The sequence below is a fragment of the Pipra filicauda genome, unplaced genomic scaffold, assembly GCF_003945595.2.
Source record: "Pipra filicauda isolate LSUMZ 115617 unplaced genomic scaffold, ASM394559v2 scaffold83_size3615187_pilon, whole genome shotgun sequence".
NCBI classification, from domain to species: Eukaryota; Metazoa; Chordata; class Aves; order Passeriformes; family Pipridae; genus Pipra; species Pipra filicauda.
The window spans coordinates 3,242,527-3,500,543 of record NW_024105020.1 but is presented as its reverse complement, the minus strand read 5'-3'; the positions used below and the strand labels follow the sequence as shown (position 1 = coordinate 3,500,543).

The following is a 258,017-nucleotide window of genomic DNA, read 5'->3' as shown; positions in this document are numbered from 1 at the left end:
CCTTTAGTCTGCCTGACTGTGTTATCTTACTGAACAACCTGGACTAGTTCGGCCTATGAACCTCTCTCTCATCCTTGGTGTCAGCAGTGATACAGACAGGAATGTGTTTTCCAAGCCAGCAACATACAGACCAGCTCAGAGAAAGCACTGATGCTTTTGTGGGGGAAAGGAAAACGAGCAGTTTATTTTTTAATGTAAAGCAGAGCCCTCTTGTAGGTTAATAAATATTTGGCAGGAATAAAACTGTAAAGCAGATGCCTAAGAGAAAAGAATTAAAAGCAGGGTTGTATTTTCTCTGGGCTGTTCCCGAAGACAGAGCTGCACAGTCAAGTTAACCTCAACCCTCAGCTGTACAAATACAGGAGCTGTTTTGCTGTCACTGCCCCTTCTGTTGTCCAGTACATTGAATTTTCCAGAGTAGTTTTCTGCTGTAAAAACTGTAAAGTAAATAATAGTAAGGGATGAGGGTAAAAGGATTTGAGAGCATTTCCAAGAGTAGCAAGGCTTTAATCATTTGCTGTTGGGGCACAGGGTCCATGACTGGAGGCCTTTTCCCTAGAAAAGTTAGCTCTGAGCAGCAGTTGGAGCATGGTGTGCCGCTCCACCACTTTTACTCTCCTTTTGCATGTGGAGCAGATGTTTAAACATCTCCTTTGCCCATCTGGTGCTTCACTCAGAACATGCAGTTTGGAGCAGCAATACCCTTCAATTGGCCCAGGTACAGTGGCCCTTACCCCCACTTGTAGTTTCGGGGCCTGTATTCAAACACTCTGTAAGCGCTGTCTCATTCCTTGCTTTCTCTCGTGGTGGGTTGAAGGCCCAGCCCAACCCCTGCCAGGTAATTTTTGGTAGGTGATGTGTGTGCAAGTAGCAGAAAGCTGTTAAAACTTATTTCTGCTAGACAAAGCACTGTCCCTGCTGTGCCGCCCTGCATGGAGCTGGGGAAGGGGAGGACAGGAGACAGGTGGCAGCAGCATGAAGAGCCCGTCAGACTCTGTGCCTCACAGACCCGGCACCCCTCGGGCAGTGGGGTGGTGGTCGGGTTCATGTGCCTGAGTGGTATCTGCAAACACAGTGATGGTGTCAAAACTGGGCACCAGACCAAAGCTGTGTGCCAGCTGCCCTGCAGTGAGGGGAGAACACCATTCCCACTTAGCTTTCTGTCACTTCAGATCTCTCTTCCAGCTAATGATTTTCCAGGCCATGTAATGTTGAAATGATCAAAGTCTGTCATGAAATACTAAAATATGTAGTGATATGGGTAAGAGAAAACACAGAGTTGCTTGAACATTACTCAAAATATTTTAATGTACATGCTGTAGCCACATTAAAGAAGGGGAAAAAACATCTTACAGAGATAAATTGATATCAAAGGATGTGATGTCGTCATGCCAGAAGCTGTATGTTTCAAAGTGACTGAAACCAGTAGCATCACAATCCTCTTTTTCTGGCATATGAAAACCAGACCAAGAGGCATGGAAAGGGAATAGCAAATATGTATTTAACTGGTAGATTAGGCTGTTCTGATCCATCAGGTAAAGAAGCAGTCTTCTGTTTGTAAGGTTTTTAAACAGGTATAAACAGTACTTTAAACAGCCTTACTTGTATATACCTATTGGGCTGGAACAGCTGTACTATGTTGGGTAGATAGATATTTACAGAGGATGATGACCGATGTAGAACACGTCAATAAGTACAAAGCACCTACCAGATGTGGTGTAGGAGTAACACAGCAGTGAACATCAGCCACAGGTGAGTGCAGTACCTGCTTCTCTTACGAGGTGCAGCAGCCTGTGACTGCCCCGTCTGTGCTTGCCGTGGTCCAGTGCCATGAGCCCACACCCAGCTCCACCTCAGCCCTGCTTTCCTCAGGGGTAGCGAGGGCACTAGACCCTGCCAAAAGCAGCCTCTCTGACCTCCCCATTGGTCTCAAATCCTTAAAGAAAATAAGGACAAAATTCAGCTGACAGACCAAAACTCCCCAATGCCACTGGCCACATACAGGTCTCAGCTACTTTCCAAACCACTTGTTACTGTCAGTGGAAATTTTGATAATAGAGGTTAAGACCAGTCTACAGTAGATACCTAAGTGTAGTTGTCTTCTAGGCCAATGATAACAGGAGTTTAGACATGGGCCATGTGTGGACATTACTACCCAATGGTCCCTTTGCCAGTGTTGCTGGCAAAGCCCTGTTCCTTAGTCACTGACAGATTTATCTCCGTCACTAGGCTCAAAAGTGTCAATAGAAAGGGGACAGCTGCTTGCCCAGAGATAAGTGCGTACTCTGAGCAGTTGTATTCAGTTTAGCAAAACCACCTCTTTTTATTCCACTACCATGCAGTTAAACCACCCTCAGTGGATTTCTCACCAATTCTCCCACATGCCATCAATCCCACGTGCTGTTAGGGCTCCTCAGTCAGGACTGAGGACAATTGAAAAGTCAGAGCAGTGCCCATGGTAATACCTAATGCCATTGGAGAATCCAGCTCCTGTGCCATGGGTGCTGAACAGGCTGTGCTACTCCATACTTTTCAAAAAGCAGTGCGGTAAGGGAGGATAGTAACATAGGGAAAGTTACATGACAGAAAAATACTGTACAGCAAAAAATGAAAGCTAGTATCTTCCCAGCAGGAGAATACTAAAAAAATCCCCTCAATGGGAGGGAGAGAGGCCTAGAAAGAAACTGGGAGCAGGAGTGTGGAGAAAGCTAAGAGGGGTGTGCAGGACGCAAATCCTGAGGTTGCAGTGTGACAGAGCAAGAAACCTCAGTGCCAACCTGAATATCACAACAGGCTGAGTGGACCAGACATGTATTCAACTCAGAGCCAGACAACTACTCTGCAGCAAGCAGAAAATCAACCAACACAAGCTGAGCAAACGTGGCCTGCATCCTCCCTAACTAACAGAAAGGTGGTAGTGTGACAACTACTTTGGAGAAAGGATGGCAGTAAATAGGAAGGAGAGGTGGAGTAGGCACCTGTTCTTAAGAAAAAGGAAGAAAACATAGGCCTAGTGACTGGAATGACTTTGCAACATGGTGCTTGTTCCCTGCCTCACAGAAACCCTGTTGTGGGAGAAAGCTGGCTGGCAGGCAGGGACAGCCTACCCTGCCAGCCCACACAGTTTCTCCATAGCCTCCCTCTGGGACTGCCTGCTTGCTGACGGGGAATTCACTCAACATCCCACATACTGCATGCACCAGGGCCCTCTTTTCTCTTCCCAGGTTTGGTGAAGCCATACTGCCCCAGCTGCCTTCCGCCAGTGAGCTTTTGGGGACTCCCTTCCAAGTGAGTGTTTTACCAGTGGGGATGGAACTGTGCTAAGAAAAACAAAAGGGGGGATTTCACACTGTCCCCTAGTGAAGCAGTTGCAGAGCAGCAAAGGCCGTCACAGACCATGCCAGAAAGGACATGAATAAGCACTGCTACTCTCTCAGCGTGGTCCTTTGTGCAGAGCCCAGCTCATTAGAAAGAATTAGACTAACGCATCCAGATGCGTGGCTGTTTCATACACGTGCAGGGCTGCACTGCAATGGCCAGGTAAGTGATGCTGCTTTGCTGTCGGACAACTGTTTGCACAGACTCTACACTGCGAAAGAACAAAGATTTTGAGAAACCTGGTTTCTGTCCGTGCATTTAATCAGCTACTAAGGTAGCAAAGTACAGCAGGTACCCTATAAATATTTTTAAGCCCTTAAAAAAGAAAAAAAACCCAATTCCTTCTACTTCAAGTACAATGCCTTCTTAACACAAGATGTATGGGAAGAGACAGTGTGTCAAGGCCTACAGGTACCAAACAAAACAGACATTCTGAGCATAACTTGTAAGAAACCCACTCCCAGTACAAAAAAGTACCCAAGTGCCAGTCCAAATTTCCCCCTAAGAAGATGGTGACAGTGTTCTATTTGCAAAGAAATACTGCTTCAGTTAAAAGTGCTAAAAACCATTCTCTTGAGTTCATATAAAAATAATCATGTCTATGTATGCACACACATATTTACATACATTTATGGCTTTCAGTGCTTCAACTTTCTTGAATAAATGAGGAAATATAAATGCTCCATTACTGCTTTTTCTCCTCAGGTTTTTCAGCCTCTGCTTCTGCAACTGATAAGCTGCCACTACCATATTTTTTCACTCGGGTTTCTACTCTGGAAAGTCTCTGCTTCACCTTTTGTTGAGATGCGGTGTATTCTGCCATGAGCCTCGCAAACCTAGTTTGCAGCGTATCCAGAGCTGTTTCAAGTCTTCCTACTTTTTCTTCCAAGTCTTTTGGGTCAGCTCCTGCTTTTGCTGCCTCCTCATCTATTAAATTGTCTTTCATCAGAATTTGACGCCCTTTCTCTTCCAGAGCCTTTTTGGCTTCTGGATACTCTGTGAGGGCTTCCATTAAATCATCTTTAGACAAGCAGAACAAATCAGAATAACCAATACTCCTAATGTTGGCTGTCCTCCTATTGCCAGATTTGCTACCTTTGATGTTTAAGATGCTGATTTCGCCAAAGTAGCTGCCATCGCTTAGGACTACAAATTGGGTTATGCCATCATCTGCCACCACAGCCAATTTTCCCTCTTTAATAATGTACATTTCTCTTCCAATATCTCCTTTTTTACAAATGTAGTCCCCAGGACTGAAGACGGTAGGTTTCAGTTTCAGTACCAGCTCAATGAGAAGTCCAGCTTCACAATCCTGGAATATACGCACTTTCTTTAGCGTGTCCAAATGGACATTGATGGCAATTTCAGCCTTCAACTTGTCAGGCAGATTTTTGAGAACTTCCTTCTCATCCACTGTTTTCTTGTTGGTCCAGAGGTAATCAAACCACTTAATAACCCTGGCTTCCAAATCCTTAGTCACTTTTCGGAATTGCATGTACTGTTTAATAGAATCCACTTTGGCCTGGAACTCAGCCCTGGAGGCGTTCATGTTAGAAATCATGGAGCCGACGTTACCAACAATGGTAGCAAAGATCAGCACACCCACCAGGAAGTCAATGACCACAAAGAGATACTCTTCGTCTTTCACTGGGGGAGGTGTTTCTCCAATGGTCGTCAGTGTGAGCGTTGACCAGTACAGACTGTAAATGTACTTCCTAGACAGGCGTGCGTACTCTGGAATGGAAATGTTGGGATAGACCCAAGTGTCGGTTCCAAATCCAATGACCTTCGAAATCGCAAAATATATACACGCATTCCAGTGGATGATGATAAGGATGTATAACACAAGATTTCCAATACGAAACATGTTTGGATAATTTGTCCTGGTCTCAGTACGGTCAAAAAACTCAAACAGCCGAGCAATCCTCAGCAAGCGGTTAAATCGTAGTTCAGGGTAGTTCAAACCAAGCTTCAAATAAGCCAGGTCTGTTGGCAGAAGAGACAGCACATCCAGTTTGAACTGCAACGTTTTGGTATAATGTTCTCGTAATTTCTTTTCATCCTTAACTAGCAAGCCTTGTTCAAGGAAGCCTTCAAAGAACAAAAATACAGATTTTACTTGTTAGAATAAAAATACCATCAACCGTACTGAGTGACTTACATTTCAGATAGCTGAGAACATTAAAATTTTTACTGTTACATATACAGACATTCATATATTATGAGGTCATTTAACTAAAAATTTAAATATTTCAATCAAGTTTCAAAGCTGATAAATAATGATTAAGGATAATGACTCTATTATTACCACAGTTCTCTCTGAAGTTTTCTACTCTATTCTGGGACAGCTGTATTTTTTTCCTCTAAGTATCTTTGCAAAAGGAGACGGGAGATTCAAATGTCTCATTTTTTATGAATCATTGGCATGAGTCATAAAGTTAAGCAAGTGTTAAGCAATTGTGTATAAAATCAGAGAGAAATATTTTTAAATAAATACCAAGAATAAGTAGGTATAATGGATCGTTGGAAACTTTTTTCCAAACAATATAGATACCCAGTGACCCGCTCCCTGAGCCATGCTTTTCCTCTTGTGTCCAATGTAAAACTGACGGGATTTTTCTTGGTTTGCACTTTTTAGTGTTTCCAGTGAGAGAGCTACAATTTTGCACATTGATATTCATTCAAATGATTTTGAAAATATTAGATTTAAAAAGATTACAAGGAGATATAAACTTAGTTAGAGACCTTTACTGCAGACAGTACAGCCACAGTGCTCTTTGGTAACTCTGAAAGCTCAAGGCATTGAAAATTTTCCACAAGGAACAGCCTATGCACTGCAAAATACTTGCTGCAATTGCGAGTGGAGATATCCAACTGTCTGCCCACTGGGCCACTCAGGAGGAAAAGTCCACTGAGAAAAAAACAAAACATTCCCCGTATGTGAGGGATTTTCACATTTTACTAATCCCTTAGCAATCTACAAGCAACCTACAGCTTTTTCAGGGAAGCATCTGCTGAGGAAGACCAAGCTTCATTTCTTTGTGCCCTACACAGCACAGCTATATTTCTGGAATGTATAGTAGATCTGTAGAGATGCCTCATGTGTGTATCTGGCTTTGGATATCTGCAAACTGATGGTGCCTACAAATGGAAGTATTTCCTGTGCCGTTAATGTGTTACATCCCAGAAAACTGCTGAAAAAGCTGGTCAGATATGCCCTTACTAACAGTTATGCAACTAAACAGAAAAGTTGGCCAGGCAGATGAATTTCTAACTCAAAGTTATGAAAAATAACTTTGAAAATGCCTTCCTCCTGAAGGGAGATAAACTCCCTCAGCTCTCTTTGTCCCCTCATGGAACTGAAGTCTTACAGTAAAACCTTTTGAAAACATCAAAGCATAGAGTATGCTAAACACAGCCAGCTGCTGAGACATGAATCTTTTCTGTTTCACAGTGCATAGCCACCAAATAGGTGAAACACAGTGAAACTGGCCCTGCAGTTAGACAGAAATGCCCCACAGAGAAGCTGACGTGGATTAGAGTACTCATGGGGCTACCTAGATCCCTGTTGAAAGCCAGGCCCTGCCCTCAGACAGCAGGAAGTCAGACTCTTCCCCAAAGGCTTCCAGGACCTCTGTCCCCAGGGCAGCTGGACCCTGCAGACTTAGAGAAAAAGGCAGCAGGCAAAGGCAGAGCCAGGAGGGGTTGTTATGAGAAAGATTTTGGCACCTAAAAGAAGTGAATTCTTTATTGGAGTGCATGAAACTGCAGCAGACACCTGCACTGAAGTGTTCAGGAGATCACTGCTGTGATTCTGCGGTTCCAATCCACACCCGCAAATTCAACCTAACCACGCTTTAAGACATATAATTATCAGGGCAGCCCATGGAAATTTATAACTTGTATTGCCTGGAGATGCCCAATGTCTGTTCGATTCTCTCCCATTACAATAACAGATATAACTGCAGAAGGTAAATTTAGTTGGCACAGTTGGCATTCTAACTACACAAAGAAGATGAAGCCCCCCTCCCCCTGCCCCAAATACAGCAGTCTTGTGATTTAGGCTGGTATCTGAAACTTACTTTCCTTTTGAACAAGGTACTTGCTAAGTTTAAGAATTTGGCTTGCCATGAGTTGTGCGCTTCCCACATGACAGCATTTTTAGCCCCTGTCTTGTAATTACGTTTATAACTTTTCACAAGCCACAATTATTGTCAAGCTGTCAGTACAGTTTTAAATAAATAAATAAATAAATAAAAATAGATAAATAGATAACATGTTAAAATGAAAGATTTAAAAGGACTCTCGTTTTAATGATCAGTGTGGGTTTGGACCCTTTCAAGGCATTTTGAGGCTTTGTCTGTACCAGTCAATAGAACAAGACAGGAAACGCTTTCTGGCTCTGAGACCAGCTACCATGACAGCTTGTATTTACATGTAAGTTCTTTCAGGCAGCTCCAACAACAACACCATGAACAACACCCACCCCCTGCTGTCCTCCTAGCGTGCCCAGGCACTGCCTGAGTGGACCAAAGTGCAAGCATCAAAGTGTGTCAAGGAGTACTACAGCAATTTAATGTTATGGATCACTGTATGTCCTTGCTTAGGCCTATATTATGACCTCATTTAGCTAAAACCAGATATCCCTATAAGGTTAGAATCTGTATCAGCTGGGCATGCTCAAATAGGAAATCTTCTCAGCCTGCCAGGATTACAGAACCAGGAATGGGAAGCTGAAGAGAACCACTTAGCATGACATCACAGTCCTCACAGGTCCTTTAAGTTCGCACTTCCTCCAGGAAGGAAAGACCTAAACAAAGGGGCCTGGGTTAACCCTAACCTAGCACCAGGCAGTGGCAGATCTGGCCAGGACCTCACAGAGGCTGCAAAAAATACAGCGGGAGGCACTGCTGGTTCCAGGCAGAAGAACACAGACTGAAGGCTGACATTGGTGCCAGGCTCTTGCGCTTGAGCAATTCAGCTGACGCTTCTGACCAGGATGCTGCACAACTTGGTTAAGAAAACAGCACTTGTGTGGTACAGTTTATTTCTTGCCCAAAATGCCCTCTTGTCCCTTCCCCACACAGCCTCTTACAGTGGCTATTCAGTCAGCTTCTGGCATGCCTATTTAGCACTGATAGAACTGAATTTAGAGAGAAATGAAGAACAAGTGATAGAATGTTCAGCCTTAAAAAAAATCCAAACTGCTTAGCCACTTCATCTTTCCAAAGCCTCCACTGTTGGGGTCTGCCAGAGACAGGATATTACACTGGTCAGACCTCACAGGGAAATTTCTGTTTCCAGCCTTTATATACATGTAGTATTTGAAAACACCCAAAATCCCAGAAAGACTCACCTGTTCTGAATCTGACAAACATGTCAAAAAAATAGATGATATCAGAGCAATAATCCAGGAACAGCCATAATTTAACATGGTCCATTTGTAGCTCATCAAAGCAGGCTCTAAAGAAACAAAGATTAAAAAAAAAAAAATTACACCAACTGCACAAAGTATTTGCAGTATGTGTCCTAGCAGCATGTTAGCACACATTGTTAGAACTGAAAAATTACAGGAACCATATCTCCGTGGCTAGAGCCATGTCTGAACAGATACTAAGATCTTTCAGAATTCAAAGGTGTTCAGGCCAGGAACAAAACTCAAACACATACATGCCACGCAAGTGCACTTACAGAGGATTAAACATATCCCATTAAAAATGCATTGGGTTTCGTGGGCTACACATCTTCATTAAGACAATGCCCAAATACAAGGTTTGTTTCTCAGCTGCAAGCCGTCCTCATCTCTAGAGGTGCATTATATTAATTTAAGACGCCCCACCACTGCCCCCACCGCTCCCTTCTGTTCTCTCCTGTGAGACGAGAAGCCCTCATCCCAGGCAGTGGCCAGAACACACCTCAGCCGCCAGCCAGCAGGTGGCACACAAAGGCCACATCAGTGCTCACGAGGACACATTGCAAGTTACAACCACCTGTTTTTAGACTAAAAGATAAAAAAAGAAACACTGGCCATCTATTCCCAGTGGTAGACATACCGTATATCCCTAAGGGTATATGAATGGTAAATCTTCTAAGTAAGCCACCCAAAAGATACTGCAGGGAGGTAAGGGGGTGATTTACATGGGAAACATAATGATTGAAACATAGAATTATTATTAACTGAAATCCATACCTGCACACTAGCATACACCAGTTATAGAACACGGGTGCAGCAATTATGGTCAGCCAGTTGTAGTACAGATTGCTTGAAGGATCTATCACAAAGATCTCTTTTTTTGGCCTGGAAAGGAAAACATGCAGGTTTACACTGGAAATGTAAACAAGCAACCTGCTGGATCTCCCTCTTCTGGAGGGAGCTCATCTTGTGAGGAACTCACAGCTGCCTGAGAAGAGAAAGTATCCATGCAGGCAGCCCAGATCGGATACCATGCAGCATTAGCTGCATCCCATCTGACAAGCTCTATTTCTTTGTTTGACCCGACTTTGGAAAAAGTAAGTAAGAGTGGGAAGAAAAACCCGGACATTCACATCATCCAGGCTGAAACCCATAGCCTTTATGTATAAGCCCCCCACTGAAAAAGGTCTTGAGATCAAGCAGATTCCTTTTGGAAATGATTCCTAACTACATGTCCCCATGACTACATAGCATATGCCACTATATACACACATACATATAAATTTACAGTATATTACTGTAACATACTCCTTAACTGTGAAGTCCAACCAAATGCATTCTCTTTTTTCATCTGCTTCCATTGTTGCTTTTAGTAACTGCTAATACTAAATTGTACTATGTTTGTGTCAGCTTTAGGGTGACAAAGCAAGAGCAAAGCATTCAAATGATCTTGTTTTGTTGCAGAAATACATCATCCCCTAACAAACTTCAGTGATCACTAGCCATCAACTGCACCATATTAAGTAATTAAATACACTAGTGAAATAACTAAACTTACTAGCAAATCTTTAATTTTCTACATGTAAGATTCTTGGTAAGATGAACCAGAGTTTTGGTTCATCTGCTCTGAGTCGTTATGGACTCTGAGTCATTTTGGAACAATGAAAAGTCTGTGCAGCTCTGCAAAGCAGGCTGCTGTCCTAAAATGTCCTTATAGTAAAAAAGTGATCTTCAAATCAAAGTGACCAAAGGCAGCTCAATTCCCTTTTACTGACATAGGAAGCTGATCATGACACAGGTCTAAACATAGGTCTTCAAGATGTAACAACTTTGCCAAGCAGCTGAAACCTTTCCAAAGTGGAAAATGTATTAAAGACTTGACAGGCTAAGGTTCTGCAGTCCACAGAACAGTAATAGTGAAAGTGTTATGATGAAATGCCATACCATGTTTTGTAGTGCAGGGAGGTATGTTACAAGCACATATTTGTTCTTTATACTTACTCTTCCTTTTTTTTATCATCTTTTTTGTCATCTTTTTTGTCATCTTTCTTTTCCTCTTTCTTTTCCTCTTTCTTTTCCTCTTTTTTCTCCTCTTTTTTCTCCTCTTTAACCTCTTTCTTTTCTTCCTTTTTGCTGTACAACATAATGCAAAGCTTAGCAATATTACCAATATTGAAGCAGTTTAGGGAGAGGGTGGATGTTGAGGTAGAGGAAACTAGACTACTCTCCAGACGGACAGGGATCCAGCTGAGACCTCTCACCCTGGCAGCACCACACTCTCACATCAGGTAACCAGCTGGCTGATTCTATGCATTAGTCACCCACACTTTCTCGACCTTTTCAGACATCAGTGTACCAGGATGATTTTAAGTAAAGGCTCTCAATTTGTTTCATTCTTTAGAACCCAGACATTTAAAAAGAAATCTATCAAATGATGACAAAACTTGAAATGGCTTAACAAACTGTCAACATTCTTTGCATAGCTAAAACCTCACTGTGACTGAAGCTTTAATAGTAATTAAACAAAATGATGCTCAATTTCCTCTCATGGTTCTTTGAAATCAGCAAAGCTATAATTAATTAATTACCTCTGGTTTTAACAATTGCCTAGAAGAGTTCCAGACAATACCTGAACAAAATCAGCAAATGTAGAGAAGTGTGTCTCACTTAACTATACAGTAGTCATTTTATAAATGCTTTATAGTCAACATGATTAAGCCATCCTATTTTAGTTGCATGTAAGAGATAGAGATCTACTATATCTATGAGATATTCCATGTGGCATAGTCCATGAGTCCACAAGATGACTTGTGCTCCAAAAGGATTTCTTTGCTTTCCATCAACTGTAATAGAAGAACGGGTTGCCCGGCTCAGATGCAAGTGTCTGTGGTTGGTCAGAGGAGCTGTGCTCAAATTGCTCTGCCCATTTTCCATTGCCACAGTATTCAAAGGCTGAGCATTAAGCATGAAGTTCCAACCTTTCCTAAAATCAATGGGAATTTTGCCTAGACTTGATGGAATCATGATAGTCTCCAAGTTAATTAATCATTTTCCATTCAATAAAGTAAAATAGGGACCATTTAACACGATATATTCTAACATTCCAAAGTATCCAGCACTGACTCAGGCTTCAAAATTTAACTCCGAACATGGATTTTCATACTGTTCAAGCTCATTAGAATGTGATAAGCCAGATATAAAGACAGTTCAATACTCTTCTGTTCAGACAAACCTAAGAATGGGGCAAGTCAGATCTATGTTAACTTATAGCAGATAGGTCCACAAATCCTTTTCAAAACTGCAGAAAGTTAACATCTCTCTTAAGATTCTGCCAATACATAATCTTAAAGCTAAATTTTTTACATGCCTTGGTCAAGAATCATGTAATGCATTGCCTGAGATCTCCTTTTTATCTGAAATTTGTCTAGTCCTTGAAGAAGAAAGTGTCCCCATTAGACAGAAAAGCCTAAAACTGTTCCTAACACTACAGTATATGTGGATAATGCATATTTAAACATAACTCCCCACAGATAATATCTGGTTTGGATGAAAGCCAGGGACTCTAGCTCCCATGGGAGCTTCATGTTCTCTGAACTGCCGAGACTGGGTCTGAGTCTCCCTTTGCACCGGTGTCAAGAAAGGATACATTAGTTCAATGACAGCCACATCCCACAGCAAAGGCAGAGTATGGAATAACAGGTGAAAAACAGGACTTGTGCTTTTCACGCATACCTGCTCATACCGCTCAGATCAGAAAGGTCTAGTCTGTGAATGGCAGTCATGTCTAGGAATGTGCTTGTTACAGGGAGAAAGAAGCACTCCAAAGGAGAAGACAACAGTCACCAATTTTAAGATAGTAGCAGCTTTCACCTGTTAGCAATGAGCACCTGTTCTAATTCTTACCCTTAGACATTTCCATAGTGATGGAGCAACACAGTGTGATTTGGAAAGCCCAGGCTCGTTTGGCAAAAAAATGCTGAGATCCTACACTTCGCCACATCCAGGGAAATATCTACCAAGCTGACCAACACCACTGAAACTTTAAAAATTATACACTGCAAGGGAGTACGACTGGAGAAAAAAGAACCTTTACCTTGACTGATCTTCTATTTAAGTATGCATCTCAAATCAAAGAAACAGCTTTTCATTTACCAAGGCTGCTTCTTACACAGCAGTGGGAACTGCTGCTCAAGTATCTATTTCTCTGCTTACTGACTGCCCTGGACTTTATGGCTTCATTTTCAAATCTGGCCCCAAAACTCCTTCCCGTTTAAAAAACATGTCAGGATTTCACTGCAGATTACTATAAATGGTGTCTGATCTTAAAGGCAATTCACAGTTGCTGTTATCAACATCAATGTAGCTCCTCAAGATTTCAAATGTCTGTCATTCTTACCAAAAGTTATAAGTAAACAGAATTTGCAAAGGGTAGGGCTATACATTTGTGGATCTTGTTATGCAGGGAAAAGTAGGTTGAGATAGAGAATCAATCAAAAAGTCTTGGTGGTGGTGAACTTTGGAGGGAATATTTTGACCATTCCAGCTCCCTCCTATGTTTATGGTTTATTTTTAAAAAGTGAAAAAACATTATTTTACACAGCATCTCATGCCAATAATTACTTTTCTCTGGCCTGAGATCTTCTACAAACTCATCTGTCCACTACAGGTATCTTTCATAATTGAGTTTCTTCCATTTATGTGGCCTCTGTGCATCTTTCTATTGTCATACCTCCCACCTTACCACACTCCCACCTATTTGCAGTCTGCCCATGGAAGTCACTCGGACAAAAAGATTGGTCATAATCTAAGACTTGAAAGCATCACCAACAGTTCCCCAAGACCTGGCACACTTAGGTCTTTAACATAATAAAAAACATAAAGCTTAAAAAAGACATTCATTTTTCTTTATCAGTGCCACTGAGGAAACTGGAACGCAGTAACTAATAAAACAGTTGTTTGTGTCTGCCATTTTTGACCCCAACAGAGCAGCATCCATTCTGTGTTTCCGCAGTTTTAGACTTGGAAAACATCTTCGTCAGCCTCATAAAAACGCTGTCACAGTCTTTGAATTAGTCAAATATTTGCATTTCTCATGTGTCAAGTACTTTGAAAATCAAGTATATTTCAGACTGTCGGGCAGGTAGACAGACAGGTATTGTATTTATTTAAAAATGACGAAAAATTGGAAGGATGAAAGTCTTGCCCAAGGTACATGAGTCATTGTCAGAAACAGAGAAAGACAGAAGTATTTCCATCCTAATCAATCCTTTGGGCCCCATCTAGGAGGCTAGGCTGCAGGCTTATAGCACTTCTTTTATACCAGTCTGAATAAAAATCTACACATTTCTCTCACTGTTCACTGCACACAGATTTTCCTTTTTAATAAAAGTTATGCAAACAAAACCAAAAAGTTGCTCTAGGAGGAGGAAAACTTCTTGTCCACGTATGTGCACAAAGGTTTTGCAGCATCATTTAAAATGTACAGTTTGAACTTGCCCATGACAAAATTATTTCGAGAAAATAAACCCCAAGAGTTTTCTAAAAGTATTTCTGACACAATCAGAAGCTGTCTTGATTAATTTTTTTTTGCTTTCATTTGGAAAACAATGAAAAAAATTTACTATCATGCGTGAGAACAGATCTGCTGCTGGATACTAAAGAGCAGATATGTCCTCCAACAGCTGAGCAAGAAACAAACATTGGTGTTGGGTGATTTTAAATTACAGGAGCTCGTCACACTGTTCAATAAATTTCTCTTTGGTGTAACACTGTGAAATAGCTTGTCAATTATATAAAACAGACAAAAGGACAGCTTCTGTTAGAGTTTCTGTTACAATACCAGCCTTAATATGGTGCCTTTCACTCTCTCTAAAACAACAATATCTGCTGAACTGAAACACACTTTAAAAGGATGCACACACAAGTGTTTTCTTGGTACCCTGACCAGTATCCACGTCTCATTTGACAATCTGAAATTTTTGGGGCACTTGATTTGCAAAAAGGGACCAGTATGTTAAAAGAGGAAAATCACTATTAGAAAACTAATACATGAATCTCATTTAAAAACTGAAGAATTAATAAATCAATTGGTGATGCAGTAAAATCAGCCAGCTGAACTACAGGAGGTAGCGACTGAGTTCTTGATCAAATTCAGTCCTTGAGAGGAAATGGTAACTTCAGACAAAAAGGAGTTCACAGGGAGCAGGAAGAATGTTTTTCATACTAAGAAAACTAGACCTTTCTCTATAATAAAACTATATTCCTAGGAAAGGCTTAGCGAGAGCTAAGGAGTAACTACAGTAACTACAAATGTTACTAGGCTGGAAAGGGAAAAAGACAAGGTGCCAGTAGTATAGAAAGATGTTTGGCAGTTATCAGTACTTACTCTTCATTGGTGTTGTTGCTATAGTTGACATTAAATCTGGCCAAAGGCCAGTGACTGAAAGCAAGTTAAATAAAACACATTAAAGAGTGTAAAGACTGTTGGTATTTCATGCACGTGTTCACAGACATGACAGACTAATTTACTAGCACCTCACATATGCACTGATAAGATTAGGAAGGTCAACTTTGACTGCTGTGATAAGCCTCTTTGCATAACTGCTTCAAGGCACCAGTTTCTCTTTACCATGTGCTTCGCATACCCATTTGTGACCACATTTGATGCCTGAAGCTTGTTCTTAGGTGTATCAGTGCATGGCAATATGCACCTCACTATTTTTAGCCTTTTACTCATGGGGCTGCTATTTTAAGCTTTCTTCAGTCCTTTCAACTCATCTTCACGAATGCAGCGTCAAGGCTTGTGGCTAAGTAATGAGCACACCTACCACTGCTGCAGAATTAAGCCTTCAGGATATAACAACTGGGAGTTACTGTCAAGCAGCAACAATGTAAAACTGAGAAGGCAAGGATGGATACTCTCGAATTCACTTTGAATAGCCTCATGTAGAGGTCTGTTGGCCCAGGATCAATGCTGTCCTCTCTAATTACTTCAAATCTGAAGTTGCTGCTGATCATTTGCTACCGATCCAGACATCAGAGAAATGAGACAATAGTCAGGCTAATTCAATACGTGCTTTTGAGCTGAATTTCCAAGGAGCAGATCAAGTGAAGATAATAAGGCTGTGCTGGACCACAATAAATCAAGGTAACCTGTACCATGCATAGCCTTTCAAAGATTTTTGCTTTAATCTGAATGACTAGCTGAGATTTTGAAACAAATTGTCTTATTACTTGCTTACCTACCAATCTTTAACTATGCAGAAAAAAAACAAATTTAAAAAATGGGAGTCTCTGCTTCAAAGCATAATAAACAGAAAGTCAGATTTTGTTTTGGGACTTCATTTTTGCCTCTTCTACCTGGAGTTAAACTTAAAACACTGTATCATATGTCTATAAAGCAATAATAATCCAGCAAGTCAAAAAACATAAAGTTTTCTCTTGCAAGCCTCTGTTGCTCTATTGGAAAAAAAAATTAAGATAACTCTGAACCTGTCTTTCATACCAAAGAATGAGTATGCAGTAATAAGTGAAGTCAGTAGCCAAAAGATTTTGTCATTTCTGCATCAGAAGCCTTCTGTAACGTTAGCAGATGAATTCCTGAGTAGGTATAACAACACAACTGCTTGTTTGAAGTTTCCTAATACTTGCAGATAATGTGCATTAATATTAATGTCCTGAAAAGCCATAGCTAGCAATATTCTGGATTCTTGAAATAAAAATCACATTCATCCTCAGTAGAGATGAGTTTAGCAACATCAAGTTGCACAGCTTGCCTATGATAAAATTCCAGTTCTGAGAAGTCATTCTGCCTGAAGCAGTATGACCAGAATCCTTTACTTCAAGATCTCTGCCACAGTGCATTTGAGGGGGAAAGAGAAAGTCTGCTGAAAGCTGTAATACTTCAGTTATATGAAGATTCCCAGGCAGCATTTCCCATGCTAAGCTCCTTACCCTCTTCTTAAAATAAAACTTAGATCCTAATTACCAAGAAAATACCATAACCTCAGTCATCTTCATTTAAAGTATAAACACATCTTACCTGTTTACTGCCCCAGGCCGCTCACGGCTACCCAGAAAGGAGCGGATGTTACTTTGCCTACTGGACACCTCTACGAGCTCCGGCCCTCTGATACGTTCCAGGAAAGAATCAGGCCTTTGGTCTTCATGATGCAAATGTCTTGTGGCCCATGACCTTACGGATAAGACAAATCGTGACAGCCTGCACGGAACAGACACACAAAATTGACTGAACCAGACAAGAACATAAGATGCCTTAAAACATTCTCACAAACAGCAGCCCAGGAGGATTTTTCTCCACTTCTCCACCTGCCATGAAATTAAACTTGATGGATCAACTGTAAACCCAGTCACTTCCCTCAATTTCATACATTATCTTTTGCAGTGGATCACAAAAATATCTCACACATTAGTTCCTAGTCCACAGTATCAGCATTGCAGGAGCAATACAATATTCTTGTCAATGAGGGCCTTTCCATCTCAATGTGAGATACTCAATGAAGTCCATCAGATGCACTTGTTTTAGGTCTTTGAGAATTTGCAGTCAGGAGTCATGTTATGATACCATAACATTTAAATTGCTTAGCATTTATGTTTTCATCAGAAACTGCCTTGTATATTCAGAGCATACCTAACGGTAGCCAGACACACGTAATTCAAACTATTCTGAAAAAGGGTAAACAATATAAAGACTAAAAAGGAAGTTCTCAGTATGAATTTAAATATTCATGTGTTTTATGTTTACACAAAATGCACACCTATAAACATTTTTCATCTAAACTCAACTTTTTGCACACTTTTTAATCTACACATGGTGGCGTCGCTATCTGACAACCAGAGAAGTTTATTTTCCCCATACAAAAGGCTTAAGTGTAAACAACACTCTTTAAATGACCTTAGCTTTGTAAAAATTTTTTTCTTTGCTCTTTGGAATACACTGTGCTTAAACTGAGCATGGTCTGTATTGTGTGTAATAATGGTATCCAAAGGCAGAGCTCTGCAGTCTCAGACAGAAATATTTAAAGCAGACACAATAAGTTTTTGAAGCTCCACTTTAGGTTTATGTTTAAGTCCTGGTAATGTGAACAGTTTAAGCCAATGGTTGACTTCAATTTTGCTGACTAAGGTTCCAAATCCATTATAAACACAATTGGATTCTAAAAACTGAGAGAAACTCTTGCACTGTCAACACAAGATCCCCTGTCTCCTCCCTTGCCAGAGCCCATCTACCAAAAGGGAACCATTGTTATGTTTTATTTGATAGTACAGTAACATTGCATCTGCTATCAGCCAGAATCAAACACTTACCCATTTACTTTACAGTTTGGCCTCACTTCATGCATTTCCACAGCATTCAACATATTTTCAGATTTGATTATGTAAAAATAATTTATTTTTTTATATTTGACAACTTCGTGTGGGCTTATTCAGCATCTCTCAGATTCTAAAATTTTTACTAGCAATAAGTGAAGAGTTGAGAATCAAGGTCAAAGGCAACCTCTGTTACTTCTTAATAGACTTTCTTCATCCATTTTCTTTGGAAAGTGATGGCTCTTCTTTCTTTGACTCCAAGTTGTGAGTGGTCTCTTTCAACAAATTAAATTTAATGCTGGAAGTTCTACTAGTCAGCATGTTACCTTGCCATTGCTCCCCTGCCTGTGAATGAGCTCGTCTGGGATTCAGACACATGTCTTCCCTCCACAGAAATGACTCCCTGCAGTTCTGAAGACGCATCCTCACACAGTGAATGGGTTCTGCAAAGGCAATTTTTTCTTTTAAGAATTCCATATAGCATTCACCAGACTTACCCCTAACCAGTTCTTTCCACCTACTACATCAGGAAACAGGGCAGCAAATTGCCTTCTTAGTAACACAGCATATGTTTGATAACCCTATGTTCCGACTTTTCTGGAGCCATCCAACGTGAATTAAAGTCAGGGGAGGCTCTGCCATACATTCCAGCAAGCTCAGAAGCTAGAGACTATTCATGAGCACTTGAAAAAATAGCATTTGAGAAAAAGAGATGAAAATTTAGCCTCATCTTTCAGTAACAGAGTTTTGAAATTCCGGACTTTATGAGGGTTCACTCTGAATTTTTTTTTAGTACTCCTAAGATTTTCTCTATGTTTTCCAGTCTTTTGTATTCACTTTTACAAGACTTTATCACGACCACTAAGGATCTTTTTTTCCCCCTTTGTAATGCAGACATGGACTCTCACATGAGTCTGTTCATCTGTATTGCCAGGAAAATATTGACTATAATGATAGTTGCAGTATCTTCAAAAGAACTGGCAACAGCATTTTCAATGCCCACAAAAAGATAATTAGCAGCTCAGTTTTGTGGGGTGCACTCACAGTTGAGAAACTGACAAACATAGAATTAAAATTTTATTATTTCTACACAAAGAATACTAAAATAGATCCTGAAAGTCCCAGGATTCTCAACTTGTTAACTGTTTTCTACTTCTCTTCTAATTACAAAACACCAGTAGACACTGCCTAGTACTGAAATACTTTTATAACCTAGTTCATGTTGTCAGTGCTGAGAGTATTGTGGCTGCCAAAGTTAACATGGCTTCTAGGGGAAAATCAATGAACTCATGGAATAGAAATTCATTATGGATTACCAGATACACAGAGCCTGCATTCATCTCAAGAAGTCTCTTGAGCTAGATGTAGTAGAGTTTGCCCACCTTTTTTACTATTTCCTAGAGCACTGGCCTACAGACCTGTTGGCAAAAGGATGCTGGACTAGTCCGTCTTTTAGACTGCACTACCATGGCTATTTTTAAGTACTTCCATTCCTGTTTACAGACAAATATACATTTTGTGTGATCTTAGCAATAAGTTCTAATACTGCTGCTGGGCAGTGCCTAATAAGTATCTAAGTTCTCATTATAGTCAGTGGCTATCTGCGGCTTGATTCAGCTGCCTCAATATAGGAGTCTAGTACCATTTGGAATACTTCAAAATACTTTATCAGACCTCTCCAGAGCACACAGGTCTCTCCTCACATCCACTAGCACCACCTAAACGCTTCAAATACCCTATGGTATCTCAAATAGCATTAGATGCCTATTTTAGTCAACTAAATACCTCTCTCATAATCAACAGAGCCAAATGAGCCTGAAGAGTTATTCAGCTCCAGGGTAAGCTGAACAGTTTCCCAGGTGCTGCTGACTGTGAGTACTGACTACATCTCCACTCATGACAGCAGGAACATAGACACCTTCTCACACAAAGGCACTGAAATCCAGATGTCTACAGGGCCCAGCTGAACCCCAACTTTTAGACAGGCAATCTGTGTCTATAGACTATTGTGCTGCCTCTCCTATTTGAGCTGTTTCTCTGCAGAGGCCGGATTTTTAAAATGGAGATTCATTTGTTATTTTTTGTTTTGTCAATTTTTTATTTTAACAAAATGAACCAACTTTATAACACGCTACAGAACTAAAAATATGGGCACAAGAATCACTTACTCCTGCATATATGAGAATGACAGCTTAAAGATCAGGAGCAGCTCTCTGTTAACTATTGCAGTGAATTCTTTTTCTTGATAATGCCTCATTTCATAGCAGAAAAGGGCTTAAGCACATCCTTAGCATTAGGCATAAATTTAACACCCACTAACTTTAGTGAGAACTAAGTAATGTGTTTAATTGCTTTGCTGAACTATAGCCAACAGGAGCTGAAGGAAGACAATGGCAAAGAAGAAACATATTTCAGTCCCTTTATCTGTCAAAAGCAAGACATTGCCTCTGAAATTGCAGATGACCAAAGAGATTCAATCCTACAGTTAAACCTTTATGACCCCACTCTCACATCCCCATCACTAATTCCATTTGTGAGCTGCCAATCACTGATATCTCTGCAACTAGGACATAAAAAAAAAGGAAAGAAAGATGCTTATTTCAGTGTTTTCCCTGTTTCTGAGATATCACTGTAAACAGAGACAAAGGGACATGGCTCTTCCAAATCTAAATAAGTCAAGCAAGACATACTGTGCAGAATAGAAGCAGCTCCATTTTCCCTAGTATAGGTACACTCACATGACAAAAGGTATCATGTAAGCAAAGCAAAAAGGAAAAAAGAACCAATTCAAACAGGGCAGGAATCACATCCATACTAGACACTAGGGGCATGCAATTCAAAAATCCTCATAAAGCAGGCAGTCCTATCAGCCCAGCAGGAGTTTGAGTGCTCCAGTCTGGGTATACGTTTGAACAGGAAGAAACACTCTGACAAGGTCCACATAGATGAGGTGGTTGACTGTAACAAGACAAAAGCAGAACATTTTTTCCAGCCTGTACAAATGCTGTGGATCATCAGACACCTTCCTGCACGCCCAGCAGAGTTTGCCCAGTTTAGAGAAATGACTGGTACTGTGCAAAATGTAAGTGCAAGCTCACTGGCACAGTTTAAACAGCCGCTTTAAAACTATTAAAACACGAAGGCAAATGTAAAGGAACTATTACATTTCCTCTGTACAGTGATGGACTCTGAAAATCCAATACAAAAATGTTGATATTCTTTATACATCACATATGTTCCCTATCATATGAACTAGGCAATTTGCAGAGGCTACATTTAAAAAAACTTCCCAAGGCTTTTCACTGGTGCTGAAAGGATCTTTTTTTTTCCAGCAAATTCCAAATACTCTGTCGGGAGCACACACCCTGCTATCTGTGTGGTGACTTCAGAAAGATGTTTCTCCTCAACAAGTTAGTATAATTTCAAGTGAGGTGAAAATGGGCTTTATTCCTGAGGTAGTACAGCTTCTGGTTCCAAAACTGCAAGCTGTGGCAACCTCCCTGCATCTGTCTCTTCGGTACTTTGGATATAGGTTGCTAAGTCAGTTCAGTGCACAGGGTCAACAAGATGACACAACGTTGCCATAACTCTAGCTCCTATTCCTCGTGCTAGAGGAGTTCCACAAATTATGCAGCAATCTGTCCTCTTGACTCTGATGAAAGGAATGTATTACCTGATATAGCCATTTTCAATCCTTTCAATATCTTCATCAGTAGTTCTGACAGACAGTCTGTGCATACCAGGGTAGGAGTGCTGGGTGTTGATTTTTGCCATTTTGCTTTACATATCAACATCTAAATGACAGCTGAAATGGGAAAAAAAATATGAAGACTGCGAAAGAAATGTGCTCAGTACTAAAAAGAGTGCTTTATTAAAACAGAAGAACAGTAAAAAGCAATTTCAACCATTTGAATAACAGCCAGTGATATTTACACATACATATGACATGTTTCTTGATTTACTTGTAGTAGATAGAAAAAAAAAAAAGTGCTAGTAAAAGTGTAACAAAGAAGATTCATCATGACCTAAAAAAAGGGTTACATGACACCGTATTCTTTTAAGTCTCTGGGCTTTATGAATACCTACACTGTCATAATTATTATCCATTGAAATTGCATACAAAATCTCATTAAAAAAAGATTACAGTTAGAAAGTCAACCAAAAATCGCTAGATAATACATGTGTTAGGACAACCCATTCCATTCTACATTGATTCCCTTGTGCTAATTTTATCTATTTTGTGACTAAACTGTTTATTCCAAAAATACATATTAACCAAGCAGATAACTAATGAAACCTACCCCTCAGCTTATTATACACCATGCAGTAATTCTATATTATTAAAACTCTGCACTAAACATATACTCAGATTTTTTATTATACTGCTTCAAGACAATCTCTGTTAAGATATTTAGCTGCTCACCTCCTACAAGTTTTAGGATATTGATCTGAATCCCTTTCCAGATTTGACCTTCAATGCCTTTCCAAATTCAAATCACATCTATCCTCACAAAACAAGTTTTAAGGCTCAAGAGAAGTGTCTTATAAATAAGGAACTAAGAGACTTTCAGTGAAAGCTTTGAATTTTTAAAACAGAAAAATTTAAGTTTTGAAACTCCCTTCAGGAAACTTTTTTGTTTGAGATATGACTAGAATGAAATTCTCTTAGGATCAGTTAACTCCCTCAGACTACCTACTGTCTCTTTTTCACCTGAAATCCTCTGTCTCACTGACTACACAATATTCACCTTAAGAGGAAATGAAACACAGATCTTTCAGAAACTAACTTTCTGTCCCAAATTATTCCTGAAGTAAAGCTCATAATCCATGATTAGAACTATGTTATGTATCCACTTTCTTAAAAAATAGACACCCAACTTACCCTGAACTCAACTTCCAGACAACTAAAGAAAATCACATACAACTTTTAAAATTATTTAATATTTTTCAAAATATAAAATAGGTTATTTTTTTATCCAGAAATAACAAAATTAGTCTAGAAATAGCACTTGCGTATCATTTAACACCTGAAATTTTGATTAGTATTTCCCATTACTAATTTTGCCTCAGTGTAAGTCAGTTAATGTCTGTGTCTCACCTTAAGCTGAGCCCTGTTCATGTTGGTTAACTGAAGTTTTACTGGAGAAAAATGGGCATTTTTATTACACATCGATATAAAAAATTGAGTTCTCCCAACCCAGCCTCAGATTGGAATGTTCACTCAGAAGAATTAATTTCTAAAGTGCAGATAATTTATGCTAAAAACATAACTCAAGGTTTTAAAAGCTTGGTGGTGGGAAAAGAAGAATGATTCATAAGTAACAAAGCATTAACCTTTTTTCTAAAGATGTATTTTCAGCACAAAGTTAGTACTGAGTTAAGATCTTGATGACCTAACACAACAGTAACACTCATCAGTTCTGATGATTCACAATCAGATTGATGTCTACCTCTGGCAGTTCTTAAGCAAGGGTCACCTGGTTTATAATATCCAACAAATAAATAACTCTGCTAAAACACTAAAACTGTTGAAACAATAAAATCATGATTTAATAAAACCCTTCTGAAGTCTTGGGACGATGTCGATAATTTGTTACCAACAACGTGTATTCTCTCACTGAGAAGATGCATTGCCCCTGCATCTGGAGATTAGTGAACAATGCCTTTCTGTATTTCAAATGCTGTAGGTGTGAATATGGATTTCCAGACACTTGTGCATCAGCTCCCGAAAGTTTGGTTAAAAAAACATTAAGTATAGTATTTCTTTAAACTTAAAACTGAAATGGCTTCTCTAGATGTTACTAATCTCCTGAAATTAGATATTACTAGTCTGGACTTAAACACTATTAATAGATACTGGAATTAGATATTCCAAATCTCCTCGAAAGGCTTGAGTATGCCAGTGGAACCGCTGAATACAGGAAACACTCGTAAACCTCATTTAGACTTCCAAAAACTATGCCACTAAAGAAACAAAACAAGTCATAGGATATGAAGCCAAATACTATTTTGGATTAAAAATGAGAAGACAGAAAGCAATAACAGGATTAAACAGCCCCCCTCACCACTGCAGAAGTTTAAGAACAGTATTCCTCAGAGCTCCACAGGAAAATCTGTCATTAATGATGCTGACGAAAAGAAGGAGTGGTGATACAAGAAGATCTCAGTATGGCAAAAAATACTATAGGCAGGAGTAACAAAAGGATGCAAGGAACTTCAGGGTGACCCCCAACAACTATATCAATTTCTCAATTTGTTGACAAGTGATGTGCAACATAGGCAAATGGAAACCAATGAACACAGGTGAACAGCATGTAAGCTACTGCCTTACATGCTTCCAAATGGGCCATATGCTCTCAGAAAGGGAACCTGAGAGTAGTTTTAGATTAAGTATTAGAAAGAAATTCTTCACTATGATGGTGGTGAAACACTGGAACAGGTTGCCCAGAGCAGCTGTGGATGCCACATCCCTGGAAGTGTTCAAGGCTGGGTTAGATGGGGCTGGGACCAATTTGGTCTAGTGGAAGGTGTCCCTGCCCATGGCAGGGGAGTTGGAACTACATGGTCCTTAAGGTCCCTTTCAACTCAGACCATCCTATGAACTTATGATACATGTACAGCTCACTGCAGGCTTGCTGATGCAATAACTGACAATATATACATGGAAAATGTTAATGACACAAAGAACACTAAAACTGTTCCACAAAACAACAGTGCAGACTTATTTAGAACACTATTAGTCCTTCTCTTGAACAGAAAGATAAAGCAGCATAAAAGCATGGCAAGAAAGATTAAGGACATAGAGAAGGGAGAGAAATAAAAATGGTCTTGCTCACCCTAGAAAGATGAAGAATAAAATAAAATTATGTAGGTAAAATTGGAGCTCATTTCAGATCCGTTACAATAATTTCAGCTGTAAAGTTCACACTCAATATACAATGTGTTCTGAACTCTTATTCTACACTATACTGGAGGAAAGGAGGAGGGGAACATTTCACGGAAATACAACTCTACTATTAAGCAATAAAATACAATCATGCATTTTTGGAAGGAGGTAGGGACAGTGGATGAAGGTGTGTTTTGTGTGCCCAGTTGTGGTGGAGGGAAACTGAACACAGGACTGATAGAAATAAATAATGCAGCAATTTGAGTACAGAGCGGGTGGTGAGACCTCCTGAAGTAACATGGTTTGGCACTGCATAAAGCCCATAAAATTCTGACAAATTACTGGTTATCTGATAAAGGAGAAATATTTGTTCTTTCTAGGCCTCCAAGAATCCTAATGATAAATGTGTTCAGTGGTCTAGGGAGGAGATCAGCATTTCAACATTGGATCCAAAATCTGGCAAGTGACTGACTAGGGAGCAGCTTATCATGAGCTATCAGGAGGAACCAGCAGGAAAGTCCTGAAGAGCCGTCAGGCTCCGCAAACACCTTTTGCAGGGCCAGAGAGAGACAGTTCCAATTGTCTGGGATCTGCAGTTCCAAAATTGCTACTAAATACTGGTTCTTATCAGGGAGTTTTAAGAAGTGAGCAGAGCTCAGCTTTGTATTTAAAAACATAGTTGATACAGTAGTGTGGTGGGTTGGTCTTGGCTGGCTGCCAGATGCCAACCCAGCTGCTCTCTCACTGCCCCTCCTCAGCAGTCCAGCAGGAAAAAGTAAGATGTGAAAGCTCATGGGCAGAGGAGAAGGACGGGAATATCACTTAGCAATTATCATCACAGGCAAAACAGGCTCAAATTGGGGAAAATTCAATTAACTTATTGCAAATTAAAATACAGTTGGATGGTGAGAAACAAAACCAACTCTATCCTTCATTTTTTCCCCAAATTCAGCTTCACCCCTACATTCCCAACTCCTCAACCTCCTCCACCCTACCCAGCAGCACAGTGGGTGGGGAATGAGGGGTTGCAGTCAGTCCATAATGTTTCCTCACTGCCACTTCTTCCTTCTCACACTGCCCCTGCTCCAGTGTGGGTCCCTGCTGCAGGCTGCAGTCCTTCACAAACTGCCCCAGTGTGGGTCCTCCATGGGCCACAGTTCCTGGTAGGAGAACCTGTTCACACATGGGCTCCTCTTCACTGGCTGCAGTTTCCTTCAGGAAACTGTAGGGTCCTCCACAGTGGATGTCTGCTCCAGTATGGTCCCCTCCATGGGCTGCAGGGGAATCTCTGCTCCAGTATGGTCCCCTCCATGGGCTGCAGGGGAATCTCTGCTCCAGTGCCTAGAACAACACTTCTGCTCCTTCTTCTTCTCTGACCTTGGTGTCTGCAGAGCTGTTTTTCGCCCTTTTTTCCTCCCCTCATTCCCAACACACTGTTTTCGTAGCATTATACTCATTCTTAAGTGCTTTTCCCCAGAGTGCCACCATCTTGGCTGCAGGGGATCAGCTGGAGACATCTGTGTCCAGCACAGGCAGCCCTGGCTGCTCCTCAGAGAGGGCCCCACAGCACCCTGCCAGCCCCTGGGGGCCTGCACCCACCACAGGTTGGTATTTGCCTTCTATAAAATCTCTATTATCTCGTAACTACACTCTCTACTCTGAATATTTAAAGGTAGTAATTACATTGAGAGTAAAACTTGATTACCTAAAGGCTGACAAGCCTGATAAATCCACATTAGGTCCTCAGAACAGGTATTTAGCCTACAAGCAACTGAACAAGAGAAACAGAGAGACAAACAGAAGGATAGTTCTCTGACCCTCAATCTAGTCATCCAGCAAAATAAAACTTAGCTGAAACCCTCCTAGCTCTTGAAAGATTGACATCTTTACCAATGCCTTAAGCAGAATTTTAACATGCTTTCTCACTTAGTCTTTCTGTCCTTGCTACCAATTGTACTAACCTGAAAAAGATGAATAATAAATAATTGCACACTCAAGAATATTGCTTTTCAGTACTTAAATCACTGAGACTGAAACTAGAGCTAAATGACAAAGATGTATTATTCTACTAAAAATGCAACAAATTATACATTACTGATAGCACTGCCTACTCCAAATGCAAATAGTTCATGTACTCTTTTATCCTCTTGGATTCAATAGAAACTGATGTTTTGTGTCAAATTATTTTATATGCACTGTCTGGTATAAAAGACCTGTTTTATCAAGACAGCAAGTTGTTTGACAACAAATATGAGTTCAAATAACATATGAAAACTTCAGATTCACATAAGCCTTTACTAGTTTTGAAAATCAGGTTCTACTTATCTCTTTAGAACCATATCTGTATAGACTTAGAACAAGAGGTATGAAGGCTGCAGTATCTAAATTTAAGGAGCTGTGCCATCCAGTGGATATCCTAAAGCAGGCATACAGAAATTCAGGTACCCAGGAACAAGGCTCTAAGAGGGGAGCTACATGTGCTAGCCAATATGAAAAGACTGAAGCTAAAATGGGAGACTGAAAATAACTGAGCATCTAACTCCAGGCCAAAAAGAGGTGGCACCCAACTGACAGACATTAACTCCCCTCTTTCTCAAATCTGTTCGCTCATGTGCAGCAAATTGTATTGTGCTGAGCAACTGCACCTCAAAAATGAGAAGCTTTTTGAGTCTGCTTCAAGTTAAGCAAGCCAAAACATTTTTACTCCTTTCTCCAGAGCCTGCTACCAATAGATTATGGGATATATTCACACATAACTCTCTCATGTGTTTTCAGTGCTCTGAGGACATATACTGGAGCAGCAGCAGGAATGTCTGTTTTCAGCACCCACGGCTATTTGGACACTGTCAAGGCCTCTGAGCAGCTTTTTGTCCTGTGTTTCAGACAATTTTGCACATACTCAGTAGGACAAAAACCCAGGCACACACTTTAATATTATAAATTATATAAAATTTAGGAAGTTGATGGCCATCAGCTAAGCCACCAAAATGAATTGTAGAGCTTGTCAAACATCTGTGAAAGAACTTTGAATTACTATAGTGTCCTTCTCAAGAGCATTGAGAGTTCACATTTGGGCTACTCTACTAGTTCCCCTTTGGGGCAGAATATGTTAATTCACCTTAACTTAATTCAAAATCATTAACCAACCAAGAATTAATACACCTGATACAAAATAAATGTAGTTGTTTATCAAGCAGTGATGGCAGATCAAGCTATTTATATTGCCACTTAATATTCTCAAAGCTTATTTATTTAGACGGAGGGAAAATATGACAGAATTCAAAAACCAGCTTTTCAAGGTGAAATATGTTTCACCATCACAAAGTAAAGGATGACCTTACATACAGTTTTGTAATGGATCTTATGTGTTTGTCTAGTTGGTAAAATACTGTAGTTCTTGAGGCTTTCAACATTTCATTTATTGCTATGGAAGCAGTAATAAGCTGCATAGGATCACTTACATCATTTCAGTTAAGACACGTTCTAAATCCTCACACAGCCGCTCAGGTTCAACCCTGCTAAGACTTCGGGATTTATTTCGGGATTTGACCTCCACCTACATGATCCTTGTTATATCACTTGGTAATAGTTGTAGCTCAGCTGTATATTCTGTATCTTGTGTATGTTACGTGTGACAGCCTGCAAGCTCCAATGATACGACCAGAACAGGCAACAAATGGACATCAAAGACTAGACACTGGATCTTTAAGTAACTACACGATGTGAAGACAAGGCACAACCACTTGGAGGTTTGTAAATTAACCCGCAGATAGGACTCTGGCATGTTGTCATGGACATCAACTTTGTATAAAGGCTACTAGATCAAACCCAAGGGGCTGAAAAAATAATCAGCAAGCTGCACCACCTTACCCTCATGAATCATTATGCATAATAGTTTGAATCAACAATTCTTAAATCCTAGGACCTCTTTTAAAAGCACACTTTTCAAATTTTATTACTCTCTGCTACAACATATTGCATTTACCACAGTCTGTGGGCACTGACATCTCCTGAAAATGAACATAGTTTACATGCATAGCCTAGTAGCCTCAGTACCAAAGATCTGTCAAATACCTTTTACAGGTACTCTATGATGTGCATATACTCCACACAACACTGCATATGCTTGTATGTAAAATTTAGAGTTTTAGAATGAAATGCACATGATTAGCCTTGCTCAGTTTGATGGCTGAGTCCCTGGCACCTTGTAGTACCAAAATAACCTTTAGAATAAATGGTTATTTGAACTGAGTTTCCCTTCTGTATTTATGAATCATTAGTAGTGCAGTTCAATTTTCTAAGATCTGCTAAACTTTTTTGCAGACCATTTTCTGTGAATTTATTATTTTTTTTAGACTGGAAACTATTTAAGAGAAACTAGCCATGAATATTGAACATAATGTTGTAAATTAAAACGCAGTAAATTACAAATTACAGCTGACTAGACAACCAAGCTACATCATATTGTTTCTGTTGCTGGTACGGGCTAACAAGATGCAGGTACTCAGTACCCATGTTTCTATACAGCAAATAAGCTCTGTGCAAGACTTCTGTAGCCACTGTCTGAAAATCACCAGTTCTGACAATGTCTCTGTCAGTGCATTCATTTACCAAGATAACTCTTAAAAGGGAACATAACAGGGGCATGAATACAGCTAAAACACAGCAAGTTTATACTTCTGGATGCATGTCTATAAAATATATATGTAAGTTTCCATGCATGCACCTGCGTACATGTGAATGTTACCCCTTCAAAGTCACTCCCTGCCCACATTACGTAAACCATTGGAGCTATTCCACTTGGCTAGGGAAGGAAAGCTTGAGAGGTAAATTCTGTCACGTTTCACAAGCAGTAACAAGACATTCGACAGAAGAGGATTTAAGAGATGCTAATGAAAAGAGATGGCAACATCAGAGAAGGCTGCAGGACAACATGCTGAACCAAAATGACTGAGCTTGGGTGCAAATTAGATGACAACGGCTGGGATACACAGAAGGCAAAGCTGAGAGATGCTAATATGGAAGGATGCTATATACCTTTCTAAAACTGATGTGCTCTTCCCTCAAGTTTTTCACTGCATGTTTACTATGACTACCCTTACTAATTAGACATCCATACAGTCCCATTATCATCTGCACCTGTATTTTTCTAATCAGATGGTTTTAGCATACATAAATCAAAGAAAATTACATAAACAAGATCAGAGGGGAAAAAACCTGGTAACTGAAGGTAAAGTTATGCTATTTCAAAACCTGTAACATCTAAAACTACACTTTACTTATTTGTAACAATGAAAATTACAGGTTTTAAATACAACGTTCCTCTAATACTTGCTTTGAATGCAACAATTATAAATCTGGAAAACAAAATACAGTTAAAAGTGTCCACACTCAACAGGTACCAACATTTACATTAACATCGTTTCTTCAGAGAACTGTAACGTTCAGGTCATTTTTTCTTGTCTTCTTTTGACTTTTTTCTCTCAGCAAGTGAGTGGACCTCTCATTAGAGAAAGACTCTGATTATAGTTATTATTGTATCTTGCGTATTCTTAGGCACACTATGGCCTGGATTACAGTACAGGAGTTTTGCAAAAGATGTCATATGGCTAGAACCAAGGTCAATTTATTGGAAGCACTGAGAATCACTGGAAAATTATTCCCTTTCACTACTTGCATTATTTGCTAGCATTTCCTTTATATAGGAAACAACATATACAAACAACCTCCCACTTACACCACAGCAACCAGAGAGCAGAGAAGTTAAGAGACACATCAATCAAACTGGCAAAATTAAGTATCGGTCAACAGGAATGGTGTAAGTGCCCCTCGGCCTCACTTTTGTATGGATTCGTGTCCTGAATCCAATTTGATTGTGAGTATGCAGAACTCTGTGTCAATTAACCAAATGAACACTTTCATTTAAAACTAACTAACTAAAGAAATAAATAAATATTGTAAGTTACGTTTTCATTTCAAGCTTCTGAGTTAAGGTTTGGAACTGAAGTCCGATGCAGGACACGATCCCGCTCTCACGGGCATGACAGAAAGGGAGGCTTACTGCCTCCTCTTCCAGACTCACCTGCCCACGCTTTCCTCCGCAGCACCCGAACTCTGGAGCTCCGTCCGACCGTCCGCCTGCCTGTGGGATGCGGATGCCCCGGGGCCACGATCCTCGAGCGACGCTGGCGGTCAGCGCTGCCCTTCCCGGCGCGGTTCCAGCGCGGAACCTTTCCCGGCCGCGGAGCCGGGCAGCCCCGGCAGCCCCGGCAGCCCCGGCAGCCCCGGCAGCCCCGGCAGCCCCGGCAGCGCAGCCCGGCCCGGCGCGGCCCGGCGGGGGCGGCGGGGCAGGGCAGGGCCCGCCGGGCCGCCCCTCCGCGCGGCGCGGGCGGATTACGGCCAGAGCCCGAGCGCCTAAACCCGGCTCACCGGGAAAAGCCGCTCGAAGGGCTTTGCGATCCTGTTAAGTTCTCGGAGAGGATCAAGACGTCAAAGCGGCTCGGCGGCGCCCCGGCACATTTCGTGCCACGCCGAGGAAAGTTGGGAGCCCGGCGCGGGTAGGGCAGGGCAGGGCCGGCCCGGGGCCGCTGGCGGAGCGAGGACCCGCAGCCCCGGGCGGCGACACGAGAAGGGACGGGACAGGGCGAGGCGGCTCCCGGCAGCGGCACACGCTCCGGCGCCCGCGGCGCTCTCTCCCTGCGGGGCGGAGCTCATCCCGCCTCACCGGGGCGGGGGCCGGAGCATCGGTGCCTGTGGGCCAGGCAGAGTCCCGCCGCCGCCCCCCCTCCGCCTCCCGGCCGCGCTCACCGCGCCAGCTGCTGCCTCGGCCGCCGCCCCGCGGGCCGTGCCGAGGGGAGAACCTGGGGAGAGGAGGGATGCTCGGCGGCGTCCCCAGAGGGGCCGGCGGCTCTCAGGAGGAGATCTCCGGGCCGGCTCCTCACCGCCCTCCCCTCGCACACGCTGCCCCTGCGCCTTCCTCTCGGCCGGCGGCGGGCGCGGAGGGGCCGGAGCGGGGCGGCGGCGGGGCCGGCGGGAGCGGGGATCGGCAGGATGGCGGGTGGGGACGTGCCTCTGCCGGCTGAAAGCGCGTCCCCCTCGGCAGCCGGCGCGGCGCGGATTTCCCGGGACTCTGCCCCGCCGTCCCTGCCTGAGGCGAACCTGAGGGGATGGTACCCCGCAGCCGGTCTCCCCGCTGGGGCCGACACCTTCTCCCTCATGAGAGGCGTTTCTCCTCGATGTACCGCTGAACAGGTTTCTTCTTCAGTGCTCTGGCCCTCACTCCCTGACCTCCTGGAGGGAGCTGACGCTCATTTTCATATGCTGAGGCTCCCTCAAGGCTTTTGCATTCCCTCGAACTTCACCTGTTCACCTCTGATTCTGCTTTTCACAGGGTTCGGAAAAGCTGAAAACAAAGAGTGTGTATTATATATGAAGTGATTCTTCAGCTGGAAAATGTCAGCAGAAGCCATGTCATTCCTAAAGGAAAGGCTGCTGCATTTTGCTGCATGTCATTGAACGCAATGCGACATTAGAAATTCATTTTAAGTGCTCAGGTTTGTGGAGTTACTCACTGCTTTCCCCTCACTGAGAATCATTTTACGTGGGAAAGATGAACCACATGACACAACAAGGCCTGAGGAGAAGAAAAGACCATGTCTAAAACTCTTAAAACCTCATCAGAAACTCAAGCTGTCTGTCTCATATAGCTATCACATCAGTCTTCAGAATAACAGAGTTTTTGAGGATCAGAACAGAAAACTTGGGAAGGCAGAAAGCATTTGAAGAGCATCTTTTTTCATTCCTTTTCTGCTGGACTGACCCCTAAGGAGTACTCCAGGCAGTGCTGTGGAAGCACTGGTAGGGGAGCTAGCTGAACAGGTGTGCACCAAGTGCCAGACTGCTCTGCTATTGTTCCTCAGAACACTCAAGCACTGGTTGCACTTCCCAGGTGTTTCGTCTAGATACACACCCTTTGCAGGTCCTGGCTTCCTACTACAACAAGGCACAGAGAATGGGGGGTTATGGTCAGTTTATCACATGTTGTCTCTGCCACTCCTTCTTCCTTGCTGTCCACCCCTGCTCCAGCCTGAGGTCCCTCCCACAGGAGACAGTCCTCCCCAAAACTCTCCAACATGAGTCCTTCCCACGGGCTGCAATTGTTCATTAACTGCTCCACCGTCGGTCCCTTCCACATGGTCCAGTCCTTCAGGAACTCCATGCTCCAGCATGAGTCCCCCATTTTAAGTCCTGCCAGCAAGCCTGCTCCAGGACGGGCTCCTCTTTCCATGGGGCCACAGGTCCTGCCAGGATCCTGATCCAGTGTGGGCTTCCCAGGGGGCCACAGCCTCCTTCAGGCATCCACCTGCTCCAGTGTGGGGCCCTCCACAAGCTGCAGGTGGATGTCTGTCCCCCCATGGACTTCCATGGGCTGCAGGGAGACAGCTGCCTCACCATGGTCTACACCATGGGCTGCAGGGAAAATTAACTCCATCTCAGCCAGACCCAATACACAACGTCTGGTCAAAAGACCCTTCCAAGATGAAATGTTTTTATCCTCTTATTGATCAACAAAGAAGGTACTGCAGGAACATTCTGCAACAGCTTGAGGGATATGAAGGGTCTACATTCCTTTGTCTTCCCTTGGAAAGTTTTACTTCTTCGTGCTTTGTGTGTTATGCTCTGAAGGCAGAAAGTGATACTGCAAAAAAGCAATGGGAGAGCTCTATCTTTCTAACAGCAATTCAGGGTGAATATCTGTGTTTTAGAAATCTTACAGCTACTAGAAAATTACTTGTGAGGTGATATGCCTTAAAATACTTTCTATCAATCTTTTTTTCAAACAATACACTTAGAAAACCTTTGTCTTCAGTAAGTTAATTTTAGTGCATGGCTTAAACTATTTTCAGGAGACAAAATGGGCAAAAAGCCTTCCCTTCCTCCTTTTTCTGTTTTGTGACACTGCCTGTCTTGTTATTTGCCTTTATTTGCATATAATGAAATAGCCTCTCATATCATGCTGGAGTCTATAAATAGGTCCATTTTACTGTATTCATTAGATTCCTGTGAGTTGGAGAAATACTGACAATAATACAATGGCTAAATGACCATAAAATTTATACATAATCTTGAGCTATATTCTTTAAAATTGGAAAAGGAAACGAAATTGGAAAAATTTCGCGATCATTGAGTCCATATTTTGCACTTTTTTGTAATATGTACTTTGACAGTCTTCTGAGAAAGAAATAATTATGCCCAAGTATCTTTCTCCAATTGCTTTCCCTTTCACCAGAGTTTGTCTCACACGCTGGGCCTCCCTTTAACTCCAGAACCAGCTGGCTTGTGAGTTTCCAGTAGCCTCTGAGAAACAAAGGGGGAAAAAAAAGGGTAGGTGACACATCAGTAACTTCTCCAAAATGCACTGGAAAAACAGAAGTTAATTGCAATAGGAGCCTTGACTTAGTCCATTGTAGAATGAAATCCTGAGCCCGTAATAGACTGGAAGCATTCAAACTCAGCGCTTTCTGGAAGATACACTGCAGTGTCCTCCTGCATCCAGCATCAGGACAGCATTTTGAAGAATTTCTAATCTGTGAGGCAAAAAGTAGATCTGAGAAGAGGATAAAGCCAGCTAGACTGTGACCTGTGTTCTGTAAACCCACCGTGCTCTCTGCTGGCTCGGGCTCAGAGCGCTGGTGCAGTGTTCAGTCTCACTGATTTCACTGAGCTGAGTCGGGCCCTGAGCTGGAAGCAGGCATTATGTTGGAGCTGTCCTTCCACATCTTCAGGCCAATTCCTGTCATTAGTCATCTGAGCATAAACCCCAGTAGTTCAGTCAGTATAGAGGCAGTATACCTCACAGACCAAAATACAGAGTCGGGCCCTGTGGGGAAGACAGTCAATAACCAGAGTAGAAGTTCTATACATAATCAACCTTTGTTGTCAAAAAGGAGTAAGTGTTTAGTGTCACTGCAAGGAGTCTCCTTCTGAACTTTTTAATGATAACAAATACTATCATTAAGCATATGTTTCAGCCTGAAGAAGAGAAAACGGAGGGGAGATCATAGCAATCTACAACTTCCTCATGAGGGGAAGAGGAGGGGCAAGCATCAATCTTTTCTCTCTGCTGACCAGTGACAGGACCTGAGGGAATGGCCTGAAGCTGTGTTAGGGGACATTCAGATTAGATAATGGGAAAAGCTTCTGCATCCAGAGGGTGGTTGGGCACTGATATAGGCTCCCCATCGGAAAGTGGTCACAGCACCAAGCCTGACAGAGTTCAAGAAGCATTTGGACAATGCTCTCAGGCACATGGTGTAATTCTTGGGATTATCCTATGCGTGGTTGGGGGTTGGACTTTAGTGATCCACATTGGTTCCTTCCAGCTCAGGATACTCTATATTTCTATGTAATTATGGTATCCAAGAAGTGAAACCTCATCCTTTCCCTCCTGTGAACTGCAATTTTTTAGCTACTCTAAACTAGTCCCAGGCAATCAATAGAGTTGAGCTTATTTACAGTACCTGTGGCTTTAGCTACACAGTTCTGTTGTGAGGGGCACTGACGTTATTCTAATAATTCTCCCAAGACTGCTGTGCTCTGCAATAAAGTACTACCAGGATGCATGACAAAAGAATAAGGCTTCATAAATAAATAAGAAATAAAGGAATGTGTTCTAAAATCTCATTTTCCTCAGATTGAGAAATCATAATTTCCTGTTTGCATTGTAGCTCTGACCTGTTTCTTCTGATTGTTCCACTTCAAGTGAATTAAATGAACAAAGATCAGTGAAATAATTGGACTGAATTGCCAACCTAAGAAAAGCTCATTTGGTTTCCGTCCCAAGAGAAGCACTGATTTGTTCTGCCTTAAAAAGCAATTCTCATATGAACAATCTGAGTTATGATTTGGAGAGGATCTGCAGGATGGGAGCTTCGCTGAACAAAACCATGCGATTCACACATGCAAATGCAAGACAAAAGCATCCAAAAGACAGAATAAACAGAAACGAGGGATAGAAATGTCCAAACGGTGTATGTGAAATCCACATCACAGGTATTTTCACAGTTCTGAATCAGCCTGATCCTGCAAGGAACTGACTACTGTAGAAAACTGAACCTGGCCAAGCCATTTTCGTAAACTAGCTCCATTAGAGCCAGAGATGTTCTGACAAGTAAAAGCAAAAGAGCATACATACCTGTTTAGTGTTCTACCCTGTAATCTCCACGTTGTCCTAATTATAAGTGAGTGAGCTCTATTTATTTTACCTTAATCTGCACCACTGTGGTGGAGGTATAGTAAGGGGAAAGGATAGGACTCTGCAATTCTTTTTTTAACCAAAATGAATGACCTTTTCCTTGGTTTGAATAAAAATAAATGCTGAATGCACAGCAGCTGCTGTGTCCCTTTGAAATCAATGAAAAGCATCCCACACATTTTGGTGTAAAAGGATTGGATCCTTGATATATATACAACAGCCTTAGCATTCTCCTAGACCCAGTTGTTTTTCCAAGTGAAATCACAGTACAAGCCATTACAGGCTAAACTTTCCAAAGAACGAACTGAAAGCCTTTAATACTATTTGGTGTTCCTGACATGGCAAATAGAGGCATTTGCATAAGAGCAGACCAAGGCACAGACAGATAAGGAACCTTCCTGCCTGCTGCCCCGGTGAGCACAAAGCTCTCTCAGTTGTGTCGCACCGCAGCTCACAGACAGAGCCTCTCGCAGAAAAGCCGGTACGTGCCCCTGCCCCGTTCTGTGTCAGAAGAGAGCCCCGAGGGATAGGGAGCACATGGTCACCCATCAGCAGGTACACTGGCTCCTGGCCTAGGAGAGGTGTGGAAATTCCTGCTGACTGCAAACCTACCTGTGAGTTCACTTACCATCTTGTGTGAGTCAGACTGCCTGAAGACACAGGCTCGGTGAGCCATGCAAAAGCACTACAGATGCTCAGGGAGCTGTGGAGATTTTCCTGTGAATTTTCGTGCTGCTTTATTTAAACAAACATGATTGCAAAGGCAGCCTTGTTAATGTTTCCCAGGTGACTAGCTTGGGATAATAAGTACACACAAGAGCACTTTTTTTTTTATGTTGGTTCTCAGGACAATCCTATCTCTTAGTGAAAATAAAACTATCCTGCTGTCTCTAGGGGAATTTTAGCAAATGCTAGTCAGGCCTGAGGCACTGATAGGGATACAGCCCAGCTACTCCAAACAGAATAAATTGACATTTCCAGTTACATAATGATGGTCCATTAGCAGCAAGCACAGGAAAGAGAGACACTTACGTGAAATACAAATTGGGGCTTAAAAGCCTTTCTCATTGTGCTTTATGATGGCAGTTGCTGTCATGGCTGGGCCTCACTAATGAGTCTGAGGAAACCTGGCTGACAGACTGCAGCCAAGTGTTGGTAATCACAGATTAAAGATGTCTCTTTCACGAACTCAGAAATATCTTTACATGGATCTAACAACAATTTGCTCAGACTCTGGTCCTCCTGAGGTACAGGAGACAAATGATGAGTGGTAGGTCTCTAACTGCTGTCTGTAAGCACAGTCTCAAGTCGTAAACTTAGAACTAAAGAAATTAAAGAACTAAAGAAAGTGCATAGGAGGGCTACTGGGAGCTAGCAGCTCCAAGTGCCCATGTTCTGACCCTCATTTCAACAGCATCTTGAGGAGAAAGCAGTGACTTGCCTCAACCACTGGGTAGAGAGAAGAAAAAAATCCTATCCTCTTCATTTTGGAACTAGATGATCTATAAGGTCCCTTCTAATCCAACCCATTCTATGATTTTGCCTTGGAATTATTTTAGCCTACACCATTTATTTCCATTTACTGTATGCAGAGCTCAAGGTGTAAAATATGTCTCACTTAATAATAGTGTTAGAATAGTCATAAAAAGCCAGCTTTTGAAAATGTGATAGAAAGCTCAATACTTCAGTAGAGCACTGTGTCCTGATGAATCCTGAGATTACCCTGCTAAAATCCCAAGTGGCTGGTAAGAATCAATGCTTGCACCTGCCTATGCACAAAAGAAAAAGTACTGGCTGATTTGATGCTGGCAATGGTTAGAGGGGAAGGAATGTTTCAGTAGAATATATTTATTAAGATAAGCTCCTCATTTATTAGCTTACATATGAAGAATAGCCCTGAAGGACAAGTTTCATAACGCTAGAAAGCAGGATTCCTAAAGTTAGGTTATCCTTAAATCCTTTTCTTGCCATGGGAGGTGGGGATTGCTGGAAAGCATGTTGTGCTAGGTGTTTTTATGCAAAAATAGAGAGACTAAAACTGAGCCTCAGATGCTTGTATGATGCTACTGAGGGACTGGGAAGGAGAGCTTAGAAGTTTCTTCTGCCTTTTCCATTGCCATGTAGCTATATTTTCTAGAAAAGAACTAAGAGTCCCTTTGGCTTTAACACCCTTCTTCTAGTGACAAATAATATTTCATTCTAGGGCTATTTCATTTGCTTTGCCCTTATCCTCAAAGCATGGACTGATCGCTACATAAACAGCCGCTGAATGGCACACGCCTGTAATTTAGAAGTAGACAAGCCAGATGTCTGGTTTGCATGGCAGTTCTGCGTCTGATAACTCATTCATGTGGACTCTTTAAACACAGAAAAGAAGAGGAATGTCTTCTCTAAGATCCAAACTTTGAAATATGAGCAATCACCATTCACAAGGAAACTCCAACATTCGTAACAATGTCAAATAAAAATGCAGCATAAAAAATAAGAAAAATCAACTTCACAAACTTCTGATTGCTAAAGTAAAGCCCCGATATTCAACAACATAAAAGTGTGATCAGGCCATTCTTGGCACAGCAGGAGTCACAGATATTTTGAAAAATAAATCCCAAAGATATGTACTACATCAAAGCTATTGAAAAGTGACATTGTTGCATGTTGCTTTTTCTAAAAGATGTACAGGGTAGGTCAGGTAATTAAATCACTGCTGTACTCATTTCAAAGAATAACAAAACTAAAATTAGGACAATACTTTACAAATTGCTGTACCACACAGAAGTCAGCAGTCACTTTAATCGTGGCTATGTTTTGTTTGTGCATAATATGCAGGACGGAACAGTAGAGGGTGTTGGCTTAAAGGAAAATTTGAGTTCACAATATGGAACAAGTCCTGTTTGCTACAATTCACAACAAAAAGTCAGGTGCTGGTAAGTACAGCTGTGTCTCAGTGTAAATCGCACTGAGGAACCTGTCCATCGCCTCACCTTCAAGAGCAGAGTAAATCAAAAAAAAAGAATTGCAAAAAAACCCCTCTTAGAATCATAGAAGGTTAGAATTGTTTAGGTTGGAAAAGATCTTTAAGATCATCAAGGCTAACCATTAACATAACACTTCCAAGTTCACCACTAAACCATGTCCTCAAATGCCACATCTACACATCTTTTAAATACCTCCAGGGATGGTGACTCCACCACTTTCCAGAGCAGCCTATTTCAGCGCTTGACAACCCTTTCAGTGAAGGAGTTTTTCATAATATCTAATCTGAACCTCTCCTGCCGCAACTTGAGGCCATTTCCTCTCATCCCGTCATTTGTTATCTGGGAGACTGACCCCCTTATTTTTATGTCATTTATGACAATTTTGTGAAGTTGAATGATTTTTAATGTACCTTGCAGATTGGATAATTGTTCTTTTGATGACTTTCTGGGTAGCAGCTCAGAAGATATTTTTAATTAGAGGTTTGTATGGCATGCCTTGGTATCAGTAGATTTGCCTTTCTTTTCTGCAGTTTTCTAATGGCAGAATGATTTCCTCCCCTCTTCCCATAATTAAGCAGATATAAATGGTAATGGATATAAATGGACAAACCTAAGCCTCTCCTGCAATACTCACCTGGGGAATGACTTAACTGACAAGGCTCAGTGCTATTTTGGGTGCAGTGGATTATCTCACCCAGCATCCAGCAACCAGACAAAATGAGTCTTTCATAAGTCTTATGTCATACATGACACCCTGAATCAGATATCTTGGAGACCCTTGGGCATCTCAGATAGCATTGGACTCATGTGTCTAGGCAACTGCTCTTCATCCTGTTTGTTTAGATTCTGTGTGTATGAAGAGAAAGCAAAATAAAGAGACATTTTTAAAGTTCCTTAATTTATTTAGGCTTGCTCAGGAAGCATATTTGTGGCTACACTATTCATGAGTATCACATCTACATCCCGAATCACGGGATTTTGCTCCCTCTCCATTCAGTTTGATGCTGAATGTGTATCCTGGACACACCAATACTCCTCAGCAAGTGCTTGCATTTAGACTTCAACTCTCAGATGAAAATTGTCAAGCATGGACCTTACCACAGACTTGGCTAACTTTCTTTGTACATTTTAGTTCATGAAACCCCATGAAGGTGTTGCCTTGGAGGTTTTTGATTTTTTAATTTTTCTAGATTTTAGAAGTATCTGTATTTATTGTATCCCTCACTCTTTAGCACAGTACTTACACATACGCAACCTTATTGCCCTATTCCATATCAATTCCCCCTAAACTCCACTAGCATATTTAGTCTCTTTTTCAAGGTAGGCCTTCATTCTGTTTAAGAACATCTGCACCCTGGCCTGGACAACAAGATATCACCCAGGCAAAGCAACCTTCAAACCCAGAACTCTGGAAAGCCTCCAAGGACTGTACGTGCTCTGAAGAAGATGAAGATGAGGAAGAGGGGGTCACAAAACTCCCCCAGACTCAATTCCCGAGGGGAGGGTCGGGGGGCAGAACGAGGCAAAGGCCGGGGGATGGATGAGCAGGGATTGGATGGACATCATCATAAAAATTGTAACACCTGGGTCAGGGGGCGCATGCATGGTTTGTATTCCCAGAGCCTGAGAGGCTTCATTAAAACCTTCCCTTATCTTACCTCCTACTTAAATTGCCCTGGAGTTTTTTTCTCCCTAGGTCTTTTAGGCAGCAAAGGTCACAAATAAGACACATTTTTAAAGTATTATATAGTTGTAAGTGCCAGGTTAATATTATGGGAACTAACTGAAGTCATGTACACTGGTGTCTGGTGTCAATGTAACAACAACCCCTTAGAGTTACCTGGGACCACTGCTGGAAAGAGCAAAACAGCAGTGCCAGACCAAACCAGTAAGCATTACACAGCTCATTAGAAGACCCAGGCCCTTGTAGAAGTGCTTGTAGTCTAATTCAAGGGAAAAAAAATTCAAAACAGCAACAGATGTGCATGTAGGTACAGTGTATACTGAAACTTTCTTTACTATTACCTACTTCACAGGAGCCAATGCATTCTGAGATCTGTCTTTGCCAGTTTCTGTGCAGGAGTGGACCTGACCTCTCAGCTTCTCCCTGACTTCTCTGAAGTTAAAAAAGTGCTTGCTGAAGCACCTATAAACCACATGCACACACAAGGTCACATATATACAGGAACAAAAGTTTCAGTGGGAGACACCATTGCTGGTGGGAGGAGAGGAATATTGTTTCAGTACTTTGGCATGCTATGAACTTCAAGGCTGTTGCAGCCGAATTTTACAGGTAATGGTCAAACTGGTCAGATTGGTCGTTTGAATGCATTAATCTATTTTTAAGCAATACAAGGTGGGTAGGCAGGGAGAGAAAAGGATCACAGGTTACTAGTCAGCCATAAATTTGTCACTAGGAAAGTTCCTCTTGGTGGACCCTGCACAAAATGTCACACATTTATGGGAGAAAGGATTCTCAAAATTCCAACCAACTATGAAAAATGATGGGGCTTTGCTGGTTTGTGCCACTTAAAAAGCACACCCTCTTAGGCTTTTCAGTGTAACCCATTTCTCTGTGGAGTTAAACTCTGCAATCTCCTGCTGCTCTTACAGCCAGAATTAAGCTAAACATTCCACAGTAAGAAAATGAGAAAGAAGAGGCAAAGAAAATTAATTTTTGTCCTGGAAGACACAAAGGAAATCTGTGTAGCTTTTGTGCTCAGGATGACAGCACAGAGTGACAGAATGTAGCTGTTCTCTGACCATGAGGGCTGGCAGAGCTGAAAGGACCAGCAAGCACAGCATCACTCGTCCCAGCCAACACTAACGTGACTGAAAGCATTTAGCTATATATTTAATTAAGGGAACAAACAGGAACACTCAGCTGACAGCACGGCAGGCGTACTCACAGCGTAATTGTCTGGAAACATATTTTTAAATTCATGTGCAAAAATATTTAAGCACTCAATGCCAAGCTGTTACGCTGAAGTGCTGCCTCTTGTTTGCCAAGAAAAGGTCTGAGTTTCCTTCACTTTTGTAAAGCAGCTGCACAATAGAAAGGTTGAGGGTAAACCTTGGCAGGAATCTTCTTGTAGAAGATTTTTTTCTCCTCTACTTTCTGTACCTCTTATAATTTATTCACAGACAAATGACATACTGACCCCCTGTCATCTCTTATGATGTAAATAAAAATGGTCTGTAAGTACCAAAATATACTTCTGTTCAGGAAGAAATGGACCAAGATAAATACTGAAAGGTATAACACACCCTGCCTTGGTGTCTAGTCTGCCACGATTCTGTGAGTTATCTATTAAATCCCAAGGCACCTTGCCTTTTTGTGGACAATTCAGATTCTGTATCCATGACTTCCTATAACAACCATCCCTATAAAAACTTGCCTAGTCCCTGTATTTTGTGTGCTTATATTTATATTTTTAATACTTTTCATGCCTAGCAAGGGCAAAGCTCTTTCAGTTCAAGGTGACTTTCATGTTATATCAATGAAAACAGGAGAAAAGAATAAACAGGCAGCATCTGTGGGTGGTAAATGAATGCAGTATGTGTGAAAAGACTTCCAGAAGAAAGCCAGGCTCTGCAGACAGGCAGACAAGGTGAAAAATGTGAAGTATAGTAGAAAGAAAACAAAAAATTTTCCACTATATTCCCCATCTATATTCACTACGTTGCCTGAATTTGCTCCCCACACACATTTCTTGGTATCTTGGGTTTCCATTTCAGCCATGAAAAGTGAGTAGATTCACAGTACCTTGTATCAGAAAGAGCATGGGGAGATGGTAATTCTATGAATTGCTGGCACATAAGGAGACTGTCTTCCCCTAGAAATCCCCCTTCATGTTCCCAGCAAACACAATCCCACTACATCTCAGCAAGCAGGGAGACCAATGCTCCAAGGCCTGAAGGGCCAGACCCTGCACCAACTCCACCAGGGCAGGACCCAGAGTGCAGGAGCAGCCCTGACACTGTGGCACCATGTACTGCACCGGCTGTGGCTTCAGGGAGGTGCTAACAGGGCAATCCAAGGAGGATGCAATGTTAGTGATTTAATCTGAGGAGAATGCTGAGCTTGAAAAGTCATCATCCCCAATTTTTTATTACTTACTGCTGTTCCAGATTTTGTTTTCAAGCACAAGCACCCAAGCTCTGCTTTAACTCTGAGCCTACTAGCAGCTGTGTAGCTCCAGCAGTGCAAGGTGGATTTTAAACCAGTGCAGGCTACTTCTCAACAGGGCTGACTAATGCGGGGTCACTGCTGAAATAGCCACCATCATGTGGCTTCTGGTTGACTAGGGGGACTGACAAAACTGTTTGCAGGAAAAAAATCTGCCTGGAAAAGTTTAAAAGGAGAGGCAAAAATATGGTAACCTATATGTGAACTCAGATGTGCCATGCTGTGAACTCAAAATACATTCCAGAACTAGGGAGAGCTTGGCTGGAGCTTGTGAGCTCCTGGGAACAAACCTTGCTGCAGGTTTGAATGTCTGTTCTGTATCTTTACAGCAAAACCAGGGAAGACTGCTTAGGTTAGCCCTGAGTTTTTTTGCTCAGCTAAGCCTGGAACTTACAAGTTATCTCAGGGGAACTAAAGGTGCTGGAATTAGCCACAGCCCTAAAATCAAAGGCCTTCCATCTAATCCTGCCTTGACCACTCTTGTGAAAATCAATTACAGTACTTATTTTTGTAAAACTACTGAAAATTAGGACAATAGTCCTAACAAAATGTCACAGAAGAACCACTCAGGTGCTGGGGAATAAATGCATCAATGAGATCAAAGGCAAGCTCTAGGAAGAAAAAAAAAAAAAAGCACCTTTGCAAGTGAGTGCCTGTAATATATCACCATCCTTCTTTTTATGCTGAACCATATAACGGTTGCCTGAAAAATCTTATATACCTGTCCATAACCATGTCTCTCCAGATGAAAGGCTATTTCCAGAGGAAAAAGATATGAGCAGTCTGAGAAAAAGTTCTAAAATGTTCCTGTCTCATCAGCTTCTCTGAAAACTACAGCATCTCCTGTACTAAATCTCCATCCCTCTTTGAACTTTCCTCTCTGCTGGAGATAAAAAACAAAACAAAGATGAGGTGTGAAGGGATCTCCAGTCTCCTCATCACTGTCTGACATAGCAAAAACTCAGCTTACAGTCACAAATCTGAGCTCAAGATCAGTGCATGCAGGTAGCTGTGACTATGTGTCAAAGCCTGTGTTCCTAATTTCCCAACATCCTTTCCTCAGAAGCCTCAGGCACCTAAAGACCATGTGGAAAAGAGGGAGGCAGAGAGGCAGCTACACACATGCCACAATGCTCAGCTGTGAGTTATCTGCAGGGGAAACTGTCTGAAGCAGGGAATGCTACTGGAGATGGACAATTACCTCTTCTAAAGCTACTAAGGACTGAGATGTGGGGCAACTTTCAGAGGAAGGGGTGACACTGCCGGTGCTGAGGCCCCAAGCTTAAGAGCTGGTTGGAGTAGAAGAACTGGGCAAAAAGAACTGCTGTTCAGTTTAGGCCACAGATGTGTTTGTATTTGCTTGCTTTTGATCTATTCTTACAGCCCTGTAATTAGAAGACTGAGCTTAGAATATATTGAAATCATCCCTCACACAGATTTGCTCTCCAGCATGTTTTCATTAAATTAGAACCTGGGCACTACTAAGCCGGGTTGAGGTGTGTCTTTGCAGAAGCAGCAAGGCTTCATCAGCAAACTTCTTCTTGTAACTTGGGTAGGGACAGCATTTGCTCCAGGGCCAGTGTGGGGAGGACTGGCATCACAGGCAAAGCCTGCACCCTTTTCTGCTGAGCAGCCTCTTCTCCCAGGAGAAGCACCTCATAGCTGGGGGAAAACCTCAGCTTTGATGCCAACACCCTCATTTTATCAGTGGGAGAGGGTTACAGTTGGGCCCCAGATCCACTCAGAGCCATGTGGATGTGTGTTTAAGAAGAATTATTGGATCTCTCACAGCATTGTTTATCAAAAGACTGAGCCTTGGGAGCTCAGCTGTATTTATGCAGCAGCCAAGGGAAGCAGTGTTCTCACTTGCCTAGGCAAGCAAGGAAACAGCCATGGAGGAAAAGGTCCTTCGCATTCTTGTGCAGATTGAGTCAAAGTTTCCTATACAAACTTCTGTGAAGCTGCCCTTTTTCTTGGAAGATAGGACATTGCTCTGATTTCATGTTCACAACTGAGTAGGAGATTACTGATGATTTTGTAAAGGAATTCATTCTCAAACACTTTTCCACTTCCTCCAGTTTTAACAGCTGCTCTCATAAAAGCCTTTACTCATATTTCCCCTTTTATCTATTCTTACTTCCCTTGGCCTCTGAGAGTTTCATGGCCACACTACCAATAAGACAGTGAACAGGTGTTCTCTCCCTGTGTGTTTCATGCCATGCTGAATACAAGGGGCTGAGTCCCAGTCCCTGGATCGAGAGTTTGATCCAGAATGGCAAATACAGGTGGGGGTGAATATTCTTTTCTGTTCCTTTGTTTGGGGGGGTGTGTGTTTGTTTGTTGTTGCTCTGTAGACTATCTTTCTTTATCAAATAGTAAAAGTGCTATCTTTGTAGTTGGCCAAGAATCACAAAGAAAGAGTCTAAGCACAGTCTTGGCAACCCAAACCCCACCACTGCCATCTTTGTATGAGGCAGCGTGATGAAGAAGCAACCTGGTTTTTTCGATGATCCAGTTGTGCTCTATTGACAGAATCTGAGATTAGACCTCCCTGGTCAAGCTCAGACATATGGCAAATCTAATTGGAAAATTCATCTTGTTGATAGATCATCATAACACTACTTGTCTCTAAAACAGATGGAGGAGAGAAACAAGCATATGAAAACGTAACCTCTTGTACATCTGCACCAGGGTGTGGAACTCAGGACAGAGTCCACTTTGTGCAAATGGACCAACAGGAATGTTTGAATGAAGAGAATAAACCATACTGGCAGTTTCCAAGCTTAATACAAAGCAATGCAACAAAACATTTAACCAAACTCAGGCAGGAAAAAGGTCTTGTGGTCCACAGTAGGGAAAATTAATATGTTACCCCATGACAGGTGCTTTTGAGGTCAGACAGCACACCCAGAAAGGAACAGTGAAATGGATTCTTAATAACAAGTGAAAAAGAAACTCATCCATCACCATCCATATTTTTATAATAAATCAGTTTTTAAATGTAACTTGTCTAAATAACCAACAATGATTGATGACCACACTTTATGCAGAAGAAGAATTAACCATTCAGACTACCTGTGCTGCCAGTTTTAATCCTGCTCTTGGTTAACATTTTGTATTTCTCACAAATATGTATTGCATGCAGTGGAATACTAAGTTTCTTGAGCCATTTTTTTCAAAGGGATCCTAGTCTTTATCATTATGGGTTGGCATACAATCCATCTGCACTTAACAGTACGTACATACAAAATTGGCCCACACTCCATTTTGTTCATGTACTTGGAATTACATATGCTCAGCCTCAAATACACAGTAATCACAGATGACACAGATGAGATGATCAACGTCTATGCTAAATTAAGTCTGTTTGAGACATCTTCTGCAAAAAATATGAGCAGGTAAATTCTAAAATCTGTGTGATTGAAAGTCATTCTTGAGAATAAAATAGATATCTAAACTTTTCATTTAGAAATTTTTTCTACAGCCATGCACAGTGCTTTTCCATCTATTGGTAGTGCCATTTCCTTCAGAAAACAAAAATATTCTTATCCACAGTAGAAATATTTCTTTCCAGCTGTCCTGTCCTACGTATAGTTATATTAGTGATATCACTTCCAATTTTTCTACTGTGTAAAAAAATCCTCAGTGACTCCCTAAAACCAAGGACTCCATCTGTGTATCAGCTGTGTTCTCCAAGAGAATACTCCAAGACATGATGGAGTAAGGAGCCTGACTTGCAGAACAGAAGGTAACATGAAATATGCAAACTGGAACTTCAGGATAGACCATTTCAGAATTACAGTTTTTCCCAGGTTTGAGTCTTCCCTGAGTCAGGCCATGCAGAAATTTCAACACTCTCATATCTCCACTGAAGTATCTTGGCTTCAAGGTCATTTTGGCTACACAAAATATAATTCTCCTTTACTAAATAAAAAAACTCTGGGGTTTTGGGTTTTATTTTGTTGGGGGATTTTGTATGTGTGTGTGTGTGCTACAAACTGTGACAGAAACAGATCTCAAAACCTCAGAATTTCCCCAAAACTGATAGGTCAATGTTCTTCTGGGAAATATCTTCACAGACAGTGTATACAACTTTCCTGGCCAACTGTACACCTGAACTAGCTACCTAGAGTAGCCAGCTGAAATACACCTGAAGGAAAAGAAATAAACATATCCTCAAAGACTCTGTTTGCCTCCATTGACCACAGAAATACAATGTTTTTATACTCTCTCCTAAATGATGGCACCAGGCTATTCTCATTTTGTATTAACGGCTGTTAAAAATGTGAAGCAAAGAGTGTGGTTTGAGATTTTCAGTGTGTTTGTATATAGAAGCACAGCCAAAAAATCAAGAGAAGCAGGGTATTTAGTATGGTACTTTTAGTTCTCCTACAGCAGGGGACACACATTCATCTGAAAATAATGTGACACCTTCTCCTTCTCTGAGTTGCTCCTTGAGATTTGGTAATAAGCACCACAAGCAGCTCCAGGTGCTGTCTCCACACTGGCCTGGAAAGTGTCTCTTCCAGCTTTGCCATAAATCAGATGTGACCTTCCTACATCTGTAAAATCAAATCAGAATATCACACTACATTTGCTGGATAGAGAAAATTAATCTTTACTTGGTTTTGGGGTTTTTTTAAACTGGGTTCAGTCACCTATCAATTATTTGGGATGTAGAGCAGAGACGCTCCTAAATATGTCTGGGTGCAATTCCTGCTTTCATGTATAATGCTGTAATACTGAAGCAATTCCTCTGCCTCCAGAGTAGCACTCACTTTATAACAAACAACCCTTGGTCTACGTCTGTGTTACTGAGAGGTTAGTTTTCAAGGGCAAAGCACCTCAACTGTGTTCTCATAGGACAGTCCCCATCAGTGGAAAAGCTTTAGGACAGATACATGTAAAAGTCAGCAACAGTGGACAACTGGGCAAGCACCCTGCAGCAGGTCTTCCCAGCTGCCTTACAGACTGAGGCTCTGCAAAAGGAGTTGTGGGAAAAGGTATTTCATAAGAAAGACCTACAGTTAGTAAATCAAATAGTTCTACTGTAAGCACAGAGTAATTTGGAAAAGACAAATTTTCTGTTCTCTTTTCTCATATTGATACTATTCAGCAGCACAGCTGAACCTCTGGCACTGTTTCTCTTTCATACATCCAAAGTAAGTCTGAAAAATAATTTATTATTAACTAATAAGTTTATTTTTGATTCAAGAAATAGAATTTCACAGTTGTAGATGCTAAAAATCTTTTGTATTTGCAGCGTCATTCATTCCTCCCAAGCTCCTTCATCACGCACCCTTAATGTGGCTTCCTGAGCTCTGTGCAGTGGTGCTGAGGCTGGCTTGCCAATCCTCACTGCTCCATGTTGACCCTGATAATCTGGCGGATGTTGCTTTTACCAGGCTCTGGAGAATTTTCTGCAGATGGACTGTACAAGCAACAGCGAGACTTCAGTGAGCTGGGTGTCGAAGCTCTTGGTGACTGCAGAGTTCGACACCTCGATGAACACCAGGGTGATGAAACGGAGAATGAAGATGCTAGGAGAGAACAGGTACTCTTTAGTGAGAGAACACACTGACCCACCGTGAGCTTGGATATTACAGTTCAAACATCCCTTGAAATTTATCATGAAACAAATAACTCCATGACTATATTAATAGAGTAGCAGTCCTGTGTAAAGGTGCTTTTCACTACTTTCCTTTCTGCTTTCATGCCTGTGAGTTCAAACCAGTCTGCTTTTTAGGTATTTGTAAGTATTCTCATTTTCTAAGCTTGTAGCTGTTGTTATTCACAGGCCAGCCTTTGTTCTTACTCTTCCTCTGCTGGGGACAGGGCCAGGCTATACGGACCTTTGTCTGTCCAGTACAACCAGGTTTGTCTTCTCTGGTTTTCTATTTGTGTCACTGAGAAGTCACTTTTTATAGTCATATTAAATGAGACCACCAACTACCAGGCACCCTCCTGGCACAGAACAATGACAATCATAACCAGATGATGAAAAATGAAAGAGAATAAAATAGGAAGAAACAAAGTAAAACAAAAGTGTTTACTCTCTTCTGCTTCATATATTTCTTTAGAGGGGATTTTTTGGTTTTCAATGATCATATAAGAAACACTTGTGTAGTAGAAAACAAAACTGTGGGAGGCATCTGAAAAATAAAGATATGATATACAGGGTGAGGAAGCAAGAGCACAGACCGAGTACATAAAGAGTACAAGATTTGAGTAGGATTAGTTTTAGGAGTGACAGTCATCCATAGCTACCACTGAAACTCTGAAGCTGTGTTTTAAAAATCAGAAGTGTGCCTTTGAAAATTGTCTTATAAATGCACATGGTCAGCACTTAGACACACAAAAGGAGCATTCTGTCTCTTCTTCAGCATCCTAAGAGACAGGAATCTGGAGTTCACCTGTGTGAGAGTCAGGAAATTTCTTCACTGTATCCTGTCAGTCTGCAGCACAAAAACATTGCCAGACTGATATACTGAAAGGTATAATGACTATACTGTTTCCCTGAGTAAAATGAAAGATGCACTGTTAAATGACTGCTCCCATCACATACAATTCACAAACTGTTTATTTTCTTTACCTGGTGCACATGCTCTCTATGTATCTTCCCAAGATGTTGAAATAACCCATTCTGGTCTTGCTCCCAGGATCTGGACTGAACTGCCCTTCCTCTCCACCTTCAGATACCCCAACACATGCCTCCTACACCAATGGCACTTTCTTTCCTTGCCTGTCTCCATGTTTCATTCTTTACAGGGAAAGAGATGGAAAGTTTAGCACACTTTCCTCTTTCCATTAGCTGACAATGCTGAGAGGAGAGAGTGGTTCCAGCCAAGCTGTACCAAACAAAAGAGACAAGCAAAAGCTAAATCTGGAAGCCATTGGGGAGCCCTTAACCACACACAGCTGCAGTAAGGACCATATGCAAGCATAGCTGAATTGACATCAACTGCTTATTAAACAAGCCATGACCAACAGATGGGAACACTGCTTTATTATGATAGCCTTCTCCAAATGCTGAATGAACTAGCTTGGAAAATGAGACTGGAAAATGAGTGGGTGCTAAAAATGTTAAATCCTACTGTGGGAAATCCAGCCAATCCACTAGACTGCCAGATGCCACAGCTGTTACACTCTTGAACCCAATTCATAGGAACTACATTTGCCACATAAAAGGATAGAAAATGTGCATTTTCAGAGGTCTCCCAACTACTCCATATTGCCAGTTATAGTAATTATCAGCAAAATTGCTTCAAGCCACATCTCATTATAAATGAAAAGGAGATTTTGTCTCTGTTAGCTATTATTTGCTAATGCATCAGACAATGCAGTCTATTATAAGTATCATACCCATCCTTCACTCCATTTTTTTTTCCAATTTATTTTTTTTACTAGATACAGATTTAGAAAATTGACAGGGAAATCACATGTAATGAAGATTGATTTCAGAGGTCATGGTCATTATAGAACAGAGAAAAGACTAGAAAGACAGGGAGAAGAATTTTTCTATAGAAAGAGATACATGATTTTTAAAGTATCTATACCAACAATTATTGCAATAACCATGGGTGGAGTTAAGTATCAATGATCTTGTTCCATCAAACAGTATTACTTGAGTTACCTGGACAAAGAATCATTAGCCCACTAACAGTCAGCAGAAATTTGCCAGGCCTTCATTCGCTCTCTTATAAACTTACAGAGCTAACTAACACAGTAAGAGAGGCAAGCATACACATCAAAATAATAATGTTTCAAATATAATAGTTCTGGAAGAAATAAGACAAAATTACACTTCAAGACAATAATGAAGCTAATACACACTAAATAACTAACAAAATTACTTAATCTTTATTCACTTCCATTACTGTTGTTTCCCTCAGTGGGAACAACAGAAATGGGTTGTTGATACCTCTTAACTATCAGAAATACTTTAACTGAGCACAAATCAAACCACAAACATTCCAAAATGCTCCTTTAATTCATACAGGGCAGCTGTATGTGGAAATACAAGGGTTTATGGAAATAAATGGCTTCATCAACCACCTATATAAGAGCTATGTAGCTGAATCCACATTATCTTAGAGAGCACAAAAATCCATCTCCATATCTGGCAATGCTCATTCAAGTTGAGGAGAACTTCCTGATGTAACAGATGAATGTACACATGAAGTCAGTAGAACTGTAGGAAGAAGTGCTGATTGACACACTGAGTAGTTACGAAATATAGCTCAATCAGACTATTAAATATATACATATATATGGATCCGGACATAGGAAGTGACAAGACAAACCTTTGGAAAGAAAATGCAAGAAATACTGATGGCATTGAATGCTTTTAATGCATTACACACATACACACATAAGGAAAACTTGTGTATAAATATGAAGAAAATGCCTTTACTTCAGGCAAACAGGTCAAGACTATCGATCTATTTCAAAAGTTAAAAGATATCCAAATTATTTGGGTATTCAATATTAAGAGGAAAAGAACATGTGGGAGAATTATACAGCTTTCAGATAAACCAGTTCCCAGTTTAACAGACTGTCTTAGAAATCTCAAAAAATATAAGTATAACCTAGTTACCATAAAAGGTATTTAGCTACCAAAGTTATTATTGAAGCTATTCAAGATATTTCTCTGAGATGCTGACTCTATTTTTAAAAAATGCCTCTGTTATAAACAATCAAGAAATAATGAAGTATTGAAAGCAACTACTAGGAAAACCTGGAAAGGGATCACTCTGATGGACATTGGTGTGTCAGGCATATGAAGGGCAACAACCGAGATTTCAGAGTTATGCAGGTCTGAAGATGAAAATAGAATGTTTCACCTTATAATTACTTTTGCTATTTAGGCTGCTGACTTGAATATCCAGCCTTATTTCAACATAATGAAAATTCCATGAAGGGAAAGTCCACTGCTAGATATCTGATATTTTTAATATCTGGTCCACAGAGACTAACTGAATAATTCATTAGACCAGCAGAGCTTTCCAACTTCTCAGCCATGTTACTTAACACTTAAATCAATGTAATTAAATATCACTACTACTATGAAAAGTGTTAACCTGTATAGGTGAATCTCACAGATCTGGTGATCAACATATACTGAACTGCCAGGCAGTAAATGTAAGCTAATAGCTCATACTAGACTGAACCTTGGGTAGAAGGAAAAAACAATGCCAGGCAAATTTGTTTTCTTTATTCTCTTCACTCTGATAAAACACAGAAGGATATGTAAATGAAAATACATCTAAATAAAAAAAAAGCCATATTCAATATTCATGGTATCATAAGAAGAGGACAGGGTACTCTATTTAGCATATTCGACCTGCAAAGCACCTTGAAGGCTTGTTAGAGCACTATGAGATTATTTGCTAAGTCTAGGCAGGATTAAAATGCACAGATAACCACTGCTCTTGTTTAATCTTTCCTTCAAGCTGCATGGAATCAGTTACAGGACTTGCTGATCACATTAGCATTATTTCACATTTACTCAGTATCTGCATCTCAAGATGTCCAATAGGAAGGCACCTGGGATAACGAGGATCTCCAGTGAAGTAGCCCTACTTGTGGAGTTGTGGTCTCTCAGACAGCTACTGGACAAGGCCAGCACCTCTGTTCTGACCAGGCCACTCCTAAAATGCCAATTATATAATGGGCACCATAATACCCATTATAAACAATGTAAATGGAATTTGCAGACAGTCTTTAAAAGATGAATGAGGACATAGAAGGAAAATTCAGAGGAGTCAAATCAAGTTGATTGACAATGTTATGATTGAGTGAATCTAATAATCCACTACTTCTGGAGGTAAATAAATAATGAGGATGTTAAGAACATGGCAGACATACACTAGGCCAGGGCTCCACTGCAGAGTGACAGGGAGTACAGATACCAATATCAGCTTTAACTGAGCTAGCTCATACACTAAAAGCAATTTACCCTCTGAGGCACTGAGCTACAGATCCAATAATTTAATATCTGCAATACAGATATTAACACGTAACACAAGTAACAAACAGTAGAGGGACTGGAATACATACTCAGCTTATAAGCAGGTACTAAGGTTGGTGTTATTGCATCTTCACTGCTACTACAACTGTTAGGGAAATTATGGTAGCATGTGCTGGAACATGCTCAATTAGTTTATTGCCTTTGCTGTGAAAACACATGCTGAGAAAGTGTCAAGAGTGGTTTCCAAAGGAGGTGAAAGAACTTCATCACATAGGACATGGGAAAGCAAACTGGGATAACACCTAGAATTCCTTGTCTGGGGAATAACTAAAGGCCCATCAGAACTGTTTAATTCCTAACATTTATAATTTTCCAGACCTACTTCTTTACCTCCAAATTCTTCTTTATTACTAGACTGTGAATTTCTTCCTCTCTGTTTTACTTCACTTTTGGAGACAAATATAAGATTATCAAAGTCTGACATCTTCTCCATGGGATGTATTTTGTCTACTGCTCTCCTCTTCTTTTTCTTTTTCCCCCTCTTTTCTTCGACAGTACTTTTCTTTGCTTCTTCTCCTCCTTCATCTTCCAGAGGTGAACGAGGATAGGGCTTTGTGGTCTCACTGTCCAGGCTAAAAAAACACACAAGGAAGTTTGCAAAGCTAAAAGCATACATATCATACTATCTTAAATCCTTTTTACAAGATGTAGATTTCACCTTTTTCCACATCTCACAGTACTAACAAGAGAATGACTTGTCACACTCTTGACCATTTCATAGGGCTGTAAATGTCTTACAATTCAGTTTCCCTTTTACTTATAAAATAAGTAAACAGTAGCCTAAAACAGGGCTCTGGCCCCTAATTCTATCTCACTCTTATGACTCCAGAAAGAATTTGGGCAATAATGTTCTTTTAAGGTGTCAGTCCATATCACACAGTGTTTTACTTTGCATATGGAACTTGTTAGCTACATTTGCACAGTGCTTGCTCTGCCATAATTATTTCTTTCTATTGTGATGGCAGAAAAACACCCCAAACAGACACTAGTGTCCAATACTAAAATGCTGAGAGCTATATTAGTACCTCTAAAGATTCATGAATTAAGCATGACTCCTAGTACACACCACAAGAACATCAAAAGACAATCCCAAAGAACTCAGAGCTGGAGTTAGACAAGCTATTTTAATATGTCTATGTGCACTGGAAGCCTGGGCTATGCATTTTAATTTTCCTTCCCTTCCTACTACAGGACTTAGCACAAAAAGATTGTCTCTTTTTGAGCTTCTAATATCATACCGCATTCGAACTTTTTGATTCCTTTCCAATTAAATTATGTTTCCTCTTTGTTTCTATCAACAATGTCAGCATATTTTCATTAAATTTGTGTGCACCCATGAGCAATATGCTGCACTGTTCCCGTTTAAGTATGACATAGAAGGTAGGGATCTATTTTAGAATACAATAAATAACAAGTTTCATTAGAAAGCACACTTCGATGCCCTCTTCAAAAGTAGGTGCTTTAATGGAAACTCCCTTTAGTGCATTCATTTCAGTCAATTCTCCAAAGAATTCCTCTGTTTTCTTGTGAATAACTCAATGTTCTCATCACTTGTACGTAACAATGGCAATTCAGCTTGCTAATAAATTCTGTTTGGAGAGTGAATATTAAATTTTATATTAAAGCACTCAGTCATGAAACAAAGCATGTAGAATGGAAGCTATTCTTATTGCTTATACATTTAGTCACATCTTTTCTTAATATGGTACCTCATTTAGAATATAATCCAACTTAGTAGAAGGGAAAGACTTCTACTGTTTTTGCTGGAACTCAGATCAGTTATATGCCTGCCTCATTTCAACTGGTTGTATGCATTAAGTAGGGAACCATGTTCTTCAGGTTTGCTTTTTAGGGAAAAGAGGCAACCACCATGTCAGTGATCTGGCCTGGGAAAAGACACTGAAGTATTTCCAGATTTGGAATTCTGCTCAGTAACAGGGAGGCATTTATTGGTTTGTGTGCTGTGGGTGCAAGTTGGTAGAAGTTTCAAACTGTACTGGAATCACCACTAGAAAATATGTGGGAAATAGGACTTGAATCTTAGTTACTTTTTGTTCCATCATTCTCAGGGAATCCATAGATCAGCCCACAACTGGTACTCTCACCCATAATTTTTAGATGTAATCTTTAATAATGATAATCATATTAAAACATTTCAATGAAAATTAAGAACATCTGCAGGTGACTGTGCACTTGAACAGGTTGCCCAGAGAGGTTGTGGAGTCTCCCTCACTGGAGATATTTAGGAAGTGTCTGGATGCAATCCTGTGCCATGTGCTCTAGGACAACCCTGCTTGAGCAGGGAGGTTGGACCAGATGACGCTCTGTGGTCCCTTCCAACCTTACCCATTCTGTGATCTAAAATTGCCTTTAATGGTGTAATTTGTCCTGTTCATGCCTCCTCGTGGGAATAAACCTCCCATAGCGGAGATTATACAGTTCTTTGGCAGCAGTGCTCATACTACAACTGACATACATGGAAGAGGAAATCCGTCATCCTGTGGGATGTCAAGGCACATGGAAGATTCAAAACAAAACTGTGTTTTCTCACACAAAACGTGAAACTGTGCAGCTCCCTCTGGGAAGAAGCTATGGATGATGAAGGTTTACATGGGTTCAAAAAAGTAACTGCACAAATTCATGGAAGAAACTTCCATCAGGGCTGTTTAATACAGAGACTCAATTCTGCTTCAGAGAATTCTTAAATCACGAATTGCTGTACATTAGGGATGTACTCTGGAGAAATATCCCTAGATGATTGTTCTGATCTTACTCTCCTTCCTAAGGTTTGTTGCTGCTAACTCAGAGGTTGTTGGTGCTCTGAAGGTTATCACAATTCCATGCTATTTCAAATGGGTTAAACTAGAACTAGAACTTGATGCAAGACGAAAATGTAATCCACAATTACCTGGAACCACTGCATGTTCAGTGCATACTTCACATCAGAAAAATGTTACCCCTGCTGCACATAAGTTCTGCAGAACTTAAGTAGGTGCTCATACTCATCCTACACACTCTATCTGCATCATTCCACAGATTCAAGCCCAGAAGACGAACCACTATCTTAGAAACAACTTGCAATTTAATGTGTAGTTTCATATCACCATAATTATCTTAAAAGGAAAATAAAGTCTACAACAAATAGAAACTCCATCCCACCTTCCAGCAATGCTCTTAACAACTTCCTGGGACTTAGCTTCAAACCATCACATCCCACTAATGTTTCCAGAATGAAAATAGGGCAATAAACTGTCAGATAAACTTGGTTGCATGTGTAGAGTAAGACAGATCAGAACAGTTGTAGTTAGAGTACTACATACAGAAATCTGACAGCATAGCTGAACTCAGAGTGCAGCATTTAGGATTCATATAAAAAACCTTTATATTTCTAGGTTCAAACATACTCACATCTCATAATCCACCATCTGCACCGTTCTTATGTACTGACAGGAATAGGCATACTTTGTTTGGCTGATTTTAATAAGCTCACTTCTTACACAGTGTTCCTGTAATAACACAATCAACATGCATCTAATTTAAATCTGAATCTCAAAACCAATGAAGATACATATGTATAAAAAGTCAACTGTTTTAATATAACTGTAATCAGCCTTTAATAAAGATAATTAAAAGTTTCAAGTACAAAGTACATTTTTTTAATACGCACTATGAAAAATGCAGTAAAATTATCATAATGGCTTACGAACAAAAAAACCAACCAACCAAACATAACAAAATTAACTTCAGACTATACTGACTGTGATAAAATTCCCTGTGTTTCTCATTTTACCAGTATGGAACTTAAGCAAGCCACCAAATAGATTATAGAGGAAAGAACTGAGTACGATTTAAGAATAAATTATCCTACAGAGTTTCTTGATTCAGGTCTATTACATGAGCTCTTCACTGAGCTCCAGAATCTGCTTTAATTTGGTTAGCTGGAGACAGGGAATGCACCAGTGAGCTGATTAGCATGGAAAATTCTATCTGCCTCTTCAAAAACAGAATACTGGTAAAATTATTGCCAGGCAGGTATCATCCTCTAGGTTTACTTACCTTCCTGTTGTTGAACATCAGTACTGTGTAGAGTTTGTTACCTGTTTCCACCCTCTCCGGTGTTGCAATGACAATGGCAGGTACATAATACTCATTTCCTGCCTGTGTCCCAGTTCTGGCAAACACATAGTCTCCAACCTGCACATCAGGAAAGGACCAGTGCAAGAGCCATGTAACTTGTGAGTTTTAAAGACATAAAAGGTAAATACTAAGATACTTTTACATGAATCATCATTCTATCATGTTCACATGCTTTAATATGGATCTTCAAAAGAAAAGAACTTGGTCCTTGCATGTACTGATCACACAATTGCCACTGAATCAAGAACACAAAATAAAAATAAAGGAGAAAGCCCTACTAAAGGTGCCTGGGCTCAGCTAGCAAGTTGAACTGAATGAGGAAACTCTTGCAACTGTGCATTCCCTTGGACTTCATGCAAATTTTTACGTTTTCAATAAACTTTTAAACCAATCTTGGGAATTTTAGGTAATTCCATAATATAACTGACTTATCCAAAATTGTTTTAAAACTTAACACACTAGTCACAATTTTCTATCAAAATCTGCAGATCTCTAGAGTTGGAACTTCCCCTTACAGAATACCAGGAACTACTGTATCAGAATTTGCCTTCATTTCAAACAGGAAAAAAAACCCCAAAATCATGAATCTAGTTTTAAGTGTAACAAAGCGCTTATAAAAACGTTTTGTGCACTCAAAATAGCTATATCCATTCTGTATCTTTTCTGTATCCATTCCCTCTCTTGCATGTAAAATAAGAATCACCTGAAAAAACAACTACGATTACAGATAGTCAGCTGATAAATTTTAAATAAAACCAGAAATTGAATAAGAATTTTATTTTTTTAATTAGTTATTTGCCTTAGTATACAGTTATTTGCTGGATTTAAGACATGCTATGAAAAACAAACGGTTAAAACTTGCTGCACATCACACTATGTATAAAAGGCTCTCTTCGATTTATAATCTATGTGCTAGGAAACAATAATTCTGCTAATAAATAGCTCACCTTTCTTCTATAGCTGGGGAAATATTCATGTTTTATAAAGAATACAATACAAAATAAGTTAGAATGTAGAATTTTAATAAAGAAAGAAATAGGACTACAACAAAAACAAGCTTCAAACAAATAAAAAACAGCATGTTGAAAGTAGCTATTTGAAAGCTAAAAAAAGTCTATCCTTTACTCTAGGCCTGGCCAAATAAACAAAATTAAAAATGCCTATTTGCTGTCATAAAAAATCCCAATTTTTCACCTGCAGATGTGGGCATGGCATAGCACCTCCCACAGGTATAGTGAACTTCACAGGTACATCCCAGCTCTCCCCATTGCTGAAGTCAACAAGTGCACAGGTAGAACTGACATTCTTTATCACAGTTCCTAAAAAACAACATAATAAAATATTCAAATTATTTTTCCTTCACCCCTTGTGGAAATGCTTTTTTTAAATCCTAAAGGCTGTCACATATCACTGAGGTCAAACATGGCTATACTATACGTTCTTCGCTTTCATTTAGCGAGGGTAAGCTGTGCTAGGGCACTAGAGAAATTTGTACCTAAAAAACCCTCCCGTCTTACTAGCTATTATTAATAAATGCTATAAAAATAAAAGTAAGAGTCTTTTTCAAGCACAGGTCTGAAATCTGTAAGCTGATCAGGTGGATGAGAGTTGGCATAATGAAACTATTACACAGTTAAAAATATGTAATTGAAAAAAAAACAAAATAAGTAAACGTAACATAAAAATAAATACACAAATGATTTTTCTTAAGAAATTACAGAACTCAATTTTACTTAATAATTCTTGCTTAACACTCAACAAAAGGTCAGCAGCATTTAGTGAATTTTTTGAACACATGCAAAAGCTTGGCTTTTGCCAAATGATCAACAGAAATATTCAAGGGAGACAGCAAATAGGGATAGTTGATACTCTTGGGTACTCAGTTACTCAAAAGAATTTCCTTACATACTCTTCCTATCATTGCTTTCTAACTTTACAAAATGTATGTCTTCTTATAAATGTATATATGTGCTCATACAAAATATATATTCATTTTGCATGAATATACACATACAATATTAAATTTCATTAAGAAAGAAGCAGATAATTATGACCAAAACTTATGTTTTATCAGCACTAAGAAACACTAAATAATATGGAAAATGTGGACAAAAATATATACCTGGATAATAAAATCCTGTGACGTTTGATCTTGCAATTACCTTTTGGCTTTTGTGAGTCACAAATATTTGCCATTTTTGTCCTGTCTTAGACTTTGACTTCATAGTTGCTTCTTCATGTCTCTGTAATTTGATACAATTATTTTGGCCACAACAGTTAATACAGTCAGCCTTAATCTATTCTTTGGAATTAATTAAAAACTTAGGCAATGTAATGCTATAACCTCTGTAGAAAACACACAGTAAACCATAATTATTTTAAACTTTCAGAATAGTTATAAGTACAGTAAATACTCATGGATAAGTTCATCTAAGACTTTTCACTATTAAATCCTGTTCTATATGGTCCTAACAATACATATATTTTCATGTGTTCAGGTAGAAATTTACCTTAATGAACTACAGTTCCAACTACCATTTTCCTACAAAAAAATTTACAAAGTTGCACAATTCATACTCAAGGATATGGTAAGCAAAAAACAACTTTTTCAGAATAAGAGAATTTGCTCTATACATTCATTTTGTCCAGCTAGGAGAGTCTTCACAAAAATATGATTTTCATTAAAATACCTCACTGTATGGGATGACTCATTAAAATTCAGAATTAAAATTTTCAGGAATTTTAAAACATTCCATTTTAGCAAAATATTATACCACATTTTCCAGAGCTGTAACTCTTCAACATTCTGTCCCACATCATACACTAATTCTCCTCTTTGGGGGGCAGATCCTTTGACTACAGCTCTTCTAACACACAGCACAGCCTCATAGAACACTGGAGTTTACTGCTGAATTGCTCATAAGTCTAGGGTTCCACTTACTGGATAGTGAGAATAAAAATACCAATGCGGCCATGTGGTGGGGAAAAAAAGTGGTTTTTCCCCCTGGAGTTAAAAAAAATGGTAACCCCTGAGGGGGTGGTGTCTCTCTTGGTGTTGACCCAATCAGCACCCCTGCAAAATTTAAACATATCACACCAGACTGGAAAAGAAGGATGGTGAGGTAGTTGGAGAAGAAGTGGCCATGTTCTGAGACCACAAGGGGAGAAGGGGCAGGAGCCCCGCTGGGGGGCCACAGCTCCCCAGCCCCCAGCTGAAGTTGCAGAAACTCGGAAACAGTGTTAAACTGGACCGAGGTCTGTAACTGAAAAGCTGAGGGAGTCTTTCTCCACTGTGAGTGGGCAGCAGAAGACAGAAAAGCGGCAGCAGAGGCAGCACTGAGTGGAAGGCTATGGCTGAAAGTCAAGAGATAAGAAGAAGCAGTAAAGACAGCATGCAACTAAGCAGAGACACAGAGAAGTCTGATGGAGAGAGAGAGAGAGAGAGAGAGAGCCGGCAACAGAGCAGAGAAAGCTCAACAAAAACAGTTTTGGGGTAAGAACTGAACCAAACCCCCCAAAACCCTTTTGAGACCCCTCCTAGGAGGAGGAGATGGACTCCTACTTGAGGGGAGTCTTGGAGTGCAGCAGCACCGGAGAGAGAGGAGCTAAGAAGCTCAGACATCCTGGAAGGTGGACCGGGACGGCCAGACGGAATGCGGAGGAGGGCCTTGCCCCCCCTGCTGCTGCCAAGCTGGCAGTTTTGAGACAGAGCAAGGGAGCTCTGATAGAATGCTTGAGGCAACGACTTTCAACTGAAAGCTGCCCTAACGTTCTGACTCAGGGGAGCTTGAATCCCCTGAGGCAGGGACTTTCACGAAGATGCCCTGCACTTCGTGATAATACGTGGTGAAGCGAACCTTTGTCCCGGTTATCACAGTCCACGGGAGAGAGACCTTCGCTTGGAGTCAAAGGGCCAAGAGGGGTTAGAGGAGACCCCCCTTGTGTGTAATGGGAAGAGATCCAGCTACAACTTCAGCTATGACTGCTGCATGGAAGAAGAGAGACACTGCTTCCCTGAAACGTGGAAAGGATCTTTCCTTCTTCCCTTCTGAACTTTCATTGGAGGGAGAAGAGATTTGATCCAATGTAAATATTGCTTTATCATAGGAGAGATAGTTAAGATTCTGTATATAATGTATTATAATATTTATTTGTGTAGTGACTGTAATATAATTCTCTTCCCCCCATATTGAGTCTTGTGTTGTGTCTGGAAAACCCATCTCACACTAGGGTGAGTTGTGGGAGGGGGGCATGGACTCGGGAATTGGATTTTGGGGGTCTCAAACTATGACAGGCCAGCTTGCTGTGGACTGACTCAATTCTTAATTGAAATCAGTGACTGCCACTAGTAGTAACTGAACGAAGAATGGATTTCACACAACAACTGAGGCAGAGAGCTGCGGGAAATGCAGTATGTCAAAAATAGTCAGACATTCACAAGTGGCTCCATATGAAAATACACTGTCGAGCTTTCTGAGCTTCTGTGTACATGACTTTACAGTCACCATATTCTTTTACCTTAAAGCCTTTTACATCTCACATTAATATTTTACAGAGTCTCAGTGTTGTTTGTCTTAAAGTAAACCATGTTCCTGAATCTCCTTTTTTCTGGAAGAAAGAATATCTTCCCATTCGGGAAGCTTGCTTATAATAAATCAGTTTCATCATTAAATGAAAATGGTGAAACTGATTTTCACCATTAAAAAATCAGTTTCACCATTAATTTTTAAAATATTTATTAGCCTACCTCATCAACAATTTGCAAGCATCCATCTCTTACACAGTTCTTCTGAATCATAAAAATACACAACTTGAAATCTCAAGATTTTCCACATATCTACACACTGCTCTGAAAAACTATTGTAACTCAGACTCTTTGTAAAACTCTGCTTGCTAGGGCATTTATGACCTGTTTTCTTGCCTGGTGACATTTTTCTTCCCCAAAAGATGTATTTGATTTGATACTTGATTTTCTCTAAAAGTCAATAATGATGGAAAAGATATGAATAACTTTGACTAAATAGTTCGTTCTCAGTTTCATTATAATTATCAGTCTCTTTTTTCCAAACTCCTCCACAAAAATCACAAATAGCCCTAAAAAAAAGTCCTAAAAATAAGCAAAACACACACACACACACATAAAGGCGAGGAGATATTTTAAACGGGAGATATATGGGATTTTTCTAGCTTATTCTTTATCCCTATAGAATATTAATTATATCGACAACTCTGTTTTTCAAACTCAGTCTAAACCAGAGGCTCTTCACAGCGCTTAACTGACTGCTGGAAGTACAACCCAACAAAGGCTGATTTGATTGCAGACTTACAGTTCCACAGACACAAAAAGGTATTTGGGTAAGCCATTTAGTTAATTCCTCAGGCTTCAAAGGGACAGCTGCTGTTGAATATTTATTATCAACTAATTTGTTATGCTTGACTAATAACTTGGGCAACTTTCCAGCACTCTGCATTAATCCAAATACTAAAGACGACACAAGCATCCACAATGAGGATTCAGTCCCGCAGAATTCAGGTGGCTCAGAAACACTGTCTAAATTCAAATCCATCCCTCCATCCTTCCTTCCTCTCACACAGCTCACACACTGTCAGAGTGCTCATTTCTGGCATTCAGTATGTTTATTACAAAAGAGCCCCATCTGATTCTCGAGGATTTTCAGCTCATTTAGCTCTGCTACTGTTGAAGGCAATGCAAAAAAACACAAGTGAAGGAGACTTTGTTTACCTTCCAATAGCTGCTACATTTTTTAATTCCCTTTCAAAAAATTAGGTTTTGCCCTTTCCTACTATAAATGAGAATGGATAGGAAGACTATCCACAGATCTCCATGTATCTTGGCTTGAACTTTGGCTTTTCATAATCCTGACACCTCAGAGCCAAGCAACCACTGCTTTTCCCAGGTTGTCAGTGACACCAAGCCCATTCTGCATAGACCACAGTCCATTTTTATGAAAGAGCCTGTCTTCTTGCACCTACACGCTATCTGTTCAGCAGGTACTTCACTGATGACAATGGAAAATTTCACCCAATATTTTTTTGTAGTTATAACTTTTTAGTTGTTGTGCTATTTGGGATGCTTGTTTTTACTAAAAGAGACACAAGAACAAAGAGAGGAGATGCCAAGCTGTTTGGGAAACATATGAATGCAAAAAAGGTATCAACAGAGAGAGATTAGTGATCCTTAAATAGTGAGGAAGAATGAGGAGCGTAAGAAATAGGACACCAGGATATAAAAGGGAGATCCAGAATTTCCATTCTTACGAAGAATCAAGTCTCGGCTATAAATATTGCATTAGGAATAATTAAATCGACTGTATATGAAATACATTTTTCAGAAAGAAGAGACTCAGTGAGCCACTAGAGGTCCCTTTCCACCCAAATAAACATGCTTTACAAAACACATTATGCTTATTAACTATTTTAAGTTATTTTTAATCATATGGTGACTATTCAGCAGGATCACAAACAAGTGTGAGCCTTACACGTTCAAGGTCATCCTAAGGAAAACATAGTACTTTTAAAAGTATATTCTTAATGAAAGTTAAGCAATGAATGCAACTTTATTTCTCTGCAAAATCTGAAATCCACCCCTATGCAGAAACAGAAATATTTAGTATGAGAAGGAATGTTCTCCATCATGCCCAAAGGCCAGATTACAACACTGGAGGAAGAAACACTTTACATTAAATTGTTAAACCATTAACAGCAAGCACCAAACTATCCTGGAATCTATCACACTTGGAAATAGGAACGCCATGACCCCAGCAGACCTGAAATTGTCTAATGAGAGATGGGTAGGGGACCCTGAACAATTTTGTTTTAAAGTCACATAATGTTGTAAAGAGTTTTATAATTCAGTGAGGAAAAAAAAATGCTAAAAAACTGGTGGATGGCTGTTATGCCTTACAAGATCAAAACAGAAAACAAAATATTTTAAGTCAAAGCAGTTACTTATTAGGAAAAAAAATCAAACCAAAGTAAATGATACCTTTCTCATTTTCAGTATCTTAGATGAAAGCTGAGTGCCAGCCTGAAGAGGGAGACTTGTGTCAACTCATGCTTTAATTGCTACAGCAAAAAGAACTGAGTAAACTGAGTATCATACAGTCTACAATTAGCCCTCCAACCAGGTAATCATCAGTGTTCAAGGTTCTATATTTTGCCTGATAATAACTAAATGTGTTTGCTCATTTCCTAACGCATTTACTTCTTGCATCACTGGAGGTCTTTGGTCATCTCATGGCCCCGTGCAGGTGGATGTCTGCTTCATTCTCCTCCAATAAGGCACTGGCACAGCCTACCTTTCACAGATGTGTCCAAACAAAGCAGCCTGAACACAGCTCCCAGAGAAGGTCGGAGCATAGGGGGAGGATAACTAGACCACTAATTCAGTTGTAGGCTTAAATAGAAAGCTCTCATAGCAAGGACATCCAAAAAGGATTACTAATTCTTTTAAGAAGTTGTGTAGGTAATTCAGAAATCATAAAAGCTAAAAACTAAGAGGTTTTATTCTAAATTCAGTGAAAAAAAAGCAGGAAGAAATTCATAGATCTGTCTTGTTGAGTAGGGCTCCAGGATAATGGTGATTTTTCTACCCCATCTCACAATGACAATTTTCATTCAGTGCCATGTCAGCTATTTCCTTGTTGTAACATATTTCAGCTGGCCGTTTATTTCTTTATACTCATTTTGTAGACAGACATCACAGCTGGCAAAATCTCCGACAGCATTTTTAAAAGACTCCCCAATTTTTAAAATTTTTTCCACTGTTTTTCTACCACATAAACAGAATTCTAATTACATCTGTCTTTCTGCCTCTCACTCTTAAAGCCTTTCAGTTGTAGATTAGCAATTACTGAAGATGCCGCTCTGATTAGACTCCTAAAGCGGGTTGACTCAGGATAAGTGATTGCACAATGTTAATCACATCATGTCTGAGAGCACACATTGGTTGTTCCAAGGCAACAGCAAAATTACAGCCAACAAATGAAACATGAACATGTTTCTGCTGCTCTTGTATTGGATAATTTATAGCAGAGGAAAATCAATAATCAAAATAGCTGTATTAGCAATATAATATTTTCAGACTAAAGTAAAACGAATCATCTGTTTTTTGAAGATATTAAAATGTTTTCAGATGTACTTAATGCAAAAAAAACTCAAAAACTATAGAAAACTGAAAGTGATCCTTTCCATAATCACTTATTTTCATACATGGCCTGAGCTATCAAAATATATTTTATACAATGCCTGAGCTATCATAATATATTTTACACAATTTAACAAAATTTCTTTTTTATAACTTATGTCATAGTATGTAAAAGGCCACAACGTATTGTGAAAACTATGGTTGTTCTTTGTGAAAAAAAAGTTACATCTCAGTCAATGAATGTCAAATAAAACAAAATACTTTTGTTATATTCTGGTACACAGAGAATAGGGATACTTGGCATAATTTACAGTTTCAAATTCCAATTGTACATTCTCATTCATTGCTGAGCATTCACACTATAGGTTTGTACCATGACCATTTGAGTTTCACTTACATAACCTCTTTAAACTGATGTATGCATGTCTGTATACGGTTTTGTATATGTTTACATGCATACATTGGGACATAAAATAACTATGATGAATATTTGATTATGCTTCTTACATAATACAAAGCATAAGACTTCCCTCAGTATTCACTGCAACTAGGCCAACCACACGGTAGCTTCCCTCACTCAATTATATAAAATAATGAACAAGAAAAGGAATATATTAACATATGAGCTTTATAATTAATTCTCTATTTGTTTTTCCTTATCCTCTATTGGAACTTGGAAGTCTGAGGAAAGATTTTCTTTCTTGTTCATTTCCTAGAGAGCTGATTTTAATATTATCGTAGTATTACTCCACCTAGACAGCACTTCTGCAGAGGCAGCAGGACTCCCAGGGAAGCACCGTTTGATGAAGCTTTAAGATGAAAAATCTTGAAACTGAATAAGAGAAACGTTTTGGGTTTTTTTCAGAGCTAAGTACTGTGAATTTCAAAGCATCAATAGTATATTCAGAAATCTTTCCATTGGGGAAGATTAAATCACTTTTCAAAACTCGAAAATGAAAAAGTATATTCTCTCTTCCAATAGGGCAGCCTGACTAACTTTAATTTTATACCTATTGCTCCATGTATTTCCATACTTGTTTCATTACACCTCTCAATAGCATTCCAAGTAAAATCAGATGTTCATCTGAGACATGCACACACATATATACAGATACATATATACATATATAAAATCACAAACTTCAATAACATTTTCAGAGTAGCTAGACTACTGTATTAATGCTAGACTACTGTAATAATGAAATGGAGAGAGCACTCTGCCTTGCCAAAAGTGGGTGTCTGCTTCAGCATGAGCTCCAGATGCCACTGACTCAGTTCACAAGGCTGTGAGATTGGCCACCAGTTCATGTATATCCCCATTTTATGGACTGTTAAATTTTAGTGTATGAATATGAAGCTGACTCCCACCTCTTCTCTACATCTTTTATTTTACAAGAAAGATACCATGGGAGATTATAGTGAATTACTCCAACATTACAAGATCTTTTAGTCCTCTTTATCAGATATTAACCCAACCAGATCTTATAATATAATTGCCTATAATGTATCTGTTCTTCCTCTGCTGTTGTTGCAGAGGATGCTTTGCTCCAATTAATTTTTAAGAGATTTGATTTCTGTAGTTCTCTCAACTTCAGAACTTCTGTATCCCCAGTGCTTCAAAAAAATCATTGAAAGCTTGCTCTCTTTTTAACTACCTTCTTTCCTCTATCCATTTTATTTAGCATCATGCTAAATGTCTGGTTTATCAGCTATAATCATGGAACAAAATTATTCCAGAAGCACATACCGAAGAGGAATATCTAACGAGAAAAAAAATCCCTTCCAACATATTACCTTTTTATTGTTGCTTATGTGTGATTCTGAGCTTTTCTCAGTTTCCTTTTTGACAGCTTCCTGAAGATCAGAGGCTTGTTGCATATATGTTAATGCTGCCAGTATCTCATCTTCTAGCAATTTTACATCTTCATAGGAAATTGGCCATCCCAAATTCTCTAAAGCCTCCAGCAAAGCTTCTTTATGCTGCATATATTGGACTGGCCCATCCTCTTTAAATCTTAAAAAATGTATTTAAAAGATTAATAATCACAAGTAGAAAAAATTTAATTATGTCAGTACTTTACAGATAGAATCACAAAGCATAAAGGCAGAATAAAGCATCAGATTCATCCAATATATCTTTTGTATGCTGCAAGTTCTTGCATTTCATCCAGATACTGTTGTGTCTAGTCAGACAATCATATCTGGCTTAACTGTATCTCATACAAAGACATCTACAGAGCAATTCAAGTGGCTGAGCATAGATGCCTGGTGTCATTTCAGATGTCCTAGAATATGTGAGGCATCAACAAAGAACTTGTAGACACAACTGAGAAATCATTAAAACCCCTGGACTTCTGGAAGAGCAGGTAGAATGAAGTGGCAAGTATGGAAACAACCTAAAATGGCACCTGACAGATACTAAGTCCTGATTTGCCACAGGAATCTGGACTGATCACATAAAAAGAGACAATCCCCTACGATTTTTTCCTCTGTCAGTCCTGCACTGCTCAATTTCACTCAGTGACCAGGAGTTTGCTTCCATCCATGGTTCAGATCATGCCAATGTCCATGGGACTAAACAGCCAGTTTGAAGCCACACACCAAAGGTACTTACAAAGGTGAAACAGATACAGTCATCTTGTTGATTAAAAAACCCAAAGAAGCTGAACCTTCTAAAATCCAGAATAGGTAGAACTCTTTACATCTTCAGTTGGAAGTAACATAATTCTTTTTAGTCCTTTTAGCTGTTTTCTGGCTCTTCTCTACAGCTTTGCCAACATGTAAAAAAACCCATGAAGTCTAGATCTAGGGAGAGTATTGAAGTGTCTGCCTTATCAACACATGCAACCACAGTGATGCCTAATCACGTTGCCATACTCTTTGTCACTGCTTATCTCTCTACTCCTCTAGGAACTGTTTTGTATTGAAATTAACCTGACCAGTATAATTATTTACCTAGATTTTTTGTCTCTATTTCCTGAACCCATTATTAATTCATAACATAGGTCAAGCTAATATCTCCTGAGTTGGATCTCTTAAACACTTTGAACACAAGCACAGTATTACCACTGCTCTAGTGAATTTGAATTTCCCTAGTATCTGAGGTAGCATTTTAATACACACTAGCAAACCAGAAGGCTCCTCAGTCAATAATTTCAGGACTCCTGTGACCAAGTTACTAGACTTTGTTTATTACTCTCTCTTTTCAGATTACTAATTTTGAAAGTATGTTGTCATTCTTCTGTAACACATGAACCTGGTCACTCAAATTGTAAACTTAGAAGAGAAATAGATCAAATATTTCAATATCTATGCATCAATATTAATGATTTAATATGCCCCTCTAGCAGACTGTACAATTGCTAAGACTTTTTTTTTTATTACATGCACAATTGGCCACATGGTACAAAAATGAGATATTTTGGATGACACTGTCAAATTTGTATACTGTACAACTCATTGTTTATCAACAGACATCTATTTCCTTCTTTTTTTTTCCCAATTATATGCTGTTCTTTTGTTTAGAAGTCTTGATTTCATCTCTACACCAGAATAGAGTTATAGTTCTCCTTATTAATGATAGAACTCTGGGGTTTTTTACTCATTAGCTTAAGTCTTCTTATAAGCATTCTAGTTTTCATTCGTGTTTTTCTGCCTAGGAATATTTCAGGCCCGTTCAGTTTTCATTAATTGATCTTCACTTTATTCTCTGATGCAAACAGATGCTAACTTCACTGATGTCAGTCCTGTCTATACAGTTTTCTAAATCAATATACAGAAATAGGTTAGTTAAAGTAGTACAAGCTCCTAGTGTGATATATAGTTCTAGCACATGCTGTTAAGGTACTTATTACACTTTTACGAACAAGCCACTGAAGTGCGTTTTACAGGATGAGAGAAGATTTACTTTGATGCCAAAGGCAATGACATGCTGCCCCCTCAAGGCCCTGACACTTCACACTGACTAAGAATAGATCGGCAGCGTTCAAATGGAAGGCAAGTCTTTTCCTTTAGAATAAGTAGCATCGCAAAAGGAGGTCCAGAATTTAGTATTACTCCGTATCACATATACATTTTTGAAAGCAAGATATAGTTATGAAACATTTGAAAGTTAAACCAGTTGGTTATAAAAATAGTGACAAAAAGCTATCAAATATTTATGACCAGCCTTTCAGAGGTACGTTAGAAAACCAAAAATGATAGCTTACTTGTCTCTTTCCTCCTGAGATAGTGCTCTCCAAACAACTAGGTTCAGGTGCCTATTAAAGAAAGCAAAGCAGTTTTTGAGGGAATGCAGTTCCTTGCGCAGCTGATCATCTCAAAACTAACAAATAAACAGTTTCTTAAGACATCTGCACTGATTTGTATTCCAAGAGCACTGTATCATCAACTTGTATCTTTATCATTCAGCTATGAAATTATCAACTGCAAAAAAAGATGGGAAAACAGCATCTTCCATCAAGTAGCAGCACGACTATTTCAGGGTCATAGAAGGTTTAATGGCAATCGCTGCTGCTTCCTGACAGGATTTTCTATGGATGGTTCTCTTCAGCAGCAGCAAGCTAAATCAAATAACAAAACTGATTAAACGCCAGTTAAGCTGCACAGCTTTTCCAATTAAACAGTTTCAGAAAACATAGCCTGAATGTAGTAATGCTAATTTTTTTTTTTTCTGCTAAGATTACCCATCCATTGTTCTACTCAGGTTTCTAATTCATTAAACTCTGGCTATGAAGAAAAGCTACTAACAGGAAAACAGAAGTGATTATCCCAAAGCAATGCAGTTCTGAGATCTTCTAAAAGCAGCACTAAACTTTCTGCTTTTGCTTTCTAGACGCAAATTATAAACTCTTATTAGATCACCTAGCTTATGGCTTTCTCCATAAACATCTCAAACAAATAAGCCATCATTAAATTACTTCATTTCATACTACAGAAATAAATCTCTACGATGATGCTAATTGCTGTAATTACAGAACAATTTCAAAATTTCCTTTGGAAATACAAGAACAAATTCACTGCTAGGAAAAATTCAGATTGTAACCATTAGAATATTAGCAGTCTTGCGAGATTTACTGGTGCATGTAGGAAAAAAGCACATTACCAACAGATTTTGAATATTAATTTCTTGATTCATTTTATCGACTAGAAACCAAATCCCAGCATTTTTAGAACGTAAATTACTTAGTTTGCTCACAATCTGCAGTCTCAGCATGCTCCACTGACTATTTCATCCTTCTAAATGTGCATACTCATAACTAACTCATTTGTAAAAGTTTCTGGCTGTACAAGACCATACACATTATGAAGTTTCCAGTGTTTTGCTCCTTCAGTACTGTATATTCTCTTTGTCAGAGTACAAAAATTCTGCCCTCACCACTTTTCTTCCTCTAAACCTGATGCTAAGGTCAATCTACATATGGGGAAGATATTATTACGCTTGCTTCTGTCCTTGAAACCCACATATCCTGATGTATTTTTCATCTATACATGTCAGAATAAATTTGTGACCAACAACTATTCACAAAGCTGAACTGCAACTTTTGCAAATTCAATTACTAGAAAAGTACTATGGCATTTAGAGCAAAATGATTTTGACTGGGTTGCTGTTTAACATGTGGAGATAAAACAAAGAGATCTCTTTTTTACATTGTCAATTATAATGATCTTCAGACAGATCTTTCTTCTACACATCTTTTTCACAGAAGTGGGAACTCAATCCTACTATTGTAAATACACTGATTCATTGACCTTTGTGGGTAAACATAACTAAACAGTACTCCTAATCATCAAATTTTTAGGGAGACTGTGAAAATGCTGTCAGTAGAAGATCACCAGAATTCAACCAGAAAACATTTTTATTTCCCTGAAAATCGAAGTCAATAAATGCAAAATATTGAATGGTATGGCACAGCAGTGAAAAACTTGATTTTTTTTTCAGAAGTCACCATTACAAATACACCAGTTGAACCTACTATCAAAACGAGTAACAAATCAATTTCTATCAGTTCTTCATCATCCTGAAAATAACAGTATTGTCTCAGTGACAGAGCGCACAAAACCAATAGATAATATCCATTAATATTAGACATATCAAGTAGCATTTGCAAATCATACTTCTTGATTTTTACCGAAAAAGATGTATATAGGACAATAGGGATGAAAAACTGAGCTATTACATGCTTTAAAAAGAGCTACAGAGGAAGAAAATCCCCAAACCTTAAAGTGGAATTAATCAAAAAGCAACAAGTAAGCACTTGTCATCAAGAGGGTTTTGGTCATATAAAATAATTACATCTGTAAATGTTACAAAATATAGCCTAAAAAATATTTATTAAAATAATACTAGTTAAAGCTTTCATATGATTACTGAATTACATTAAAGCCAAATAATTGCATTGTTTTAAAAAAATGCACAAAGTCATATCATGGAAAGAAATAGCTTAGGGATCTAATGTCTTTGTCCTGTTTACTTCTGTTGTGCTTTTCCCAACATTGAATTAATAAGCACAACACATGTCTCTTAAAAAAACCCAACCAAATTTAAATTGTCAGCATCTTATTGGTGCCTCAGTTATATTCTTGCATCCATAGTTAAGTGATACAGTTGGCAGCAAAAAGCAGGTCCCTAATTTAAATATCAGCCTATGGATTTAGGAACTTAATTATAAGTTAAAAGTCTGGCTAACACTGTATGTTTACGGGAGATTTCTCCACAGGGATGACTGCTTTCAGGTTTATTCCCAGCAAGTAAAAGAATTTTGCTTTTGTCACTGAACGAACATGACCTGGGCAACATGTTCAACATGTTTTTATTATCTCCTTGCCTATCATCTGCTGGTTTTTCATTCTGCTTTTTACTGCAAACATGATAAATTTCTGGTGAGTAGACTTGCCTTTTGTAGGATTTAATTGCTTGCTCCAACTTCTCTTTATAGGCAACAAGATTCACTGCTTGAGGATTAATTAGTGTGATCCCCTTCTTGTCATTGCTAACATGGGCCAATGGTAATATCTATTATACAATAAAAGAAAAAGATTTTATTTATCATACAAATTTTCCTTCACCAGAATGAGTGAATGCTGAGGGTCAGAACAGCCAGAAGGAACACTAGAATGCTGCAGAAAGAAAAATTTGAGCACACCAAGCAAATGTCAGTATTAAGATGCAGTTTCCAGACAGTTCTTCTGAAATGCATAAGCTACAAACTAAGATTCCTAACTATTAGTTATTTCTAACTAAATCAGTACTGTCAAACAACTCACTCTAATAATGGAAGGCTAGGTCAGAAGGAAACAAACATGTCTAGAGCAATTCCATACTGTATTGCCTTAAAATAACACTCTCTTATACCTATTAGCATCTAATTCTAGCATACAGGTGTGAGAGTACATATTTAAGTGTATTTAATGTTATTATTGTGGAGCACCTAATTTTATAAGGAATTAGTGTATTATAGCTATAGAGAGACATTTTTCACCATCACACTGATCATCAAAGAGAGAACAAGGTAGATATTGCTCACTGAAACTAGTCTTAATTAACCACAATAAGGCTTAAGAACCTAATCAGATTCATCAGAATCAGGAACTTCAATACTTTTCAAATCTCACAATATAGCACCTACATAAGTCAACGTCATTGTAATATAGAAAGCTATACATTTGCAAGTAGATCTTCAAAAGCCACAGAAAAGGGTAGAAAAGGATGACAGAGAGGAGGAAAAATGCCTTCCAAACTGTCAGTCCAAAATCCCCCCATCTTTCAGCCTCTTAAATTACTCAGCAGTTTGTGTAAGAAAAGCTATTTTATACATCAATGTCCTGGTGTTGAATATAAACAGAAAAAAATGCAAAAATTGCAGAAGATGGAGAATGATATTCTTCCTCTTCAACGCATATGGTTGAGCAGGAATCTTCCCCAAGTGCCTGTCTGAGATCAGGATATAGATGAGAAAAACATTTATGAGGTTCAATTAAGTTAAACTAAGACCCCTATTGGGGGAATAAGACAAATAATCAGCAACTAGAGCAATAAAAAGACTTATTTAATTGAGAACATTTTTCAGCGATGTTTTATTTGTGTTTAAATCATCACAGCCTAGGTGGATTCCAAATTACCGCAACATAAACCATTTTTCCAGGAGCAGTGGTGTGGCTTTATATCCCCCGCTCTTTCTGAGGACATCTTCTCTCTGATTAATAAATCCATGTCAAATCAGTGCCAGACCACATCAAGGCTTCTAACATTAATCTTAAGGTCACTTAAAAGCTAAAGATAATGGGAACATGTCAGTGAAGTACCTTGACAGAGACAGAGGAGATCAATCTCTGCCCAGAATTCTGAGCACTGAAACCTGGCTACTTGTCATTTCCAGATGAAGTCTGAAAGGCAAGGAACTGATTACCCCTCTTCAAGTTCCCTACTGCCATGATTGTTGTCTACAATGTTACTCAAACCAAGTTAAAAGTTCAGCAGAGCCTCACCATGTAGGAGCCCACTTCCACACTGCCTTAACAAATTCTCAGAGTAACTCCAAGTGCAAACAGCACAATTTACAATGTGAATATTTAATATAGTTTATAAAACACTTTGAACAGAATATGAGGGGCAGACAAGCATAAATACATTATTATACTATTGAAGAATAAAACCAGAATAGAATGTGTTCTTAGCAAACAGTAAACTTTAAATATTATGCACACTTTGAGAACAATGAAAACTGCTCACAAAGTCAAGGTAAATTTGACAGATTCAGCTGAAAGAAATCACAGGGAAACTTTTTTAGTGCCAGAATGTTTCATAGTTTTCTAAATACTTTAACTTTCATATCAGAAGAATTCACTTGTTTCAAAACGGCTTTTACTTCAAACCCAAAATTTCAAAATTTTAGAGACAAAACCAAAGCACAATAACCCTATAAAATCTTTCTTACTTTAGACAAAAGAAAGATGCTTTTGTTGGTTGAATCTGAACCTGATTCTTTTGAGCAAAACATTGAGTCAAAACTCCATGACTTCCAAAGCTGTACTTATGATGCCACAATCTGCAATATATACTCACATGATTCTATATGCAACGGTATTTCCTCCAGAATTACCATACCACACTTTAGAGAAGCTCCCAAGCCATGATTTTTTTTCTGAATATGAACCTGGATGGGTAGTTCAATAAATTAAACTCTTTGAAATAACTCGGGTGAAGCTGACAGGTCACACAGAACTGAAAACAACAGGTCAGCCTCTTGATAATGAACAGTTGTCATGGAAACCTTTTGCTTGCTGCATCTCTGAGGGAAGAAAACTGCTCATAGTTACTCCATCACAACTGTTAGCAAAGGCTGAAAATAAAAATTATACCACCCCCTGAAAAGCAAACAAGGATGTCTGCATTCCACACCAAGAAAACTAAGATCTTAGAGGGAAGAATGCAAAAATATCTGTATATTTACTATCTTCAATGAAACCTTCTGAAGTACTGGAATGATAAAGATCCTTAAAGTCTCCTATTCAAGCTCTATGTCTAGTCTCAGAACCTATTTTCTGTTTCCCTCAATTTTCTGGCATGAAGCTTGAGGGAGAAGGTTCTGTAGCTCGCATATTCTACTGGTTCCAATTTGTGTGCAACCCCCAACCTTATTTTTCCTTTCTATACTCAGTTTTAGATCCAGAAAAATCCATTTGTCTACACATAGAACAATAATTCTCCACTGCCTGAGAAACTGAGTGTCTGAATACAACTAATGGGAATTAGCAGGTATAAAAAAATTACAAAAATTATTATTTTGTCTTTACATCCCGAAATCTAAAGAAAACCCAAGAATTACTTTTTGGACTCTGCACAGTACTGGTTCATTCCAATGCTGAACTTAAACTTAGTCTTGAACTAGACTAGCAGAAGCTTTTATGACTTGCCATTAAAAATGGCCTGTACAAATCACTTGTTTTGACTACTTTCAAAGACCATTGTTTTACAGACTGGGTTGTTTTTGCTAGTAGCAATTCACATGTAGTTCAGGGTTGTCTGCAAAGGATTCAAAGGACTCTTCATCAAGAAACATGGAAGAAAGAGCTTCTCTTAGTGGGTATATTTAGAAGAAGATGGGAAAAGAAGTTACTGCTTAGAAATCAGATACAAGAGTTATGTGAAATTCACAATGTCTTTGTTTAACATTTCATTTACAGTAGATTGTTTTGTACAGTTTTGTAATCATTGGATGTCTGAATTTTTTTAAAAAATGGCCATTTTACATCTGAAATGTTAAAACATACATTTTAAAATGTTTTCATATAAAAAGACATCTTTTAATTGCGTAAAAAAAAATTTCACACTTCATAAAAATCCTTACAGATCTTGGTTTTGACTTGGTTTTACTAAAACAGAGGAACTAGTTTTTATTCCACAGTCTGCATGCTACAGCCAAAATTCCAGTTCCTATATTTAAAAAACAAGCATGGAAACTTTAAAATGTACAACTGTGTACATTTGTTATAAATCTTTTCCTTAGTTCTATACCCCATTCTATTACAAATCCCTTGTTCACTCCTTATTGTTTAAAAAGATCTCACTCAGCTTTTTCTTTGAGTACTGTTTAAAGACAAAGCTTTTATTAATCAAAACAAGCTGCAGCATATTCAAAGGACTTTAATAGGATGCATCACACAAGAATAATTAGAGCAACTTGCCACAAAATGGATTTCCTTTAAGTGGAATGGCAATTAGAGCTTTATGATATACAATTTACCATAAATAATAAAAGTTTTAGGATATATAATTCACAACCTCACAGCTGTCTACACACCTATTAGAACCAAATTTTAGTTACTGAATTCCAGTACTTTTCAAAAGGTCTTAGTGATCACATGTAAACCTTGAGAATCCACAAGTCCACCAACTGTGCATCTGCACAAAATGACTTTATGAACTTGAAATACATACTCCAGTAAATTAATACATATTAGGAGAGGCTGTGGTGCTCAAGAAATTGCCAAACAGCTGCTGGCTGCACACTGCCATCAACTGGTAACTGTGAAAGAGCTTAAGGGTAAAATATGCGAGAAGTACTGCTATTAACTATCAGTTTTATCTTCTTACTGATGCATGAATGACCATATAGATATGCATTATACATTTAGTGCACATGAACTGTCTACAATGAACACCAGAGAATGCTATTATGACATTTATAGAAATTAATTTTAAAAATCCTTTTGAAAACACTACTAAGTTTTACTTACAGCGTAAGAGTTTTACCTCATCAAATACTTTAGAAACTACATGCTTGTCCAGAACTGGGATGTATTTGGTACCATGAGGGACAGCTGTAGGAGCTAAGGCATCCATGATGGTGAGTCGCCTAGCAACCAAGCCATGGGTCTTTAACCAAAGAGCTGAAGAGATATCTAGAGAGCTAGAAAAGAGAGACTGTAAGATGTAGCACAAGGTAGAAACATATTTGACAGGTCTGAAATGACTGAAGAAAAATAGAAACTATAATTTTTGTGATGTATTTATATATGCACACACATACCTTTTAGATGCCTTTTTCACATTCTGCATTTTCAGATCTAAGGGAAAACAATTCCATTTCATTATCTTAGAGGTTTTGTGCACACAAAAGTATACATAAATAAGCTGACATATAATAGTGCCATTTTTTTATTTGAGCCTACTAGCAGCATCACAAAGACTACACAATAATGGCTATTTCATTTGCTAAATTAATCTATGAGAATTAGGTTTCCTTTGTTTCTTGGTGCTTGATCAATAGTGTTACTATATACCACATGAGCCCTAATTAATCAATGAGGAATGTATAAAATAGGTGGAAAATTTTTTTTAAACATAAATTAGTATTTTTTTTTTTTTTTTACCCCAAACCAAATATTAACCAGTTTAATTCCCAAGTCAAGATGTGATACCCAGTAGTACCACTAATAAGATGGCCAGGAGTAGCTACTTTAAGGTATACCACTATGAAAATCTGTATGAAAGATATATAAAAAACTAAACATAACATGATGAAATGTAAAAAAGTCAAACATTTTTAAGCATCATATGTGAGGTTTTACAGTGACTTAGCAAACCTATCATAAAGTTCAGAGTTGCATGAATTACTGAAAGAAATTAAAACTATCTGGATTTATATCTAAGCCCCCTTGAAAACACTATTATCTCTACATATGTGTCTGTCCCAGAGAGCATGGGTTTTGCAAGTCTAAGCATATTAATGAGTGCAACCTCTTTTTACATTGGTACCACAGAATTAGAACCACCACTCTCATCTTTTAACCCCAACGTTGATCATAACCACAAACTACTGTTCCACAAGAATAGTGTATTACTGTACCACAGGTACAACAAGATTGCCAAGATCTATTTCTTATGTTGATAAGAAGCAACTGTGATATCCTTCCAGCAGTATAAGGCATAGCTGTATCACAACTGCTGCATACTGTGAACACAACTAAGCTGTTGTAAACTGTATAGTTTGGGCACTGGCAGGAGTCTGGCCACAGTTGTAAAGACACTGTTACAATACCATTCTGCATGTCCAAGTCTCCGCATCTCAGTTGTGTTTCAGTCCTTTGTACTGCAGATCTGCACAGTTTTGCCTCAAATGAGGTGCCACTACTTACAAATGCAGCACAAGAAATGTTATCCTCTGCCCCACTCAGAGCTTCCTGTTCTGCCAACTTGCCTTTCAAAATAGTTGTACATTTCACACTCTTCTTGACAGAAAAACTTTTTTCCTCTGGAGATGTTCTTTCCTCTGGGCTTTCTTCCCTAGATTTCACACCATGGCTCAGGATTCGCAGCAGGCTGCTCTTTGTTTGCTCTGTAGGTGTTGAAAGGGAAAGAAAGGAAGAGCCAGAAGAGCTAACTTACTAACTTCCAAGTACATGCCTGGGATTTTTGAGTTCCTCCTTGGTATTCCGTCCCAATTTTAAAGGGACTGTCTAAAAACGACCTCAAACACAAAACTGTTTGTACTTTATACAACACAAAGTTGTACTTTGTACTTTCCTCAAGGATGAAGGTTTCTTTTACTTCAGCTGGGTAAACTTGGTTTCAGACTGCAAGGATACAGTGGGTATACAAAGGATACTTCCAAGAGAAATATAGTGTTATGGGTGTAGTAAGGGAAATATTAGTGTAAGTAACGCTGTAACTAGTGAAACATAGATCAGCTCTTCATTCTTGCCAGATACATACTTTCTTAGAATAAAAAGAGATAAGGGTTTAATATCTACTGTTAAAAAAACATTTATAGAGCTTTCAAAACATTTTGTTAAAGTGGTTAATTTTTCATTGCAGGGCCCGTGATGAAGGACAAATGAGCAGACATTTGTTTGTCTGTTTTGGCCAGATGAATAAGATGGCTGAAAGTAAAAATGAAGATAAGTTAGTTAGATTTTCAAAAGGATGATTATTTATATCATCATACTTCATTTGTTCCTACAAAAGGGATGCTTTTTGCTATTTGCAACAGGATCTTTTCAAGTTAGTGAATAAATTCTGTTAACAACTACAGTTCATTTGAGTCTTACCTGCATATAATAATTTCTTTCTTCGTGCTGGACTGTCAGCAGTCGTTTGCCAGGTTTGCTGGTGTGGTGTCCGTGCTGGCTCTTCTGAAGCACAGAACAGCCTACTGCTAAGAGAAGTACTCAGCTCTTCAGCATGTTTGGATACAGCTTGTTAAGTGCTTGTAAGTGGTTAGTGCTTGTAAGTGTCAAAAAGAAGTTATTTCAAGTATATAACACCGGTTTAAGAAACGCTAAGCTGAAGTTTTCTGGTAATTTAAATACTGTTTTCAGATGCTTCGAACAGTGCAAAATATTTTCTCTGTTATACTAATCTGCATTTCAAAGGGGAGTTCAAAGGAGGTTAAAATATTCTCAGTTTTAAAAATTATTTAAAAGTCCTTTCTTAGTTTATTTAAAAGATGTTCATTACTTTTAAGGTAACACCCTCATATCCTTTTAATAAGGATCGAATGTTCTGTAATAGCTACTTTGAATCCCAGGGGTAAGAATAAACCTACCATCAGCAATGAAAATATCTGACACACATATATATGCATATATATATATATATCTAAGTGCCAGTATTAATAAAAAATATGAAATTTCTAAAATAAACACTTTAAAAATATTTTTATGCTGGACATCCTACCTGCCCTTCCATACATATGAAATCATTCCACAGCACTCTCCAATTTTCATTTATTTTACTTTATTTTTTATACCTTTACTTTAACTTACTGTTTTTAATAGATTTCTGTCTTAAAAATCTGATTTCTTTTAATGCAATTTTTTACTTTTATACTATTACTTCACAGGTAAATACACAAATATATCTGTACATAATTTATGTTTCAATCAGCATATCCCAGTGAGTGGCAATTTAGTCATGAAATCCAAGCCAGCCGTACCTACACGACAATAATTTTTCATTAATCCTTGAGATCAGAGGGAACAACTCCACTATGTGTTGGAGACAGAAAAATAATTTCCCCTCTATGCTTTAATTATTCCTAATATCTTGAGACTATTGATATATTTGAGAGCATTTTGTTTCAGGCATCATGGTATTGGTGCATTTTTCCAGATTTTTCTTTTGCATTACCTTAGCTGTTAAAAAAAACCACTTCAAAACAACAAAGCAACAACCTTTCTTTTAAAAAGAGAATGTCAGAGGTTAAAAATGCAAGACAATGAAAAGGAGAAATGTAACAGATAGCTCTTATGTCTTCTTAACAAAATAACAGTATGAGGACATACTTATTCTCTGGATAATTTTCTTCATTAAAAGAATCCATCATCAGGCTTTTGACATGAAAGGTCTTTACTTTCTCTAGGTCTTTTTCTCCTTGATCAATTTCTCGTTTCAAAAGATGTATGTCTTTATTCTAACAAAAAGAAAATCATACGTTTTAGTACAACTAGGCCTAAACAAGTTTCATTTCTGAACTGAAACTATGTAAGTTCTGATAATAATTTTGAATAATGGCTCAGGACAGCTTCCAAATTTTGTAGACTCTTTCAGGTAGACTCTTGTGCTTGGCATTACAGTCTTTAAAATTATTCTTCCTTTCTAGGAAAAAGACAAGCATTCCCTAACTAGCCAGTTACCCCTTGAGCTATGAACAGCCATATTTCTGAATAATGTACTGAGGTTCAGTAGCTCCACTCACTTCCAGCAAGCAAGAAAATAAATAAGCAAATAAATAAAATACAATACCAGTTACGTACAACTGGTGGCCTGTCATTCTACAGATCACAGCTGTATCACATACTGCCCCTGGGAACGACAAAACATACTCTTCAAGGGAACATTGGAGTGACTAAGAATCATTTGGATTAAGGAGGAGGAAACAGGAAGGAAATTCCAATGATGATCCCCTTACAACTCCCACAGGGCCAGAAGTGTAGAGATGTACAATACAGACTTTGGCACTCATCTGTCCAATATGAGCAGTGTCACATAGTCCACACCATCAGGATCACTCAAATTGCCCAGTACACTATCTAATACTTTTCAAGAGCTGGATTATTTTCACATCTTCCTTCTAATTGGTGTTTGCAAAGTTCAAGTTTCCTGCTACTGTCTTATTCCTTGTTGTTCTCATTGTTCCACCACAACCATTTCTAAAATTTGTGGAATCAATTAAGTGTTGCTTTTAATTAAAAATAAGAATATGTTTCAAATGGATGATTCTGTTAGTCTATTCAGAAATTTTCTACTGGGGATTGTTAGATTGAGCTGCTTAGTCACACCTGATAGATGACTGCTATTCTAGTCATTTTACTCATTATGGATCTCTCCCAAGTGGCTACTGTAGAGCAAACTTTTAACAAAATTGATGGAATCATTCATCATCATTCAAATTCAGCTCTGCATTCTCTCATTTTTTAACAGGATACAAAACATAGTTTCATTTTAAACACTAAACTATTTGTGAGACAGCAGAGATCACACGTGTTTCTTCCAGAGCTGAATTTGGTCAGCATGTATTTTCAGGTTTTGGGTTTCAGGCGGGGGGCTAGGGGAGGGGGAATGTGTTTCCAACAGTAGCATTACAAATGTACTTTGCATGACATTTGGGCTTTTTTGTTGCAGTCTAATAAAATTTAACAAGCAAAAAATGTCATACTTACTGTTTTTACATCACTTTGAAGATGACTAGGATTAACCCTCTTTTTTTTTAATAATCTATTGTAACATGAAATCACAATAATGCAAGTTGTGGTTCCTTCAACAGCATGAAGAAGCAAATATATTTATTTTCAGATACTCACAAGAATAAACTCTGCAGTATCAGGATCAGTCAAATAAATGTTGTAATAATGAAACCGTCCCTCTGTTTTAGTAGATAGTTCATACAAAAATTTATTAGCTTCTATATCATCACAGTTGAATGATACAGTATGGATGGGAATTTTACAATGAAGATGGACTTCAGCAAAAATTATTTGGGAGGGCTGAAAATTGGAAAAAAAGTATATTAAAAATGTGGCATCTAGAAACATATTTATCAAAACATGGTGAATTTGTAAGAATTTAATCAGTCATACTGTTGCTTATAGACAGATATAGACCAGTTAAAAGCATCCACTTATATGGATTGTTATTTCATAATTACATAAAATGAGCTAATTTAAAACACATTTTGAAACACTGATAATGCATTAAGGTACAGGATGTAAAAATCTTCATTCGCAAAGCCTAGCCATGATGGAGTACTCTTTGTTTCTGAAGTCTTAAAAGAAATTACTAAAGTATAGGAAATTAAAATACTGTTTTGGTGTTTATTATCACTGGATATATATAAAAATATTTTTGGAAGTATATGAGTGTAGATATTTTTAATAAACAAAATTAGTTCACAGAAAAGTTGATTCAATATCAGGAAACAAAACATAAATCATAAAAGGCATTAGTAACCAGGTAAAAAGAAATCAGGTATTCATTCATTTTGAACTTAATAAAAATATTAAAAATAAGAATATTAATAAGTGCATATTAAGCCAAATTATTCTTTGGTAAAACATTAATATATGCTTCTAGATAGAAAAACTGTGAAACAATGCAAATAAACATCCAAGAGACTGCACAAGACTCAGCACTGTAGGTATGATACTCATCTCCTACTTCTGACACCACTTTTCTGCATTTTCTGTTTTCTCATTTTAGAAATACCTGGTCGGGTCTCCCATCCGTTAAGAGATAAATAGCCTGAGTGTCAGTATCAGCAAGAGCAATCTGGAGAGCTTTGAGTGTATTTGTGGAACTTCCAACCTAGGAAATCAAGAAGAAAGAGACAAAGAAACAGCTATAAATACTAACAGTTCTTTGCCTCTGTTCTTAAATTATTTTAGCACAAAAGTTATCTATAGCAACAAAACATGCCCAGTAAAGTAATACTGTGCCCACTAAAAAAAGTTTTGGAGTAATACTAGCATTTTTCCTATGTATGTCATTCACATACTTTGTGATCGTGATTTTTGTTTCTTTTTAGACTAAATGCAACTCTAAACTCACTGAAATGCATTTTATGGCTTATAGGAACCTAAAACCTACAGTTTACATCTTCAAATGTCCACCTTTCACACATGCAGTGTACCAAACCTTCCAAATTAAAGGTACATGTAAAGTTTTACCAGTATGGAAAAGTGTTTCATCAAGTCTTAATCTTTTTCTGGGGACAAAGCAAAATCCCTGAAAATATTTGGACCTGTTTCATGGTTGTATAACACCTGAATACTCCTCTGGAGGGCAGGGAGGATTGTAGTGGTGCAAGAAGAAACTTGGGATCCACATACATAATGCATTGCGGAAGATAAACATAAATCTCTAACATCGACCATGCATAAAAAAATGTTAAGAGATAGCATTACTTTTTCAGTCCTAATAATTGTGTTAAGACTTCTTCCAGTCATTCCCACCTCCGCCAAGTTCTATTAGAAAGGGCAAAGTAAGTAAATCAGGTAAAATGAAATAGGAGGTACATTCTGACAGTGATTCTGTATAGCTGCATAAGAGTGTGTGGGTCAAGCAGCAAGACAGCTCATATACTTTATAATCCTGTCTTCTAATTCACAAGCAATCCTTATCAGTACCCACTCATAAGAAATAACTAGCCAGAGACATTTTGTTTGTGCTAAATTTATCTAATATTCCTAATGTTTTAGTAAGCATTATAAAGTTTTAGACACATCACTCATTATTATGTGTAAACTGGTCATCCTGGCTCTTTTGATAATGGTACCTGGTTTTGAGCTAATTTGAAACAAAACAACTTCTTTCACTTCTTTTCACGTCATGGGAACATAGGGTGGATGCTGATGATGTGAGGAAAATAATTATGTACCTTATAGTGAAAGCTGTTCATTTTAGGTTTCTCAATTGCTACTGTTACAAAGGGACACTGGTTTTATCAGTGTTTAAACAACATTGACATACTTCAACTATGTGACATTACCACCTCTAAAATTTTCAATGTTATCACATCTAAAGGATTTTTAAGGAACAGTTAGTTACTGTTTATAGTTCAGCTTCCTTATTCATAATCCTGGGACCAAAGTGTATAAAATGAGATCAAAGGAGCTACTCTAGTTAATATTCCAGACCAATCCTCTGTTGATTTCAGCTTCACTGTAAAGTCAGCTTTCTGAACTCAGACTTACACATGCACTGCTTAAAAGAGGCTAAAAGGTCACCAGCAGATGCCAACATTGAAAAAAGTAGTCTGCTCTTGTACCATTTCCTGTACCACTTCAGATATCTAGATCTGAATTTTGAATGAAATTTATAATAAACAATTAACAATTTTATGAATAATGATGAACAAGGCCATTCCAAAATGAATATATAAGATGGTATCAAATTATGGTAGCTCAATGTATTATGGAACTTGCATGAAGCTGTACAACATATATGATTTAAACAGAGTCAAGTTTTCAAGTGTCAAGAAAAATTAACTAACCTCAGTTTTAAGTATTTGCCAACTGCTCAGAGGCCACACTAAAACTTTCTTTTCTCTATGTGTTGGTCTGTTAGTATTTTCTGAGAATACTGTTATTTATCTTGCTTTATAGTCTCAGAGGCATTATGTAGCTTCCCCAATTCCCTCATCCCCAGGAATTTTGTATTAAGTCTGAGGAAGAGCTGTCATAATGCTGAGGAGTTTTATTACATAAACATGAGGGGGTTTGTGTCAGAAAATATAACATGGGATACATCTGTAGCACTGGGCAACTGATTCTCAGTCCTGTGCTCATAACGTTGTCCACATTTGACACATTAGGTGGTCCTAAAGCTGATGACAGTTACAATGTGGGGGATGACTGTGGCTGACTACAAGCATTTCTATTCTGTTTCAGGGAAAAGTGCTCAGATTTTGGCCACTGTCAGAGAAAGAATGTTGGGTAGACAGATAGATGTTTGGTCTGAGTATGGTTGTTCTCATGTTTTTATCACAGCTAAAGTCACCTGCCTATCTATTCTCAACAGGGAGTAGAAATGCTTCTCCATGTTGCTGACATGTTTCCTGTACCACTTCTGAGCTGTAAGTCTGCCAGCAACAGCTCTCATAACCACACAGCAGCCCTGCAGCCAGAATGACAAACTGAGACATGAGATCTGAGCACTGACATGTTTCCTGCAGAAATCAAATGGGCCAATGTCTGCATTGTGGCTACTAAACATAGAAGGCTGCAAGTTGAATTATTAATACGATTTGATAAACAGGTCCTCTGTTAAAGGGTTATTACACCTGACAGATGATATGTTGTACTCAGATCCACTAAGGTCTATACATCATATATATATTCAGCTTACTCAAGTCAAATACTTAGTCCAAAATCACCCCAGCCACACAGAAAACGAGGAAACAAATACAACTTTGTACAAGCACGCTTTGTGATAATTAGTTGCCATATTACCTCAAGCTGTTTTATCCAAAGCCCAGCATCTTGCAAATTTTCCTCATTAACTTCAGCAAGTTTCTCTTGCCATGCCACTGCTTGGGCACTAAATTTCACAAAGTTAAATCTCTTCTTGTGTCTCAATTGTTCCTGCAAGAGAGAGCATCTGAATTTTACATACTGTTAAAAGAAAGAATACTTGTATCCTGAAATACTGAGTACTAGCAGTTGTTTTAATTATTATATAGTTGATTATATGGTTACAATAATATTCAGTTATGGTGTACAGAGAGATATACAAAGACAGAGACAATTATCGCTTACAACTATTAAGGTTACTTGAAATTCCCCAAGTAAGTCTCCATATACTCATATTTCTCAAACTACTTGAACAGCAAATGTCTAGGAGGGCATGAAATAGAGAGATGAAACTGGGTAGGATCAGTGGTGTAAGAAAGAGATTATCACTGCTTACCAAAGGAAATTGAAATCAGAAAGAAAGACATCATTTAGAGAAAGAGAACAAGAATTCAAATAAAGAGCACTGGCAAGGGGAAAGCAGGAAAAAAAATAAGTTAGGAATTTGCTGAAGTTGCTTTTGGAGAAAAGTAGTAAGTCAGGGAAAATTTGTGCAAGCTAGTACAAACTTTCAGAGCCTGAAACCTTTGCCTCCCTTTCATCACCATTTTTGTGCAGCTGCTTGTGAAACCTTCTGGCACAGTATCTAATAAATTTCTAGAGTTGATCTGCCTAGAGGACCACAAGATACTATGTCCTATGACTGCACCTAGCTCAAAAACCTCTCTGTCATAGTTTTAATATTTTTAGTCCTACTAATGATTCTATCAATGCCCGACTGATTGAATTTTTATTTGTCAGTTACTTCTCTTAGGGCTAAAGAAATTTAAGATTAATCATGTTTTAAGAGTACCCATTTCAAATATTAATGTACGCTAAGTTGACATCATTGTAGACTTCTAAAGCAAGGTGAGACAAATTCTGTCTTAGGTGTGTCTCCCAGTACTCACAGCTTTTGAGGTGCTTCTGCACTTTGCAAGTCCCATTGCAAAGTTCTGAGTCACTGCAAGATTCAGTCAAGTTCAAAACGTTCTACACTCTCTATTGTAGAAGTATGAAAGCGAATTTAGAACACACATTACAAATCACAACATGCCAATGGAACTGGATGATAAATGAAAATGCCAAAAGGTATTTCATTGTATAGCTTTTTCTCTGGGTGTTTTTTTCTTGTTTTGTTTTTTATCTTTTTTTTAGGAGGAAAGTGGCTTGCGAGAAAGAACAACATAAGCTTTTTTATTTTATAACATTTTCTCTAGTTTTTTTCAAATATTTGTATAAATGAAGCAAAAATACAAATTTTTAATTGAAAAATGAGCACATGAAGAAAAATATAAATACTTTTGTAAAGCTGCTATTTAAAGAAATAAAAATAAATAAAAAGTGAAATAACAGCCATCCAGAAGAGATGAGCCTACTCTAAAATGCTCCTAGCCTTCAGAATCATCACTTTGTCCTACCTGTATGAGCTGAAATATTTTTTCCTTCACCAGTGGCAGTTTGTTGTTCATAGACTGGGATGTATCAATGAGAATATAGACATTATCTTCAAACACATTACCAAAGAGCCCTCTGCTTCCTTGTTGAAGCCACTTAATCCTAGGGGAGGAACAAAAGTATCAAAACCTGTTCCATAAGATCTTTGGAGTTCTGCATATCAAATCTAACAGGTAGGATCTTTTTATCACTGCTGTACTTCTTATTCTCTTTCCCTAAACACCTGTTAGTAGTCACTGTGAGAAGTGGTATATTGCCCTTGATGAACCCATCCTATGTCATTACATAACAACACAAGACATTTTTATTTTATAATTTCAGTAGAAATCCAGAGACAGACAAAAAAAGACAAAACAATACAGCACCTCTATAAAGTCAATTATCAGGTAGTGTAAGCTGGGAAATCCCATGTGGAAGCAACTATAACTATTGTCACTGTAACTGTTCACCAGTCTGAACTCAGTAAATCATTTAATCACATGTTACTGTGCCTCCCTTCTCAGGAAACCACTTGAGAACCTATTCTGCAAAGAACTTAAGCACTTTGAAGAGCCTTAATATAAAGCAGATGCTTCAATGGTTTGCTGACCTCGAGCCTTAACTACAGACTAAGTTTTACATTTTAAAGAGGATTGGGGTGTGCCTGCCAGTTAAATACGTGCATACATACTGCTGTGCACAAAAATCCTTCCTCAGTAATGGCTGCAGCAAGTCCAAATCTGATTTCCCTTGAGAGTCGTAAAGTACCCATCTACTCCGAAACAGAGATGCTTAACAGATGGAATATAATGGTCCTGGGAAAAATATTACTTATCTCCACAGAGGTTTAAAAAAAATGATATCATGGAAACTTAAGGATCCTATTACATTTTGTCATTAATTATTTCCCCGAAAGTGTTTGATGAGGTCTACCAGGACTTTTTAACATTGAGATGAAACACTCAAAACAGCAAACCCATAATCTCAGCTTGGATTTCAAAAATATACACTCACTAAAACCATTTATCTCAAATTTTCCTTTGACACTACATAAATGTTATCCTACGTACAGTAAGATGAAGAAAAACTAAAAGGAATACCAAAATTCTGTTTCACCCTGCTAAATGTAATCAGGCTGCTATACTTTTGGTAGAGAAGCAGCAATAAACTGAAAAATTCATCAATAAAATGGAAATTCACATGCTTTCTTCAGTGAGACATCTCGTTGCCCTAATATACAAAACAGAGGGCAACATTTATTCTTTCTCTCAGTTCTACAGTAGATTACCTTTGTCTTCCAGTGTAGCTTTAAAAGCCAATTTACTCTAGGGCATCTTTAGGACAGATTAATCAGACCCTCAGACTGCCTATTTTTTGGTAGATGTCCTACAAAATCTAAGAGTGTCTATATGGCTACAGAAATGTAAACTAGGCAGGTAGTTTGAGCACTGAACTTCTCATCATGTGCATTACTTAATAGCTCATGCCCTGACTCTGATCTAGACTGTTCAAACTTGTCTTCAACAAGAAATTGCAAAAGATAACCATTATCAGCATGCTGTACTGTAGCTGTGCTACTTGGTGTTCAAGGTATCTCAAGGAATACTAGATATACAGGATGAATATTTATTAAGTTTTATTGATGATTCTTTAAGTTCTCTGCCACCCTATAGTCCCAATACTTTTTAGCACTTTCAGCAGTAATTCAAAAATGTGCAGACTGACTTTCACATTTGTGTTTCAGAAGGAGAACAAAAGATAAAACTGTTCATCAATTTTCTTACATGGCTACTAAGAAATCCTACATATAAGATTCTGATCTAAAATAGATTTCTGGCTCAGTACCACTACTGTCAGTTTACCAACCACTTCAGCTTATTATGACAGTAAATGTCAAACATTTCAGCAACCATGTAAAATAATACAAACTGAGTTTATGTGAACACTAACCTTCCTTCCATTTGTCTGAGAGCTGTCCTCATTTTCTCTTCATACTGCTTATACTTTTCTGTACTAACATATATGTGAACTACAGATCCATCTTTCCAGAGGGTATGTACAAACCTGTCACAGTATCTTGCATGAATTACCTTCCTTTTTGTCTCCTACAACAAAGAAAAACCCATTTCATGTTCCAAAACATGTTATTTTGCAGTGCCTTTAATATTTGGTGAACAAACTTCAAATGTACATGCTTGTTGCACGTGAACAGGTGCAGAAATAAACATGAGATAGGATGGTCACAGAATTCGCTCCTAGCAAGTCAATAGAAACTGGTTTTATTCTTGTAGCTAGCAAAAGCAGAAGCTTTACCATTACATTAAACAGTGTAATGGTAAAGCTTGAGAAAAACAAATAGAAGACATATTAATCCAAATTTGTTTAAGTACCTGCAAACACTGCAGCAGGTGAGACTAACACATATTCTGAAGACAAGCAATCTTTGCTCCACCACACAGAAATACATAGAAAATGATGGCATTGCTTAAGCCAGTCCTGATCTTTCCTTTCAGATTACATGGGAACCGGCAAGGAGTCTTTAAAAGAGTCATTTCTAAATAGCCCTTTGAAACATTCTTTTCATTACATTCTTTGTCCCAATAATTAATAAGATGATTTTAACAAAAACTACAAAACAATGAGGCCATATACTACATCATAAATTCCTCCACCAGCCAAGTTTTCAAGCTTCAAAAGAAAAAACAAACAACTCACAGGATGAGAGGGAAAATTAACAACACTCACAGCATCAGTTTGTGAAGATTCATCCTCTGGTTTAGTTTTTATGTCAACAATCCCATCTACATGGCGGAAAATACAATCAGCAAGTGCATCATACGGTGTGAGCTTCTGAGCTTTCAAGCCATATTTCTGCAACCACTTCTCAGAAGTCAAATACTTGTCATATACATGATTTTGTAATGGATGATCAGTTTTGGTTGCTAATAAAGAAAATACAACAAACAAAATTTCCTGTATAGCATGGTTCAGTTTGGTTATACTATTTTCAAAACCAGATTATGATACTAGAGTCAAAATTTTCAAACTTTTTCTGCTTGCTCTGACAGCATTGGAGTGAGCAGATATTTCTGAGTAATTTTTAACAGCCTCGACTTTGGTTGTGCTTTTTTTTTCTTATCAGACAACTCATTGTAACGAATTCCTTTATAACTGGAAAAAAAATCCAACATCAGAAGACATTAAACAGTGACAAGATCAACATATAAAAGGAATACTCTTAATAGTTTAATTACAAAATGCCAGAAAGTATTCCTGTATAACATGTCTAAATTCAAGAAGAATCATTTGAGAAAATGAAACTACAGAAGATATAACTGAAAATACAGTTGAGTTGGTTAACATTATGTAGTGGGTTTCTGTGGATAGGTTTTGGTAGTGGGGGGGTTACAGAAGTGGCCTCTTAGAAGCTGCCAGAAGTTTCTCCTGTCTGGTGGAGTCAATGCCAGCCAGCTCCAGGATGGACTTCCTGCCGCTGGCCAAGGCCGAGCCAATCAAGTGTGACAGTTACGCCTCCATGATAACATATTTATGAACAGAAAGCCATTCTGCCAAAAGAATTCCAGCCAGGAAAGAGCAGAGTGAGAAGATGGGAACAAGAAGGTAGACACCAAGGTCAGTGCAGAAGGAGGGGAAGGAGGTGCTCCAGGCACTGGAGCTGAGGCCCCTGCAGCCCGTGGTGCAGACCGTGGTGGAGCAGCTGTGCCCCTGCAGCCCATGGAGGACCACCTCTAGTTCTACACCCTCTTTCAAGCATTTTCAACTGATACTGAAGAAAACTGGCCTTTTTTTTTTGTCTGATCTGGTATAACTGTTCTTATGTTTACCCTTTCACATCATATTGTCTTACAAATTTTTCCAAGGGCCATCTTAAGGTAGGGCACTGCACATCTCTGGATACTGGTAATAAGATAGAGGGCTCTACACTCACTTATCACTACCTCGATAAAACACAACTAAACCAAATGACCCTGCAGTGGGGCTCATAGCAGCATGAATTTGTTTTGTCACACTTTAATTTTGGTGGACCTGGGTGGTATAAATGTCTATTCCATTTAGATGCAGCTACAGTGATAACAGCATTGAGATCCTGAGCCTGTAAACAAACCTATGGAAGCATCTACTGCCCTTACACACAGAGAGATCAGCCAACATTAAGGCACATGCATGGTTGGAGCCTGCTCATGTGAAAATATTTGCTTTATGACTGCCTGTGGTCCTAAAAACAAGTGTCACAAATGCACTCACAGAATTTTAAAAAGGAAACTTGTTTTCTTTTTTCCACATGCTTTGTGTAAAAAGTCATGTCTCAGTTCAGGTAACCAGTGCATTATCTGGAGTGACAGCAGAAAAGTTTACTCTTTCTCTGTTTCTTCTCCTGCAGAACATCACAGTGTTCAGAACAAACTACATTTTGCAGCAAAGTATTTTAAACAGGAAGGCAAAATGTGGAAGAAATGCAGGCAAACTGAAAGACTGCAGTTATTTGGATGAACGGGTAATAGTCAAATAATGCTGAAGAACTGACCAAATAAATCATACTGTTAATTTAATTTCTTTTAAATTATTTATGGAGTGATTATATATGAAGGCAAACACTAAAAGAACATTAAAGCTGCACAGTCAGGAACACACAAATAAACACTGAAATTAGGGCTGCTCTTGCAGCTTTATTGTGGTCTCTTGGTTCATATGTATTACAGAAGAGCTGTTTAACTTCATATGGGAAGGCTTACTAACTCAGAAGATGATATTATCAGTATAAAGAACTGTATTATGCCTTCACAGAAGAAAAAACTCTAGTTTTAATCATGCAGAGCTATGTTATGGACAGAAATTCAAACCCAGCAGCAAAGAAAAGTTTCCAGCTTCAAATTATCATCACCATCCCAGTCACGTATCTTAACACAGTTCAAGTTCCCGACCAACTGACAGCACAAAACATTCCTCAGCAGGTGATTCAGAAAGTGGCATCTGGCCTCAGCCTCCATCTAGCCAAAATAAAAGCAATTGCACTGCAAAAACAATACTACAGCTACACAAAATCACCCATGACTTATGCTAATTCAACCTGAATCTTGTATCAACTTACACAAACAGTACCAGTAGACACTGAGTAAGTATTTTAAAACCAGGGTGAAGATTATAGGCACTGACAATCATGGCTACGATCCTGAAAATCCATCCCCTTGATTGCAGTCCAATGCTGAAGCTGCCTAGACTCTACAGATTCCTAGGTTTTCAGTATTTAAGTCTTCTCAGTGTGATCATTCTGCTCCAGAGCATGCCCAGAGAATCTCCATCTTAGAAGGGCTGAGTAGCACCTCACCATCCCCTATTCAAGCCTTCCAGAACTTCAGAAGCTATGTTTCTGTCTCCAACGGTGTTCAATCCACAATCAATACGCACAGAACAACAAATGGATCAAGTTCTAGGCTAAACACACTGGTGGGAACTATTAGTTTAATGAAAAATGTAGGTATTCCTCCAAGTTTCTTAAGACAAGATTTGTCAGAGCGCTCATCCAGAATTGTTTTCAGTCTTCTGCCTTTGATTACAATTCAAACGCACACTTTTTTCTTTTTAGAGGAATGAACTGGGCCATCCCAAGATGACCATAATGGGAGAGGGATGAGGTACTTCCCCAGCACTGTGTGGAATAAAATTAAAGAATTACTGGCCCAGGCAGAAAGGGAGAGACCACAAAAACCAAAAAGAATTTTCATATCTTAAAATGCAGAAAACTTGTAAACCTAGTCACTAGTGAACTAAAAGTGTTGTATTTCACCTCAACCTGTTAAAGTTCGGCAAGTTTAAGCCATAATAAACAGAGATTTGTATTGGAAAGTTTCAGGCAACCCTAAATTTAGATAACAAGTATAGATGTTACCTGTATATAGACATTTCTGAGAAAACCATCCCCAGATTGATGAGTAATGAAAACTGTTCACAGATAAAATACTGATCATGAATATAATGGTAAGTCTCTGAAAGAAACATAAATTATACCATCTTGAGAAGCAGGCTGGTCAGATTCTGATAAAATTTTCTGAACTTGTCTCACTGTATTCCTGGCTTCCTCCAACTCCTTCCAGATCAAAAAGACATCTTCACGGACACCAGCTACTGCAAAAGAAATCCTAAATAGAACTTGACATTTTGATAACATTTCCATAATTTATAACTCCTCAATTATTACAAAGTCATTGGTATATCCAGATGTTGCCATATAACTGTTTTCTTGAGGTCCCATTGCAGTGACAAGTGCTGTTTTCTGATAGACTTCAAAACCCCCAATTTTGAAAGTTTAAAGAGAAGACATTTTCAACTCTTTCAGTTTCCTTAAAGTACATAAACAATTTTATTTAAAATTAAATCTTCATTCCTGAAGACTGTGATGAAATTTTGCTAAAGATTTTCATCCCAACAATTCTCAACAGTCATAAATAAATGTTAAAAGAAAAAAACTGTTTTACTATCAGGCTATATTGTCAAAAAAAAAAAAAAAAACAAAACCAAAAAAAAGGAAAGATGCAAAGTTAGAGCTAAGGTTTTCTTAATCTCAACAGACATGTTTTTCTTTATTAAAATAACTAAAATATGTATTTATTCCATAGAGTACAATTACTAAAATTGAGTCACACTGTATATCTAAGCAGAATGTTCACTACTAAAAATGTGTTAAATTGGGTTAGTCTCAGAGATTAAATTGCAATAGGACAATGCAGAGAAACTGTGTGTACTGTTACAGCAAAAATTTGAAAGAAACTGAATCATCAGCTAACCTAACCACAAACGCAGGCTACAGCCTGTTGCAGATCACAACCTATTAATGAATTGCACATAAGGATGCTGAACAAGGCAAGCTATATCTTATCATCTAGTGGTTCAGTTAATATACAGTGGTGGTTCGCTGTAGGAAAGATAAGACACGCAAACTTGCCTACTAAAGTAAGTTATCAGTAAACAAACAAACCTGATCATTTTGTTCTTTGATAAACTTCCCTGAAATAATACTAATACGAAAGTTACACAAAATAAGAACTCAGTTTTAATTGTGAAATGCTCTCAGTTTCCAAGAAATATTTTGAAATGTGTTATTGTACACTGCCACCTCCTGGGACCTTCCTGCATTTCAAAAACATCTGTCGCAGCCATTAGGACAAAGATCAACGTTTCCTAAATCACAAAAAGCTTTAGTGAGGCAGATCATTCCACAACATAAAACACAAAAGGGAGAAAAAACCTCCGTCTGTAATCATTTCCTTTTAAGCTTAAGAAAAGCATTCTTTTCAAACAGTTTGGAAAGAAGTCGACTTTTCTTTTAGAAACAATCTCTCACCAGAAATACAAAATCTGAGCATCAGCAAAATTCAAGGACAAACAGATCTAGAGATTTTCTGATGAGTACTCAGCCACTGAATGTGTAAACATATACCTTTGTCACAGTTAAAACCACAAAACACAGGCATTCACACCACACATGCACATATTTCCAAGTTTAAGGCTGTTAAGAATGCAATTCCAGTGGCACTGCCTCCAACTAAATCTGAGTATCTGCCAGATATGAGCTGTCAATTAATGTGATCTAAATTCAATTTTATTAACATTTTTAATGTTACATTTGAATATACTGAAAGAAGATGTATATTTCAACTACCACTAAAACAATGCCAATGATATAACGGTTTTGCTTTGTTTCCCCTTAAATTGATGCTACAGACTCATCAATTTTACAGGATTATTGTTACTGTCCCCTTTAAGATATATGTATTGAATTGCTGTTACACAAGAAGGTATTTTTCCCTTATTTATGCTGCAGCACAGTTAAGTAAAACTGCATGCACTTTCAAAGTAAGTACCTTTGATGACAGTATACAGGACAAATGCGGGCACCAACAACTGCACATTATGAAATTCCAGTTGCTTAGAAAACCTTTTTTCTGAGAACATTTTTTCCTGAATTCAACTGGGAGAGAAGGTTGCAAGCAGTGATATCCACAGCAACTTTCTCTCTCTACATGGGAAGCTCTCCTCCACCACTGCCTTGGCCCCTTTTCCTCTACAGCTAAGGAGAAGTGGAAAAGAAAAGCTGTGTCTTTCGAAACTGAGCCCCCCAGATCAAAACATACATACACATGCAGTGCATAGTATCTTCCAGGTGTGGATCTCAGCCTGTGGCCCGTCCCTCAAAGCACATCAATGGTAAATGACCAAGAAAGCACGAACCTCACTTTGGTTTAAATTCCCTGCACTCACACCTCAGATGTGCCATTTTTTGGGGACCACCAACCAAAGAAAGTCACTCCCCCCTAAATGGTGCCGTTTCCAACCAATCCAGGCCCACAATCTCTTGTACACCTTCAGGCATTCATGTCCCAGGAAAGACCCTGTCTTAAAAAGATCCCTTTATCCAGAGAGAGAAAGGGTCCTCCTGGTCCCCCTCTGCCAAGAGGCACTATTCCACTGCCCTGGCTGGCAGTGTAACAGCCACACCCCTGGGGAGCCCCCGGTTCTGACTCAAAAACCACCACACTGCAATGGCAGGAGGGTGGCCACCAGTCACGTATTAGGGAGCCAGCCAAAATGCCCTGCAGCCTGTCCCTGGCCAAGCACAGTCAGTTCTCCTCAGCTCTCCCCACAGCTATTGCAACCCTGCAGAGCACCCCACACTGGGTAATGTTCCAGGATAAGGAAAGCTCTGAAAAAGAGGAAGAGGATGAGGAAGGATGTGGGGACAGCATGTGGCAAGGGGCAGAAGCATTTTGCTGACACCAGAGAATTGAGAAGCAAGATGGTAGGTCTAAGCGAAAACACAAAACACTTGCACAGGTACACGGAAACTCATAACTGCCCTCATTTCCATTCCCCAGTTATTTAACAGGCAATCTTAAAAGAAGCAGCTTCTCCACACCTACCTCCCTGCAAACAAACTCATCCTGTTCAACAACTCACTGTTACATATTTGATTTTCATGTTGCTAAGAAAAAAAAGCCCATAGTTCAAAAAAAAAAAAAAAAAAAAAGCCTACAAAACGTACAGTATCTTTGAAACATGTGGCAAATACTAATACAGAAGCAACTTAGGGAAAACAGACCAATACAGAAGCAACTTAGGGAAAACAGAAGCATTTCTTACTTTTCTGGTTATAAGACTTAGACCGTGGAAGACAGCAAATCCAAATATAATGGAATAAAATCTATTTCAAAATTAATTTGCTGGCAAGGCAAGGTGGGAAAACTGATTATTTCACAGCCAGTCCCTTCCTCAGCCTCTATGTGGCAGCAGAACATAGCAATATTCCCTCAAGCACTGATTTTTAAAATCCCCACTTAGAGGGGTATGAATGAAGGTACAAAAGAGCACACCTTTTATCTGTGCCCCTGCCAAGTCAAGCAGTACTGAGTCCCATTCTGCCCCCTTCCCACTGGACAAAGGCACAAAGCAAATGAACTTTGAATCCCATGTGGCATCGCAGAGCAGCTATCTGCATCACTCTCTACACATTAGCAAAGAGGTTTGCCAGGCCAAGGCTGCTGAGACTAGACAAAGCACATGCAAGGGAAAAGCAGAGGCAATTATCTTTGCTACAGCTTCTAGGCAAAGTAGCTACTCTTCAGTCATTATCCTGGCTCTCCAAAGGGAGGCTTCGATCTTTCCCACGTTGGTGTACATAAACAGTGCAGAGTTCATTGACTTCAATGCCATACATACAGTGGGATGACGGTCTTAGGCTTCCCATTTTTACACACAACAATCTGAAATTTTCCCTGTGACTATCACGTAAATGTGGAAAATCAAGTACACCTAAGAATACAGCCTTACACGGTTCACAAGGAGGGCAGACACATGCTTGTTTGGATTTATCACATCAGTAAAATACTGATTTCAGTCCATTTGCATTTTCTTTACACATGCAAGCTCATCTATTCCACCACACAGAAACACACTGCACAGAGATTTACTGTTTCTATTTCAGCCACTGAGGACTGTCTATTCATTTCAGGATCTAGTTCAAAACACCATTGCTTTTCAAGATCAGTGTAGCACTTATATCCCTGTTACTCCAAGGAGATGACACAAATGTCCCCCTTTTCAGAAAAAGCCTTTTTTCTCCACAGCTTCCACCATTTCTTGCCCTCTGTTGTCTTCAAGTTCCAATTTAAATGTCATCTCCTTTCCCTTTACATTTTAACTACATAACAAGACTGCTTAATTCTGCAGCTTTTTGCAGACGAATAAACTGCACAAAGAATGTAGGCAGAAGTGATAACAGGAAAATTAGTGCTGGTTGAGGAGATATCATCACATTGGTGAAATTAGGCTTTATGTAAAAGCATTTCTCTGCCTTAAGTAAATCTGAGGCTGCCAGCATAAGGACCTTAATTCTTTACTGGCTTACACCTGTTTTGATCTCAAGCACCCACTCAAAATGAGTGTAAAAAAAATTCAAATTTGGCAGTTTCTCACGCTTGCTTTCTAAATGACTGCTCAAGATGCAAAACAGGGGAGAAGGGAGCTCTTATCTAAAGTTTTAAATAGTTCACTTCTGACTTGTTTTGGCTAGGCAAATGAAAAAGAGTGAACATAAAGATATCGTGTATTTGCAAAATGCAGATATGCAGCGAATACCCAGAAAACTATCCAATGTCCTTAAAACAGCTTTTCCAGTCCATAAAACATGATGATGAGTTTCACTTTCCAGCTGTTGCATTTGTGGTGCAAAAAGGAACATAATCAAAATATTCCTGTGCCTCTCCTTATTTTCCAGAAACACCACATTTGCATGATTAAATCTCTGGTTCATTCTCTATTTATTTCCTTGTATAGTTTATGCCACACATCCAAGAACCAGTTTCAGAGCCCATTAGTGAGTAATCGATGCTTTTATTTTTATTGCCTTATTATTACATCCTTGAAGGAGTTTCTGAAACAACAGACATCAGACACACACCAGAATAATGTCTTCAATGTGTTTTCTTTTCTGAAAGGACTTTAGATTCTGCATACGACTGAAACACTGATTGGCTGCCAGTGATGTCACGACTGTGCTTGTAATACCCAGTAAATGCAGAAAGCTAATTGTGTTCCTTTTTAATGTGTAAATTCTACTCCATAATAGCAATAAGACACAACAGACAATGCACTTCAAGGGGATTACTGCCCCTTTGAGTGATTAAAGTTATTCAGCTTTCAGCTTTAGAAACTGGTGAGGAAGTAGTTTCAGTCATACAGGAGCTCTAGGCCTATCTATTGAAACAGGCTGACTGCCCTGGGGAAGAGGGAGCCAGCTCCCCCCATGCACACCCCCAAATGTGGTCCAGCAAGACCACAGCAGACTGAAGGTGATCATTATACTGCTCTGAATTAGTATGAAACGAGAGATCATGTTTTGAAGCAGACTGCTGTTGGTTTCCAAACCCTGCACGGGTGAGGCTTGAGTGTCCCTTCACAAAACAAAAAATCAGGTGAAACTCACTCCCTTATTTCTGGCCCCCCACTATGGTTCTTTCTCTTGTACTGTTAAAATTACAGTGTTGTAGTGGTTTGAACCTTGTTCTCCCCAGAGGCTAAGAGAAGTGGTAGACCCCAAGGGGTGGAAACCCCTGGAAGTTTTGAAATTCTGCCCAATGGACGCTCCTGCAGAAATGTAAACATACCACAACCAGACCGGAAAAGAAGAGTTGTAGTTTGGTTGTTGGTAGGAGAGGTGGCCATGTTGTAGAGCCACGAGGTAGGGGCTCTGAGCCCCTTGGGGCCTCTGGCCCCCTCCCAGCCCCTGGCTGGGGGGCTGCAGGGACCTGGAACAGCATAAAGCTGGGCTAGGTGCCTGTAGTTATGCTGGGAGATGTTTTCTCCATGGGCACAGAGCAGCAGCCGACACTGACCAGAGAAACGGTGGCAGAGAGCCAGAGATAAGACCTGAACTGAAGAAGCAGCAGAAACAACATGCAGCACCACAGAGAAGACTCCTGGAAGGAGAGTTGAGGAAAGGAGAGCCAGCAGCTGAGAGCTACAGAGTTCTTGGGGGTAAGACTGATACCAGATCCCCAAAACTCCTTTGAGACCTCCTGGAAGGAGGAAGATGATGGACTCTTACTTGAAAGAGCCTTGAAGTGCGACATGCACTGTAGAAAGGAGCTAGAGAGCTCCGAGAGGAATGCAGGGGGAGTTGACCTTGGCTTCCCCCCCCCTCGCACTGCTGCCACGGTGGCAGCCTGAGAGACAGGGCACAGAGGCCCTGCAAGAGATACCAGACCGTCACGAAGACCCCCCTGTGTCTTCGTGATATGACGTGGTGATACGACCTTGTCTGGGGTTACGAAGACCACGGAAGACCCCTCGGTTGTGAGGCGATGGGGCCGGGGGAGAGGCTTGGATACCTCCCTCGTGGATGCTGGCAGAAAGCCAGCTATCAGCTGCTGCATGAGATGAGAAGAAGCAACCTGCTGCCTCAGAAGATGCTGCTGTTTAGAGACTGGAAGGGATCTGTCCTTCTTTCCCTCCTGGACTTTTATTTGGAGGGGAGAAGAGATCTGATCCATTGTAAATACTATATGTCATGGTAGAGATAGTTTGTGATCATGTGTATAATGTGATATGGTATTTATTTGTACAGTCATTGTAATATATTCCCTTTCCCCCACTTTGAGTCTGGTGTGTTTTGTCTGGAAAAACCCATCTCACATTAGGTTGAGATGTGGGAGGGGGAATGGAGCTAGGGAATTGGATGTTGGGGCTATCTCAAACCATGACATAAATGGTAGCAGAGGATGGTTGCGAACCATCGAGGGAGAGAGATAAGAGCCATGATGCTTGTGGTAACAGAAAGAGTTTTCCAGACAAAACACAGACTGTACCATTGTAGAGTAAGTAAGCCTATAGTAATGTAAGTTAAGTATTAAGAGTAGAGTTAAGTTTGTGATGATGCTATATTGATGTGTAGTAGAGAGATTTTGGTTATATTTTAGTTTATTGAAGATTGAATGTTGATTAGAGTTTTTTTTCCAGTTGTTGTGATATGTTGACATTTCGCAGGAGCGAGGGGTGGAGTGTTGTAGTGGTTTGAACCTTGTTCTCCCCAGAGGCTAAGAGAAGTGGTAGACCCCAAGGGGTGGAAACCCCTGGAAGTTTTGAAATTCTGCCCAATGGACGCTCCTGCAGAAATGTAAACATACCACAACCAGACCGGAAAAGAAGAGTTGTAGTTTGGTTGTTGTAGGAGAGGTGGCCATGTTGTAGAGCCACGAGGAAGGGGCTCTGAGCCCCTTGGGCCCTCTGGCCCCCCTCCCAGCCCCTGGCTGGGGGCTGCAGGGACCTGGAACAGCATAAAGCTGGGCTAGGTGCCTGTAGTATGCCGGGAGATGTTTTCTCCATGGGCACAGAGCAGCAGCCGACACTGACCAGAGAAACAGTGGCAGAGAGCCAGAGATAAGGACCTGAACTGAAGAAGCAGCAGAAGCAACATGCAGCACTGCAGAGGAGACTCCTGGAAGGAGAGTCGAGGAAAGGAGAGCCAGCAGCTGAGAGCTACAGAGTTCTTGGGGGTAAGACTGATACCAGATCCCCAAAACTCCTTTGAGACCTCCTGGAAGGAGGAAGATGATGGACTCTTACTTGAAAGAGCCTTGAAGTGCGACATGCACTGTAGAAAGGAGCTAGAGAGCTCCGAGAGGAATGCAGGGGGAGTTGACCTTGGCTCCCCCCCCCCCTCGCACTGCTGCCACGGTGGCAGCCTGAGAGACAGGGCACAGAGGCCCTGCAAGAGATACCAGACCGTCACGAAGACCCCCCTGTGTCTTCGTGATATGACGTGGTGATACGACCTTGTCTGGGGTTACGAAGACCACGGAAGACCCCTCGGTTGTGAGGCGATGGGGCCGAGAGAGGGGCTTGGATACCTCCCTCGTGGAGTGCTGGCAGAAAGCCAGCTATCAGCTGCTGCATGCATGAGAAGAAGAAACCTGCTGCCTCAGAAGATGCTGCTGTTTAAGGACTGAAAGGGATCTGTCCTTCTTTCCCTCCTGGACTTTTATTTGGAGGGGAGAAGAGATCTGATCCATTGTAAATACTATATGTCATGGTAGAGATAGTTTGTGATCATGTGTATAATGTGATATGGTATTTATTTGTACAGTCATTGTAATATATTCCCTTTCCCCACTTTGAGTCTGGTGTGTGTTTTGTCTGGAAAAAACCCATCTCACATTAGGTTGAGATGTGGGAGGGGGAATGGAGCTAGGGAATTGGATGTTGGGGCTATCTCAAACCATGACACAGTCCTAGTGAAGGATAACTTGGTACACAAGGAACTAGACTACAACTCAAAAATGGCCAGTTAGTCCAAGACTGGCAAACAACCTTACATGAGCCACTAAATCCACCTTAAGCCACACATTCCCAAGCAGTGAGAAGAGGATAGCACTGTTGTATCTTTGGGGCAACATTAATGCCACCAGCATAATGGGGATTTGACCTATTAGAATAAAGAGGTCTGATGACTCCTGATATCTCAAGAAACTTTTTTTTTACCGTCCTGCTAAAAAAAGAACATCAGATTTTACACACAAACCTCATTTCATACCACAAACCAGTCTCCTCCTGACCTGGCTGAAACTCCAGTCCAGTCCACTGAACATTTACCCAGAGGAAGCAGCACTGTAACTAGTAAGAAACACATTGAGAGCTTTCTGCCCAGCTCCACCCTGCAGTGAAACTGTTTATTTTGGTTGTTTCCTACCAGGGTTTTTTTCATCTATCCTCCCACAGCCACCACCACTTTGCACTGCCTTCTATATGGCCACTTTACTGTGCTTGTAGCCTTTCTTTATGCCAAATTCTTGAGAGGAGCAAGTGAACCTCGTGTTGATTTGATCCCCTTATACAAACTTAGTTTATATTGATGCGGCTGTTGTATCATATGGTCTTCCACACTACTTCTCTTCCTTTCTGCCATTTCTCTATACATTTCCACAAGGTCACTGGCATAAGCACACCAGTACTATTCTTCATCTTCCTAAACAAATGATCTTTTCGCTTTTTTCACTTCTCTCTCATTCTCACGTGCACATCCTCTACTCTCTTCACTTCTCTCTTTTTTTGCCCTCACTTTGCCACCCACAGAATTTCCATTTGACCAGTCCTGTCCTCACCCCACCCGTATCTACAGAGGTTTTTTTTATTTTATACTCAGCAAGCGTCCTATATTACATTTCTATTCTAAAATCTCACTGAAAATATCAGTATAATCTTGTGTTTTATATTGTCTACCTAGTGGCATTCGCCCTTTCAGTTTTCCGGAGTTCAGGGCAATTAGACCTTTTCCATCCTCTTCACATTTTAATGCAGCTCCAGTAGCTTGTCTATAGTCTTTCTTCTCAGCAAAAGCATGGAATCTGTAACACAAAATGAGTTTCCACCAGTACACAAATCACATAAACAGTTTCCTAATTTTAAAGAGATGTATGTCACACATGCAAGAGCATAGTGGTGTACAACTTCAGAATTATTTGCTAATCTATATCTAAACCTTCAACTACAATGAGATAATGAATATTATCAAACTTTTTACATACATTTCTGTATCTTCTGAAGTCTTCTCATGTAGAACATTCTTTCATTTGGGTATTACTCCAAGGCACCCTACTTTTCAATTTCCTGGAAATCTAATTTTAATTAATGCTTTTAACATGCTGAGCAGGCATGTAATTCGAGATGTCTGAGATGACACTATCACCTTTTTATCAGATTATCCTCCCAGTTGAAAGCCTAACAGGAACATTTATTTCATTATCGACATACAAATCAGGATGACAAGCAGACTTCATTTACCCTCACTGTCAAAAGAGAGAAGCTCTCAGAGCAGGAAGAAGACGTGTTTCTAAAACAGAACTACACGAGAAAAAGGCTCAAGCCATGAAAAGCCCATGAACTGAGCTGCTTCTATGGGAAAGCTGACTTAAACTTGTAGACAGTTATTGGGCAAATAAATATCTGCCAGCAAGATATTAATTGGCCCAGTAAGTCTCTGCAGCAAAGCTGGACTCATGCAAAAAGAAGACAGTGAGAATCATATCAAACAAAACAATTCCTCTCAGCTCCCCTTTTCGCCTCTCTCTTTACCATAGAAGAAACGTTCACTTTCCTTTAATAAAGGAGGTAAAAACTCTGCCAAAAGAAAATGAAGGATAGTGACTGGCAATGTACCTGGTACCATGGAGGTACCACAGTTCTAAATGACCACAATCATTTTAAATGCACGAGACCAGAGCAAACATAACACTTTTCCACAGTCTTGTTTTTGGCAGACACTCCATCTCTTAAAAGCTATTTTTAAACACAGATGGCTATGAAAGAGCTAAGTAGCTTCCATCTTACCAATTCTCTGCTGTCATTTTGGAGATTTCTGCTGTTGGAGGTCCTCCCACTTTTGCACAAACAACAGTAAAGCAGAAAGAGCTAGCAGCCATTTTACAAGTCTGTAAATTTTTGGTGACTTCTCTTACGCAGACAAACACCTACTGACTCCTACTGCCCTCCTGCTGTTCAGCATGAGTTTAGTATTGTGGGGTTTTGTATTTGTTCATTTGTTTTCCTTATTTTGACATCAGAATCAAGATTTAAGTAATCTTATCCCTTTCTACTGAATGCTGATTTTCACCACATGGCTGACTCCCAGGATAAAGTAGCCAACAAGCCATATGGAATATATCAGTTTCCACCAATCATACCAAATGGATGCTAGAGAGCATGGTACAGAACTGCTTTTCCACACAACCAGGCCAGATGAAGAACACCTCATCAATTTTCTGTTACTCCATGAACCACCCATTTAGGACAGGCATTTCCTTTTCAGTACATGTCTGTATGGCACTTGAGCCAAGAAAACTCTAGATCCTTTCCTGGTGCCTGTGGATACTACCAATGTACGAATAAATACAATAAAAACTTGTTTTAGTTTATGTTATGAACCCTTCCCCTGAACAATTTTCCAGACTTCAAAAGAGGGGCAGACAACAGACGATTTAGGATATAAAGAAGGAATGGTCTTTCTGCAAGCCAGTGAGCACATACATGGAAAAAAGACAGTCTGTTTAAGTAGGGTCTGCATTCTACTCATGTCACTTAAGACTATTTCCCCAATTTCCCCCAATCACTCACTGAACTGCTTTGTCTCATTTTCCTCATGGATTATATTTAGATATGTTCTGATGCCATTCCTATCAGCAAAGTACTTTATGAGTACTGAAATCTCTACTGCCCTTCTTTGTCATACCTGCCAGAGGCCAAGCGGCTCAGCTCCTTCAGAAAAATAATAGTTTCTTCTTCCCTAGCATTGAAAGACACAGTGTTGATTGGACAGGGGCCATCAGAAACCTTCTCAAGGAGTAGCTGTTTTGTGTCCACTGGAACATCACCCACAGCAAAGTAATAAACGGCTTCAACCTGTCATTAAACAGAAAGAAAAATGGCAACTGGAAGATATTGTTTTACATAAATGTCTGGCATGGATTCAAGTACTGTCCTGTGCCATGTATTGGTAAGAAAATTTGGTAGAACCGACGCATTACTTGGGCGAAAAGATTTTCAGACCTTTGGTTCTTCCTCTCATTTATGCTAATAATTCAAGTGAATTCCATACAAAATTTCCTGAAGTGAGAAGAGAACTTGACCCACAGCCCTTGTGTCTGATTCTGCCCAATGCAACACTCTTTCCACAGAAGTTAACTGAAACCAAAGAGAAGTGTAAGGAAGGACAAGGCTCTGTGCCACATTACACTTTTGTGAAGAAACACGCTTTGTTGGTGCCTTGCCAGGGCTGAAAATCTGTAGGAATTTTTATACCAAAGTTTTACTGCCTGCATGTATTTTGAGACTAGGAAAGACGCATCATTATTTGAATGCTATGGCTGGTATTTACAGATATTTTGTATTTTTTAAGCTTCCATAGCAGAGGGAGCTTGGCAGGTTTATATGGCCAAATACACTTACATTCTGAAAATGTTATTGCAAGAAGAGAGAGAAGCTGAAGAAACGCCCTTTAGTTATTGCTTGAGTATTATATTATGAGGGATTTTATGTTACCTGCACTTACCCATGCTAACAATCCTCACGGTTTCTTGAATTTTCACCATCATTAAAACCAAATTAAACAAACAGCTAACCCGCAATGCCTTTCAAGACAATACATACAGCATATCAACATACCTACTGATAAATATCTAATAAATAGTTGCCTAACTGAAAAAATACACTCAAACATCCTCATGGAGCAGATCATCCTAAAACTATGTCAAGGCACATGAAAAATAAGGAGCTGACTGGCGACAGTGAACATGAGTTCACTAAAGGCAAATCATGTCTGACAAATTTGGTGACCTTCTACAATGGGATTACTGACCTCATCTACCTGGACTTATGCTAAGCATTTGACACTGTTCTGCAAGACATCTTTGTTTCTAATCTGGAGAGACAGGGATTTGATGGATGGACCACTTGGTGGATAAGGAATTGACTGGATGTCGCACTGATTTATGGTCAACAGTTCGATGTCCAAGTGGAGATCAGTGATAAATGGTGTTCCTCAGGAGTTGGTACTGAGACCAGCAACTTTTAACATCTTTGTCAGTGATATGGACAGTGAGATTGAGTTTGTCAATGACACCAGGCTGTGTGGTGTGGTCAACATGCTGGAGGGAAGGGAGGCCATCCAGACAGACCTGGACAGGCTTCAGAGGTGGACCTGTGTGAACCTCATGAAGTTCAACAAGGCCAAGTGCAAGGTCCTGCACCTGGGTCAGGGCAATCCCAAGCACAAGTAGAGGCTGGGTGGAGAATGGATTGAGAGCAGTCCTTGGTTGAAGGTCCTTGGTTGTGTTGGCTGATGAGAAGCTCAACATGTGTCAGCAATGTGCACTCACAGCCCAGAAAGCCAACCATGTTCTGGACTGTACGAAAATCAGTGTGGCCTGCAGGTCCAGGGAGGTGAGTCTCACCCTCTATTCCACTCATACTGGAGTACTGCATCCAGCTCCAGGGTCCCCAACACAAGAAGGACATGGATCTGATGGAGTAAGTCCAGAGGAGAGCCATGAAGACAATCAGAGAGCTGGAGCACCTCTCCTATGAAGAGGCTGAAAGAGTTGTTCCACCTGGAGAAGAGAAGGCACCTTCCAGTACGTAAAGGGGCCTACATGAAAGCTGGAGAACAACTGTTCATAAGGGCTTGTAGTGATAAGACAAGGGGGAAGGACCTTAAGATAAAGGAGAACAGATGTAGATTAGATATAAGGAAAAAATTCTTTACTGTGAGGGTGGTGAGGCACTGGAACAGGTTTCCCACAGAAACTGTAGATGCCTCATACCTGGAAGTGTTCAAGGCCAAGGTGGATGGGGCTTTGAGCAACCTGGTCTAGTGAAAGGCATCCCTTTTAATGGCAGGGGGTTGCAACTAGATGATCTTTAAGGTCCCTTCCAAGCCAAACCATTCTGTGATTCTATGATTCTACAAATGTGACTAGGAATCCCTGGATGTGCACACAAAAGAGAAGACGACCATTTGAGTTCAGGATGGCACTGAGGAAATGTTTCTGCACTCATACAATTTAATGCAGTAGTAAAGCAAATTCAATATCACCTGCAAGTGTGCTCATACATTTCCTCTACTGCCTTTGATACTGATTTATATTTCAGCTTCCTGAGTCAACAGACTAGCACGTGAACATCTTTTGTCCAATTTGTACTCAAAACCTTCAGGCTGTAGGATCCCTGTACTATCCCACATCATAAGTTTATGAATACAAGCTGACATGGACTCCTGGATTTCAGGCTTCCTCCCTCATCGACCTTTTGGTACAACTACTTAGGCTGCTCCTCAGCACTGGAAGATGTCTCTCCCAAGCAGCAACCCAATCTTTGGTTAGACCAGGCAAATTAACGAAGCAGCACCTTGCCACCTTGAATTTCTCTTGGATTTTGTAGAGGGGTGAGACACTCCATGGGAGACAGGGCCCATAGTTACAGACTCCATTTCCTTGGGAGCAAGAAGGTCTGTGGTCAACCAGGTGTCCTAGCATCACTGATAATTCTAGATAAATACTAATGGTAAAGAGAAGAATCGTTCTGTTTCATTAAAATTCAAGATTAACAAAAATACTTGTTAATCTTAGAAAAAGGTGCACAGAAACAAAAAGAAGGAACTCTTGCAACTCTTGCACCTATCTGTATTCTAGTTCAGTTTTACAAAGTTCCCTCTCTGCCTCCTGCAGCTAAAAGCTATCTGAGTACGCACACAAATCTCCCAGATGGGACTCAGTTCTTGGACAATACTACATTTCTATTGCTTTTGCTGAAGAGGCTCCTGGCCCAGAGGAGTGTATGCATACTGCACAACCACTTTTTTCTGTGTTCCTTCAGATTCACATCTTCTCCACCTCCCTCCTAAGACTGCCAATAATTCATAAAGTTGATGTTCAATAAGAATAGAAATTTTCACACTTTCTCACACTGCCTGCCTCTGCAACTTTTCAAAATGCTGACATTTGTTGGGCATAGCTGATAAAGAACCAACTCCTTACAAGAAAATTTAAAAAAATTGCTAACTACAGATTATTCACTCAACTTCAAACTCAGCAATGAAATACCACAAAGGAAATGTTCCTATAGATTAGTGGGGAAAGGTTAAAACCTTTCAATTTAGTCCTTCATATTTTGAAAATTGTAATTTATACATCTAAACAAGCGAATAAACTTTATACAAGAACAGGACGGAGAACAACATGAACAGTTCCTCATAGTCTTGATCTTGGTGGGGAGGCATGTTTTGGATGGGTGATCCACACTTCACGGAGCGGCACTTCTACAGAACCACAAGTTAGACACTGTGGATGCATCTGTGGCATATAGAGCTCAAAGGAGTGCAACCTTACAGAAGAAGACGGCTCATGAGGAAAGGAAATCTAAGGAGTCACCACACATGGGAAGAAAAGGCCAGCTAAAGGAATGACAGGAAGAGCCATGTGTAGAGGGAAAAAAAGAGATATTCTTTTGGAGCAACTTCTTTTGATAAAGCCATTTCTGAGGAATGAGTAATTTATGACAAGTTCAGTAAGCAGACAGCTTTTGCCTAGGACTGAGTGGGGTCTCCACCAGCTGCAGTACAGTGACATTTGCACCCAAGTGAACTGACAATTATGAATGATAATCACTTTATTTAGGAGTAATTGAAGGGTTTTTTATGTTGAGCACCTGCCACAGTTGACTCCCCCAGATTGCCCCTTAGCCCACCTATATCCAGACAAAAATAATACATGTCTCACTATTGGACAGACTTTAATTTCTGTTTATTCAAACAGAGAGCCATCAGGTCCAACAAGACTTTTTTTCATCCAAACAATACTGAAATCTAAATATGGTCTTTTTAGTTACCCATCAGGAAATCAGTACTATACTGCATATTGAAAATGTTAATAAAATTTATGAAGGAGACATTTTAAAAAGCAGTCATAAAAAGTCTCACTGGTGCACAATTTGTTCCTCACACAATTCCTTTTTTAATAACAGTTTCCAGACACCAAGGTTCATCTGGATAACAATCCAGCAGCATAGGGAACCAGAAGGTAACTCAAGCCAAATTTACCTTCTCCTTCAAACAACATCCCAGAAAGAAATTTACAAAGGAGGTAGGACTGGATCTGTGCACAGGGATGGATGTTAGTGGCAGTTAAAACCAATGATTCTACTCCATACACAGTAGGCACAATTTTTTATTAAATTCAGGTATTAGGGAACTGAATGTAAATTGTAAGCAAATGTCATAAAATACCTCTTTAATAACTCAAGTTTTAAGTGACTAGCTCAAATGATAGCATATATGTTTCATGTCTTGTGACTCTGCTATAATGATTAAAGTAATATGGTACTTTTCAAAATTAACAGTATTTAATTGCAGGAATAACTGTGCATGGCTTTGTCTCTGTCATGGAAGAAACTCTAGCAATAACCTGGCTGGTGAAAAAGGATTTGTGTATCCCTACCATGAGTTAATGCTTACATAAATCTCTGTATCACTATTTTGGATTTTAAATATAATTTTTCATTAGCACGTTGGATACATAACAAAATAAAAATGGTTTCTCTGTTTTCAATAATGTTCATACTAACAATTTTCTCACGAGCTTGAAGCCCTGAAAAATATATGTAGCAAAGAAAGTGGAAGGGAAGATACTTTCTCTTTCCCTTAATGATTGAATACATTATTTATTCTGGGTACTCTAGAAAAGAAAATAAACAAGTTTCTGCATTCAAAATACAGTACATTTACATAAACAGGCCATCAGTAAGCATAGTATGCAGCTACGCTTGTGGGGAAAAAAACCCTTTCCAAATGCTGACATTAATATTTATCTTTGCAACATTCATCAGGCAAATCACAGCAGCCAGTCTGGCTTTGTATATTCTTGGATTTACTTGAGGCTTCTGAAAAGATGTATGAGCTTACCGCCTCATCACCCATGGCTTCCAGCAGGGCTTCAGCAGAGTTGGTATGGCTGACAGCTGTCATCTGGTCCAGCTTCCAGAGCCACATAACAGCAGCCTTTACAGTATGGTCAGACACAGGAGTAGGTTTCTGTTGCCACTTCATAAGATCCTGTGCAGCCCTGAAAATGAGATTAACTATAGATCAGAAATAGTGAGAATAATGCTGGCAGAACAAGAGAGCAGAGCTCTGCTATTACAATTCTTTTATATACTTAAGTAATAATTACAATATACCACAGATACTAAATCTAGACTTGAAATAAAAGAAGCAGAGGGAAAATAACATAATTAGAAAAATACTGTAGTTATATATAATTTTTTTGAGACAACTGTTTCCAAAGTAGGGTCAGGAGACCTAAAGTATGTCAAAAAGAGTTCCTGATTCATATCTCACTTTAACATAAAAACTCAATCAGGTTTTTAAAATATGTGCATGAAAAAAAAAAAAGAGTCTTCTACAGGTCTTGTTCCACAACTTGCTGCACAACCTTTGCATCAGAACAGTTTAACTGACACTTTTTTTCTAGTAAGGCTGATCTTTAGCTACCTATGAAAAATTAAATTTGTGATGCTAAGTTTTTTGATATTTTAGTTGTTAAAGGGCTTAGTCTTAATGGAAGAAGTACAAAGCAAATGAGCATGTTTGACTGTTCACTTATACATAAAAAGGAACTAAAAAATCAACTGGTTCCAGTATCTGTGACATTCCATTAAGTACTGTTTTGAAGAGTTTCCTGCAAATCTAAGACAAATATGTATCCCAAGATTCTTTTAAAGTAATAATTTATATGCTGCATTGTCCTTTGTCTCTCTCCTGCAAAACCAAACAAATTGATGAACTTAATTATTATGTCTCAATTTTGACTAGGCTTTACAGTTCATTTTTGAAGAAAAAGTTCTCTGTTCTTCTCAAAAGCTATGGAAGTTATCTGCTTTGGAAGTTATCTACTTTGGAAAATATCTACTTCTGCAACAGGTGGCCCCAAAGAAACTGTGGATGTCCCAATGCTGGAAGTGTTCAAGGCCGAGTTGGATTGGGCTTTAAGCAACCTGGTCTGGTTGGTGTCCCTGCCCATGGCAGGGGCGTTGGAGCTAGATGATCTTTAATGTCCCTTCCAACCCAAACCATTCTATGATTCTATTATTCTTTTTTTTCAAATCTCAGTTGTATCACAATCTAGAGAATTAAAATAGAGCAGTAGAGCAGTACAAATCTGTTAGACAATGCTTGGGTAAAATAGCATTAAGAATCACAGTGCAGTTTCGAGTTAGCATTGTGGAACCAATTTTAAAATTATATGAACTAATTTGTGCATAATTTTTTTCCACTAATCTATCCAAACCCAATCTTACAAGTTCAAACTTTTATGCATATGAGAATTTTAGCAGAGATAGGTAAAATTTGAATAGCTGCTTCTATTCTCTATTTGTACCAACGGCTAATTCATTTACTCCTTTTAGGGAACAAGTGCTTGCCTTTTGTTATGGAAATCTACTATTGTTTCCTAGTTCTGCTGCTGATTTCTGTGACCATGGAAGCTATAGAAATACAAAACACTATGCCTATGGCACTCGGTGGAGTGTTAATTTAGCTGCAAGGCAGAAACCTTAATGCCTAAAAATACAAGAATGCCTGGATGGTCAGATAGGACCTCACTTTTTCACTCTCGAATATATCAATGCCTGAAGGGCACTACTGCTATTGTAAAGTCCACCTATCCTGTTGGGTTTCTGTGCTACATTTGTAGACTGCATATATCAGTATTTGGGTTCTGTTCCTCTTTATCTGTTCTTCATGGTAACGGAGGTCTTCTTTTAAATGGAAGTAGCAAGTTCAAGTGACTAGGGGAGGATCTTGGTGGAAAATCTATAGATGAATGACATGAATCATGACAATTTACAGTATAGAAAGCATCTTATACAAGTACATAGCTATATAATATGCAGCTCCTTTCTATTCTCCAGCAATGGGCCAACATGGACTTCTTTGTTCCGCTTGGAGAGGGCTCTGGGCAAACCTGACTGTGGCCTTTCAGCACTTAAAGGGACTTATAAGAAAAACTGGGAGAGACTTTTTAGTAGGGCTTGTAGCAATAGATGAAGGGGTGATGGTTTTAAACTAAAAGAAAGTAGATTCAGACCAGATATAGGGAAGAATTTTTTTACAATGAGGGTACTCAAACACGGGAACGGGTTGCCCAAAGAAGTGGGAGATGCCTCATCCCTGGAAACATTCAAAGTCAGGCTGGATGGGGCTTTGAGCAACGTGATCCAGTGCAATATGTCCCTGCTCATTGCAGGGCTGTTGGACCAGATGACCTTCAAAGGCATCTTCCAACCCAAACCACTCTGATTCTATGATTCTTTCTGCTTACCGAATGAGGTTGAATCTGGCAATTTGGATCACCTGTTCCACAAGTACCATCGAAAGTGCATCCCGACATAGATCAAATTCAGTTGGAGCTGCAGTGCCAAAATCCAAAACAATGACAATGCACCGTTCTTGAATCACTCCAAATATCTGCCGGCTCTCACTGGTTAACCATTCCATTCGCTGCTTATACAGCTCAATAGCTCCCATTAGACAATCCACAAAATGAAGAATCAGTTCTTTTTTGGCTGTCAGCTTCATTTAAATAAGGGAGAGAAGGAAATTGAACATCAAAACAAATAATACAAATGCAGCCCCAAGCTCAGCACAGCTGCAATAGCTGGTTTGCAAGTGTCAGATATGCCAACCAAGGAACAACCCATTTTCCTTCCACTATTTCAAGAGCAAATACTTGACAAATGCATCTAAGCTATAAAGAAAAGGCACTGCATTTTGTTCCTAATTGCTTTTCATAATCTTTTTATATGAGCATGGGACAGTGCCAGTGGGTTGTCTGACTTGTCTGTCTCAAAACTGGAGCAATTAGAATGAGCTGAACACAGTCTAGGATGTAGAAAGGGCTGCAGAGCAGATGGGTGAACAAACAAGACAGAGAAACTTTGTACCTTCTTAGACTAGAATTTTGACTGGCTCTTAAATTTTTTTTACAGCAATACAAGGGAGCATACGGTTTGGTTTTGGGGCACTTCAATCTCCACCTTGTCTTTAGCATTTGAAAGGAAAATGCAAAATGTTTCTTGTTTGTACTATTATTTCACTAAAAACAGCCAGCATTACAGATTAACTATTTGCAGGTAGGTATTTAGAGAAATTTAGTTCAGATAACTGCAACCAACAACTAAAACTTCCCATACCATTTCAGAAATATAAGAAAAGTCTAGATTCAGTATCAAAATTAAAACCAGCAGATCCTCCCTATGAATACATGTATACACATTCACCATGACCTGTGGGTTTAAAAATGCACCAGAGATTCCAGTAAAGATATTCCCCCAAAATCTCTGACCCATGTGAGCCAATTTACTGATTGCCTTCTATCTCTAACTACCTTTCCGGGACTAAGTACAAAACCTTGACTATACAAATGTTTTTAAACAAGATCGTTTCTCAGGGAGAAGTAATTTTCTGTGTCAGTCTGCACACTTCTTCTCATTTGTATTTTTCTGTGTTCTTTAATATCAGCTAGTGCCCTGTAATGTGCCTCCCAGATACAGAGTCTCAGGCAGTCTGCCAAAGGAATGTAGGCTTGGGAAGGAGCATTTAGAAATCCAGTTTCCTCCTATGACAGTCAGACACATACAAAGAAGCTTATTGCACTACACTGACCAAACTCCATTTTAAAATAAAGATGCTTTCTTGCAATACTCTCTTACTTGTATTTAGCCAGTCCAGATTTCCATTTCTCTGAGGGCTGGAAAACTTATGACTGTCCAGATGAATTTCATTCATGGCAATTCATACCCATTTATTTCTGGACTAGCATCCCTTTTAGCACAGAAAACCATAGCTTTTCTCTATCCCTGTCATTTGCCTTTCTGTAGCATTCAAGGGGCAATAACACGACCCTTCATCAGTCTTTGTCAGACTTACATTTCAGCATCAAGCAAGCCCTCTTATAAGATCAGCACTCCATTGCAGTTCATCCTACTAGCTCTTCCCAGTACCTGCTCTGGTTTGAATTGCTTCATCTCAGCCTGTGGTAATTGTACACAATATTGTACACAATATCCTAAATGAGATCTGACCAGATCTTGTATAGTGGCAAAAACGTTTTCGCTGCTGCTCTCATCATGTCCTAAGATTAAAAGACATTATGTAGATATTTCATATGGGGAAAAAAATGAGGGAAAAAGGCTCCCTGAAATGGTTCTTTACCCTTGTCCCTCAGAAGTTACTCTAGTCATCAGAAAAAATGACAAGCCATTTGCTTTTGTAAAATCCTTTATAAATTAACTCTCTCCCTTCCCCACTCACAGGCACATCTCTTCAATCAGAATCCATCCTCTTAACAATAGGGCCGGCAGCAGCTGTTGCTAAGACATTCCTTAGAACACAAGCCTGGGCAGAGATCCAGCTAGCTGTCTCTATAGAATAGGCTGAGCCTTTTGTGACCTGCTGGCACTAAGCAAAGCAGTGCTTTGCATTGGCGGTGACAGCGCATTTTGTCTTCTTATTTCAGCATCCTGATTTGTTTTATTGATTATGATTTTATTTTTTTTAACTCATTCTGAGCATCTTCTTTTTAAGGGTTCCCTCTTTCAAGACAGGGTAAATGTTGCTTAGAAACTGCATCTTATCTGGGAAAGATTTACTGCAATGCTGCAGCAAGGCAAGAGCATAACACTTTGAAATGAAAAAAGATAGCTAGCTTTTCTACCACTGATGGTTATCACTAACAGTTTGACAGAAAAGAAGAAAAAATTATCAAAAGATAAAGTTCTCACAAAGAATTTAAGTATTTATGACGCAGGGAGGCATTTTAGTCACATCATTCTGCCACAGTGATAATAACTTCTAAGTGCACAAGGAAGTTACCACAAGTCAGCCACACTTACATTATACACACTGCCATCTTGTGCTCTCTTGTACTGAGGAAACAGACCATCTGCATACCGAGAAGCCACAGGTTTCCCCAAGGTGGTCACATAATCTACAGTAAAATTTACAAGAGATCAAGCTGCTAAATCTTTAAGACTACTTCAAACAGATGTTTTTCAGGCTGATGTGTATATCATCTATATGAGGCACATGCATCAGTATCGAGCACTTGACATTAAGAAACTTCAGAGAAATTCTAATTTTGTTTTTGTTTTACAATTATTTTCTTTCTATATCTATGATGGGGCCCTGAGGCCCCCAACAGGCCCTGACTGCCCTCATCAGCCTCAGCTGGGGTTTCTAGGTGCATCACACAGAGTTTCACAGGGTACATCAGGCCTGGGCACACGGTTTCTGCTCTAGCCATGTCGTAGGTATACCTGTCTCAAGTTCTGCTAGTGGACCTCTCTGCTGGGTAGGTCCCTCAGCCCTGTATTATAGCCTTGTCTGCAGTTCTGTTTAATGGATACTCTGAGACCTGCGTGATGGCCTTGGCTCTAGTCTTACCTCTAGCTCCATCTCCTGTTGCTCCTGGCTGCACTCCCTGGCTGGGCCCTAGACACGGTTAATCAGCTCACCCTGCTGCAAGACTGCATCATGTTCAGTGAGGGCACTGCCTGGGCTGCAGTCCCTTTTTGGCTCCTGGCTCACTCTGCCCTCATAGAGCAGCCCTGCTTTTGCTGCTCCCTGATAGTTTAGTCAGAAGTGGGAAAAAACCCCACATCTAATTATTTATAGGCCAAAAGGCTACATGGGACTTTAATAAATGGAGGTTTAGGCAACCTCACAACAGGACTTGCAAATATTTGTCTGTCAAACAAAATACAAAATCTGGTACAGATAATGCTGTTCTCTTACACAACTAAATGGGTGCAGAATTGAGTGCATCTAAGGAAAAGGTTGCGTTCTGCTCTTTCAGTAGCTAGAAATCTTCTACTGATAGGAAAACATTAGGGGTGGGAACATTTAACGTCATAAAGTGGCTATCTGTACAACATGCTGCCTTGCCAAGCCAGTACATTCTGCTCCTAACACTGTGACAACTTGCACCCTGCTTAACAGCTTCTTCATCTGCAGCATACAGTATTTCAGGAACTGCACTGGTGATCTTTGAATGCCCCATGGACACAGGTCAGCCAAAATCTTAAGTTATGCAACCTAGAACAATTGCAATACATTACAATTCCTACTTCTCAGGCAGCAAGCTGTTCAAAGAAAGTAATATCTTACCATGCTCTGCAAAGCACCATTATGGCAGCAGTTAATAATTATTAGCAAACTCTTCCCCTCCAGCTGTCAGATAACTGCAAAGGAACATTTTTCTATAGCCTGACTTTGCACGAAAAGCAGACTGAATTCTAATTAAATGTAACTGTTTGCTTAAAGCTGAATACCTGGAAATACTATACTATTCCCAAGCAGGTTAGCTAACCCTGACCATCAATAGCAGATTATGGCACGACATACATTATATTTGCAATGTGAAAACAGATAGAGATTTTATCACATGCTATCTGCAGGAAAAATACGAGCAGCTTCAGCAGCCTGAGCTACTGCCCACTACAGCTAAATTGGACAGGATGTGAACAGGAGCCCGGGTAAAGTGACAGTAGAGTTGGTAAGGAAAGCCCTTCTCAGATCCTAAGTCCTTCTCATATTAAAAAGAGATAGAGTTTCTCAGTTCTCTGAACTGGTAACATCAGCAACTATGGATACAGCTTCCCTTTCTGCCATTATCATGAGAGACAATGTAAAAATCTGCAACGTGTACATTGGGGTGCAAAATTAGTGTGACCCTACAGACTACTCAAAGTTAGGGTTTATTATCCTATTACTGATTTGTCTTATACCTTTCCTGTGCTGGAATCCAATCTGTGACAAAATCTGGGAGAGGGACAATTTGTTTCTTTTGAGACCATAACGTTGAAGCCATTCAGAAGATGAAACAAGGGATTGTACATCTGTGCTCCACTGACTGACTGCCAGTCTTCTTTCCTTCTCTTTTGATTCTTTCCTGTGGGCCTCATGGGAATCTTCAAGATCTTGCCTGTGCTTTGAATCGAAGACATCTGTTGTAAAGATAAATGAGGGAAACACAACTTTTATACTTTAACCAAACAATTCCAAAACCAAATGAAATTAATTATCTCCTTTCTTCACCTATATTCCATGGTCCTCTGTACATATATAGCTCATCTCTTGTTTTCTTTTTTTATAATAAACAATGTTCTTAATCTGGAAAGCTGCTCTCAGTTCAACATATCTACTTGCCGTTATATCTTTTTCTTCATTCATACACATTTATCTTCAATTTATTAAAGAAAATGTCTCTTGTGTGCTGAAATTCAAGCCCTGAAATCTAAGTCTGGTTTGCCAAATGGAAATTCTTCCAGCTCCTAAGACATCTCTCCTAAGCCTTGGGAATCAGAACTCATAATAGGCATTGAAAGATTGTCAGACCATCACTACATGCACATTTAGTAGCATTATGTAATAAACACGATTTCCTAGCAAATATATGTTGAAGTCCTACCATAAGCAATAGCAATGCCTGCAGCAGATCCTGACTTTATTGCAAGGCTGGTGAAACTCCCTCTCCTCACACAATTTTCCTCAAGTATAAATGATGGTTCTGGCAGTATCTGCTCTGGGCTGTGACATATCATGTGCATGCACAGGAAATCATAGAAATGAAGGTACATTTTCGTTTTAAATTCTATGGGCCATGGAACACATCTCAGCACCGATGTATAGTTGGCTGGGCTTGCTCCACTTGCATCTGGCAGCAGAGACAGCTCAGAGCAGAGAGTGGCTGAGGGAGAAATGGAAGCAATGACAACAGTAATGCCTCTGTTCCTCAGCACAGAGGTTCTAGGAGGACCTTGGTATTTCCTGTTCATTCCCAAAATACTCTGCATGAGTTAAGCTGCCTCTAGTTGATTAAATACCCTTGCTGTATCTAAGTGTATTTTCTGTGGACTTTGAAATTTTCTATTCATTTTCCCCAGCATCATCTGGTATATCCTAGTTCTCCATTACCCATATACTGTAAGTTGCCTGTAAATGTACTGCATGCATCAAACTGCTCCAAAATACAAAGAAGGATACTTTTATCTTTAATGACTACAAAATAATCTTCAGTCTAGTATGGAATATGATCAGAACTCTCTGCTAAGATCAAATATTATAACAACTGACCTGGTTACAAAGGTTCATTAGATAATTCCTCAGTTAGCACTACATACAGGAAATGAGACTATCTTCAGAAATCATCTCTCAGTGACAGAGAGCTTCTATACAGTGTAGACTGGCACCAGCTCTTTCACAGTAATCAGTCCTACAAGCAGGATGCTGGCTGGCATGCTTGTAGAGGTTGGCATTTTACCAGCCCTTCTCCTTTGCTCCACACAGAAGCAGCAGCAACAGATGTTAACTCTAGAGAGAGGCAGGTGAAGGTTTGCAGCTCCTCGAGCTCTGTATATAGTCAGGCATTGTTTGTAGTCACTTGAACAGTCATTCCCAGTTTCCTTCTTCAAAAGCACATAAAGGCAAGCACAGCACCCCACACACAGCCCAGGGAAGAGTAGCACAGCTTCAGAATGGCTTGTACACAGCTAGCAGCATGCATGCTACAAAGTTTCAAAGGAAACTGGAAATTATCTGGGAAAACATGGAATCTATGCAAAAACAGTGTTGAAATACTCACAGTCACTCCAGGCAATTCTCTTAGATGTACTGGCAGTCATGACAGATCTCTTGACTGGCAGCTCCTCTTTGCTTTCTTCTTAAACCCTGAGGAATTATTATGTTTTAAGAAATTTAAAATATTGCCATGCAAAGGTAAATATAAACTGGAGATGAGCTCCACAGGTCCAGCCAGTAATAAACTGCAGAAGGATGAGATCAAGATTTTCCTCATGAGATCAAGATTTTTCTCAAGAAAAATAATAGTATAAAGTAAAAAGAATAGCCACTCCCTATGTCAAGAAAGGCTGAAGTCAAGTTTGGCAGTGAGCCCCATACTCAAAAATGAGAAAGTAGGAAATTGGTAATATCATTTCCCTTCCTTCAATCTAAATTATAATTAAAAAAAAGACAATATACTAGAAAAATAACTGTGGTGTTTTGGCCTGCTGTCGGCCGGTTGTATTATATTCTATTATTGCTTTGCAGTATACCTTACCTTTGTTATAATCCAATTTATGACTAAACCTGGGAGTATCTGAGATACAATTTTGTGAAGAGATTCACAACTTTGCCTATAAGACTACAAGACGACTCACAAAAAAAAAGAATTATGTGTGTATACATGTACAAGAATGTGGTATAAGGTCCAACTATGAATAAGACACAGCACATGAACAGAAAACAAAACACCAGACAAAGCAAGGTAGCATATATTGCTTTGAGTACTGCTTTGAGGCATCATGCTTTGTCATTTACTTGGTTCTTCTTTTAATAAATAAGATGAATGAATGAGGGATATTTATGAACCACTTAGCAGGCACAGCTGTTAGCTATTGTCGTCAAGCAGTTTTTCCCACAGGAAAAGGAAAAATGGGATAAAATATTAACCCAAGGACTTAGTCTCTTCCCTCTTTCTTTATTACAGAATGGAACATGCTATTTATTCCTCTCATATGGGTTTAAATACCCATATGGAAACATATAAAGCATTCCAGTCTTTGTCCTGCTCATGCAGAAAGACATGAACAGTGTAAAAGGAAGGGATGACTTTAAAAAAACAGGACTCTGTTCTGCACCCTAACTCTCCAGGTGTTGTGCAGAAGATGCTCCCCAGCAGCACAGCTCCTGACTAGCCTGATCAGCACAGTAAAAAGGAGCCCTTGCCACAGGGGAGCCATGGCAGAAAACAGCCATAGTGAATGGCCATAGCAAGCCACCAAGCTTGTGCCATTTCTCTCTCAGAATGCAGAAACAGTGCCACAACACTCTCACAGTAGTAGCTGAGACACATTTCAGGTGGCAGCCTGCATCAGAGAATGAATCCCAGGTGCCATCACATTTTCCAGATGCCCAGGGGTGTAGCCTCCAGCACCACGCTCAGCTGCTTGAACAGCACCTGGACATGAAACACTGCCTCTGTATGAAAAGGAGCATTTGAAAGGAGACAAAGCAACTTTCAGTGGAAACTGCAAGTTTTACCTCAAGTCTTGGAAACAGCAAGTTCAAAACCGATGACAGCTGGGATAACCTTGAGCCCAAGATCTGAATCCAAACAGGTTATTTTCAAATGATGAACCAGAGTTCATCTGGGCACCTCTAAGCTTTCCACTCGGGCCAGTGCAAACAAACCACAAAAACTTTCACCCAGCACCTGCTCAGAGTTTGTAAGACACGTGTGAATGGCAGTGTTTGCTGAGGCCATTCCACCTGGCTGCCCCTCACAGGAGGGAATGCCTCGGGAAAGCCCACACTCCCTATAGCACAAGAAGCCACCACACACCATCCGAAACACTGAATCCACGGTGAAAGGAGGGGGGGGGCTGAGGTGGGCGGCTGCCCACTGAAGAAATTGAATCACAGAATCACAGAACAAGAAAGGTTGGAAGGGACCACAGTGGATCATCTGGTCAACCTCCCTGCTGAAGCAGGGTTGTCCTAGAGCATATGGCACAGGATTGCATCCAGACAATTCGGGAGTATCTCCAGAAGGGAGACTCCACAACCCCTCTGAACAATCTGTTCCAGCGCACGGTCACTCACACAGGAAAGAAGTTCTTCCACATGCTCAGTTTCTGCCCGTTGCCTCGTGTCCTAGTGGTTGGCAGCACCGAGAAGAGCCTGGCTCCATCCTCTTGGCACCCCCCTTTAGATATTTATACATACTGATAAGGTTCCCTCTCAAATGGGTCAGAGGGGTCAAAACCCCAGCAGGGCCTGAAGCGGGGGTGCGGAGCAAGGGCCAGGGTGAGGCATGGCCATGCCACTCACCGGCGCTGCGCCCTCGCAGCGGCCACCTGAGGTAACCGGCCGCGTCCCCGGATACGCCGCATGGAAACGGGCGGGGGAGAGAAGCCGAGGCCTCTGGGATGAAGGATCACGGCTCGGCGGCACACCCCCCCGCCAGCGCCGAGGCCGCGCCGCCGCTGCCCTGCGGCGGGACGTGGGGCCGCCGCCTCTGCCGCCGCCGCCTCTGCCGCCGCCTCTCCTCCCCCAGCCCGGCGGCCCTCACCTGCCTCCGGCCGCGCCACCGCCCGCCCGCCTGCCCGCCCTCAGTGCGCTTGTGAACCCGGAGACCGCCCGGTTGCTACGGCACGGCCTCGCCTCAGCCCCGCGCCCCAACCACCGGGCTGGGAGGAGGGAAAGCGCGAGGGCAGAGCGGCCCGAGGGCGGCCCGCGGGACGGCACCGGGCGCGGGCACGGGCGGCTCCGGGGCCGCTGCCGCTGGCCCGGCCACTGCTGCTCTCCCCCCCTCTCCTGCCGCTGCCCCCCCTGCCCCTGCCCTTGCCACCACCCCTGCCGCTGTCCTGGCCACTGCTCCTGCCCCTGCCGCTGGCCCGGCCACTGCTGCTGCAGCCGCGGGGAAATCCATGGGGAGTAAATTCATTGTCAACAGGCGCCGGGACAACGCCGTGCATTCATTCATTTGGGAGACAGAAATACGCTGGCCAACTCAGTCGCAGAAATCTATATATAGCAGATTCAAGCTTTCTGTTCTTGTTAATTCTTAATTTAGGCTAAGCCGTTGACAATATTTATACCAAGAGCAACCATGCTTGTCCTTTATTTAAGTCAGAGGAACAATACACCCTGGCTAGGGAGTTGCTGTGCTCCCAGAATCACATAGAACCACAGAATGGGTCAGGTTGGAAGGGACCACAGTGGATCATCTGGTCCAACCTCCCTGCTCAAGCAGGGTTGTCCTAGAGCAAATGGCACAAGACTGTGTCCAGACAGTTCTTGAATATCTCCAGTGAGGAAGGCTCCACAACCTCTGTGGGCAACAGTTCCAGTGCACAGTCACCCGCACAGTAAAGAAGTTCTTCCACACGTTCAGGTGGAACTTCCTGTGCATCAGTTTCTGCCCGTTGCCTCGTGTCCTAGTGGTTGGCAGCACTGAGAAGTGCCCGGCTCCATCCTCTTGACACTCCCCCTTTAGATATTTATACACAATAATGAGGTCCCCTCTCAGTCATCTTTTCCTGAGGCTGAACAGACCCAATTCCTTCCCTCTTCTCCCAGAGAAGCCAAACTAAAAATTATTCTAGTGTAGTAAAATATACAAAAAGATGTGCACCATAAACCTGAACATAGTATTAAAAAGCTCCCATTGATGTCAGATAGCCAGAACCCCAGGTCTGGCTGGGGTTGCAGTATTTGGTCTGTAGTTTGTGAGTGCAGTTTCCAGCTGAGAGATAGTGCTGAGCTTTACACTTTCCCTGTTTTGCTCTGGTTTACTATACAATCACAGAGTAATAAAAGATCGGTCACTTTACAGGATCAACGGATCAGCCTTATCTACATATTGATGTCCATATGGAAAGACACACCCACAGGCCGTCTTGCAGCACACCAAAGCACTGACTTCAGCTCTCCAGGACTGGTAAACAGTGATACGCAAGAAAAGTTCCTTACAAGGCATGCAGTTGGGATGGGAACATGACTTCCTGGAGCTCCAGCTTCTCATACAGTTGGAACCAAGGGTTTGAAGACTAGCCTAGGCATGGCAAGTCATTCGGGATTGCACAACTCTTGCCCTGAGGTATAGAAAAGGCATTTATTTCTCAGGCATGAAACATTTTCTCATTATATCATTAAAAATAGTAGGTACTAAATGTTCTCAGGCTCCTTTCAGACACCATGACTGCCATAGTGCAAGCTTCTGTAGAGACCCACATTTTTTGGTGGGGGGCTTAAAAAATTTCTCTTGAAAGTGTAAGGGCAATGGATTTATAAGCAGATGCCCAAAAATCAAACTTGTCAATCTCTTGATTCGTTATGCTACTTCCAGCAACAGAAATGTTTTTATCTAACACCTAAAATTCCTCACTCAGGTAATCTTTTCTCCACTATACAGTAAAACTACATCCATTCTCATGCCTAAATGTCTGTAAATGTAGTAATTAGAAGTTTAAAAAAAAAAGAGGGTTATATGTGCTGAAACTTTCTATGCATAGGGTGTGCCAGAAGCGTTCACTCAAGGCTTGGCTATGCTAAACAAAATGTGTTGCAAGAAAGCATTCCTCACAATGCTTTGAACTGCAGGGTTTATAGAACCGCCTGACAAGCCCAGGGGCAAAGGCTGACAAATGCAAAGCTACTTCTGGCTCCCACAGGCTTCGTGATCTACTGGTTGTCGTCTCTTAGGTAAAGTTCTTAGGAAAATAAAATGCTTCCTGCACATCACATAAACGCTGTTCCTTGTTCAAGTCAAAGCCCTGCCTTGACCATTGTCCGCTCTGCAACTTGTGTGGAAAATGAGGAATGTATTCTCCAGATGCTGCCTGCTGAATGGGGCAGGGCTGACTAATATAGGAGGCGGGGATCCTAGTAAGTTGGAAGTGAGAATTCACTCCTCGTACAGGGATGATAAAATTAAATCTGGAGCCATTCTGTCATCTGACCTTTAGGCTGAATGACAAAGTAATACTGACGGGTGGAAAGCGTGTTATTATATCATTCATCGGAGAATGCATTGCAACATGGGTCTGAGACTGCATTAGCAAGCATGACTTTGTCCTGACTCCAGTATTTCACCTATCTATAGATATATTTGATCACTTTTTCTTATGGCTAAAAATCGGCATTGTAAGGTTTTTCTCTGTGTGTTTCTCTATATTTTTCTATAGCAGTGCTTAGAACATGAAACTCTTGGCTTGTGTTTTTTGATGATTCCTTTTCAACAAAAATAAAAACATAATCCACTCTTTTTCTGTCTTCCATTTAAGAAAAAAACTCTTTAACATAATCTCTTTTTTCTTTTAGATAATTAAAGCCACATTTAACATAAATTTGCAAAAATTCTTTATCCATGCAAAGCATTGTACATGGTGCATCTAATCTAACTGCTAATGTATTAAGAAAGAGACAGTCTCTCATAGTGATACACAGGATCAGTAGGTAAGGATACTTATGGCACTGATGCTTATGGCTGTGATAGTACAAAGAATGAAGCTTCACCAGGAAGTTTAATGCTGTCACACATCCTTCCTGTGAGTGTCATGCTTCCTGTTGACTCCCTTTCAAAGAGAGACAGGAATCCGTTGCAAGGGGTAAGGAAAAGAACAAAAGCAAGCTGGACTGAACCTGAGTTAATGCTGCCCTTAGACACATCATTTACAGTGATTGTCTAAAAAAACCCAAAAGACCACATATACCTCAAACCAGTTAATCAGCACAAAATATATAAAGCATAAAAAAAAGTCAAAGAAGTAAAATATATTAAATACTGTTTTCAGGTGTATGTTGTTCTCACCCTTCAAGGGCCTCCTAAAAAATTTCTAAAAAAATTCTTGATAGTATGTCTGCAAAACCCAGAGGTAAATCAGTTAGCCATAGAAGAGTTGCCTCTGGTATCAGCAGCAGTGTAGTGGCATGAGCGTGGGATTTCACCTGTTCCTGCCTAGAAGTCAGGCAATCAAGGCAGGACAGAGCACTGGGCAGAAGAGCTGGATTTAGAGTGGGCTCAATCGCATCTATACAGCATTGCATTGTACATTTACCCGACGTATTTTAAGTTTCCAGACACCCTTTAAATTGCTCCTTCAGTTTTTAAGGTAAGTCCTTAAGTTCTGCGTGTCAGAACTGCGCAGCCTACAGCTTGGGACTGACTTATAGCCCCTGGGCCCCTTAGTCTATCTGTTGTGAACTTAGAAAGAAGTGATCACACTTTTGGGTGAGGACATTGCAGGGAGGTGGCATGAAATGAAAAAACAGGCACTGTGTAGTGGGGATGAAGGAAGGCATGGTAAAGGGCAAATGGGGATAAACTAAAATTTTAGGGGTAAAAGCAAGAGACAGGAGGGGAGCTAAGAAGAATGTGATTGATGTGTGATGGCAGGGAGAAGCAAGAATTCAAGCTGTAGAAGTGGGATCCATATTAAAGATGTGGATACACTTAATAGGAAAGTGGGAAAGGGCTGGACTGGCATGGTGGAAGTGATGTGTATAAAGGCTTTTTACCCCTTGCCCCACAATCTCCATAACAAATTGGATGCACTGGATAAACTGAGTCCCATACTGTAGGAGCACTGAACTGGAGGAGGAAGGCATGGGAACAGGAGGCTACTGTCACTGTGCATAGATCTAACCAAACTGTAGGACTAAAATGCTAGCCATAGAGTAATAATGCAAAGCCGGGCATCTCCTCTGGTTGTGTAGTGCCCATGTTTAAAAATCTAGTTTCAGGCCTTGAGGAAAGAGAGTCGCTTTTCCAAAAGAAGCCAGCAACTGGTTGTCTTCAACAGCGCACCTGTGTTTTTGAGTTGTACATGTTTTCTCTACTTAGTCATCCACTGCTGCTTCCCGAATCTGCCATGTGCAGTCTTGCAAGAAGGGTAGTTGCTGAATATGCACATACCATTCTGCAGCTTTTAATTTTATTTCTTCCTTATAGTTTTCTTTAGATCTATACTTAACTAGAAGTGTTTCCAAACTGACAGAAGCAAACAGAAACTTCTCCATCCCTGCAAATTTGTCTTCCAGTTGCCACATGTAGCATGATCAGGTATTAATGGAGGTGCGCTTGTCACTGAAGAAGCAATGCTACTTGGAACAGTGCATAACAGGCCAATCAGAATTTAAAATAAAAAATAATAATAAAAAGAAAAGATAGCAGATCTCCATGACCTTTGATTTTAAGATAGGCACAGCACATCAATGTTTGCCGCTCCCTGGTACCCACACGGTGTTTGTGTCTTCCGGAATGGAGGATGAAAGATACAAACATTACTGATTCTTCACTGCTATGGGGTAATATTGCCTTACTTAGATCACATGAATTTCTTTCCAGGTAGCCTGCTAGCACAAGCACAAAAGCATGCTATCAGGCACCATGCCCATACTGGAGAGACTATACTGAAAGGAGGAGTATGAGGCATGAAATGCATGGAAGTGCTTCCTGTCTTCCTCAGCAAATAAAGAAGAGGTTCTCACAGCTCTTGTTCTTTCCCAAGTTCATTGTCAGTGATGTGCTTCTTCCCATTTTTGGAAGTCACTCTTGTTTACAGCTTGCCCTTGAACTGAGGGGTTCTTTTTTAGGTGAGTGGAAAAAGAACTGGTTTCTTATTCCAGTGAGGAATCATCTCATTATTTGCCATGACATTTTCCTATCTCTGTCTTCCCATCACAGGATGATTCTAGTTAAAATGTGTAGAAAGTCCCCTATGCTCCCACTTACATCTGCCTGCTAATATCCTTTGGTCTGTGAACCCCCAGGACAGGGCATTGAAGAAATCTAGTAGTTTATCGAGAAATGAGGTATGCCAGTAGAGGTAAAGAGTCTGGGAAGCATAGGGAAGCATATAGAGCAGAACTGAGAAAGTAAGGTGGTTGGGTTTTTTTCCCAGTGCTAGTACAAGAGGCAAATGAAGAAGACTAAGCTAGCCACTCATAATTCTAGTTTAGAAAAGGGAACAAAGTTCTTAAATGTGAGAACAGTGAGGACGTGGAACAGATTTAAAGCTGGAGAATTGGTGGGATACATGCAGCTTAAAAGGTTGATATACAAGGGAGCAAAGGGACCAAGACGGTCCTGCCCATTTATCTGTTCTTAGGAGTAGGGATGCTAAGTGCAAGACAGAAAATGAAAGACAATAATGAGGCATAAATGCGGAGACAGGAGGAGTGAGAGTGTGAAAGAATGAATGAATGAGTAGATTGATTTGCGCTGGAGGGGAAATTTTCAATGGAGTATTTGAAATAAGAGCATGTAAAACCCAAACTAAAATGTGCTTTGGGTTCAGACACTCATTTTGCACCACCATAAAAACACTGAATGTGTATCAGCACAGCTGATACACACATAGTGACAGAAGTTTACAGTGAAGATGCTTCAATTGTTTGGGTACCAGAAGAGTTCAAAAATCTAACAAATATTTTGCCAGCACATTTAAAAGCTAGTAAATAGCTAGTAAAAAGCTGAATACACTAGGATAAGCCAAAGCTAAAAGTTTGTTCTTTCAAGGCGAGACAGAGAATGAACAATTTCCTCCAGTAAGGGATGGTTTGGCTTATCATAAGTACCAGGGAGCAACAGTGATACAGTTGTGCAGTGGTTTGTGGAAACCAGAAGATTGAGGTTTGGTCACAAACTATTACAGTGCAAATGAAGTGCCTGTCTTCAAAAACACTGAAATCTTTCTGGCAGCATCAGGTGTGAAAGGGTAGAGAGAGGTCATGTATGACAAAGTTATTAATATACCTCAGAGTGCCTGGGATTCCAGTCAGTTTGGAGGCACTTTTTTTATAGTATCTAAAGGCTGAATCAACTCAAAGGACATTGTTTTATAATGATACAGCCTTTATGAAAGTCAGGTTGCTTTATTTATAAATATCTAGAGCCACACTGCACACACAGATTTCCAGCTGTACTGTGTCCCTAGCATTCACACTCAAATCAAATCATCAATGCATGCACAAGGAATTCTGCCATTCTATTTGATTTTCTTGAGCATGTGCCAGGGTGTTACATACATTTCTATCATGTTTTCTGCCTTCTATAGAGAAATATGCATTCATTAGAAATCCTTGTTACAGTGACTAAGCCTATGAGATCAGGGAATGTTGGGAATGCGAGAAAAAAAGATCAGTAATTGTTAAAAACGATATTTTTATTAGAAATTGCCCATCTTGTATAGCAGATAACAGAGGATCTTCACTGTAACAGCAAATCAAAGTGCGTACGTTAAGATTTCTAATCAAGTCGAGACAAGAAATACTGTAATATTGTTGTATTACTGCCAAAACTATAGATAGCAAGGGTGGGGTAAGAGAGGCACCTAATGAGGAAAATAATAGCAAGACCCTGAAGCGATGGCTGCTCCAGGTGGAGGCAGTGTGAAGGTGAGCAGCAGGCAGCTACAGATAAAATCAAGCACAACAGGAGACAGGGGAGAGGAATCCAGAGTAAAGGGAGTTTCCTCAAAATATTCCACTACCATTCTACAAGGTATATAGTATGTAACAATAAATTCCACATTTTAATGTACAAATGAAAACCTACATCAGGAAGCTGCTCCAGTATAGACCAGGTTGGATATTTTACCGTGGACAACTGTGAAACCAGCTTTTTCCATTTTAGATAAAGTTGATCTGGACTCATCTGTTCTTCAGCCATTAGATATACAGCGAAGGACAGTGTATCGGCTTGAAAAATGATTTAGGCTAACCAGTATTAGTTTCTTTCATGCAGAAGATAGTGTTGTGTTGTTACCAAGCAAGATAACTGGTGGTAAAAATTGCTGGTGGCATGTTGCCGGTCACTTAGGCCCACAAAAAAGGATTTGCCTCGTGACTTCAGACATCTATGAAATGGGTGATTAATCAGAGCTAGTCACCTGCCCTCCTTGCCAAGTCAGTAGAGAGCAGCCATCTCCTCACACCCACGTATGCCCTGCCTGTCCAGGCTGAGCGTGCCAGCTTGCGCCTCTGCGAAGTAGGAAATGTTAGCAGGCTCTCCAACATTACAAGTTATGTGAATGATGGGCAGGTGTGGTCCTGACAGTGGGCTCTGACTGGTGCAAGGGGTCAAGAGAGACACACCTTCATGTGTTTCAGTGAGAGAGGAGGATGCTTTCAAGTGCAGCGATCTGTGCCCCAGCAGCAGAGCGCTCACTGTTCGTTGTGCTTTCACCCTCCACATCTGCACCAACCCTCCATAAAGCAGCAGGGAAGATGGAACCCAGAATGTGGGTGAAGGCCTCACAGCTCTGCCAAACCCAGTCTGCTGAGGGTTATGTGCCAAAAGGAAAGGTCTCAAAGCTGCCTCCTAAATCTTAAACTGAGATTGCAAGGCTTGCCGTTAGAAGGCGTCAAAAAATATTCATCTCCATTTCATAAATGCAGCATCAGCCCAACAAAAATCACTGATTAATAAATTATCGATCCTGAAAGCAACATTTATACCCAGTCACTGTGTTTATATTGAGACCCATGTTTTGAACAATAAGTGAATTACTACCTTCATTCATTCTAAGCGTTATTTGGCCAAAAGAAATATATCATAGATGACAGTTCTTTACTCAGAGGGATGCACACTGGACAGTTACTTCATTTTAAAAAAATACCAACTGTGTAATTTTCAAAATGTAGAATATTTAAGGATTAGCTTTCTCTTCATTGGCAGATAAACAGTCTTTTCACATTGTATGAGTTACATTGGATTCAACAGGAGACATTAAACCTATAATGCTATATTTTAAAACATTTTCTTGTATTCTAACAATATAAAATAGATTTGGTGTTAATAAAATCCGGCACAACATTTTGATAAAACAAGAAAAGAAATACGTTAAACAATTAAAACCTATTTTTCATCTCTTAGTTTTCATATATTTTCTTACTATATTTGTGATGGATATAATGCTTAGAGTACTGGATATATTGCTTAGAGTACTTTTAGGCAGGACTTTGTGTTTAAATAACTTCATCTCTCTCCTCACTTTAAAGGATTTAAAATATTTTACTACCATTTAGCTCATTGAGAAGAGATTAGTAACCTCAGTGCATTGTAATTCCAGTCAAAGCACAATTAAGATAATAATTCTCAAGTCTGTATAACTCTTTACAGCATAGTTTCATAAATATTCTACAGAGTTACGAAACAATTAATAGATAACAATTTTCATGAAGTACTTGCTGACATTTTAATCCCCAGCTGTCACGGGGCAAGAGATGCCTCACAGAGATAGCACAATTGAGACACTGCTCAGGTGATTTATAAGTTGGCCCTGGTTCCTCCTGCTGGATTGTCATAGGATGTCCATGAAAAGGACAGTAACACGCATCGTTCTGTAGTAACCATCAAAGAAGCTGTATTTAGTGACATCTGCACCTATGGTCCTGCAGGTGAGGATTTTGAGTGCACGTGGGTTTAGAACAAGGAAGGAGCCAGAGAACTGATTTTGGAGGGAATGTTTTATTATCATCAGGGAAGTGCATTTTGCAAGGGCTTTGAAAGGCGATTAATAGCATTAAGACAACAACAACAACAAAAAAGACTTTTTATGTCATGACTGAAGAACCTGTAGACTAGGCTTTTTGTTTTAATCAGTGCCTTTTGTTTCTTTCCATCCTGGCTGCCAGCTTCATCCCACAGAGCAGGAGCTAGGATGTCTGTTCACAATTGTCTCACTGCATGGCTGGCAGGAGGTGCTGACGCTGAGCTGAAACCAATTCACAGCCTGCTTTTGGGAAGCAGATGCATGGATGTAATTATGCTAATCAGTGGACTTTTGCCCCTCCCACTTTTCTCAGCACTTCCAGATGCAGTACTTTTATTGTAATTGAAACAGTAATATGTGACATTAATTTTAATTTTCTGTGATACCCCCACAGTTGGTGTGTGTCTTCATAACTCAGGGCCCATTTTACAGATGACTCACATAGTAGTCAAAGTTATTAATTTGTTACAAGACTGCCTGGAATCCAAGATTTTACAGTGTTCCTACTTTGCTCACAGACTTAAAATCTGGAGCCGTTCATGTTGCTTATTAGTTGAGCAAAATAATTAGAAGTGTTAGTGTAACTATTGTTATTTAGGGCCCCGGGCCATGGCATTCCACGCTGGAGATTCAGTGGAGTCTCTTATCCCATCTGGGTGGCTCAGAGCTTCCAAGCCAGCCTTCATCTGGGCCAGGAAGTACCTTTCTTCATGAGAAGTCCCACAGGCTGTGATGGAGCAACAGAGGTACACCCCCATGCCACATGAGTCAGGACACCAGAATGTGCCCCTTAGGTGCTAATTAAAGTCCACTTCACATACAGGAATATACTTCCAATTAACATAGTAGCCCTGGAATGCATTGTGGGATGTGGAGAAGAGCAGGAGCTATTGCAAAAAAAAAGTAATCGGCACGTTTAAATAACAAGGCCCTTGTGATTAGTCTGTGTGGTCGTATGAATTATCCCACAGTAACCCAGCTCCAGGTTCCAAAATAGATAGTCATGTGAAGGTTTTCCCAGGACTTCCAAGAGCTGGGCTTCTCAACAGTCCAAAAATCTGAGGAAATTATGCTTTTTCAGTTTCCTTCTCTTGAGCTTCCCATGTCACTGCATGGTAAAGAGCCAAAATTACTGTCTTTTCAAAAAACTTGAGGAAAAATTTATAAAGGACAAAGAAATACATCATTCAGAATGGTGTCCTGGGGAAAAAAAAATCCAAAAACCTCCTTTCATGGGTAACCTCAAAGTTTATTTTTTTGTTTTGAAATTACTTCTTATTTTGGAATTTCACTTGGATTAGAGATCCAAAGAGTCTGCCAATTCAAGTCTCAGTTGTGATTCAGCTGTTACTCATCCATAAAATGAATAACTTTATGTCCTGTTTCTTAATTCTTAGAAGATTATAATGAATTTATCATTACCTTTCTTCATCCTTTCTCAAATACTAGCCAAAGCACTATTCAATAGGGAAATAAGGAGAGAGTCTATCTGAAAGACTCTGCTGAAGGCCAGGATGTTTATTTTTCTACAGAGAGCTACTGTATTTTGCTTTTATTCTACTTTGCTTAAGAAAACACTGTAGGCAAGCCTTTCCACCATTTTGCACCTAAAAGCTCTGAATCCTGTACCAAAGATCCAGTTCAATTAGAAAACCTCTGCCATCAAGTGATCCCCAGTGTGCCCATGACATTTGCAAGCAATAATCACATCAGACTCCATTTCCTGAAGCTACCTTCATTGCCTTCAGATGCCCTTAAATTCTGCTGTCTTCAAGTTATCTTGCAATGAATATTTATATAAAGCTGTGATTTCAATTGTGTCCACACTTTGTGATCTGTGCCAGAAAAATAAAGGGTCTCAACATCAAAGAAGGTTTTTCAGTTTAGCCATAGAGTGAGCACAAATACACTCTAAGATGTAGGTAGCTAGCAAAAGGGTGCTGGCCCTTACAGTTCATATGCTTTTTGTAAAATCACTTATTTTGACAAGTATTTAAACAAGCACATGATGACAGTACACAACAACTACTGAGTACCTTTGTATTGTTATCATGTCATCATGGTAAGCATAGAAAATGCTGTTGCCTCCAACGGCAAACAAGGAGCTCTTTAGTGAACTGCTACAGAAAGTCCTGCTCTCCCTCTTTTGACTTCTTGGTAAAGAGTCCTCTCAGAGACTCCATTAGTCTTCCCCTTTCAGGTCTTCCCAGAGCACTCTCAAAGAAACAGAACAAATCTCACTGCTGTAAAACCTTTGGACACAAACTATAAACAAGCAGCACAAAAATTGTGCCAAAAAGTATCCAGTTTTGAAAAATATTATCAGCATCCTGGAAACCAGAAGCCAGAATGAACCAGCCTTTAGCCTTGGTTAAATACACTGAGCTGAGGGAACTGATGGGCTGAATGAGAATAGATCATGAGCCCACAAAGACAAAAACATGTTTCACCCCCTCTGAAGAGGACATAGTTGGATGGATCTGCATATGTAGCAAGAAAAATAGAATTCTTTTGCAGTGCTCCAACAGTCTTCTCTTTCAATTATTTGCTTTACCTTGTCCTGTGATTTCTAACACTTTGGAGAAATTCATACTTGGAACACACAACTATATAATCAGGATTTTTGGAGAAGAGATTGATAAAATTAATAACAGATAAAAGAAAGCTTGAGAAGATTTCACATCTGAGAATGAAGAATCCAACTATTACAAAATCACAATGTATATTACCTATTCCTGAAAATCTTCCCAGTTGATCACTATGCTGAAAAATATGTGAAAATGTAAGCATGAGTGACTGTCAGCATCCCCGTGACACAGAATAAAAGTGATAAAATAGGTAAGAGTCTGCTTTGACACAAGGCATTGTGTTTGAAAGATGATTCCTGGTTTAATTTTGAGAGGGGAAGCCAAGCCTACACCCCATTTCATTTTATTGTACTGAGCAGTTGTATCCTTTTTATTCTTTACAGTGTCCTCTACCACACCAGTTTCATGAATGCAGGAACTGCATTCATTTTTGAGACTGGCTGCTGAGGGACAGAGATAATGAGGGCTGATAGGAACAGGTGGAGAAAATGGCCAGGATGTAGCAATTTAATAGATTTTATATAAAAATATAGCATGGCACTTAAGAGCTCCAGCTCTCAGCAATTAGTGAAAGGACAAGGTGATTACAGCCCTGTTATGGCAGATGTCTTCCTCTCTCAGTAGTCCCAGTGCCTGCACATACCTGCAGTACTGCACCAATTACCATCCTTTGCGACGAAAGCCCTTTCATTTGCATTGAATTAAGTCATTGCCCAGTTGCTTTTCCCACAAACACAGAAAAGTGCAGAGATGCTTAGAAAAAGAGAGGAAGGATACTTCCCATTTCCCAAAGAAGCAGAGACGGGCAAGTGAAACATCTAAGAAATGATGCTAAGTGTAAAACAATCCTGCCCTTCTACTTCTGTTTTCTTATTCCCACTGATCTGCACTGCTTCTCAAAACATAAACCTGCTCAATATAAGTATAACCACAGGATCAAGGACAGCAAAATATTAACAGCTGCACATTAACAATGACAGGCTAAGCCAATTAAGCCGTAATTAAAACACAGCATAGCCTGACAAAGGTGGCTTCATTAGAAGAATGACTATGGTGGAGGCTGTTTGCATACTCTGCCATGGGCCTGCAGGAGGAATGTCTGCCTTCTGTTAAGTCCCGGGTATTGGAGTGGTGTCACAAACAGGACCGTAGGGCTCCCAAGCAACACTTAATCTTGCCAGAGTGCTTTACAAATATGAGGCTAATCTCATGGCACCATGAGGAGGTAGGTGTTATCTCCTTCTGCCCAAAGTCAAATGACTTGTGTAGTTGTACACATAGAGTCTCCAGGGAAGGGCCAGAAAGAGAATACAGAATGTTGGGGTTTTTTTTGTCTTATCCTAATTGCTCCCTACTGAAACCATCATTAACTGCAGAACTCATTTTCTTTCCTCAAAAACTGAATGGTATAATTTGCCCTGAATGCCATGAATGCCAGATAGTGCCTTAAATGCAGCTGCTTCAATTCAGCACTGAGGAACATCTAGCATTTAAGGATTATTTTATTGCTTGTTGCCTACTATGGCTTCAACCAGGCTTTCCGTCTCAGACTGTAAAACTGGATTCATGTTACTATCCAAAACTGGCAGTGGCACAAACTAGTTTTACAAATCAGAAAAAAACTATTTTCCAGCTATTCCAGCTATTTTTGCTGAGCAGCGAAGAAAGTCCAACAGCAGCAAAATGTCTGCTTATGTAATCAGCTTCAGTTTACTGGGGCTGGGTGTTCATATGATTAGTTTAAAATATTTAATTAATGTTTATAAGAACCTCCCACAGGTTCTTAGTGCTCCATGTTGCACTTGAGTTGCCTTTCGTAGATAAGACTGTAAGAGAACAGCCCCATAACCATTTTGTAGAGAGGGAGACTGACCAATGTAAAAAAACCTCTTTCTTATACATTTATTGTAGCTCCTGTTTTATGAGTGCCTCTCTCTAACTGTTAAACAGCAGCTGTTTTCTTACAGGCACCACAGGAGAAAAGAGACTTGAAAACACATTACAAATAGATGAGATGACCTCAGGGGCTTCTTTCATGCAGAAGAGGATGCCAAAGAGGAAGGTGTTACGAAAGGAAAGGAGATAATAAAGTATCATCACAGATATCACATTTAAAAGGGCAGCAAGACATGTAACCTATTGTTATCAAATCTTAATCTTCCTGACAGGTGTTTGCTTAATAAGACACAAGGAGTTGTGGATTTTCAGTTCAGCTTAGAGTTAGTGAGGTCTTCACCAAGGTTGTGGGTTTGATCCCTGTATGGGCCATTCATTTAAGAGTTGGACTCAATGATCCTTGTGGGTCCCTTCCAACTCAGAATATTCTGTGATTCTGCGATCTGTGATTTTAACACAAGCTGTAGCACTTGCTTGAATTAATGCATTTCCCAGCCCCACAGCAGTAGCTGAAGCAGAAAAATCTCTTGGAAAAGTATTTCCTTTGGATTTTGAAGCTACTTGTGAATGAGAAGCAATCTTTGGCAACTTGTCCAGGTGTTATTTTCCTTTCCAGCTTAAAAGATTTACCAGGACAACACTGGTAAGCTTGTGTTATCCTTAAAACTTGTTTTTCACGCTCATTCTCCTTCTTGCTCGTTACTCTAATGGCACTTTCATAAACATCGCATTTCTTTCTGTGTATTCTCAGCCTGTGAAGATCTGCGCGAACTACACAACTGTCATAAATTATAGGAGTGCAGCTGAAGGCAGCAGTGGTAACATCAGGCCCTGCATACACAGTCCTATTTTTAAATTTCTGTTTTGTTGAGAAGGGAGGGGGTTTCCTGTGAGCATAACGAAGTGGGGCTTGGCTGCATGCTACAAATAATTTCTCATGCAAATTTTACCCAAGTCTGTGCTTATGGTTTGCTTATAGCCTTGAATGGAGAAAATAAAGTCAACCATATGGTACAATAGGTCATTATTTATAAATAAATATGTGATATGTCATCTTCATAACAAAAACCAAAAACCATAAAATAACTTTCTCCAGAGAAACAGACGTATGAAAATAATATACAACTGCAACACAGCTCTAACCCATCTAAGCCAGAATCTGTTGGAATCTCAAGGAATTTCCTCGCAGCCATCGGTGTGCACTGGGCCATGCTCAGGATTTTCTGAGCATCAGCTACTAAGAACCTCAACTATCCTGCTCCCCAAACACAGTTTTTGTAGTTTACTATAGTACATCAGTGAGATGCTCATCCCAAGACCTTATTATGTGACTCAAGAAACCATGGGAAACAATACTCTAAAATAATGTTTAATTTCATCATTGAATCTTTCCAATAAATGCAATGAGATTCAGTCATTCATTATCTACCCCAAAAGTGGATTAAAATGTGCCCACCACTGAAATAAAAACAAAGCTTTTAAGCTAATCTCAGTAATAAACCATCCAGTCATCTCTTTCAGGTCTGAAAATATATGTGCTGCAGTAAAAAAAAATATTATAATTGTTAATTAGCTCAGTATAGTTAATTGATGTGTTCTGCAGCATCCTTAGAATTTAAATTCTGCAATTGAAAGTAATAAATTAAATAAAATTAAGAAACATACTTTAATTTTTAAACCCATTATACCTGCACTGTATTTTAAGCGTTAGGGAGCCTGAAATTCACAGTAGACATTTAATGAATAATCAGACCTGGAGATATAATTTGTCATAGCCACAGAAAGGGCTTGGTAAAAAACAAGCCTGACAAGTTAATTAAGTCTGAATATATTGGATAGTAGGAATATTTGCTGGCATTTATATATCTTTTTTGTTTTAAATTTTTTTTGACATATAGAAAAATAAGAAACAACTAAGAGAGTCTACAGCATATAGAATTACAAATCTTGAAACATATTTAAATATTTAATAGCTACTGGATGCATTTTTTCATGCTTTTCATACAAAATTTCCTTCTCAGAAAACCCAGACAATATTTAAAAGAGTATTTTCATAAATGGCTTGGCCTTACAACCCTTTAACCTCATGAGTCATTCCAGATCGTGCTAAAGCTTACTCATGAGGAGGAATGTAATTTTTGGGCCCTTAGCATCTGACCTCACAAAGTATGATGCAAACTTTACCACCACGAGTGAGAAAACTAAGTGCAGTGGCAGGGTGCTGGAATCTCTTGCTGGAAGAGATGAAGCTTTTGTGCTACTTCATGGGTAGCTCCCTCTGTCTACTATCACCTCTATCCATGTGCAAAGAAGCTCAAGTGAATCAAATGCTTGCAAGATTCAGCCATAAGTGTTCCAACTCCTAAAGGGCCTAGACTGGCAACACACTGAGTCTTCTCCAAACTGGCTATGTACCTCCAAACTTTCATTAATGTTTTTTTCAGAGGGTTGGCATTGCCAGGAACTGCCTTACTAAACCTGAAATCCTTGCCTTCACACAGATCATGAAATGTTTCTCTCTCCCGCCCTCCCTCCACACAGACAGACACCCATACACACTGTCTATACATGCACCTGTGGGTGTAAGGGTGTATGCCTCTGTGTGTATATACACATTAAAGGTGGGTTTGTTTGCTTCCTCTTTTTTAGGCTTCAGGAAGCCTACAGTCTCAAATTCTTCCACGATGGCTGCCAACATCATTCTTTGACAGGAGGGGAAGGACAAGAGGGAATAATCTCATAAAATCCCATGACTCAGCTGGGATTCAAGATAAAACCTTGTCACTCATAAAGAACATGTGAACACTGACAGCGACTGAACCAAGTCCACAGCACAAGTTAGCAATGCTTACGTGGTTTCCCATTTTGAACTTTTGTATTTTGAGATATATTTTTGCTGCTATAAAAGAACAGGTAATAAGAAACTTGGTATTTCTGTGACATTAAGAAACTGTTATCCTTTAAGTATTATTGATCTTTCCAAGCAGTTAAAGGTTTTACCCTTGGCTAGTGGTTTGTTGAAATACAGCAAAAGATATACTTTGTAGAAGTTGTCCCAAATCAATCTCCTGATACCAAAAAGCCACGTCTAGTAAAACCATGTGGTCATAAAACCTCCCTGCAGCTGTTGCCTTTGCAGTGGACCCTGTCCAGATCCTCCCTCGCAGCACAGAGAACATAACAGAAGATATACTGCAGCCTGGGATGCTCTATTCTATAGGTAATTTTTCTTCTGGGATCAAAGCTGAGAGAGAACTCCTATTCCATTTCACGCTCTCTCCTTGTAATAGCTCCCTGACCGCAAATGAGGGATCTTCCCACTGTTTCGTAGGAGAGACTACTGTGACAACCCAAATCACAATCCATGCTGTGACTAAAATCAAGTTCTTTGGGCCTCTTCAACTACAATGCTGCGATGATGAGTGGTACTTTCTCCACTCACACATATGCTCCCAAGGCATAGTATTTATCCCCATTCTTCCTCCATGTAACAGCTACAGGCTGGATTAGTAAATAAAGCAAGCGTGGAGCCTGGAATGGGAGGTTAAACATTGTGCTGGAAAGTCAGCAATTTTAGTCATCGGGTAAAATCTCCCGTGACGGCATTCCTTTCTGAAACCGGATCCCGGAGAGAACAGCTTACAAAGCTGCAGGGATGCCAGGCAATGATCTACAGCCCTGGCCTTCCTGAAATGTATTCCTCCCCAGCATCTGTAAGCTGTCAAGTCATCCGTGTAGTCCTCATGTATGTGTAATACATCCTTGAGCCATGACTTTTCTCCTGTGGTTCGAAGCTGTGTTTTCATGTGGCTCTGGGTGCTTTAATTATGTGCAATGTCGGGATACAGGTCCAAACAAAATAATTTTAAATTGGCTTCCCTATTTTTAGAGGACAGCTTATGTCCTGCTTGGATGAGTGAACAGAAGTGTTTGGGAATGGCCCCCAAACATCTTCTTGTAAACTGAAAGTCTGAAAGCTACAGTTAAATCCAGGCAATCACATGATGATGAGTGTAACCAGGAACATACATCTGAAGGATGTCTTCAGACTTTTCCAGAAAGTTGGGATCTGTCACAAGAACTGCAAAATTTTTAAAAACTGAGTATTCTTTCTGTTCAGACCTGTTATTACATACAGTAGTATTGTTGCTAGCTAAATATGATTGGACCTGATGATCTTAGAAGTATTTCCCAACCTTAATAATTCCATGATTCTACAAACCTTTAATGATCCGGGGGCTTTTCTTCTAGATTTTGGAACCAGGGGTGGGGGAAAAAGGAAGAGAGAGAACTTCTCCTTGAAAACTTGGACATTTGGACTTTTATCAGCATTAATCTGATTCCCAAAGAAATTGTACACTAAATCATGAATCAACTAAATGAAATGAAGTAATTTTCGTAACAGAATCCAGTGCTGAAATATCCAGTCTACATAGAGTTTGGGATGAATGTATCATGTTTAAGACTTTTAGCCAACCTCTGGAATTCATGTGCACTTTTTCCACTTGAGCTGTTACACCACAAAATCAGTCTCACTGTTGCATTCACAAGTTGCCCAGAGAGAAATGCAGTGCTCAGAAACAGAAGACAGCTCTTCTGCATGGGATCTGGCTGGCTGCATATAGAAAAGTCATGACTGTCTCCAGGTGCCTATTTTCTAAATAAGGTTGGACAAAAATGTAATTATTTTGTGACTTTATAAAATGTTTCAAAAGGATCTCTAGGGGTAGTACTGCTTATAACAACATCCTGAAATGCCATCTGAAGGCACTGCTGCTAACAAGGAGTATCTGCAGCTCAGGATTCCTTCTTTCACAATCTGGTCACCAAACCCAATACTGAACCTGCTGTGGTTTCCCACAGTTGTTGATCCTAGAATCCATGTGTAAGGTATACCTTTAATTACTAATATAATTATTTCCACCAATGTATGGGTTATGTTGTAGAAACCCATAAATTACATTTTTGCCTACAGGTAGCATTCATGTAATTATCCATGTAACATAGGCACAAAAACACATGCTCTTTACTGAAGAAGTCTTTACTGTCATTTCTGTACACTCCTCTCCAGAAATTCTCCTGTAAATACCCTTCAAGATTTAAAGAGGTACAACTTTTATTTGCTGATTTTTTCTTGACTTCACATGGAACCACTGTCTGTCTTGTCTGAGAACAAGCCCAGCCCTTACAATCAGCATACTTCCTGTTTCACATTAATTCTCCTAACTCCATAAGGCATTAGGGATGGCTTGTCAGAAGTAGGTCTGTTGTGTGTTGCAATGATAATTAAGGGAATTTTCAGCACAAAATGATATTTGATTTTTTTTCCTACTAAAACAGAGTGAGAGGTCACGTTATACTCAAGGTTGCCCTGCACCTTGGTAAATATGTTACTCTGAAAAAAAATCAGCTAAAGCTGATTAAAGCTGCAAGCAGTTTTCTAATGAAGAGCATATTTTCAGTTAGATTGGCATGTTGGCCTCCCAGGACAGACAACATATACTACTTGGTATTTACTTTAGGATATTCCCTCTCTCCTTCTGAGATTACTGAAAACTTGACTTGTCTACAACATTCTCTGTAGTCTTTGAAAATTACTTACAGATGACAGGAAGGAATCTGGTGGCCTCTTATATTTGTCTTGAGTCTTTTCCAATTAAAGAATTCAGGCAGCATGAAAACTTCAGCTGTGTCTGTTTAGTCAAAAGAAGCCCATGACCAAAAGCTGTTCAGCAGTCAAGCACAAAAAGTGGTGGGACCATGGAGATACAGAAAATCAACAAAGTAAGACGAGCAGAAAGCACAACTTTGTGAACACCCAGAAAAGTCGATTTCCTGTTGAAGCTGGCATCCTTTGTTCCACTTCCAATAGCTGTATTTAAGTAATTTCTTTTAGCATTTTTAAAATACAGGTGTTTTTGCTCTTCATGCCTGGATTCATAGGAATGGCACACATTGCAGAACTGAAACAGGCATATATAAATTCTTCAGCATCATACAGCATTTAGCTGCTTATTGGTTTTATATAGTATTTGTGGAAGTGTCTAGTAGCTGGAAGAAAGAATAAGAGGAGTAGTCCATGACTGATCTCTTGATCACTTTAGAAGATAAGTGCTTTTATAATTGAGTAATTTTTAACTTGTATAACTTCCTGAGTTCCTCTTTTGTCAGAGTCTTTACTGATAATAAAAAGTTTACAATATGCTAGGTAAGTTGAAGGCAGTAGGATAACCAGGTGTGATGGGACCAGAGGCTGCCACATTCCATCTCCCTCCTGGAGTCATACCACAGAGATGGGAGGTGCAGCATCACAGTCTTAGGGGTATAGCAGATGGCTGGACAGATCTCGGATATCTTTGGCAACAGGGGATCAATAACGCTCACACTCAGAATGATGGAAAAAAATTAAGAAAACTGGCCTTCCTTGAGCAAGGAGACAGGCACAGAGACAGGAGTCTTGGACATGCAGCCAGTATTTCTATTCATGAGCCCTGAAGGCACTGCTTACTAAGAAATTTCCCCATGAAGAAAAAAAGCAGAGCTTTCTGTATTGGGTCTCTTGGACCACACTAACTGTTTAGAGCCATCTGATACACTGGGAGAAGGAGAAAGAATTCAAATATCTGAAACCACCAGAGTGAGGACTGTAAAAAATAACAACTAAGTTATCAGGTGATGGTATGTGCTATAATTGCTAGATCATATGGAAATAAAGTTCAGCAGCTGCTATTTTACCAGCATTACTAACTCTAGTTCTCCCATAGACAAAAAGCAATAAAAAAAGCTGTCTGCTGCCTACAAATCTGAGATCACAAGCCATGGGCCTCAGACAAGACTTTGGCCTCAAATGTCTACATTTTACTATAAAGATAGATATACACTATAAATTAAATGAACTAAAATATTCATTTGCTTGGTAACTAAAATAAATTTTCTACCTATCATTATGCTCCACAAAGTATGAATAAATGTGGACTGATGTCAAATGAGTCACAGAAAAAATAAAATAATGCTGTTTATCTTTACACATCAGCTGTTGTATTATATGAAAGTCATTCTACATTAAAGAGCTTATAAAGTTAAGTGAGACTTTACTGCCACAGTAAGAAATTATTCTAGCCTTTATTTTATTGCAAAAGTATTGGTAACCCACCTGGATCAGTGCCTTTGATCACGCTACAAATCTTTGACCACACAGTAAACAAACTGGCAGACGTGTGAGTGATTCTCTCACTCTAAGAAAGAGGACAAGACAGTTTGGCAAATTGCCTTAGTTGCCGTTCATTTATCAAGAACAGTATATTAGCAGCAAGTCTGGTCACCTAAAAGTAGGAGTCTGCAGGGATAGCTCCCAGTTCAAGGGCCAGATTCAGGTTCAGAAGAGTCTTCTGAGTGTCCCATCATTGCCTTGACTTGACTTAGGCCTTCCTCCGCAAAAACCTGAGCAGGTCTTTAACTCAACCATTAACTTTCTAGCAACTCAGTTGCCTCTAGGTTGCAACACCCAGTGCCTAGGCAGCTGAGGGAATAAGTAGTTTGAACTTATTAGGGCAGACAGCACTTCCTCCAAGTGATGGTGCTGTATTTTATTAATAACACGTTATCCAGCTTTATACCCTAATTGCTGCCTCTGAGCCAGAAGCAGTAAAGGAGGGCAATGCTGCTCTCCATGCTGGGCTTTTCCCTGGTAGCCATTGTGTACTTTGCACTTAAGGCAGTGGGCACAAAACAGAAAAAGCACTTCTAAAAAGAAGTTTGTTGGCCTTGAGTAGGGGGGCTTTCCAGTCACTAAGCTAATACTCTCTGAAGGGAAAGGTAAAGCAGGACAGCATCTTAACAGTGCTTCTGGATGTCAAGGCCAAAATCTTTTGTCACAATTTTTAATATGTAGGCCGTGCATCTTGCAAAACAGAGCCTTATAAATCTTTTCTGTTTCTTGCAGGGAGGAAAAAAGCAGAAATTTGGCTCCTTGGAAATGCCGATTAAACAGCAAACAAAAAAGCAGCAAAAGGGCAACCTCCACAGGGGTGGTTATTTGCATTGAGGAAGCTTTTGCTGGGGGTTTCCCTTTGCTTCTGGTCAGAAGACAGTTTTGATGAGGCTGAACTTTGTGTATTGAATTTGGAATGAGTAATACAGGCAGATTGTGTGCCCAGTGGGAGACTAGAAACTTTTGTATTAACATTTACTTTGAAAAGAGTTTGCAGAAAGGTAACATACTTTGTCAGCTGCAGAAAATAACATCACTGATAATGCCATGAACAGGCTTCTGACAGAGCTATAAACACTGAGACAGAAATTTAGGGTGTTTTTTAAAGGTATCAGCTGTGAATTCCCAGCCTCAGGGTGAGTCATTTAGACCAGATGCAGCATTTCAAGGAAACATTTCTAGTGAAGTGACTAAATAGTTGGAAAAGGCCCAACTGCAATGCATTCATAGGCATCCCATGGGTCAGGTGAAAGAATCTGTTTCTTAGAGACACCTGGGCAGGTGGTATTCGCAGATGATGTAGAGACAAAGGCCAAAGGAGATGGAGTTGCCCAAATAGAGGGAAGCTGCATCCAGGAAAGCAGGAGCTACAGAGATGTCGGCACCCAACAACTGGAGTGACACATGTGAAGAGCTGTCCAGGCTCTCTGCAGAAATTAACAGCTGAAGAGTTGTGATTTGGTGAAAATATGATCCATGGAAAATACTTAGGAGGCTGAAAGGGAAGGAAATGTACTGCCTGAATAACACCAGGAGCTACTAATGACCGGCTAATGCAAAGGCCAAAAGAAATTCATCATCCATCAGCTTCAGGGAGTGTGAAAACTCAGTGGATTATGTTGTGTGATCGGTATTTCTATTGCTATTGCACTGGGAATTGCCTTCATGTAGGGACCCTGGAGGGGTTCTGGGCTACTGAAGCGAGTAAATGTGCTCTGGAGCAGAACTGAGCCCCTCTACAGAGAGCTGGCAGGAAGAAATGTGGCTCCAGGGAGTTCTTTGGGCTTCAAGTGCTTCTAGAATGAGTATGGAGTGACAAAGATTAATTGCTCCCTGTGACAGTTCTAAACTAGGCCACTGTGCAATAGTTTGCCTTCGTAAACCTGTTGGAGTATTTGAAACTACAGCTGTGCCATCGGGTTTCCTCTTTGTCGGGATGCTGCCTTATGCGGTATCAAAAGTTGAGCTCTAAGTAAGAACAAAAAAAGAGATTGACATTACCAGACTCTAAGGACAACAGCCAAACATTTCACAGCATGTCATGGCAAAGAAGTGTGAAATATCCCGCTTTGCCCAGGTATTAGGGAAATATTCACAGAAGACAAAGAATAGAAGCTATTGCTCTAATATAACCCATTTACCTTAAATTTGCAAGGATTTGAGCAATGCAACTGGGTGTACTATCAGGTGACATACCACAATGTGCCTTTGCTTTTTTTTTTTCGTGTCACAGTGGATAACTGTGAGGTTCTACATTGGGTGGTGGAAAATGGCCTGACCACAGCTACATCATCTTGAACTTCCCATACTGGAACTATTAAAAAAATCCTACTCAGCAGCTTCCTGAACAACTGAGCCAAAGCTTTGCAATAATTGTAAGAAATGTAATTCCAAATAGCAGCAAACTTTCCTGCAGTCAAGAGCTGAATGTGTTATTGGTTTTGACCGGGAGTCTGCATCATCCAGTTACACTGACACTGACAGATTAAGACAGAGCACAAACCACCACAAGGTCTGCAGAGTACCTTTCATATTCATGCATACACCAGAGATATTTCAGAGGATGAGAAATTATCTAATTTAAGAGACAAAATCTGAAGATACCCAAGAAAACCCATAGGAGGAAGATCCAGCCTAGGCCAAAAGGTCTCTGAAGCTTTTTTAGAAGATTAGCTAAGAAGGTTTAACTCTCTGGGGATGTCAGTGGCTTCTGCACGGAAACTTTAAAGAGACAAATTGCACACGATGGATAGACCTGGACAGCAGAACAAATATTTCTGTCTCACTGATAATCTAGAATGAAGAATGTGGGGTATCTCCCAGACTTGAGCAGGCAGTCTCATGCTGGAGCCTGCAAGGACTGCTGGGCTTCCTGCAACCATGGAAATTACAATAGTGATCAAACTGCTAATGCTTTCAAATTCTTGCTGAACAAAATAGGGAAAAGTTGCAGAGAGCACCTGGCAGTGATGCTGTATGGTTCTCTGTGTGGGAAATTGCTGTGTTTGTATGATATTACACTTTTTTGTGTTTGATGGGTAAGGAGAGGCAAAATGAAGTTGGGCCAGAGCTCTTACTCAAAGTGCTCCTCTAAGTTTTAGACTTCTTTGTGTGAATAAAAAAATAACATCGTAGAAGAAAGCTTTACATAGATAAAACTATGCCTGTAATAAAGTCTTCATCCTAAGATATTTACTTTATTCCACATCTGATCCCAGATGAATGAAAAAAGCAACAACAGGAATTTCACAGTACCCCACCCAGACTTTCTTCAAGACTAGCTCTATAAACTATAGGATCTGTGCGTGCTGGGATTATACTGTTTGATCATAAAGCTGCACAGACCAAAAAGAAAAAAAATAAGTTCAGACTAAAAATTCGCATTGCTGTATAAACAAAAACCAGCTACCACTTGTTCAGTGGGACAGCAACACATCTGGTCTCCAATCCTGTAACTGCCTGGCTGAACAGGGCTTGGGAGCACTGAGGAGCTACCACTGCCTAGGAGGAAGGGAGTGCCCAGTATTAGTCACCAGAAACCAGGTCTGAATCATTTCATGGAGTTCTGATTCAGCAAGTTAAACATTGGTGAGAAACAGGAGATGAGTCCTCAGCATTCTGCACTGAAGCAGACAACTGCTGGGAAACCCAGGAGGAGACCAATGACATGACTCCAGAGATGCAGCAGGACCTGGGACTGAGATGGGCCACCCAGCTCTTCATGGGCTTGGACCCAGGCATGAGACATTGGTGTGCTGGGGGAAGGATGTCCTGTCTCTGCGGACAGCAGCGATGACAAGAGGTGTATGAGGTGGCCCTAGCAGACCATGGCCATGTCCAGAGTTTGCTTTTCCCCATCTAGTTTTGCTCACCCCAAGCAGACAATATGAAGGCTTACACTTAGGCCTCCTGTGCCCAAGAATGACTGCCCACAATTACGCAAAGCAAATGTGCATTTGGAGAATGCCACATCAGCAGTCCTCCTCGGGCGTGAGGAGGATTAGTGCCAGCCCTGTATGATGTTTACATAAGAGGATTTGATCTATGCTTCCTAGTGTGATTCACAGGGCTCTGCCTTGCTGGAGTAGCTAAAAGTTAATTCCTCTTGCTTCTGTACTTGGCCCTGGTACTCTGCTTTCTACAGCAACTGCACTGGTAACAGTAACATTGCAGCAGGTGTTATGGTCCAATTTTAACACAGATATTGTTGATTGGCATTTTTGTTTCTCCACATATTTTTTCCGATTGTACTTTTTGAGCCTACAAACTTATTTTTCAACTGCAAATCCTGCTTTCTTTATTTAGATGAAAACCAGAACACTAACATTTAGAAATACAAGGTTGCCAGCACCGTTTAAACACCCTTCCTTAAATACATAGGTTTGGAAAAACAAAACTGGTGCCTCTGTACTTTGACGAGCTAAAAATGACACTGGTTTCAAAGATATGGAGCATAAAAAGAAATTAAATGTTAAACTATAAATAACTCAGTTTTCACTTGGGCTCCAGCAACTTGCACAGCTTTCTATACAGGTAGTCACTACGGCACCAACTTATTTATCAATCACAAAATGTAGTAATTCAATCACAAAATTGAGAATTTCACAGAATGTCACTGTAGCACTACATTTTTTGTTTGTTTGTTTATTAGGGATAATAGTTTCAAAAATATGCTTTCTCATATATTTTCTTATAAATTTATAGGTTTTCTATTCAAAGCCTTGGTATTCCCTCTTCCTGCCGTTCGATCAATGTACCCATTTTGTATCTGTTTTCTACCTTTAACTAGTTCACAAGACTCTAACACAAGAATCCGAGAAAGCTTCACTTACCAAAATTTTTAAGTGATTTGATTTCCCTATACTTTAGGAGCGATGTGCAGGTAAACCAGAAGGCATAGTAAATAATCATGTTTTGAGCAGGATCAAGAGTTTAATACTTGAAAGTTCTGGACATGACCAGATCTCATTCGGCTCAGACTCAGTTATGATACTGAATCATCTCTATCTGGTATGACTGCTGCTATGCAACATTTTCATGAAGCTTTTATGTTAAAATGCAGATTTTTGCAGCTAACTTACCTTGGGTTGTTCTTCCTGTTGCAGATTGTTTTTTGTTTTGTTTAATTTTTAAGTGTGGGGTGGCTTTCTGGATACTTCCAATACCAGCAGATGTTGCTTAAGGAAGAAGCTGAACTCCCTAGATCCATCTGGTGTCATTTGCCCACATGGTTCCCTGGGGATGTTTCTCTTATTAGTGTTTCCATGAAAGCAGCTACACAATCCCCAGCCAGAAAGTCCCCTTGGCTGCTTTTCATCCAGTCCCTTTCTTCTGACACATCCAGCTTTGGTGGGCTACAAGGAGTCAGGCCTCCTCCTGGAAGAGCTATTGAGTTTACTTGAGACACTCATGCAATCATGCTGTGTCAAAGTACAACTAGAAGCAAAGGAATGTTGGCAAGAGAAAATTATGTATAAGCTATGATTAAGACATTAACAGAACCATAATTTATTACTCAATTTTCTATCACAGCAACCAAGATCAAAGGTTTTGCCTTTTATTCCCCTATGAAAACCTTATCTGGATCAAGCTGAGTCATAGTATTCAGTTTTTCTGTGGAACTCTCTCCTACATGGGTTTTTCAGGAACTTGCAAATGTACTTTCTCTCTATGACCATCTCCTCCCCATTCGCCACCTAAATCATTTATGCACATATAAGTCTGTATTTCATTCCTTACTCTTTGTTTTGGAGCCACAAGAAACCCATTTGTTATTGAAAAGCTTAATTTCATTTCAAAGTAATTTTAAATATGTCAGCTTAGAGCTGCTCTGATTTTAATTTTTTCTTCATTTGGTTTCAATATATTGTCATTTTTACATTTTACTTGAACAATTCAAAGGGATTATATACTATGAAACGTGAAATTATATGCTAAGAGTGTTGTTGTCACAGGAACAGTTTGCTTCCACTGCACAGTGACTAGCAACTCACTGTATCTGTGTACGACTGCTGCAGTAGCTGTGTGGGAGCTGACTACTGCAACTCACGAAAAGTGCCCGTGCAGGGTGGTGCATGCAGCTGCTTACAGTCTGAGCCAGATGGATGTTATCCAGACTGGTCTGTGTATCAGGTAACTGCACTTACCAAAAGCTCAGAGCTGTGTTGATAAGTCCTGCAGAGAGAACAGTTATGGTAAATACAAGCACAGTGTCACAATGCTGTGGTTTCAGTTTTCATATCAGAGCTGGCCTGCAGCCTGGTAGCTCAAAGTATAAGAGCAGGCAAGCAACTCTCCACACTCATCCATCTAGACATAACCCCTGAGGTATGTAGAAGGTCTTTTAATATTCCAGAGAGGGCATCAGTTCCCAAATGCTCTGTCTTCTCTGGGTTCTTAGTTCTCTCTGTTAACAAAATTCCACCTCCACCCTGATGTGTGCCCAGACATCTATACCTCAGTTTGGACAGGCAACGCTGACAGCTCTTGTGTTGCTGATGGGAAAGCAGCACCTGGAAGGAGAGCAGCAGGTTCTTATTAAAAACAAATTTCTTCAAGAAAATCAACTAGTTACTCAGGAGCCTCAACTCAGGCTTCCTTAGCCCTCCAACCTACTACAGCGCCTCATCCAAGGCAGCACTTCATCTTTTGAATCTTTTAGTACTCTAGTGTATAATAAAAGACTGCAATATCTCATACTCAGCCATATTTCAACTTTTGCAGACTGGGATTTGATAGACACTAGATAAAATTTTACAGGACAGTACAACATGCTAGCCCAGTTAGAATGAGCTGGCATTGGGAACTGCAGCAAATTCCTAAAGTACTGGCTATATCCCATTTGCAGAACTGCTCAGCCCCATGCTGTTACTTAAGCATCTGGCAGGAGCTGTGTTACTCCTGTCCTGCTCAGCCGGTGCCATTTCTCTTTTTTTTCTGCCCTGACAGATCTGGTATCTCCTCTGAAGAGCGAAAGAGAGGAGACAACACTTACGAGCTCTGTACCTCATCTTCTCTGTTTCCCCCAGAGCCTTATAGCACAAAAAAATACTGCACAGCAAATTTTAAAAGAAAATGAAGCGATCACGAACAAACATGGAAGCTGAGGGAATACAGCCTTGAATGATCATACTAGTACAGTCTATACTGGGGCTAACCCTCACCGATAAATATCTCTGTAGTGCTTCTTGGGAGCCTTTATTTCTCAGTGTGAGAGATGAGCTAATAGGCACTTGGAGGCATGCTAAAGTGATGTCAATCAGTCCACAGCAATAAAATATCAGGGAAGATCTTTCTAAACCTACAAAGCTGCACCATAAGAGCCTTTGGTCTCATCTTTTTTTTTCTCTTTTACATGCAGAACTGAAAGAGACGCTTAACCCACAGCAGCAAAGGGGAAGTCACAACAGTGAAGAGCCATCATTTATACAATCCAACCCAGAAATAGAAATGAAAGAGAAAACCAAAGAGCAAAAGAGAAGTGCATATCAGAGAAGCTGTACACAGAATGACAGTACTAATGTTAACATAGGCTACCTGAAAGGACAGGAAAATCCAGACATCCCCTTACTCATACTTCATATCATAGAGCATATAACTGAGTTAAGATGGAGAAAATATCTAGAGCTGTCTGAAGGGCAATGAGAAGAAGCTAATCATCAAACTCCTCAAGCTCTTCCAGAAGAGAGATTTTAAAGACAGAGAAGACACACCACATGCACAGAAAGCAGGAAGAAACAGATGGAACTGTTTTCAAATCGTAAGGCAATTAATCAAATTCTACCACCAGAATTTCACCCTGCCTCATCTTGCAAGTTGATCTCCATGTGCAGATGTCTCTGACATTGGTCTCCTTCTTTGAGGATCAGGGGCCCAGGCATGAACCAGAAACCACAGTGGCTGATGTGTGCTCCCTTTGCGTGCTTCCTCTATTGTTCTGTTCAGCTTGTGCGTTGAAATTAACAGCACCTCATAAAAAATGCCTCCTTATGACATAGGTTCCACATGCATTGGTGGTAATCTGGGACTGAATAAACTCTGGCCAAGAATTTCAGATGGAGGTGTCTGTGGCTGAGCTTCTGAATCTGCATGGAGACAACTGGATAAACAATCAAGCATACTGATGATTTTAAAATTGCCATGAAAATCAGTTGCACCTCACCAGTCTGAGTATTACTTAACATCTTTTCACCTACACACAGAAACACTTTGGCACTGGCACATCATTGCAATGCAGTTGGATGTTCTCATCAGAAAAGATACACATAGCTGAGTTTATCACCATTTTTGGTAGAATCCCATTTAACTGAAAGAACAGGTTTTCAATGAAGTTTCAACACTCAGAAAACCTATAGGAACATAAGGATACAGTTCTGTGTATCTTTGGGCAGAACAAGGTATTGGTTCATCTATTCTTTGTTCAGGCCCATTCCTTTTCTATTTCTTCCTCCTTTCTCTGTCTTTCTAATCAATCAGTAGATTCATTCTGCAGTCATGGATGCTTCAGCATGAGATGCCTCCTCTAAAAGCAGAAAATTTAACACATGGGATTTACCACAAAATGAGCAGATACACAGATACCCAGCATGATTCTGTGGGTATACCATACCACACTTATACCATGTCAGCAGTCTTGGATTTCTACCAGACTATGGTTGAGAGAAGCGCCGTGTTAGGAAGTTCCAGCTTTGCTGAATTAATGTGGAGTATGGGTAGAATAAATATCACACACCTTGCTGTCACACCAAAATATCTATCCATTACACCAGAAACTGCCAGGCTGCCAAACATTGGAGAAGGCAGTAATACTGTGCTGACAGCAAAATAGGGCTGAATTGCTGCACCCTCGGGGAATGAATCTGGAAAGTCTGGAGCATACTAGCATGGAATCTAAACAACATATGGGAGAACAGGAGCAGTTCCCTTCACTGGCAGTACTCTTATGCACAAGCTAACCTGGTGGTTGTGGTGGGATTGAGACCTTTGTGTCCTATCCCCCAAGTTCTCTATGACCCAGTGCACAACACTGAATGGGACAGGGCATAAGGATACTGCAAATGCACTAGGTCAAGTAACACTGGTCTGTCATTCACGTCATAGCACTATACTACAGCCACACAACACCCATTTCTAGCCAGCCTCCTCCATGGTTTCACCTTTTATATATCAAACCTGTATGCTGATCACAACTAATTAGGTCACCCAAGATCAGATCAGTCCACTCTGCCTGGTGCCAGGATCACAGTAGGAGAGAGGGACAATTATATGGCAATTGCATGACACTGATGTAGGGAAACCTGAAGTGATGGTCAAATGAATGAGGCCAGTACTTATTTCATGCATCTTTCCAGGCATGTATCCACAGCAGAAGTTCACACTGCAGCTCACAGTAGTGATACTACAGATAGCACTATTGCCACCAAAATACTGCATCCTTGCTTTTATTAGAGGGAACTGGTAAACCACATGGCAAAGCTGAAAGCAGGCTCTCACTGGGCAAAGGTGTATCCTAAATTACAAGCCCAATCAAAAGTCATCATCCCTTTCTCTGAGAAAGTAACTTCTGGATTGTTACATTTAATTCCTAAAATGTAAAATTCTTACAGAAATTGAGGATATTTTTTCCTACTGGGTTAACAAAAAGCATATGATGATGAGTGGTTAAGCAAACAGAAAATCAATGTAAAACAAATAATAAAACCCCCCAAATTTACCCCTGTTTATCTTGAAAATATTCACTGAGTAAAAAGTAGCTAGGGTTTGCTGAAAATAAATCTTGTAGACAATCCTGAAATATTAAAATCCAAATATATCATATCTCCTCTGTTTTCTTCATGCAAAAGTTTTGCAATGCTACGAATGTTGGAAACAAAGCCCTCCAGTGACTTTGAGCTGGCATGGAAAATGAAACAGCAGGAGAGTCCTGAGCCACTAGTGCTCAATGCAGGGTTGCCTTCAGCACACAGGTCCAGTATCAGCAAGTAAAAGACACACCACAGATCCAGGGTAGTAAACCCTGTTTTAGGGTGCTCAAAAACACAGCCAAGTGATGCAGAGCACTGATGTGATGCAAAGTCATTTTGGCAGCTCAAGCTTATTGAAACTTTTCCAAAAGGACAACTTTTCCCTAGCAGACTCAGTGCTGGTATGTGCATTGTTTCTGTGTCATCCATCATAACACGGAGGCAAATGAAGCAATTTAAGGAGCAACAGAAAGAATTATCTGGAAGAGTGGTTTTATAGAGAAGGGTTAAAAGAGCTTAATACATCCAGTTCTGTTAAAGCAGAGGCACATGGAGACGTGTCTCCAGCCAGCAAATACTTAAGTAATGCAAACCTTAAGGATGGAGAGGAAATACTTGGGCTTCTACATATGGGAACAAGTAGTAGTAAATGAAAAGAGGGTGGGGAAAGACCAAATGTCAGAAAATCTTATTGGCAGTGAAGAGCAGAGCTTGTGCAAATTTTTCAGAGGAATTCTTTTAGTTATTTAAAAAATAATTTGAAACATACTAATAAACAAGCTAAGGAAAGTTGATTGGATTACCTAACAGCCTTATCTCTCCCCATTTCTTTCTTTGCTTCATTTATTTTCTACCAAGTAATCATGTATAACATTTGGTAAAAGCAAAGAGAAAGTAACCCAAGGTACATTCATGACCTCAATCTCAATGTTGATTTAAGAGACTCTATTTCCCACTGTGAGTTCATGCCATCTCCGCAGAACAGGAGAAATAGACCTCACAAAAATTTCTCATTTATTCAAGTGCAACATCACCTGGATTTGATCAGTGTCCCACAGAAGAGGTAACTCCGTGCAGGAGAGAGACAAGGTGGTTCAAACAATGGATTATTGCTTTTGGAGTCAGTCAGGCAGATCACCTCTACTGAGTACCAGCAGTTGAAGAGGTTACTAACCACACTGTGGTAACTAACCACACTGACACTCTCCCAGGAATTTTTGTCTCCATATCAAAGGTGGCAGAAAACCACACATCTGTATTTTAGGAGTTCTGGTTCCCTGCCCAGAAAAAAAAAAAAAAAAAAAAAAAGAGTATAAACTATCCACAAAGGTAACTTGCACGATAATTGAAAGCTGGCACTTTGGTGTGCTTTAGGAGGAATGTTTTAAACTATCACACCTCAGTAAATGTAGCAGTCTTTAGGTACAAACCTTTTCACTGAAGGTAGGCAAGGCTGAAGGTGGACTGACCATAGCTCTTCTGGTGTTAAATTTACTCTATTCTAGCCGTCATGCTGACAAAGCTGAGAATGGCTGCAGGAATCAGAGTACAGCTCCCTATTTGAAAGTCTTTCTGATGTGTTCTCCAGTAGAACTGGGCATTTCTTCATCTAACAAGTTGGTTGTTGAACTTCAGTGTCTCAGTATTTATGCAATTTCTGTTTATCAACACAACTAGATTTCTATAAGAACTGTATTCTACACCTTGTCATAGTTAATTGTAAGAAGATTTTTTTCAGTATAGAAATTACTTTTTAAAAATTGTTCAATAGGCTCAAGCAATACTGCAATACCCAAGTGTTAATATTTATATGTGCTGCATGCATAAACCAAGCAACTTGAAGAGTCTCAAACATGTATGAAACAATATAACCCAGACTAAATCAGAAATAAATTAATGGAATGCTTTTTGCTTTATCATTTACAGACATTGGACCATATTGTATTGGTTTTTCCTGCACAGAAAACAATGGGAGTTCTGGACAAAGATGAAAAGGAGAATGTGTACTATGACCTGTTTGTTTTCTACTCATATCTTTTTCAAAAGACGGTCTGTGTTTCAAACAAATAAAAACTTCCCATATTTTAATGTTGTAAAGTTTAAGATTAATAGATACCATAATGGTAGGACTCATGGTTCTTCTCTCATGTATATTATGGCCTTTTTTAATAGCATAGTTGGCATTTCCATTTTTACTCTAAGGTAGATGTCGCCATCCTTACATCTTAGTTTCATTAGAGTTCCCATTCATTTCAGCGGGTAGGATGCTCTACAGCGTGAATTACAACGTCTGGAGGCTTGGTTGTGCAACACTGGCTTTGAAAGACGAGAAATAGGAAGGAGCTGACTTCTTTTTCCAGAAGAGTAATGCATGTACAGCAGAAGCCTAGTTCGGATGTAAAATCAAGATCATACCGGGTCCACTGTAATAAAGATGCAGCATTAATTGCTGTTTGTCTTTCTCAGTTCTTAGGTTTGATCATGCTCTTTGATGTACATACTTATCCCCCACAGAAGTCAAAGTGTGGACTTCTGCTCACAGCAGTAATCAGGCTTTATATGTGGTTTTGGTGGTTCTGATAACTGTTGACAGAGATTCATGCTCATAAGTCACTGATTGGTGTGTACCCATTTTCTATGCAGTAGTTAAAAGACTATGCAACTTTGAAAGATTAGTAATTACAGAGAAGCACTTAACTTGATTCCTCCTCCTATGTCTTCAGGAAGTGACCACTGTTCCTGGGAAAGGTTTCGACCCAGTGTTTCCAACTTTCCATTTCACTCTTAAAAATAAACCTCATTGATGCTGTGGCCATAGTTCAACAAAACAGCTGTATCCAGACTTTCAAGGTGTCTTTGGGGAGTTCTAAGAAAAAAGAACAGTGCGTGTTAATTTTGTGCAAGAGCCATAGCAATACTATTTTAGTTAGGTTGTTAGTCAGGCCTTTAGAGACTCTGGGTTTATTACACTACCCAAGTCTTTTATGCTGTTCTGACAGCTGAAACTCAATGACACCTTCAGCCACTTCAAAACAAATGTGACATGTTGATCAGGTAGGGAAATGAGCTAAGGAATAGCACATGGGTGCATACTGTTTTTTTATTCTAAAAATCTAAGGCTTTTCTTCACTAAACAGAGACTATTTGTGCTATAGACTTTTCCTTTTAACGCTTTATCCAAGATGCCTTTGGCACTGTAAGTCCTGATCTTGGACAGGCAATACCCAATTCATATCTCTCACTGGGAGCCATGGCACACCTGGTATCACAGGTCCTGTCAGGACGGGTTCCATGGACCCATCTCCCAGCACAACATCCTCTTGACAGACACCAACCTCACACGTTTAACAGCTTGCCTTCTCCCCATCGCAAATTTCCTCCATGCATTCACAAAGGCCTTATGGCCACTCGTGTCCCTCAAAGGCATAGTGCGTACACGTCTTCCCTCAGCAACGGCAGGCGCGCGCTATCACGCCCTGGCTCCAGCACAGGCCTCACACCGCGCCTCAGGCGGGCAAAACCTCCCTCTCCTCCAGTTCTATTGCTGCCGAGGGTGCTGCACCGACAGGCCAGGCCCAGCAGCGGGGGAAGGGAGCGGATTTCCTCACGGGGAGGGCTGCCGACACCCCCGCTCCGCAACACCCTGGGCTTCCAGCAAGGAAGACAGGACACGGGAAATGGGCAGAAACACCGAAGAGAAACACCCCCGCCCCCCAGCGAGGCCGCCGCGCACAGAGACAACGGCTCGGCGCCCGCCCGCCACCATCTTGGACGCGGGCAGGAGGAACGCCGACAGCCTCCGCAGGGAAACAACAACAGCGTCACCACAGCCCTCCCGGCGACGGAGAGAGAGCGCTAAGGAGGTGGGCTGACCCCGCCGCGAACAGCCGGCGTTTACAAAAGACCTAATGTCGCGTTTAAGAAGCAAAAAATAAAACAAAAAATTAAAAAAAATTAAACCAAAACAAGCCGGTCACCAGCCCCCTGCCTAGACCAGGGGGAAAGTGAGGCCGCCTTGCCCACACTTAAAATGGCACCTGCTCTGCGCCCTCGCCTGGCCGGGGGCGGGGCCTCCCCGGGGGGCGGGGCGGCCCCCTCTCCATCCCCCGCCCGGGACACGCGCGTCAGGAGCCGCAGCGCGCGCGCTCGCGGGGGTGCTCGCCCGGCCCCGCCCCTCCCCGAGCTCCTCCGCGCGCGCGCCGCGGCCCGGCCGGAGCAGACGCGGACACGGACACCCGGCGCACCCGTAGCGCCGGCGGCAGCGCGATGACGGCGGCGCCCGGCTGCCCCCGCTGCTCCCTGCGCTGCCTCCGCTGCTCCCCCGGCGGCTGCCCCTTCCCCCGCGCCGGCGGCTGGACGGCCGCCTGGCGGGGCGCGGCGCTGCGCTTCGCGCTGGCGCTGCTCCTCCACACGGCGCGGGCCGAGAAGGAAGGTGAGACCCAGATTTCCCTTCCCTTTCTTGTCCCCCTTCCCCCCGCTTCTCCTCCCCTCCCTCCGGTGGCGGCGGGGCCGTTGGCGGCCGTGGCCCGCGCCCGCTCCCGGGCGACGGCGGCGGGGTGGGGGGAGGCGGCCGGGAAGGCGCCCCGGGGTCGCCGCCCCTTGTCCCGCATCCCGCCGGCTCCCGCATCCCGCCGGCTCTCGCTGCCCTGGGTGTGCAGGGAGTCGCGCCGCTGCGTCCCCCGCCCGGCTGGCAGGGTGCGGGTGTGTGCGTGTCTCTGTGTGTCTGTGTGTGTCGCTGACGTTTGGCAGGGGTTTCTCCTCCCCTGACAGCGGCGGGGATGGAGCTGGAGCTGCCCTTTAAACAGAGGAAAAGGGAAAGAAAGAAGTTTAAAAAAAAAAAAAAATAGGAGGCTTTCTCGCACTGAGCTGGTTTCCCTGCGGCAGGCTTCCAGCGGGAGACCGAGCCAAGCCAAACAGACGGGCGAAGCTGCATGAGAAAGTGCAGAAATGTGCGCTTTTGCATAGGTTGGATTTTGATCTCTCACCAAATGACAACGGGGCCCCCCTTCGCCTCCCCGAACTTTTGAGAGGTGTCCGGCGCCTTCGCGGGATCGATGGCCTTTTCTCCAAACTTTATAAAGTCCCCGTCTGACTTTCCCTAACTCGCAGTGTCTGTGATTTTGGCACGCTGTCTTTTCATTGTGGTTTAGCAAGGAAAAAAAGCCCGGAGCGAAACACCTAAGTATATTCTGTAGCATTGCTGAGAACGGCTTTCGAGCATTTCCAAGGTGCGGACTCGTGGTCTACTTGAAAGCATTGCTGTTTGGTAGCATTAAAAAGCAGCAGGTAAATATAATGTATTGCAGAAGTAGACGAAACAGATTTACTTTGGCTGGACAAGAGAATTTGCTTTTCAGGCAAGTTGCTGCACTGGAGGAGGCAGGAGTTTGAGGACTGAGAGGAAGAAACAGAATAAAAAGAATAAGAAGGGTATGGAATAGAAGTTTAGTGAGGAGACTAGTTATGTGTCTAGAGCAGACTTGAGGGAAGAAATGCATCCTAATAATGCACGTATAAGAATAAACGTAGATACGCGTTTCTAGTGAAGGACTCAGTTCCAGTAATTTCCAAGTAGCTTGTTTTTACAAATAGGATAATGTTGCTTAGAAAGTGATTAAAACCCCCCAATTTTGGTTGTTGCACATCCACTGTTCACTTGACTTTGTCTTCAGAGAATGTAACGTTTAGATAACAGCACGAATATGATACCAGGTCTTTAGAATGATGAGAATGCGTGAGTTTGTCAGTGTGGCCTGTAGTGTCTTGAGATACTAAAAGAGTTCAAATGCTTGAGGAATTCCTATTTTTAACTCTATTTGTGATTGCATTCCTTCACAGGTAATAGGTTATATGAGTTTATAAGCTTTGTCAGTGATGTCATATACTGGTATGATGGAATTGATTCATGCCCTAAAAGTTTTGATGGCTGGGGCCATGGTCTTGTTTGGTTCATTTCTGAAGAAGATACAGGGTTTTTTTTCTCTATGGACTTCTTTGCCATTCCTAAATAAACAAAAACAGTTTTAGATTCACAGAGTTTGAACAGATATGATTGACGCCCTTCAAGAGAAGTGAATAGTTTGCACTGATACCATTTCGTTTTGTTGATACAGTCTATTACTTAAAACTTATCCCAGCAATACTTCTGTCATTTTCAAAAAGTGAATTTGTTTCTCAAGTAAAACACGGTTTTCTTTTAGTCTTTTCAGATTTCTCACACTCATTTTTCTTCCCATCTGTTCTGCTGCATTTAGGGTTACTAGTAAGTCTTGCTTTGGTGTTTTGGGTTTTTGTGTTTTATTTTGGGTTTTTTTTAAATTCATCTTTTATTGACTTCTTAAGAGTTCATTCGCAAGCTGGGTTTGTGGATGGCACGTTAGAAAGTGTTGTCTTGCAGTCTTCCTTTTGCTGAGTGCAATGCCTGTTTAAACCCTGGATTAAAAAAACCAAACCAAAACAAAAACCAAACAACAGTTTTAAAGCAAGACAAAGATAAAAGGGACTTGAGATCCAGTCCCATTGATCTTAAGCTACAAACTAAGTACCAGTCTGCAAGAGACAGTAAATGAGCACAGGAGAGGAAGAATCAGCTTGGACAGTGGGCCTTTAGACCAAGATGGGAGCTCAAAATTAAACAGCAGTTGAGAAAAAAGGAGGGGAGAGTGTTTCAGGCTCTGTCCTTCAGTGCCTTAGCTTTTACCAGTTTGTGTCAAGTTAAACGTAGTAAGACAGAGTTTAAAAATAATAATCAGGAAGCAGGGAAGTAGCTAGGAGTATCCTTTCCATCTTCCAGATGTGGGCATACATGTTTCACTACAGCTGCAGGAAGGAAGCTGTGGAGAGGGATTAGAGCTGAGTGCTCCTGAGGACTGCTGAGTTGAAGGTGGCTGTAGTAAAACAGTGCAGTATATATTCCAGAGGATTTGCTGCAGAAAAAAAGCTGATAAGAAGCAGGTGTCAGATGAATGACAATTGCGTGAGAAGAACAGATCAGCATATGACAAAGTAAAGTGAAAAATGAAGGTGGAGGACACTGTTTTCCTCTTACCTTGCATGTACATGAGGGGGAACTGGAGGAAGGATGGAGCTGATGCACTGAAGAGTATGCTGGCTTCGTGCTTCTATGGAGAAGGAGCAGCAAGCAGTTTTTCATGGAGCTGTCATGAGTAGAAACAAGATTGATGCTGGAGTGTTCCAGATAGACATGACTGCTTTTGTACCCAGTCTTAGTTAAGAAGTTTGAGGGGAAAAATGTAACATAAACAGCTTTGCCTAGCAGCAAAAAGCAAAACTGAAGTCCTTTGAGTGTTCAAGCTGTAAATCAAAGTCTTGAGGAACAGTGACATTGCTGTACGCTCTCTGTTCTATAGAAATAGAACTTCTGAAAACTATCTGGTGTCTGAATAGATACGAGAGCAGAGAAAACTGCTTATGGACCAGCCAAAAAAACTTAAACATCATTTTCAAACTAAACACTGAGTTGTGACTTTACTTTTTTTGTGCCTAGCTGGATCCTTAGTGCCCATGTATTGCTGAGGAATGAGTAAGACTGAGACGGTTGTAAAATTTTTTGTTTGTTTTTTATTTTTTCACTTAGGAAATCTGTGAACCACAGCAGAAGAATATCATGGCAGGGAAAAATTTCTGCATTCAGTCTGAAAGAGACTCTTGCTGTTTAGGAGGGGCAAAGATAACTTAGGAGTTTCTTTTGCAAATATGTGTGATTTTCAGGCTTTTCATAGGCTTATCCTTTCCTAGTGTAATTATCACATTTTGTATTGACACATGGATTGAGGACAGCTTTCAGTTTATATTTGAGCATGTGTGGTTTTTGTTTGGGGTTTTGTTTGTTTGGTTTGGTTGGTGTTGGTTTGGGGAGGGACGGGACACACAACGTACACACAACAGCCTTCTGGGTTTTAGGTTGAAGGAAGCCATAGTAATGCCATAACCCCATAACCCTGTGGTCAGTAAAATGTTTTGAAGACAAATGTCTAACATGAGGATGCTTTTTTTACAACCAATTTTTTTTTAAATCCCTTTTTATTTGGCCAGCTGACTGAAAGCCTGTTGAGACTATTTTGATAGCTCTCTTACCTACCCATCTGTTCACAAGATACGTGCAAATAGAGTAAGGTTAATATTTAGGCTAGGTTAAATCCCCAGCTGTAATATTTGAAGTTATGTCTTAGTGCTGGATCTGGCAAACATTTGTATTTAAACATCAAAGTTGTGATACCAGATAGGTCAGTGAAAATAGGATTTTTTTTTTCCCCTAAAACTTGATGTATTGTCTGCTAGCATTCTAGAAACTAAGGTAGTTATGGAGTGTAAGTAATGGGTAAAATAATCATGAAGTTGAAGGGAGATGTCATTAGAACAGTGCACTGGGATGCTGGAGTTCTGGTTCCATTTTTGTCATTCTTTCTAATCTCAGTCGAGTAATTTCCTTTTTGGTTTTTACTAATATCTAAAATAGCAATCCAGGATACTTCACATGAGTGTGAAAAGCAGACTAGTGCTGGAAGGTGATATGGGAGAAAGCTTACAAGTTTAAAATAACATAAGAGTATCTTCACATATACAGTTTGTTTGTTGTATCCTGCTGTCAGAACCAATCTATAGCATGCCCCCATTTACTTTAATGCTTATGTTTTGACCCTGACTTAAATCAAAATATGATGCAAAAAAGAATGACCTCAATCAAACTGAAAACACTCTAGCAGCTGAGGTAGCACATGAAAATCATGAACAGTGTGAGGAAAACAACACAGTGAATAAAAACTGACCGTGCTATCTCACTGGGGTTTTGAAACTTGAATGTGGGAAGGCTGATTAGGTTTGCACTGTGACTTTGCTCGTGAATGAAAAATATTAACTATGTGCTTGGATTGAACAGTCTCATACTTGTTTGCAAAATCTTTGGACTAAATTAAAGGAAAAATTGTCATGCAATGGACAGGAAGTTAGACATATTCTCCGTGACCTTCAGTGTAATCTCAAAGTGAGTGTTATTCCCTCCTCTGGACCTCTTTCTCCCTCACCAGTGTCCAGTTCTACTGCACGTGTGAAGCAGACTGGGGTGCCCTCACCTGTAGAGGTCGATTTAAGGATAGTGTGCTCAGTTCAGGGCCTTGGAGTGTCATCTCTTGAAGGGACTTGCTATGTATTTGTGTAGCTCTGAACATGATGAAGCCCCTCTGGGGTTTGCAGAGGTCTATAAGCTTTGCATTCTTTAAAGCTTTCAGCTGTGATTTTTGTCAACAGTTGCCAGTATTGCAATATGGCTTACTCTGAGTCATTTAGATGCATTTGTGCATGTTAAAAATTCACCTGTTTGCAGTACAGTTTGGACACTTGCTGTGTGTTGCTTTATTTCAGAACTTACCCAGTTTTGCTCTTCTTAAAGTCATATATGTTGTGGTTCCATGGTGTGATTTACTAAGCTTATGAGTTCAAGGTGTCTTTTTAAACAGTAAACTTTGTAAATGACCTGAGAGTCTGACTGTGAATGGTGGATGTTGTGGTTCATGCATAACGAGCAGTAAAAGTTGTGTGACTGAAGCATAGGCTAGAACCAGTTTGGTTTGTTCCCGTGTTTGTGGGTTCAGCAAGAATAGAAGTCTATAATAATCTATTTTATTTCTCTTGCTAGTACCTTCTGTCCAGTGTAGTGCCTCTGTCTTTGTCAGTCTACAGCATGAAGATTACCTGGGTATAACAGGAGCTCAAGAAAATACCTTTTTTTTCTCTAAAAGACAGCATTTGAATTAAATTTGAACTTTTCTTGGTGATACATGGGTGTGCTCAGAACTGGAGTGGGTAATACCTTGAGCATCCTGCTCTAAGTGGACACATTCTGACCAGGGGACTGGGCTGGAGCCTCTGGGGTTACTTCCTGTAGTTCTGAAAGTTGAGCACAGTGGGTCCTCACAGTGGAAGCAACTGATTTGATCCATTGTCCCTGTTAGTTGAAACTACAGTAATTTAAAAAATAATTTGTTTTTTTTTTTTTTTTTTTAAATTGTGTTAGTATTTCAGCATTTTAATTATTTTTTAATTATTAATACCAAGAATTTCTTCTTGCATAGGGAGAAACCAAAGGAACCAGTGACCATTAGAATTAAACAGAAAGTAATTATTTTTTAGTCATAAATACAGGCAAAGAAAATCCTGTGTCAGATAGCGTTTGTTAGAGGCAGCTGGTAAAATTTTAACGTGATGCAGGATTGTTGTGTATTTCTGTTTTCTCAGCTGTCTACATGGAATAATTACTGATTTACTGACTGCAACAAGAATGTGATGGAGCATTTGCATTTTTAAAATACGGTGTTAACATTTTTTGGTAAGCAGCCTTGATAACTTTTGCTCTGGAGTATTAAAGGGACTAAAATAGGATTGTTTGTGCTCTCTCTCTCTTTTTGAAAACCTCGGATATAATGGGGAAATAGCAAAGAACTGAAGTATTGCATTGTAATTCCAATTTCTGAAAAGGAAAAAAAAATGAGGAGTTTTACACTAGTCTGAGATTTTCCTGCTACACTTACCAGATTTACCTTCTCACTAAGACTATCACAGATGCATTTTTAATACCTCTTCTCCTACTGCCTGGTGTGCACTGCAACAGAGAACAGTCTGAGAATGGGAGTTTTGCTGTCCTTATCGAACTGGTTTTAGAGATACCTGAGTGAAATTTAGTGGAAGGAGGTGTACAGGAAATGAAACTATATACCTAACAGCTCCTTCTGTCTGTGTACTGTATGAAGTTACAAAATGTTATTTAATAGAACCATTCAGCTGACTGTAATGCAGCATGCTTAGTGTTTTTTAAGTTAGTTGATCAACGGATCCATTAACTATTCTTCGTAAAGCTGTTTGTCTTAGCAATGTCCTAAGGGGTATCTGAAGGTTTTTTCAATTGAATACCTATATATATGTTGGACTGTACAGATTTGGTGTAATAGAATGTGTACTTTTTAAACTTTTTGAAATTACTTAAAAAAATCCCAAACAACCCTTGGTGATAGGGTTGGGTTTTTTAAGGTTGTTTAAATGAGGAAGCACAGCTAATACTGATATTAAACAGATTACATTGCCATTTGAGGGAGTGATGGTAGGAGACAAAATTGTAAACAAGCATGGTACAGATTTAAATAATTTGAAACACTTATTTCCACTAAACCTCTTATATACTTGTTGTTCATCAACTTGATAGAAGGGAGTCCTTATAGAGGAGAGTGGTAGTGAAGAAAAAATGGCTGAGAAGTTCTCAGAAAGAAGGTTTTTAAAGAGATAATTCTAACTTTTGAAAACTGAAAGCTTTCTCGTTTCCTAACAGGCATACTTTGTTGGGAATATGTCAAGGTAGTTTCCTGAGTGTGAAACAGAGTGGCTTCAGCATAGTTTGATGTGACTAGCTTATGAAATTTCTTTATTTTTGTAATAGATAAGCTGTAGACTGAAAATGTCTGACTTGGGTTGAAGATGATAGAAGATAATGATATTGAGGTAAAGAAATCAGTTACTTTTTCATGACATCTGCTTCCACTAGGGGATTTTGGGTCCACTGTTTGAAATGGTATGTTAAATGAATGTTATGAATGTTAAATGAATTAAAAAACTGGTTATCTGAGGCTTCTAAATAAATATAAACTAATCTAGAAATATAGAAGAAGTCTTAAAGAATCAGTGATTTACACCACAATACTGTACAAATATTTACAGGTGGAATTTGTAGATAATGATAAAAACTATCCAGGCAACTACATAAACTGCAGAGTGTTTGGTTTTGGTTTATTCCCAGCAGTGGTTTGTGCTCTACCTCAGAGTCTGGCTGCAAGGAGCATCTCCGGGCTCTATTCTGGGACCTGCTCTGCTTTGTAGCTTTGTCACTGATCTGGAGCTGGAATGTACTAATACTCAAGGGCAGGTCTGCACTTCAGAGAGATCTAAGCAGGACAGAACAATGAGCTGACAGGACCTTCATGAAATCCAAAAAGGACAAATGTAAAGCCCTTCCTATGGGACAGAATAACCACCTGTGAGGGATACAACCTGGAAATGAGTCAGCAATGGACCTGGCAACATACAGGAGTGTAGCCACTGCCCTGAACAAAGTGATTATTCCTGTTTACTCAGCACTTATTAGACCACACCTAAACCACTGTGTCCAGTTTTTTGCTCTCTGCCATCCCACTGGAAGGAGACAAAGATGATCAGTGGGTGCATGACCTATGAATAGAGACTGAGGGACCCATGGAAGTGAGGCTTTGGAGGATCTTGTGGCAGCCTGCCAATATTGAAGTAGTTTATGGAGAAAATGGAGCCTGACTCCTCACAGAGACACAGGTCAGGAGCCTGAGAGACAGTGGCCATAAAGTGAAACAGGGAAAGTTTGTTTTGTGCCAGGAGATGCTGCTCTGTGATAATCCAAGAAAGGCACTCAGACACTGTAAAATAGCATTGAAAATTCTGTTTATTAGAACTAGTGCTGTAAAGAGAAAATAGCATAGATAATAGATCTGTTTTGATGCTGGGAACCCTGAGTTGTGCAGCATCAAACAGCCCATCAGTGCATACGCAACGTACTGTGCATACCCTGCCCAGACTCCATGCTGGTCTGTAGAGCTATTGCTGGATTTCCTTGCAAGAAAACAACTCTATTCATAATTTTACTGTTAAGAAGAAAGGATGTTCACCTGGGAATTTCCATCCCTACTTTAGATAAAGGCAAGGCCACCCAGGTGGCATCGCCAGTATGGAGTGGGAGCTGCCCGCAGGCTCCTCAGTTCCAGAGAGCTGTCTGAGCTCGCCCTGCAGCCGGGGGCTATGTGCAGCACAGGCCTGACAGCCAGCCTGGACATGCAGCACAGCACAGGCGTGGGTCCGCTTGGGTTGGCTCTCGCATGGATCACTGACTCCTCCATCTGTTTTGGCCTTCCAGTCAGGATTACTGTGATGTTCTGGCTTGACATAATGAGACTGCATTTCACGATGAGGACAGTCAGGCATTGAAGCAGGTTCTCTGGAGAGGTTGTGGAATATCTGACCTTGGAGGTTTTCAAGGCCAAGCTAAACGACAGCCTAAGCAACATTGTTCAAATTCAGCATTCACTGTACTTCAGCAGAAGGTTGAGCTGGGTGAGGTCTTAAGGTCCATTCCACTCTCTATTACTTTGTCTCTGTATTTTTTGTCTCCCTTGTGATCTTAAAACTTGGAGGTTGCAATAACTTTGCAACTGATGGGAATATCTGTAAGACAGGAGAAATCTGAGTTTCTATGTAACTCCATGGGGAAGTTGGTGCTATGGTAATAGTAATTTAGATATAGTTTAGGTAGGAGTGGAGTTGTAATTGGATCCAGAAAGCTTCATGGGTTGCTGCATCACTAAAAAAATGTGATCATAGAATAAAAACAAGACCCTGTCAACCATTCCTTATTGCTATGTTCGTGGATCACATAGGCTTTATTTGTTCCCTAGTTTTTATTCTTTCTTTTGAAAAATTTGTTTCAACAGAATTACTTATATCTGATCTTCCATGCAAAGAGTAATACAACTATTAGTTTCCATCTTTGCTAGCTGCTGGTAATATGATAGTAAATTGAACTGTGGTTAACATGTTAATATACAATATGTATTAAAGTAACACAACAATCTATGCAACTCATATGTCTGTGGAAATACTGAGAGATGTGGATATTAAATGTTGCAAAATCTGGCCATTCCTTTCTTGCAGCAGGTGACATGGAGTACTTGGTCCTTACTGGAAACCATTTCCTTCCTTTGTGTGTTTGTTTTGATGTTCTGGACCTGTGTGTAACTTCAGTCTGTGGAGCCAGCAATGGGCAGTCTAGGGGTACCAGAAATTATCGTTATCAAGCATGTAATAGAAAGCATTGAGGCTACTCTTGCCATCTAAGTTGTCTTTCCTAAGTATAAAAAGGTAAGGAAGGTGTGTATGTGTGGAACTTTTATACTATGATGTAGCTGCTTTTATATTATCATATACCTTGTCAGTTGCCTTTCATGTGGCTTAACTAGGTCATGATGTGCCCAGATAGCTTTCACTGAACTGTATCTTCCAAAATAAAAAGATTAATAAATTCCTTGTTTTTGGGGAAAGCTGATTATATCTGATGCTGAGAGAAATCTTTGTCATTGACAGACTGAATCTTCACAGGTGAAGCCACTCTGCCAGTCAGTACTACTGAATGTCATTATCTGATGGAGAAAAGACTGAAATGAACTGGTTCATCAGGGAAAATTTGATTGGAGTCTTGGTACTTGATGAGTCCAATGAATTCTTCCTTTGTTTAAATTTAATTTCTCCAGGGAAAAAGATAGCAGAATAAGGAACTCGGAGATTGAGCGTAACATTTATTTATTTAGATATTTATTATAGATATAAAAATATTTATATTGTGAGAAAAATTGTGATGCTGAAGGGCCTTTTAATCTAGCAAAGCTATGCCTATTTAAGTTGAGACTTGATATTAGGCATGTCAAAGTAGAAGCGAGAGGTATTTTGAGTGAAGGTAAATGACTGTTGTCTTAGTTAGGGGGCAACTAGGGTGGTTGAAATCTTCAAAGTAGAATTAGATGTCTATCCAAAACATATTCTGTAACTAAGCCTAAGGGTTTGGAATTATTGGGTGAAATCATGATCTCCGTTGCACAGGGTGTTAAACCAGATCATCACAGCTGTTTGTAAAAGAGTTTGACCAGAAGAGACTGTATATTTACTTCTGAGGGGTAACTGCCTCCAAGGTATTGTAGGTGGCTAAATTGAATTTCTGCAAGCATTTAATTTCCCTATCTCTACTTGCACCTTTAATTTTTTTTTTAATGTTTTAGTTTTCCCCCCAAACTGGAATTCCCCTGTTTTGTTTCATTTTTCTTGCCCTATATTTTATCTTCCTTCAAAACTTTCTGCAGTTGTTCTTCTCCACCCATTTCTCCTCTGGCTTTATCAGACATTGCAGCCAGCTTTTTCCTGCTGGTCTGTGTTCCCACATGGCAAGACAACAGAGTGCTTTGCTAAGCAATCAATAAGTAGCGTTACTGCCACATCATTAACACCAGGGCTTTAACATCGGGCTTTTTCTATCTTTTCCAGGCCTTCGATTGTTGTATTTATAGCCTTCGTATGGCAGACGAATAACCGTTATCTTGCCACTGTTTTTACTTGTCCTCCAGGCTTAATAGCTGTTTCCAGTGGACACTTTAGTGTTGCCACGTGAGCATAGGGAGGGTGGAGATACTGTGTTCCTCCCTCCCAGTGATTCTTCTCTCCAGTGATTTAGTATTAATTTAGTTGCAAGTGTTATGCAACAAAATCTAAACTAATGTGGTGTCCAAGTACCCTTCTTGTTCTATAAATTCCTGCAGTTCCACCCTGGTAAGTGACCAAAGAAAAAAGGGGAGAGAAGCAAAATCAGGGCAGGGAGGAGAGCAGAACTCTGTCACTTAGTAGTTCACAGTTTCTATGCCATGAGTGATACAAAGCATCCTCTGTAGTGGATGGCAAGGTTAGGAGTAAGGATTGAAAACTGAGGAGTGTCCACAGAGCATAAACTGTAGCTCTTACCTGATTGCATTCACATTGCTAGCAAGACATTTATGTGTTAGGAGGTATCTCCCTGCTACGTATCAAATGTTTCTATATGCCAAAAAGGTTAGAATTCCAGTAAGTCCATGTTATTTTTGCACGCATCAGTTTGCAGTGCTACCTGAGTGGTAAAACTTACTGCCACACTGAAAAGTTTCTGATCTAAAACTTGAATCTAAAATCTAAAGTGAGATAAAACTTTAAGAGTAGTTTAAAGTGGCTGCTCTTTTCCTCTTCTCATTGCAGGATAGGGTGTCTTGTTTTTGAGGATAGTTCCAATTAATTTTATGCCTGTACCAGCTCAATAACAATTAATTTATAGGAGTATAACCTAATTTAACATATTGAAATTTTAAAATATTAACAACTGCCATCATTAGCAAGAATAAAAAACTTTACTTTGTATGACCCAAAGCCAGAAAAAAGGATGCTATTTGCAGATGCTTGTTTTTCTCTTTAACTTCCTTTTAAATTTTTTGCTCTCTTTAAATGTTTTATGAAAAGTTTCTTTGAGTGTCAGAAGTATTGTTCTCTTTGGCTTAAAAATAACATGCACTAAAGTTTTTCTCCAGATGAATTATTTCTCCTTTCCTATTTAATTATTATTTTTTTATTTATTTTAAAATGAGTTTTCTCATTCATACTCCATGTGAATGGAATTGAGTATTATTTCCTGAGAAGCATTTTTGAGCCAGCAAATAATGTCTTTGGAGGAACAAATGAAATTATTGAAATGTTTAAAAGTAAAGGACCAACTTAAAGCAAATTTTTTTTTCACAGGTATTTTAAAGCATCTGGCAACTTTTAAAGTAGTATTTTGGTTTATTTTCAAGTGAAGTTCTGTAATCTTTATTGCTGCCATCTGAAATAGACCATTTTGGTCAATGGCGAATAATTTTTTAAACTCATTACAAAAAAATCAGATGAAACTGAAGTGGATGAAAATGCAAATTCTGTAGGGTGGAAATACAAGCTGAGTACAGAATAAGCATCTGAGAATAAAGGTATTTGAATAATGTGTGATTTTTTTTTTTGTGTGTGTGTGTGTGTGTGTGAATCTAAAATCACCTAACATAATTTTGTTAGGAAAATAACAAAGTAAAAGCAGATTGGTAGTATGTGTTACCTTCAGTGAGCTTTTCTGTTTCTACATATGTTTGTATAGTTTTATTGCAAGGATATATCTCTCACCGGAGATATATCCAGTCTATCTAACTGGATGTGAAAGAACTATGTGAAAGAAACCTTCAAGCGGTCTTGCACTGTCTTCTGAAGTGTGAAACAAATACTGTGAGCCAGATGTGGGAGCAGTGGCTTCAGGATGGAGACCTGCTTTCTTCCTTTCTCACACTAAGCGGTGGCTTCATTGTCTGTCTGGAGCCTGTGTTCTGAATCAGAATCATGCTGTCACTTTCTGTTTCGGAGCTGGCTTTAAAAGCTGAATTGATGACTGAATTCCAAAAAATCTGCATCAGTCTTAACTAAGGGGAAAAGAGATGAGTGGCTGAAAACAATGTGACAGCTCTTCTTACTAGGGAAAGCCCTTGCTGTGTAAAGGCGCTTGTCTTTTATCTGAAGTTAGAAACGACACACAAAGAACTTAGCCAAATACTATATGCAGAATTAGTTGGCTATCAGTTAATACACTCAATTTGTGCTGCTGTGTGCAGTAAAATACAAATTGTTTGACTTTTTTTTCATTACCCTCACATTCATTATTGTATCCTTTAAGAAATGTTTACAGAGAGCAGGTGACAGTGCCAGGTGAAGTCAGAGGCGCTGCAAAGCCTGGCCTCACTGTGAAATAGTGTGCTCAGGTATCGCAGTGCAAGTGAGGTGTCTGTTGAGCTTGTATTAACTTGGGCCTAGGTTGGTGCATATGAACTTACTTGAGTACGTGTTGTGTAAAGTCTTAATTTTTTTTTTTAAAATCAGTAGTACAAAAGGAGGGTTTTGATGAAAATTCTGTCTTTTTGGTTTTTGGCTTAATGTATTGCTTTTTCTTTTCATGTGATGATTAAAGTGCATTATCTAGGAATGGATCTATTTCAAATCTCTAATACATAAACAGAAAATAAAAATTTGGCTAGTTGGCTTTTGAGGAGTGGTCAGTAGAGTTTTTAATAAAGAATAAAGCATATGTTTCTTTGTAAAAAGACTTCAAAGTGAGACATTTTTGCATGTGATCTTTACTACTTTGTGTGTATTTTCTGTCTTTGTTGTGATGGCTCTTTGTGAAGTCTCTTGGGAAAATTACTAATTTTGCTTTGTTTGGAGTACTGAAAAATAAACAAGCGAATAGTCTATGTGAGTGCAAGAGGATTTAGCTGGAAACCAGGCCTGCTGGCTGGTGATTCTCTATTGCCTGACATTCACTGGCTCATAAGAGAATGACCTTTTACATTTCCAGTGAACCTGTTGGGATGTAGGCAGAAATTCAGGCAGATAGCTACACTGACTCTTCCATCTTGGAGAACAGGCCTTTCATTAAACAAATTTATTGTTTTGAACACTGAACTGGGATGTGTTTCTTGAGGCTGACCAGACTTCTGTATTCCTGAAGCTGATTAAAGTGGTTGCTTGAATTACAGTGTAATTCTATTTTTCTTAATCTGTGGAGTATTTTGTTTTTTACAATGTAATTTTCCATTCCATAATAATGTTATTTTATCATTCTGTATCCACCTGCCTGTATTTCACATGCTGCTCAGTTTTCCACTGTTCGGGATGATTGAAATTGTGTGATTGTGCATAAGCAGTTAATTCATAGTCAAAGCTTTAAAAATAACTCCTCCAGGGTCAGATGTGCTGTTTAACCAGTAGTGATACAAAGGCAGTAATTACAATTACATGGACAGAATCGAGTGGCATTTAGCACATTGTAATTGGCTCATGTGGTTATAGTTACCTTGAAGTGAGCTTAGTCACTAAGACAAAGGGTTAGAAACTGGACTTTAAAAAAAAACTTACTGTAAATTAGGAATTATTTAAATAATGGATCTGGCCCCATTTTAGTAAGCTAGGATACTATGTTCAGAATTTGGAGAAAATTCAGAGACTGGATGGTGCTGGCTTTTATAAATACAGCTTACAAGAAAGTTAGACAACTTGTTTAGACAAGAGTTAGGGAAGAAAAGAGTTCTTACAAGCCTGTAAGAGAATATATTATGATTAACTTAAAAATAAATGAATGCGCTGCTGTTGAGTAGCTGTTCCAGAGCTAAGTTGTATTTCAGGATAGTGTTTTTATAAGCGTATATGCCAGAATATACATTTCTGTTAAAGTGAAGAAATGGACAGTGGCTCAATGAATGAAAAGTTTACAAAGCCGCCTTAAAAATCTGATCTCAGTCAGAGACGGCCTCATAACCTGTCAGCCGGGGAGAATTTTTTTTTTATTTTTGTGCACCAAGAGTTCGTGTTCACATTGGTCTCGCATTAATGCAAATTTATTCTGTTATGTGTAATTCAGTCACATCTAAAGACTGGTATTGGATAAAGTGGTTTTGGTCCTAAGTTCCCATTTACTTTGGATATGTGTAGGATTTTAAAATTTTCTTCTTGTTACTTGGAGGTTTATAGGCCTGTGCTTTTCTTTTTTTTTACCTCGAATGTGAAAGGCTTGGACAATCAAATTAGGGGTGTGTTTGAGCAAGATTTGTCTACTAGCTGTGTAAACTTGTGAGAAGATGCTGCTTAAGCTTTGAGGAATTTAAGTGAATTCAATATCTCTTTGGGCCACTGTTGGTTTAATTTTTGTTATGTTAGGTGTTTACCATCCAGCACTGTGATGATGTCAGAAAGGGCAGGGGAAAGCATTTAAGAATCTACTGGTAATAATGACTAGATAGTGCATTTACTGTTCTAGAAAGCTGTGGTTTGGGGACTAGGGGCCATGGCTGTGATGGTGGGTTTTGTTTTACCAAGCTTGGAAAGTGTTCTCAGCAGAACAAGGTGTTCTGGAGCGAGTAGAAAGACTACATTCATGGTCTCTTTCTGATATCTTTTGTGGGCTTTTTATAGTAAAGCTGACTTAATCAAAGAAGTTGCATTTTAAAGGCTGTAAATTGAAAACAAACAGAAAATGAAACTTATAGTATTTTTAGCACTTGTTTGTCTGTCTTCTGTTAATAGTGACCTACTGTCTGAAAAGAGGAAACCAGGAATACACAAGCTATAGCTGGAAAAATTTAACCCTGAAATCATTTACTACCCTAGCAGTGAGAATGACTGAAATTCTTACAGCTTTTCATGAATCTGTTATATTTGCTTTTTGTGGGAGCTTGAAAGGGTAGAGTTTTTCTGCTGAGGGAGATTTGTATTTACCTCTTTGAAGAAAGTATTCTGTTCAGCACAGGTGAAGAGGAAAAGAGACTATGATTCTTCTGGCCTTGAAATCTGTGGATTTTCCTTCTTTGGTCCATGAACATGCTAGTAACATTTAAAGTTTGACTAACAGCTATTGTAATCAGCCTTCAGGGCTTCAATTGCCTGTAGGGTCAGGAAGAAATAATTTTCCTAATGTGTAATTTGCCTTCTTGGCTGCTGATTTGTGCAGTGGCAGATAATACTGTGACAGCTAAAATACTTCCTACCCCAAATGTTGTGTTGTGCCCCTCTTGAAGCAGTTGCCAGTCATGTGGCAGGGGTGACTGTAATGGTTCTTAATTTACTACAGTTTACTCTTCGAGGGTATCAAAGTATTGGCTACAGTATTAGTCTGGTAGTGGACCAGCTCAAGCTTTGGGAAGAAGTTTTTCCAGGAGAAATTGTTAGGGACTTAGCAGAAAAGAGTCATCTTCCTCTGTAGCATGAGGAATAGTTCACCTAATAAAGCATGCCCAAGTGACCTCATACTTAATTGCTTGCAGAGTCTTTGAGTGTTGGTAATAACCTATTCTCTATTGGTGACATATATATTTTGTGTAAAAGGACAGAAAAGACTATTTTTGGACTTGCACTGCAGAAGTTTGTAAACTTGCTTAGGTCAGGTAGCACAAGTGCAAAAGGTGAGCAACTGCTGCTAATTTTGGAATGGGCAAATAAATACCCAGAAGGGCACCGTCAGCATTTCACTTTGAAGAAGACTTTGTCCTCTCTGTGGTCCATATTAGACAGTCTGAGAGCTGCTCTTACAGGGATTTGGGTGATTCTTTATGACTCGTCAGTGGAGCTTTTTAAAATGTAATTGGCTTTGCCTCGTTTGAATGAGGTGACTCCTTGCTTCATCCTGAATTGAGAGTCTGAGAAGCCAGTTCCAAAAAAAAGCTTTCATCTCAGGAAGGTGTAAGTATTTACTTGCCATTTCCTTGCTTTGATGAAATAACCAATAAAGTAGAAACATAGGCTTGAAAGTTAGTCTAAACCAAAATAAAAGGTATAACCACAGCGACTTCATCAGCATCTCAGTTGAGATGCAACTGCCATGAAATGGCCAGCAGCCAAGCTTTGCAGTGCCTCTGACTTCACCTGACACTAACTGTCACCTGCTCTCTGTAAACATTTCTTAAATGATGTAATGATGAATGGCACTTCTATTTAACAGTGTCATCCACTCAAAATGTTCTGTAACATCTGTTGCTTTGTTCGTAAGTTGTCACAAAGATGAAATAACTAAAAAGGGGCTGAGAAAGTGTTTGGAGTTTACTGAAGGGCTGCCTGAATTCAAGCTGCTTGGGTAGAAAGCTTGGGCTAATTTCTGTGAGCTTCTGTGTATGTTATCCTTGTGGAAGAATTGTTGCTATTTTCTGCTCTTTGTACCAACAGTGTATCATATTTAAAACAGAGAAAAAAGCCTCAGAAAAATATTAAGAATTTGTGATTAGATAAAATATCCTTTTATGCTTTGCTGGTTTTTGATAGATCATTAATACAAAAAGGTGTTTTCTGATAATTTTTTGGCTTGTGCCTGATGCCACTGTCAAGTGCTGTGTGTTCTTTGTTTCCAAAGCAGAGATCTAGAAAACAAGAGAATGACAGAAAGCCCAACCTCAGAAGTGCAATTCGTTTTGCCTCTTAGGAAGGTGTGCTTGTATTGAGAAAGTATTTTTTTTTTTAAGTTGTGATTGTTAAACTTGCAATAAATCAAATACATGAGAAAACATAATTTTATTCTGTATTTGTCCCCAAGTTAAAAATGGAGAATTTTCCCTCCATATCAGCTAATCTGTAATTTGGTTTTTTGCACAGAGGATAAGCGTGACATTTCTCTGAAATTGTGATTAACTATCATATTCTGTGTTTTAACCTAATGTGTCCGAGCTTCATTGTCTTGCACTGCAGTTCGCTTACAGATTTTTCTAAGTGGTTTTAAAACCAAAATTAAACATTGATTTGAATGTCTCACATCATATGTATTGCCAGTTAAATTGAGAAGAATTCACTTGTTCTTTGTTTCTAGCATTAAACTTTAAACTGGAAGACCTACTCCAGTAATTTAAGTTTTAAAAGCCCAAATTTTCATGAACTGTAGGACTTGATTTTGTAACAGCTGTTTAAATGTTTTGTTTTGTTTGTTTTGTTTGTTTGTTTAATGTCTTACCCTATGTTCTGTATAGTTCTTCAGTATAAATGATTGACCAAACTCCTGATTCTTGGATCAAGGATGGGTTTTCTTTGTTTTGGAAAGCATTACGGAAATGACAATACATACACAAAAAAACCCTCTACGGTATTGCTGACATGACTGACTAGGACTGTTCATGCCACTATTAATATTGCAGGACATGCGTATTGTTTATAATCTGAATGCCCCCTTTCCCCTCTGGGGTGATTTTCAAACACCACCTGAACTGGGCTGCTTTTGAAGGTTTAAAGGTCCTTTTTTAGACTGGGATTCAAAATCCATCTTCCAGAAGTGCACACTGTGCTTCTGTGTGCTGGGAAATCTAACTTCTTCCTGTTGAAGTTGTTCCTCTTTCGGAAAGAGGGGCGTATTACCACTCACTCAGCTTCATCTAGCTGAGTGGTAAAGACAGTCATGGAAAAAGAACGTAGGGTAGAGAAGGTGTTATTTATAGGGTTTTGGTTTTGTTGGGGGTTTTTAATACAATTTTCTGGTCTGAGGTTGTTCCTGTATTTTATTCTGAAGACCTGCTTTTTTGTGTGCCTCAGTAGACTTTTGAGGAGTAAGATGTAGAACAATTTGAACTTCTCTTTCCTCTTTAAATCATATTCGTTCTTGTATGCATTGTTATATTTTACGGGAAGGGCATTGCCCTTATTTCTTTGTCTTTAAAAGAGAATAGCATTCCCTGCATTTTGAGAGGAATTGAAAAAAAATTTGCCTGTCCAAACATTTAGAGGAAATAAGTAGAGGGTTTGAGGATCCTATATGTGACTGAGGCTTGAATTTTCATAGAATTTAGTTTTATGGTGCAAATACTTCTGAACTTTTTCATATTTTAATATGTTACTATCAAGATGGAGAGAGTTGTTGCCATGCCAAGGGTTAGGGAACAATGTGAACAAGGCTTTCCAGATGTACCGTTAAGATTTTTGGTGTATAAATGAAACAGAAATTGTTTGTAAATGTCTGAACTCTTTGTGGGCTTAGATGTATTAACTTCAGTTGTTTTATTGAAGTATGGAGTAACCTTGATACCACCAATCTTTTTCGGGACCCTAGAAGTTGTTGTCCTCTTTGGAGTTAAATATCTTTATGCCAAAATACTGATTTACCAAGTGTGGTACTTCTCCAAGGAAAATTAATGTCACAATTTTTTTTTTTTTGTTTGGTGTTTGTTAGACTCTGCATTGTTATTTTGGTTAGTCATAGGTCTGTGTACAGAATGAGGTATAGCAGATTTTGGATGTTTTAAGTCTCTTTTTATTTAATAATTAAATGTTTTTTTGTGAAGTTACTTAGTTTTTTGTTTTTCTTTGCAGCTTTCATCCAGTCGGATGGCATAATAGAAATGCTACGTTTTGATGAAGGAGACCTATTGCAGGTATGTAGTCTGAGTAAACCATCTGATCTAGCAGTGTTTCATCTTCTTTGTGATAGCTGTTTTATGAAACTCCTGGCTAAGTGGATTTTTGAAAATAAACAAGCATCAAACTTTACTGCATAAAACCTTTGGACCTTCTAGAGTTATTTTCAGCGGTATTCTTTGGTGTGTCCTGAGGTTCTGGTTCCCTGATTCTTTTGTGTTGGGAAACTGGTGGAGTTTACTACAGGTTCTCTCTGACCAGTTTGTCCAGTTCTTTTTTCTCAGAAAAACATAAGGATTCATTGTGTTTAAGACTTATCTTGATGTAGAGTTGGGATGCAATTGGATAACTCATTTGGAGGAACTGCAAGTGTTGCAAGATTCCCAAACCTAAAGGCAGTACTTGGGATCCAACTTGATCAAGTTGAATTTAAAAACATTCTAATTACTGCAGTGAAGTAATTGCAGATATGTATTTTTCGGGTATAGTGTTGCCATTTCTGTCAGCTTTCTTTTGATGTGAGTCAAAACAGGCAAAAAGTTAACTTTAAAGTATATGTGCTGATATTGAGATGGTGGTAGTAGTTGAGATGAAATACATAGCAATGTGGCTTGACTCTAGAGCTACGTAATTCTGAAGTTCTGTTGACTAGAGTTTCATATGCATGCATTTTGTAGATTGTACTTATGTTGAGAATACCTTTTGTTAAAATTCCTTAATGGTTTTAGTCCTAGTGGTAGAAAGGGAGGAGAGGAGAAAGAAGAAATCAGTTAATTGTTTAAATGATTAAGAACACATGGCTTGTGACTGTGTTTCCAGAAGAATCAACACATGTCAAAGCTGTGTAGTTCTGGGCTTGTGATAATATTTTTTGTTTCAGAGCGATAAAGGTGTCTTTTTTTTTTCCCCCCACATACCTAAGTTGTTTGGGTTTTTTGTTCAGTTGTTAAGGGTTGCTTTTCCTTCTTCACTTCTTGGTCTTTAATGTAAATCAAAAATATCCCACTGTACATATTAAGATTATAATTTACAAGAATAAGATCCTTCAAAGTGATGTAAACTGGTGACAGAAAAGGTTGCAATTAAAAACAAACCACCCCCTGCAAAAAAACCCCAAACCAAAAAAACCCCTCTACCAAACAAGCAAACAAAAAAGCCCTGGGTTCCAGTTGTTTAGCTGTCATGTGCTAAACACATTCTCATAATAGGTATCTAATGTAGGCTTATGTTTGGACATGTAGAGTGGTGGAAGTTTTCCATATGCTGGTTACACTCTCAATTATTGAAGCTTTTGACTCTTTGAATATTTCTTTAACTTGAATGGAGATACCACGTATCACTGTAAATATAAGGAAAAACACCTCGTGGCTTAGTTTCTTTTACGTGCTCTATTAGAATATATATTCTTCCACACAAGTGGTTTAATAAAAATTATGTGACACGTCATTGGCCCAGTGTTTTAATATAAAGATGGTGTAGTCAAATTCACTTACCTATATCTTAACTAATTCAAATGAATCTTACAAATCTGTAATTGTCTTGCTTATTTTAGCACTCTATTAACCACTGTAGTTCTTAAACTAGAAAGTAATGGTACTGCTGTGAGCCACTCAGTAAGTCATGTAAAGATGGGAAAATAAAATGGATCGTCAGTCACTCTAACTTTTTTGCAAGATGCAGCAGAGGCAAGAGAACTAGTTTAAATACGGTGGGACAAAGTCCAGCAATTCTTCCTGTTGCACTGTAAAATTTCCAGTTCTTTGGATTGAATTTGGCTACCACTTACCTTAATATGTTGCAAAAACAAATTTTTAGTAAGACAAAATTTTTAGTAAGTGGTTTGTATGGTTTACATTATGTTTGTGGCTCTTAAGCCAAAAATACCTGTGTAAGTGAAACCAGTTCCTTTTAATCAGAATGACAGCATATACTGTTTTCTCTAGCTTACAAATTATTTGTTTCTTTTTCACAAAGATTTTAATATGGTGACCTCTCGTGACTACTTACTGCAATTAAAAAAAATCAAAATAAATACACTTGTAAAAACAGACTTATGTCATGTGAACAGCAGTTACTTGGGCTTTCTGTAAGTTTTCACAAATGTTTGTTGATTGTAGATCATCCATTATTACAGCACAAGTACCATGATGCAGGAGTAAATCAGTATTGCCTGATGTTTTGTCACTTTCAGGTCATTTTTTTTTTAATATGAAAAATAACCAATTCAATGCATAAAGTGACTAATCATTGAAGTGTCAAAGCCATCTCCAGCCTTGGTTTATCCCCACTCCCCTGAGAATTTGGTATTTTTACAGTGGAAGCAAGCTTTTTTTCTTGTTTGAAAGAATTGCTTTCCAAGTAAGGCAAATCAAATGCCAAGCCTTGAATAATTTTATTGTTAGGGATTCTTGCCACCTCCTTCCAGTTAGTGTCATCCCTCTTGATGCTGGTTTTTTTGTACTTATTTGGAATGCACACTGTTGGTGAAATACTTCTTATGTTTTTCAATCATATTTTAGGATTTTTGTTGTCAAAATATAAATTAAATGTCTTGAAAGATTGGGTTTTACCAGACCAAGAACAATTATTTATGAAAGAGCAGAAATCTTTAAATATTGAAGTAGAAAAGCATCACATTTGGTAAAAATAAACTGACCATGGAAATTTGATTAGTTCGTATTAGTGGTTAACATGAGCAAGATACTTTTTGGGTGTGGACTTACAGTTTGTGGTTTAGAAAGTGCTATACCATGTAGTTTTACTTTTCATCTTGCCAGAGGAAAAGTGAAAATTCTGTTCTTTAGCATACATGTTCAGATTAAAGGTTTATATCTAAATAAATTTGCACTACTTCTGTCCATGGGTTAAGTTACAAGAATGAGAGAATTTTCTTACTCTTTCTATTCTTCACATGAATGAGACCCTTTAAGGATAAGGACTCAACAAATTTTTGAATTCTTTAGATAATTTATTTAGATCCTGAACATAGGGTAAGAATAGTATAATGTAAATGCAGTGTAGGGTTTGGCTTTTTTCTTCAGTAGCAGGTGATTTACAGGTGTCTGTATAATTGGTTGGCACTTGAGTCATAGAATTGGTTGATTGGAACGAACCCTGAGAGTTCATCTGGTAATTTTTTCAGGTAGTGTTGTGTGTAGATTGACTACTCTAGGCAGGTGCTTGATTCTTTCATTATTACAACCTCTAGAGAAGTAACTTTCTTATGTTTCCTAAAGTACAGGTTTGTTTCATTCCTAAGCTAATTTTGCTGCTGCTTTTTTCTCAAATACGTGTTAAGTTGGGGGTCTTTTTTTTTTTTCCTCTTCATAGTGATAATTTTGTACTAAAATCTACCTACAGCTTGTTCATACAAGTTTATAAAAACACTCTCTAAGTTTCTTTACTATATTTTTGTCTATATGCTATTTAAAGTATAGCATTTAATTGGGACATTAGTGCTCTGAGAGAGGACAGAGTAGTTCTTTCCCCATGTGGTAGCACTTGCTTTAGTAATTCCAAAATGAGTTGTAAGGGTTTGACAGCATTTTATATGCTCGTATAGTTTGTATTTCACTGTGCTCTCCAGACACATTGTTTTCTTTAGTGTGCTACCAGTTAGTCACTTATTCCATTTCCAGTTTTAGATTTGAGTTCTCCTTCAGCTGAACTTCTCTTTGTCAGTGTCCGGCCATCTCCTCTGTGTCCTGATTATTTGAAGTCTTGTCCAGATCTGACAGATGCTTCAAGCTCCTGCTGATGATGTCATCTGCAAATATAGGAGGGCTGAAATAAAGTACAACTGTTGCTTTTAATAATTTATCCTTTCATGTTAAGCCAACATACTGTCTCACTTTTTGGGGTCTTTATTTTGAAAAGTGAACAAACACTAAAGGGAAACTTATTTTTTTCAGAACAAAATTTTCATTTGTTTTTAGTTCATAAAGTGCTGTTTCTCACGTATTCCATTTATTGTTAGAGCTTTTACCTTGGGTATCTAATATTCTTCTGCACAGTGTAGTTGGGGTTACTATTTTCTAGAGCGAGCAATCTTTAATTCAAACTTCTGTGTATGTAATAGTATTTTTGAATTCCTAAAATGAGAAAGGAAAGTGGTAAGACTTTTCAGTCAAATTCTTCTAACATGAATCTGCTGCAATAATCTTAAGTGTATGAAATGATTTTTTACAGATGAACTCTTAGAAAACATTTTACTGATACGCACTGCTTTGCAGAGTAACTGAAATAGGGGGAAAAAGAAAACCTGTGTTATTATATATACTTAATACATATTTGTTGTCATTGTTCATAAACTGCTGTTAACTGCTAATCACAAAAACTGGTAATGAGAATAAAAATGGTCCTAAATGTCAAATAGACAGGACCTTAATATGACTTGCAGTGGCTTTGTGACACAGAAGCTGTGGAACCGAGTTACATGTGTGGGAATTGGCAGTGTTGATTGGAGGAATTTTAGTATTTTCTGCATGACTTATACTTCATTCTCTGTGGTAGAGTAAAGAAGTATCTTAAGTGGCAACCATTCAGTTCTGGTGTATCAACAGTAGTGTTTTCAGGGAGTAAAGTCTACCTGTATTTTTTAATTAACTCAAATTTCTATATTGTATATGGACTTTTTAAAGGGTTGTGATATGATCTCCATTGATATCTGTATAGCCAAACTGCTGAGATACAGACCGTGTGAGTGGGCAATAACGTGGCTGTACAGTACAAAGTTCAGCTGGCGGTTGGTTACCCGTGATGGAGCTGAACTGAGGACAGTACAGCCTGGATGATGGAGAGTATTCTCAGTGAGTTTGGAGATGGTAACAAATTGGTTGTTGCATTGGAAGGCAAGACTGCTATTCAGAGTGACTTTGGCAGGCTGACAAGAACCAACCTCATGACATTCAGCTAAGGCAAGTGCAAGGCCTGCACCTGGGAGAGAACAACCCTGTGTGACAGCGCAGGCTGGCAGTAGTAGCAGTAGCAGGAAAGATAATAGTTTGAACTCAACTTGTCCATGTGCTGTTATAGCAAAGACAACTGCCCACTTACTGAACTGGAAGATAAGGGGTGTGATTTCCCCCCCCCCCCCACCTGTGGGGCTGCAGCTGGAGTATTGTGGCCAGTCTGGGCTACCCAGTACAAGGCAGGCACAGACAGGCCTCTAGAAGAGGCACAGCAGAGGGATACCAGAATGTCAGGGGGATGGAAGGCTTCTCATGTTAGGATGTATTTCTTCAGCCTTTAGAAGAGAAGACCAAAAGGAAAACTGATTGCTGTGGGCAGTGTAGAATTGACTGGAGCCAGATTTTTTTTTTATTGTGCTCAGTGGAAGGTTGAGAGGCTTTGGACACAAATTTCAGCATGGGACACTCCAAACCCATGTAAGAAAAAACCTTTTAAGCTTGAGGGTGATCCAACACTGGACCAGGGTACTCAAAGAAGTTGTAGAATTTCTGTCTTTTGAAATACCCAAAACATGATGTCCCAAAGCTGTGAGCGACCTGCACTAGACCTCCCCTAAGCAAGGGTTGACTCAATGGCCTCTGGAGCTTTCTTTCACTTGTGTATGATTTTATAAAAGAATAAAAGCTATCTTAGTTCGTTTTCATTGTTTGTGAGCAGCTGAAATCCTTCAGAGGAATTGCCTTCCCCAGGCTTTAGTTTAAAAATAATTAACTGGTGCCCAGGAGTGACTGTTGCAAAGCTGATGTCAATAGCATATGTTGCATCAGCTGAAGTCAAGTGGTGTTTTTGTTTCCTTGTGTGAGTTTGGGTCATGAAAGAGAATGGCAAAAGTGACTCAGTTCAGTCCACTTTCAGCTACCTTTCAGATTACAGCATTAATTTTTTTCATTACCTTAAGCAAGATATTCATCATTAATTATGTTACTTTTAATTATACTGCTTACTAGCACACAGCTCATGAGTGCAGCAATGAAGATTTAAGCTGCCATCTACATATTGGTTTTGTAGCTGTCTCTTACCATTTAGTTGCAAGCAGTACATAGCTTTTCTACAAGAAGGAAGCAGCCTTACTATAAAATAGCAAGATGTAAAGTGTTCTGAATGAGTCTTTCAGACTGTAACAGTCTTTTAAATTAGTGTGGATACTCTTGTGTAGGAATACAGAAAGCTCTGGTTACTGAGAATTTTGTTAACATTAAAGACAAATATTTGGTGTCCAGAAACCCCAGGTCTTGATTAAGAAAGCTTCCCTGCTTTTCCCCCACTGTCCTTGTGTAAGACTTTTGAGCTCTAATTTAGTTGTCTAAACTTAAGTAACCAGTGCTATTTGAGATGTCCTGGGCTGTCCTGGAGATCTGCATGGCCCTGGCAGATATGGCACAGGGCATAGGAGAAACTGTCCTGGACGTCAGTCTGAGATCAGGCGAGTTGCCCTAGGACATTTATCTAAAGTGGCAGCAGTTGCCTATGTTTAGATAACCAAGTGTAGTGACAGGTAATATGACCTCTTACCAATAAGTGAAGAATAGCTATTATAACAAATTTGTGAGACGTTAAAATTAACTTGGTGGTTGTGATTGGTGTTTTGGTGGTATTTTTTGGGTTTTATGTTCTGGCTAAAGCTAACAACTTCTTTAGAGACAAATTCAGGCTATAAGGTGTGTGTTTTGATCTCCGTGTGTGCAAGATATGTGCTGTCTTCCACAACTGTACTGAGTCTGTAAAATGTACTTTGAGGTACAGATTCTCTGTGAAATCTTTCTTGAGGATATGAGCCTCTGGAGAGAAACTGTTCCAAGTCTTTAAACTGGTGCTGGCTGACTGCCTTCAAGTTTTCTAACTCACTGTACAAGTTTTCTCAAGATCTTTATTTGGAAATCCCTTTGATTTATAGTCTAATCTTTCTAGGGTTATATAAGAGATAAACTTAGAAAACTAAAGCATGAAACTGTTAGCAGCAGCCTAAATGTTATATACTATCTTTAAATTAAAAACAAAATCATCTATCTTCAGGGCTTTAACACAGCCTTTTGGGTGGAAGGACTAAGTTGGATCTTTAGGAAGAAATTTTTTACAGAGAGAGTAATCAGACATTGGAATGGGCTGCCCAGGGAGATGGTGGATTCACTATCCCTGGACGTTTTTAAGGTGAGACTGGATGTGGCACTTAGTGCCATGGTCTAGTAACCACGACGGTGTTGGATCAAGGGTTGGACTTGATGATTTCAGAGGTCTTTTCCAACCCAGTTGATTCTATGATTCTATGATTATAAATGCCCAGTACTGATAAGAGGGGTGATTTTTCCCTCTCCTGCTTATTTTTCCCACTCAGTTGTGAATTTCTACTGTTTCTTTTGTGCTGACCTTAGTTTTTGTTGTTAGGCATTTGGATTGGGAAATTAATCCAATTGAAGGTTTTCCCCCTGTAACTTAGCTTATTATGTATCTTGAAACATTAATAGTGTGCATATACAGCCCATGTCCTGATCTGTACATTGCAATATTTTGTTATTTGCAATGTTTCTCCAGTACAGATAAGATTTAATAAATGTTTCATATAAATTGTATTTTGCCAGTGCTGCTCTTTTACAGTGTATCCTTTGCAGATTAAAAGACTAAGCTGTATTAATTACAGAGCATAATGTTATTTGTCTTTTCCTGATAAACAGACAGTATTAAACAAAACCTACACTTTAAACAGTGGATTGATCAGACACATGGTTTTACTTCCTGGCATTTTTGTTTCACACTTTTGTGCAGTCACACAGGAAAAATAGCATGCTAGACTGTAATACAGTAGGCCCATAATTATACTTGAAGATCAAATTTTTAAAAAAAAGTATTTGGGACTTGTGACTGAACACAGTTGTATGTTTTTGTTTACTGCACAACTCAAAAGATTGACATGTAATGAAAATGAGTGATAATTATAGAAACTGCCACATGAGATTTATTTTTGGTTCAGTTCCATGATGCTATGGCTGCTGAAGTTGGTATGCTATTTCTTTGCTTTTGATTGACTCTGATCCAAAGTCCAAACAAACTTTAAAAACCCCAACAAATTCCACACAACAAATTACCCACAAAAAATATCAAACAAACCAGAAAGCAGACAGTTTCTGCTCAAAATACAGAAAGAGTCATTAAAATTAATTAGTAATTTTTCTTGTTTAATAGACATCTGAAAGCAAAACCCAGGCATTTCCTTGTAAGTGAATCTTTGATAGATTTTTACTCTTAAATATATTTGAGGTTTATGAGTCTTACCAGAGTGATTTGTGATTTTAAACTTGATCTATGGATATTAGACTTAATATTTTCATAGCAAATTTGAATTTCAGAACTAGAGGGGAAAACCTTGAGTGTTCAGTCAGATAATTTAACTCCCAACAGTTAATGACAACCATGACTATTTAGTAGTTGCATTTTTGTCCATTATATGTATTTCCATTTGTTTCTGTAGTTATCTGGAGTTTAATGTGATCTCCACTGCCCTCTGTCTAAAAGTTGGCCTGGGTGGAGTCTTAGACTGAGACAAATATTAGAAGTACTGACTGCAAATTATGATGCTTAAGAGCATAGATAATGAACAACTTTCTGTATGAAATAATTTAAAACATAACAGAAAATGCTGTCATGTTAGAGCCAAAGCTAATTGTCAAGGATGGGACAGTGTTGGTAATGGCTATTTTAGTTGCCCTGTTATAGGATCTGAACCTGTTAACTCCATCATCTGTCAGGTAATTGCTGGTAATTTAATTATGTGCTTTGATTATGTTTTCAAACAGGAAAAAAAAACAATTATTGAAAGGAAGCTTTTATTTAATTGTAGTGAATAATGCACTTTCAAGGGCATTGATAAAGGTTACGGGATATTTTATATATCTGTTAACTTCATAGAGTAAGTGTGGCTGTTGTGGTCTAACCCCAGCCAGCAGCTAAGCCCCACACAGATGCTTGCTCACTTTCCCCAGTGGGATGGAAGAGAGAATCTGAAGAGTAAAAGTGACAAAACTCTTGGGTTGAGATAAAGACAGTTTAGTAGATAAAGGAAAATAAAGAATTCACAAAAACATTTTTCGTCTTTCTTCGTTTTAGTTGAATTTCTCTTACAACCTGTTGTAAACTGTTTCGGAATAGTAAGTATTTGCTTATATCTTAGTGAAAATAGAAAATGAAGTGTGACATCAGAAGTTAAGAAGCTGAACTGAAAGCTTATCAGTATGTGAGTAGTATACCTTAGCTATGAAAACATGGAAACTTTTGCAAGCCAGTGTATTTTTAATGAAGAATAAGGAATGGCCTGTTTGCTTGATTACAGTACAAATGCAATAGGTAAGTTTAAATGAAAGCTTGCTGACTTATAAAACAACTTATCTTGTCTCCTAGTGTTCTCTTCAGGGAGGAAAAACTGCACCATACTGCAAATGTGAACCCCTTCCTGCAATGTCCCTTTAGCAAGGCAGTCTTTCTTTAAAAGCTCTATTTCAGCATTTTAAACCAAAAAAATATAATTGATGCTCTGCTTAGACTTTCAAAATTGCAAATAAATCCTCAAGTTACAAACAGATTAGCTTTATTTTACAATGGTAAATAATACACTTCCAGCTTTCTTCAGTTTGATGCAAATTAGAGGGTGAATAAACCAACTCATTTCATTTCAAATTTGAAACACTACTTAGATTTACAGTCCAGAATTGATCCTTGACATGAATCAAACACTAATGTTTGTAGACTGTGATTTCATAGTAGTAATAAAACTTTGAAAAAGTGTCTCCAAAAAGCAAAATAAAAATTCCTCTAATAAAATATATTTAAAATAAAGATAATAAAAAAAAACTATTTAAAAATACTTTTATCTTAGGAAAAACAAAAAAAGAAAGTATAATTTGTAGGTGAAATAGAAATCAATGAAGTGTTCAGCCAAGGGACTTGACTTTTAGTTCTGAAATGAGATGCGACCAATTTGCATTCCCCTTGCAAACAAGCAACATCCTTATACTAGAGGTGAACTCAGAAGAGCCAAGGTGCACCGTAGACTTTATCAGACCTGTAAGCTTTCTTCCCACTCTCAGGACATAAATATTCAGCTTGGCCATGAAATCTTTAAGAGGAGGACTAAAATCCTCAATTTGATCTCCAAATCCTGTGGGAAGACAGAAGTTTTCAAAGGCAGGTATGTTTTAACATTAACTGTATCAGGAGGACATTCCATATGCAGCCTTCTAAGCCAGTTGGTATTTCTTATACAAGAGTAAACTAACTGGAAATCCCTGGACAACCTAACCTCCTTGTTTTCAGGTAATTAACCGTAATGTCCAGCAGAGTGGAAGGAAAGGTATGAATAATAGAGGCTAGAAGATCATTAGGAGAGGAGATGAAGTTTCCTAGTCAAATGGAGATTATAGCCGCTTTTGTTTTCTAGGTGTTAAATTACATCAATGAGATAATTGCTTGACTGTTACTTGGTTTATATGCTTTTCTTTTTAATTTGCTTCTTACATCTGTGCTAGGTTTTTCTTTTGTTCTATACAGTGTTATGATTTCCTGGACTTCTTTTCCTTCTCTCAGTTTTTAAGTTGCTAGTTGTTTTACAGTTTGTAGGAATTCTTGCCACTGGAACTCACCACAGTTCTTGTCCTGGACCAAACAGTCTTTCAGTGAAGGCTTGATTTCTTTAATTGGAAAAAGCCAATTTGCATTTTCTGTTCCAGATCAGAACTTCTCCTTTTGTCTGTCAGGGTCTGACCAACTTGTGGCAGTTGAGTTGTTTTGTTGTTTTTTTTTTCCACCCACAGGAAGTATAGTGCTGTCAGTCTTAAATTTAATTTTTTTTCTTTTACAGACTGAGACAACTTTAGGCCTCAGTTCATATCAACAGAAAAGGTAAGCATATTTCTAAACGTTTAATACAGACTTTAGTTGCAAGATTTGCGATACTTTTCATAAGAATAATAAAGTTTTAGTGTAAAAAAAATCAAACAAAAATAGTGGGTTTTTTTTTCTAAATTATTTTTCTCATACGAAGGAAACAAAACTAAAATGTAAAGCAGTTTTTAATATTGGACAGCTAAATCATAGAATTGTAGAACAGTTTGGGTTGGAAGGGACCTTAAAGACCATCTAGTTCCACATCCCCTGCCCTGGGCAGGGATACCTTCTACTAGACCAGGTGTCTCAAAGCCTCATCCACCCTGACCTTGAACATTTCCAGGGATGGAGCATCCGCAGCTTCTCTGGGCAACCTGTTCCAGTGTCTCACCACCCTCACAGTAAAGAATTTCTTCTTAATATGTAATCTAAACCTTCCCTTCTTCAGTTTAAGGTCATTTACCCTTGTTTTGTCACTAAATGCTCTTGTGAAAATTCCCTCCCTAGCTCTCTTGTAGCCCATTTTAGGTACTGGAAGGTGCTGCAAGGTCTTCCTGGAGCCTTCTCCAGACTGAACAGCCCCAACTCTCCCAACTTGTCTTCATAGGAGAGATGCTTTCTCTCTCTGATCATCTTTGTGACCCTTCATGAAGAAGAAACTTAACATATGGAATAAAAACTTGAAGAATTCTTTAATGCACTTTGTAATGTATACCACAGAGTAATTCTGTGTAATTAGACTTTTTTTAATCATTTTACTAAAGTTACTTGTATTGAGAAAGCAGTGGGTTTGTTTGCCCACTTCAAAAGTTCTTGGTGTCCTTTTGAAGAAAAACTCGATTATGGTACTTTTGATAGATTCTTATCCATACCCCTCTGTCTCATCATAGAATCCTTAAGATTGGAAAAGACCTCCAAGATCATCAAGTCCAACCTTGACCCGAGTACCACTATGCCAACTAAACCACATCAGAGACTTCCACATCTACTCTTTTTTTGATGGTGACTTCACCTCTTCCCTGGAAAGCCTGTTCCAATACTTAATCCCTCTTTCAGTAAAGATTTTTTTCATAATATTCAACTTGAATCTCCCCTGGTGCAACATGAAGCCATATCCCTCTTGTTCTTTCACTGGTTGTCTGGGAGAAGAGGCCTACCCCCACCTTGCTGCAATCTCCTTTCTGGTTGATATAGAGAGTGATAAACTCACCCCTGAGTCTCTCTTCTCCATGCTGAACAACCCATGGCCCTGCCCCATCCTCTTCCATCCCAAAGACATAATCTATTATCAAAGAACTTGGCATGTATAATATCCGAGAAGGAAAATAAGTGACCTCTTTTTTTCCCTGTTCCCTAATTTTTCTCTAATCATCAGATATTCTTGTTTATTAATGAGTGCATTGAACAGTAATAATGAAACTTGTTTCTTGTACAATAGCATTAAACAAATTGTCATAGTGTACTTTCAGTAAATACAGCTATGTTTTGTCCATGAGGCTGTTTCCTGTTCCTTCTCAGGAAATCAAGTAAAAGAACTATTCTTTTTTTTCATTTTGGATTGATTCTTATTTTGTTATGTGTATAGTTGCTTAAATGTGGGCTTAAGTTCCTTCTTTTTGCAAGTTTTGAAAAGTCTCTAACATCTCCAGCTGTGGACAGGAACATAAACAACTGTAGCTATGTGCTGCAGTATGTCAGTCAGATTGCAGGTATGAGAGCATGAATGTATAGGAATGGCAATTGAACTTAACCGTGATTAGTGTACTTTGTCTTGGATAGAGCAATACTTTATGTAGATACTTTAAAAACGAAATAGTATCTTGTTTAAATCATCAAGTCTCAATGGCAGAGAGTGCATATATTGGCATCTAGTGCAATATGTGCGATATTTTTGTCTCCCAGAAAAGAACTGAATTTGGCGGTTCTTGAATTTGAGGCCATGGATTAGATTTGCCTCCAGGATATTTTATTTTAATTTCTCAACTAAGAAGATTGCTTTCTGTGTTGGAAATTTCAGTGTTCTAGAATGTGTTCTATTGAAACACTGGTTTAGATATTTGAAAAATCTCCAGGTCTGCCAGGAAAGTAGTCCATTCCACTTCAGAGTACTGGTCTATTTGGGGTTCAGTCACAATGTGATAAATGATCTGCATTGCAAACTCTTCTGTGCCGTGTTACTTAGTAAATACACAGTTTGCTGTCTGTCTGTTAGTGGTTTTGCATGAACCTTTCCTTTACGCATTTTTCTAGGTGACTTTTTTTGATGTCATTGCTAAAACCAGTACTTCTCTAGATGACCTCTCTTTCTTTGTCCTTAATACAGATCATAGTGTGTTTTTCTTGATATAGCTTGCAGATGTTTCTTTCCAATTTAGACAGTTTATTCAGTTCTTTGATCTGCTTTTTTAGCACTAATTGGAAGGAGGGGAATGAACTAGCAATGCAATTTTTGTTCTTGCCCATGGTCAGGTTACAGTGCATCTATTCAAGCTTCTCTCTGTTCTTTCCCCACCCTTTCCCCAGACAGCCCCCCCTCAGGAATTGTTAGCTTGAAGTTTAGTGCCTGATATCATGAGTATGTTTTCCTGATACAGGATTAATGTTGGCATAACTGAACCAATCACTATCTGGGTAGTTATGGAAAAAAATTGTTGCTAGTCTTTATTCGTGTGCATTTGTAGCATTGTCTGCTGTTAGATACTGAAGTGGTCAATTGTTTGATGGGAGTCCAGTGTCTCACTGAACCGGTAATTAATACCCCATTTTTAAAATAATTTTAACTATAAAATTCAAAATCCATTTTCTGATATATGCAGCTCAGCCTTATTTTTTAATATTAACATGTTGTGGCTGCATTCAGGTTACTTACAGAACATTTTTAGCTAAAAGAGTCCTTGCGGTGGCTCTTTCGAAGATATTCTGGCACAAAAAGCACCCACTGTGAGGTATTTGCCTATTATTCGTTTTAAAAGGTCAAATTGTTATTTTTAGAAAACACTTTTATTTGATTTCATGGTAATAGAAATAAAGTATCAGCTTTTTAAGAGATTGTGTTGCTAAATAAAATCATAAGATCTCTTTCTGTTTCATGGTTTAATGCTGGTGTCTATATTCCTTCACAATTTATGGCACAGGAGAGGAAATAAAACCCTTTAAACAACGGGTAATGTGGGAAAATTATATGTAGAATATGCTGAGATTTGAATTTTCTACAGTAGCAATTAAAGGTGTTACAGATAAGATTCCACAGAGCACAGACCTCCTCCAGAAAATCCCAAAACAGCTAGAAAGGTAATGTGAGGATACAGAGCAACAGTTGCTGCCCAACTTTGCAGCAATCTTTAAATACTGTATTTGGTAGCATTTTCTTGGTCTCTGAATGCAAAGATTTGCATGGATTATCTAAAATTATCAGTGTCTAGTACTCTGTGATAAACAGCAAAGCGTTACAGAAGTGCTGCAGAATGTCCTTAGGACGGATTAATATTGTGATTCAGCAGAGATGGACATCCATATCACACACAGTCTTTTCAGGCGTTGTTTTTTACCGTTTTTATAACTGCATCTGTAACTAACCTTATCGAGACATGAAGCTGCACTTCAGTGAATTGCATCTGATAGTAGATTGCTTCTGGGTAATAGCAATACTGTAGTTGGTAGCAATACTGTAGTTGGTAGTTGAGGTGAATGCCCACTCACTTGGATGACAGCGTGGATGGAACAGCGAGGATAATGATCATGTTGGGAACTGTGTGTAGTTCACTCTCAAGTCTCATTCTTAAAATCAAAATTCTTGCAGAAGGAAAAAGGTATTGAGACCATTTAAGTTATAGGTTCAGATGAATCCCTGGCTAGTTCTTAGTCTACTGCAACTTGTTCGCAGATACCAGTAGTCCTCTCTTCCACATGCATCTTTTCCTTTCCATGTTGTTGTCCTTGTCGCAGCAGGTATCAACTGGTAAGTGTTGACACAGTGTAGAAGAAGACAGTCTGTTCTTTCAAAAGCACCATTTCTGCTTCGTTTCCTATGCAGGGTTCTGCGAACGTTGCACTCAGGTTTTTTTTCTATGAACCTTGATAACATTAAAAAAAACCCCAGATGTTCTTTACAATTTTGAACTCAGTACTTCCTGTCAGGGTAGCTGCATGATTCTAGTCATGATATCATCTCTGAATCCCAGCAAAGCAGAAAACTAGGGTAGATATATCATTCTCCTCCTGGTAAGGGAGAGTTCATTGCACATGTAGACTGCTGTAGTAGATGGAAAGTAGCTGTAAGAAACCTAACAAAATATGAAATGCAGGCACACTATCTTCAACGCTGCTGATGCTTTTGAGAACGCACTCAGGATCACTCTTGAGAAGAAAAGGCAATGCAGAAAGAATCGTGCCTTGCAGAATATACCTCCTGAAGAGTCTTTCTGCTGTGCCTTTTGCAACCGGACGTGTCTATCTCGTAGTGGCCGTTTTAGCCACCAGCGCTCTTGCAACAAACGTGGGTAGTGCCCTTCCCAAATCTTCGTTCGTGAAGCCTAGCCATGATGTTGTCCTTGACTTCAGAAGTTAGAGAACTTCCAGGGGTAGGGAAGGAAAATGTTTAAATTGTGATATAAGACCGGGAGCCATAGTTCTACATTCATACAGTAGTAATTAACTGAACGTCATTATGCTGTAAAGTTGCCCTACCCATGGGTGTATCCTGCCTTCGGTGAGCAAGTGCCTAGCAGAGCAGACATTATCATCATTTTCTAGTCTGCTGCAAGTTGACTCATGTTGGGCCTTTCAGTATGCAAAGTTTGGGAATTCCAATATTGCTTGTTCCCATTTCAATCTTATTATAATTGTTACTTCTATTACAATAGTTGGCATACATGATGATGTCGCTGCCTTAACCAAACTTTAACCATTTAAACATTCTATGCTGTCTGACTGGCTGTCTAGGATAATATAGCTCTGTGGTCTGAGAAAATGTTGCTTAGGCTTTTCGTGTATGTGGAGAATTGCGTATGGTCTGATTGTTCAAGTTAGGTCATGTTACTCTTGACAGTATTTTCAATGCATTTGAAACAAAGATATTAATTATCGCTTTTGTAAATATTATAAATTTTTCTAATAACTTGTCCATAAAAGGAGTTTGTGTCCCTTTACCAATAATAACCAATAAAAAAGAGGTGCTGTCCGACCATTAAGAGTTTTCAATTTGGAAGAAATTGACAGAATTATTTTAAAAATCACTGTTGAAGAATGATTTCTGTTTAGTGTTATCTTGACAATGGAGGTACGTGAGCTTTTTATGTCCATTTTCATTTAAAAGCGCACTGTAAATGGTTTTTAAAATGGGGCCATAAACTTTGAAGTCATACCGTCCATTTGTTTTGTTCTTTCAAAACATCACTGCCTATATAATTTTCCAATTATATTCTTTTATGTCCAATGTCTTCGTAAACTTCATTTTGTTGAGTGTTTGTTCTGTGAGGTTAGATTTTAGCCTGAGAAGGCTAAACTATATTGTTTGGCAACTATAATGAGTCACAGCAGCACTTAATAGCAAGAATTGTAATTTTTTTGTAGATCTGAGCAGTTGTTCCTATTTATATCTTAAACCTTCACTTCTGTTATATTGTGGTCTATATACGCGTGGCACGTGTGTGCACACACACACATAGGGAACTGTATACTAAAGCTGACTGACTATGCCTGTTCTTGGCCTGAGAGTGTTTCACTTCTTTTGTGTGGATAAAGCTATTTTTAATGACTAATCTCTAAGTAGGATTAAAGATGATTCGACATGCAAATTTACAGACCTGTAAATTGATCAGCATGCATAGATTCAGTTGTGGAGTTAGAGTGTGTCATTGAGACATATTTTTATTTACAGAGCTTCTGACTTGTTACACTGTTGTTGTTGCCCAGATCTGCACTAAGAGAGGATACAGCTGTCATCCTCTATTCTTAAATTTTCACTCCTTTAAATAGCTTTCTTGTTGAAGTGGTTCTGAAGTATGGAAAGACATGCGAATTTGATCAATAATTAGTTTTCCTGGAATTTTTCTGGATGAAATTGGATTGATTGAGTTCAAGGCTTCAGCTTTCCTAAGGTGAGCCGTATGTCCTTGCCCCTTCCATTTCCTGGCTGCTCCCTCTGTTGATGCAGATCTAGGTGTTCTGCTGCCCTGAGTGGGCTTGTGGAGCATCTTTGCTTACCCAGGACAAGTGACTGCAGCTCGATCTTTGGGCATTTGGGATTGATTCAAAGTCAAGGATCTGAAACAAGAATGCTGTTTTAATATCAGTGACATAAGCATTTGAAGAAAAAAGAAAGCTGTTGGTCTTGAGCCATTCAGGAGCCATTGACTTTGAGCTATTCTTTATCCTTTCCTGTTTATTTTTTTTACGTTTTTATCTCCCTATTTTGTTTTATTATATGAATACAATTTTTACTCAGCCCAAAATAAAGTGTTACAGAATTACAGAGATACTTAATTGTGGTCACAGTCACATCATTCTGAATAAAAAGAATGTTTCAGTCAATGAAACTACTCTGTATTTTTTTCTTACAATTTCTATTGTGGGTTATTGATTGTGCTCTGTATAACTGGAAAAATAAGTGGCAGTAGTTGCTTCCAGGTACTTTATTATCTTCCCTTCTGGATTGTTTGAGTGCTATTTAAGTTTTGGTCTTCATCTATTAGAAGTCACCTGAAGAGTTCCCAGTGGGACATTAGTATAGGTAAAGCTAAAAAATGTTTCCAGAGCAATCTCATCATCTTCAGGATATTGCAAATTTTGAACAGTATATATATGGGCTGTTTTCTCCTGTGTGGCCTCAGTACCATCGGATGGGTCTGAGATTGTTTATGTACTAATATAGATGTAGCTAGAGAAACTCATTAGGTGTACGTAAATTACTGCTAGACATTGGACAATATCCAAAACATCTTTTATAGCAATGTTTGAACACTTCTGTGAAAGGTGATGTAAACCTATTTAGCTGTTTCATTTAGCCATCCTTATATAGAGGAAAAGTTTACACTCAATTAGATCCGTTTTAAAGATATGTACTCTTACATAATCTTCTTTGGAGACACCACATAATCATGTAAGTGGCTGGTAAAATTACGATATTCTGACTGGATGAGATTGTTTTGTTTGTTTCTTCTTTTGAATTAGTTACCCTATTAGTATTAATGAATGTTTTGCTAAGGAAGGGCTATTTGAAATGCGAAGGGAGCAAAAATGTATCAGTTAGTAGTATCTTTTACAGCATTTCAATTTTTCTTGCAGTGTATCCCTGTATCGGGGAAATTGCCGACCCCTCCGGTTTGAGCCACCGATGCTGGATTTCCATGAACAGTAAGTTGAAAAGGTCTTCTGATCTGTTTAGTTAGACAAATAAAAAATTAAAAAAAAAAATTTAAAAATCAAACCAAAAACAAACCCAGCTGGGGTGGGTGGGTGGGACTCCTAAACAAACAAACAAAAAAACCCAGACAAGCAACAAGAGCATTTAAAGGGGATGGAGCCTGGTGGAGAAGGTTGTATACATAATTTGCATTAATAGATTGTAAATGTTATTGACCGACATGTTCCAGAAAGCTGGTGTACTCAGTTTTAAACATTGTATAGTGACTTGTCAACTGCCATGGTTTTGGTGGTGTAGGTACTTGTACTTATTTTTTAGATACTTGTACAGCTGCGCTGTGGAGCAGTTTTAAGTCTAGAACTTATACTGAGGTGAGATTACCTTTCTGTGTGTAACCCACATCAGGGAGTATCTACTCTAGCACATCCATTTTACTATTGCTTTGGTGGCAAATAACATGGCAGTGGATCTGCACTTATTAGAACAGAAATGTCAAGTTGTGAAAATACAACCTCAAGGAGAACAAACAGCCTCCAGGAACCTAGCTCTGTGCTCTCTACCTTGCAGTTGGTTGCTGTTTTCGTTCTGACTTCTCTAAAACATAAAGGGAGGAGGAAGAAAATTTAACAATTTCATCGGTGTACCTGTTTGTAATCAGTTTGTCTGAGAAGTATTTCAGTCTTAACTTTTCCTGATAGTAATTGGTTACTGTGTATAGGTAGCTACCACCCCTCTTAGCAGTCAAAATTGGTTCTGGAGTTGGTGTTCATGGATGCAGCCTCTGTGCATGATTGATACTTTGATCAATGTAAACTGCAGTGAGGGCATTTCAAATATTTCGTTAACAGTTCAGCCTGGAAGAATGAAAACAGCCCAGATATGCCTGAACACAGCATTGCTTCCCCCATACTCAACCAGTGCAGCTGCTGGATGAAAGGCTGCTTTATTTACAGATAAGCCACAGATTATTAATAAAAATATAGTACCCTTTTTCTGTCGGAAAGACTGTTGTATGGTGTGACTACAGAGATGTGCAGGGAAGTTCCTGTGTATTGACGTGGTGTATACTCCTGTCTTTCTGAAAGAAGAGAAGCTGTAACTTTGTTTGCACAGAGTAGCTTTTCAGAAATAACCTCTATACAAAAAACCCCAATGTCACTAAATAACAAAGCTATTATGAAAATGCCTCATTTTGCAGAATTTATTTGTGCTCAGTCTAACAAAATTGTAATCCTACTTCGGATTAAAGACAGAATAAGTCACTCTGTCCCCTCATCCTTTTTCTTTCAGAATTTCTTCTAGCTTTTGATGTTGTGTATTTTTGTTGTTTTTTTCTAATGTCAGTAACTGGTCCTAGCTAAGAGGATATTGAGTTTCTAAATTGAATAGCAAATGGCCTTGTGGTAAACCCTGTTCTGCTATAACAAAATGAGATTATGGTTAACAAATCATACTGAGTGACTTGCAGTACAAATTCAAACTTGTAGAGCAGTGTGCTTTTTGTTAGAGTTACCGTAAACTTACCTACTGATTTGGTTTTAAATTATTTTCTCTTCAAAATGGTAGAACTTTCTAGTTCATAGTAAATCCAGAATTTGATTGAAATGTATTTTATGCACTTTTTTCTACTATGAATAAAGTGTGATGTGCTCTGAAATACCTTGCTTGTAAGGGTTATCTAGAGTTTGCATGCTTATCTGAAAAAAGCTACATGTGCTTCTTTACTTTGTGGATTTCCAAAGACCATTTTTTCCCCCTTGCTAAAAGTAGATCCAAGACAGTATCATAAATACTTTAAGTTGTTGTTCATTGTGTTTTGGCTTTTTATGTAAGTTGTTCGTGGTCAGAGCTAAAAGCACTGAACAAATAATGTCCATCTAGTACAGTGTTAAAGTAGCAACAAATCTCTTACTTGGGGATGGCTCTGTACAGTAAATGCAGAACTGCACTGTAAATTAAAATAGGAAACCTCTATGTTAGATCTTGATTCATTATGTGTTCTATTTTTTTTAACAACATATGATAATTAATTTATCTATTGTCATTTAGATCATAGTCTCAGGCAAAAACCCTCTTTTGATTTATTAAAACTTCACTAAGATGTCAAAGGCAGTTTTAGAAAAGGTTTAGATATGGAGGCCCAAAGTTCAATTTAAAATCTGTGAGCCAGCTCTAAGAAATCCTGAGTAACTCAGCCTTATGATGAGAAAAAACTGCAGGTGCCAAATACCTTGGAAGTCAAATAATGCATATTTAAGCTTTTAAGGTTTTCTGCCTTCTAAAACAGACAGGAGTTTCACATTCAAATTCTGACTTTTCTGTCTTTGTTATTCATGAATTTTAGGAAAGGCATAAAATGCATATTTAGTTTCTGAATAAGTACTATACCTAAAGGGTGTTTTGTTAGTAGGTAGCATGTAGCACTTAATGGAGCAAACTTGTTCAAAGTTCGTGTTTGTGCTGAGCTATCAACACGTATCATGCCCAAGCTAAAGACAGTTTTAATATTTAATTTCAGTTGGAAGCTAAGTCATTCTTCCTGTGAAATTTTTGGTCTGCTGAGAGTGTGTGGGTTTAATCAGATGTTTCAAAAACGTGCCAATTTGAGCAGGAATAATATTTAATAAAAGTTACTTTATCTAGAGATCTCAGAAAATCAAAATCTGTATTAACTTGATAAATAGGTGCTGTAGACACACTTCCTGTGTTCCCCTGGAGATGAGATTACAATGGTCTTATACTTCTGGTTTATTAACAGTTGGGGGTTTTTAATGCTATTTTAATATGAAACAAACACTGCCATATTCTACTACTTTGAAGGCAGTCCAGGTAATCTCACATTTATCAAAGGAAATGTATGCTGTAAGTTAGGATATGCAAATCTTTAGCTCGCTTGAAGAAATCCCAAATGTTCTCTGTATATATTAAGCCTCTGGGAATGGGATAGAACTGTGGCAGGTTATCCCGTATCACTGTGCCAAGGGACTGCTTGGACTACGTGTGGAATACTCATTTGGTTATTTAATGTGTAAACCTCTTACTTGTGTTTCTAAAGCAACACCAGTCTTTTTCTGGAACAAATTCTGCAACATCTTGGATATTTGAGATTCAGGGCTTTAAAGAAAATGAGCAAAAACCCCTCCACCTAAAACCAGCTCCACAACTAGCTGACTTCATTCTTACCTGCATTCTGTTGCTTGTATTCTCCGTTTTTAAACTGTTACTCTCCTCTGTTGTCAAATGGAAATGGAATAACTGAGATGTTCTAATGTACAAACAGCAACCATAATTTCATCTTCCATAGCTTTGGGACTTGGTTGCTCAGAGGCTATTTTGGAAGAACAATTATTACCTATATGGCTTTCTGTGTTTAAGATTGGTCTTCATATTAGAGGTCCTGCAGGTGGCCCATGTGAATGAAGGTTGTTGCAGAGCAGTTTATATTCAGTTCTTGCACCTGCTTTGTAGGTGAATGTGCATGTTCACAGATCTTGATACATTGCCTTAATCTTTATTAATTCAAATCTGACTGTATCAAAAGTAAACTTTAGGTTCTTCACAACTAAGCTTTTTGTAGCTTTTGATAATGGAGCACTTAGGTACTTTGGGTACTTTTAGAACACTGATACAATATAAGGAAGAACTGCTTACCATCAAAATTTTAAAATGTGGCATTATTTTAAAGATGAAGTTGACATCTTACCCCTGTTTCATATAAATGATTACTACTGTATGAAACCATACTTGTGGCAACAGTAATATTTTAATCTTTGATGAACGTATGCTTCTATGGTGAATGGAGGTTCTTGCTTCACTCAATTTGAGCAATGTCTCATTCTCAGACAAAATTTTCTCATTGGTAGGACAGTATTCTGAAGTTCTGTCTTTCAGTTTTCTTTTGATAAACAATCTCATTGCATTTCCTTTGAAGTGTTTTCATTAGGGGATTTTTGTGATGGTTTTGTGTTTCTTGTTTGTGAGCTGTAGTATTTAGCAGGATATTCTATGAAAGATTTTACTGGCCTTGAAAGCAATTGCTTGGCAATGTTCAAATATTTGAGAGCTTCTTCCAGGTCTGGAGACCTTATGTTACTTTAGGTAACATAAGGGACATATTTTACTCCTGTAGCTTTAAGGACAGGATAGTGTCAGAATAGGTAAAGATCTGGAGAATACAGCTGTGCTGAATCTGTCTTAATATGTCTCCCTTTGAATCTAGACTGCACTGCTTTCAGTAATACTTCTAATTGCATCAACCAAAACCAAGAAAACCAAGGCAAAGGGGCATTTAAAAAGTAAAGGCATATAATGAATGCGTTATATTGCAGTGAAAATTAGTTTTCACCCTTGTAAGGCTTTCCTGCTGTAAAAACGTATGGGAGGAGTAGCATGGTAAGAGAATGGAGAATGATATTGTTAACAGTTTAACTATTTGAAGTTTTCCTGAGCTATAGAAGAAATGTTTGTATATACTAGATATGGTAGATATAAATGTTCTTAAAATCATGGAAGTTACTTTACAATAAGGTTAGTATAAGTTTAGCAAATCGGTCTGTTTTCTTCAAGAACTCTAATCTCTTAGCAGTAAATAGTGGGTACTTATAGCAGCTAGAGAGTTTACTCAAATCACTGGTTTTCTTACAGTTTAAACAAGTATATTTACAACGGGTGAAAGGACCTATAAGTTATGTAGAATGTAGAGCCAAATGTTTACACAGTACATTTGATACACTTGTAATGTGTGAGAGCTTGAGATTGTTGGAATTTTAAAGAAATGTTGCAAAATGAGACTTTCATTTCCCTTGGATTTTTTTTAAACGTGAGAAAGTGTTGACAGTGTATTGACATTTTGTCCAGATCTACTGCAGGTTTTGGTTGCATATCATGCTAGAGTGCAAAATGCTGCCAAAACAAATAAGAGTTAGATTACACCTAGATTACACCTTTAGGTTAATTCTGACCACACTTGGTGACATGGTTGGATAAAATCTTCTTGCTGGCGTTTTATATATGGGGGTTTGCTAACTGTTTGGAAAAGGTATGATTTTGTTGTATGGAATCTAAGTTGGATTCCTAACATAAAATGGGGCATTTGCTCCATTTAGTACGTTACGTGGACACCAACTTTTGGTCAAGTATACTATAAAAGAGCTTTCTCTCTTTGTTAAAAGGCAGTAAAATTGGGAAGCTAAGAAACAAGTAATTTGTAGGCTAGTACATGTGTAAATCCAAACCCCTTCTGGTTTCTTTGCTTTTCTGAGTTGGAGATGCATTTGCTTTCTCCAACATATGTGCTGCAGTTACTGACTTCAGTTAAAGAAGCCACTTGCCTGTGTCTCTCAACCAGCAATGCATACGGTTTCATGTGAAACAGGAAGAATGCTCTAGTCACTAATTCTCTGGTTTTGTACATCGTGCAGTCTTCCTTTGTGTAAGGAACCACTATTTTCTTCAGAATGGGCACAAAAGGCATTCCCTTTCAGTCTCTAGATGTAACCTTGTACAACCAGCTCATTTTGTTTCTTTTAATTAAAAGTAGGTGGATACATTACAAGTCAACACCCAAGTTCTTACTGTTGAAGCTTGCTCACTCTGATCTTCTGACTGTCTTCATTGGTTAAGGAAGTTCCCAAGCCACATATATTTAGAGGCTAGGAGAGTGTTCTGGGCACCTGACTTTATATGCTTTTCACATGACACTTTTGCCTTCTAGGCGTCTATGCTATTCACCCCTGTCTGATAGGACACTGTATGACAGGATACTGATTTAACCTATGATTTAACCCACTTCTGATATGTTGGGCAACAACCAGTCTTACATATGTTTCCACAATGGCCAAAGATGCTAAATGAAAAAAGTTCTTGGGGGAAAACATATGTAAAACTCTCAAATTCATTAGGAATTTACCGGAATTGAATCTTGAGTATGTTTACGTATGTTCCCAGCATTTCAAAATATAACTGTGAAGCTTTTGATTGACTTCAGTTTTCTCTCCAGTCTCATTACAAAGAATAGGAGATGAAACAGGAAGAATGTATCTGCTGAATTTATGTCCTTTTACTTTTCAGTAATAGATTTGTATCATAAATCAAGTGAGCATTTTACAGAGGTGCTTAAACCATGTACAGTAAGAAAAAATTAATTGCTCTTTTAAAAAGGCATTTTCTCAATCTGTATTTGCTTCACACTGAGTAGCTAGATATTTTTGCAAGTAAGCTTTGAGCCAATAACTCAAGGACTCATCTCCCCAAAATTTGCAACAGCTGATTTCCATTGTTAAAAGAATCTACCTCTTGATCCCTGGAGTAGCAGTTAATTCCATTACAAGGGCATGCTTACTGTAACTGCAGATACCAACTCATACTTCAAAAAGAGTTGAGTTGCAGCAGTAAAGAACCAGAACATAGGAATCTTGACTCATTTGAACAGGCACCTCCCCCTTGTTAATTACCATCATCTCATCTAGGTTGTGGTATCAGGTTTTTTATCAGTGTAGGTGGACCTAGCATTATGCAGGGACAGAGGAGCAAAATATTGCATGCCTTGACAGTTCATATTTGCCTGAAGATGTGTGTCTGTACCAACTTCTCACAATGAAAAGTACTTGCTGTGACCGCTCCAGGAAATTCTGCTGTGAAATTTGGCATCAGGTAACACTGTACTTGTGCAGATCATTGTGGTCTGATAATCTACAGCTTGGAGAGCATCCCTGATGAGATTATTGCTTTGAATGTATGTTCATTAAGGGTGTCTGGTGTCCACTGCTCTACCTGGATTTTACCATGTCTGGTAGCAGGAAAACAGGTGAGGTTTATGAAGTCCTATTTCTGTTAATTTGGCTAACATCAAACTTAAAGAAATAAGGGAAGCTGTATCTCAGCCAAATGTAGTATTGGACTCATTGTTTCAAAATCAGAATGATCAGCAAAACAGTAAAATAAAACACAGTCCTAACAACAGAATTCATTTTAAGTTCCTTCTGCCTTTATCACTTATAATTAATACCATGGTAGTTTAGTCTGGAATATGAAGTTAGTGAGCTGTGGTGTTAGTCATGGCCGTTTGTTTTCATAAATTTAACCTCTCAAATAGACTGTCTTATAGTCCCTTCTCTTCAGAACTAGAAAAACATGAAGACCTTAAAAAATTGTTAATATTTGGAATATTTCCTAGATAATGAGTTTTACTTCCTTTCTGACAGGAACATACTGGTGCTTCAGTATTGCCAGTTCATTCAACATCATTTTCTTGGCTTTGTGGTGTTTCACACATGATGCATCATAAAAAGTCTCACTGAAGTCAACCCTGATTTTAGGTTTTCAGTATATAGCTGGTTTTCTGTAGAGACCACAGGTGATATAGTAATCATGTTATTTGCTCACAGTGCTTAAAATCTACCTCATCTCTCACTTACTGCTGTTGTGGTTTTAAGGAACTGTTCTGCTTGATTCTTGTTTTCAGCTCTTAGCTCCTCTTATGAAGCTTGGAGTGTTTTGTAATAGACGAGAAGGATGATTTCCCCTTCTTGAGGAGCTGCTGAACATGCTCTGGGAAAGTGAAGTATCCAGAAACTGCACTGTGGCAAGCAGAAGAGTTGCACCAAGATGTTGGGAGCACGTCTTCCTCTGAGGAGAATCAGAAATTGCAATGAGAGCTAGGGAACAGACAGTTGATCCTCAGGAGAGACTCAAAGAGCTTTCTTCAGTGTTAGGAGAGGTTGACTATTTTATTTCTTCCCTTTTATTTTTACTTTGATGTTAGTAAAATCAGAGAGTACTTTAAGGCTTGACCACTTTGTCTAAACAAGGAATTTGCTGCAAAAGTGCTGACTGTTATACAAGCTTGTATACAAGACTGTTATACAAGCCTTTCATAGTTACCAAGCAGATAAAATCCTCAAGGCCGTCTGTACTGATGTCAGTGAAGGAGTGTTTGAAGCAGTGGGTTCAGAATTCAGAGAGTGCTGGGTAGCTCCCTATCAGCAGACACTTTTTTTCTGGTGTGGTTTTGCGTGTGTTTGGTGTTGTAGTGGTGAGTAGCAAAGAAATTTACAGTAGTAGAGTGCAGATGTATTTTTCTGTTAATGAAGATGCTGTTTATTGATGGTTAGTAATTGTGTCTTTGAATTAACAGCATAGTCTTTAGCATCTGTCTCTTTAGCCCATGTTTCATAAGTAGGAGGTTCTGTCATCACAAACACTTTGTAAATTGTAGTGTAGTTTGATTATTGTTACTAAATTCTCCATTCAATGGAGCCTTTAATTTACAGCAAACTTCGTGTGTTGGGACATACTTCACACCCCCCTCCAGGTTGAAAAACTGTGAATGCAATAGCACTTACTAATTTGGCCTGTTAAAGTGAATTGAGGAGGGTAGAACAGCTGCCTGTTGCTGGTCATCATCACTTCAGGTACTACAGGTAGTAATTCTTACCAATTGTTTTGCTGTCCTTGCAATGTTTGGAGCAAGTGACATGGGAGAGAGTGCTACATGGAGTACATGTAGCCTGAAAGTTGAGTTAACTATTTTAAATTCCAGAATGCAAAATTGAGCAATTTGTAATCTGCATCTTGATTAGTGCTTTGGTGCTGATGCTTAACATGTGTGTTAAAAGGCATGAAAAAATTCTGAAAAGACAATAAAGTCTGAAAAATAGTTGGTGAAACTGGAGCATCTGTTGTCACTTCAGCTGTTGTAAGCAAAACCAAGCCCAAATCTTGTGTCAAATAAATTGTTAGAATGTTTTGTTAGTGAAATTGTGCTGTTGTTTAACTGTGTGACTACCATATTTTAGAGTTCTTAAATTCTAACTTTTATTTCAAGCATTTATTTTTTTCTTTAAGGTATGAGTTCAAATACTATACATATAAAAAAGTTGTTGCTGCACATGTCTGCCTACTTAATTCTGTAAAGCATGTTATAAAATATGATGCCAGGGAAATTCTGGGTTCTGGGTAAAACTGCTTAAAATCTATAATGGAAAAAACTGGCACTTCAAATTTTGTCTAGGGTGTATTCTGTTTATTTTAAGTTGCTGTGTACACCCTGTCTTAAGATAGTTATTTAGGGATTCTAACATGGAATAGAAAACTTGACCTATTCTGATTCTGAAGTAAAAACCTGACAATAGAATTTCATGAGGATAATGCAACATTAGGTAAGCCTTCAGGAAAAGTAAGCAATAAAATAATGGAAAAGATGTTAACTAAGTAATTAGTCTAAGTATAATTTACACATTACTTAAAAAAAAGCATTAAACACAAAGTTCTATTGTCAGTATGCATCACTTTTATACTCCTTTCTGGTTAATGGAAAAAAGCCCAATGCTCTATTGTCTAGATTTCTGATGCTTCGAAAATATTTTCTGTTTTGACAGGCCAGTTGGAATGCCAAAAATGGAAAAAGTTTACCTACATAACCCTAGCTCAGAAGAAACAATTACATTAGTATCAATATCTGCTACAACATCACATTTTCATGCATCGTTTTTCCAAAATAGGGTAAGTTATTTTGCTTTCTCAAAATGAACTTTTCTTTCCCCTCTGCAGTCTAAATGAGACCTTCTTTAAAGAATAACTTGCTGCAATAATAGCATACCTAAAAGTATTAAGGTATTGCAGTTCTTGGTCTCAGAGCAAATTTGAACTGAGCACAGAAACACTGGGACTTCTGACTATGTTGGAAATGTATATTGTAACTGAAGGTTTAACAGCAGATCTCTTTGCTGCTGAAGTGACTCCATTGCCTTAGAGCACCTACAGGAACAAACTGTTCCTATAATTTTTCTGAAAATTCTAAGTCATGTGAAGTAGTGTTAGTGTGAAGTAGTCACTCCAATGCGCTAACAGCTGTAAGTAATCGTGTTACAGGAACTTACATGTTCAAGAGTGTGGTGTCAGCAGGGTTAACTCTTAACCACCTTGTTGTCAGATAGAGTCCTCTAGTTTCAGTTTTGTCTGCAGGGCCTGTGGCTTAGCAGGGGCCATATAAACATTAAAAACTTCAGAAAACCTGTCCATAAACAACCTCTCTCATTTATGGAAGTCTTGAAGTAATTGCTGTTTCTCCAGTGATCTGTGAACTGTCAGACTAAAATATTTCTGTGATAAGCTGAACTCAGAATTTAACATAAAAATTCAATTAAATACGATCCTGCACTAGATAATAGTTGTAAACTATTGGTATTTTTATTATTTTTTTACGCATTTTATTTGTCTGAAACTTCTACTCCTTTTTTCTAAATCTGCAGTAGACTTTATAACTTCGGTATTTCTATAAAGAACATAAGAGATCTTCTGTAGCACAAAAACCATTGTTCATCTGTGTAGTGTAATGTCTTCAGTAAACAGTTTTGCTTATCCCTCTGCTTGCTTACTTTTATTTTTTCCAGAAAATTCTTCCAGGAGGGAACACATCCTTTGATGTAGTTTTCCTTGCAAGAGTAGTGGGAAATGTAGAGAACACTTTATTTATTAACACTTCTAATCATGGGGTATTTACTTATCAGGTAAGAGAATTACACTGTTTCAGAAAAAGTTGTGTGAATCAAAGCAGTATCTATTCTGGGGCACTTAACCATCCGAGGATATTTGCACCATAATGATGAGTTGTTGGTTTGTTTTTTTTTTTCCATCAACCCAGTTGAAGAAATTTCCATCCCTACTGCCTGTTGTAAAACAAAAATACACCACTGTAAATATCGTAGGGCAGTACTGTAAGCCAGATTGATGAAATTATGTAGGATTTAAAACCCTCCCAACACCTTTTTTGTGTTATTTTTGTGGCTTATTGTACTGATCTGGCTCATTCTGTAGCTCTGTATTCATCTGCTCCTGTGACAAGACACTGCTATTCATTAGGCTGGCAAAAAGTCACTTGCATTACTCACTTGAGATTCAGAAAGATAACCAGACAGATGAGAGAGAACAAAAAATGAAAAAAAAAAAAAATAAATATTCTTGTTGAAAGAATGTGACTCTTACCATGACAACATTTTGCAAACAACAACAGAAACGCTTCCCATATGGATAGTTTCATAAAAGTATGATTAAAGGAACATTTCACATCTCTTTAACCTATGGCTGGTATTTAGTGTTTCAGAATGTCAGAAAAAAGGTGGTATTTTGACTTCCTGTTTTCTCAATATGTCAGTGTAAGTAAGTAGTAGCTATGAGAAATGGCCTTCAGCTGCAAACGATAATGGTTTAAAATATTTGATTAGACTTATACTATAAAATTATTCAAAAGAGTACATGGTGGATTACTAAAACTGGTGAGTGTATTTTAGGCTCTGCAACAGTTACATACAGCTGCTTAAGCTTGTGTTTCTTTTTCTGAACCAGGTGTTTGGCATTGGAGTTCCGAACCCCTATCGATTGCGCCCGTTTATTGGGGCACGAGTTCCTGTAAATAGCAGTTTTTCTCCTATAATAAATATACATAACCCCCACAGTGAACCTTTGCAGGTGAGCCTAAGAGGAAAATCATTAAATGCTCATTTATGATATTAAACTGAAATTTTTATTTTGAAACTTCTTAAAATTCTATTTGAATTTTAAAGCTGTTTGAGGTCAAGTCTTTCATATTGTGTGAAGTTTTTTCTGTTCAACTGCAAGTCAGTTGTAGAAATTGTAGATTATAATCACAGATCTCTTAATTTGCTAATTGAGGTTTTACAGTAAAATTTCAATTTTTAACATGGCTATAATTACGGCAAAATAAAGATTTAAACTTCACTGGTAATTAAGAGTATTGAAACTTCACTGGTAATTAGGAAGAACACTGAAGCAAACAAAGTTAAATAGATCTTGTGCTTTTAATTTGGTGATGCCTCTTAGCTTCCTTTTGCCTGTTTTGCACAGTGTAAGGTGGTGTTAAGGTGTAGCGTAGTATGTAATGTTGGCAAGCATTCTTATGTTAAGGCAGGATTGATGTCTTTACCTAACCAAATTCTGATTCTGTGAAGTAAGTGATCCACAAACTATGAAATACTATAGAAAGACATAAATGTAGCACTAGCAAATGGCTATATCGTCACTAAAGTGAATTTATAAGATACTCCAGTAGTCAAATAGTCACTAAGCTATGCCATTGCACGTGATAATACCTGATAACTAGAACAGGATCCCTTTAAAGCTGAGTGCTAATGATTTTCTGTTATCCACCTCAGGTGGTAGAAATGTATTCCAGTGGAGGTGATCTCCATTTAGAGCTTCCAACAGGTCAGCAGGGAGGTACGAGGAAGCTATGGGTGAGTAGCCATGTCTTGTAGCGCCCATTGTACTTGCTTGGGGAGGTTTTATTTTGATGAGTTCAGGCTTTGGGGTTTTTTTACTAACTTCATTTCTTGTTTTGTGATCATTAAAATATCCCATAAAAAATGGAAATAATAATGGTCTGTTACTGTAATGGGAGTAGGAATCAAATGAAACGTTTAATTACAGTAAGCCATATGTATTGAGCTGTGCTTTTTTGAAATGCAAAGAACAAAACGATTCCCAGTAGAATAAAGTACACCTACCTGAGCTTTTGGGACAATGTCCCAGAGACCTGTGAGCTGGATCTAACCCACAGAAAAAAAAAAACAAACATATTTTGTTTGATTTATTGGTTACGGGGGGTTTGTGTTGGCTTTTTTGTTGTTAGTGGTGTTTTTTAACTCAGAAAGTCCTTCTTGCAAATTACTGTGAATGCACAGATAGGTTGAAAATGCAGCTGAACAAACTTAGGGAAGAAAGTCCTATTAAGGACTACTACATAAAAGAGCAGCTTGTCTAGCTGCAGTAAATCCCTGAATCATGAGTCGAGAGTGGCTGGAAACTGTTCTAGAAAATATACCTACATGCATGCCCTGCAGTTACTGTTTACTCTCTGGTGCTAGAGACAAGGTAGTGGGTTGAACAGACTCATGGTCTGGCCCGTTAAGTCTGTTTTCTTGTGTTCTTCACTTAATATAGTTTTGAAGTAACACCTGATATCTTTAAGTGAAATAAAATTTAGAAGCATCCTGATGGTAAAGTTTTGGCGTTATGCTATGTATTACACTGTTGGTAATGTCCAGCTGTCATATGACAGTTTAACTTGTTGTAAGAGTAAAGCCAGGATATTACCAAGTGAGCTATGAAGGACAGTCACAATACTTAATTCTTTTTTCTGGAGAAAGTCCATTAGAATGGCAGTGTTTTAGTGTTAGATACAAAAATTGCAAGTAAGTATTAACACAGATCACAAGCATTTTAAAAAATGCAGTGGAAAGAGATGCTGAGGGTTAGATGTAAACATGAAAATGGATTTTAAAAGATGAAGGTCCTAATGTCTTGACACTGTTTTAGTCAAATTGTATTGCTTCTAAAGATAGCCCCTTCCTTGTTGTCAAAAGAACTCAAGAGGAATGTTTTTCAGAGCATGTAGTTTTTCAGCTTCTCTGGGCCAGGTTGCCAGTTAAAGCACTGATGACTAGCATGTGAAAGCTTTCAGTGTCTTGCAGACTAGTCCTCTTGTTTCCCTTATCAACCATTGGTATTTCAAAACAATAAGGCAAATAGAAGAAATCAAACCAGTAGGAGGAAACACCCAGATACATCATTGTATTGGCTATGTCAGGAGCTTCACTGCAGTTAGAAAAAGCTGCAAAGTAGAAGAAATTATTTGAAATATGGTGATGATACTTTGACATATGGATTTACATAATTGTCTAAAATTATTCTGATACCAAATGCTCGGATGATTGGATGAAGTATAAAACAATTGATTACTTCCTGTCCAATTTCCTACCTCAAAAACATGAAATAAGCTGCCAACTGAAACAATACCAATCATTGCAAGGACTACTCATCCAAAATTTCTGCTTTCTGTTGTATTTATTTGCACTTAGTGTAGGAAGTTCCAAATTTCAAATCAAGCCTTTCATCCTCTGTTAAAAACAAAATAAAAATCCCAATCCTCAGACCTTCTGTAAAGTGATTGGGAAGGCTGTCTGATGTTGGTATCTCAGTTATGGAGCTGAAGTTAGTCTTGTGCTGAAGCTGTGTACACCAAATACAGAAAGAATGCAGATTGGAACTGATGGAATAGGCATGTACAGAAACTAAAATGCATTTTGACTTTTTGCTGTAAGTTACATGATGGCCCCACAAGCTTCTGGCTACTTGGAGTTCTGCACTATTTCAGTTTGTGTTTAGGACTGAAACTGTATGGCTTGTGTCTGCTTTGGAGAAAAAACAATTAGGATATGCAAACCCGATATTCGATATTACAGTACTCAACAACATTTTTATTAACAACTTTTGTTTATTGGTAGAATTCTGCTAATTTAGCTACTGTCTTTTACCACAAATTAATACGTAAAACTTAGAATTGGGATGTGGAAGTTCTCTTGCATATACCTATTTTTAATCAGTGTCATATTACATGTTTACAACTATATTAATTTAATTTATAAATTAACTTAATTTATAAATTAAAGTGTAATTTTAATAATATGGAGTCTATCTCTTTCTGCTTTTGCAAGTTTTTCTCTTAATACAATTATACTCAATGCTTCTATTGTAATTATTTGGTATGACAGCTTTTTTTGTAATTACTGGACTCTCATAAATGTGCTTTGATTATTTATCAGGAAATACCTCCCTATGAAACAAAAGGAGTGATGAGAGCCAGCTTTTCTTCAAGGGAAGCAGATAATCATACAGCCTTTATTAGAATAAAAACAAATGCCTCAGACAACACAGAATTTATCATTCTCCCTGTTGAAGTAGAAGTTACAACAGGTTTGTAGAAGAGTGATTGTTTTCACTGATTTTGTTTTGTTTTGTGGATTTGGTTGGTTTTTTTTTTCAGTTATTCAAATTAATTAACTCTTAGTATAATAAGATAATAGTAACTTATTTTTTTTTCCTTAAAGCACCAGGAATCTATTCATCAACAGAAATGCTAGATTTTGGTACACTACGAACACAAGGTAAAGTATTCTTCAGGTCTCTAAGTATTTATAAGGAGTAGGGTGGGAAGAGGAAAGTCCACTTATCTTTGTATTGTTCAGGGTTGCTTGTGGAATGATACTTCTTAAAAGACTGATAATAGTGTGTTACAACAGTGCACAGATATTTTTGCCAGCAAGTATACTTGAGATGTGTACAAGCGAACAGTAGTTTGCACATCTGGTTCTAGGTCTAGTAATAACATTAGTCTCACACAGTTGTACATTACTTAGTCTGAAAACCATTTCAGTTTACTTAGTTTGTGAACTTGTTTTGAAATACTGCCTTACATCTGCATAAGTTTTAATGTTTCCAGACACAGGGAATAGTGAAGGTGTGCAAACTTAATCAAATCTGTTATTTATGATAAGATTTTTTTTTCAAGTACTACTTACGTGTTTGTGCTTAACATTAATTAAATTAATATTGCTTGGTGAAATAAAATATATGCATTGGAAAGTTGTAAAACTGAAGGTATCTTTTGAAACTGTAAAAGGGATTTGTTACTGAAGAAAAGAGATCATCTTTTTTCAAGTAAAAAGAGATATCTTCTGAGGTACTTTTCCTTGCAACTTCCTTAACACGCAAAGATTTTACATGTAAGATTAGTTTCTGCTGGTGCATCTGGCAAAATCATTCATTGTAGTATTTTTAGCCTGTTTGTTTCTTAATATTTTACAAATACGAGTAGTTAGCTGAAGCCTGTAATACCTACTAATACACAAAACTGTAGTTTTTAAGTGTGTCAGTGTCTTGGGACTAGCTGTTTAGACTGGCTGTTCTGTCGTGTTAGTCTTAACTTTTTAACTCTGAACAGTGGATTTATTTGAAGAACCAGCTAGTGCAGATGACTTTGTATATGTTTCTTATGTTAAAATAGCCTAATAGCCAGGTGTGTTTTTTTTTTCTTTAACAGATCTGCCAAAAATTTTAAATCTGCATTTATTAAATTCAGGAACAAAAGATGTGCCAATTACAGTAAGTTTTATTTCCTTTTAATTTGAAACTTTCTATATGGATTTACTTTCTCTTATAAAAATTGATCATTCACAGGTTCACCATGCAGTGTTCAGAATTAGAAGCTAGGTGATGTGTGACTGAAAATGTAACTTAATAGGAAGGCAAATAATTTTTGTGCATGGTAAAATTAATTTGCTTCATAGCCTTCTTTGAATGCTTGGATGCTTTGAACAGCATTTATAGACTGTGCCTGCAGTATCTGAACTCCTGAAAGCTTTTATACTTGAGAGCAGTAACTCATGTTCATTGAATGAGATTAATGCAGAGTCTGTGAGATTCTTTGTCCTCATCACACACAGATCACATTTACACATCAGTGTAAAAAGTGGTTGCCCAACATAATCTTTTAAGATAAGCAATGAGTAGCTTTCAATAGCTGACTGTAAAATGACCCTTGTTTTCTTGAGCTTATCTGCTTTGTAGCTTGAAATAAGAAAAAACCCCAAACATTCTAGAGCCCTTTTCAGTAAGATCACTGAAGCTGGATGTGAAGTGCAACCAGCTTCAGAATTCTAGAGTTTGGATTTTCTGTTTTCTGTTTTTATTACAGAATTTTGGCTCTAGTCTGGTAGTCCGCCTTTGTTCATTCATACCTTTTTCCTGTGTGATTTTTCTCATTGCCCACTATTTTTCTCACTTCTTCTTTCTCCCCTTCCTGTCTTCCATGTTTTCCAGATTTAGTTGTGTAGCTAGCTAGCTATAGCTTGTCCCAGTACACTTCAAAAAGTGTTGAAGTGTTGAAAAGAAACCAGAGGAGCGAGAAGAATGACTGAAGGATTGGCAGAGGTTTCTTACTGAGCTCTTGGAGACAATGTGTGTTTGTAAAGGATATAGTTGTAACTATAACAGTGTTTTCATAGTACAGATCTAGCAAAACCTTAGGATACTGGAAACTGAGGCTTAATGAATTTAAAGTAGAAACAGGACACATTTTTAGAAATGAAGGTAACTTTTCACTGTGACAGTCCATTGCAGTGCTTGCTAAGTTATTATTCACTAATGATTTTCAAGTCAACAGAGACTTGCAGTATAGTGCAAACAGAATTTAATTCACTGACTTCCTAATGCTTTATTGCATTTATGAGGTCAGGTGATCCTATAAGGTCTCTCCTGGTTTTGTAAGCTATGACCCAGCTTCCATGGAGTTTTTTTTAAAAAAAACTGTGTATGATTTTTACAATCAGAAGGTTGGTAGATTTATTATTTTTCCAGCTAGATATGAGTGTCCATCTTCTTAGATTTGATGGGATTTTGGCATAGGGACGCTTTTTCAAGGTTGGAGGGCTTTTTAAGTGTGTAATATATTTCCTGAGTACAATGCAAGTAACCATGTATTCACACCATCAGTATCACTTCTAATATCTGATAGTGTAGTGCCTAATTTATACTCCATTATTTAAAAAAAAAAAGCCTATCCATTTTTTTTAAATCTGTGGTCTTTACACCATGGGCTATAAACCAAAGATGTTGGTCTAATGAAAGGCTGTCATTTGATAACCATTAGACATGTCATGACAAAACTTTTTCAGATAAATTATTCTTTTACAGTGTATCAAAGCAGTAAATTTGGTATTCTTAAAGCCTTTGGGACTCACTTTTGCAATGAAAAAGTTACCACATCAGTCCAGATGTGGTCCAGATTTTTCAGTGTGTCACATATGGCACATCAAGTCAATTGTTCTTCTCATTAAGGCACAGCTTTGTTGGGAAGTTTGTAACCTTTCTACCTTTTGAAGCTCTGTATGAATTTCTGCTTCTGTGCCGATTAAGGGATTTCGAAGTGTAAAGAATTTCGAAGCAAGAGTAAAGAATTTTTGGAAGGAACCCGGAGAATAGTTTACTTCTAGGAAAGCTTGAGAAATGGAGTTCTGACCCTTTAGAGTTAGAGTTTAAAAGCAGTGAGACAGAGCTGTGTGACAAATTTCATCTTAATGTCAGAAGAAAAGGCCAAGGCTATATTTAGCATATGTTTAAGCTGGGTGTTGGAGGAACTAAATATCTTCAGGTCATCAGTGTGTGACAGACTGCTAATACTGTTACCAGAGTTGTAGTTGTTCTGCCTTCAAGTACTTAGTCATGCTGTAGTCCAGAAAATTGGTTGAGGAAAATAACAGCTAGTCACTTGACTTTGGTTTTTAAGTTTTAAAACTCCTTATAAAATCTTCCTCCTGTTGTAGGATTTGCTCCATTACTGGGGAGTATAATGTTTATTTCATGACTGTATAAACTATTGCATTGCTGCAACAATTAAGCCATGCTGTCAAAAACCTAGTAAATGTAGATTATTGAACACTTCCTTTTATCCCTTCTCTAGAATGAAAATTTTATTTCCTTGAGGCAGTTCAAGCCCATTTGATTGCTAAAAGTAAAGACACACTTCAAAACTTGAGTTCCTTATTATGTTTGATGCATGAAGAACCAGGAACTTCAGGACAACCATAGTGAAGCTGAGTTCTGTCAGTTTGAAAACAAATGTATTTGTATAAGCAAGTATTTAGTTCTGTCACAACTCATATATACTTTACTGGTTAGTTTCTCTTATCAACCTACAAGAAGTAGCTTGCTTCTGCATTGTATTTTCAATCTCCGTATTTAAGTGCATGCATCTCAAAGCTGAGGATTAAAATCTAGTAGTAGTTTATTTGATGGCTGTTCTGAATGGTGCTTATGGAGATAGTGAACTTCAGTTAGTTAGGTGTTTCCCTGTTTTAACAGAAGGCCGAGTAATTACTGACAATTGTGTCTGTAAAAGTGAATAAAAGAGTAGAGAGGTGGTTCTGCACTAATGGAACTAGCCTTGGTCTGCTAGCTGTAGCCACAGAGCTTTTTCGTCTTGGAGCAGGGTAGCTGTGTCTTTACTATCTGTAATCAAAAGTCTACAGCCTGCTCAGTCTTTAGATCAATATACTAGATGGATGGATAAGATAAAACTGAGTTGTGGAGCTTCTGACAGGTAAACAGCATGGAAGAACACATGCCAGTCTTTTAGTTTATTAGAATACATGTAGTCTGAGAGTACTTAAACCTTCAAAATCTTTCTCAAGAACTGCTAAACAGCACAAAGTTTTCTCCCCCTTCTGTGTCCTTTAGAAATGTAAGGTCTTAATTTTCTGCTCTTATGCTAAATATTGAATGTGTCTTCATAGAGCAGGGTCAGGAATCTTGAATGGGGCATTCTGTGGAGAGCCATGTGTTACTGAAGCATATCTATTTAGAATTATTCTTTCCCACAGAAGTTGCTGTTAGAAAATTTTCAGAGAAAATTGGTGGTATTAGATTCTTGATGAAACTTGTTTTGCATGTATTTTCATGTCCCTATCTGATGAATTTTAATTCAGGACAGGTTTTGCTTGAGCCGTAATTGAAATACGTTGAAATTTGCACAACGTGAAGTTGAAAGGATTCTTAAGCATGTTTATTTTTCCTTTAGTTGTCTTAATTCTGTATTTCCCTTTATAGCATGTAATCAAGCAACAAGTGATAGATACATTATGTAGTTCAGAAATTTTCAACAAAACAGTGTAAATTACTTCCTTTACTAAATTAATTAGCTGTAGACATTTTGAGTAAATACATCTAGATTTGTTACAGTCATGGTTTAAGAGATGCTGTTTTTCTGACAACACTGTCCTTTTGAATATTTCCACTTTGATTTACTAAATGAAATCAACATTATTTCAAACCAGTAATTAAAGAAAGCATTTTGCATGAAGCTAGCTTCTAGAAATGGTTAACTTTTCTGTCATGCAAAAGTTGTGAATTTCATTACTTCTTTGGTTTTATCTGCTTTAAGAGAGTTCTTTTTTTTAAAGACACGTCAAGATTTCAGTTTTGTAGTGTGGATTTCATTAGAAGAAAATTGAGATAATTATTAATCAATTCATGAGGAGAAATAGCAAATATCTGCACCATGTGTGTTTAGGTGGTGGACAAAGGTCAGTACTATAAATCCAAAATAAAAAACTTCGGTTGAGTTAGCAGAGATTATTCATTAGCTGCTAGAGTAGTGCTGCTTGTTTCCTCTAAGGATCATGTGGTCTGCAGAATTTAGTTACGTATGCACAATTTTATGACTTTAATTTACAATCAAGGATAGCTTAGCTTGGAAGAAGTGTAATTGGTTTGTACCACTAGCTGTCTGCCTTGCTCTTCTCTGGCCAAGAAAGGCTCAGCTGCTTGTGAAGCAGGTGCTAAACCGCTGCAGCCTAGCATAAGGTAAACCAGCACTCATTTCAGTTTCCTTAATACAGCATCCTGTAATTTGCTGTGGCTTAACAGCTGCTATGTGAGCAGCTGAGCTGTTCTTAAAGCAGAAGACAGCTGGGGAGGAAGAATCATGGCAACCATCCTAATTTTAAGCAAAACAAGCATAAGAGTGTTTAAATGCTCCAAGCCCAGTTTCTCTCTACGGAATCTAGAATAGAGAGTTTGCTAGCAACTTTTATAAAGTCTCCAGATGATGACATGGAATCCCTAATCCTGCGGCATAGCAAAGAGTACCTCTACAAATCAGCTCTGGCTAATAACTGACACAACAGCTATTCCAGTAATGCCCAATTTACTTTTCCATTTAGTTTAAACCAGTAATCCTCAGATGTAAAAGGTAACCTTGTAAAATGTTAGTGTAGAACGAGTGTCATCTCAGATTTGCAAAACTGTTCTCTATATAGTTAGTGATTTTTTTTCTCTGTGGCAGCTCTGAAGACTTAGATGGGATCAGAGACAAGGTAGATGTCTGTATCATCACTGGTAGTTGCACAAGTCAGTTGACTGCTTTCTTAGTGAGTGCCGCAGAAACAAATAGTCTAGCAATTGTAACCCCTGCAGCATTAAGAATAAAAAATAAATCTTAATTTAAATAAAGCTTATTTTCTACTCTATTAACATGTTTCTGGCCATACTGTCACTTCATTCAACATCTCCAAGGAGAACTCTCTATTTCCCATTTTCCTGAATACTGACCGAGTAATTTACAGTACCTGAAAAAAATTCTAAAACAGCTTTATAGGATGCTTTGTTATAGGAAAGACACCTGCAAAAACTTGGGCAGAACTAGTTGCACTTGTATCATTGTGAAAGATATGTGAAAGCTGCACCGCTTGTTAGCAATCATGAATTTACAGGTGCTTCATATTTTGATTGTTTGCAGAGCGTTAGACCTACACCACAGAACGAAGCTATAACAGTGCATTTCAAGCCAGTTACGTTAAAAGCCTCTGAAAGTAAATATACCAAAGTTGCAAGTATTAGCTTTGATGGTAAGTAGTACTCCTCTCTTCTTAGAACTTTTCAAGTGCTTCTGAAAACTTACTGAAACTTCATTAATTATTTTCACTCTTTTAACAAAATGCTATTTGTAATTTTGAGAAGGAAATGGAATTTTCCTACCTGGAAAAGGTTTATGGTTCTTTTAAACTTCAATTATTTCTGAAAGGATTGTCTCTGTTCATAATTGGCAAGTAACTTAGACTGATGAGAAGAGAAGGTGTTCTTAATATTTCTAATAAACATAACAGTATTCTTATGTTAAGACACTGATGATTTAAGTGTATTTTTAGTCTAAACAGGCAATTGTTTTTGAGAAATCCTAATAAACCAGGTACAAGTTATTCCTGGAGATATTCCAGTTAGGCAGAAGAGAAAAAATTTCACAATGAGAACAATCAGCCATTGAAATAATCTCCCTAGGAAGGGGTGGATTCCCCAGTATTGGACACTTAAGATCCATCTGGCCAGGGTGCTCAGCCATCTTGTTTAGACTGTGCTTCTGCTGGGAAAGGGTAGACCAGATGATCCTTGAGGCCCCCTCCAACCTGGTATTCCATAGTGTGACTGTAAATACTATGCTGACATTTTGTAGAAAGGCACTTCAATTTTTATAGAGATTTTAATCAACTGTCAGAATGGTGGTAACTACTCCTATGTTACTGCTTTAAACTACTAATTGGTGCTGTAAGTCTTTCTTCCTGGATTGCTTAAAAATGAAACCTTATAGATGCAATACTTGTGACAGACATAATTTTAGAAGTTATGTGGATAAAGAGGAAAGGATCGATTTTTTTTTTAATTTTTTTTTTAATTATCATTTAGTGATTAGTACTTTAGATATTTAATAGCTTACACTTTGTAAGATAAGTGAAGTATGTTTTAGCCTATAAATAAATCCTGAAATAGCTGAACTCTGTCAACCTGAGGTCATAATATGTTCAGGTTTTGAAACTGGTAGGATTTGTTATATGAGGACCTCCTGGCTAACATATGGTATGTCTTGGAAGGAAGTTCCTGGGAAAAATACCTAAGTCAAGCTGCTTAATGTGTTTAAGGAATTGACCTGACCAGTTCTTATCAGTGAAGCAGCCAGCCCTAAATATTTGCAATTTCAGCTGTCCAAATACATACGGGGCTTCAGGGGCTTGGTGATTTCTCTTAGCTAGTATTTGAATCCCTTGACTTTTCTGGCACTGTTGCTACCAAGCTGACATTACTTGTCCTGTGATCTTGGAGCAGACCTGTGAGCATCATTCTTGGTTCTTGTGTTTTGGGTTCTTACATGGATTCTGCTTCTATTTCTGTGAAGTTTTGCTTGTCTTTCATTTCTTTGTTACTAAGATGTTGTGTTTCTGGCCCAAAGTTCCTCTCAATTGGTAGCTCTAAATGGGGAGCCCAGCAATCTCAAGCTTCTATTCTGTTAGTGGAGGGATAGATGTATTCCATACTCCCTACTGGGGAGTTCAGATCATCTGGGATCCATATTATCATCTGGAAATGTTCAAGTTAGTTATATGACAGAAACAACCAGGCTTCCCTATCGTAGATAAGCTTACTAAATCAAGTAGGTCATCTAACTGGTCTTAAATGAGAAAAATTCAGAACTCAGATCCCTTGCTTCATAGGCTTTACATTGAAATTTCCTTAAGATCCATTTTTTTCCTTCCATGATACTACATTTCTGAGCTAGCTGTGTGCTTTTCTTCTTCCACTCATTCTAGTCTAACCTAATAGATCATTTTTTTGGTCTGCTTTAACAAACTTCTTACATTCTTGTGTGTACAGCATCAAAAGCAAAAAAAGCATCACAGTCTTCTGGGAAAATAACTGTTAAAGCAAAAGAGAAGAGCTACTCCAAACTTGAAATACCGTATCAAGCAGAAGTGTTGGATGGGTAAGCTTACAGTAACTGAACATAGTTCAAAAGCTAAATCCTGTAAATTAACAGGGAATTTAGACTTTTTGAGGGGGAGTGGGATATAAAGAGGTGATACCCAAACTTTCTGAATCTGGAGCTCATTTAGAACTACAATTACTTGTTTGAATTTTTCTGTTTTTAAATAAGTAGATGAGGTAGTCTTAGCAATTCATAAACTGTTTTCAAGGCTTGAGTTCAAATTGTTTGAAGGGAGTTGTTTTTCAGAGCAGCTGAAGACTGCAGATGAGACATTTTAAAAATGCAGTATTGGAAATTTTTCTGGTTTTGCATTTGCTGTTCTCTTGCAATATGAGTAAGGGTAGAGAAAATAGTTTTGGTTTTAAGCAAAATTTTGAAAGAAATGTCAGTGTTTTCTTGGCTTTTGTTATTTATTTACACAATATGGCTATGTTGACTTTAAAAACATTTTTTAAATGAGATGTTACTTTATCAACAAAACTGAGAGAGTATTTTGAAGGCAAACAAGCTAAACCTTACCTATCAGAACTCTTGTGCTGCAGACACCTGATTTCATTAATAAGAAATATGCATGACTTGCAAACTATCTTAATACGTCCTCCTATTATGCTATTTTACATATTTCTTACCTCATTTGAATCACTTAATTATCAAAGTCCCTGTAATGCTAATAACATAGCTTCAACATGCATTGGGATATGTACCTTTTTTGCTGTTTGAATTGATGAATTCTTGTCTTTGTGCAAGGAAAACACTTTATGTTGGAGGAAAATCTTTATTTCCTTACACTGTTTTCTTCTAATAGATATTTAGGATTTGATCATGGTGCCACACTCTTTCACATCCGTGACAGTGCTGCTGATTCTGTGGAAAGACTGATCTATCTAACTAACACATTCAGTTTTGCAGTCCTTATACATGATGTTGTGTTACCAGAAGAAGCAAAACCAATGTTTAAAGTAAGTCTCATTTCAGTGAATACTTTTACATAATAGTAAATGCTTAAATGTGATGCACTTTGTTCAATTATAACATTGATCTTCATTGTTCACTGATCTAGGTCCAGAACTTCAGTAAACCAGTCTTAATTCCACCTAATGAATCCAGATATATTTTTACACTTCATTTTATGCCTTCCACATCATCCGTTCACATAGATAACAATATTCTACTTATCACCAATGCTTCTAAATTTCACCTACCTGTCCGAGCATACACAGGATTTCTAGATGTAAGTATTTTTCTTTTTTTCTAGCTACTTCAATCTAATTGGAGGCAGACTTCCTAGGACTCTTTTTAATTCTTTTTTCTATTTCAGTTACTGATGAAAAATTCTTTTTTGTTCCCTTCAGTTTTGCATAGGAAATGTGTAGAATTTTGAGCTTGTCATGGTACTGTTGTATTAGACTTATTCATCATCATGGCTAGGCTTCGCGAACGAAGATTTGGGACTAGACTTATTAATGCGTTGTTTAATGAGCTTAGAGTTTGAGCACACTTTATGTTTAACTCATGCTAAAATACTTTTATCAATCTTTCTAGTACTTTGTACTGCCTCCAAAAACTGAGGAACGATTTATAGATTTTGGCATATTGAGTGCAACAGAAGCTACCAGCATTTTATTTGCAGTCATCAACAGCAATCCAATAGAGGTAAGGGTGGATTTATTTTTATTTTATCTTTTAAAAAGTTTACATCAGTGTTGTTACTGAAAAGAATACCTTTGTTCTTTTTAAGCTGGCTATAAAAAGTTGGCATATTATAGGGGATGGTTTGGCCGTAGAACTTCTAACAACCGAAAAGGGAAACAGAACAACGATAATTGCAAACCACCATGAACTACAAAATGCTACTGCATCCGATCAGTCTTCAGTAAGTAATCCTTTGAATCCATTGCTTAAAGCTAAATTTAGGTGGGGAGAAAAAAAGAGAGAACCTCTGCTACTTCTTGCAGTTTGACTTTAGGCAGGGCAGAGGTAAGAATTCTTAATTTTTATCTGAATGTGAATATGATAAAGCATGTAGGTTTTCTAAATTTATTTTAAGAAGCAATATTTTATTCAAATTCGTTAGATTTTGAAAGGGTAAACTGCAGAAACAGCAATCTCTATGCCCTCAGATAATGCTCATCATTCATCAGAGAAGAGTGGAAATTTATCACCACAAGGAATAGTGTTAGTCCCTTATGTGTGTGAATTTTTTGTGTACCAGTGACAGTGCTTTTAAATGGATTTTGAGTCAATTTAAAGGAATCAGAGGATATTTGGTATGTTTTTTTAGTGAAACTTCTTTCCATTTAAAGGAATACAATGGATGACCCTTTTCCTACCATTTACAGGTGGTCCTAGCATCAGGCTATTATGCTGTGTTCAGAGTAAATCTAATAGCAAAAGAACTTGAAGGAATTCATGATGGAGCTGTACAAATCACAACAGATTATGAGGTATATTTATTGTATATTCATGGGTGTTGCCCAAAAGAAATGTTGAGTCTTTAAGTGTGAAGTTTTAAGAGTTGAATTAGTGGACAGGTTATATGGTCTGGGAGAAGTTGAGGTTGGAAGGGAACTCTGGAGGTCAGGTTATCTTTGCAAGTTAACCCTGCATCATACAACAGTATGCTTTCATTACGATTTTCATCTGACTTTCAGAAATAACCATTTAAATCTGACCTACTGCTTTGCAGTATGGATTTTTCAATGACATGACATCCTCAAAGCATCAGTGCATGGATCTGTGGGTGCAACACGTGCTGACAATGTTCTTTTCAGTACATTATCAGTTACTGAAATTAAGCAATAATTTCAGACTTTTTTTGGTCAAAACCCAATGTGAAAGTTGTTTTGTAGAACAATAGAATCATTAAGGTGGGAAAAGGCCTCCAAGATGATCAAGTCCGTCCTTTGACCAAATACTACCATGCCCACTAAATCATATTGCAGTTTCCTGGCAACTGATGAAACAGTTCTTATGCTAAGATTAGTACAGGAGAGAACAACCAGTTAATTCTCAACTTCATATGCCATATTTATTCAGGAGAGAGATTCTACTGGATAATGAAATGTGAATTTAATACCTTTTTGTGATATATGTAGAAAAAAACCCAAATGTGACTCTCTGTTTTTGAAGTCAGGAAATTATATTACTTATTGTGTGGTTCTGATGATGCTACAGAACATGGGAAATTCCCAATTTTTGCCAGATATCTGAGGTTTTAAGATTTTTTTAATGTGTCTGTACATGTATGGGACCCTTCAGTTATAGAGTCTGAAGCATTTAATTTTCGTTCTTGTTCTTAAAAGTTATTCTACTTGTATTGGTACTTTAATAATAAGCAGAAAGAATATCATTGCCATCCTTTCTACATTATTTTTTCTATGTATGTCAAGTTCTTACCATGACTTCCTAATGTTTTTTTGAGAAGTTGGGTGTGTATCCTCTTCCCTCATACTCGTTGACTTTAAAGATGTTACCCTCTTGTTTTCCAACAAAGTGATACCTATATAATACCCTACTAGAGAGCTTATATTTTAAGTATGCTTTCTGTTCCGTATAGAATGGTGCTAAGGATGTACGGGTGACAGTATGGAGTGACTGTTTGGAATGTGATGTGTTGAAATCTTAATTCATGTCTTCATGTTTTAAATGTTTATATAATCTCAGACTACATTAATTGCAGAATTTCAAGGGTTTTTTTATTCTATACAATTTAAAAGCAGAAGAGATGTTTAAAGTCTGGAATGTAAGTATTCATTTATAAACTTTTCATGTTGGTTTTTTTTTTTTTTTGGTCCAGATTTTAACTATACCAGTGAAGGCAGTGATTGCTGTAGGCTCGTTGACCTGCTCCCCAAAACATATTTTTCTTCCACCTTCTTTTCCGGTAAGAGAGCTGGATCACATTATTAGATGTTTTCCTGCTGTGTTTTTAATTTATCTGTCCTTTTCAAGGGAGACCATTGTCCTGAATTGTTGTATGTCAAATTGCTGAAGAGATTGTGCTACTGAACTGTTAGGATTTAGTTTGTCATTATTTTGGGGTTTGGTTTTGTTTTTTTTTTTCCCCACGTGTTTCACGCGTGAGTTACCCCTACATCTCCTCTACAGCCCGCTTGAACAGCATCTTGGAATACTGATATGGTCCCAAACCTGATTCTTTGCAGCTTCATTCTGCTGTAGCTGTGGTGACTTGGTTATTACCAATTCATGCATGTTGGCACCATGAAGAAGAGAGATGAAATTGCGCAAATGCTTTCTCCAAATCCCTAAAGTATTATACCAAAGGCAACAAAGTCAACCAAGTCAGATAATGAACTGATACTTTAGTATAAGGAGCCCTTGATCTCTGTGGGAGCGCTATTGTACTGTTTCCACACTGAAAGTAGATCTGAAGGGTGCATGGTCGAGTATGTGAACAGGAGAGCAAGAAAGCTGTGTGGGTCTACAGGTCTCTGCAGAAATACGTAATGGCTGTTTTTATCCATGCTCCTGCAGTAGTGTTTATTCAGTGAGTGCTGAAAGCAGTTTCTTTGCTCAGGGCAGACTCAAGCAGCAAGATATGAACCATGTAATACTTTCTTCTCACTTGGCATTCAGAATAACCATAGAAGCATGGGCAGTCAAGGCATATGGAATTTGCAATTAGTATTCTGATGAAGTCTGAACTTGATGTGACCTCCTGATAAGTGGAGAATGTAATACGATGGAAAAATCATTGGGATAGAGTTTTAAAACTCAAGGGGCTGGGAATGAGCAAAAGGAGATAGAGATGGCAATTTTCTGAAAGGATAAAACTAACTCATGCATGTTGTGTGTAAATTTTTGGGGGGTTTTGTTTCCTTGTGTGGCCTGCATAGAGTCAATCTCTTGTAGAGCAATGGTTCTTCTTCTGATAGCTCCGTAGTATCTCCTGCTTATCTTGCAATTTGTATACTCTTACTTAGTAATTTTTCACGGGCAGTTTATCAAATGTTTTACTGCATGTCCAATAAATGATAACTTTTTTGAAAAGTGATGGAATAGGTCTCATGAGAGGAAGATAGGTCAGTCAGCAGGACTTCAGTGACATTTGCGTCATTATTCATTCCATCTCCCTTCTGACCTCCTATGTCACAAATTGTTCTGAAGTCTTTTGCTACTCTTGAGATGAAGCATTCATGCCTACGGTTGCAAAAATCACTGGTTATTTTTTATCTTTAGGATGCATATTTTCTATTTGACTATATTACCTCACCATTATATGAGTATTTATTACTCTGAGTGCCGTATTTTTAACTTGATCTATGAACTGCTGCATAAGCTTTTGATAAACTGAATTAACTTAAAGGTCCATTTCCCCTTCACCACAGATAAGGCAGTTTCTATATTCTGTGTCCTAATTTATTAGGAATTATTGTAATGATGAATTCCTGTCAAATTCATTGTCCCTCTTGAATTCCACATTGAAGTATTTTGTTCCATTTTGGGCCATAAAGAAGTCTTGGTCAGCTTGATTTTTTTCCTTGTTTATTTACTTTTGCTTCGTTTTGTTTTGGCAGGTGCTACTTCTTATAGTACCTGTGTTTCTCAACCTCTGAGGCATAGCTTCCTTGCTGCCATCATTTTTTCTCTTCCCTAGATTGGTGTGATTTTTATTACCTTCATACTTTTTCTAGTGATGTTTTCACATGATAATTCATTCAGGTGACATTTGGCCTCCTGCTTTTTCTTTGGAAGTATAGATTCAGATATAATAACCTTTGACAAGATTCTAGACTGTTTCCTGTGTTCAAGCCCCAAGCTTTTCAGAGTAGTCAACTTCACTTACTATTTCCATTAGTTGATCACTTAGCTCTTTTGATATTTGAGAACATTGACACCAGGCTTACTTGTATTTTTTCTTGGATTCATTTCAAACTAAACTTGTGCTCACTGAATTCATGCTACTCTTGCATCTAGTTATTCTGTAATACCTCCATTACTTATGAAAATAAGCCTAAAATAGCATCAGTTTGTCTTGTTTCAGTGTTTGGTAGAGAAATTTGACATCTACACCATCCAGAAATAACTTGGTGCTACTATTTTGGTAACACTTGCTTTTCAGTTCATACCTAGGATGTAGTTCTCCTGCAGCTGTCTGGTTGCCAGTACTGTCTGTCTCTGTTTATAATTTTACTGTATTTGCACCTAAGTCTGATTTCTGGTGTTCCATTGAAGTTTGTCAGCAATACACAGACAGTGTATACAGACCTTGTAAAGATCAGTTTCTTGATTTAAACAAATCTTAGCTGTGTTGACTTCTGCTTTATAGTCTCATCTTTAGTTCACAGTGCCACCTCTCAGCTCTTTCCTGATCAAAGCTCATCTTTGAGGGCCTGTATGCTAAAAGGCCTTGTTCTGTTTTTCTTACTGCTGATGGGTAAAGCTATCTTCCCTCATCTGTTGTTTCATGTCTAAATGCTACATAAAGCTCTCAGTAAAATTTTATTTGTTCTACAGAGTTTAACAAACCTGTATCTTGCCCAGTTGATGGCAGTTTGTTACTCATAGGATTCCATAGATGAAGACGTACCTCCTATTCAGTTTAACAGGACTGTACTGTTTAGGGATTTGTAGTTTCTTTGTAGTTTCTTTCCCTCTGCAGTTTTTACTATTGCAAGTTACAGTATGTGACTATTTCCTGTTCCTACTGAGCCTACAAAAGTTCCATCTCTCTCAAATCTCCACTTCAGTCCTTACTATAGGGAAATTTTTTAAAAGCTGAAAGTATTGGTTTAAGGGGAATATTAAAACCTCAAGTCATGTTCATTGGAAGATAGTCTTGGGTATTTATATTTGCTTGTATTATTTTATATAAATCTGAAGTCTCACCACCAGTCCTGAATTGCACATTTCTTCCTTTTGTTTTGTTTTTATTAGTTGTTTACACTTGTCAGGGCCGGGTGTTGAAGTAAAGTGTAAAACGTGACCACAGAACAGTTGGTTTACAATTGAGGGCAGGGGGAGAGCTTGAGCATTGCAATGATTCTGATCATGACAAATGATTGAACTACATGTTCTGTGCTTAAAAGGTAAAATAACATTTGGCTCAGTAAAGGAAGCAGGGTGTAAAGGTGTGGAGAAAAAAACTTGCACTGTTTTCTTCTTAAATGTTGTAATTTTGGTGGCTGATATCTTAATCACATTGGGAGCAGGAAGAAGGGTTGTATCTGTGTTTTAAATGCCCTCTGTCACCTGTAGTGTTTGTAATCCATAGCTTCCCTTTAATATTCCTTTAAGGTTATTTCTAATTACTAGGAAGTTTTCTCTTGCCTTTCCTTTTCTGGTACTTTTTTTAACATGATGTGATTAAGGAGAACTGTTTTCCTAGCTCCTCAAGATTCTTAAGGTAATCTTAATTTTCAGAAAGGGATGAACTGTGTTTGGAAGCAGGTGGAGGAAAGAATACAATTTCACAGAAAGTTATTACCTTGAAGTGTTGCAAGTGACATTTTTTTAAGATAACATAGTTAAAAATCTCGATTTAACATTTCAGCACTGCTGTGGTCCTTGCCAGCCTGCATAAATAAATACATATGCTAGGGAAAATGCATATCCTGCACACTTTTCCCCTCTTTTGTTTTCTTTAGGGGAAAGTAGTTCACCAGAGCCTGAATATTATGAACTCCTTTTCTCAGAAAGTGAAAATACAACACATACGGTCCCTGTCAGAAGATATAAGGTTTTCTTATAGAAGACTAAGAAGTAATAAGGACGATTTAGAACCAGGGAAAAAATCAAAGGTTTGTTTATGCCTTATTTCTAAATGTTTGTAAGTTCTCTCTTCTGTATAACATATGTTAAGTTTCCGTAGTCATCAGAAATCTTATTTCTTTTTTCTTTGGTCATTAGATTTACTGTGTTGTTTATTTATCTTCTCTTATCTGTTTTGCAGATTGCAAATATTTATTTTGATCCTGGTGCACAATGTGGAGATCGTTGTTATGTAGGATTGCCTTTTCTAACTAAATGTAAGTAATGTTCAACTTCATAATTAAAATAATTTAAAATAAGTTTTGTCCTTAAGCAATGATGTTACTTGAGGAGTTAAAAAAACACATTATTTCTTAAAGCGGAATCTAAAGTTCAGCACAGCATAGCAATGCAAGAAGATGCATGGGATTCTGACTGGGATTTGCATGAGAACTTATTCAAAGAATGGACAGAAATAAAAGAGAACTCAAGCCATAGGTAAGTATTTTATCCCTGTTATTTTCTCAGGCCTTAAATCACTGGAAAACTCTGATATGTGTGCTCTTATAAAATACAAGGTTTCTTAATACCTTATATTTCTGAAAAACCTTAATACAAGGTTTCTCTTTCTTTCTGCCTTTTGAGAGGGAACCAAGAAAGGAATTGCTCAGCCTTCTCTTCAAAACTTCTAAAGAGACCATTTTAAAAGTTAAAAAACAGTAATAGTTTCTTCAAGTCAAACACAACACGGAAAGTTACTATTCACTGGAGTTGGCTGCAGTTTTTGAAAAGATGGCAACAGCAAAGCACTCTCTACTCTGCAAAAACTTCCAAAACCAGATTTTGTTGTTTGTGCAGTATCCCTGCTTAAACTTCTTTAAAATAGTAACCTCAATATTCCTCTGTCTGTGCTGAGGTTATTGCATTTCAGTGAATTAGCAAATTGTCTTGTACTTTATCTTGAGATTTGCTGAATGGAAGATGATCAGTGGTTGCTACTTAATATTTAGAAAAAGTCAAACTCCATAGACTGCTACATACCTTTTAAACGTGTGCCTTCTCATACTTAAAACTGATTTAATCTCCAAGAGACACAAGTTAATCTTAACAGCAAGTGCGTGTCTTTTGTGATGATAGACTACCACTTCAAAAAAGATATGTGAAGAAGCAAAATGTCTGTATACAACAAAATAGAGCAACAAAAGCATAACCTCTCTTATCACTTCTTTGTTATATTATGTGGAGAGCTTGTAGGAGAATGGGACCCAAGTCTGTTGTGGAGGGTGGTTATAGCATTATAACAAATCATGTATTAAGATATATTAATGTATCTTAGTAGCAAAGAACTTCATTCAGCAATAGAAATAGTGGCTACAGTGTGACTAGTTCAAATTTGTTTTAGATTTATTAGGAATATAGGCACAGAGACTGTGTATCCGTTGCATCTAAAGTACGCATACGGATTTACTGTGCATCACACATGTGCAGGCAGAATACATTTTCTGGATAGTGGATGTCTGGATGCTGTATTGGAGTTTTTCCTTTCTACTCTTTATACCTTTGTAAATCATCAGATAAGCTTTGGGTTATTTTTCCTACTGATCTGAATCTGTTATATTCTCAAAATTTGTTTTTGCAGTAGGTGTAACTCTTCTTGCTTCTCAGACTAATGTTGTTTTCAGGGTGCTTTTAAGCCCTCTGGTTTTTACAGGCTTTTCTGGTTTAGTCCTTTAAAGTAAGTTTTACCACTGTTTCTCCAGACTGAATGCTGTATTTGAAGTAGACACAGATCTTCAGAAGGATGTCCGGTTGAAAATTACAGCAGAAATGGCCTGGCCTTCCATCCTTATTTCCCCTCGCCATCTAAACTTCCCTCTCACCAACACAAACAGCTCATCAGTAAGTTATTTTGGTGATAGTATCATTTTAACAGGTATTTCTAATTACATTAGTTCTAAAATAAACTTTAAAAATTGTGTTTCTGAATAGGAAGAAGAAATTTTTCTAGAAAATCCAGCAGATGTTCCTGTGTATATTCAGTTTCTTCCTGTAGCTCTGTATTCTAACCCATCCACTTTTGTTGATAAGCTCTTAGAACGGTAAGTATTGTTGTGGAGTCCTTGGAGTGCTCTCACTCTACGGCAAAATGCATTTTACAAAAAATGCATGCATGATTTGCCAGTTTTGTTGGTAGTTACAGTGTTGACCACTTCTAGAATTTGAATCATTAGACCAGTTGAGATCTGAATCTGTTGCCATTGAGCACACATCTGTATTTTTTGTTGAGCTAAATTGTGTTTACGTTTCTTTCTTAACTTGATGTACAAGGGGGGAAATGGAAAAATAAAAACAAATTATTCTTTCAGCTGCATATTGAATTTTACCATGGATTCTTGATTTGTGCTAAAATCTCTAAATGCAAGTATGTCACCATCTTCCCTGATCCGGGAGAAATAAAAAATTATGATTTTTTTTTTTCAGGTTTAATTTGAGTAAACCAACTAATTTCAATCAGAGGACTCTAGAGTTCCAGGTCTTCAGAAATTGTGTAAGTACTTCAATACATTCTTCATAATTTTAAATTTAGTTATTTTAACGTTTTGTAAGAGTTCAGCCATACATGTCTTCAAGTTTCATTATTACTGTGCAAAATGTGATGCCTCTCTTGGATATTTTCAGGAAATTGAGAAAAGTAATATTTCTTCAAATATAACAAAGTGTCACTTTTTCCATGTGCTTACATTATAATACAACTGTAGAAGTTATAGGAAAACTGCATTTACTTGTTCTCTTACTGACGGAGGATTATTTTCTTCAGTATAGTGGTTACTAGTCCTAAAATTAGCAAAGTATTGAGTTTTCCATTGGTTGGTTGGTTCTTTTAAGTGATTTAAGTTTTGTGGACCCTCATGTGCCTTTTCACATAGAGCGTGCCACATCCTAAGCACTTGTTTTCTCCTCTGGCTTTTCCCCTCCATTTGCAGTTTGTGCAGTGTCTAAAGTCAAATGGCAAACTTAGCAAAATATGCTTTTTTGGGTAGTTCTGTTTTATTTGCTTTTTCCCCTTAAAACATTTTTAGAATATATAAACAATGGAAAATTCTGAGGAGAGAAAATATTAGATAATGACTTAAAGCTAATTTAAAATACATACGTAAGAACTTTTGAACTTTCTTCTGCTAGAACTTTATGAATCTACATGGGTGTAGTTCAGGTCAGTTCTGTTCTGTCATGTTGTTCTATTTCTCCATAAACAAAAACAATTTACTAATAAATAGGGAAATTCATGTGCCATCAGAGTTTCTGGTTAAGAAAACAGAAATGTCACTGGGTAGTACACTTATTTATGACAAGACCAATTTTTTACCAATTCCATACCATATAGCAAATATATGTGAAGTGTTGCTTTGTTTTCTCTACTCTAAGGTCCAACCACTGCAGACCACCATGGGACTTACAAAGGGCTTGACTCGTCATTCCGTTTTAAGCTTAATATTAAAACCTGGTGAGAGAAAGTCTGTCAAAGTAAAGTTTACTCCAGTTCTTAATAAAACTGTTTCATCATTGATTGTTATCAGGTAAGACAGATATTTCCAAAATGAGTATGAGTTTTTCCAATGTTTTTTATTTATATATAAGGTCATACTTATGATCAATTGTCAAGAAACTATTGCTTTTACAAGAATAATTGTAGAATCCTGTGTGTCTGCAGAAAGGTTTAATTTAGATGTAATTGTGATGTTATACAGTTGTTAAACCATATTCAGTACATACTCAGTAATATAAATATATAATCCACTGTTATCAGAGAATTGCAGAAGGGTTTGGGTTGGAAGGGACCTTTCAAGGTCATTAGTCCAATGCCCCTGCAGTGAGCAGGGACATCTTCAGCTTGCTCAAAGCCCTGTCAGACCTGAGTCCTCTGGACTCACTCCAGAAGGTTGATATCCTTCCTGTCCTGGCACTCCAGAGCTGGATGCAGTACTCCAGGTTGGAGTCTCACAAGAGCAGAGTAGAGGGGCAGAATCACCTCCCTTGACCTGCTGGTCATAGTGCTTTTGATGCAGCCCGGGACGTGGTTGGCTTTGGGGGCTTCAAGCGCATATTGCCAGCTCATGTCTAGTTTTTCATCCACCAGTACCTGGAGACTTGATTTCTTAAGTACATACTACACTGTTTTGAAAGTAGAGACAATGGTTACAGATGCCATTTGCAAGATCAAGCTACAATGCAAGTTCAGTCTTTACTAAAGAGCTCTGCATAACTACTCCACTTTTGTATGAAGTGTGATGCATTAATAAGAGATTCAAATTTTAACAAGTATTTCATTGTATTTGTATATGCTGTGATTTCTTAGGCCTTTTGTCTTGCAAACACTATGGTTGAGATCCCCAGTATTTACTTCCATGTTGTGGGGAATTATCTGTGGAACTGTTTATATTTTTGTTCTCCAGATTTGGAATATAACTTCATAGTCTGTAGAGAAGCTTTTATAAATGTTTCCCCCTTTTTTTTGTACACAGAAATAATTTGACTGTAATAGATGCCATAATGGTACAAGGACAAGGAACAACTGAGAGCTTGAAGATTGCAGGAAAACCTCCTGGTCCAGGAAGTTCTTTACGCTTTAAAATCACAGAAGCATTATTAAAAGACTGTTCAGAAAGTGAGTACTTCTTGAGCTAGTATGCAGAACAGAAAAGAAATTATATTTTACATGTAAAACTTTAAACGTGTGGAAATATTTTTCCCCTGTTCTAGTGCCCCGGAAATTCCCTTCCTTTAAATATCTTAAAATTGCTACTGTATTTAGGCAGAATATGAAATATGTCTTTCATTTTAACTTGAAAACTAGGAAAGATAAAACAGAAGCCCTTTGTCCATTAAAATGCAAGACAGAGGGGATGAAGATCCTGATATATTTATTAGCATAATCTGTAATTCCTAAATTTAAGACAAATTGGATCACAGGCATAACTTTTGTGTATTTTTTTCTTCTCATACCTTCAGAATCTTTAAGCACATACCCAACAGGGAAAAAATTCGGGTATGCTCCTTGATGAAAATTAAATTGCAGACAGATTCTACTGTAGATCAGAGGTTTTTCTGCCCTGTAGCCCCAGGCTTGCTTCTGTGAGGAGAGCCAGGAGTACCTGTATTAACCGAAGGAACTGGTAGAAGAGGTTTAGTTGTATCTGGTGTCAAAATCTACTCTGCTACTTTGCAGTTTTCCAGACATATTTCTAAGGTGCCATGTTAATTATTATCTGAGATTATTCTGCTTTTTTTGATGGAGGAATAAGAAAACTTGAAGTCAAGTTTACTCGTTACCTCTTACATGTTGTGGTTTAGGTATTTTTTTGCTAATAAGATATGTGTAGCTAGCCATGGATTTTTATTTTTAAGACACTAAAAGAAAAAAACCCAACAGTTTTAATTCTTCGTTTGATGGGACTGTTCACAGAATACCACAAAGGTATTAGGCAGTACATCAAAGAACTTTGAAGCTTAGATGATTTTTTTATGAGGTAGCAGTGCTATCAGAGGTTCAGGGTATTTCTTCCCTGATGAGTTAGAGGACTCTGGAATTGTACAAATGCCCTACCTTGACAATGATAAGAATCTGACTGCAGAGATATGTTCCTACAGGTTACTTAATTTATTTCCATGAACCTCACTAGTCTCTCTTATGCTGTCGTACTGACAGCGCTCTGTTCTACTGTAGAATATGAATGTAGTGAAAGATGTCTGTTTAGCATAACACTAACCACTTTCCTGCTGTTTTTTTCTAGAAATGAAATACAAAGAACCAAATTTCACACTGAGAAGAACATTTAAAGTGGAAAATACAGGACAGCTGCAGATTAATGTGAAAACAATGGAAATCAGTGGCTATACATGTGAAGGATACGGATTTAAAGTAGTTAACTGTCAGGAATTTGCACTAAGTGCCAATGCCTCTAAAGACATTGTCATATTGTAAGTATTTTTTCTTACATCTAAATCAAGTCTTACATTTGGATTTTTTAATTTTGTTTGAGGAAAACTCTCTTGGTTAAATTCTAAGGGCTTTTTACTGAAGCTTTGAGTGTTTGGGGGTTTTATATAACTTTGTACAATCATGACATTTTTTCTCTCTTCTTGGAAACACTGTTTGATTTTTCATTATATTGTGTTTTCGTGACTGGATATAGTATTACTTCTCTTACTATTCCGTAAGTATCTCTTACTGAGTCAGAATAATGTTACTGTATGGATTTTATACATTTCCTTCATTTTAGTTGTGAATGCACATGGGATCTAGGTTTACATATTGTTTTGGTGCATTACAGTATGTAGAAAAGAACCTTAGTCTAAGGATTGTTATTGTAATGAACAGTATTTTAGTCTTGAATATTTTATCTGTTGCCTTAATGATAGTGATTGTGTAATTCTGTCAGTTTTTATTGTAAAAGATCTCTGCACCAAACACCGATCGTTTAACAGTGCTTTGATTTAAAGTTAACTACTCAGAATATTCTATCTAACAAATTCAGAAGATGCTTCTGTTCTGCAAATGGATGTACAAAATAATGCAGGCAGTGAAACTTCACTAGTATTTCTGCATAATCTTAGTTTGTGATGAGACCATGACGTAGTAGGAATGTTTATGAAAAGGCACACGTTAATGACTTAAAGGTGAAATGTTGAAAAACTTTGTAGCTCACATAATAGTTGGTTGCATTGCTTACTTAGAGCTGCTGTTAAATTTTTACTGTATTCATAGCTTTTTTTAACAGATTTGGTCAAAATTTATTTTTGGTTATTATAACTTAATATGGTATCTCAGGAGTAATCTAGTATCAGATGTGTTAAGCATAGGTATTAATGAATGTAGTCAAACACTTCTTGAGGTATTTGATAGATACTCTTAAGTGTGTTTAGGCTGTGTGGTAATTGATGGAGTTGGGTTGTAAGGTTTGATTTTTTTGTTTGTTTGTTTGTTTTGGTGGGTTTTTTTGTGGGGTTTTTTTTGTGGGTTTTGTGTTTTTTGGTTTTTTTTTAATTCATGGGTCATAAAAATTGCCTCAAACTTTCGTGCTATTCACATGAAAAGTTCTAACATGCTTTACTTTGCTTTCAGGTTTACACCAGATTTCACTGCTTCCAGAGTCATACGTGAATTAAAATTCATCACTGCAGGAGGCTCTGAATTCGTATTTATCTTGAATGCATCGCTTCCATATCACATGTTGGCAACATGTGCAGAGGCTCTCCCCAGGCCCAATTGGGAACTGGCACTGTACATAATCATCTCAGGAATAATGAGGTAATGTGTGTGTTTGTTCTTACAGGCACAAACTACTGCTGCTTGAATACAGGTTATAGAGAAGCACATATGTATTCCATAAATGCTGTAATTGGTGTGAAGTAAAATAGGGTGAAGTCAAAAAGGAGAACAAATTAATAAACACTTCTCTAGATGGGGTGTGAACAGTTCTTAAAGCTGAGGAGTACTGACTTTGTGCTCAAAGCAAGGACAAAAAAATATACTTCTTGCTTGAGCCTGTTTCCTTAAATGAGATACGTACTCCTGTTAGCCCTGGTAATTTGTAGGGTCTTGAATCAGGTATTAAAGCACTGCTAGCCATGAATTCCTATAGAAATGTAAGCATCCTTCTGGAGTATTGTGCTTCAGAGAGATATGAGGCAGTGACTGTAATGAGCTTAGCAGATGCCTTGGATGAATTTAACTTTGCTGCCACTGCTGTGTGACAGACAACTGGTGATACTAATAATGGGATTTCTGAGAACCTGAAGGACATTGTTTGCAAGACTGCAGACTCACAGGTTACGTAGCAGCATATTAATGCACTTTTTTCCTCAGCAAACAGACACATTCATTATGTCTGGTTGAATTATGAGATGAAAATTCCACCATTTACATAGTCTAACATCTACCTATCGTTATTTATTTGAAATCTGAGGTTTATAAACCCTCTATCTCTGCTCACCTCTTGGATGTGAGACACTTAACCCCACTGCTTTTGTCCAGGGAAAACCCTACCATAGAAACTTACCAGTATGAGTTTTGATTTACCAATAACAACAATGCTGTTTTTCTGTTCATTACTGTTCGTTACTGTTAAGTGTGAAAGGAGTTGGTGCTGTAGATGCCTGTAATGAAAATGTGGTCTTTCTGTGTGCTGCAAATCCAAAGCATTATCGCACTCTCACGCACATGTAATTTCCTGCGCTTTTTTTTTCTTCAAAGTAAGTTACTGGCTTTTCCATTTTGCTGTACTGTGTTACACAAATGTTCGCTTAGGGTGTCTTTCCTTCTAGGGATTGACAAAAGAAATAGAGAAGATAGTTACAGCCCACTTCATTTTCTTTTTTTGCTCTTCAGCACTTTCCTAAGTAATGCAGTCACTAACACTGCATTACTTAAAGTGCTGAGTAAGTACTTACGTGGTTTACTTCTGTATATTTGTTAGATATGTATAGGCTGAGTTTCTTTTTTGTTCTTTGACAGTGAATAATGCTTGCCAACTCATAAGTGTAGTTTGCATGGATAATTTATATGTGCTGTACTTGTTAATTAGACTTTACAAAAGAATAGAGAATACTAATCCTTTACTGTCTTTTTTTATAAGTACAAACATCCTTCTTAGCAGCAAACTAGAGAAGAGTCCTAACATATTTCATAATATTCCAAGGTTCCTGTGCATAGGCAACCACACTTACATTTAGGGCGCCATCATGTATGGGTTTGGTAGTTGTCACTAAAATAACTCTTCCATACCATTGCAAAGCTATCCTTAATTTCTAGGAATGAACACTAGGAGTTCATATAGTTCATGTTTTTTAATTTGATAAGGTGGTGTTTATTGTAGCCTTCCCTAAATCACTGTTGGTTCGGATTCTTACCATGCTTGTGGCTCCAGGTTTTGAAGTCCAACTTTTTTTCTTTTGGATTATTATTCTTGGCAACTGCATGTCAGACTTGCATCTAGTTTGCATTCTCAGTGCTGGTGATGTGCATATATCACACTATGCTATTGTGTGTTATGTTTCTATCGGACGAAATTGTGGTTTCGATGCAATTTTCAGCATTTTCAGTACAAGGTACAATTTTTGTCCTGTGTGATTGAACTCATTAGCCTTAAGATCTCAAAACTAAGAAATAAATCCTTAGATGACTGCCTCTCTTCTCTGCAGTGTACTCTTTCTCTTGGTGATTGGAACAGCCTATCTAGAAGCTCAAGGAATTTGGGAGCCATTTAGAAGACGCTTGTCCTTTGAGGCCTCAAACCCTCCCTTTGATATGGGAAGGCCACTTGATCTCAGGAGAATAGTTGGAATTTCATCTGATGGAAAGTAAGTAAATGTTTGGGGTTCTTGTGGTGTTTTTCCCATTTATTTCCTCTTTAATTATCAAGCCAGTAAAAAAGTAATACTGCTCTATAGAATAGGTGAATGAATAAAGATCCTCTCAGTTACTTATAAAAAGATGGCTTGGATTAAAAGATGACTTTTGTGATTGTGAGGAGTGTCCTTTCTTTGAAAAAAAAGGAAAGGAAAGAAAATAATCCCACCAAAACCAAACTGTACCAAGATTCCTGTTAATGCTCTCAAAAATGAAAGGTATAGACTGCAGAAAAATTGCGGGCCAGAAGTTCCTACCTTTGGTGTCTTAGGTTAACTATAGAACTTCTCCTTTCAGTGTTCCCTCTGACATATATATATATTACTATCATTTTACTGTAGTTTAGTTCCTATGTAGAGCAAGCAAGTGAACAGGAAATGGTGAAGGCTACTGACTTGTCAGACAAGTTGTAGACATTTTTGCTGATTGCATGCCAACAGCATTGTAGTTCAAGGCTTCTTTTGGACATGGTGATTCTTTTTTCATGGTGAAGAATGGAAACATTGTAAGTGTGTTTTAAACACGTTATTCTTCCAGCTTGAATATGCTCGGATCGGATTCTAATCACAGTTCAACCAGAGGGATCTATGGAGCAGGCAGTTCGTCTTCACGATCCGGTGCAGGGAATCATAAACAATGCAATGCAACAGCACACCTTCACAGCAATAGAAATGCACCTGATGTTGAAAACATCAAATCCAAAACCAGTTCAAGCATACCTAACAGGACTTCAGCACAAGCAGCTTCCATGCAGTCAGTGAACAGAACGGGCCCCTTTACCTTGGATTCGGGTTCCACAGCTCAGACTCATGCCGCAGGCAGAAGAGCCAAGGGGACGAGGCAGAACCAGCAGCCAATGCAGCAGCAGGCACCAGCTTTGGCAGAGCAGCCCCTCCAGCAACCCCCAGCATCTGGGCCCCAGCAACAAGAGCAACAGACTGAAAGTGCTTTGCCACAGCTCCCGCTTCTCAGCCCACCTCATGGCGAATGTGCCAGCAGCAGAAGGCACAGCTCAGAGGATTCAGATCTCACTGGGCTCATAGAAACTATGGAAAAAGACTTTGACCACCCAGAATCCCCTTCCCCTGATGTGTTTACAGAGCAGCCCCCATCTCCACTAGCAAAAAACAAAGGTAATAATACAATTGTGCTTTAACAGGATGATTCATTATGTAAGGCACGGGACAAGATTTAATCAGCTGTAAAGGTCATGTTTTCACAGTGTGAAAAACAATAGCTTCTGGGGTTCTCTGTCCTGCAGTATGTGCCTGTGTCTTGAACACTTCTGTTGCTTTATGGCAGTGAAGTTTGTGCTGTGCTAGCTTGTCATTCTTCCTGCAAAAATGCTGGAATGTTTTGATGAAACAAAGTGTGAATATCTAAACATCTGATCCCCTGGAGAAGAAAGATGCTTTTGGTTGCTACTCCTTTGCCTTTGAGTTAGCATCCATGCCTCCCACCTCCATGATTTATACTTGAGGCTCAGGGTTGAGGAAAGGAAAAGGAAGTTGTCCTAGTGTATTGTGAAAAGTGAGGCAGGGAGGAGGGGAAGAGAGAAAGATGGGTAAGCCCCTGTGGTACTGTTTGGGAATGGAATTCTTCATGTCCAGACTTGCAGTTGTAAAAAAATCCTTGATGTCAGGTGGTCAGCAAATTAACATATGGCACCTGTATCTATACATTACATTCATTTTTGCATGAGGTTAGAGTTGAGTTGGAACTGTTTATCCATTGTTTCAGTTGCCTAGAGTTTAAAATTAATATTGTACATTAGATATGTTTAGACTTCTGAAATTATACATCAGTTATTTCCTTCTTATGAACACTTTGTTAGAGTAGAACTTCTAATAATGATTTTTGTATGAGCAATTTCTGTTGTGTCTCAGAGTTATGTGATTATTTAATCTTAATGTGTTTATTTCTAAACATATTTTCACTTTTGCTACCAACACTGTTGTGCAGAAATGGTACTGATACTGTGTTGCTTAATTAGAGATCAAGTTAAGAAAATGAGTCATAGGAAGGCATATAAACACCACAGCATCTGTGTGATCATGGACCACCAAAGAGGAAAGCTTCACTCTGTTAAGTGATAATGAGCAGAAAGTTCTTAATTAGTTCAGAGTGGCTGTTACAATGCATTTGGACTTTCAAAGTGGTGGAGACTCTGAAATGATGAGATTGGGATCCTGCTGAAATATGCTACTTATGCTGTTTTGGTATATGTAGTTGGGGGAATTAAGAGAATTGCAACCAGTTTGTCAGGTACTCATTCCATAAAGGCTAAATGGATTTCCAGAAGGTGGTGTGACAGTAGGTAGATTTCATGGACAGTGTCTATGTTGGCAAACAGTGCAGTGCTGGAGCTCTGGAAAGCAAAGTGTCTGGCAGTAAGGATGCAGTGTCCTCATGGGGCACGTGTGAGCAGATGTGCAGTGGACTGATCCAGTCTGCGTACTGAATGCCTTAAAGAGCTAGGAGTGCTTCTGGAGCACATCTTCCATTTCTAGTTCAGCCTAAGAAGGAACCAGCTCTTGCACTCGAGTGTGATTTTGTGATGCAGCTGCACATGCCTTATGGGGACCACTGAGTTCAGTTTCAAAAGCATATTGCCAATCCAGATAATGTAGTGTACCCATTTCCATTTGCCCTCTCTAAAAATGTAAAACTGTAGAGGAAGTTCTATCTGGATCTATATACACACACTGATATTTGTCTTTAGGTAAGTAGTTAGAACTAGTCACAAACATTTGCAGAAGCACGAGCTTCTGGACTAAACTGTCTGTCATAAGATGCTGTGCAGGATTCCTTTTTTTATAGTCTATTTTTTCAGCTTCCTAATACTTGTGTGTTAGCTCACTGCTGCAGAGACTGCATTAGATTTTTGTTTAAAAGCTGCTTTGCATTATATTTTAATGTCATTATAACACTTTACATAGATTTTCTAATGATGAACACAACTGCTTAGCAGTCCTGAATTTAGACTGCATTTGAAGCAAATCTTGGAGCAAGGCTGCCTGAGGCACATCCAAAATACCCCCAATATACCAGAAGCAGACCTTTAGAAAATTTCCATAGAAAGATGTGCCTGTATTTATGCATCTGTTTGCATTCATGCTGAAAAGCATATTTGTAATTCCAGTACTTTTGTTTTCTTGATACAGCCGTTGATATTTATGTGTTAAAAAAACAAAGTTTAAGGGCACTGCTTCTTGATATGTATTTGGTTTGGTATTTGCCAAAATACTGGCAAATTTCTGGTCTGGTACTAACTTTACCATTTTGCCAGATGAAATATAACAGCTGTCATGGTGCTTCCAGTCTCAGTTCCAACTCGTGCTAGTACAAACCAAGAAGAGGCTGAATCCAGTTATTCAGCGCAGGTTAACTGAGGCTTGAGTGAGCTGCTAAGTCTGTCCAGGAGCCTGTATGCAGGCACTGTGTGGCTCATAAATGAGAATGCTTGTTCTAAAGGGCAGAGTATTAGAAAGATCCTATGAGTAAAGGCATATTACATCTAATAAAAGACATAAGAATGTTGTGAAAGCTTACATCCTCTAAGAGAACGGCAACAGGCAATGGTAAGCTGATGAAGACTCCACACACGCACATGCACAGTTGCTCTGTATTGATGCTTTTTTTTTTTGATGACTTTTTTATTCCTTGGGAGCCTAATCCTGCCTGTCTCGCAAGCCAGGACCTTTGGCTTGATTTTGAAGGCTCTTAAACCTCTGCATTTTGACCTTCTACTGTGCTGCACCTCAGTTAACCTGAAATGGCTGGAAAAGTAAGCATTATTTATTTGTATGCGTATTGCTTCAAGAAAATTGATCAGACGTCCCTTGGAGTGTTTAATGCTTTGTTTTCCCTGCTTTGAGATATAGTAACATTTTAATGTGTCAAGCTAAACTTTTTTACAGTCAACTTAGTCAGACGTCTTAGAATAGTCCAGTCTGAAAGAGGAGAAAGCATACTTGGGTGTAAGATTTTCAGGTTTGAGGTGTTTGGTTTTTTTAGCTCTTTGCTAGACAAATACTATTAGTGATTTTTCTCATTCACACTAGTCTTATTTCAAGTTATTTTGTGGTTTTTCTAAATGACAGACATGCTAATAGTTTCTGTTCTTCGTTTGTTCGGATGATAAAACTTGTGTCAACTTCTGAAGTTTATGTTTAAATATAATCTTACATGGTTAAACTGTCAAATTGAATTCTATGTTGTTTAAAAGCAATCCCAGGAACAGAGCAGAGAAGAATAATAGGGAGCCAAGTGCCCACATCCACAGAGAGACACTGAGGGTACAGCTCAAGGAGCATAACTGAGATGGTGGAGAACGGAGTTCTTCAAGTCTAATGCTTTTGCTCACAGTGAAGGGGCAGTTAAGTGGTTGGTGTGTCCTAATAGGCAACACATTTCAGAGGCTTAATCATGTGGGTTAGCCTCTGAAATGAAGGGAACTAGCCCGTCTCTGAGTACTGCTGTTGAGAATCTGAAGCATCCATATCTTCCTAGGAAAAGGGAAAACAATTCAGCGCAAGGCTAAGCCACAGAAAAAACGGGAAGAAAAGGACAGAAGAGGGAAAGGAAAGCAACAAGAGGATGAGCTGAAGGATTCCTTGGCAGATGATGACAGTTCTTCAACCACAACAGAAACCTCAAACCCAGATACGGAACCACTGCTCAAAGAGGTACAGCACTGCTCAGAAAAGGAGGCCTTAGTGTAGCTGGTGTGTCACCTGTTGAAGTAGGAACACAGTCTCTTCCGCCACGCCACCCTCAGCTTTCATATAATACCCTAACAAAGGAAAAACATTAATTAAAAAACATCTTTCCCGATCCTTGCCTTCATTTCTCTATCAAATTTGCTCCTCTATGAGTGCAAACATTCTTGAATCATGTAGTCACAGGACTGAAAATGCCTGGGTGACTGTGGCTTGAATAAGCCACCAGCTGCCAGCAGCATTGTGGGAATTGTTTCTCGGTACCCTCCTGGCCTATTCTATTTGCGGAATAAAATGCCACAGTATGGAGACTAATTTCACTCCATAATTAAGGTGTATGCTAAATCCATGTCTTTTGTCAATTACAAAGGGTCAGATCAATGGTAGTAACTTGTCAGTAAGTAGCTAACTTAATTACCTCATACAATACCCCTACCTTTATTTGACTCATTTGGCTCACTTGCTTCTAGGTAATAAACTAAATCCCCAGTTTGTGTAGTGGGACTAAACAGAGCAGAGGTAATTGCGAAAGGAAGAAAACAAAGCCTAAATTGACATCCTAAATTTGAACTTTGGAAAAGACTGGGGGGGAAAAAAAAAGGAAATCCATGTGATATATTTTAAAGGTTATGATTTAGTAAGTTGTCACTTGAAAATCACCACTGATTTTTTTTCAAGATGGCTATTTGAGAGTATACGTGTATTTAGAGAAAGTATTAGAAGTACGGTTAAAGGAAATAATAAATTGAATGGTAAAGTGTCTCATATTCTTTGCTTTGTTGAAGAGTCTGTTTTAGGTGGCCTGGACTGCGTTACAGCAGATGCAGTAAACGTCTCAGTACAGAGCTAGCATGTTATTAAGTAGACTCAGAGGCCGTGGCTGGAGGAGCTGTGTATTTGCAAACACCAGATCTGCTTGAAGCACATTAATTTGCTATTTCGATTTCTACTTCTCCAAATAGGAAAAAATAGATACCACATTTTATAGGTAAACTCACTAAGTAATAAAAAGAGAACTTCAGTGCTACAAAAATGCTCATGTTTTCCAATAGCATTCTTTCCTCAGTCCTGTTTATACTATGTTTGTTGTGATGCAAGAAGAACTTTGCTTTTAATTAATATTAATATGTTATGTCTTTTATAGGAACCTGAAAAACAAAAGGGAAAAGTTATAGCAGAAAAACCTGAAAGTGAAATAGTCCCAGTAAAACAGAAAACTAAAAAAGTGCTTACAGGTATCAAGAAAGAAATCCCTGTAGATGTGAAAACCAGGTAAGCATAATAAAGACTTTTTTAGTAGGGAAAGTATTGTGCTTGAAGGGAAGATGTATTGATAAAAATCTCTGTATTTGACTGTTGTGGCTGCCAGTTTGGCAAATGCCAACAGCAGGTACCTTTAAGCAGTTTCTTCTTCCTTCCTTGATATCAGGGAATATCTGAAGCTTGTAAATAATAAATTAGTTAAAGGGGCATATAGCACATAAGTGAAAGCTAAATCCAGACATGAAAATCAGGCAAAGCAATGTTAAGATTTTTATAATAGGCGTTGCATACACGAAGTGGGGTTAATGTTTCTAGTGGTAGCACAGTGAGGCAGCGCCAACAGGAGTGCCTTTAGTTGCCATTGGTGAAACTGCAGCCATGCAGTTTTCATTTTCATATCACGGAGTAAGGTCAGAGTCTTGGATATGTTATGAAAGGAGGCTGCTGCTGCTGTCCCGTAGTGTCAGGTGGTTGATTGCAGAGGATAGAAATGGGGAAAATGAAGAATCTTAGTCCTACTATAACTAATTCATTCCAAAGTATTATTCTGAAACCAGGTCGCTATCCAAGTGCCACAAAAGTAAACTTTACTGAACTGAGGTGTAGTATATTGGCTATGTTTTCCCTGTTGCTGTATTTAATAGTAGACTGAGTTCAGTACTTAGAAGAAATTAATTTTTTTCAAAATATTTCTCAAAACCTTGCCTGGTAAAGTCTCCTTCTTATTTATTCTTATCATTATGTACTTTCCTTTATCATATAACTCAGAAGTTTGTTACATGTGACAGTTTTCAAAGCCCACAATGAGAGCTGATTTGGAATCCTTCTACAAGAAGGATCCTTCTACTAGAAAGTGTGAGAGATGGAATCAAATACCTACAGAAAAAGAACAGCATACAGCCAGATGAATTTGGTGGTGCATTTGAATAATTTTATATCATTGACTAAAAAACAGTCCTGTACATTTAGGGCAATAGCATATTAGGAGCACATGATCTTAACAGGGTTGTGTGGGGGCAGAGTAGAAAAAGGGTAGTTGCTATCTCTTGTTGCCTCTCTATAGTCAAACAGGTTTTGTAATCCTGGAGCTCCAGGATGAAAGCTGCTCCTGGAAGGTGAGTGAGTCCTAATACAAATGTGGAGCAGTGTGGGTAGAAAATGAGCTAGGGCTATGAAGGGTGGAGTTGCATATAGGAGAAAAACATAATTCTGCTTATTCATAAGAAAGCCACAAGAGACCACTGTTTTGTTAGAAAGCATGTATGGCCCATATGTATAATGTGTATGTATGTATGTGTATAAAGTCCTTTTCAGCACTTCAAAATAAATGAATTTCTGTTTTCATTTAGTCCCTTGGAATTGTCTTATACTCCCTCACTGGAAAACAAGCAGCGCAAACCCTTTCCATCCAAGATCTCTACACAGCACCTTTTGACGAGTGGGTCTAAATCAAGAAACCTCCCCAAAACAAGAGGTAGTGTGAGGCTGTTTTTTATAAATACATCAAGACTTTTATTTGGTTGTTTGTAACCCCTCTTGAGTGCTTAATTCTAAGTCTGGTGTGCGAAGAAAGCTGTTCAGTTTATTATCCATACACTTGCTTTTCTTCTTTTGTTTTAACAGGTCCAAGCAGTAAATTAATGGAGAGCAGACCATCAGTATTAGCCAAATTTCTCCCCAGTGGTTCTGGGCCAGAACTAGGAAACACAAGCAGCTCAGAAGGGGAAAAGGATTCTCCACCACCAGAGTGGGACTCTGTGCCTCTCCACAAAGCTGGCAGCTGTAAGTAATCATTAGACAATGGCAGAATGAGTCTTCTGCAATTAATATCTGTAGATAGAAACCTGTTTCCTTTTCACTGCATAGCTATGCTGTGTTTTTCTGCTGTAGACCCCTTATTGATAGCATCTGATTTGATTTGGGAGGTTTGAAAATGGTGCGGGCAGAACATGGACCATTCTACAGTTCTTCAGTGATAAACAGGATTTAGAAGCTGCTGGAGTAATTGAGGAAATGAGAATTACTGCTCAAAAAATATGCATTTTCTACAGCAGATGGGGTTTTGGTTGGTCAAGTCTGCTGCAGCCAAAGTTGAAACTAATTAGATGATTTGTCCTTGAGAGGGAACACTGAGAACACTTTAATGCAGTGGTTGGCAGGGGACACTCTTACAAGCATTTTCGTTGCGTTATATGTTCCCTTGTGTGGGAACCAAATCACCTTCCTCTTGGTTGCTTGTGTGAACTTAAATCATCCCTCTCCACAGCACTCACTTGGAAAGATTCCTTCTTCTGTACAGATCTGTTTGTCTTGGCACTTTTGTTGCAATACAGTCTCTCTGAAAATAGATGGTAAACCTGAATAACCAGAGGTGAACATAGAGAAGAAACTGCTGCTTCCATCACTGGGAGCAAACAACCTTTGTCATAATTCCTCCATTTGAACAGAAAGGATAGCAGAAGTTTGAGAAGCCTTTGTTGTAATATAAATACTATGAAAGATGTTTTGTGTTTCTCTCTATAGCTACAGACAACCTTTATAAGCTCTCTCTACAAACCCTGAATGCAGATGCTTTCCTGAAACAGCGACAGCCCTCACCGACACCTGCCTCTCCATCTCCTCCTCCTCCCACATCATTTGCTTTTGGGCCACTAGGAGGCACTTACAGCAGCATTGTGAACAGCAGCTGCAGCAAGTGAGTCCAGATCGGTGCCTCCTACTGATTTCACAGACACTGAGCAGTTGTGGAACCTGCCTGTTTCACAGGGTGCATCTTCCTTTTCTCAGACCTGTTTCCTCTTCCTGTGGAAACTGCTTTTTTGCAGATACACCACTGTGCATATCTTGCCACACTATTTATATTTTTCTGGTGTTTCTTACAACTTGGTAGATTGGAAAAAGGTGCAATTACAGGAACTGTTGAGCTGTTGTGAAAGTTTTCGTAAATTCTAGCTTAAATTGCTGGGTTTTTTATCAAACTGCTGAAGTCCAGAACTTTACTCTTTTTTTTTTTTTTCTTCTTTTTAGTGAAACGAAAAGCAAGCAGCCTAATGGTACCAAACATAAGCTGTCCAAGGCAGCTTCTCTTCCAGGCAGGAATGGTAACCCCACTTTTGCTGCTGTAGCTGCAGGTTATGACAAGAGCCCAGGTACAGAACCAGTCTGGAGTTGTAAATATTTCTGAATATTTCCTGAATGTTCTGTTATTTTGCTAGGGTTTATTTACTCATTTTTTACATACATATTCTTGCAGGTGGCAGTGGTTTACCAAAGGCTTCTCCAAGCAAGATGGATGTTTCCAGCAATATCAGCATTTCCCACACAGTTGTTGACAGTGATGGCTCTGACAGGTAATTTTTATATTCTCTAGGCAAATACCTGAGCATCTAGAAAAGAAGATTGTGAGCTATTAATGGCATTTTGAAGGGAGTGACAGAATTCATTCTGGTTACTTTTTTTATGCTATTTTTTAAAGCCTGAGCACAGCATCTCTCACCTTGCGTAAAAGTTTAGAAATTGCAAGTGACTCAAAACTAGAAAGAAGGATGTTCTGCATGTGATAGGAACTTCCCCTTACACAATCTTGTGTTCTCAGGCATTTGAACAATGAGAAATCAGCTTGGCTCTCTCAGTACTGAGGAGTGTGTACCAAGGTCTCTTGAAATAGTTCACAGGCAGAATATCTTGCTGTACAGCAATACCTTTCACTCCCAATTTTAACACCAAGATCAGAACTATCAGTGGGCTTTGTGTTCTGAGTAGGAGTAGAATACAGCTACACTCAGTCACGTTCCCCAAGGCACGTGTATTTTCTGGCATATTTTGGCAGTGAATCCTGATCTCGCTTGTAAAAAACAGTGTCTGGTAACCTTTGTGGAATAGGTAAGAGACTTGAATTCAAGCTTCAATATGCAAAGGAGTTGTTTTTCTGAGTGAAGTAGGGTGGGGAAGAGGGGGTGTTTGTTTTTGTGAATGTTTCTCACTGGTTCCAGTTAACTCATGTTAGTTTCAAGAAGCTTGCCCACAAGCCAGAGCATGAGCATTTGTATCCCTTCTGAGTGGCTCTAATTTTTACCTGCTTGCCAAAAAAACTGCACTATGGCTTGGACCCTGTGAGTTTGCTGAAAAACTGTTCAAAAGAGCTGCTCTCAAGTTTGTGTTTATGCTCAATCTACAGATTAAAGAGCACTGTGTCTGTATTACTGTTGGTATTTCACTGAGATCCCTTATGAAACAAAAATAAGCTGATTTCATAACTCTCAATCACCATTAAATACATATATGGTTAAGTATATACACACACTTGTACATATACATTTGTACATAAATCAGTAACTTAATGTTGTCAATAGTACTGTGTTAATAAGTTGTGTATTGCTTTCCTGTTACTCCATAATATGTAGTTCGGGTTTGTGGAGTCCTATCAGCAATCCCAGCAGTCCCGATTTCACACCTCTCAACTCATTCTCTGCATTCGGACATTCTTTTAATTTAACTGGAGGTGAGTTTTCCTTTTCAGATATTGTTCCATATTCAAATACAGGTAAAGAAATGGTGTATCTCCATTGCATAGTCTTAAGTGCAGACAGCATTCCCATCCTCACACCTAAAAGGGGAAGGCTGTGTAGGAAAGTGTGTTAAGAATTTGGTGATATATTCTGTGTTTCAGTCCAGAGAAAGTGTTAGTGGAAATTCTTTGAGTGTTTGATGGCCTGGAAATGCTTGGTTTTGGAATTTCTGATATTTGAATTTTTTTCTTAGTCTTTTCCCCTCCCTCCACCCCTCCTCCAAAGCTTTACTGTAGGTCTCACAAGAGTGCCAGTAGGCCTGTGGTTTCCTGAGCATAAAGACCTGCATAAAACCATTGCTCTGTAAGTGAGGCAATGGCCCCAGATGACCTGCTGCTTTCCTCTTGTGTTTTCCTCCAGTATTTGTATAGCTGTACAATGAACTGATGCATACTAAGCCCAGCAATCAATTCCTATATTTAAATATTTAGGTAAACCTTTAGTAAATGACATGGAGATGGGCAGGCGGGCTATACTGCAGAGCATGGATGCTCTGTGTACTTGGGAAGATTTCCATACGGTATTTGGGGATGCATGGTGTGTTTTAAGGCAGCTGCAAAAGATGATAAGCAAAGCAAACTGTGGCATCTGCAAAATGGATAGTGTGTCGACTGGAAAATGCTATCTACCAAAAAAGTTGTATGCCTGCTGAAAAATGCAAACAATGGCAGATGCTGCTGCTGTGGAGTTTTTTCATCTTCATCAGCAACCCTTGGCACCAGTGACTCTGAGGGACACCAGTAAGAGCCTGGGACCAGTTCCATGTGCAGGGAAGAGGCGAGCTGGGACTGCTGGTGCTGCCCTCTCCTTTTCATAGCAGAGATGGGGATGGGGCACCAGTGTTGCCTCCTACCAGGAGTCACCTGGGAAGGGAGTGCTGTGAGGCCAACGAATGCTGCCACTACTAGAGGCTCCTTCAGCCCAGTCACCTGCTCCACCTGTAGTTATCTTGTTACCAGGAACTGCTAGGACTCTCAGTATTGCTGCATCCACAGTTGAGTGTGTCCACAATCCCTTAGGCTTGTACTGAATTATACACAGCAAGTGTTTAACCCTTTTTCCACCATAACCGTGACTAACTTTGTAGCCACTGTCTGATGTCAGCCAGGTGACATGAGATCTGTATTACTGTGTGACCTCTTCTAATCTCACTGCAGCAGGACCTGCAAGAAAAGTATGAGGAATGACTGTGAAGAGTGTGTTACTCTTGGAAAAAGACTAAGAGTAATGTACTCAGTTTTATTTCATTTTATTTTTAGAGGTTTTTAGCAAACTTGGTTTAGCTCGATCTGCGTATGGGCAGGATGTTCAGAGAAACTGGAGTGAATTCAATAATGTTCCATCATCCATCTGGGATCCTTCAGCTACAGACTCTGTACCCTCCTGGCCAACAAGCTCGAGTTCCCCAACTCATACGACTGCAGTAAGTATTCAGTCCAAATACGGTGTTTTATTACTGTTACCAACTTGTTCTGTATCTCCATCTAATTTAATTCAGAGGATTTGGGGGTGAAAAAAATTAACTGAAGAATAAAGGAAGAGGGGATTTACACATACTCATCTTTGTGTAGTTAAGTTGATATGGCTGTCGGACAAAGTCTGCCTGCTTGCAGATGATGAATCCATGTACACTGGATATTTATATTCACATAAAAATACTTCTTACGAGAGCGTCTTGCAGCACTTAAAGTGTATTCCATTTCAGGATTTTAGAAAGAGGTGTTCTGCTCCTGTGCAGCGTCTGGGCACTGGCTCAGTCACTTCTAGTTTGAGGGACAGTTGCAAATTAACCAATATGATAACTTTCAGACTTTGATTCTGCTTTCTGAATCCAGCATTGCACCTGCTTGTAAATTAACAAAATGTCCCCAAAAAGCTTATCTAAAAGACCTTAAATATATTCTTTTCAGCTTAGAAAAAACACTAAAGGACTGAGCATAAAGTGAAGTCTTTAAACTGACTACTAATTTTGATGGAAATCTTGAGTATAGAAAAAGAAGAAAAAACCCCACCTTTTACAGGTTGTAGCACTACACTGTCATCCTTGTGCCATCCTTCTGTCAGACTAAAACTAAGACTGCAACAGCTGCCTCCACTGCCAGCAGAAATCATTCTTCATGTTGACTTCTGAAAATGTTTTTGTAGTGAGTAATAGGCAGTGTTTACTTCACCTGGGAGCAGTTCAGATGGAGTGGGGGAGGGTGGGGGGGCAGGGGAAGCCGAAGAAGGTCACACAGCTTCTTATATACACAGACTCACTGATCCTGCCCTTGTCATGTGGTTACACTGGAGCTGGAACCTCTCTAAAACTATGTAAGGAGAGTTTTTTGCTTTTTGGTCACATGGAGGGCAGGTTTCATCAGCATTTGATGGAAGGAGGGCTTGAGGACAACCGGAACAAGCTCTCTAGCTCCTAACTCCTATTTCCTGTCTGCTTCTGAAAAATATTTAGAAGTGTGCTTCAGGAAACATTGAGACAGAAGCCAAGACAAATGGTATAGAAGAATTGTCAGTTACTCCCTTTAAATTCTTTGATTTAGGGAGGAGACATTTTAGGAGCTTATTCAAGGAGAAGGTCACTTAATAAACAAGAAGCAGCAAACTGACTGAAACATTCAAAACCTTTCTAATAACAGTGATTTTTTTCAAATGCTTATGGCAAGCCAGAACGGGAAAGCTTGGCTTTTCCTATTACTGGGCCTCCTTGCTCTAAGTGCTCAATAAGAGAGCAGGTACCAGGCCAGGGCCCTGCCCTTTCCTCTGTTCTGGCACAAGAGTCAAAGCCATTGTTGCAAACAGCACTTAGACAGTGGCTGTTGTGTTACCCTCTTTTCTAGGAAGGTTTCAGGGGAGTTGATTTTGATTGTTTTCCTTCCTTATTCTAACTCCTGCTTTCCCCTTTTCTGCACAACTGTGCTTCTATACTAAATAGCATTTGACTTCTGGGTCCTGTCTCCCCTCAGCCTTGGCTGCATTGCTGGTACTTTTATCCAAGTTTCTTTCTAAGCACATTCCCCTACTCCCCTTTTCTCCGTTTCCCCATGTGTAGTTCTGCCTGCCAACCACTTTTTACCTTCCTCTACCAGCCTTCAAAGGGCATATCAGGCACCCTTCTGCTTCTTTCCTGGTTGCTTCTGATTTATTTCCCATAATAGGGTGGACCTTTAGTGTGTTAGGGTTGGTGCCTGTGCAGCAGAGTAAGTGTTTCCTGCTGTAGGCTTAGTAGCCTAATGCTTGTATAGCTTAAATATAACCATTTATTTGCGTGACAGTAATACACTGTCACCCTGATTTGGCTCAGTTTCTCAGTGACATCAGAGAGTCCTAATGACATTGGCTGGGTTAACCCCCGAGTAATGCTCAAAGCTCCTGTCCAGCCCTTGGTAGCAAATTCTGTGAGGACACTTTGATATTGTGTTAGCGTCCAACCCATATCAGGTATGATTAGATTGAGCCTATCTTCTTCATTCCAGGGGAGAGAATAAAAACCTGAAATGAAGAAATTTTCAGAGTCTACCTTGTTTTCTTTCCTAAAGAGATTTTAATTTAAATCTCCAGATGCAGAGAACACTGATACTGGTTAACCTTTAGTGTGTGTTTTCTAGAGGTGGAGATCTTGGGAAGGGGTGCCCTATCTCTCCACCTAGTGAATCCAAACATAAGGATGTTTGTACCTTAACAGCAGTTACTGAACAAGTCCACTGCCTTTGGGATGTATCAAGTTTATTGTATATTTGCAAATTGAATTTACAGCATATGTACATTAAATCTGTTGACACTGAGATATGTGGTGTGCTAAGCGTACGTGTGGCAGGTTCTCTGCTAATATTAGCATGAAAGTTATGCTAGCCTTTCCCATCTCCGTCTTTGGCTGCTTCTGGGTATCACTTTCCCCCACACCACGGGTTAGGTTCCTCTACTTGTTGCTTGCTACTGTTTGGCCTTTAATAAAGCAGTTGACAGAACCTGGGCCTTGTTCGTTCCTGCATGTATTCTCTAGGCCTTCTGTACCTGTCCTATGCATCCCAAATGCATTTGTGACATGATGCAGCACACCTGCATCTGCACCGTGACCACATCAGAGGCTTACAAGTGTCTTGAGCCAGGACAAACTTACTGGAACTCGGTGATAAATGGCTAGGTCTCCTATCCCCTCTCCCCTCATCTGGAAAAGTTTTGGATGGGGGGAGAAAGTATATACTGGGAATATGGGGGAGGTACAGTGGGGCTGAACACAGGTAGGTTCATCCAAAACAGAAATGTCTGAATACAGGGAGATAAGTTTGCAAACAGCTGGAAAAGAAAAAAAAAAAAATCATAAAAGGACTTTGCTGTTACCTTCCATTGCAACTTGAATTTGTTGGTTTTTCAAGACTTGCACCATGTTTATCTACCTCATTCTAACTAGGTTGTTTAAGCTTGAGTGTTCTGGCCCTTGTGTGTTTAAAGCTTGAATACTCATAGTGCTTAAATTAGCAATGGTATGGGGATGTAAAAGTTCAAATGAAAACAACCTAAAAGCCTATGATGTGATTGCACTCTGCAGGGAAGCTCCCAAATGTGTTCAGTTACATCGTAGTGCGGTTCCTGTGGGAAAGCTCTCCTAAAGGGAGTTCCCTCCATGTTGCAGGGAAGACAGGAGGGGTTCCAGAGCAGGCTTGCTGCTGCTGCTGCTCAGATACTTTTCTTTCAGGGGGGCTGTAAACAAGGTGAAAATAGAGGTTACCAAACTGCTGCTTACCTGGCTCTGTCTTTACTGCAGTCAATCCTTGGCAACCCCAGTGGCCTGTGGTCCACCACTCCGTTCAGCAGTTCCATTTGGTCAAGTAACCTCAACAGTGGCCTTCCTTTCACCACTCCAACAAACGCGTTGTCAGGCATCGATCTCATGGGTAGTGAAAACTCCTCTGCTGCTCCTCCGCCACCTGCTGCTGCCACCGTTGCCAATCCTGCTGAAGACATGGGACAGACCTACAATCCTTGGAGAATTTGGAGCCCAACGATTGGAAGAAGAAGTTCAGATCCTTGGTCTAATTCACACTATCCTCATGAAAACTAAAGTTAAGTAAAAGGAAAGAACTCTTATACAGGTCACGATACAATTCTGAATGCAAATTTTTGAAACATCATTTTCAGGCCGTTGCTGGTCATTGCTTCCCCCCCCACACTCCCCCTGTCAGTCATGCTTTCATCATTTGCTCCTTTCCAAAGTCTGTCCTGCAATATGGTAGTGTGAGATTGCAGATAAGCTTGAAAAAGTCTGGGTGTGGTCACAAATCCCAACTACAGCTGAAACCTGTAAATATGAACAGTTTCACTGGTTTCATATTTTACCATCCGCCATCTTTAGGAAACAATTTGAACTATAAAATGGTCCTGGCATGCAATACTTTTATGAAAAGTACTGGTTTGGTTTTTTAAATTTTTTCCAGTGTTATCCTCCAAGTTCTAATTTAAAATCAAAAAGCACTTTGTGCTAAAATGCAGAGTATTTTTTTAAAATAAGGCTTTGTTAACACAGGTTGTAAGAATGTAAAAAGGAAAAAAAATCAACAAAAAATACCAACAAATCCAACACAAAACCTTAAGAGCAAAGTGGCTGAATGTAAGAGCATTCTGTTGAGACTGTAATACACTTTGTGCTGTTTGTACATTTGTAAACCTGAATGCATTTTTAAGTTGAACTGAAATGCACACAGCCAAGACTTGTGGAAGAAACAAGATACCCTGTGCATTTCTTACAGATACAACTTTGGGTTGTACTTTAAAATAAATACCGCTTTTTTCAAGATTTGTGTGCTATAGCTCTGTTCCTCACATGTTTTCTGGACTCGTGCGTGCATGACTCTACTTGGTGTTGCCTTTAGGCCAAAATCTACTGTGCACAGGGCCTGCGTTTCCAGAAACTTCCCTGCAGAGGGGACCTGGCTTCTCAACAGCGTGGGTTTGTATCATAGCAGAGAATAGAAACTCTTCAAGGTTACAGTGCCATGCTCTTGGAAATCCACTGGATAGCAAAAACCTGGAAAAATGTCTGTGCTGTTTTGAGTTTCCAATTATGAGGCATAATAGCAGCTGCTGCTGTTTATGTTACGCCCATACCTTTATAACACTGTTCATGCATAGGTCTGAACAAGAACATTGCTATTCTTAGATATAATTTATCTGTCCCTTTAAGGTGCCTGTTTCCTTTCATTAACAGTAGGGCAAGCCCCAGTGACTGCGTATATTCCTCTGAGCTAAAGCCAAGTGAAAATGAACCCTTCCATTACCAGAAAGAATTAAGGGACTAACAACATAAAATTACTCATGACTCAGTGGCTCTGCTTAAAATTTACAGCAGCAGATTTTTATCAGAATCCATCCTTCAAAAGAGTAAGAACAGTATATTTTAATTCATATCGCTTGTAGCATAAAGGTTTTGTATGCGATAAAATGAGTGTCTTATTTATTTAACCAAGTGAGCCCTTTTCCAGTTTGCATTATGTAAACAAAATCTCTACAACTGTCAGACTGCTGGCTTCTTGCTGCTACCAGCAGAAGCTTGAAGATAAAGATCTCTCAAATAAGAACCTGCTGGAACTCCTTTGTTCTTAAAATTTGGGTATTTCTAGAGCCGTGCAAGGTCATGAAATGTTCAACTTGGATTTGTATGCAATTTCCTTCTGAGTAACTGAGTCTCCTACTGCATGAAAATAAAGGGAAAATAAAGAATTAGTAGTTAAGCTCCTGACATGCCAAGGCCTGCTTCTCTGTAAATGGAACTTGGGAAGATAATTAGCAATAACTTCAAGGTGAAAGGAGCTGCTTAAGGTCATGTGCCACTTCTTTCCCAGCAGGTGTTTGCATTGGAATTGATTCTGTGGAGGGTAGAAGCAGAAATGGATTCTGAGATACTAATAGTCTGCAGTGGTTTAATTAGGGAGGACAGGAAACAAAAATTCTGGTTTAAAATCCCTTTTGAACAAGACAAGGCAAAACACAAGTCATTTAGACTTCCACCCCAAAAAACCTGTGAGACGTTGCCTTGTGATATTGCAAGTAACCTGATCCACCATTAGAATATTCTTAGTTCTTGTTTTGGAAGAACTTCCCCTTGAGCACCAATTAAACATTAAGTTCTGGGGTGAAACCACCTCAACTATCAATATCTTTGACACACAGTTTTCAGTTTCCTAAGAGAGGAAAAAACATGTCTTTCTCCCAAAGAAAATATCCAAGACCTAAAAACCTCCTGAGTGTCCTACTTTCCTTCTCCAGGGTTATTTTGGAAAGCACCTTTACTTTCTTATGCCTAGTTACAGAAAGCAAAAGAGCTGCCTTAAAGTGACAATTGTCACTGACAGAATTTAGGTGAAATAAAATCTGGGCAAAAGTTTGGTATAACTAAAGAAACCTCTGAGGTGGTAAGTACATGTCCAAGATGGCTTTTGCTGCCTTCTCCTGAGGTATGTACTCACCAGCTTTTATGGTATAGTCACTCTTTACATGCGTTGAAAACTCATATTAAGAGGGGGTGAGGTGGTAATGAGACAGAAGCATCCACAATCAGAATAATAGGACAGAGCTCGTATGATGGGGTAAAAATAAAAGAAAATTATATTTTTGACAAAGCATATGCAAAGTCTTACGTAAAAATCTAGATGGGGTTGAAAACATTGCAGCATCCTGGGAGGACAGCCTGAATACAGGGAGATCTAAGGTCAAAAGCTTGAAAGCAAAGGTGACTGTTCTCACAGGCAGAATGAAGAAGACAGAAGCTCAGACATGAGGGAAGTTCTGTCTGGAGTAAAAAAAAACAGAGGAAAAAACACCTCAGAGTGCTCAGAAGACAGACTGTCCTGGACACCAGGGAGCTAACAGCGCTTAGGATAATTTAAACATTTCTTCAGAGTAGAATCAGGGCCAAACTGCCGTGAGTCAACTCTACTCTTCCAGACCTGGAAGCTACTGAGAGTGCAAAGTTCCCAGCAAGGAAGAGAAGCAATTACTGTTAATTTTGGTAATTATTTTGGTGCTTCTACAGAGCAATTCTATTCTGCTAACATCAAGAAACAGACATTAAAAGCCTGAAAAGTTTCTGGCCTGTTACTAAAACCAGGAAGCCTGAGGTAGGTAAGTATGGCCCTAACATGTGAAATCAGCTTAATTATAATGAGCTGTATTTCCAGAAGTTCTTGAAAGGCATTAGAGATTTTCTTAAAGTGTAAGACTATATCAGAATGGGATATAAAATTCCAGTCAAAGAAAAGTTAGTGTTTGTTTCACAGACGCAGACACTTGGAATGAAGCAATATACCAGTGAGCAGGTCTGGGTCCGGCCCTGGCCACAGCTCTGTCAACAGTGGTACATAATGTAGCTTGGCCACTGCCCTGTAAGAGAAACACCAAACTGGGGAAAACTCTAGGAGGATCTAGGATGCAGAATGTGAGTAAACAGCAGGTTCTCACCACTGGAGCATCGTGGTGAAATTGTACTGAAGTTGTCCACTGCACTTCAGCTGACAATGAACTGTGCCTGACTAAATGAGAAGTAAAATTAAGAGTGCCCAAAGTGAGAAACTCTCTGTCACTGAAACCATTTCACCCAGAGTGATGTTTTCACACTAAATACAGCTTTGAGTGGGCCTTGTCTGTTTCCCCAAACTGTAATTATGAGGAAGTTTTCTGAGCTCCAGTGTTTCAGCCTCATGAAACCAATGACAATTTAAGCTGAGTCAGTTCATTAGAAGAGAGCCACATGCTGGGATTGAAAATAACCCAGCTTCTACTGCATGGTTGGTGCAGCTGGAAGAGTGTCCAGTCACCTCATGTTAAACAGGTTCTGCTTCAAAACTGAGTCTTTTGCCCAGTGCTTGTTTATATCTAACACCACTGAAGGACAGGCTTTATGCTCAACTGGTGTTTTAGTCACATAAATACTAAAGGAGTCTTCAAGATGACTGGATCAGCACACTCTTCAGCAGCTCTCCAAACACAACAGCTAACCATGCTTACTGCTGCTCGTGTGCTGTGTTATCTAGCAGCAAGCAGAGCATGACTTTTTTAATGTGTGTATACATATATATATATATAAAAGAAAAAATCAAATATCCAGAAAGCAAAGCCCCAAGCATCTGTGGGAGCCAGAGAAAATATAATGTAATACTAGCCTAAACTCTGGGAAACTAATAAAAATTAGGCATCTTAAGAAGCAATGAAAACCCTAATATCACTATATTTGCTGAAACACAAGGACTGGCATAAACAAAACTTTTTTTTCTTTTTTTTTTTTAACCAAGAAAAATGCAGAAAGCAGAAGGAAATGCCAATAAAGATTTTATGGCCCCCTAATAAAATCCCCTTGAGGTGTTTCTGTCAAGCTGGAATCTCCAGTGGTCCTTCAGGAAGGACCTGTATCTGAGACTGGATTTTGCTCTCTATGTGCCCATTGTGAAGCAAATATTTGAGTCAGTGTCATTAATACTGGGGGACCTTCAAGGGTTACACTGACTCTCTCCTGAAATTTTACAAGTTAACACTCAAGTAGTCCTTTAGTGGCAGCAGCGAGTGGGATGTTCTAACACTGCAGTAATGGGATTCACATGGGACTCTTGCAAGCTGTGAAAAATCACAGTTCAATTCCTTGCCCTAAACAAGATGGGATCTGGAGCCTGCCATTCTACAAGAGACAAAAGATAATGGCTGGGAAGGGCATGAAGGGGGTGAGGTGGGTGGAGAGATAATTCTAGAAAAGAGGTACAGACTGCCCATTTTATAATTCTGGGGCTAATAAAATATTCCCAAGGTGGTGGGGGGGGGAACAATCCAAACCAACCAAACAAAAAACAACAAAACAAAAAAAAAAGCACCCCAAAAACCACCACAACCAGTTACCTATTCTGATAAGTTTCCTGAGTGTTTTTAGTACGGGTCCATGGCAGGACAAAATCACTTGTTTTAGCTTAGTTCCAAGGAACTGGCTGGGAAGCACGTGCACTGGGAAAGGAGCACCTGGAGCAGCTTCTGCCTCTCCCAGGATCACTCAGTGGCACATTCTGGAGTTGCTGTCACGGAAGACAAGACTCCCTGAGAGAGGACATTAACCTGCTTTATGGCACTGTAGAAGACAACAGAGGCTTGGGAGGACGGCTCATTGCCTCTCGAGGGAAACACCCAGAAGCTGGAATCAGGAGACTATAATGCTCCTTCACCATATGCATAGACTATAATGCTTTCTGGAAGGGGAAAGGACTTTCAGCCCCTTCAGCTTTACATTGCCATCCTCCTGCTATACCTTGTCCTTATCAACAGTTGATGATTTTTCTGGCCTAAATGGTTCTATGATTCTACGTTTCTATAAAAGATGATTCCTTTCTCTGAAGCAGCTAAATGCAACAGTTTAAAGAAATACTCCAAAAGGATAAGACATCACAGCTAAAACATCCATGCTACAACAGTCAGCACAACTGAATATCTAATGATTATCCAGAGTTTAATTTCAGATGTGCAAATATGGGAGCTGGCCACTGGCTGTGAGTTGAAACCATGGTTCCAGGTACGTGGAACGAGAATGAGCTGTAATGTGTGCTGACTTAGTGCCCTTACATCCATCAACTGTATGCAAAAATCCATATGGTGCAGTTATTAGAACAATAAAAACTGCATATTGCTTAAGTCAGCAGGCTCAGCACCAGAAAGCATCAGAAAATAGATGGTATTTGTCCTGGGTTTGTACTTTAACGGAGCCTCCTTGTGAGAAGTCACTGATTTGGTCTATACAGCAATATCAACTCGTGAGGAAAAAAAGGCTTTCAGGAACTCTGATTAAATCGGCACACTGGAAAACATTTCCCCCAACTCAATAAATTTGAGTAATGCCATTTCTTCCCTTTGCAGAGTGAAGAATGAGTTTCCTACTATTTGGATAAACAGCACCCCTCTGTGGCTACGAACAGCATTCTGGCCATCACAGCAGTGCCTGCTGGCCTTACGATTTCCACTACGGCTTTTCCTGACACCTAGAAAACAAAATCCCAGCTATAGTAGTAACATTTTGCTTTAATACATTGTGCTTTGGGAAAATTAACACTCCTTTCCCCACCTCCAGACTATACAGCTACCATTGCTCAACAGGAATGCGCTAAAAGTCCTAAACCAAGAGGAACTGGAAAGTTCTTGCAGTTCAGTAGGGAAAGTCCACAAACTGGGGAACAGTTAGTCATACCAGGCTTTTACTCCTCTTCAAGCATAGTTTCACAACATGCCAGACAAGCCTAATGCAATAAAACTAGGTATTCCTGTATTTATTTTAATATTTCTGTCATCAAACTTTCTAAAACTAACCACTATTCTACAGAAAAAGTATCTTTTTCTGTATCTGCTCACGTAACAAAATTAGTTCTCCAATATTGAATCTCTTTAACTGTGATATTCTGTACATGTTCAAGACACTCAGCTCTTCTAATTCACACAGGACATTTTTACAACTCATTTCTACACCTGTACTTAAGAAATTTTACGTGGTTATTTTGTATTTTTGTTCAAATCTCCAAACACATGCATTGGCTCTCCCCTGCTCTCTTTCCATCCACTTTATCCATGTGAAAGGCCTTTGCTGAACTCTTTTCTGGGGTTCAGCATCCTCTCCCCTTAAGAGTGTTTCAGTTCTTATTGTTTGTGCTGTCCCACTAACTAGTTTCAATCCCAAAGCTCTGCTGCAGCCCTGCTCTCTTCCAGGTTGCATCGGGAGCCCTGTGGAAGATTCCCTCATAGTAGAGGAGCTGGTGATCTCAGGCGGTTCCTGCCCACTGACCTCTCACAAGCACAGTAGTGGCCACTGCACCACCAGCAGATGAGGAGTATGCCTCCATTCCCTGAATTACTGCTGAGCTGATGAACCTTCTCAGAGGAAATGAGCTGGGACTGAGGAACACAAGCCAGATGAATTTTTAGCAGCACTGCCATGTTTCCACTCAATAATTAAGCATTCTACTGGCTGATATTTCTCAGTAAGTTTTATTCTAGTTCCTGCCATCAGCCATGTCTCACAGGTATGAACAAAGTTATCCACTTCCAGAGACTACTCCCACATAGGTATTGTAAAGCCTTATTATTCATACAGAGATTCACTTATTTTGAAGAACTAGAAGTTTCATGAAAATACTCTAACAAGAAACTGAGAAAAGTCAAAGAAACTCCTCTTCAGCCACTTGCCTACAGACTTTGAAGTTGTGGATATGGCCACAGCATTTTTAGGAACACATTCACTCATAAAACTTAAAGTTTGATTGAAAATGTAAGTTCATGTGCTTTAACTGGAAGTCCTGACAAGCTTATGGGAAATTTGGTCAAAACACAATGTGAAGAATGTGGAATAAAATACCATGGTTAGAGGAAAAAAGTGGGGCAGGAATAGCACTGAATGAGAAAGTTCTGATGTCAGAAAAAAAATACAGAAAATCCCATCAGAAGGACTGTATCCTATTGTAGCTAATGAATGCTATTCCAGACCTGATGGATGTCTCTCAAAACACCTAGGCTAGACCCCCTCATGTTTGTTACAAACCTAAAACATTAAGGTCATTTCACCAACATTTTCAGAGTATTTCTATAGCAGCACAGTCTCCAGGATTTCAGTGTTAGATGCCAGTGCCATCATCTGCCCTATACTAACATTATTTGGTGGCATTTTAATCACCTAAAAAAAAATTATTTTAATCTTGCTTTTCAGAACTTCTCAAACTTGCACTTCCCCAAAGAAAATGGCTGGCACTGCTGTGGGACCACTGGACATGTGGGATGGATGCCCTAGCCTGGCCAGCCAGGCAGGGATGTTGTAGGTGGGAATATGTGGGTGGATGCAGGTAGAAGGGGGTGAGCAGAAGGCCCCTGGCTGGGTCACCGTGCTCCCAAACCTCCTGCATGTGCCTGCTCACATGTGGGCCCCCGGGAGTTTCCTACAATGAACAGTGTTACAGCCATTCCTAGTGTCGGGAAGGTATGGAATACCCACCAGGCCTCCTGCCTGCAGGCACAGCCGGGGTGTGGCTTGAAAGGTTGATGCAGTCCTGCGTAATTGTGTCGATGTAAATCCCTCTCATTACTTACGTGATCACCGTTTAATCACGCTGCAAATAAACTGACAAACCGCATCCATCCTGAGCTGCAACGGGGAAAATGTTTCATGAGCTGGGAGCAGAAAGTCTGCCTGACACTTAAAGTAATGTGAGAAAGAGGTTGCTGTTAAGTTGTGCTCTCCCCTTCATAGCCTAAAAGTCTTGTCATTCATTAGGAAGAGCTATTTTAAACAAACCTAGATCCAGTTGGCAACAATACATAGATCCAAAATTTCTGAAGTGGGTCTTAGACATGTTTAAGAATTCACAAACTGAAAAAGGCTGAAAAAGCTTAACCTTGGTCACCAAAATTACCTACAGTTTCTTCTGATGATGACTCTTTTCGTTGCTATTTTTTGTGGTACCCTTCTTTGGTTTCTATCATCTCATGCATTTTTTATGTTTCATCTCTTAAGATTTCCTCTGCTAGAGTCCATGTTTCAAAGTCTAAGACAGGACATTTGTGACATCAGGTAAGGCTTTCTGAAGGGCTATCATTGTGCCAGAGCTTTAACTCCTGCCTGAAGGCTGTCCTACATCAAAAGTCACAGGAAAGAGATGGAGCTCTGGGTCATTTGCAACCCACGGACATGCACATGCCCTTCATACACCCACAGTTCCACAGGCTCACACTGGGTTTTTGGGAGAAATCTTTATGAAGACACGTTCATCAGCTTCAAGGAAGTGACATTTTCTCTAACAGCTCAGAATGCCTTTTAAAGATGTTAAACTTTCAACCATTTTTTAAACATCTCTCCTTTTTAAATTAAAAAAGATCACTGGTAGATACTTTTTTGACACAAATTTAAAAATTCTGAAATGCATATACATCAACGCTTCCATCAGCGCTGCCTCCGTACAATCCTAAACATCCACTGGTCAGATTATGTGACTAACACATCTGTTCTAGAACAAGCAGCAGTCACAAGTATTGAGGCCATGTTGCTGAGAACACAGCTGCGTTGGGCAGGACACGTCTCAAGGA

At 39.0% G+C, this 258,017-nt stretch overlaps 3 protein-coding genes and 1 long non-coding RNA gene across 20 annotated transcripts; 1 reads left to right on the top strand and 3 right to left on the bottom strand.

Annotated features, from left to right (window-relative positions):
- Nucleotides 1-1,279: 1,279 nt before the first annotated feature.
- CNGA3 (cyclic nucleotide gated channel subunit alpha 3) lies at nucleotides 1,280-31,264 on the bottom strand. Of its 4 annotated transcripts, XM_027718145.2 has the most exons (9): nucleotides 31,090-31,264; nucleotides 21,795-21,926; nucleotides 18,448-18,564; nucleotides 16,833-17,012; nucleotides 15,177-15,230; nucleotides 10,793-10,924; nucleotides 9,569-9,676; nucleotides 8,735-8,841; nucleotides 1,280-5,469 (listed from the first exon to the last, which is right to left on the bottom strand). In XM_027718145.2, exons 2-9 carry the CDS (start codon nucleotides 21,893-21,895, stop codon nucleotides 4,064-4,066), a joined length of 2,205 nt encoding a protein of 734 aa, XP_027573946.1. In that variant the 5' UTR covers nucleotides 21,896-21,926; nucleotides 31,090-31,264; the 3' UTR covers nucleotides 1,280-4,063. The 4 variants fall into 4 exon arrangements, with proteins under 4 accessions (XP_027573946.1, XP_027573944.1, XP_039246511.1 ...); XM_027718143.2 differs by lacking the exon at nucleotides 10,793-10,924 and having other exon boundaries at nucleotides 31,090-31,263; XM_039390577.1 differs by lacking the exons at nucleotides 10,793-10,924; nucleotides 18,448-18,564 and having other exon boundaries at nucleotides 31,090-31,263.
- Nucleotides 31,265-48,604: 17,340 nt separating this feature from the next.
- VWA3B (von Willebrand factor A domain containing 3B) lies at nucleotides 48,605-121,114 on the bottom strand. 8 transcript variants are annotated; one of them, XM_039390561.1, is made up of 30 exons: nucleotides 120,748-120,914; nucleotides 120,520-120,622; nucleotides 118,499-118,584; nucleotides 116,643-116,861; nucleotides 114,750-114,844; nucleotides 112,178-112,428; nucleotides 109,762-109,921; nucleotides 104,539-104,708; nucleotides 102,534-102,658; nucleotides 93,273-93,389; nucleotides 89,991-90,187; nucleotides 89,196-89,350; nucleotides 87,230-87,368; nucleotides 85,710-85,841; nucleotides 82,966-83,064; nucleotides 82,065-82,247; nucleotides 80,547-80,674; nucleotides 79,311-79,417; nucleotides 78,461-78,598; nucleotides 77,291-77,327; nucleotides 77,014-77,170; nucleotides 72,656-72,774; nucleotides 69,968-70,018; nucleotides 67,554-67,773; nucleotides 59,715-59,835; nucleotides 58,787-58,911; nucleotides 57,512-57,649; nucleotides 56,864-56,961; nucleotides 53,786-54,027; nucleotides 48,605-48,965 (listed from the first exon to the last, which is right to left on the bottom strand). In XM_039390561.1, the coding sequence occupies exons 3-30, from the start codon at nucleotides 118,536-118,538 to the stop codon at nucleotides 48,781-48,783; spliced, it is 3,948 nt and encodes a 1,315-aa protein (XP_039246495.1). In that variant the 5' UTR covers nucleotides 118,539-118,584; nucleotides 120,520-120,622; nucleotides 120,748-120,914; the 3' UTR covers nucleotides 48,605-48,780. The 8 variants fall into 8 exon arrangements, with proteins under 8 accessions (XP_039246495.1, XP_027573937.2, XP_039246494.1 ...); XM_027718136.2 differs by lacking the exons at nucleotides 120,520-120,622; nucleotides 120,748-120,914 and adding an exon at nucleotides 120,989-121,114; XM_039390560.1 differs by having other exon boundaries at nucleotides 120,520-120,914.
- Nucleotides 121,115-128,711: 7,597 nt separating this feature from the next.
- Nucleotides 128,712-155,321, bottom strand: LOC113986401. 7 transcript variants are annotated; one of them, XR_005566960.1, is made up of 6 exons: nucleotides 154,690-155,321; nucleotides 152,785-154,220; nucleotides 152,389-152,631; nucleotides 146,693-148,123; nucleotides 141,555-141,636; nucleotides 139,427-140,452 (listed from the first exon to the last, which is right to left on the bottom strand). It is a non-coding gene; the product is annotated as an uncharacterized LOC113986401 (long non-coding RNA). The 7 variants fall into 7 exon arrangements; XR_005566963.1 differs by having other exon boundaries at nucleotides 139,427-141,636; nucleotides 146,693-147,047; nucleotides 147,758-148,123; XR_005566962.1 differs by lacking the exons at nucleotides 139,427-140,452; nucleotides 141,555-141,636 and adding an exon at nucleotides 128,712-131,025.
- A 246-nt stretch (nucleotides 155,322-155,567) lies between these two features.
- TMEM131 (transmembrane protein 131) lies at nucleotides 155,568-249,726 on the top strand. The gene is made up of 41 exons (XM_027718076.2): nucleotides 155,568-155,786; nucleotides 174,851-174,912; nucleotides 185,712-185,752; nucleotides 193,022-193,090; nucleotides 202,478-202,601; nucleotides 203,492-203,608; nucleotides 204,444-204,566; nucleotides 205,271-205,351; nucleotides 207,719-207,869; nucleotides 208,004-208,060; nucleotides 208,996-209,057; nucleotides 214,249-214,357; nucleotides 216,153-216,261; nucleotides 217,070-217,223; nucleotides 217,325-217,495; nucleotides 217,807-217,917; nucleotides 218,003-218,137; nucleotides 218,604-218,708; nucleotides 220,061-220,147; nucleotides 223,872-224,024; nucleotides 224,177-224,252; nucleotides 224,355-224,472; nucleotides 225,735-225,873; nucleotides 225,964-226,073; nucleotides 226,456-226,522; nucleotides 227,401-227,552; nucleotides 228,498-228,640; nucleotides 229,767-229,953; nucleotides 231,098-231,283; nucleotides 233,176-233,334; nucleotides 233,921-234,516; nucleotides 237,896-238,071; nucleotides 239,249-239,376; nucleotides 240,717-240,841; nucleotides 240,991-241,149; nucleotides 241,891-242,062; nucleotides 242,395-242,516; nucleotides 242,621-242,717; nucleotides 243,771-243,868; nucleotides 245,195-245,358; nucleotides 248,698-249,726. The coding sequence occupies exons 1-41, from the start codon at nucleotides 155,621-155,623 to the stop codon at nucleotides 248,992-248,994; spliced, it is 5,658 nt and encodes a 1,885-aa protein (XP_027573877.1). The 5' UTR covers nucleotides 155,568-155,620; the 3' UTR covers nucleotides 248,995-249,726.
- Nucleotides 249,727-258,017: the final 8,291 nt, after the last annotated feature.

What these genes read in the sequence shown, in the direction of transcription:
- TMEM131 (XM_027718076.2), top strand. Translation starts at nt 155,621, where the DNA reads ATGACGGCGGCGCCCGGCTGCCCCCGCTGCTCCCTGCGCTGCCTCCGC. An exon ending in CCCACAGTGAACCTTTGCAG is followed by an intron (nt 204,567 to 205,270) that starts GTGAGCCTAAGA and finishes TATCCACCTCAG; the next exon opens with GTGGTAGAAATGTATTCCAG. An exon ending in CCCCAACTCATACGACTGCA is followed by an intron (nt 245,359 to 248,697) that starts GTAAGTATTCAG and finishes TCTTTACTGCAG; the next exon opens with TCAATCCTTGGCAACCCCAG.
- CNGA3 (XM_027718145.2), bottom strand. Translation starts at nt 21,895, where the DNA reads ATGGCAAAAATCAACACCCAGCACTCCTACCCTGGTATGCACAGACTG. An exon ending in CGGCCTGGGGCAGTAAACAG is followed by an intron (nt 15,231 to 16,832) that starts GTAAGATGTGTT and finishes ACTTGCTTTCAG; the next exon opens with TCACTGGCCTTTGGCCAGAT. An exon ending in GTTTGTCAGATTCAGAACAG is followed by an intron (nt 5,470 to 8,734) that starts GTGAGTCTTTCT and finishes TGTTCTTTGAAG; the next exon opens with GCTTCCTTGAACAAGGCTTG.
- VWA3B (XM_027718136.2), bottom strand. Translation starts at nt 118,538, where the DNA reads ATGACTGCCAGTACATCTAAGAGAATTGCCTGGAGTGACT. An exon ending in TTTCTAAAGTATTTGATGAG is followed by an intron (nt 72,775 to 77,013) that starts GTAAAACTCTTA and finishes ATTGTATAATAG; the next exon opens with ATATTACCATTGGCCCATGT. An exon ending in TGATGTTCAACAACAGGAAG is followed by an intron (nt 56,962 to 57,511) that starts GTAAGTAAACCT and finishes GTGTTATTACAG; the next exon opens with GAACACTGTGTAAGAAGTGA.